Genomic DNA, 288,358 nt, shown 5'->3' with positions numbered 1-288,358 from the left:
AGAGGACCCCAGATATCAACATTTGGCCACAATTGTCTTTATAAGTTTCCATTTTTGCATTATCTTCCCACATGTTGTGTAATTTCTTAATCTTATTTTTTGTAACAACTTGTACAACTTGATCATGTAAGATAGTACAAAATTTATTATTATTCATGACATATATTTATTTATTTGATGTGTACAAGTTGAGATTTTATAAAAGCTATTGGTATAAATTAAAATCAACAAATGGTATGTAGCATTTATCCTACTGATGAACAAATTATTATTAATTATTCGTTGGAGGGAATGCAAATTCCTTTTAATTCATTGTCACAATGAAATATTTCGAATTTGATAGTTTTATTTGAAAGGCATATTGGGACCAAATTAAATTTCATAAATTGAATGAAAGCTCTTAACTTATCCCATAAATTTAAATACAATATATACAATCAATCTAAAAAGATCCATAAAATAGACCGTTTTGGGATTGTAAATCTCCTTTTTTGGATATTAAATTATGGAACGTTTTGACAAGCAACATTGGAGGGTTTTTTCAATAAGAATTACTTAAGTTAGCGCATGTTTTAAAGGAGCACTTGCCTTAGTTTTCGCTTTTGTACGTAAAAAATAAAGGCCCTGCTTTTTATCTTTATTTTTTGTCTCAACCCCGGTAAAGCCAGCCCAGAAGACTTATTCTTTTTTATGAAAATCAAAAGGAAGAAATTTTGTCAATATGAAGAATAACAAAAACCGATTTGTATAAATTACTCTTTATTTTGAAGTTTCTTTAATTCCAATAATATATATATATATATATGTTCAATTCAAATAACAATAGTTTAAAATATGATTCCTTGTTGTTGACATAGATACACATTTAGATTATTACACACATCTCTATAAACATCGTCTATTGAAAAGAAAAGTTTTTTCTGCACTCAAACAAACTCCCGGTATTTAAGTTTTGCAATTATATAATCGTTTCTTGCCCTATCGTTGTAATATTTTAATGGTGCTTTATTTTTAACTGCTCTTTTGACAGCTTGAGTGTACAATTAATATTGTCTTGAAAGACTATATTAATTTTTTATATTGTTATCAATTTACTTATCCGATAAAGATTTTGTAATGGGTTGGATGGGTGGTGGGGGAGTTCAGCCATCGATACTTTTAAAACTTTATAATATTAGGACCAAGTGAAATTTAGCCAAGGTAATCTACGGTAAGATAGGAAAGACTAGCTTGGGAAAATAGAACTATCTCCAATGCCATTTTTAGAATTTCAGATTTATTTTCACAAATAAGACTTATAAAACATTTTCAAGGCGAGAAAAATAGGCATTTTCTTGTATAACTGGTAAACCAATTTTATAGCTTAAAATATATCACTTGCCCAAATGTTTAGTTTGAATTCTTCTTCATGGTGAACCATACAGGAGTATAAATAAACATTAAAAAATTTACCAGACAAGTAATCAGAAACATACTGACATACATATAATTATATAAGTAAACCATCTTGAATAATTCATATTACCTGGATTTTTGAAATAAATATCATCTTAAACATACCCTTCCGATATAGGATGATGAAATTGATATAAATATTTTTGATTTGTACTCAATTCTTAATCATTTATTTAGTTGTACTTTTCTTTGACATATTGAATATTTTTTACACAACTTTGACTTAATTTTGCTATACTTCGATAATATATAAATAGACTACATTACTATACCAAATGTCTCTAAAAATATCATAACAAAGAATAAACAAGTTAAGTCCAAATTGTCTTATTTTCCCCTATGCCGGGTTTACACATCTTTCAGCTACATATGTAAATCAAGGCTTTTGTGAATGTGGTAAAATTGTTCCGGTCGAATACTAAAAATAAAATAAAATAAAAATCTAGATCTCCCTCAGTATCTAAGAAGCCGAGAAAATCCGATATGAACGTGACCAACGAATTTCAGTCCATGTAATTTTGGACGCTGGTAAGAAACTAAGAGAGGAAATGTTGATTGTTCATGGGTCCAAACCTACTAACTGGACATGAATGTGGTGTTCCACCAAGTTGGTGCTTCTCAGAATTTTGCTTCTAAATTTAATAATCAGTTTATTTGAAAAAAATAAATTTTAATCTCTGAAAGTTTATTTTACAGATAATATTAATTATGAAATATATACATGTTTTTAGTATTTTCAGAACCTTCAGTCTTATTAATACGATAATTTGTTTTATATTATAGTGATTTGAGCTCTTTTATGGTTCTTCAGTAATTAATTATTATCAGCAGATCTTTTTCCGAGACTGAAAATCACTATGACAATTAAAGGAGCCCTTGTACTCAATTTGACACTATGTGTTGAAATCTATTCTATTGAGGTTAGAGCTTTATGTAGGTCACATTGTTTTGTGTCAAAATAACATATTTTTTGTTATTTTGAGTTTTGTGGGTGAGAGTTGCGTCCTACTTATTAGAATAAGTTAATTTGCTCCAATTCTTGATTATGCAGAAAAATATATTGTGCCCGATTGGTTTTCATATCATTAAGTAATCTTTGAGTTCAAAAACCTCTCTCCATTTGATGAAACAGCATTCAGTATCGTGAAGAGGTATTAAAACTAAAGACTCTCAAATAGGAATTCTTTAACATATGTTGAGGTATCCGTGGATACTTTGATGTACAGCAATAATTACACTAGATAACATTGATGGAGTTATGAGGATAATCGTTTTTGTCTTATGAGTCATCCTTAACTTAAGAAGATGTAGGACCTCCTGCTCTATGTAAAATTTACTATAGTCAAGGCCTGCACCTTAAAAATTAATGTATTTTTATATCAAACTTTTTATACAACTGTACGAATAATGGCAAGCATTTCAGTTTAAAAGTATCCGCATTGAAGTTACTATCTAATTTAGCAAAATATACCCAATTCAAAGGACTCTTAAGGTACATCCAATTTTATTTTATTCACAATAACACTAATTGTGAATAATAAAATTATTAGATATTTTTAAACTTTATTTATCCATTTCAGAACTTCCTCCCATATTTTGTAAATCGAGAGTGCCGTACGCTGGGGATGTGGTACACTCACTTAATGAGTGCTAGAGTTATGGGGATGAAATAGTCATTTTAAAATATTTCGAAGGGAGGTGGAATAAAGCTACTCTTTCAGTATAAACCTTTCAGTATAAAAAGTAGTTGTTATATATTCACTCTCTATGCATACATTAAGTACCTTGAAAATTATAAAAAAATACTGAAGGTGATTAGACAAAGATACTATCAAATATCCTTAAATTCTTTAAATATCTTTAAAAAATATCCTGTAAATAATGGAGACCCCTTTCCCAAATTGTCACCTATGAAACTAAACAAGAATGAAAATTGTATTTTATGACATTATCAAATGTGCTTCCCTAGTCTCGAAATCTCAAACTTAAATTCTCCGAGCACCTTAATTAGTAACATTCCTCCGTTGAAAAGAATAAATGAAAAGTATAATATAAAAACCAAATAATTTTTCTAAAAAACGGATAGATAAAGTAATCACTACTGTGTGTGCTCACAAATTCTACAGAGTACCAATGATGATTTATTGGGGAGTTATAAGATGAGATATAGATGAAAAATTTAGAATAGAATGGTTATTCTGCTGATTGCAGCAACAATTGAAGCTGCTGGAGCAGAAATATAGGTTTTTATTCTTTGAAAGTCATCAACATCCCGAGCACGTGAGGAAACACACTCAAATATATCCAAAGAAGTGAAAGACTCTTTATAAGAAGCCACATCTAAGTATCCATGGGGAATAAAAATTCACTAGGATTCAATAATGAAATTAAATATAAAGAGATTGGCAGTAGTTGCAACTTAAGCCTCTTTCAATGAAAAAATATTGGCTGTCCCAGTAATTGAAAGAGCAACTAGCTAACTAAAGGCTAATACTGCAGGTAAAGCTATAAATGAGTGGAATATCGCTATAGGTTTTTTGATACAACAACATCGAATACTGGAGTTATAAAGGAGCATATCTTCTTATTGAAAGACCTCTATAAAAATATCTTCTTCATTTAGCCTGTAGGATTCATAATGGGTAATTAATAATTAAATCTGCATGGCAGTCTATTTTTGGTAAGTCCACAATATCCAGTGTTTGGGAACTTAAAAAAATAGGATGAAATAAATAAAGAATCTGTGAAAACTGTGGATATTGAAGAAGATTTAGTTTTGAGCATCATGAGGGATCAAGCCAAGGAGTTATATATTTTTTAACTTAATAACAAAATAATATAATTAAATATATTCACTGAAATATAAAGTTTTAATGTCCTGAAAGTATAAAATTGTAGGAATTTATCACTTCAAAATTGAGTAAATCTTTACAACTAAAGGGCTGGCTGAATTTTTAAGTTTACTATATGATTTTTGTTATGTTAGTCATAGATTGAAAAATTTCTTAACAAAATAGCATAGGTTTCATGATTCCTGTCTTGTATTCATTTTGTTCTTTTGGGTCACCTTAGTGTAGATGGTTACTCATATACAAATTTATGCATGATATTTATATGAACATACTTTAAAGGATTATATATAATATGTACGATATTCTACCAGAGTCTCCTTTAAATATATATTTGCATGTTAATTCAAAAATTAACATATTAAATAAAAAAAAATCATAGTTAAATAATTATTTAGTTTTTACATACATATTAGATCACATAAAACTTTAAACCCCTGTTTATGCATAATAATTTTTCTATAAGAGAGCTATTAATTTTATTGAAGTATGTTTATTTATATCCTTATTATTTTATTTTTGTATAAAATGAAAACCAATTTGATTTACCATTCACTAAATCAGCCAATCGTTATAATACGTTTCCTCATAAAGTGATCCAATTGTTCTTAACCCTTCACTGCATAATAGTTTTAACTGTTGTTGTTTTTTTCATTTTTGTATTGTACAAGAATATTTGTCGTGTGCTATGGCCTTATATTTAAATTTATGGGATAGTTATGATATCTTGGAATTTTATGACAAGAAATACATGTATAATTTTTTCAAACGTATTAGTCAGATAAAAGGAAATCCTAAATTTGTTTTGAAAAAATCAAAGGATTATAATTTAAAAAATGTTTTTAGAATTTTAATTTCGAATTTAACATTTATTATGTCGAATTTTGAGAAAAACCTTTTGTTTACAATTAACATATTTTCATTTTTTGACAAATTTATTAAGTGTTTGGTCTATTTTTCACTTTGAAATTTTTTTTAAATGTTTCCCAAAAATTATTTTCTTTCACAAAAAAATATTTAGAAATTTGACAATAAAGTTTTGTTACTGGACTGGTTGAGTATAAATACTTACTTTTTATTAAAATATTTTTGCCAAAAGAGCTTGTCAAAATGTGCATAGCTTACTATGTTCCCGAACAATTACAAAAACCCTATATCATCTCCTCGAAATATAAAAATTAAGGAAATACATAAGTTAACAATCTTTTTTTATCATATATCTTCTTTTTTTTTTTCAAAATATCTGGCTTATTATAAGTGCATAAAATATGACCTAGAAAGTGGGAGTATTCTCATTTTTATGTTATTTCTGGTATTCTATCTTCCCAAATGACGAGGAAAGTTGATTATCTCAAAAATATATGCAATAGTTTTTCTAAAACATTATGTAGCATATGTGTACCGCCAAATCACATGCTACACCTATGTCATATTTTAAAAGATAACTATGTGGTGTTTTCTCTTCTCCTGCACATCTTATTTTGTTTCCACAAGATAGTACCCAATTATATCATATCGAATGTCATGAAGGACTTGTTTGTTGCCTTTTGATGAAGAGGATGGTGATCTTCCAGCTCTTTTTAGTGGTGTCCTATATCTTGTAACAAATGTGAGGACAATTTCTTCTTTAAATTCAAATTGAGACAAAACTCTGCATGCCTTTCCATGTAAGAACCAAGCATTTTGGATTGATGCATCTAGCAGCCATGTGAGAATATACCAATATTACTTTTCCCTTCTAATAACAATACAAAATTTCTTGATGTTTTGATCCTGTTGTCTATGTGTTCCTCCCATATGTTGAACTACTTTTGGATATTCAACGTTAATTATATTTTTTTGTGTATTTTGAATAATTCGCCTCAAGAAATACATAGTCTTCTGGGTTTATGAATCCATTAAGGAGTCTAATAGCTATTGAATTTTTATGAAATTTACCAACGTTGTCATTGGTTCGCCTTCCATCAGAGAAAACAGATTCGGCAGTACCAGTCAGTTGCCTCACAGATAAATTCTCCTATAAATCCACTTTCATCCTTATCAGCAGGGTCTTCATAAGTTAGCAAGGTAGGATCATTAGGTGCAATAAACACTTCTGCATCACAATCTCTTTCTTCTAATATTGTTACAATGTCATTTAAGGGTCTGAATAAAAAAGATAAACTTTGATATTTTGTAAAAAATTTGACACAAAAATATGTACGTGAAATAGCCTAGCTAGCCATATATGGTACAACATATAAAAAATTGAAAAATGGATATGGAAATTGATAAAAAATAAATAAAACTGATTAATATGGCAAGTGAATCATTCAAACAATGTATGAAGTTAAAAATGAAATTATATAACATTATTAACCTATTTTAAATAAACTTACTTTAGTTTGGAAGCTACTTTTGAGCAATTAAATTAATGTGGTCTTTTCAAAGTGGCATCAAAACCAATAAGGAAACTTTAGAGGATTGTTAGTAATCTTAAATAGTTATACATGATTTGAGTACTTTCACATGTAAATAAGCTGAGAAATTTCCACACCTAACAAAGAATTTTGACCCAATATTCAAAGATGCACTAATGTACCACATATGTACCGCTAGGCTGAAATAGGTTAAGACTCTCTTCTTCTTACCTACATATAAAAAGGTGAAGAAAAAAAGAAAATGTTTTTGATTTCTCCTGCTAAAAAAAAGCAACATTCTCACATTCAATACCTATATTAATTAATTACATATTTAACCTCATAACAATTTTTAAATCTATTATAATTAATATTATGGCTTAAATTATATTTTTAGTAATGTATAATTCGATCAATTCCTTAGTTGGAATAAATTTAGATATGTGTACTTTTATTTACCTTAAGATCTACAAGTGTATATAAATCGAGCGTTCATCAGAGGAATTCGTAAGATATTACTCCTGAGAACTATTTATTTTAAAATATTATCCCTATTTTGACTGATTATGATTTTAATTTGTTTTACAACTATGTTGTCTGAATACTTAATTTTCTTATTTATGTATTTTTACAACAAAAAAACAGCAACTTTTTTATACATTGGGTATGTAAATGTAATTTATAGAACAATGTAAGAGATTTATGATTGTTTTATTGCAATTCAACTCTGTGTTACATATATATGCATTTTGCGTACAAATAAATGGACTTGTAGACATTATGTTACAACAATACTGTGTGTAGAAAAGGTAATGAAGTTTTGAATAGGTGTTTTTGATTAAATCTTAAAGTTCCTATTATTTTTGAATAGCTTAGATTCTAAGCCTTTTTTTTAGGTACTTGTTGTAAACAAAATTCTGTATATGTCGTGATGGAGGCAAGAAGAGTCATCATAGGCAATTTAATCCGCACAAGGAGGACGAGCTCGAACATCATGAAGGCCTTAAACGTCAGCAAGACCACAGTCTGTCGGATCATAATTTTTTTTGGCTGATGGGGACAACCTTAACGACAAGCCTAAGAATGGAAGACCCACCAAAGTGAAGCCTGAAGACATCATGGATGGTTTTAAGCGTAATCCAACGATGAAGATGTCAGATTACGCCAAGAAGGTCCGAAATTCTTGAGGAAGGTCGCTTGGAAGAATTGAGAGGTCACTCCTGTCCCAACGACAAAAAGAACTCAGTCTTTAGCGATATCAACAACTCTGGAATGATCTGAAGAATGAATGAAGTAGTCCAACAAGGCAACGTACGTACTTCAGAAGAAAGGAGCTCCGGCACATACTGCTAATATTTTACAAGAGTGGATGAGTAACAACATGAACTTCTGGTCCAAGAGTCTTTGGGCCCCTCAGAGCCTAGATCTGAATCCACTGGATTTTTCCATTTGTCTGTAAAATCAGAAGAAGGCCTTCAAAGTCTGCCAACCGAATTTTGATACCCTAAAGACCTCCATTAACCAGCTGTGAATGATAATGAAAAAGAACTACACAGCCAATGTGTGCAATAGGTTCCAGAGGCAGTTGGAGGCTGTCATTGAGGCTGATGGTGGCCAAATTCATAATTAATGTGCTTTGTTATATTAAAAATAATTTTTTTATGTACAACATCATTCTGATCAATTATGATTATTATAATTAGTATATAGAGGCAGGTCTCAGTACTTTTTCAGCACCTGTTATTGATTTCCTCTACATAGAAGTAGCTTATTTCTTTTGAAATAAATAATATAGTACATTAATGTTCTCCATTAAGGAGACGGGGTTATCCTATTAATAAAAACTCATTTCATCTGTGGGGAGAAAAATTTATTTTTTTATATATACCTGGTTCGGCCATTAAAATGATATTTCCCTTATTCCATTTCTTGATGGAACGAATACACATGAACTGTACCTATTTAGATACAATTATTTTGTATTCCTTCAAACATACTTTCCCATTCTTCGATGTCACATTTTAATTCATTTCAAATCCCTATGGACTTATGAACTTGCGTATTTGGATTTAAACTAAATCAGAAATACTTTTACGCATATGTTTTTACTATAAAAATATTAAATTATATCTTGTTGAAATTTTAATTGATATTTACATGTGGAGTAATATGGAATAGTTAAAAAAGTCATATAATATTTAGATTACCTAATTATTTTAATCGTTCAACTGTTAATTATGTAATTGAATACGTTTTATTTTTGGGGTTTACAAAAGCAGTAGTTTTCAAAGTCGGGGTCACAGCCACTGTGGGGATTATGGGACAATATTTTCAAAAAAGACGAATATACTTAAAATTGACATTACTTTCAATGACTTCCAAACTTAAATAATGATGAATGTACATATTATTATAAGTCTCTCCTGAATAATTTTAAAAAGATTTCCCAGAAGATAGTGCTCCAGAAATACATAACTGGACACATTCCTTCTACTGCTACAGCTAATCTTCTGTTGTCTGTTATAGAAGATACGGTTATTGAACTTTCACGTAACTCAACACTAAAAACATATTTTAATTTTAAAACACTAGATTAATTCTAGATTTATTTGATGAAAGAGTATTGAGTACCCACTCCTGGCTAAAGCAGCTTCAGATTTCCTTATACCATTTGGTTCATCTTATATATGTAAGAATATCTTTTCTGTATTAACTTATATCAAAAATAAATACAAAGTGCGGTTATACGTGGAAAATGATCTTGGAGTTGCTGTGTCCAAAATTGAACCTAGAATAAACCTGCTTTGTGCAATGCTCTGTGCCAAGATTCAACACTGTTTCCTCTTCCATTAACACTTTTTCAGCCATAGAAGGAATGGCCGTAGCCACATATAATACTTATGTAATTTATTTTGTATTATATAAATCAATTCTTTTATATAAGTTGCAGCTCCGCCATGTTTGACACCACTTTTGACACTGGGAGTTTAACTTTTGCCAATAGGAGAGGGCAGGGCCATTGCTCTCTTACTCAATTCTCAAGATATTTACTTTATTTAAGGTCTTGCATCCATTATTATATTGCGCCGATTATATATATATCACTCACGATAAATACTTTCTTAATAACAGTCCACCCGAACTCCAAAGTCAGTATTGTGGAACTATATTTCAAAATGTACTTTTATTCCAAGTGTACTTCAACATAAAATAATATTGACTTCCCACTTTGTGCGAAAGCGTGGCTTCATGTTTCTAGACATTATCATTTACCTCATGAGTCCATCTCTATTATTGTACCCGGGGACTTCAAACCATACTTCAGCCATTAGAATGATTGCCCTTTCGACGGCTTAAGTGTGATTTGATAACTTTTGTACACCCAATAGTTTCTTAATGAGTCAGTAATATAATCTGAGTATTCTGCTCCACAATGTATTCCACCTTTTTTTTTCATAGAATATGAATGCTTAATACTTATGTGAGGATATCCAGATGGTCATTTTAAATTTGATTTTGGATATATTAAGATCTGTTTCGACTTATTAATTTAGCCTATATTTTCCCCCAGTTTTTTAATCCGACGCTTAGATAATGAATTCTTCATCATAGAACTCTAGGCTTCACATCGGTAAAGAAAGTTTATTCCATTTTCTTCATCTCACTCTATCTCCTTCTCTCCATTCAACCAACATTGTTCAAACAAACTCGTTTAGAACAGCAAGAGTAAAACTTATCGTGGAATAAACATTGCTATACTGTGCTCTAGATAATAAACATTGTAATTTACTAATAAATTTTGAAGCCACTCTCTCGAGATCCCTACTTGCTCCAACACATACAAGAGTTCATGGTTCGATGACTTCCTACTCAACACACACTGACTTATTTTTTGTACTATATGCTTAGGGAGTTGCAGTGCCTGAGTTTATGTAATACTTTTTTTTATTACATTCTTTGCAGATTACCAGCTCGTCCTTGAAGAGCCCCTCTGTCAAAAATACCAAACCAGAGATACGATATTTTATGTACATCTGCTTAGGTGTGAGAATAGAATCCCAAACACGCTTGAGGGAGTCTTGTACTCTTTCTGTCCCCTCACAGCCTCCTGAAATTTGTTTGTGTGGTCTTGCCCATAGATGTTGACGCTCATGGTCGATGTGACAACTTTGATGGGGGTTCTTTTGGATTGAATACTATTGCTGGAGTTGATTCTTCAGCATCAACAATAAAGGATGAACCCATTTAGCACTTGACACATCTCCCACTGTGACTAACCACAAATTAGTTCTTTACTTTTTTAGGTAGATATATAGTGATCAACTAATTTCTTTTGATTGGGCCTTTTAAGCCTATAGTTTTAATCGGTACACTATTCATCTCTCTCATTGGCGACCATTGTAAACGATTGTGATTATTTTTACATTCAGCTACTAATATCTATATATTCCGCAGGAATTTACCCTATATTGTATTCATTTAGTTATAATTGTAATTATTATTTTTAGAATCTTCAGGTTGTGGCTAATTTCAAATTTCTTCAATCACTTTTTTGAATATTAGTGTGCTAGCCGATTAGGGATTATGTTGAGGTTATTTTTGATTTCCTCACCCTGCATACAATTTTATAATTTATCACAAAAAAAATCCCAAGCCAAAAATACAATTAATTGTTCATTGATATTCCTTAAAATCATCTACTTTCCATGTATTTATATTAAAGTCTATAGTGCACCCTGAATACGTAGATGATAAACTTATTTATTCCTTCATATTTATGTCGTTGTTATTAATTTTTGTCTGTCCGCTCTTTCCCTTGAATCCTAGCTTTAGATCAATCGAGTATTACATATACTCTAGTTTGGTTTGCACTTGCATCATGCCTCCCTCGCATAAACATGTAACATTCTTCATAGGAAGATAATTAATTAATAAAATGAATACTTGCATATCTTGTTGACATATGTGAAGCTATATATTTGTTGAACAAAAGTTTTCAAGAAGCAAATTTAATAGTTTGTGACTTTTGGTCAAGCTGAAAGATTTCTTAGCCAAAATTTGTCACAAAAAAATAATTACCAAAAATGATTCAATCGGTCTGTTCAGCACAGTGTCAGAATTTTTTGAATGGGATGAGAAATTTCTAGAGGTGGATACATTAATTGAAAATATCAACCTATATCTACACAACCTACTATATATAGTAGTATATATTTTTGACGTTGTGAACAAATATATATGCAAAATATCCTTTTTTTCTTTTGTCTACAGATACATATCAACATTGTATTAACCAAATTGGATTAAAAATGTTTTTGCTATTGGGTGTTAATGATAACATTTTTCGACATTATTTCGCCGTGTTGGGAATTGTCATAATGGGCTCTAAGAAAAAGTAAGGATAAATACTATGATTTGTTATATTTAAAAAAAATTAACTTTTAATCATGTTAATTTGATCAAAAATAGTTATCCTAGAAAATAACTCATTAATCGAAAAATTATTCTCAATTTTATAGCTAAATTATTTTTAACTACTAAATATAGTTGTTGAGGTAGAAGAAGAGTACACACCTTTTAGTGTTATTTTTATTTTTTTCCGACACTTTTGTCTAAATTAGACATCTCATTTTAAAAATATTAGCTCGTCATAAATTGAGTATTTTATACATGCTGAAGGTATTCTGGAAAATGTATTTTTTTCTTGGTTGACAGTACAAGAAATATTAGACATTCTAGAGGAAGGAACAGAAGAAGGAGATTGAATTTTTATAACTCCTTCTGATAATAATCCTGAATCGGATTGTAATTCAGAGGATGAAGATAGTGGGGATTTAACTGATAATTTAAGTCCACGTCAGCTTTAAAGTGAAGCTGAATATATATTGAAAATGATAAAGTTAGTGATAGAGGTGAATAAAATCCATAGTTAATACGAAAAAGGTTAAATCTCTCAATTATTATGGAGAAAATCATCCCAATTTCAATCAGCCGTTGTGTAAGACAAATGAAACACTGAACATCTTGAAATCAATATATCAGAACTAAGTCCTAATGAAAAATTCCATTTTTTCATGTCTTACACTAATATTAACACTATAGTCTAAGAATCTCTGAGATTTTCAAATCATAGATAGGATGGACCAAAGTAGCAATACTTATAGAATTCACATTCGATCAAAGAAGTGGTGATGGCTAATTTTTACATGGATGGTGGATGTAAGCATTCAAAATACCTAGTTACAAATCCAGGCCTTCATCAAAGTAGCGCAAATGCAATGTAATATTACATTATGCAACAAAATGAAGGTTTTGGAAAGCCTGCAGACTGAAACCCACATTTATTAATGTTATTTAAGCCATAGAACACGAATATGACCATCTAAACTTTCAATCCGTGAAGGTTTGGCCTTTAAATCATTTTTTCTAATCAAGTTTTCAGGGTATAAATAATAATATTCTGACGAAAAAATTTAACCAATATATAATTACTTTCAGTGGGTAAATACTAATCAATTAATTTGAATATTAAGACTCTATTAATTTGTTTTAATCTCCTTACATATAAATTATGTAATTAATTTTTTTGTCGGAATATTATTGAAATCTATATTCACATAACCTATCCAGCTTATCATATTTAATTTTTTTAAATAAATATTATATACTTAATTGACCATAAATCAATCAAAATCGACCTTTTTTAAAAGCATTTTTTTTTTAAATTGAAATATAAGATCAACTCAGCTATGATATAAAGCATTTGAAGAAAAGAAAAAAAAAGACATAAGTATCAAAGTAAGGTCCTTCATTTTACTCGATTTTTTGTTGGTTATATACTTTTTTTATTAAATATAATCAAGGTAATACAATCATTTTTTAAATACAGAAATGTTTTTATCAACTTTGATTCCCATATATATCGTTTTTTCATATCGAAATATGGTACTGAATCTTAGTATACTCTAAAAACTTGTTTTTTTTAGAAAAAGGCTTTAAAGGCCAACCCTTCAAGAATTAAAATTTTTAATGGTCATATTCGTGTTTTACGGCTTAAATAACAATAATAAATGTGGGTTTTAGCCTGCGGGTAAACATGCTGTTGCATTGTGTTACGTATCAATTACTTCAAAAAGTACCACACCAACAATTTATTTAATTATGTGATATGTTTACAGGATAAAAAGCTTAAGAGTTATAAAAAATCAAAAATCCAATTTTCTTTAATTATTTTTATACGTCGTATCTGCCCAACATACTTAATATAGTAGGTGCTTTATTTCTAGTATGAGCATGACCTTTACAAAAATAAAACTATTCTTGTATACTTTACATCTATATGACATAATAGAAATACAAAACTTGGTTTTGTAAAAAAAAAAAAGGGTCATTAAATGGTTAATAATTAACCATCTGAAAAATTGGAAAACGAAGTCCAAGGTTATTTATTTTCTCTAAGTAATGTCGAACTTGTATATTTCATAATTTCTTTGCATGAAATCCAAAGTTATAGCCACCTTGATTGGGTAAGCAAAAAGCTTATTCTGGAGAATAATTACATAAATTTTGGATTAAAGGTTAAAATCGTTCACTTTAATTGTGGAATCCTCCGGGCGAGTACTGCTTCTTTCTCCGTGGACTTGGACTTGTGAATCTAACTTTTCAATACTATTGGAGATTAAAAACAATCACATTCAAATCAAAACAATGGAACACGATGTTCAATAATTGTATACATACTTCTATAAGAACTGAGGATATATTGCATAAAGATTAATAATACTTGAATGAAATGTACTTAGGGGAACAAAAGGACTAACCTCCTTAATCTGCAGTGTTTCCATTGAAACTCCTTCGAAAGTTTACTCTATTTCGTCTCCTATTAATCTTTAAAACAATTATTTCATTAATTAGAGTCCTTAAGTGTGATTTATGTATATATATAAAAAAAAATCATATCTACATATAACACTGAAACTATTTATAAGGCTGAATTATAAATGCTACTCAAGAAAAAAAAAACTATACTTTGAAATTCCTTATTACATATGAGTCTCAACTGATAATGTAGTCCTGTTTTTAGATATATCTATATCAGCAAAGATGCAAAGCATATTAAACTCTCCTACCATGTAAATGAACTAATAGTTCATGTGAACTCTTACGTTATAAAGTGAAAATAAATTGTAAATCAGTTTATAACTTACGTAGGCTTATATTGGAAAATAATAATTTTTTCAAATTTATTCCAAAGTGTGTCAAGGGTGCTTTTCTGAATTACTAATCGTCATCATATTTGAATATCAATGTCGTGAGGATTTCGGAGCTTCATATCAATATTCAATAAACAAATTACACTAACACTGACAATATGACAAAGCTGTATATATAAACGATTGTTTCAGTATTCATTGACAATAAAGGATTGATTAAGTACCTTCAAAATTGTAGAGTTTATTAATATGGCATTAACACTTTACATTATTTTGTTATTTATCAATTGTAAATAATGGTGTAATGCACCTACATACTTATTTATGTGTTTAATTGATTTAAGTTTGTATTTTTATTTGATCTTAATCGTTAATCCTTATAATATATTTGATAATTGATTAATTTACTACGATGTACACTTATTACAATGATATACTTCTAAATATCTAAGTGTTGTTTTTTTTGCAAAAACGTAAGATTTTTGTTGACGACTCATAAGTGCCTTGCATTGAAATCCATCAAAATGGTGAACAATTTTTTTTGTTACAGAATGCCGTAGTAGTTACAAGGCATGGAAGTATAAACAAAATCATTGTAGTGCTTACTTTTCTTTGTGGGTATGCTTTTTTATTTAAAATTTTCAAAAAAATCGCTTTTCTAATTGTCTAGTACACTATTAGTATTAATATTGAATAAATTTATAAATTGACTATAATCTACTCCTATTTACAATAATAAACATATCAATGAAATAAAAACATATCAACACCCTAAATCGTATCTCATCTTGTACGCCTATTCTTCCTTTTAGTTTAAGTATTAATTGCCTACATATATCAAGAACATCTAAAAGGACAACAGCGTAGTTCTTCCTTTTTTCTTTTCAATTCTAGGAACTCAGAGCTAAAGTAAATTATTATATATTGCTGTTAATGTTTCATTATTTATTATTATTTTTAATAAAGGGAATTGAAAAGTACGTAATTATCATTATTTGTTGCAAAAATGGAAGCTAAACCCACTCTGGAAGATCAAGGAAAACTTTGAATCGGACTTCGGAAAAGAAGAAATTCTGGATCAGAGCAACATTTTTGCTGTAGCCAAAGAGTTGCTTTAATCTGGATTTATATATACAGGTTGATGAAACTTACCGTAAATATCAAATTTGATATATTTCTCTATTTTCATTGAAACAATTATAAAGTTACAATTTAAAGAATTCGACAACATATGCTTAACACATTTTTAACTCAATGGCATGAAACATTTCAAAGGAATAGAGATACACACCGCTCGTACACATTGGCCACATTTTGAAACCAAATCGTATGCTTTCAAGTATATGGGATCATACTTTCGTCAGATGAGACATATTTTGGTATTTTGCAAATTTCAAATGTTTGTTTTTTTAAATTTTGCAAATTTGCTCAACAGTGTTAAGCCTACCTGTTTAAAACACCATTGCAATATTTTATATACTTTTTAACATACTATTATATTTCGACGTTAAAAATTATTTTGGAAACAAATGCAAGAAAAAAAGATAAAAATATTTCATTGTAGAAACCTTAGTATCTCCTAATCTCTTATAAGTGTAAAAAAAGATATATAAATTATATTTATCTTTTTGATAGAGACTTTTTCCTTCTGGCCATAATTACAAACTGACTTAAAAACTGAAGGAATACATTAAAACAAAAGCAAAACCAGTCAATCTCTTTTGTTGAAGTATAAAGGTATAAACAAAGGAAAAAAAATTATATTTGCCGAAATTCATATTGCATCAGAAAACAATAGAAAATAGATATATCTATGCACCTTCATTAATGGATTGTCAAGTTTTTTCAGAAAACGCCTGTTCCTTTTATTCAAGCTTCGAGAACCATCGACCATTATTATATATTGATTATACCTTGCAACTTCTAATACTTTACCCGACCTATCCCATCTAAATGGCCGAGGTCCATGCTGGTTCTGGATAATCCCAAAGTCATGCATTCTCAAGGATTCACTTCTCATAGATCCAGCCACTAAGCCTACATAAGCCCTTATTGCCCTAGCTCTCATCACTTTGTCCGGGTACATAACAACGCCACGCTATACAAAGACTTACAAATAGGTTGGTAGTCCTCTATCTCCTTAGGCAGATCGTCTTACAGAACTCCATCCTCCATCATTTTCAGCAGTGTCTGAGAAACGGTGTTCTGTCTCGTTACATCGTTATTGTTCTCCAGGTGATTCTTCCCAGATCAAGTTCATACCTTATCAACGCCATCGACATCTTCTCTTCTTCATTTGCAGTCAAATCACCTATACCGGTGCAAATCCTTTTTCAGTATCATATATAAATCTCGATCCCAAAAGGGTAATCTTCCATCCATCAGGGCAACATTCTGATATTTAAAACTGACACTTACAATGTTTTGACTCAGATAGTATCCTAGTCTTCCATTAAACACGTCTGTTCTTACACATGTAGCTTTTTTTGGTCAAAATTCCGCACTCCATGTTCTATTTTCTTGATGATGAGCTCCATTGCACTAAAAAAAGCGTCATTAAGAGTATTTTAAATTAAAAAAACTCTTTTAGGACCAACTAATGGTTTAAATGGTTCCATTATAGCTTCCATGTGTCCACCTGGTTAACTAATGTGAAATATGGACGAATATCTGTAATCAACTTGAGAGTTGGGAAAGAACAAATCGATTCAATAAATTTGGGTAAGGGTTCTACTCGGTTATAAAAATTTTTTGGACTTGTTTTAAGCAAATCATTTCCCGGTGCAACTTCACAGCTTGGGATCATATCATATAAGAAACTGTGTATGTCCGCTGTATTAGTACTGTAAGTAGGCTTAAAGATCTGGGACAGTAATTTACATAGATGAAAATAATATGAAGATAATATTGGAAGAGAGCGAAGTGGCTTTTTGTAGTTACTATCTGAATAGATGTTTTACTTTCCAAAGCTGTTATTCTTGAAAAGAGTACATATAAAGTTATCATTCTTACGTGATGGAGAGATATAACACTACTTATTGCTCGCAGAGTAATAAGAGAAAGTAGAATCGAGGATCGAAATTTGATTAATTACTGCCTATAGGTCATTGTTATATACGGAGTGGGATTTGTGTTTATTTTCCTTTCTCTCATATCTAGAGTTGAGTAGTTTGTAATGTAAAACAGAACGGGTAGAGAAAGTTAGAATAACACATATGGCACAACTAAATTAAGACCCTTGTTAATATCAACTGCCTCTTAGATTTTTTTAGGGGGGGGGCAGAAAATGAATTATTTCTATAGAAAGGAGTACAGTACATTCTATATTTAAAATAGCATTAGTGTACAGGGAAAATATACTAATTGTATTTAAAACATATTTTTTTCAACTATAGTAGCTTATAATAACCCAGATTGTCATAATTGATTGCTCATAATTTAAAAAACCAGATAATTAATTTACAGTAACTAAGAGGTATAACCTTAACCTTTTAAGGAACACTGTATATTTACGATCTAAGCAACGAACTATTACAATAAATGTGTTTTTAATGTTCTTCATCCACTGGTACTGCAGTTTGAAGTTAATGAAATGATTTTATCACACATAGTATATCATATATCTAGACTATTCTATTGAATGTGAATAAGTTGAAGATAGTATTTCCTTTTCTTTTTTTTCAAACAAATAAAACTCTTCTTATTTCTCATGTATGTATACGTTATTTGAATGTTTGTTTTTCCCATATATCCGTGTATTTACATTGTGCAATATGCATCCTTGTTATCTTTTTAAGCTCGAAATATTATTAATTTAAGTAGAATAACGGGAGCGTTGACTATCATTATTATTTACGTGGCGTTTCATATCATGGGAAGTATTAAGATCTTATTCCAATATTCAGGCTTATAAGCGTTCTGTTCAATTTTATTGGGGTGACAAGCTATTTGTAAGACTGAATTATATGGTACACTCTCTTACAAAAGCTTTATGAAATAAAATTATACAGCTGACAATAAGTTTTTATTTTAGAAATAGTCATAGCTTGGAACGAATTTGGAACTATCCTAACAAATTTTATTTAAATGTAAAAAAAAGAAGTATGTATAATAGATGTTGGATTCTTGGCAACTTTTAATTTTAGAGAAAATTTCAAAAGAAGCTCTCAAGGTATCCTTGAAACACACTATTTATTTCTACTTTTGAGTAAAAAATCGGATTGTGAATTTGATTTTAATTTTAAGAGTAATTGCCACGAATATTAGTGGACTGGAACGCTGAAAAACCATTTTTAGTGTTCAACGTTCAGTGTTTAAAAAATATCATTAAGGCATAATGAGAAATCGTCACCAAATATAAGTATAAAGCTGAGGTGGGAGTCCTTATATTACAAGTCTCCAGTCTTTGCCCAAAAGTACAAGTCAGGTCTAAGTCCTTGATTATTTTATAGAAGTCCAGTTCAAGTCCTCGAGTTAAGTCCAATGAAAAAATAGAAAATTTGTGAAGAAATGTTCATGTTGGAAATATATTCTAAGTAGGTACAATTCCAATCCCTAAAGTGCTCTGAAGATTGAAGAGTACAGGGAGTAACACCGAAATCTGGAACTTCAGATTTCCGAGTTTTTCCGGCATATTTTGGGGAAATTGTGCAATTCCTTTTTTTTTTAAAGGGAAATATTCATATAAAAATTGCACTTAGTAAGCAAAACATCATCGCCATAGAGTCAACAACAGAAGATTTCAACCTTATCTAATTTTCAGAAGCATAATGCAGGTGCGCTGCTGTGACATATTGAAGCAAAAGACAGCCAGGACATTTTCCACAATGTCAATCATTCCCATGTATTGGTTAAAAATTATTGATTTGTCTATTCTTGTCTCATATTGTAGTCCTGTATAGCGAACTGACGCATTTAAAAAGCTATTGTACTAAATTGATTTTGGAACCAAACCATTTAGTGGTATTACGTCTTAACGTGCCCCCCCCACCCCTCCTTCTGACCTTGAAAATTGTCGTTTTAAAAACAAAGGAGGAATTAAAATTGTATTTTATGACGTCTTCAAAAGTCTGAGCTAAGCCCCTCCCATTATTCCAAACAAAAATCCTTTGGACACATCGCAAAAAGTATATAAAATAATTTTTGCCAAATTTCATTAAATGTTGTGTAAAAGACAATTGTTGTTGCCAAATTTGAAATCATTTTGTCAAACATTAAAATTATGTAAGGAAACGTGATTCCATTTATTTATTTTGTCAAATTTAGAAATATTTTATCGAACAAATTACCCAAAAATAAATTTCATTATTTTAAACAGTAAAAAAATTGCCTATTATTTTCAAAAAAATCACACAAAAAATACTACAAAATATCTTGTTAAAAAGACTATTTATTTTAAAAACTTCAAAACTTTTTATCAAAAGTCAAAGTACAACACTTGAAAAAAAAAAACAAAAAACAAAGCACTATAGATCCACCGCTGGATAGTAGATAGACATCTTAAAAGGTCTAGTAATTTATTAATCAAAAAAAAAATTGTGTTTACCATAGCAGACATATGATGGTTATGGTATGATGTTTTTAATTTTGACCTATCCGAACCAAACCACCTCCGGGTTATTGAAAAATAAAAAATTGCAGCTGTCCCAATTTCTCCTAATGCAGGGGCGTTGCGACAGACGAGGGGCCACCATGGAGTATCAGAGTTGGAAAAAATAGGATGACACTTTTGCATGTTTGATTATTTTCGCATTGACTTTAAAAAAATAAAAATGTAGGGTATTTCCGAAAAAAAATTTACTTTTTTCCAGAAAAAGGACATATTATTAGAAATATTTCTGAAAATAAATTACTGCTATAAAGAACTTCTACATTTAAATAGCATTAGTGCAGAGAAAATATAATTACATTTAAATTCATCCGTATTTATTTATCATACATTTTTAAATCAATTTAAACCAAAGTTAGGTGAGAATTCTTCTGTTAGAACACAATGGATTAAACAATGTACAAAAAAGAAAAAAAGAGCTTATGCATCAACCATTTTTTAAGATATGTAAGATTTTAATATTATGAAGTACGTACATGTAATTCATTTTAACAACTGTGGAGAAATAATATGACAATGATAGTCTCGGAGCACTTAAGAGATAAATAACAGTTGGTGTGAACGACTTATTTGGCTCACTACAAGATGATTTCAGGCCTTTTTCTGTTTATTTTTCACAGAGGGTTATAACTTATACCTATGTTCTGCGGGTATACTAAAAAAGAAAAGAAAATGTACGTATGAAGAATATTTGGGAGGAAAGCAGCTTCGTTGTCATGGCGAGCAGCTATAGATGAAAGAAACAAACAGAAACCCCCACTCTATAACTAGCATTGGTCTACAATTACACTTCGTGTCCAATAAAATCCTCAACAAGTCCTCAGTGTTACTCTTTGTCCTCATACACTTTGTTATCTCTTCAAGAATAATGAAAACAACATTTGAAAATATAAAAAATCCTTTCCATGTAGCAACAACACAATTTTTTTAATTTCTTGGCATCATCATGAAAATTTACTCTTTTTTTTTTTTTAACATTTGTCTACTCTTAAGCTTTAAACCAAGTAGTGAAACGAGGACCCACGTGATCTATGCCTCAAAAATGTATTGGTGCACAGAAAACTTTTTTTCTCCACTAGCGGTACGGTTTAGTTATTATTTGGAGATTTAATTAGGAGTTATTATGCTATCTAATGTATTTTACTTTTGAGAAGATGCTCATTCGGAGTCTGGAAGAAAGACTTAGCTTAACTAGAGAAGATTTTTATAATATGAAGTTTTGATAACCCAATAATTTGTTTATTCCAGCTCAAAGATTATGAGGTTTATTCTGCATTATTTTTTCATATTTAATTTATTTAAAAATATATATATTATATTCAACTATGGAGTCAAGTCAAGTCTCGAGTCCAATTTCTCACCTCTGACAATAATTGACCATTGTATCTTAAATTATACATTTATTATAATAATAACAATCTATCAATCATACATGTATAATTGAAAACACTGGCCTCTTCACTTAAATTAGAAACTCAAAAAAGGAAAAATCAAACAATAAAATAATTTCTTCTTTCCCCACAGCAATTTTAGAGTGAGGTAGACGTGCTTCATCAATCACTCTATTTCTTACATCCCAGGCTACGTCGGTAGTAAGAAAAATGACAAACTGACCTATATGAATAGCGACATCTTGATAAAAAAGTGTCTTGAGATTTTGATCTTCCTTTTAGCTATTATTTTAAGGACTTCTTTGCATCGAATACCTCAATTGTTGGGTACTACACGATACAAGAGAAAAGTGAGGTTATGTCAAAGGTCATTGTTCAACTTTAATATAAAATAAGTCGTTAATTATAGTTAAAGCTAATAGAATGAACAAAATATCAAAAAAACTGAGTATCCAACTTAACGGCTATTTGTTACATCGAAACTTGAATGATTTCTTGTCAAGAAATGAGCATAGTCCTAATATTGAGTTAAAAAAATATTAAGTTATTGGTTTCCTTTTTTTTAAATTTTTTAAAGAAAAGTTTGAGAGATGGAATGAAGATCTCTATTGCAGACAAGGAAAATTGAGAACTTCTGCAATTTAATAATATTTTATGACATTATCGTAATATTCCTACGCAACAAATATTTCTATTAGTATAATAACATTATCATATATTAGTTTTTTTTTTTTAAATATTACATTATGTTGATGAATAATTTTGCCTAAGGTACAATTTTTCTACTTCTTCCAAATGTACAACATACCTTTTCCCCTTGCAGAACATTAAAAATTAATATATGCATGTATATTAGAATAATATGTTTCAAGATATACCTATAAACAAATATATGAATAAATACTTTTCTTAGGGGAGAAAAAGGAATTTCTTTCTTTTGTTTAATTCTTAGTAAGATGATTTTATCGACAAGGAAAAGTCGATAAATTTCTTATTTTTATACTCCCTTCCCCCTCTTCAAGACATGGATTTATGGTATTTATTTAAATATAATAAAAAATAAAGCTAAGATAAAAAGTACCTTTAATTTTTTTTTATTAAGAGTGACCTATCTATTAACACAGACATCATAGGGGATATTAATTATAACCACTTTAGAATCAGTCAAGAACAATAATATGACCTTATCGTTGCTCTAATAAAGGGAACTTGTTAACCAATGCCATTATTCATATGGGCCGGAACTCTTAATATCTCAAGATTAGATATCAATGATGATCATAATTCCCATTTTCCTTTCAAATGAAAGATCAAAGATCCCTCCCTTTCTTATGATATTGGAGCTCCCTATTTAAATCATCAAACTTTTTGAGCATTTCATTTGTTATTGATGGCCTCATGCTCTCTAAAGCCTTTCTGAAATGTATCATTCCAACGTTGGTGCAATCATCAAGTCCTTCTGACGTAACTGCCTCTAAAGCTGCCTCTCTGCACAATCCTTCTAAGTCTGCACCACTTAAATGCTCCGTTTTAGAAGACAGTTCGACCAAATCCACATCTAAACAATTTCAAATATTAACAAGAGAATATGAGAGGAGGGGGGGGACTATACCCGAACTTAGGGGTATTTTAGAAGTTTTATGTCGAAGAATATCCAATCTTCCATTTAAATCTGGTAAAGGAACATAGATTGCCGCATCAAATCTACCAGGTCGAATCAAAGCCGAATCAAGAGCTTCTGGCCTATTTGTTGCTCCAATAACGATTACATCTGAGGAATCATACACTTTGTTCTTCGCTGATACATTGCACTGAACTTCTCCGTCTCCCTCTTTCAACAATTTCAAATACTCATTATAAGAGAGAGGTTGTATTAAGTTTTCTAAACCATCCATTTCATTCAACAAAGTAGATAAAATTCGTTCCTGAACATTTCCTTGGCTTTTCTGACCTCTTTTACAGACTAATGTATCTATTGAAGGATAGACATAGAAACTAAATAATGAATAAAAATATAAATGGAAGTTTTAATTACCTATTTCATCGATAAATAAAACACATGGAGCACCAAGTCGGGCTTTTCTAAAGATTTCGACGATATTCTTTTCGCTATCCCCGACGAAAGGGGAGAAAATAGATGCTCCTGATACAGAAAGAAAAGAAACATTTTTACCCCCATTATTGTCTTTAGCAAATGCACGAGCCAGTGAAGTCTTTCCACACCCAGGAGGACCGTATAGTAAAATGCCTCGTGGGCATTTGATTCCCATACGAATAAACGCTTCAGGGTGTTCAAGAGGCCATTGAATGGATCTTCTTAACTGTAGCTTAACATCTTCAAGTCCTCTGATTGAATTCAAATCAGGAGCCCCATCATCTATATTTATGGATATATGACCCAAACCACCTTTAAAACATGACGGAGTAACAAACTTCAAGGCTGTAGACAAATCTTCCTTTCCGAGGTAAGGTGCATTTCGATGTAAGGCTTCCATCTTAGCATGTGAAATCAAAAGCTCCAAATCTGCCGGTAAATATCCTAGCGTCATTTCAGATAGCCATTCTGCTTCCTTCAACGAGGGCATCAAGTAATTAATCATTTCTAATCTTTGAGAGAACTTTGGTACGCTACAATCAAATAAAACTATGACAATAAACATCATAACATATATATGTTTCATTCTTACCCAAAGTGAATTTCAGAATCCAGTCGTCCAGGTCTTCGGAGTGACTGATGAACATTAACAACGTTCTGTGTACTAGCTACAACCACTAAATTATTATTAGGATTTTTAGCCAGATCATCAAGTATGTGTGTAAATTGGAGTAAATTCCTACCCATGGAACTTTTTGGATTCTTATCTGTGGTTGTACCATTCAATAGTTCTGTAATTATAAATAATGTCCGTCAATCAAAACAGTATATACATATTATGTGAAATTTTACCAATATTCTGAATATAAATAACAGTGAGTCCTTCTGTGGCATTGAGTTTTGCTTGATCAAATATGCTACGAATAATTCCTTCACTTTCTCCTTCTCTTGATCCAAAAAATTCATTTGCACTAACATTTATTAAAAAGGCATTGGCACTACGCGAAACCTAGTAATTATATATCCAAAATAACAATTTTTCATACATATATCTGTATAATATTATTTAGCAAATCATAGTTAATTAAAAAATATAGATTTAAAGGATTTACATACATTAATATTATATGCTCAACTTATCACTATAAAATATTGAAGTCGTTGATATGATGAAAATATATAATATTAAATTATATTGAACGATTTATTCGAAACTTAATATACATAGATTATAAAAATATCTTTAGTGTTTTTTTTTTTTTAAAGTTATCAGAAAATATATTATTATTATGTGCCGCGCAAAAGTTTGCAGAAAATTATAAATTACATTAGCTTCACTCAGTGGTGTTGAATGTCTATAAATATCATATATTTTATGCAAAAGTGTAAGGATTATTCTTATCTTAAGAGTTACTTTATAAATCATGAAAAGTTATTAAAAGATTAATCAAGGGTGAAAATAGTCAAAAATGACTACACTTGCACAACTTTTTTGTTTCCCCCCCAAATTTTACAAAATTCCTCATTCTGACTAATTGGTATGATAAATAATATTGTTTTGCGTAATTTTCCAAGGAACAACGAAAAGGGTACACTATTAGTTAATATTTAAACATATGTTTACTCCCATATTTTGTTATTGATTATCAAATTATTCATGATATTTTAAATTTGACAATATTTTACGGATTCCCTTAAAGAATTTATTATAATTATTTTTATTAATATGATCAGTACATAAACCAAAGGATTCAGTCCAAAAAATAGTAACAATGGAAAAATTCATTTCAACAGTCTGAATTTCTCTGTTTTTAAGTATTAACATGAAATATTAGACTTCAAAAATGACATATACACAATAACACTAATATTTGTAATTTTTAAGATACGAAAATTTGGCTCTCAACCAACGATGTATAAATTCTCTCTTATTAAATTTTGAATAAAATAAATATGTATGAAACTCAATACGCTCCAATTTGCCCAGTAAATAAACACCGAATCTTGAAGTGTGTCATATGAAATTTTAAAATTCTTGATTTCACCTGTTTTTATAGATAAAAATATCCAAATATATTTCATCTACAAAGTTTTTTACTTTGGATTTCCATGTTTTGTAAATTTGTAAAAATGAAACAAACTGAATATGAAATTAATAAAAATCATATGGGTTCTCAAATTAGAAATTTTCATGAATTCATGTACTAAAAATTTCAGGATATGATCATATATTGGAACTTGTCTAACTGTCCTTTTGCTCCAAATTATTATATGTGTAGAAATAAGTATGAACCAATTTAACAAGAACCATAAAATTAGAAAATAATTAAAAACAAATAATCCCATATGTTTCAACCTACTTTAATAAATTCAGTAATAATATTTCATAAATAAACATAGATATGCATGTACTGTACAAAAAATAGGAATTTGATCCCTTGCCAATTTTGTAAATTTGCCACTAACAAAGAAAGGAATGGACTTCGACTTTAATGGTAGTCTTATTTTAAAAGTAAGATATCTTATATGAACAAAATAAGTATTTTGAGGAATAAAAATACTGAGTATAACCTCAAGAACACAATCCCCACCGTCAAGTATGGGGGTGGAAACATTCTGTTTTGAGGGAAAGACGACCTCACCGTAACGAAAGAAGGAAGGATGGACGTCAATCCTCCGAGACATCTTGCACGATATCCTCCTTCCCTCAGAGCACTGAAAATAAGTCTACCAGTAAGGCTATGACCAAAAACATACGACCAAATCAACAAAAGAGTTGCTCAAGAAAAAGCATATTAAGATCATGGAGTGGCCTAGCCAGTCTCCGGACCTCAATCCCATAAATAATATGTATCAGTAGGCAAATTTACAAAGGGTTCAAATAATTATCCTCCATTGTTTTTTAATGTTTCAATTATGGGCGTAAAATTGAGTTATTATTTCCATAAGGAAAGAAAACATATATTTTTTTTTCCAATAGTCAAGCATTTACTGTTCATGAAATTCTAGAAAACTATACTGTTCATAAATCTTAGCTCTATCATCGGTTATCCATACTCATAAATAAATAAACCCTTTGAATAGTTTATATTATTTAATAAATTCAAATATAATTACTACTTCTTTAAAATCCCTTGATATTATATTGTTAAATTGATAAAAATTTAATTTAATTATTATAATCCTAAAATATCAACCAATATAATAAATAACTATAACTATATATTTAAAACCATATTTTGAAGGGTCTTAAAAAATATACCGTAAATTATAAAAAAATAATTGTTTCAGTCATTTCTTAATTTAATTAAGAGCCTCATAATATATTATAAAAAAATATTAAACTAAATTTTAACTAATTACATACATCATATTTCCATTTCTTTCAATATATTGTATAATTGATTACCTGTTTTAAACATGTAGTCTTTCCGGATCCGGACGGGCCACAAAGTAATATTCCTCTCCTTCTATTAATCCCCAATGTTCCATGGAATACTCTCGATAACTCGTATATTTGAGATGTCATACCTCCGATGTTAGTAGGAAGAAGCTTTTTGGACTCTTCAATATGAACAAATCTTTCTTTAGTTATGATTGAAGATACCGTATATTTCGTAGCCCCTTTTTGACGTATTTCAAATATGCTTTTATCCGTATAGAGAAAAACATTATTTACAGACTCAACAAATATACCAGATATACCATATAATTCACCTGAAAAGGAGCAAAATTCAAATTCAATCTGGGATTAATATACATACAAAAACAAAAAAAATTATTACCAATCAAATGATGTTTCAAATTGATCAAATATCCAGGAAGAAATTTTATACCGTGAAGTATTTCATCAAGAATTTCACTCATTTTATTTTCATTCGAATCATGAGTCAACTTTGCATATGTTTTCAAATCACTACAAACCAGTTTTAGTACAATGTTTAGAGGGGATTGAGAATATTCAAGGGATTCAATCTTCAATACTGACATGCCATTTCTACAAGAAGAAGCAAAATAAATGGTTAAAAAGAAAGATTTAAAAAGACTCAAAAATCATACCCATTCTGGAATTGTTCGAAATCTATAACGTTACTCACATCCGTACCCATTTTGTAAAATCGTCTACTCTCAATTTCATCAACAAAGACTTTGCATAATAGAGTATAATTAACAGAGAGTGTTAATTTGACAGCGGAACAAAGCGGAATTTTTTCATCTTTGATTATCTTTTTGGGTAAATATATCCTTTGATAATCAGATGGTTTTCTTCCTACATCAAGAAAGACTACATTCATAACTCCTGAGAAAATGGAAATAATTGTTTAAGAATTAAAAGCGAAAAGACTAGTTTTAAAATAAGTAAGCACAATATTATTTCAATCTATGACTTCAACTTTGGAAGCAATTTAATTTTGTCTGTATGAATTTGAAATGAGGGTTTTTTATTTTTCAATTTCCAACTCGGAAATCTTGCGTAACTATATAGTCTTTCAGTCTCATCGATTCCAATTTTTTGTAGAGATGCAGATGCCATCCCAGGAACTATAGGTTGCAGAAGAATGCCAGATATTCTCAGGGATTCCATACATAAATGAATTACTTGCGAAAGCATTTGAGTGTGCTCAGCATCTTTAGCCAAGGACCATGGCCTGGCTTCGTCAATAAATGCATTAGTAGTTCTTAATATATCCATGACTCGTCTTATTCCTTTGGAAAAATGGTAATTATCAAAATCTTTAGTCACATGAGAGCCTATGTCTTCAAGGCCAGTTATCAACTCTTCAGAATTACGAATATGCTCGATTTCATCAAAGTTATCGTACATAGGAAACGTCTGCGATTTGTTTAAAGTCGGCGCAGTGACTCGACTCAATAAATTTCCCCAAACATTGCCTAACTTTACATTAGCAATTTCCAACATTTTAGAACGAGAATAGTTGCTATTATGCTCTAAAATTCCTTCATGTAATAAAGCAAATCTTAGGGCTTCTGCGAAACCATCAAAATGTTCATCAATAACTTGTGAAGGATTCAAGACATTTCCACGCGATTTAGACATTTTAAAATTATCAATAGTCCAATGTGAATGTACAACAATTTCTTTAGGAAGATCAAATCCTGCAGCCAGAAGGAAGGCTGGCCAATACACCCCATGAAATTTGATAATATCCTTTCCAACAACATGGGTTGTATTCGAGAGAATGTCCCGATTATCATTGTCAGGGAAACCTAAATAAATTATTATTGACATGTATTTAAAAGAAAAAAAGTTAATGTGTACCTAAGGCAGTCAAATAATTCGCTAGCGCATCCACCCAAACATATATGGTTTGACTAGGATCATTTGGGACAGGAATGCCCCATTGTAATCGAGAAGATGGCCGCGAAATGGAAACACGTAAATCTTCGTTGTGAAGATACTCCTCTGAAAAAGCACTAATAATAAATAAAAGAGAATGATAATTTAGTTATGAAGTAAAATCTAACTATACCTCAGAAACATTTTAGGATGCACAGAGGTTTGAAGCCATTTTCTTATTTGTGGTAAGTATGGCCCAATACGAAAAACATAATTTTCTTCCTCAACCCATTCTAAGGGATTTGAAGTCTCTTTGGCGATTTTATTATTATTGGGACCATCCTCAATTTGATAGTCTGAATAAAAAGCTTCATCTATCTCCGAGTACCAACCGGAGTAACTTTCTTTAACGGACTCATGGGATATTTTATTCCAAAACTGTTGCACGCTTTTAGTATGATTTGAGTCCGTTGTTCGAGTGAATACTCCAACGTTTGCCCCAACAACATCCCAAAGCCTAGAGAAATCTGAGCTTATTTTATCAACGTAACACTGCGGATCCAATGACCCAGAGGCTTTAAAGACCTTGGAACCATGTTCATCCGTTCCTGTAGATAAAATGGATTCTTTACCAAGGAGTCGTTCATAGCGGGAGCGTGCGTCACAAATCAGGAGACAATACAAATGTCCAAGGTGAGGACTCCCGTTGGTGTAAAATATGGGACTCGTAATTAAGCGGCGCATTATTTATTTATATTTAGTACACTAATAAGTAATAATCAATTAAAGGATTAAAATTCTACTTAAACAACACTTACCTATGAATATCCTTGACAAGGTGTGTTCTTAATGTATCAGAACATTTAATTGAAGATTAGTTCAGCTATGAATTAATAAATGTCGATGGAGACTCTTTTTTTCAAAAGTAAAATAACCCACATTTTTTTGTTTGTTTACTTTCATTACGGGACTTTTCTTCCAGCTGATCTTCCACGCAACCTCTAACAATATTCACACTCCCTATTAATGATAATTGATAACGAATTCATCTAGTATGTATGTATTTTGAAACTTTCCATTACGAATATGCTAATGATATTTCATGGGAACATTTTTGATGATTCTCTTTGACTTTTGTAATGCTGAAATAATACTTATATTAAAAATTAGAAGTAATTAACCTATTTAAATATTTATTTTTACTAATCATGATTCCATTTCACCGTATCTAAGGAATCATCCGAAAATCCCTTGTCATACATTTATTATAACATCATGTTATATTCCTTCAAAAATCGATCCCTAAATTCATCGTATCGAAGCAAACTGAAAATATATGTAGTTCCATTAATATTCATACCCGAAACAAACTCTTTAATATTTGTAAAGGTGAAATACGAATTGAGTATCTTCAGAAGCAAGACACAGGAAATCATTGGAAGGATTAAATGAACTAATAGACGCGATTTAATCATTTGATCAACCGAATAACTTGTCAGATATCCAATTAAGATTGTTTTTAGAGCAAAAACTGCCTTTTTATCCTTATCTAAATCATAAGGAGCTTCCAATTTCAATGCTTGTGTATATTGTTAGTTCAAATAAAGTTAAGATTGTTAATGCAATTCATAACGTTATAGCTTATTTGAAAGGTAGAAAGACTATTATGTGGATCCAAAAAAGATGATTACGAAAATTGAGGAATTGATTTCTTCTAATGTCTAGTATAAAAATACGTTAAAATTTTCGAATTTGTGTCTACACCATCAATAAGGGTGGAGGAAGACTAATATATACAATGGAACTTGTTTTTAAGTGCTATGTGTGTAGTTAAATTATACTATTATTTTTAAATTGATTGAATTAATAGCTTAGAAAACGTTTAATTTCATAATTAAAAAGTTCCTCTGTTAATGTGCATTTCATTCCTGTATTCAGTATGAAATATTATTTGTACAGAAAAAAAATTATTGAATTGATTATTGAAACTGATGAATTTTTCCTTAAAAAATGTAACTTAATAACTTCAGTTTGTATTTGTAGAAGATCATATGTAGTAAGTTTCATTCAAATAACTAATTAATGTGAAATATTATTCTTCGATTGATTTTTTAATACTAATGTGATTATTTCATAAAGTCAGTATATTTGTACAATTAATCAAATGGGTTACATAATTCAATTGTTTGGATTCATAGCCAAGATCACAAAATATTATTACTAGCTATAAATTAAGAATAATTGATTATTAGAAGTGCATAATTTTAATAATATTGTCTATATTGATTTATTATTTTAAGGACTGAAATTTAAATTTAATTTCTAGAGTATGATTCGAATAGTTTCTTGAGGTTGGATTTATAATATTTAGAGATGCCGGGTCTAAATCTGCAGGTATTTTAAAATTTGCGACTCCAAATCATAGATAAATATGCTTATTCTCTGTATTCTAAACCGACTTTTCGAATAAATCTTAAAAACTCCAGAGCATGGTTTGATTCATAGTTTATTTTATTAATAATTATGAATTGCCTATGGGGGTCATATGAAATTTTTGCATTCAAGACTTTGTTCAATGCAAATTTACGAACTTCTGAATCTTTATCTACCAATGATGCTAACAATATATTTTCATGATGAGCGAAGAAAGAATTTTGGGCTAACAATTTTTTGACTATAGGTGTCAGATCTTGATCAATACCTCTTGATAGTGAAATTGCAAGCTGAAAATGCTTCGAACCATCATGGCAATTCCGTTGACATTTAATTGCAAACCACATTGGAGCGTAATAGTTTAAGATCAATGCTACCAATTTTAAGAGGTTTTTCCTAGGCTTTTTATTCGATAAATAATATCGAAAAATGTGATAATCTTTGATAAGCCATCTAGCCTCGTGCAAGGTTCCTCCTGGTGATTTAAGAGTTAAGTGGGAACCAGGGAAAAAATTTCCAGGCTGAATTTCCAACACAATGTCGTAAATGTAGCTACATTCATTACTTAAATTTGCCAAAAAATCTTCCTTAATTTTTTTTTAACTTTTCCTAAAACAGGCCTGAAATTGACGACTGACGTTTTTAAGTAAATCTTCATTTATTGATTTTCCAATTGCCCCCTATAAATACTTGGTCTTTGTCTTTTTCTGTGCAAAATATATTTTTTGATAGGAAGCTGCCATTGCTTCTCTCTTGATATTCAACACTTTTAACCATTTTGGTAAGGTCGATATTGCTAGCAAAGCCAATGTATTTGATTTTCACTGATTCTTCTTTTGAAGAAAAGAAAATTACATATAGCAGCTATTGCTGTATTTGACAACCGAAATTTATCCACCATTATTGTAAGATTAGGGCATGGAAATCTGGAATAACTGGAACGCTCACTGTTATGTATTTAATATGTCCTTTCTGGTTTTTATCTTGTTATATAAGTACTGTGTTTTACGTGTTATAAATAGTATCGTCTTATGTAAATATATCAGAGTATAGTTAGAATACACATGATCTAGTGTTACATTATTCCTCCACGTGAATTCTTCTCCTCATTTCTCTCAGTCATCCTGGATCTCTCCACCTTATAAATAAGTTTGTGTCTCTCCCTCATCAAGACGCAACACTCACGCATTGAAAAAAAGAAAAGAAAATTTCCGTTATGAGGCTATTGTTTTCCCTTGTGTTTTCATACTCAACAACGTATTTAGTATTCACTCTTAATACAGCTTTGTTCATCATAATTAAAACGTACGTTGCTGACAATAGTCTAAGTTAATTAATATAATATTTGCTTATTTAAATAAAGCTAGTGAATTACTTGTGATTGTGTGCTTTTCTATCCCTTCTACGATCTACTTTTGAGCACAGTAAGAAAATATCCTGTAGCACTAATGGATATGGGATTAATAATTTATCTATATATTTCAGATCATGCCTAATAAGTCCTGTGTTTCTAAGTGATCCTCCGGATATGATGGAAAACTAGCTATAGCAAGGTTATCGCTCCATTCTTTTCCACTGGATGAATCCTCAAAAGGTACCTGGCTTAAAGCCATTCCACGGGACAGCAATGGGACTTAGGCACCTTCTAAGGATTCAAGGGTCTGTTCCCTCAATTTTCACGAGGATGACTTTGTATGTGAGAGGCAGACCACAAGAGGAAATATCGATCTTATGGAGTTGAAGATAATAAGCTCCAAAAACGTCATTTGAAACCCTCTGAAGTGCCTAGTATTTTCCCTAATCTTCCGAAATACTTATCATCCGTCAAAAGTCAACGGCCTACATCGAGAGCTACCACATCAGCCAGGATTTCTAAGGAAAATGAAGCTATCGTTGAACACCAACGATTATTATTCCTTAAAGATTTTTTTATTAACTTAAGTAATTTTTGTCTTCAAGTGTGGAGATGAAAAATTCCGGACGAATGTTCATTGGAGGAGGGCGGAGGATTCAATACAGTAATACTGTCTACCTGAACTATGTTCTGATTTTGTCGAAATCGAATTTTCAGTGATGATAAATAGTTATTTGACATTCAATTTATACCAGAAGAACGTCAACCTAGATTGGAGCTGCGTGAATCACCTCACAACGAATAGAAATATCACCTCGGTATGCCTTCTTCAGAACATCCTTGCTCACATGAAGAGTATTCCTTTTGCTCCAATGAAAGATATGATTAATCACTTAATCAATGAAGTTGAGAGTATCGTCGAAAATCTATATCCGTCGGATATAGACTCACAAACGGAAAAAGTTGATTATTTTCATAAGAGAGCAACTTGCTTTGATAAACTCTACACCGAAACAGAAGCGATACTCTTCTGTATTATTAGCTACTTCTCTGTTATGGCATAACACCAGGCCAGCTTTATATCGTCAATTATCTCAGGATGGTTTGACTCTTCCTTCCCTAAGTCACTTAAGAAAATTGTCATCTGCATTTACCATGAATGTTGGCTTTTCATCTTCGTCCGTTGACTACTTGTCCTTAAGACGCAAGTTATTGTCACCCAATCTAAAGAAAGTTATTCTAATGGTTAATGAAGTATATACAGCCCAAAGAGTGGAATATTTCGGAGGAAGGATGATTGGTCAAGAAGGAGGAAGCATAAAAAAAGACACTTTTTGTGTTCATGATCAAGCTTGTGTGCTCAAAGTATCAGGAAAGAGTTGCGATGTATCCTATTATATGCCTCAATTCGTCTGTACTGCATGATCTACTATTGCAAATTAATACTAAACTCTTTAAAATCGGATTTGACGTCGTAACTATCTCCATGGATAATGCAAGTCCTAATCGAAAATGTTTCTTGGCAATGTGTGTAGGATCCTGGAAGGCTAGTGTCCCAAATCCTGCAAGGCCAGAATAGGAACTATTCCTCCTTCTTGATAGTACACATAACTTAAAAAATATTTATAATTATTTTCAAAGAAATTTTTTTTTAATGTGCCCTAACTTTATGGATGTTCAGTTGTCAAAACCGAATTTCCAGCATCTTATTGATATTTTTGAAATGGAGAAGGGCAAGACTATTAAAATTGTTTATAAGCTCACGACAAAATCTTTGTATCCTACGTCTATTGAGTACGAACTTATTGACCAAAGGATTATCAGTTTTCAATCCATTTTTAGAAATCCTTTTAACTTTTTCGTCTACTTTTTGAATTTTACCAGCAAAAAAGTATTGTTCATTGCAGGAATGCCAAATTACTCCCATATTGACAATACTAAATCAGCAGTTGTTAAATAAGCCTCTTTTTTTTAACCATTTTTCTGGATGAATTTGATTTAAGTCTTGCTTTACAATTAAAAGGGATTTATAGACATCCTTGATAGATGGAAGAATTACTGGATTTAGATCACGGGGCTGACCAAAAAGGAAATGCAAAGTTAAACTTCTTGTAGCCATTGTTCTTTCTGCTGGATTACTACTTTGTGAAAAATCACATGCATCGCATTTATAATTAAGAACTCCTTGAAGGTTCGATTTGAAGTTGTTGTATAAAAGAAATATGTCTATTTCTCAAAATACAAAGATGTAATAATAAAGAATGTTAAATTTTGATTTTTTAGTTCAAATGTCCAAAGTAAATTTACTTTTCAAACATTTAGCATTTATGTTATCCACATTATGATATACTAACTTAAATAGAATTTAAAAAAAATAAGATATTGGCAGAATTTTCACCTTTTGATAAGTAATTTTTATCTTTTTTCGTCTAATTTCCCACTAAATCCAACGCAACGTATATCTCGCTGTAGAAGTAACTTAACTTTTAACTTTAGCAACAAATTACATATCGTGAAATATCGTTTATTTAAGCATTTTTTTCCCCTGTTATGAATGAAGTCTTTATTCGATAAAACTTTTTTTTTACTTCATACAAATTATAAGTATTACTTATTACACAATTATTGAATAATAATATCATAGATTACTAAACAATAATTAATAAAAATGTTTATAGGAGTACTATTTCAAAACTTATAACGAAATAATAAAATGTTTACAGGTTGCTACATTAAATTGCCGTCTCCGTGACCCATAGAGGATGCCGTGTGTTTATGCTCCTTAGGAAATGACAATGGAGAAAAAAAAAAAAAAAGTTTAATACATAAATTTCAATACTTTACTACTCCATTAAGGTCTTCTAAGCAGTTGCTCCCTCCTTTCATACGGCGGACACGTTGTCCTTCTAGTTCTTTAAATATGCGAAGACATCTAGAGCTACTCGAGACGTCCATGATTTATGTTAATGGCCATACATGTAAATCCTGTGTGTTTTTAAGCTGGCCCTTTAATTTGCAATTGATAGTATAAAGAACGAATTTTATTTTCCTTATCTTATCTTTCCTTAATAGATTAAATTAAATTCAAAACCTGTTTAAACGTTCGTGTGTGCTAATAAAAGACCCAGAGGATTTCTTGCAGAGATATAATTGTAAGTCCTTGTTGGACTCAAAGTAGAATTGGGGATCGACATTGGAGTAATTCTAGCAAATGTCCTTGTTTAAATCATTTTTTCCTTCCTCTCTTGTCACAGCTGATTATAGCTGATCTAATGAAACGTCATGAGTATTAGTCTTTCTCTCCTCCAAAACATTATTCAAATTGTTTGGGTCACCATGACGATCTTCGGTTTATTTTTGTATTTTGCAAAATACCCAGGCAATTTAAAAAATTTCCAATGGAGTACCTAATGTTCAGTTAAATTTCCTTTACATTGTCAGGTGAAATGTTTGTGGGTAATTTAATTATTAAACAATTAATTGCAAGAAATTTATGTTGTATTGACACAATCAAATATAGTTTTGCAAAATATACCTTGGCTAAGAGGTTGTGAAGATAGACAGCTGGTCCCTAAGTGGGTCAAAACCTATTGCCACCACGATTCTGAGTATCATGCAACCCTTCTAATATATTATATTAGACCACACCGAAGGGTTGGGCAAGTGAAACGCTTGTCCACAAGAGGGATCATAACCTATCACCTCCGCTATCCTGAGCATCAAGGACCCCTTCTAATATCCCATGATATGATTTTGCAAAAGAGCCACAGGCTCAAGAAGTGGATCATTACTCACTACCACTGCTTCCCTGAGCATCAATGACCCCCTTCAATATCCAATAGTATACCCCAGCCTATAGGTTGTACAAGTGAACCACTGGTAGAAAAGATGGTTCATTAGCCACCGCCACCGCTTCATTGAGCATAAAGAACCTTCGTTATTTACAAAACTCATGGCATTAAATTTGTTTTCCTATATACTTAGTAGGCTCTGTGAGGTATGTTTAATTTTCGTGTTGGTTTTTACAGTCATACGACTCTACTGCAACCGGAGGATACAGAGGTGTTTTTTTAATATTAAAATGTAAGCCAAAAAGGTGATCAATTTGAATGAACGTGATAAAATTAGGATATATTAGGATGAATACATCAACAAATAAAGATTTAATAAAAATTTACATTAGAATTGTTGATCCTATTTGATAATATTCGAACTAAACGGCTGTATATTTCATATAAATCTTATTAGTTTCTTCAAAATAGACATAAACAAAAAAAACTATGCAACTCTACCGTAACCCTCCATTTTATTTGTGATAAAAACTTATTTTTAATCAAGTCAACGCCCATTGCTGATGAGCGGAAAAGGATTGAGGAAGCTTCGCTGAAATCATCAATGCTACTTTTCATCAATTTTCGAGTCCAGAAGCGCCTACATTGTGGCCACGATCTGACCACAAAGCTTAAGAGCGGTACGCTAAAAAATTGTACTCAAATGGGGTCAAGTAATCTTTTCAAGCCAATCCCAGGATGCCCATATCTGACTTTGCCAATGACAATGCTGTCAGCCACTCTACAGTGTCCAGGACCATCAGGAATGAGGATGGGACCTCTCTGCATGCACGTGAGCTGCCTCTCCTCACAGAAGCCCACCTGAAAAAACATAAAAAAACACACCAACTTCATGCAATTCTAGGACAAGAGCTTTTGGCCACCACAGAGCCCAGATCTCAATCTTCTTGATTACTATATATGGCACATCGAGAGTCGGTCCTTTCAAGTACGCCATCCAAATATTGAGGACTTTCGACCAGGTCTGTATCGCAATGTACAAGAACTATCTCATCAGGATATTTCAAGGTTTCCGGGGTCGTCTGTAGAACGTATTGCAAACAGATGGCGGCCATATTCAATAATTTTATAGAAAATCAAATATTAAGTCACTTTCGTTTAAATATGAGAGAGAAAAAATGTATTTAAATGACTTATATGTTTTTATTATTTGTCCCCAAAGAGTCTTTATTCTTTTGCACGGACGGGTATAATGGAGTCTCTTGTGACAATTTCTAATCAAGCTATAGTTTGATTGTCTGAATACAATATAAATTTTAATGAAAATGTACTAAATCAGGGATGTCTAATCTTTTAATATAATAGGCTGCATTGCCACTTGAAATATTTTAATTGACCGCAGAACCTAATAAGTTAAATTTCATGAAAATGAGTATATAAAACAAAATTATTGAATACAAATTTAGATAAATTTTAGATGAAATATAAAAAAAGGCCAAATCTAATTTTTCAAGGCCAAACTGTATAAAGAGTGGAGCATTTCCGATGTATAACACGTTTTGGTTGATTTGGTATAACTAAAATTAGTTTTTAGCTCCAACCATTAGTCATAAACTAATATACAGGAGAATGCTATAAATAACCACCTTCTCTAGCTAGCTTGCATAATTTTCCAAGGTTCATATCTATCATTTATTAGTTTAAATAAATTTACATAGGCCTGCCTTATTTAGGAAGATCAAGCAGCCCAGTTATAGGCTTCACTAACTAAGAATTCTTGATTCCGGGGCATTGCATCAGAACTTGCGTACGAAATAGTCAACTGTGAATATGCACTAATGCAGGAACGTCTTCTTTTAGTTTTCTGTAGACCCCATTGTTTATTCCAACCATAACGCTCGTATTGTCAGGCCCAATGGCAACCATATTTTAAAGTCCAAAGCGTATGTATCTAAAGACATTTAGAGAACATGAACTGTACCATTTGTATCACATTCTTGTAAAGGGGCAAAGTGTAAAAATGTAGACCCTAATGTCTTTGAATTTTTACTAAATGTATGTTTGGTTAATCCTAAATACTTAACAATAGATATATCTGTTTTTTCTTCGAGCGAATACTGTACTTCCTATCAACTAGGTTTTCTCCTAGCTTAACAATAAAGTGAGGCATAAGTACATTCTTAAGGACTGCTGGCCACTTTGTCTTATGCATTGCAAAATTTAACGCATTGTATTATTAGATGAACAGATTTTAATGACATCTACCAGGTGGTCACAAGATCTGATGGCAAAATGTTTGAAAATAAATAAACGTAATTGAGCCTCTTCTCGAGCCGTACCACGAGATTTTTCAACTTTTGGTAAATTTATCTTTGATTGTCGGGAGCAAGAAAAGGTTCACTACTAAATTCGTACTTCTTACTTTTGGCATGATCCTTTATATAATAGAGCTTAGCTCTAATTGTTGTCTCTTAATATTTACAATAGGGTTATTTTTTCATCAGTAGGAATTTGTACATCCTTACTGAGCCACGCTGTTCAAAACTTTTGCTTTTATGAAGTGGTAATTTGCATCTTTATTTTTATAGAGGAACAATTTCTTGGGACTGAATATTAATGAAGAAATAAGAAAACTGAATGTAAAAATTTTTTATGTTATTTGTAAAAAAAAAAATGATGTTCCCACGCCTTGCAAAATAACAATACATATATGAAGACTTTTAAATACATTTAAATTAACAACGCGTAGGGAAGACCGGGAACAATGGCAATACTTTAGTTTTTGTTCAATTATACTGACTTCATTTGACTGATACATACATGCCAAAATTTATGGCAGATACCAAACTTTATGCTATTGTTTGAATCTATTTATATATATGTATTAATTAATTTGTAGTTTTGATACATATGAAACAACGACCTGTCAAACGTTACAACCGTCTCCGTAGCCAGGGACAAAGATTACTTCAGATGAAGCCAAAATGATGAAAAGTTACTCCTTAAAATCAGTGTTTATTCAATATTCCTAAGATAAGTGGACAAAAGTGGACATTTTTTTTCAAAATAATTTGCATTATGATATACAATTGTAAACTCATTATTGACATTGACTATTTTGATGCTGGAGAAAGAGGGTATGTTGCAATTGTCTCGGTTCCTTCTAACTACTCTTAAAATCATGTTTCCTCTTATTTTATTTTTGACCGTATATGATCGAAAAAGTAATATAAGTAATCGATGAAAATTTCGTTTTTACAGAGTAAGTGCGTAATTAATCTAGAGCTAATTTTTATAAACAAAATTAATAGATCAACCAATTTTTTTTTTAAAAGACACGATTTCATAGCACGATTGTAACTCCCTCTTTCATTCCAATCATAATTCATATTCTACTCTATAAAAATAGCCCTTAGTTTGTCAAAAAAAAGGAAGAAAAAAAAGAGTATGTGTTTTATGTATAGTTTAAAGCAGGGGTAGGCAACTTTTGAGACATGGAGTGCCAACTTCAACATTTATAATCAATGAGTGTGCCACTATCAACAATAATGTGAAAAGACTTAAACAAACTATAGGAATAAGGGTTAATTTGCGCATGCCAATGAATATGCATTTGCGTGCCACAGGTTGCCGACCCCTGGTCTAAAGGGTAATCCTTGTCCCATTCTGCAGTCCAGGATAGCCAGGGCATTAACAGATTTCGCCAGGGCTATTACATTGAAACTTTAATTGTCCATGTTATCAATTTGCACGCCCAAAATCGAGTCTAAATATATGACTAATATTAGTTTTTTTTTGTTTTCTGACACCTCTAATAATCGGTACACTATTGCCAAAATCAACTATGATTTCCAGCCATCAGTTAAATGATATTTTTCCCAGCTAGGTTAGTCAAAAATCAGCTAGATTTAGCTGTAAATGAGCTAGCCTGGTAACACTTTTAATATAAGTAGGATTATTATTTACATTAAATAAAGGAAGGTAGTTCTTCCACACAGGTAGCTTTTTCCAAGACAAATTTTCCAGGGGGAATTATCCCACGGCAAACATACACAAGGTAAGTTTTCCAAAGGCGAGCTTTCCTGACAACAGTACCTTCAAGACTATGTAATCTGCATTTTAAAGGAACTGATTATAATGCTGAAAGTTGATCAATCCCATCATAAAAGAAAATCACACCACTTAAGGTAAGCAATGCTCCACAATACTATAATATTGTTTGTGAATCTCTGAGACTGTTCTTATTTTCCTGAATAATATTATTGGAATTTTTTTTTAATGCTTATCTGGACAACAAAATTAAAGCATAGCTCCAATGCATCCCCTATAAATTCAAAATTATGCTCTTTAGTATTGCAATTTAATCCCTTGTAATTTTAGTAATCAATGTTACTTATAAATTATATAAATCCACTAGATATGTTACAAAGTCTGATAAAAAGTCATAATCTGAATTTGAAAATGGGCTCTTACGTTGAATATGGAGTGTTTCTTTCTATAAATACCTCAATTATTAAAATTCATAGGCTATTTACTGAGAAATCCAGTGATTCATGGTCGAAAATTAAATCCGTCTTCTCCTTGAATGTTGATACTAAAAACTGGTTTCTTAAGACTGACGTATTAAGTATAACACAAGGAGTTTGTTTATTGAACTCTCACTCAAATTATATATCTCTTCATTTAGGACTGTCATAGTTTCAATCACAGAACCTACACTTTCTTTGATGGGAATCGTATGAGGTTCAGTCACCGGAAAGGAATGATCATAACACAAACATAACACTCAACTAATAATTTATTAGCGTCTTCATCTCATAAAAATGGATTCTGTCCATCAACTTATATATTTTTTTCACTAATGAATAGAAAAATGTTGGTATAAAATTATTTATTCATTAGAAGGTCATTTTTGGCCCAAAACATCAAAGTTACTGTGGAGGTCATTTTAAGTTATTAAATGAAGCTGTATGTTCCGACTTTTTCTTCAATTTTTTTGCAATGCCAATATAGTTTAACCCCTATAGAAAATTATCAGGGTAATCCTCTGAACAAAGGTATAGGGAGAGTTGGTCCTATTTATTAGCAAATTATAAATTTCATTGTCATCGCCGAGACCAATCAAATTCTAACCACGTTATTTAAATTTATTTTCACCATAGTTTGAAAAAAAAAAAATATAACTGTATTTGTAAAAAGTATATCTTATGTTAATTTGATAGTTTATAATTTTTTTTAATGCATCGAAAATAAATAAATGGTTTCCATATATGCACTTATTACATATATTTCCAAACAAATTTTTGAATCGTTTTTATTCAAAGACACTTCTCTTTGTACCTACAAGTGAAATATTCTTTTTTCCATTAAAGTAAGTATAATTTGTTCAAAATAAAAGTGCATATAAAAAAAATTCATTAATATTTATATAATATATTATAAGGGGTATGTATATTGTATGTATTCTTTAATCGCTGATAATTTATATAAATATATACCTATTGAGATCAAAAGATTATTCTAGGTTTTTGACATGGCGTTTTTGTAATCATGGGATCAAAGTTTTGAATTAGTTTAAAGCAAAAAAAACATTTTAAAAACGAGAGAAAATTGGAACTGTCTAAAAGTCGCATATATAATTCCATATCTGACATTTCCAATTTTACTATATATGTAACCAAGATGCATGGTTCCTGTAATATTCCACTCAATTTCGAGAATTGTCCAAATTCTGTTAAGTTCATAGAACTTTACTCTGGAAAAGTGATTTACTCTCGCTTCTCCATTACCGAGTAAATGAAGTCTCGAAGTAAAGAAGTGTTATCCAAGATCTATTAAGCATTTGGGGATAAGAATATATTTATTGAATTAGAAGAAACAACAGACTTGACGTCAATCCATGACTGCAGTGTTGGTAATTCCTTAAAATGGTCATTTTTGTGTCTTCCGTATCTTATTAATTTGAAAGGTGTACAATGATTACATGTGTTTCTATAATAATTATAAGTAACGTTCTTGCTTCCGATTTCAGAAACAAACTATTTCTGCATTAAAGGAGATGAAAACCTTTAACAATATTTTCCAATCATCTTGTATATCAGTTGTTACGCTTATAGTCCGAACAGAATATATACGCTCTGTCCTGATTACTTCTAATATATAAACACTATCATCTTTGAAGTGAATATTTTTTTTTACATGCAATGTAAATAGAAAAATATATTTTGAAGATGATCCACTTATGTCAAAAATAAAGTTTATTCAACAAAGTTTGAATCCAATCCAGGTAACAATTAAAGCATTGAAGGAGAGATTGTCACTACTCCCAAGTGTACTTATCGTTGAAAATCTATGCCAAGATATTCATATTGAAGCTTTCAAAACTTAATGACAGGAGGGAACAGAGAAAGACAAGGGATAAATTAAATTGAGAGAAGAGTTACCTGAAACCATTAATCACAATAGGGATTCTTGTTAAAAAAAGGAAACAAAAATCAACATAGTAACCCTGGCAATTTGAGGAATGTTTTGGAGGAGATCAGCTGGGAGGAGGGCAGAAGTACATAAACAAGGACATTAGCAAGAATTAATCTGATATCGATCCCCAATTATACTCAGAGTCCGGCAAGGACTTAGAGTATAATTCTGCAACAAATCATCTGGGCTAAGGGTATTTTATGAGCACAAACGAATACTTAACCAGGATTGGAATATAATTGAATCTATTTAGGAAGGGATGCTCACTACTAATAAATTAAATAATATTGACAACTGCGAAAGGAACAGACAGATTAGATTACATTACCAATTCCAAAAAAACAAAACAAAAAAAAACAGGCCAGTTTAAAAATTCACAGTAATTTTTTTTGAATGCTGAATGCTAAAAATGAGATTTTTGCCTTCCGTTACAATAGGAAGAACAACAAAAATTCAAAAAGTCAAAGATTTTTTTTTACTCTTTAAATATGATTTAAAAGGCTTATCAAGCAAAAGGGGACGCTTGGGAGGCCTATTATGTAGCAGTGGTACAGGGGGGGCTGAGGGATCACATCTGCACGACGTAACTTGTGGACATGCCCTCCCACCTGCTGTCTCGCAGCGGAGGTCTTTAGCACGTTGATGGCGGCAAGGCCCTACATTCGACATAGACATAGATATCATAGTCAAGAGGATTCATGTTGGGTGAGGAGGGAGGCCATAAATCGTTAAAATTCTTCTGTAGCCATTGCTGTAGTTGTCCTGGCTTTGTGCCCTGGACCGAACTCCTGCTGCATCAAATATTTTCCGTCTGGGTAGTTGAACTTCACCAGGGCAAGACCACGTCTTGGAGGACTTCCTGCTACTCCTTGTTCAATATTTTTAGGCCTTTCAGGAACCAATATGGGGGGGGGTATCCTCTTTTGCCGTCTTATGACAAGATTCCTAGCATAAATTGCAGAGGCTGGGAGCTTATTTTTGTTGTCTGCGGAACCTCATCGACCGTGTAGGTGAGGTATCACTCGGTTGCTGAGTCTTTCGACGAGTCCACGTCCAGTTTTTCTTGTCTTGATACTGTGCAGTGTGCAAATCAAATCGGCTATACTTTGCTTTTTTTGTCTCCATCAATGTCCCGATTTTAGTCATTTCTTGCTCATTTGAACGCTAATATTCACCAAATTATGATTATTGACACCTAGTTCTCAAATGATGTCTCCCTGCCACTATTAAAGTGGAAGGTGCAATTGATATCTAAAATAAACACTAAACTAAAAAAAAAAAAAAAATTGAACGGAACGCCTAAATAGAACGCCTACAATCCTGAACTATTAAATAAGACTGTAACCCAATTTAAGTATCCATAATAAGAATAATTAAAATAAGTATTAAAAATCCTCTAGTTCTGTGATACAAATATTAAGATACATATAGACCTGAATAATAAATTATATTTTAAAGCATATAATTCCCTTGTTGGGACATTCCTACTCTTCTTCTTAATTCATAACCAGCTAAAGGAATCGCTATTTTCTCGGGGAGAAAAATCTTCTTGGTTTATTTGAGAATTGTTCCCATATTTGGATTTTGTGAAAGTTGTCACTCTGGTGGTACAATAATAAGCATGAAAAAAACATGATTGCAAGGTTCAATTATGATTTTACAAAAATATAGCCTACGCTGCTCTGAATGAATTTCGCTTTTTATCAGGCGTGTTATGATTGTATTTTTAGCTAGATATTTATTTACTAATTTGTCAGATGCTATTTTTTATTTTGTATTATAAATTATAGGTGAGGTTGTTGTTGTTGTTTTTTTCTCGCCTCCCTTTTTCGTTTTCTTTTTAAGATTGTTTTATTTAAAAGAAAATATATATATATTTCTATAGTTAAAAACAATATCTATCTAATTTGTTGGGGGGGGATATGCGTGTAGGTTGATAACTAGTTTATTCAAATATAAGTATTATTTTTAGATTAAAAAAAAATATATATATTGGTCCTTCACCCCTTCCCTAATGTAGTCTCCGACCTGGAGGCATATTTAAAATAAATTATTATTGAGCTAAACAATATAAAATGTGGTCACAATTCTTCAGTTTTAGTAGATTAAAGTTTAATCTATGTATCCACACTACTATTCAGTCAAATCCCCATATGAGAAATTCAGATATAATAAAAATACACTAATTGTCAAAAAAAAAAAAACTAATCTCTATCAACTTAATTTAAATTGTATTTAATGCAAGAAATTATCTCCTTTAAGCCGTAGAGTATAATAGGCAACGATTTGATTGTTTATAAACGAATGTCTTCAATAAATAAATATATCATAAAAAAAAAAAAAACTTTTTCTCTTCCTTTGTAGCTTTGAATATCATTTAATTGCTTAGTAGTGAACATACTATCATAAATAAATTCAATTATATTAAAAACCTGATTAAATATTCTTTTTTTCATGAAAGACCCTTAGCCCAGAGGATTTGTTACGGAGGTATAATTGTAAGTCCTTGTTGGACTCAAAGTATATTTGGGGATCGACAAATAAGTCTTGTCAAAAAGCTTTCTCAAATAAACGACGACGGAGGAATTTAAATGACTAGAGGCCACAGCAATACACATGTATAAGCCCGTGGGCCAGGATGTATTATAGCATTTTAGAAGGTGTCTTTGATGCTTAAAATCGTGGCAGTGGGAGAGTTTTAAACGCCTTGGGGGTTTAAATGCCATTTAACCTGTACAACTTGAATGTCTGGGTGTTTTAATGCATATTAAAAGGGGTCCTTTATCATCTGAAAAGCGGCAGGGATGCAGTTTAAACTGCCCTGAGTCCTTGTATTTTATCCGTACAATCTGAGGGCTGGGGTGTATTATAGTAAATTAGAAAGGGTCCATGATGATTAGAAAAACAGCGGTGGTCCAATTTAAACTGCCTTGGGTCCCTGTATTTTATCTGTATAACTAGAGGACTGGGGTATATTTTTGGATATTAAAAGGGGTCTATGATACTCAGGAAAACTGCTGTACCTAATTTTTTATATTATTCAATAGGTTGATAGCCTATAAATAATATTATTGTAATGAAATTGAATAAGATAACGTTGTTTGGAATAAAATTAGTAACAATCATACTGCTTAGAATGATGATATTAACCACAACAATATTGGCTATATAATGTTAATGCACACCACGGTTTTACCATGCATCAATATTACCTCAGCAATTTTGTCCACAACCTTTTTACCACAATCATTTTACTGGACACTGTATGCATCGTTACTGTTATTGTACTACACAACCTTTCCCCCAAAAAATGACAGAAAAAAACCCACGAAATCATTTGAGACATTGCCAAATAAGTCAATCATACCAACTGTTATTTATCTTTTATACCTCCAAGACCATCACAATCATATTATTTCTATACAATTTTTAAAAGGAATTATATTTCGTAATATTAAATTCATAAATAGTATTTTATTCGATACTGTAGTATAATATTGATTAGTAATATTTAATAAAAAACCATACTACAAATGTGTATTTGCCTATAATATCAGCCAAAATTTATTTTTAGAAATAATAAAATGGCCATTATATATACTATAGATACATATATACGACGACGGATCAACAAGGAATTGTATAATAACTCTCCTTTTGGAAACTAAGTATGAGTATAGAATAACTAAATATTGGTTTATTTATCGAAAAGAATAAATTATAAAATAGCCATGACGTATGAAGTGAGACGAAGGAATTGACACCTGACAACAAAACACATAGGGTATTTTGTGTTAGTGAGACAACATCGAGCGTAAAGAATTGCTATAAAATTAAAATGTTGTAGCTATTATTTTATTTAATACACACAACCTCATCAAACACTGGTGGGTAGTTATTTGATCTTCAAAATTCACATAAAATAATATATATTTCAAAGAAATTTTTATTAAAAATAATCATTTATTGCTTTTACTATAATATTACCAAGTTATGTCTTTTCATGTGCTTAACTCTTGTTTAGATTATTTTAGCAATAAGGATTTATTTTTTCTCGAATTTATATATGATATCAAGTTTTTTTTAAATTGTAATTGATATTTTGAAGTACAAAATGGATGGAATAATTAAAGAAATCGTTCAACTGTTTATCCTATAATTAAATACGTTTTATTTTTGGGGTTTCTTTTTAATTCAGCCCACTTATCATAGTAGAAAATTTATGTTCACTAACGGAGGATGAATAAAAAAACGTTATATCATAGATTTTTAGAGATAATTATATTACCAAGCTTTCACACAGCACCCTTTATTCCATATCTCAATCTTAAAAAAAAAAAAAAAAAAAAATAGACTTAGGAACAAGAGTATACAAATGAGCAGCAAAAAAATAGACATCAAAGACAACAAAGATTTAATTGCACAATACTAGTATATATCTAGTTAAAGTAGGATTAGCTTTTAAAAAGTAGTTTATTGATATTAACGAGTGTAAAACTTAAAACTATAGAGTGCAGTAATATAGCTCTTTTATAATGCGTATCCAATCAGAATCTATAAATAGTAGTGGGTTAGGCTTGGTTTTTTCTTGTGGAGAGATTCTAAACTGTTCTTTTATGTCCAGTTATTCCTTGTCACGCTGTAAATATTGGCAATTTTTTTCATTAAATTAAACTCATTGCAATTTATCACACCAGTTTTAGGTGCTATTTATGCAATTCAGTCAATTGCTTCAATTTCTAACATATAAAAAACGATTATTTCAATTCATTTTCATATTTTGAAATTTGAGTAACTTTTTAAACTCAAATAACTCCACGGACAATAAATGTTGGAGGTCTAAAATTGGTGCCATCAGAAATGGTTTCTAAATTGAGTAATTAGAATAGGAAAAGACAATAAAGGAATAACGAATAACTTAACTACTTAATCAACTTAAGTACCCTCAAACTATGAAATATTTCCAATTCCCTTTTTTTGTAAAAAAAACCCCTCTAAGACCTCTAATGAAAAGTTATTTAAAGAGAAACAAGAAAATGAAAAAAATCAACGGTATTAAATACCGAAGTTCATTTTTTTTTTTTCATTCTTACCCCTGAAGCATATGTGACGATACAGTTGCCCCAAAGTCAGGGAAATCCCAATTTAATGTTGCAACCCGTGCGTATAGCATATACTTTTGGAGTTATATTTCATATCAAAATGCCATCATCACATTGTTACAAATAAAATAAAATCCTAAAGGGAATGATTACATCATAAACTTAAAACAATCATCCCTTCTAAACCAACACATAATTAAAAATTATAAATATAAACACATAATAAGGAGAATAAGACCTTTTTTTAAAGTAATGGTAAACCCACGTAATTTCATTTAACGACAGTTCGTGAATACTCTCAAAGTTACAAATTTCTATAAAAACATCCCAAAAACGAGGAGTGGCAATAATTATATCAATAAAACATAAAACGTATATCTTATTCCGTTGCAGATATTGACTAAACCCCCATATACTTCTTCTCATGCATTGATGGGCATCATATCTCGTTATTAGATGCACAGGAGATTCTAGTTCAGCTCCACAAAACATGCATGAGGCATTCTTTACGAAGCCCATCATCCTCCTTAGATGTTTCTTCAAGAGAATATGACCAGTCATAAAACTTAAAATCTTTTTAATTGATGTTCTTCTCTTTCCATATATTTTACATATCTCACAATGACGAGGAAAAAAAAGGACTTTTTATGTCGACAACCCCGCTACTCTTTCAACATAAATAATTAATTATGTTTTTTATTTTGTTTTTACAGTGACTAATAGGACTTCCAATGTAGATTATTCAGTCATTTTACATTTCATTTTAGCAAGTGGATCCACATATTCATTACACATATTAATGTTATGACCCTTTACCTATGACATGTTTACAGAAACTTTTAATCTACCAATATAATCCAATACCATTTCTTGCTGTCTAGTAAAAGTTTCCTATTTTATTTTTGACAAAGAATCTAGACAATACTTTTCCATCCCAACAAGAGCTCGCAATGCTTGAAGAATTCCTTCCAACTCTACCTGAAACACTGAAACTTGACTTTTTCAAAGACCAAGAAAGGAATAACAAAAAACTTTATTACTTAATCACCTTAATGAAATGTTTCCAATGTCAAATTTTTGTATAACATAATTATCCCTCTACGACCTCTAACAAAAAGTTGTTTGAAGAGAAACAAGAAAATGAAAAAAATCAACGGGTATCAAAATATAAAAGTTCGGTTTATTCAGTGTAAGAATAATGGGAGGATGTGATTTAAAAAAATTATGTAGAACAAAACTATAAATGTGTATTATCATTATGAAACTAAACTCTAACACTTTTTTGATTTATAAAATTTGTGCTATATTCTTTTTTTTCGGCCAATATACATAATGCTATTGTTTGAATATTATGTACAAACTACTAACTATATTCTAAAAATGGAATAACAAACATTACTCTAATAATAGTCCACTATTGGGTAAATAATGCTAAAATATAGCTTTAAAATTTTTGTGCAAAGGAAAAAAAACAAACAAAACCAGCTCATAGTCGAGATGGCACTACTCCCTAATTGGATATATACAACAAAATATTTATTAAGTCTAATGGAGAAATGTATTATTTTGTCCATATTGTATTTTTTTTTTACATTGTTTTCTCCTTGTGATGATTCATACAGTTGATTGGTTGAACTCCAATGAGCTGTCATTAAGCTATGCATTATAATTCCTTACTATAAAAGGATAAAATAAGGACTCATTCAAGAAGAATGGCAAACTGACTACTACAAACTGATTTTGGTTGTTTTTCTTTTTCTTTTTGAAAGAAATGTCAAAAGATATTTGAAATTTTTACCCCATAGACTAGGTGATTCTATCACCTAGCTTCTATATGAATGTCTTTTACATTTATTCTCAATTAATGTCATCATATCCAATATACAGGGGTGGGGGACTCCTTCGAAAAGAGACGATGCATTTTGTACAAAAAAATTACACTAGAATAGTAAACAAATAGTATTTTCAATTTTTGGAACATTTAATTTCTTAATTAGAGCAATATTTGCAAAAATGAATCACTAATCTATGGTTATTTTTTCGACGTCATTATTCTCTATAACTTTTTTTTTACATGTACGAAAAAATCTTGGTAGGGTTATCTGTAGAATGCCAATAAATGCTATAATAACTTTTTTGTGCAAAATTAGTACAAAACTATATTTTTTGCAATTTTCTTCGCGATTTTCGATTTAGCAATTAGTCAATGTTATTTGAAGTTTATATATATTTTTTAATTCATACCAATACATTTCCTATTAATATATAATATACAGGGCTCTATTTTAATGATCACCCGGACTGAAAAGGTCAAAGCTTTAAGAAGAATTGAAATTGACTGTTGTCAATGTGATTTCCTGCTCCTTCTTTAGCCTGAGCAACGCCGGGTAATCCTTTGCTAATATTTTAATAAAATAAAATTGATTAGGTATAGTTAATAAATTATATATGATCTATTATAAGCATCTATAATTTATTACTTATAATGTATATTTCTCTATCACCAATAGATTTTCATCGAAACAGATTAGAAAAATAATAAATGAATTGAATTTTTACATGCAAAACCAGCTGATTCAATTATAGCTTGTGTTTTTTCAGTTCCAACGTCTTTTGTCTAGTCTAAGACAAGTCTTTGAATGGTTCCCAAAAATGTCAATAGATGGATTGTATTAATCAATAACATAGATATATAAAATATAATTTATGGTGTATAGAGTTATTATCAGAGATGAAAAATGCTATTATAAAAGTATAATGCAGTTGTTACCTGAATCAGAGAGAGTGCTACCTGTCTTAATATATGTTTCTATTTATCTAAGCTGTCATTATTATTTTTATAGTCTTTTTTCTTACTCTCACTACGCCATTACAAAGTTAAATGTGTTTCAAAGTAAAGTAGTCAAAGACTCTGAAAGAAATTTTGGGAAATTATATCTTGGCTTAGACGAGACTACAGGTAGATCTGGAGGTTACTTCTTTTCCTATGGACCCGTGGCATGATTAATTTTACTCAGAACCAGAATAATCTAGGGAATGAAGACCTAGACTTGACCTGATCAGTAAAAAGATGACGCAAGTTCAGCTTTGAATATTGGAACTCTTTTCTTTAAATATATTTAGTATTTACTATTCAGAATGAGTAATTATTTATGGAATATCAACAGTATCTATAACGAAGATGTAAAATAATTATTGGGAATTATGAATATAGGTATATATGAGAATAATATATCTTAATATTTTGTTTCTTATATTGATTGTACTATATAGGTTTTATTGATGATAACCTGGGCGAAAATATTTATTGGCCTCAATCGTAACTACACATTTAAGTTTTACGTACAAATTTCTCTATAAGATGGGTTTACTGAAGTCCTTATGCACAATTTAGCGCGCATATCTTCTTTCTTTTTATTAAATTTATAGTACTTTTTAATTATCAAAAGAAATTTATGAAGTGAGAAATTATGCTTGCTCAATAAGTGCGTAAGCACCTCAGTAAATACACCTTAACAAAAGGTGTTATATATCATGAATGGATAACATTATTGTTGTTGATTTATAAATTGTATTACTGTTTTAATCCATACTATTTAAGCTGAATTGAAGTGCTCAGCGTAGGAATCAATCGTTTTCGATCACCAGAATTTAGAAACAAAATTTTTACTTAAGAGGTAAGAGTGTTGGTTATTTCGAAGTAATTAGGTTAAAGCGTCCCTATTCTGGTCAGAACCCAGGTGAGACAAGTGACATGCAATATAGTTGGAAAATATTGCTTAAGGTTTTTGGCTGTTTTTATAAAATATGCTGCACCATCGATAATGAAAAACTGTAGTTTCGTTTAAGACAAGAAGATCATCATTTTCTACAAGCTCTTTCTTAATCTTTGACAAAACTACTTTACTTTGGGGTCTCTATTGACTTTGTTATGGGATAGTGAGAAGTAACAAATCTGTTAATATAAAGTTCAATTAATTTTACAAGATTAGGATGATTATCAGTATGAAGTGGGACATTGCAGGAAAAATGTATCTTGTTTATATCTGAGACAAAGTTATAAGTATGAGGACATTATTCAACCATATTCTTTGAATAAAGCTTCTAATTATTATTGTCTTTTCTAATGTCGTTGAAATTTGAATTTTCTAAAGGCTTGGATCCCAAAAGCTCAAAAGCCAACTTCCAAAAATTTGGTAGCCTGCCCATAAATCTTGACTTTATCTCCTTCATTATCGGCGAAAAATGAATTAAAATTACAAGGATATATTTAAAAATTATATAATAAAATTTAATGTTAAAAATGAAATATAATTGCTAAATTAATTTTTTCTTGTTAGATGTATAATATTTTATGTAAAACAGGTAAGAATTCTTTATAAGAAAACTAAATAAAATTGGAATTATAGGCACAATGAGTCTTACAAAAAATAGACTTCAAAAATTATACTAACTATAATATACGCATTATATGCTACACAAATGGAAATACTTTTTTAAAATTTATCTTACATTAAGGAAGATTACATGCTATAAAATTAAAATATGCTTTTATTTTTTAATTCCTCATCATTTTTATTTAATTTTGAATCAAAAATTGGTCTTATCCATCACTATTATACTTTTAATAAAATTTGGTTGTCTTTTTTTAGGTCTTGATGATGACCACGGAATTGTTCTTTGACGTCCTACATACAATTGAATCCAATTCTTGGCAATAACCATTTCGTAATTCAGAAACTAATATGATTTTAATATTTTAAGGACAAGGGAGTTTAATATTGTAATATCAAGGATCCATATCGTCAACTTTTTTTATGTCTTTATTGAGAGCATTACCATTATAGGGCACAAATGATCCAGAACTGGATTTTTTTACTCAAGGTTGAACTTATAGTAAGTCATTCAACCTTGATAAAAACGGAGCCATATAGTAATGGATTAACATAGTAACCATTATTGCGTATAAAAAATTGGTTGAGAAATGATAATTATGGTTATAATAAAAAGTTCTTGTTTTAGACGGAGTAGGATTTGTATTTACTTTCTTTCCAACTCTCTTAAGTTTGCTCACAGCTACTCTATTAAAACATTATGACAGGAAAGCTTCTCTCCTCCGAAGCATTCTTTTTTTTAAAACCAGTGGATACCATTATTTTCATCTCTGGTAATGATACTGATGAATATCGAGGATACTTTTTTGAAGCGCTTGCATCTGAAGAGACAAAAAAGTTAGAAGCCCAAAACAATATGTTCATTTATATGTATGTTGTGTAAAAGTTATATTTATAAAAGCAAATTGTACAAGTGGCAATTTCTTTGTCTTAAAATGCATATTTTAATGTAAACATTGATAATTATAGTTAGCAACTTTACATTGATACTATCATTTGATTTGAATCCATTTAGAATTGTATGTCTATGATTTATTTAAGAGTAGTATAACTTTGGCTATATGATTTTATAATGTGCCACAGAATACTTATAATTTAGTAATTACTTCAACTTACAAAGTTGAACAAAGGTTATGTTTTTTCCTATATATGTTTCTTTGTCTGTTGGCCACCCGGATTACAGGATAAGTTATGGATGGATTTTGATCTAACTTTGTGCAATGGTTATATTTGGTCACAATTAGACGACATATCATTTTAAGGAGATAAAGTCAAGTTTGCTTAAAACGTTCAAAATACATAATCATCCATAATTTTGGCAAATATTGAGGTACAGAGCTCAAATTGCTGTCCTTATATAGGTTAAATAAAGATACTTTTTATAGCAAAAAATCTAATTTATAAAAAATGATTGTATTTCTATTTTTGCACTTTACCGAGTGAACCTTCTAGTTATCCTTACTTATACTTAATTAATTGCTTTTTTTGTAGCTTGAAACACGTTTACGTACTTTAGTTGGATGTTAAGTAATGGATTAGATGTTTTGAGGGGGGTTTGATCAATTTATTTGAATTTTGAAAACGGGATACATGGAAAAGTTTATATAAATTTAATTTCTGTTTAACAAGAGCTCAAGGAAGTACGTTTCAGAGGGTTATATAAAATTTGTAAATGAATTTATATATTTTTTAATATAATAGATTTCATTTTGAGGATGATAAACCCCATTCACTCAGTCGTAAAGACAAAATTACATCACTTTTTTTTATGAAGACTAACTATTATTAAATTTGATGCTTTAATTGTAATCATTTTTAATGGTAATATTAATAGTTTTGCCCTTGATGCTTAAGTATGAAAATTACACAAATAGTTTGATGATAAATGAGACTTATATTCTTTTCAACAGGAACGAAACTTGAACCATTTGATTATTATTGATTAAAAATACCAGTCAAATTTATCAAGAAATCAAATTTCTGAACATAATTGGTAATACCTTAAAAAGTATTTATAAATTCAAATCTTTCCATTCAATGAAGCAAATAACTAGTATGTGAGAATTAAAGGGATTGTAAGAGGCTGAAGAGCCCAACGTAAAGACGAGTCTAGAAATTCTATTGCATTTGAAGATAAAATAGAAATTAACTCTCCTCATGAGGATATTAAGTCCTGTGAGATAGATGACACATATAATGATTTTGGTGTAATAGTAAAACTTACAAGAGAGACAGCTTTTTATTGATGGCAGATGAAAGGGCCTTAATATTGATTGTGGACATACAAAGTCTGATTCTTATTGGGACTGTATCAAGTGAAGACGAGTTTCAAAATCTTTCTTATTCTTAGTTTTGTGAAGATATTATTGGTTTGTCTTAGAAACTGTTTTAGCAATATGGAAGGGATATACTCGTATATTCTTAAACAAAAATTCTTATTCGAACATGTTTAATAAAAATTGGATTTTTGGATACCGTTCAAACATTCAAATATTAGCTCATAAACGTATAAATCCCAAGAAAAATAGTATATGTGGGAAAAAGTCCAATTACTGGAAGTCCAAGTAGAGTATTTGATTGTGAAATCAAGTCCAAGTAGAGTTCTAAGTATGAAGTCTTTAACTCTTGAGGATAATAAGTCAAAAAAGACCAAAAATATAGTTTATTTTCCTTTTGACATGTTCAAATTCGTATAATTATGCTTAGTACTAAGTCAGATCCATATTTTCATACACTTAAACCTTTCTATATTTCTATTGTCCATAACAATGAAAAATATTATTATATTTATTATTAGTTAATGCTACAACCATTTGAAAATTCTTTTCATTTTTTTATCTCAATGTGTATTAAGAACATTACACATATCTTGCAAAAAAATAATCCTGTTTTCATTAACAGTAAATAAGAGTAATGGAGCAATGACAGCAAATCCGTTTTTATGGATTATACATAAAACGGATACATTTTATCATTACTTAATTAAATTATTTATTCTATTTAATGTAACTGAATAACTATTAATTAAAAAAGGGGGAAAACACACTCTCAATGTTGTTACAAGAGATCAATTTCACCTTTTTAAAAATACCCATTAATTAGACTAGGCAAGATATCTGTTCAGAGTCTAAGATAATGACCGACACAACCCTTTATATGTAATCTTTTCTTCTCTCCAGTAGCCTTTGTCTGACTAAAATATAATTTACTATACAGGGTAATTTTTTAAAAAACGGCATTACAACTGGCCGCTATTTTGAGTTCCAAATATGGTGAGTGGGGTTGGTGCTTCAGTTTACATCATAACAAAAATTCGTTTTTTCAATATAAGGAAAATGTGGATTATCTTCGTTTTTCTCAAACGCATGAGAGAAGCGATATGGAAGCATAAAGAGTAAGAAATGAAGCTATGGTGCTTCTCAAACACCAAGCTCTTGAGTAGACAATGCTCAAATATTCGAGTATTAGTTTGGTGTTACTCCTTACTTAAGACTAAACATTGTATTCCTGCCCCATTTCATTCTCGGTCCAATCCAGTAAAGAACTCTATATCAGTAATACAAACTTATAAAGTTTGACCCTTGATGACTTCACTCAATTGTATTTCTTCTTTTTTTAATCCGTTCTAGTACTTACCGTCCTAAGGAGAAACGGTCTGAAGGACCAATAGTAATGGTTTTAAGACTACCAAATAACCAAATAAATATGGACCGACACAATACTCACCAGGGTGTTGTTTTGGAATTTTGGAAGACAAATGTACTGCAATGGGTTGGTAAATTTTTACCAATCTAGTAGGTTAGCTTCTGACGAATATGGCACCTACATATAAATCCTTATAGAACATAAACAGTTCGCCTTACTCCTTGCCAGAGATGAGCACCCAGGTTTTATTAGAGAAGAAGGCATATGAATTTTTCAGAACGAGCAAGGATAACCTCTTTATTTGTACAAACTATACATGGCCACTTTTTTAAACGATCCCCTATTGTTAGTTACAAATATCAATACTGGTATAAAAGTTGACTTTTTAGTTGATATCACAATAAAGATTTTTTGTTTCAATACAAATTTGTGTTATCCTCGATTTCCTCAAACGCACGTGAGAAATGATATGGGAGCTGAAAGGTTAAGAAATGAAACAATATTATATTGCTGTAGTCCCCCCCGAAGGAATTTTTGCTTTTTACTAGAAAATTTATTATAGGATTTTTTAGCTTTGAAATATTTGACCAAAAAATCTAATATCTTGTGAACAGCTTTGAATTTTGAAAAAAAAAAAATTCTAAAATATGTAATTTTAAAAATTCAATTTTTCATTTTTTTAAAATTTTTTTGAACAGATGTTAATTTCTTTATTTTTTTTTCAAAATACTTAAAATTTAAATTTTGAGCTTTCTGGTAGAAAAATTTATAAAGAAAGTTTAATTTTTGAATTTTTCTTCTAAAAAGTTTTTTTTTTGTGAGCAGCTGTAGACTTTTTAATTTTTTGTGAGCAGCTGTAAGTTCTTTTAATTTTTTGAGAATAACTATGGATTTTTGAAATATTTTTACAAAAAATTAATTTAATTAACACCGACTACGACTATGGTTGAACTTATTAACGTCATATTAAATACTTAGCTGTCTTTTATTAAGCAAAGCTTTATTAAGCTAGTTGTTTGTTTTTATGGTTTGCACAACCATTTTGTTCCTTTTTGAAATATATAATGTGAAATTATTAAATTTTCTCATAGAAAAAAATGTGAACAAGCTCATCTTAAATTAAATAATATTTAATACACATGTAAAAATGAGCATTTTTTCATTCGTTAATACTTGTAAAGCACAAAAACGCATATTTCTACAATTCATCTAAGTAGTAAGACTTCTTATGTGTGGGTCTGTTTATTGAGCATCTTAAGTAGGAACTTGAACCTTTCAAGCTTTCTTTTACAATTAATATCCTTCAGATCATGTCTAAAAGACATTTTAGACACATTAAGGCCAAGATCTTTTTCTATAATATACTTTTTCATTTGTATATTCTTATCAAACTCCCTATCTAAGCTTTTAACATTGTCTTTTATTCGTTAATTCTCCCTTTAGCTGTGGTCACTCTCACCATAACCTTAAAGGCTGTACTTCAACTTTTTTTGGGAGCTTCAGCATTGCCACAAGATTGTCCAATACATCACTAAAAACAAAACAAATCAGAGGATAATAGGTACAGTAAAAATAAATCTATTATTTTTACAATAAATGGCTTTAGTAAAATGCATCTGGCTTTGTATAAGTGCAATCAATTTACTCTAGAGGATGTTAGAAAGATAAGATTTCTTACTAAAAGAACTTATTAGATAGTTATGTGATTGTTTGAATCAGTATTTTTTGAAACCCCTACTGCACTGCAGCCTAGTGCACGCACGATTGATGGTGCAACCTGCATTTAGAGTATAAAAAAATGTTATTTTCCAGTGCAAGTGCTCTTGCTTTAGACAAATTTTGAATGTATGGAATTTCCAGGCAGATAAAAATGAGTCCAGCTTCTTTCTCATGCCTCAAAATGTACAAAGTAGACTAGACAAAATTCTTTTCATGGCTTCGATATCATTCTTATAAAACACACAATTAAGCCATTTGTCCTATTCTAAAATAGCTTTTTCAGCTAGTTGCGGACATGATGTAGTCTTATATAAAATTAAAGATATTACCGAATGGTTATAAAATTCAACTCTTTTTTGAAGGTTGAATCTTTTCCAAAGAGGAAATCTTTTGTTGACGGAGGTCCTAATTTTGTTCAGGTTATCTTCATGAATACCACAGCTATTCCATTTGATATTCAAAATTTCCACCATTCTTCTAACTTTATAAAGATCTAAATCCCATATAGGTGGTGGAGTAGCCCAACTTTTTCGTATTGTCCCGAAATCCAGTAGTAGAATGGAGAGAAAGTATAACAAACCGAAAACTGAACATATGGCTTATGATGGGGACTAATCTGACCAACAAAATTACATCTTTGATCTCTCCAGTTTGGGGCTCAGCTCAGAAAATAATTTGGATGCTCACCCCTGGATTTAGAAATGACTCAACCATTGAAATAATTCGGCAAAATATAAATAAAAAGTTATTTTTTTAAAAATTTGAAGGACCCCTCACTTTTAGAAGAACGCGCAATCACACGAGATATTTTAACTGTTCATAATTTAAATTGCTCAACGATGGTAGAATAAGATTTCCACTTGTTAATTCTTCAAAATGTTATTCAATCTTTGTAATGAACCGAGTAGGAATAGTAAAAACGATCATGGATCCATATATCCCTTTCTATATTGTACTAAAAGCTCTCGACCGAGGGGGGGGGGGAGCAGCTGATAAGAAAATAAATGGAAAAAAATCAGATTTCAGTCCTCTTAGTCTACAAACATCTGCAGAAGCTGGGTTGGCTTAACTCAGACATTGAGAAATCAGAATGGAAATTGGTCTTGAGAAACCTTTTTACAAAATCAGGGGATAAATGGGGGAGATATTGTCTTGCAACGCTTACAATTGGTAAAATATGCCTCAAACAAAAAACAGGCTCATTCATAAGAAAATAAAATTAATAATTTGAAATTTTTACAGTCGTTAAAAAAAAAAGAATTACCCATAGGCTTCGAATAAATATACTTCATCGAATGTTGTGAAGTTTTTATGAGTATAGTCTAAGTCTTTTTAAAGATGACAGCCATCCCCCTCAATATTTAATTATAAGTATTGTTTATGAACATTGATCATAATAAATTAAAAATAAACATATTTTGTTTTGTAATCTAGAATTATGTTCCAAAAAAAAGAAAAAAAAAGATACTTTAATGAAACTTCAAAAGTTCAGTTAAAAACTTTCAAAAGATGCATTTTTATTCATTATACAACATAATATCAAATCACTCTAAAAATTGAACACTCTAGTACACACTAAGGTGGACTTTATTTTTTAAATTTGAGAAATGTTGAGTTCCGAGGGTTGCAAATTTTTCCTTTTAAAGACATCGTACATAAATTTAGAACGGCTTTGAAAAATATTTAAAGTAGCTCAACGGCTCCAAAGTTTTGAAATTTTACGATTAAAAATAAATATAGTGTTTTGAAATGAATTTAGTCTAAAAACTTTCTGTTGCATCAAATTTTATAAGACGATAATTTAGCAGAATAAAATGCAATCGAATATATTTTATAGTTTTTCTACTAATGTTTCGTTCCATTTGGTCAAAAATGTGTTTTCATAGCGCGAGTGTATCTTCCAGTCTGGATGTCTGCTCCTCAAGCCTTAAGTACATCTAACTTTTACCTGGATTTAATAAAATCCCTCCTTAAATACTCCTCCATTAATTCAGACATATCGACGTCAACAATAAAAATATTATTGATGCACTTATGGTACTTGCCATTGGAACTTTTTAGATTATCTTTAATTCATAGTGCATTAAATTCAGAGTCAAAAAGACGTGTAGTAAAGGCTTAACAAAATTTGATTAATGAAACTCAAAAAAGGTCATTCTTATTTTCAATGAATTAAAATACAAAAACTTGGAATCTCGCGCTACAAAAAAATCAAAGAAACTGTTTCAAAGTAAGATACTTTAAGATACATTTTTTTAGACGGATTTGACTTATGGAGTGATGAAGATGACTAACAACAAGCTTTTGATACTGTCATTCATTTAAAAGCTGTTAATAATCTTACTGAGAGTAGAGTTGGTCTCATTAAAGACTATAGAGCTCCACTAACATCTGATGGATCGCTGCTCCAATTCCTCCTCCAAGTAGTCGAAGATCATCGAAGCTTATCTGCATTTGATTCAAGGAAAAATATTCTTTTAAAATTTGTTGTGATATTTATTATGCTTATCCCACAATAAAATTATTCTTAAATGTTTTTTCAACTATTTTTAGGTCCGATAAGTGTATTGAAAGTTTGACACTCTTTTTCTAAAAATGAAATATTGGGACATCATTTTAAATAGAAAAAAGTAGGAGGATTTGAAAGAAATTTGAGGAATTCTAAAATATTTGATAATACAATATCAGGCTTGGATATTAAGTAGAAAAGGAGATTTTCTTCTTTTTTGAACGCTTAAGCAATTGGAAGGGAAAAAATTGAACGATTAAAGGAAAAAAATGCTTTTATTGTTTCGTATGACCTTTTTTATTCCAAGGCGAAAGCTAACACCAAGTGACAAAACAACAACCACGTGATCAAGTTTTTCAAAATATTGTTTAGTAGAAAAATAATTTCGACTACTAGGGGCGCTGATGGTATCATAAGTATCTCTATAACTAACTATGTAACCTCCCAGAATTCATTCACAAAGTGAATCCGACGATGGGAAGAACAAGTTAAATTATTAAGTGAGTCATTTGTAGTCACTTAAATCTGACATATTAGAAGGAAAACATTTTTTTCGATAAATTAACGGATGATCAGATTCAAGCCGGCTTTTATTAGAAAATAAATGAAATATATACCTGATTTAAAAGGGAGAGAATTGATGGAACCCTTCGGATCTCACTCATTTGTACATACATTTAATCCTTGATATTTGTAATTTGTTCAAAAGAAGAGTTTCTCTATTTTGAGCGCTCTCTGCGTTCTTATATTCCCCCTTTCCCCCCCGTTACATAGATCTATAAAAGATCCCTGTTTCCCCTGTGTAGTAGTCTAAGTAGCATGTAGCTATATTGTATAAGGTGATAAGTTAAACTACAGGTCTCTTGACGTTTTCTCTTCTAGCCTATCATACACATTACAAATCTTCATAAATCAATTGAGTGAATCCTCTAACCCACACAAATAAAAAAAATAAGAATATCCTTTGCCATAATGAATAACTCTGTGAGCCTCGAAAGCAATAGTGAGGATGAAGATATAACTAAAATTAGCTATGGCATGTCTCCTGCTATTTTGCATTTATGGAATACTTTATTTACAACGATTTTATTTAGTTCCATTCTCGGAAATCTTATCGTATTATGGATAGTCTTAGGTAAGAGATGATGGTTTAATTGTCATTGATACATACTTCATAAAAAAAACAGAAGACTTATTAGTCAATTATTTTTGATTACATTTTTCAACTTTTTGTTCTTTCATTGTATTATATTTTTGACTAATTAATATTAATTATAGAAATGAACGAAAAATATGCATTGAATGCAATGTTTAATTCTTGTAGTACTTGACGCGTTGATCCTGAATCTGTTATTAGTTTTCTTGCATCAAATCTGGTTTTCTAGAATATTCACCTTTTATGTAGGGTTGAGCCAACTTTTGAGAATGAAAAAGAAAAAAAAAAATAGTTAAGTCTTTAAAAAATTTTAAGTTAATTTTTACGTTTCAAATGCAAACATTCAATCGGAAGAAACTTACAATTTAAAAGGTTAAGTACAAAATACTCAACAAATTTAATCAAGCAATTCTCAAAAAATCAGATTTGATATGCCAAAAAATCATTACAGATTTGCAAATAGCGCGTCAAATAATACTAGGTCTGAATATGAAATTCATTTTTTTTGCAAAGAAGTAAATTTTTGAATAATTTTTATGTATTGCTAGAGTGTAAATGTGTTTATCTTTCTCTCTGTATAAAAAATCGTTAAAGTGAGGATAGATTAGGTTTTTTTGATATTAAAAACCGTTTCTATTCCTTGCTGAAACCATAGGTGCTTGTTTGAGTGTATTTTAGAAATGTTAAGTTCTGACCCTAGTGATTAATTAGTGATTTTCATCATTTGAGGTTACTCGATAAATAGTTCCTTCTTAGTTCTTTTTCTTCTTTTTTCTTTGTTCCTCAATCTTTTTTCTTAAGTCACTCTCCTTCTACCTTAAGCATCTAGTACCTGAGCACAAGACATAAAAAGGAACTTTGAAGAGCTGCGTTTTATTTATTTTTTCTTTTATTAGATAATAATCAACAAATCTTCAAGTGGGAATAACCCCAATTTAACTATCTTTATGCTTTCAAAAAAAGATCTTACTGCTAGAGCTATAAAGATTAATTTCATAATTGATCTTATACCAATAGATAGAGATTGCTTGCCTATGCGACTTGCCTGCGATTTTTGGATTACTCAAACTTGAATATTCTATTTTTCTATGACATCTTTTTTACCCAGGCTTTCGGAATATTGTCATGATTGTACTTAATAAAAATCTTGACTTCGAAGTGGGTCTCTCTCATGTCAAAGATGAATTTATTATAAGAAAGGTGGGCGAAACTTTTAATTGCGTAAAAGGGAACTTCTAGAAATCTGAGAGCTCCAAGGAAGGATGCATCCGTGAATCCAATACTTTATGACAAAAGAATCACAATCCATTCTGAACTTGAGGATGTGAAGAAAGTTGACATTGATCTAGTTTTTGAAAAGTATGGAACTATTGTCAACCATGCTAACGCTATTAGCTTTAAGGATGGTAGACTCAAAGGTCTTATAAATGTGAACTTTCATATAAGCTTGATTCCTAAACGTGAATCGTCTGGGATTTTACCCATAAGAAGCTTCAAGATATGAATTAGTTATGTTGTTCTATATAAGCCTTGAGCCAAATCATACAGGATTGAACATTTTGCTTGTGCATCTCCAAATAATTTCTTAAGGCGGGCAAATTATAACAAAATAACTTGCTAGTTAAGATGAATTTGCAGAAAACAACGAGGAATCTATGACGCCAATAGAAAATGTAATTAAAAAAGGGTGAAATAAGGAAGATAATTCTGAACCAAAAAACCAGTACATAGGAGACATGACAAGAGATAGTTTATCTTCAAACACAAGATTTGTCACCATCGATAGGGTTTTTTTTACGAAAGCGAAAAATTAATGAAATTTCTCAAAACATAAGATCATCCCTTAATTCTGCAATTGAAAAAAATAAATTTGGAGCAATTATTGCGTTAGACTTTCATAAGACGTTTGATTCTATAGAACAAATGGGCGGTTAAAAAAAAAGATCTACAACACTTCAGTTAGAGCTTTAATTTATAATGGATCATCCACTTTTAATATCGAAGGTCACTCCAGTCAACTTCAAAAGGAGCTGTAGTCAAAGTTGCCCTGCGTCACCTTTACTTTTTTTTTTTGCGTGAATCGAAGAATTTTATGTGTACTTAAAAAGAAAATATGGAAGCTTTGGAATTTATTTCAACCCACTAACCATTTATTGGATGCATTTATTACGCTATTTGTTGAATCCAACTCAGATAGACAACCGATCAGAAAAATTGAAGTTCTTCTGAATGCGTTTGGAAAATTCTCTAACAGATTTGTCCCATCTGATTAAAATTGTAGTTTTTGGCATTGCATGGAAGAGAGTCAGTGAAACAAAAGCTAACTGGATGTCACTATCTACAAAAAATTAAGGAATGAAAAATGGAAATCATTAAATATTATTAAACTTTTGTGAAATAATTGTTTTGAATGAGACTTTTAAACTCTTGATTCGGTTTTTTGCTTTTTTTTTTATGTTTTGTTATTAATGCTAATTTTACTCGTGATATTTTATTTTTATTTTGAATTGATGATGGTTTATTTATTGCCTGATTTTTTTTTGCTGTGTTTAAGCACGTACTGAAAGGATCTTCAAGAGGGAGTCATTTTACTACAATTTTTATTTATGTTACTTATAACTAAATTTCTCAACTAAATATAATAGAAGTGGTTATGAGTCTTAATAAAAAAAAGCAAAAAAACAGAATCCTTATTAGTCAATTATTTTTGGTTCAAATTTCAAATTTTTTATTGTTTTTGATATTAATTGTACAAATGAAAAAAAAAAAAAAATCTTTCAATTCCATATTCAATTCTAGTATAACTTAACGCGTTGATCCCGAATCTGTAAGTGGTTTTCTCGTATCAAATCTAATTTTCTAAAATTTTTACTCTTTATACAGATTTCAACCAACTATTGAGAATGGAAAAAAAATAGTTCATTTCAAATATGTGGTTATACTTTATATGCAAATGATTCTTATTACCCTTTAAGTGAGCTACAAATTATAATTAAAGTATGCAAAATTGATAGGCACTATACTATAATGATCGTTGATATTTGAAAGGCATATTGGGGCTAAATTCAGTAATATAAGTCAAATGAAGGTGCTTAATTATTGCATGGACTCTCGAATATCATTACTCATCAAAATTTCTTGTATTCAAAGGATATGACACAATTTTCTCAAATATGTCTATGAAATATTAAATTGTGTGTATGCATAGATTTAAAAGAAATAAGGGGAATTTCTTTTTGATTTGAGTTCAAAGCTGTTTTTAATTTAATAATGGTAGTAAATTAGACCTCGCATTTTGGAATAATCATTCACTTCTCGTGTATAGTTCATTATTAAATTACACATATATTTTAATATAATTCAAATCAATCAATCGGAATGACAAAACATATCTTCATAAAACTAAATTGATATGAATAAAGACACAACTCCTCAGTAATACACTTAAAAAAGAAAAGACTATATAGAGATTTTTGAAATGTATCTGCATCAATCAGCAAAGATGATTTAGCTTGGAAGACATTAGTAGTTCCAGCAAGACAATGCCCCTAATCACACATCCAAAAAAGTTCAAGAATGGCTCAATAGGCATAATGTTAGGCTCATATACTAGCCATTCCTAAATTCTGACCTTAACCCTATTGAGAATCCATGAACTACATTAAAAAAAACACAGTGTGGAAAAGACATTCTACAAATCTCGAATACTTTTGGGGATTCTGTTATAAAGAGTGGGCCAAAATTGATCCGATTGTTTATTCAATTTGGCAAGGAGTTATCCCAAGCGTTTTTGAAATTTGAAAAAATCCAGAGGCTATGTCACAAAGTCATTTTGCTATTTGGGTATGAATACCTATGAAATGCTATAAATGATATTTAGTTAATTTACTCCGAAAAAAGAATAAATTATTATAATTTTTTTAGTTGATACTTGTTTTTGATTGACTAGGGATATTATAAACGAGTTTGAAGATCCAATATGAACATCTTATTATGTTTTCTTGGCATTTGGTGAGATTAAAAATAGTTATGGGCTCAACTGTATATCTCTAGAGAATCTTGTTATGAAATAAAATTATTTTGAAAGCCATTAAAAAAATATATATGTATATATATTTAAAAAATCAAGGTTTATATAATGATAAAATAATATATTATATCGACTTCATTGTTTCCTTATTTAAATAAGTATTCAATTATTGCCAAAGATATTCATACACGTACTTTTTTAGACAAGTAGATTTAAATCGTTCTTACAAGCATGTCTCAAAAAGAATATTATTATTAGATATATAAATAGAATATTCATTAAATTATTTGTTGTATAAGTATAAAATAGACTTATACAGTAATCATTCAACAATGAAGTTAAAAAATGTTGTTTGAAACAATATAATGTTCTTGAAAAACGGTAATATATATTATGATAATATTTTATAATTGTGATAATTGACGAACATATTTATATCGTATGGAAACAGTATAATATTGACACACAAATTATAATGGTTTTTTTTTTGCCATAAATCATTAAGATAGTTAAAAATAAAATACGTATTTGATACCAATGTCCCATAAAATAGAAGATATGTTTTTTTTATCAAAAAATGATCCATAGCAAGACTTAAGTTATTATTTCCTTAACAAATGGCACTTGTACTTATGACCATTATTGTATGTATATGTGGTCCGTCAACCCCAAAAAAAAACTGGAATATTTTTTCCTGAAAATTAAGGGTGTATTACGTGTGTATATTGCAACAAATTATAGTCAGTTTCGATCAAAAAACTATTCTTATCCACTCTTTGAAATGCCAAATTTAGCCAATATAAGTATATTAAGTAAAATAAAACTTCTAAAAAATAGTTAAAATTCTTGTGGGTGCCGCAAATTTGAGTACAAGCCTATAACTTTCTCAAATATGGGTATGAAAGATTGGATTCTATGTATAATTTGATTTATGATGCAAAAAAATATATTGAAATTTTCTCTTTTTTCTGATTTTTTTCCAAAATTGTTTTTATCTTAACGCACTGCATATGTTCTATACATATATATGTTTAAAAAATAAAATGTCCATAGAATTATTATTATGTCAGCACTTCATCAAGAGTAATTTTTGCTTTGAAAAAGGTAATCAAATCAATATTTTTACTGAAATCTCTTGTGGCATCTACACCTTAAAAAAAAGGTCAATTGTTCATACATCAAGTAAAATCTTTTTTTTCTTAGCAGGCCTTTATTTAAAATTGAAATATTTTTTATACATACCCATGTTGTAAAAGTAACATGATTTTCATCTTGATTAAATAAGTATAGAGTGATTATTTGAAATCACGAGCTTTTTAAACATAAATTTTTGTTAAAGTGACAACAATTTTATAAAAATACCAAAAATATGGTGTTTAAAAAATTTATATTTAAGTATTTTTTTCATAATAACTTTCTAAATTTTTTTAATCAAGATTTTTTAAGAGGTACATATCAACACTATGGTACAATCATGTGAATTAAATACCATCTCAGAAGGTATGTGATATGATAGATAAATATCAAGCGGTCCAATTTTTCCAAGAATTAACATTTAGAAATATTTGAGAATTAAAAAAAGTAATAAAGATTACAGACCAGGTTGTACTTCCCATTAGGGTGTCCCTTTAATGTATTTTTTTGACCCATGCAAACACAAGAGGTATCAAAATTTGCCTAATTTTACAAAAATTACGAAAAATAAAAAAAAAAAATTGTTCATCATTTAGAGGGCTATACCGCTCTTCAAAGTTTTGTAAAAATATATGTCTTCACAGATTGGAACAGTGTGTCTAAAATAATACAAAAATGAATTTTGAGAGTTATTTTATGATTAAAACAAGAATGGGCACTCGGTAGATAGCAAAATCTCCACTTATGGTTATTTTTTGGTGTGACATTGATCTTGGACGTTGACCTTTCAAAATATAATGGCTTATTATTGTGACCATATGTAACGTCAGAGGCAGGATGAAAATTCAATGAGAGAGGAAAAAAATTATGTTTCCCTAAAGGATTGGATTTTGTCTAGAATAATTTCCATAATGATTGAGAGGGTAGATTTTTTTTAGGAAACGTGTCCAATAACAGAGGCTTCCGCGACAGATACAGCATCGACTTCAACGGCAAAACGAAATTATTTGTGTTGCCAACATTTGCAAAGGTATGTGAAAGGTACGGTTTATCGACACGACCTGTTGCTGCTGTTGCATCTGCAGTTTTGACTGACTTTGGCTTAGTTTTTGTCGAAAATTCGACTCTGGTTATTGATAAAAACAAGATTTACAAAGCAGTAGAAGCTTCAAAAGCTTTTGAAGGAGTTGTCGTTAGATGTATTTACTTTGATAGACGAAAAGACAAAACTCTGATAAATAAGAAAATAGTGGACCGTTACCATCCCAAATAAGTTATAGAAGATCACATCTCAGTTTTATCAGTACCTGGATCATTTTATTTTGGACACATAACACCAAGTCGTGTTATAAGTAGTTCCGTTTTTACTTTATTACAAATTTATTAGAGGGACAAGGTTGGAATTGAGATGGCATAATTTCCGTTGGACGTGACGGAATTGCAACTTAATACTGGTTGGAAAAGTAATGTGATTCAATATCTAATATGACCGTTACAATGGTGCATTTTTATGTTTCATACCAATGAGTTACCTCTTCGTCATTAATTTTTGAGTTTAGATGGTGGCGCTTTGGGTCCTAAAGAATATTCCGTATCAATTGGAAAACGTTTGGTTGGCTCGGAATATGAAGCTGTCGTTCCTTTTCTGAGGTGACTGGTAATTTTCCTAACTTGCCAAATAACGTGGTAGATCAACTAAGTACAGATCAAAAATATCTGTATAAAATTTTGTCAAGCCGTTTCAACTGGTTCCTGTTCTCCTGAGCTGGCAAACTGTAAACGTGGAAAATTGGCAAACTCAAGATGACTTATTACTGGTAATCGTTTACTCAGACTTGATGCAAGTACTCATAATCCATCAAGAAACTTGCAAGTGCTTGTCAACTACGTGCTTAATGTCTACGCTCCAGTGGGGTTTCTAATAAAGCAAGAAGAGTCTTTTAAGGATGGACCTAATCATTTCTTTGAACTGATTGTTTGCTCTAGATTTTTAACAGAAAACCTTAGGTCTGTCGTGAACCCTGTTATTGAAAGAAATGGGTTTTTTTCCTCAGCCAGAAAACCTACTTGTCAGTACGTTGTTTGATTAACGGGACCACATTCGGGAGTTGGCATTGCAAAGAATAATAAAAGCTAGGGAAACTGGAATTAGTACTAAAACATAATATTTAAACCACAAAAAGTGTAATCAACGGTAGTTCTAGAGAGGTTTTTATATGAAATAAATTACAATCTCCGGCGGAAATGCAAAATTTAGGACACGAAAATAATTTTAAACTTTGATTTTTGTTGTGTATTATAATCTCTAATTTAATTATATTATTTTTCTATATTTTGCATCATTGATTTTAATGATAAAATAACTTTCAAAATAGATTAATGAAGTAATGCTTACAATTTTAGTTTGTACGCTCATCATATTAAGTCAGAGACAAAGACATGTGACGGGAATACTGTTAAGATTCATTTTTTCACCAATCCCAAAAATCCTATATCCTATGTGTTTTTTTCCAAAATATTTTTCTGAATGGTAGAACACCCCAAAAATTGGAAATTTTTGGAGATCTAATATATATTTTACTCACCCAATAGATGTAATTTTATTTTTATTTCTTTAAATAATAAAGTTTGGAAACTGGGAGTCCAATTATTGTTTTAAATGAGTCGTATTGGATTTCAGCATAAGTTATGGCCAATAAAATAATTTATATCAATAAAAATGCATTTTTCGAAAAGCGTTTCTTACGAACTGAAAGATTTTGTGATATTAAAAGACATCCAAGCGTCTATAGATTATCTGGAAACTAAAAAAACTTTATTGGTATAGTTGCTTTCTATTTTTATAATGCATTCAAAAACATTAATAGTAAACATATATTCCGTGCCGTACATTCTTTTTTCCACCGTTGCAATAAATTCACATAATACTCATAGTAGATAGTTTTTCCTTTCTAAGATAGTTTGAGAAAATTATCACGCATACAACCCAAAAAAAAAAAAAAAAGCTGTTACATAATGCCATAACATTGCATGCTGATGAAACGGTCTTTGCCTTGTCTGGAGCCGATGATCCATTTTGAGCCCCTTGTTTTGATTGTTCTTTTGTCTCAGGTCTACAGTGATGGATCAGTCTTTCATCCATTGTTAAGAAATGGCTATAAAAATCCGACTTTCTTGCTGTGAAACTTCGTTAAACACTTAATTGAAAATTCTTCAGGATACTGTTTTTACTTGAGTGTGAGCAGACGAGGCATCCATCTTGCACACAGCTTTAAATCCAAATTTATAGATAATGTGCAATGTACAACACTTTCTGAAATGCCTACAATTTCGACTAGCTTTGGCACTTTCAGTCGACGATCCACAAATACGGCTGTGTATATTTTCTTCATTATTTCTGTAAAAAAATTTATTGGTTGTGCCGAGGCCTTTCAAATAAAAGTATTGTATTGCATAACGATTACCATTTCTCTTCGTTTTCACAAATTTACTATTTAAAATTGCCAAAGAAATAGTAAACAAATTGGTGCCTTCCAACTTGAAAGAACGTTCTTTTGAAATCTGTAGAGTATCGGCCATTTTGATTAACTTCACATTACGATCACTTAAAGTTATTTTGTTTACTTTTTGGATGTTTGTGTCAGTAATTGTCTCTTTCGAACGGACACTGCGTGGATCGCCTTTGTCGCTCATATTGCCCTATTTAAATTTAATAAACTATTTTTCAAAAGTTGATTTCACTGGTTCAGTCCGAATAATGTTTATCAAGCTAAGCCTTCTCATCAACACTAATTTTTTCACCTAATAGCAATATTTATTAGCATCCCAAACTCTTTTTATCCCTTTTTTTAGCAATAAAAAAAGTTGCTTCACTTAGAATATTTATATTTCACAAACTAATCATACGAGAGCTGACAAACTTGTACATTTATCGTTTGAAGGCTAATACTAAATAAAAGTCATATGATTTTATTAGAGTGTTAATTATAGTTAATTTACATAAATGAAGATATGCACAATATAATCCAGGCTTATGTAGAACAGTCCTTAAGAGTCTTAATATCATACATATACAAATATTATAATAATGAGATTTTTAATTAAGCAACTCACAGAATGTGTAAATATTTACTCGTGCAATATAATTAGTATTAGAGATATTGCACATGGATAAATGAGAAGCTTGATATACTAATTGAAGTTTAAATGAGCTTTTTTAATTTTATATAATATTAGCTAATCATTTTGTTAGAAAAAAGAATATAAAAATGACACAACTTATGTATGTATTTAGAAAAAGTATTACTTAGACAATAAGTCTAAAAGTAAAAATTATTGTTAATTTGTATAATGAATAGATGCTATACGTTTCTTCCAAGCTTTGTAAAGATTTACACTTTCATAGATTATAAACTTATATCTAAAATAATACAAAAATAAATTTTAAAAGGTATTTTATTATTAAAATCAGTGGTACAAAACATAGAAAAATAAAATAATCAAAGTTCCGAAATTTGACATCTCTGCTCAAGATTGCAATGTGGCTTTAATAAATCTGTCTCTAGAAATAACGTTATTCTAATATTTGTGAAACATATATTACCAGTTTAAAACATCTTTCCACTTATCGTTTGTAGCATGGAAAGCCAACATTTACTATTTTCTTATATTTTGCCATGAAAGTCCTCATCAGAAATATTTTGAAGATCCGATGCTGATGTAAATTGATGTTCGTGCCAATAATCTTAGTGTAATCTCTGGCAGGAAAGTTTAATATAGGGGTTTAAATTTTCTGCTTTTTGTTCTTCTTTAAGTTCCCCTAGTTTGCAATGCCAAAACCAGTATTTAGCCCTGCTCATGAAACAACATACAGACAAGTACGTTTTGTGGCAGTACAAAAAACACATTTCCTTCGATAACAGACCTCAGAATTTCCTGTTCAAATATAATGGTATCCATAATTTCAAAAACATGTTTTCGTCCATATATAAAAAAATATTTCATGCAAGATTTAGATACAACTCCGTGAATCTTGATTTTATCAATGCCCAGAATTGAATTTTTGATAGAAACTAAGCTAATGTTAGCAAAAACTTCAGAAGCAACAGCAGCATCAGATCCTGTCTAACATAGACTTTTGCAAAGGACATTGTATTTTGATTTTCCGTCAAAGTTTTTGGTGTATCAGCCGAAGGTGTGTCCATTGGGAAAAAACACTATTCTTGGACACCCTTCCGAGAAAATTCCCCTTATAGAATCATTATGAGTATGAACATTATAGCAGTAAAAAAATTACTATTATTCTAAACTTTAAGATAAATTTGAGAAGCTCTCTTTTTATTATTTAACTCTTATATTTTTTAATCATTGACTTGTATTATCAAACCTTTCAAAATTCATTTATGTATTTTTAGACATACGATTTAAATCTATTAAAATGTAATTTTTTATAAAAGTTTGAAAAGCAGTAGAGATTCCTTTGCCTAAATGATGTGCAATTTTAGTTTTTCTAAATTTTACTATTTTACAAATTACGCAAATTTTGATATCTCTTGGAGTTGTATAGCTCAAAAACTAATTGAATGGGAGAACCTAATAGACTTTGGTTTAACTTCCTATATATTTTCTTCTATTTATTAAAAATGTACAATGATAAATTAATATTTTTATAATTTTTGATATTTTATTGAAAAAAAAATAATTAGTAACTTATTTAGTGCAGTTTTAGTTTTGAAATTTTTTGAAAATTATTAATATCAAATTAAATGATAATTGATTAAATTGACACAGTTTTTCATTGCACTATATATACTAAAATCTAAATTGGTCAAAGCATATAAAAAAAGTCAATTCTCAATTACATCAAGGAATCTTTCTTATCTGGTATGTTCGATTTACCGAAGCAATCTATAGACGAAATATGACACAATTTATGGTTCAAATGTATTGCATGCAATACATGAAGAATAGACTCATACTGTGGGGAATCCAAAGATAATACAGGCGCTGCAGCAGAATAGGATAACTGCCCTATGCGTTATATATAAGTTTACACTTAAAAGAATGCTCACAGCTCGAATTTTGATAGGAATTTTTGCAAAAGTTAGATTGTCTTAAATTCTAATCATCATTCCTTGATTTGTTTATTTCTTTCGATATAATTTTATAAATAAAAACGTTGTTGACTTTTTTTATATATAGTTATGGTTTTTTATTTCAAATTTTGGTGAAATAAATGAATATTGGCTGTATTTTCAAATACAACAAAAAATGAAAGTGAAACAAATTCTTGTTCTGGAAACGCTGGTGTGCCAGAAAGCCCAACATAAATTGCCAATAAAGTCAGAATTAGCTGGACGGCCACGTATGGTATTGAAAAGTGATTTGAAATCCAAGGAACACTTGTTAGAAAGTATGTTCAAAGTCCAAAACAAACAGTAAGAACAAAAGCCATAATTATGCTAGAAATCCACAGAGTACGATTCGTGTTAAAGCCAAGAAGATGAATGTGAGCAAGGTTTCGTTCTGTAAGGTGGTTAAAGTTGACTTGGGTGTAGAATTCCAGATAAGTAAATGCCTCTAGATCATCTACGGAGTCATCGTTCAATCTTACATAATAAAATAACTAAGTAGTTCCATAAAAAGACAGAATAAACGGCTGAAAGACCATGCAAGGAAAAGAGAGAGTTCTCATCCTCCATCCATAGTTCTTTCATTGAATTCTTGAGTCAATTCGTCTTTAAATCAACTATCCTTTGTCTCCTATTCCAAGAATACTATTTCGTTGATAAGAATGCTTCAATGTCCTCGATGTAGGTCTATAAATGACTTTTTTTGATGCAGTCATTCAAAGTTACCAGGTAACTTATAGTAATCTGCCGCATTACTAAATTTAGATATATGTTACCATTTTTTTCTTTTTAGTACCTATAAGTTGTTTAGTATGAAAATACGATGTATATCCTCCTTTTTATAGTCCCTCACTCTACGTATTGATTTATTTATGAATTTGACTATAACACCTAATAGTGCATTGGTTTATAAAAATACAAGATAATGAAATGTTATGAATGTACAAGCTATATTTTCATCATTATGAACCAGAAAATAGTTTCTTTCTGATGATTTTATTATATTAATCATAAATTAAAATAATACTATATTGGAAGATTTTTGTAGTTGCTACCTGAATATCTATGATTTATTTAAAATTTTCAATATCTGTTCTCATAATTCTTTAAATCTTGAAGAGAGTACATATTATATATATATAAACTATAAAGTATAACCAGGAATGTATTTGCTCATATATGACGGAAAAACGAACGGAGTTAACTTAACATTTTTTGAAGGAATGAACGACAGTGAGAAAAAATGAACAATGAACGGGAAAATAATATGAACACTGTTAATTTTCTTATTATTTATTAGACGTAACTTTTTGGCTATTTTTTCCAAAGATTACTACACTCTCTTTTCTTGAGTATGTGTATAATTATAATGGTTATCTTTGATGGTGGCTAAAATATAGTTTTATTTGTATATTAAAAAATTATAGATCTGATTTTTTTTGTGTACAACTTTGTGCAACCTTGTGCATTAATAGCTATCATTGAATTTTCCAACCACACAGTTTGTAGTTTATTGAACATTCATCAGAGCGGAATCATTATTATTGTCCAAGTTGGACAGAGATGCTTGGATTTGGTTGAAGAGATCATTTCAGATAGCAAAAAATGAATAACAGGATAAACAAAGTAATAAAAATTGGCTGAATTTATTAGTAGTTCAACAGGCTGAGATATTTATGAAGATTGGAAAATGCTCATGTTTATTCACTGAAAGGCCATAAAAAATGGGAAAGTAGCAGATCTCTACATATAGTACCTATATACACAAGATCATTAAGACCGAGGTATAGATTTTTCTACATGTCTATTTATACCAGTGTAGATATGTAATATCTCCATAAATATTTAATTTATTTAAATTTTTATTTTTGCTAAGGAGCCCATGATAATCGAGATAATACCGTATTTTTAATATATGAGGTTATTTAAATATTAATACATTAAGCATACATTTTTTATACTTAATAAGTAATAGTCAAAAGAAGGAGCTGTTTATATCGAAAAAAAATCGATATTTAGATGTACTATGTTTGCAATGTTCCTCTAAACTTAGTTTTATTTCAGCACATCTTGTTATTTTAACTAAGCTTCGCACCACAGTATATAGAAATGTGTTTCGGGACTAACTTTGTCGTCTCATACGGTATCCCCCCCCCCCTCCAAAAGTCTTGCATTAATGTCTCTAACAATTAAAAAAAACAAAACAGACAGAACCCACCTGTCTAGAGAGGTTGACACTGAGTATAAACGAAGACCACTGGGGTATATAGGAGATGAGCTCACAGGAGGAATTTACAGCTTTTTGAAAAAATCACCAACCGGATAAAAACCCATCAGAGGCCTCTCCAAAAAAAAAAAAAAAAAAAAAAAAAAAAAAATCAGCCTGAAAACAAAAAAATAAAACCCAATTACGCCCGACAATTTAAAATAAATTCAAACCACAAATATTAGATTGAAAATTTGAGCCCTACCCGAAAGTTTTGTTAGGCTCGATAGTAAAGTTTTTTACTTCGCACCAATTATGGCACTCCCTTAATGAACGGCACCCTTAGCATTTGCCTATATTGTCATTGCCACAAGTCGGCCTTGCTAGTAAATAGGGTTAATCTCAAAAAATATGTCTGTTCCCCTGTTTTAAAAGGAAAGAGGATGTTGAAAATAAATTGGAGGTTGTCCTGAACAAAAGTAAACACTTTTTGAGACTGCCATAACAAAACCTGGATATTATTTTGAGACTCTTTAAAAAAACAACTTAAATAAATTGGACACCATATTATAAAAATGGAAACTATCATTTTTACCAGAATATTGAAGCCCTCTACATCGGAGGACCCCTGGGAATGGTTAAGGTAAGCTACGCCCTTGAGGCTCATTTTTATGTATTGAGAAACGAAAAAGGGTTTATATATTAATAAGTATTGTGTAAGTTGGACTCTTTATCCTACCGAGTATTCAAATAATTTATGTGTGGGATGTACGCCCAGCTTAGAAAAAACAGTGATAAAAACGCTTTTTATATTTGGAAAAACGGAGACACATACAGACTTTAGACATAAAATAAAAGTTGTTCAGGCTATGTTTAATTCTGATCAGACTATATTCTTGGCTATGGAGGGTAAATTTGATTTTTAACTGATAAGTTGATTTTTTTCATTCAATATAAGATCGATTTCCCGTGTTTCAAAGGTTTTTTAATGTAAAGATTATCGATTCAAGAAGCACCAAAAAATTAAAAATCCAAAAAACGAATTTTTGTATTGACAGAAAAAAGGAAAAAGTATTTTATATACGAATTAAAAAAGGGAATTAGGAAGATGATGAGCGAGTTAATCTTAGTATGTATCTTCAATCTTCATTCTGGTTGAAGAAGGAACATGACAAGTTAGCAATGACAATGACAATAAATAAGTCACTGGGTCAAAAATTTGAAAAAATTGCTTTATATTTACCAAAATCAGTATTTTAACATGTTGAATTTTCAAAATTGTGATAAGGGAGTCCAAGTTTGATTATATTTACATCAAATGGACAGAAACAACAAAAAATGTTGTATACAAGGATCTTTTACAGTAAAAATTTACCTATTATATTATAATAGTTCATAGTAAATCGTTTTAGTTTATAATTTTAACATAAATAAGATAAACATAAAACAGTTCCTTGTAATTTTTCATTCGTTATCTTTAAGATATCGTGCTCGTGCTAGTACTAGAAAAATATTATATAAATAAATAACTCAAAATTGAACGACTGAACAGGAAATTTAAACCAAAAAATTATCAACTTGAATGGCGAACAGAAAGTTTTTACAAAAGGAACGATTGTACGGGAAAAAGGTGATAATGCCTGGTCATAAGTGTAAGTCCTTGTTGGACTCGAAGTAATTTCTGCCTATATCATTGCAAGATATGGAGTTGTGTTTTAATTTAATTCCTTAATCTCATAGCTACTTGCAGCTAATTTATTGAAACGTCATGACAGCTAAGTTATTTCCTCCAGAAAAATTCTTCAAATTGTTATTATGCCCATGTGGTGGATATTATTATTTTCATCTATGATAGTAACAACTAAAAAACAAGCATATTTAGGCCTAAAGGCAAAAAGACTGCAATTCTATTTTTTTTATAGTTTCGAGTCCCACTTAGATCTGAGTCTTTATAGTTTCGAGTACAACAGCTGTGGTTCAATGAATGAATGAGATCCTTACTAGAGTCTTATCAAAGGAAGAATATGGCAATATCTACTTACTTGTAATTGAATAAATTACTATAATTTAATATAATAATAAAATTACCAAAAAACATTCTTGATTTATTTTATATTTAATGCTTGAATATAAGATCTTCATACTATTAGATGAATTTACGAAATTAATATAATAAACGGTATTTGCATAATTATGGACAGTGATTTATACCACATGTTCACATAAAAAGAAGAAAAAACCCGAATTATAGTAGTTATTTAAGAATATATTGAATTTAAAGTCAATTCAGGATTATAAATGAATCTAACGAAACCCGACATCCTTACCCTTGGATCTTGGAGGCCAGATAGTTCTACAATAATCAAAGCTTGTAGAGTTGTACGGAAGGTGAACATCTTAGGCATCGAATGGACAACCAATGGGGTATCAAGAGGTAATTGGGTACGATTAAATATGATGGTCAACAAACAGATCCAAAAATGGCGTAATTTATTTCTACAAAAACACATTGATGTATATAACTTTAGAATTGTTCCTCTTATGTTATACAAAGATACGTCCATTCCTTCTCTAGCAAAATCTGCAATGATGCAAGAAAATGCATGGTTTAAGGGTCTCTTCCATAAAAATTATATTCCTGCTTTAAAACGACCAATGTATAAACTAGGCTGTGGGCTCTGTCTTTTATCTAGTATAATTTCAAAATGTTACTAAAAGGTTGAGGAGGAATTAAGTGTATACAAATTGAGAGACTGGAGTGTGAATTTCACGTCCTCTAAATATTATGAATGGATCCAAATGGGAACACCTTTAACTAATCGGGATTTGGAAGTTTTTTCGCCACTTCTAGCGTCTATTAAAAACATTTTATGGAAAAGAAAGGCCTACTTATCATTCAGATTCAACAATTGATATAATTCACGAAAATAGGACTAAAATGCTTTTTGTTAATAAGTTTGGGAATCTGTTTTAATTAGAGAAGACTGGTTTCCATCATACAAACTTTAAGTTATCATGACTTAAACCAGAAATCTTTCTTTTGAGGTGGGAGATTCCGTTTTCCTCTTGAGAGGTCTCTTAAATATTTTACTCCTTCAAAACTATGGTTTTTAAAAAGGAGCTTTTGCCAAAATTTATCGGTGGAAGTGAAGTCTGTGTCAAATAATTATATAGTACTACTCGAACTTCCTCCTTCGTGGGAACAAATAATTCACCGATAAATTTCTGGAAATTCACACGGGACCAAATTTGCGGCACAAATTCAAATCTACTGACCATATCAAATTTATGTTCAACTCTACCCTGCACGCTTTTGCTGATTGCCCAGTTTTGAGAGTAGTCAAATATTCTATCCAATTCAACGTTTGTATGACAGAAGATATTTCTTCTAACTTAATAAAGGCAAATATATTATTTGGAGCTTATAAGAGAAATAAAAATACTTCTCCTGTTCACAAAGCCGTGAAGTTTGCTTTATTAAATATTATATCATTCATTGCTAAAAAAATTAACTATTGACTCTCTATTACCTATGGAAGAATTAAGAGCTATAACGATAAGTGCAGCTGCTCGATATTCAGCACTTTCTATCAAAATCCCTCTGTCATCATCTTCGTCGTGGGCATGGACCGGAAATATCCTCAAATTGGTTCTTTCGAGGTCCGTGCAATATCTTAATCTCATGAAGTCAATGATAAGAAGACATCGCCGTTTTTGTTAACCTTAGCTGATGTTTAGAATTTAAAAAAAATATTATATCAGGTTATCTTACTTCAGAACATTAAATATGAATTATAGGGTTCATTTATGTTCTTTTTAAAAGTAATTGCCCGTGTCTTTTTTTTATGTGATTTACTTTTATCTCTATGTGTATTCATTATTTACACGGTTTGTATTGTAGAGTTTAAAAGTCTTCTTTAATTACTCTAAAAATCATTACTCTTTTATTTTATCTATCAAAATACATCAAAAAGGATACAAAGATGAGTTTCAAATTTGTTGTTATATATTTACAATGTAGCCATTCACCCAATATATTGAACTAAAAAAAAAGGCTTGAAATAAGTATCCAATGGTTTGCAAGCAATTATGTCATAAGAAGTTTGTAATAACGTACCATTATTCAACTAATCATCGATGGTGGATCCCTTAGTAATATCAAACACAAATTTTTATTGCCGAAATACATAAAAAAATAGACTACAAAACTACAAAAAATGTGACCAAAATTTCATGGATATAAAAAAATATTACCAAGGCTCAAAAATACTATAATTGAGGGATTGGCAATAGATATTTAAAAAAAAAGAAACTTTTTAATTTAGTTAATATGGATATAAATAAGAGAGAAAAAGATTTTCTACCGAAAAAGGTCGTCCTTTGGCGAATAAACAACCTTTGTTCATATGATCACACTGGGCAGCTCTCATAACATTTTCAATATACTTTTTATTATTATTAAATTTTCAAAATATTTTTTATTATTATTAAATTTTCAATATATTTTTTATTATTATTAAATTATCAATATATATTTTATATTTATTAAATTTTCAATATAAAATCTTCAACGATTGAAATTAAAGAGTATATTTGATTTCAGTTAATTTGGCGAAAATTTGTGATTTATTCAACTTTAAGGCTAGAGTAAGGCATCTTGTATATTTGGAAAATAAATTAAAGAATGAAAAATTGATATTAACTATGGAAGATAATAATAATGTAATCTGTTAAAATTTATCACAGAAACTCTTTGAAGAATATAAAAAATGAAAATACTTTATATTTTCAAGTTAAGAGGATTAGTTTAATCTTATTTTGATTTAAATATATATCTTATATGATTACAATGTGCATTAATGGGTCAATATCAACTCTAGATGGAGGACTCTATAAAAAGAATATTTCGAATGATTTAATTTTCATTTGTATTGTCTTCTCATGGCTTTTTAAAAATACAGTGGTCTTTACATTTCATTTAATGACATAAATTTAAAAGACATTTCTTCCCATTTCTAAAATAATTTTTTTTCTGAGAAGTTTTTGTCTCATGTTCCGTGTGGCGTCATACTGCATACAGTAACATAACTTTCATTTTTTTAATACATGGCAATCAGACTGTTAAAGTAATAAAAGAGTGGGCAATGGTTTTATTCTTGAGGTGATAGTTTTATTTTTGAAATGCAGTCAGTCACTATCATCTGATGGAGGAGTAGCCAGGAACGTGGGTTTGCCGTCAAAATTCAAAATTTTCAAAAAAAAAAAAAAAAATCCCATGATATTTTAGAAAATTAAGATTTAATTTCTGTTTTATCAATACGATTTATGAAAATTAGTTAATGGCGTCAATTTATGATGCAAAATAAGCAATTTATTCAATTCATTTGTATCATTTAAAAATGTTAATTTTTTTAACCTAAATAGCTCCACGGATAATTATGCTAAAAGGCAAAAATTAGTTCTGTCAGATTTTGTGTTATACAGAAACTTAAAATTGGTGCAGTTTCTCGAAATCAGATAATTGAAACTTGATTTATTGTAGAAAATTAACATTTTATTTCCTGTATAAAAACGCCACTGACTAATTATTTAATCAACTAATCATCCACAATTAGTAATAATTAATTAAGTTCTATTTCATTATTTAAATAGAATAATTATCCATCTAGAATCTCTTAATGCAAATTATCTAAAGATATACAAAGAAATTAAAAATCACCGGGCATTAAAATACCATGGCTTAGGATATGAGCAATGGGGTAAGTCAACTACAGGGTACGGCAGCAAAACGTGAAATAGAGAATCGGACATAGAAATACATATATAATTTTATATTTTCAATAATAGGGGGAAATAATAGTCCTAATAGAACATGTACACAAGGTTTTTGCAAAAAATTTCACTCAATATGGCCACCTTCATTATCAATCACTGTCTATACGTCGCCTAAAGGGCATGTAGGAGTTGATGACAAATTCCTCTGACAAGTTGTTCCATGCAGCCACTATGAAGTACTTCAATGAGTCCACATTTGGGTGTGAGGTTCTGTTGGTTAGCCTCTCAAAAGTGCCCATCTAGAAAAATCCAGTGGGTTCAAATTTAGTGAGAAAGGGGATATATCTTTTTGGACCAGAATCGAGCCATGTTATCTGCGCAGCACTTTAAGGACTTGGCAGATGTGTGAGAGGGGGGACCATTCTGAGTACATACGTAGTTACCCTTTAGGTAGTTGGTCTTCAGCTATGGCAAAATTGTGCACCTAAGCACCTTATAGTAGGCCTCCTGGCTGATATTTTGCCCAGCCTTGAAAAAGAATAGAGGTATCTTCTTTCCATTAGAGGTGAGAACCATTGTATTTGGTATGTTAAACCCCTTGGACATTTTCTTTTGTTTCCTCAAGCCAGCAATAGTTTCGGCATTTATGGAATTGATCAACTGTGAAAATCTGATGTCCTAGAAAACTTTCATAATTGACCCATTTGCTTTGATCCATGTGAGGATTTTCCTCACCCTTCGAGCCTCCTGGCTTTCATACCCTCTGTAAAAAGGTGAAGTGGGATCCTTGTGAAATAAAATAATCCCAAGTTGTGCTTTATAGTCCTCCTGATGGTGCTAGGACCAACAAAAAAGTATTTGGCGAGGCAATTCATCGACTTTGTAGGATCTTCCTTTATATTCTTCTTCAAAATTAACACAAACTTCATATCCTTTTTTAAATTATTCCCTCTACTTCCTGATATCCTTAAGAGGTATTCTCCATTTATTTTCATCTTGGCCAACTTAAAATCTAAGCTCCTAGAACACTTAACAATGTCTGTAATCTTCATTGCATTAACTTTTGCCTCTAAGAGATCTGAGATGCACTGTCTTTTTGCCTGTTGCTTGCTCATGACAATGAAATGACTAAATGATTAGTCTGGTTGCTTATGTAAAAAGGGAAAAAGGAAACAGAATATCAAAAAATAGTTACTAAACCTTTATTCCAGTAATGAGAAAATAAACATTAATTAACAGTCCATGTTTTGCTGCCCTACCTTTATATGATATGATTTTAAAAACTGGGTAAAATAATACTTAAAATATGTTCTATTACTAATGTATTGCCTTTAGAAAAAGGAACTTATCTTGTTTAACCCTGTATATACTATCTAGCTACGGTATTCAATTCTACTTGGTTTTAAGTTGACTCCTCTTCCTTCTGCAACGTAAATAGACGGAGATTTAGGCTAGATCCCCCCACACCCCATAAGTAACCATGTAGTTTTTGAATGCCCTCTTATTCTTTAAAAATGTTATTGCTCAATTATATACTTGATGTAAGATTTATAGCTGGAGCGATGTGTTTTTTAAGGAGATATCTTTTTGCTATGTACATACATATACATTACACATCCCTAAGCATCTATAAAAGCAATAATAGTAGTTATTTATAGTTAATCTTCCATTACAATAAATCTATTTGATAAAATATTTAATGCATTTTTATACCGATACATAGCTATTCATTTGAGGAATTTATTCTATATATGTATTTAGAATTATTAATTATTCATCGAAATCTTTTATTTTTGCCTTGTTTCTGACTCTCCAGTGCTCCAATTACATGGAAAAGCAAATGAGTAAAAACAGATTGTCTTTTTGTTCCGTTTTAGGCCTTATATATTTCTATAAGTGTTTTTGTTTGATGCCAGTTTATGTTTTCAAAAGTGGGAAGGGAACATTGATTTGCTCTTTGAACTGCTTGGTAAAAGTTTTAAGCTTCATTTGGAAAGTTTTCACTTCCTGTTACATTTCCTGAGCAAATAAAAACTTAACTTGTTGTTGTTTGTAGCTCATTCATTTATGTTTTGCAATATATCAAAAGCAAATGCAAAATCCCAATAAATATTTCCCATATGAAAAACCAAACAATTTCACGCATGGGGTGAGATGCATCAAAATTTGTCACGTCAGTTATTTATTGTACCTATGCAGAAAATATCTTTGCGCAGTGGGAAAAAAATGATAACCCGATAAAGGAACAATCTAATGCACATTCTAGATACTCGTGTATAAAATACTCTGGGAATTTGAAAAGAGTACATTGATAAATACGTATGCGCATATAATATATAGTTATATTTGTTGGGAATTCAGGAGGAATGTCATAATCTCAAGAGAAGATTTAATTACTGCAGAGCTTTTTTTGTAGATATTTACATCTGTATGTACTTATACAGACGTCTGATCAAATAATATCTACATAGATTGAATATAGGTAACTCCAACTTAAAGTTTCTATCGTGGAAGTTTCATTAATAATGCTGTGATCCTAATGTACGAGTTGATCTGAAAAGTTTCCGACCTTTCAAAGATGAAATACATTTTTTTGAATTTTATTATTTATTTTTCAACAAAGTCTCCATGTAACTCTACATACTTCTTTGGGCGAGTCTTTCTATCACCCTTCCAAATCGGCGTATTCCCTCTGCAATTTTTTTTTTATCGGAGCTCTTTATTTGACAAAAATATTTGCAGTCCATCTTCACAAAAACACTCCCACCAACTCACTCCAACGACTGTTATACAACAACTACGTATCCAATATTGATGAACTTTTGGTAAGTGAGATGGCAGATGGATATGACTAGCTTTAATTTTATGAGTACAGCCATCTTCACTTTGAGGTCAGAAACTTTTCAGACCCCCGTCGTATCTCTAGACGGAACCGAGGAAAAGGGTTGAAATTACATGGACGTTAGACAATTATGACATATTTCCGTCAATTGTCTCAAACTCTTATAATAGTAAAGTATATAAATTAATGTTTCAACTGGACTCATTTGCTAAGTCAATTTCAAATTAGAAAAAAAAACAAAAATAATTCAATTTATTTAAATCACTCAACTTCATCAAATATTTGAACTTTCCAGTAACTTTCCCTAGTGTTGTGTCGGTCTTTATTTAGGACCGAGGATTGTGGTAGAGTCCGGTCCCATCCAGTTCAGTCCAATCCGTCTTGTCAGTCCTTAAGTAAGGTAAAATCGATTCCTTGTGACGTCAATGAGGGTGTTTTTCCTCTTGTAAATTAATTCGTTATATAAATAGAATATATTATATAACCAAGTAATAATTTAATAATGTTCGTAGTATAATGAAAAAGATAGTATTTTTTACAAGATATGTGCAATAATCTTGTTGCATATATACTCATATATCTTATTTGGCTTAATAAACCATCGATATTTGTATGAAAAATTCCAAGGAACAACAATTAAGGACCGGTCCTAAGACTGGACTGGAGTGGACCAAATAAATGAGGACTAAGTGCCCCTATGTAACTTCTAATCAATTTTTAACTTTTTATCACAATTTTTTAAAATTGCTACGATGACAAACCATATATATTTTTCTAACGAATTACACGATCTCATATTAGTATGAAAATAAAATTAGGACATGAGTTGTTCGAGAGCATGTATGTATGTAAAATCTGCTAGATATACTGTCAAACCTGTATTAAGCGGTCAAACAAGGGAAACTAAAAAAATAATGACCTTAGATCTGGTTTGACACTTTGGAAGAATAAAAAAAGTTGAAAATATGGATAAAAGAATAAAATTTACACTTGGGCGGGAATGGGATTTATTCTCAGATCCAGAGTGAGGAAAATACAGAAATATTAGGAAAACATTCATTTATGTATGTGCATACCATTTTATTTATTAACTCGTCAAGAAAGGGTCTACTGTGTGTGACGTAAAATCATGTACGTTTTGATAACAAAAAATAGGGTAAACTTTTACTGGAATGAAAAGAAGTACTTTTGTTTCTTTCTTGATATATTTTTCCATTTTTCAAAATGATTTCATTAGGCTGCTACCATGGCCTCGAACTATGGCCTAAAGGCGCCGCAGCACTTTTTGATGAAGGCCTCAGACATGTTTCCTCAAAATTTCAATGCCTTACTGATAATAACCCCATACCAATATATAGTATTATCCTATAATAAAAATGCAAATTGGCCTATAAAAATATATAATCCTTTTTTATGAAGGGAAATAGCTTGGAAAATAATTTAAAATTTTCTCAATTTGTTATTTTAAATCCCAGTCTGTTTTCATATTGACACGTCACATATAAGGACTTATGCGACAAAATAAATAAATGAAATATGAAGATATCCATACAAAAAAATGACCCATATTATCGTAATTTTGACAGGCATATGAATGTATATTGTACAATATTATTTATATATGTATGAAAAAGTTATATTATTCTCTTCTTTTGTTTCAGCTCATCGACGAATGTGGTCTATCACCAACTATTTCCTTGTCAACATGAGCCTTGCCGACTTACTTATGACCGTTTTCAACACGACATTTAATTTTGTTCATATGAGAGACAAGTAAGAATTAATTTGTAATAAGTAACTTTCTTTTACATGCGTATAGTTTTTAATATATGCGGGTTTACAATGCCAATTAAGGAGAGACACTGTGTCGCAAAGTTTATGAAAGGTAACTTACAATTTACATAACTAAAGAACACAACAAAAGAGCGTCTTAAGATATTACAGTACGACGTGAAAAGAGGCGTTATATCGTTAAGCTTCATCAGGCGTCATCAAATGCATTTACTTGTGTAAAAACTATAGTTAGGTCATTTTCAACCTTGTTGAAGCTAAGTGAACGCATGAATTATTTCCTTTTCTCTTCTATATTCATAAATTTGTACAGAATATAACCTATTCTACCGATTTTGTCCGGTGGAACAGTAGAGTCGTAGTTTGCTATATATAAATGTCACAAATTGGTGTTGATTTAAAAAAAATTTAAATAAGTCATTTCGTTTATTTATATCCATTATTATCATCATATTTGAATTCAGAAGCTTCTATGCTATTACAAACTAGCTTCTAGAAGCAAAATAGGGTAAAAATGCTTCCTCTAGATTATTTTTAGACGTGGTACGGGAAGGAAAAGTTTCTTATTTCGATTCATATTCCAAAATCGTATATGTAAATAAAATACAAGTCGCGTTTTCACATTGTTTACGTATGTAAATTATAAACTTCACGATACGTATTAAGATTCATTTTGATGAAGCTTGAAGTAGGTCATAGTATATCACTTGTGAGTTTGAGTAGATTTCCTTAGGTACGTGAGAAATTTCCCTTTCCCACAATGTCGCTTTTGCAATACTAAAAATGATATTCTTATACCGTGATGTGTTTCATTTTTTCTTCCATTCAGAGAATTAACCTTTCTAATTCAATTAAAAGTGTGAATTCATTGGTTGTTCAAAAATAATCATCTTTGTACCTTTGACTCCCCTAGCGGAAAAAAGAGTATGCATTATGCCAACAATATGTCTACAAATATTAATCACGTACCCTTCGTTTTATCACTTGGTTTTTTGCACTAAAAGGACTTAAAAATAAATTTTAGTGACGTAAGTAAGTTTGATGATTACTCAGGAAACTTCCTAACCTAATATTAAAAAAAAATTACTAAAGAGGAAAATTTGAAAGTAAAAAAATGACGTAAGAAGAGGCCTTTCATTTTATTGTAAACAAACATTCAATTATTTTTTTATTTAGAATACATTTTGTAGTTTATCAGCGAAAGAAAAATAAGACCTAAAATAAATGCATTAAACAAATTACAAAAACTAAACTATACCTGATGAATAATTTATTTTTTGTTTCAAGTAATAAAATAACTCTTAATATCACTGATAATAATTCTTTAATTACTAAATAAAGTATTAAATTCATGAAATTAGTATTTAACTTAAATTGGCACTCCGTAGACTCAAACCACCGAATCAAATAATTTTTTTCTAAAAATTAACAACAAATGACAATAATTTGAGTTATGTATTTCAATTTATTTTGCATGACCTTGACTTCTCAAAATTCATTTTGAGTGAGGTATATCAATTTAATTAGATTGAGGTTTTTTACCTTTTGTTTAACTTTGACCTTGAACTCCCAAATTTTAAAGAAGTAATAGTTTTTAACGCATACAACCATCTCAAAAGTTTTACCAATATCGATCTGCAACTTTTTCAGTAACCAGATTTTTGCTACATAAAAAAACTGTGGTAAACACATAAGTTTCAACCATGTTGGTGATGGTAATGATCATTTTCAAGTTATGTGATTTATGACTATCTACAAGGGTAAATAAACCTATGTTTGTGCATTAAGATAATGATTTTTATAATCTCATACCTCTGGATCATATCGGATGAGTTGGATGTAGATTAAAAAAATTAAAACATCATTAATTGGTGCAGGTCACACTCCAACAGAAATTTCAAGGTTTATTGAATACTCCAAGAAGACTGTTTACATCATGAAAAATAAGTTGGAATTGGGAGGGAACTTTAAAAGGGAAGATGGCCCTAGTATACTTATTATTATATACGCAAATACTGGATTAAAAGAAACCCACCCAAGTCAATACAAAATCATGCTAAGGATCTATAAGTATTTCGCATTCAATTTAATAAAATAGTGCAAAACTTCATGGTAAGTAAGTCCTTTGTAATGTAAGAGAGATCTATCCTTAAGATCAGCATGAACTAAACACAGCTGGAACAAATATCATTTTTTCAGATAAAAAAACAACAGCATTTAACTTAACCCAGTTCATAACTGTCCTAATGACTGTTTTATAAATTTTGTGGAGGTAAATGATATTGAGAGGATCATCACCATCACAAAAAACCTACACCAGTTATGGTTTTGTGTTTTTGTGGAATGCAATTTTGAATAGTGACTATATTAAACGCTTTCAAGACAAATTTCTTCCTTATATGGCAAAAATCTACCGAGAGGTAGTTTAGTCTTCTAGAAGGATGGAGCTGTTCAACAGACGGACAAAATTACTCAATCATTCTCGAAAAAATTTGATTTCCTGTTAAAAGCCAAGGTATGCCTTTAAAGCCCTTCTGTAAAACCCCTTCACTATTCATTATGACTGCATGTTGAGATGAAGAAATGCTAGAAACGACATGGGAGTGCGGTGGCGATGAATATAGCTTAAAATAAGGGCTAGATAAAAATGAATCCGGATTACATACGCAAGACTTGTATCGCTTTCCAAAGGATTACTGTTATAGTCACAGCTGATGGTAACAGAATTGAATAAATATATACTAGGCATTTATTATAATAATTTGCCTATTATATGTATATATTATTTTTGTAATATGAATATAATTAGAAATAAGAAGCAAATATGTAAAATAGTCAACCAAGTATACCTTTAAAAGTACCTACATAAGTGTAGGAACTAGCATGAACGGGATTAAGACTCCCCCGATATTCGTACAAGGTAATATTCTTTTATAAACTAATCAATTTATAAGAAAATTATCTTTCTTAGGTCACCAAAAGTAAAAAAAAAAACTAAGCTCTAAAATATTATATTAAAAAATTTATATCAATTACCTTTTTAACATGAATGTGTGATTTAAAAAAAATATATATATAATGTTTGTTTGCGTCATATTTAGGTTCATAATCCTTCATTGACACTAAAGGAAATTAATGTGTAAAAAGTAATTACCCTAATGTATGTAGTGGAATTATTTTTTCCTCTAATTAATTATGATTAATTAGACACTTTCCCACACCTTCCCAAATACGTACTTTTAGTAATGAAGTTCCCATTAGGAAATTATTATTTGTTGAAGATATTTCTATAAAAATGAAGATACATGCATTGACTTTAATTACACAAGAGTTTATTGTCATCTTTTTTTTTTTTGCAAATGACACATATGAATATATCTTTATTGTAATTCAGCCTTCCTTTTGGAGTTTTAATAGATTTACGTATTATGTAAATAGAAAATCTTAATTAAAATCCGTCAAATTCAATCTAATAAATTTTTTTATACCTTCAGGTACGACTGAGAATAAAAATATTCTAATTGATTAATCTAAGTATTATCCATATGTTTGATGGAACTATTTTTCAACAAAAGGCCTTGGAAAATACAAATTTAAGGAATGATATATGTATATGTAGATAATATATACTTAAATATCTGATTTTTACTTTATTCCAGTCTTAGATATTTTATAATATATACATTTACAATTTACATAATAATGAAGGTATAAATATACGGTATCTAGCTCTTTCAATTTGACTTAAGGTATGTTATTGTTCATAGTACTATTGCAGAATGATGGATTATTTAATTAAAAATAGTCCTGAGGATAAATGAATATAATTGCTATATCTATGCAGAGTGATGAAAACCGTGTGCATTTTTGGGCATGTTAAAAAAACAAAAAAAAATCCATTCAAATAATGTCATGTAGGCAAAATACCTTCGGAATTAGCCATTAGGTGTTTGTTCCTCTAAGGGCAGCTTTGGCTAATGAGCAATTATTCAAACAGTTAATTACAGTGTGTGTTAGCAAGTTTTTGATAGTATGATTTAAATCAACTTAATTGAGATCAACATGTACATAGTGTCACGAGTATTTATTAACAATAATTACACCTCATAATATCAACCATAATATTAAAAAATGTTCTAATTCTTTTGCCACCATGAGCTCTACTTTGGGCCTGAAGGCCTTGTGCACATTGATGATGTATTCATTGGACATATAAGCCACACTACTTCTCAACAGATGCCTTGAGGGAATCAGCATTGCGTTGGGGGACATTGTATGCCTTGTTCTTCACGAAGCTTCATATTCCATATTCCAGTGGTGAGCTGTCCGGTTATGAAGGAACCACAAGTTTGTAGGCCAAAAATCGTTGAGGTTTTCGCTGGACCAAGCTTGAATCATTATGACCTTATAGCCAGGTGCTGCGTCTTATTGCCAAAAGTATTCCCTTTCCGGGTACTTGGCGTCCAACCAGGACTTCACTCCCTCTTCCATCACATACTGCTTGCGGAGGCTTCAATTTCAAAGGTCAGTCTGGTCAAAAAGTATTCAGTGAACATATCGTTGTGTTTTCCACTTCTTGTCTTCCTGGAGATACTCTTGCCGCTGTTAATGAGCCTCCTTATCTTACAAACAACCTTAAAAGAGCAATTCACAATATTTGGACCTCCTTTATATAATGATGGGTGTAGAGAAGTTATGTAATATGTTGTCGTTTTGCCTCCCTTGTCGTGGTTTGCAGACGTATTACAAAAAGCATTACAGCGTATGAAGCTGATATATTATGGAAGAATTTATTGATTTCAACGTCACATTGATTGCTAGTAATAATGCCTTTATGGTGCTTTAATTTGCACTGTACATTCAAAAATTGAGATGGTTTATATGTTTTCCCCAAGAACAGATCTCCATTGATACAGTTGATGATTTATACATATTTGAAACGCAAATAATATAATTTTGTTAATAATATGTTGAAAAAAACAATCAGAGGCACGAACCGAATCGTTGGATGATTATGAAGCTTTCTTAGCGGTTTTATAACATTGGATGAATATTTTATTTGTGTCGAAGGAAGTTTTAGCAAGTAAATTACTACATGCTAATATCATTTACAATAATTGTAGAAAAACCTAATTAATATTATTAACTTATTTTACAAATGGGATTTCTCTGTTTCCATGTTTTCTTTGTACTACTATTTTAATTTAAACGTGCGGTTATTTGAAAAAAATAGATGTAAATTTTTTTATTTTTTTTGAGAAGAGTAGCTTTACTGTCATGACGTTTCATTAAATAAGCTACCAGCAGCTTTGAAGAGGGGGATAAACGAATAAACAAGAAACTATGCAGGAATTACTCGAATGCCCCTCCTCAATTTTAATCTTAGTCCTACTAGGACAAATAATTATAAGTACAAAACATATCCTCAGGATTACGTTCCGTCTTTTAACTCAGTTTTGTACACATCAATGATATAGTTTTAGTTGTATATAACACAAAAGGAAGTAAACTACTCCTCAGGAATTGAATAACAATGATAACAGCTTAAAAAAAGCGAGAGAGATTTTTTTTTTGACCACTAGGACATTCAGTTTTGTTCAACAATTTTCGAATACAGATTAGATTAATATGATAATGTACCAATTAAAATATGTATACTACAAAAACTACACTTTCATCCTAATCAACATTGGTAACTATGTATTAAAATGCAAATTTACCTTTCAATCACCAAGATAACGTCAATAGCTGCATGCCAATAAAATGATAACTAACGAATAATCCCATTAAAAGTTTGTAAATGTAATCTTAATATAGATAAAATGCTATCAAAATATATCTTATTTTGTATTGGGCAATTTGTATATTATATACTGCACCTTTATAATTATTGCGTCGATTTATCCGTCGTTTGCTATTGATAAAAAATCATTTTTCGAATGTTGGAGGCCAAAAAACTCTTCTATGTAGATTTCTTAGAAAGAGTATTTGTAGAGTTTGTTGGGGAATCAGTTTCTGGCAACGTTGAACATTCCTGTTCAATCGAAGAAATGAGTTCAGAACTTTTATCCGGCTTATTTTTAATAATAATTCTGAGATTTTTTTTTAAAGCATGTTTGCAGTTTTTTTTTGGTGGAATTCAGCTAAGGATGTCCAAGTCTAAAACATTTTTGGCATTGTAGTATAACTCCGGGAAATTGGAGATTAACAAGACATTCATCCGCAAGCATTATTGTGGGGATATTGAAGGGATAGGTCTTCCATCTCATTTTGTAATTCTAGAACCATTCCTCCCCTTCTAAGTCTTCCGGTCTTTGTTTTAGGTGGGACCTCTTTAAAAGTCTATTGACTTTAAAAGTATTGACAACAGTAATCCTGAATTTTTTCTTCTTATTTAATTTAAAATTGTCAACATTTTTAATTTTGATATTAATGGTCACAATTTCACCCTTAGGTCAAGTAACTTCGGTATTGTGACATTTCTTTAGTCTCTCCAGCCTTGGACGAATGCCCATAGGGACCTTGGTGTAAAAGCAAAATCATCCAAAGCTATATTGGGCTTGTGCGTTATCGATTTAGTCTTCCGTGTAACCATAATTTATAGTTGACTTGTAGACGGGTAACTGCTTCATATTTACATTGTTGAAAGCACATTGGCTTTCTGACTCTGTTAAGGCTATAACAAAAGTTTTGCACAAACGTCAATTTTGTTTAGTGCTTTTTTGAAGTTTTCCTTTCTCTTAGAAGGCCTCTTTCATTAGACATAATCTTCCCTTTTTTTAGGGAAGTTATTGGGCGGACATTAGCATTTTCTTCCATTTCAAGAGATAGACTAGATATTAATATAAGTGAATAGATATAGTATACCTTCTTTGCGTACCCTACAACCAGAAATAAACACGATAATAAGTAAAATATTTTTGAAGAAGAAAGGAAGAGAAAATACAATCTTCAGTTTGCCAACTACAAAAAAAAAAAAAAAAAAGACGGGCGAGCAAATAAATGCTTACGAATATAACCACTACTTAGATTTTATATACCTATATCCCCCGTTCAAAAAAAGTAATACTAACAAATAACTTTTTTAAAGAAAAGTTTTCCCTTGGAATAAATATGTAAAACAAGTCATTTTAAGTTTTTCAAGAGACGTTATTATGTTGTTGTTATTTGCAAAACAGTTTAAAAATATATATATTTAAATATAAAATAATGTAATTTAAGATGATTCATTTAACATGACGTCAGTATACGTAAATTATCTTAAGGGTTATTGAAAAAGAACAAGACTAACAATGTTTCATTAAACTATAAAATACCAGCAAAAAATATTGATGTAATCAATCAAATGCTATCTTTCCCACTCATTCAGGCGTACTATATTTTTGTGAACATCTTTAGGGCAGGCTTATTTTCTGCAGCTTGCTTCTTTTAGGTGCAGTATCATTTTGGCGTCATTAAAATAGATTTATATCTTAATTGCTGGTAATTCCAGTTAGATCTAAATATTGTAAGTCATAATAGAACTATATTTTAGGCAGACGACTTTACCGACTTCAACTTTGTTTTTTTCTTTTGAATTTTTGAAATAATGTATTGTTGAATGGATGAAATTAAAGTTTAGGTTATCAATATTGTATTAATGTATTCAATTATCAATAGAAATCAACAGAAATTTGGATTAGGCTGAAGAAAAAAAACCACCCTATAAGACTATTTTCAAAAAAACTGCACCGAAATGACGAAATTAATTTTCTAAATATTCGTGATTCAATTTGTGATTATCAAATGATTTACTTATTGGAAATTTGATTTTCTAGTTGAAGGAGGAGGATGACTGGTGATGCATAAAAAATGTTACGCTGGTATGTAACAATATAAAATGTCATCTCCAAATTGAAGACAACGACAGCGGAAATTGGAAATCCAAATATTGCAAACATTTAATAATAATTAAAAAACTAGATAAGCCTATGACTTTGTTTCTCTGGGAGAATTTGAGAGGGAGTCGGAAAAGATCCGTGAGCTGAGGGATGATGGCAAGATACAAGACAAAGTCATAGGGACTTATATAATGAGATATGTTTTCCTCTGGCCAACCCGTCTCCGAATACTCAATAAGAGACAAACTCACAACGTCCTCTAAATAATTGGACCTTTCATCTACTTTCATGATCCTCCAAGGTTCTATTTGTCCTTATATCTCAAAAAAGTCGAGATCTTCTTCTATTACAATAATATTTACTTTTAGCAAAGTATAGCCTAATTATCAAAGGGTTGCAAGAATGGAATTTCAACTTTCCACTGTCGCCGTTTCTAATATGGAGATAGAATGAGAAAGTATGAGATTCCCGCAAACTTATACAGTGTACCCGTGATTAAAATTCAAGGGAGAAACAAGTAAAAGTAGAACATTTATTTTTAAGGTCTACCTTATTGCCCCCCTTGCCTCCCTCCCTCAGTTTCTTGTAGAATGCAGTGTTCAGCAGCTCACCCCATGGAAGGAATGAATATTTTTGCTATATGTACGTGACGATTTTTTTTGTTCACAAAAGAGAGAAACCCCAAAGCTTTATTATTGCCCAAGAAAACTCTTAAAATCTGTTTTATCTTTACAATTGTTTTTTTATCTGAATTAGAAAATATATCTGATAAAATATAAACACTATTTTGAAATTGATGTTAAAAATTATTTTATTTTCATGTGGATTTTGGACTTTTTTCCTTTCTGAAAAGATAGAGCTCAAACATAAAATAAAATAAAATATAAAATTATAATTGAAAATGCTCTAATAATAAACTTTTTTAGAAATATAATTATGTTGACTTGTGATTTAAAAGATGGTTCATTTGGAGAATTTACATACATTGTATGTGCCAGAAAGAATAGAAGATATTTAAATAGAATGCATAGCCACTATTTTTTTATTTGATCTCAGCTACACAAATAATACTTTTTCTTCTTTAGAACAAGTATAACAAGTGAAAATTTAAGCTTAAACTTTAACAATTACTTGAGTGTAAGGAGACGTTTCATATGTGCTATTTAATTAATTAGCCTTTTAGCAAGTAGAATTAAATTTCTTGAATGACTATTTAGTATGTCTAATCTGAGCAATCTCTGAGTAATTGAACAAAACGTGAACTGTTTATTACTCCTTTATAGTATTATTATAAAGAAATTATGCATAGTTTATTTTATTCATAGACGGATTTCTCTGGGAAAACGAACGTTGTTCATGAATACATGAGATAGATTCCCAAATATGAAGTCGTTTGGTAAAATAATTAATTAAATCACTACCCATGGTCATAATATGATGAAATCAAGGTGTTTTTTAGTCTCGTAGAAATACTAAAGAGGATTGTTAATGCCAGCCTATGTGTGATCTGAGAATGCGTGCACTCTCCATGTATATAGTGCTCCCTGGATAGATGTAACGAAGAACAACGAAAATATTCCTTTAATTCCTGGTAAATTTCAATCGAGTCGAGTGATAAGTAATAGTTGGGTTTCATTTCAATCTTTTATTATATGACGTAACGATGGTTAAATGTATTTAATTGCCTTATTATGATATGATTCAAACTTGTGAACTAATCACACTGATTTGATCATTAAACCAATGAAACAAATCAATTTTATCCGGCCCTTCTGTTTTTTTCTAATTTCTCGAAGAAGATGAAAATACAAGAAAATATTGAAAAAGTAGAGGTTTTGTCAAAAGTTGCTCCAAAATAGAAGGAGCTATTGTAGTAAAGATGTACTCAAGGATAATAGCAATAAAAAGGGAGAAATAATGTGTGCTACATTAGTGCGTTAGTACTTTAACGAACCCACCTAAAGATTACCTTCCAATAGTGTACAACTATTGTTTGCATGTAAAATTATCTCATTTCAAAACAGAAATTACTTGTTGTTTGTTTTCAAATAAGTAAATTTTTGTTTAATTGATTGTAACAAAATTAACAGATATTACATAAGATAATTCGTTTTCAATTCCTACCTTTTTCCCAGTGGACGGGATATCTAATCTTAAAAGGAAAAAATATTTAATAAAAAATGAACTTTACCAAGTTTAGAGTACTCGACATCATAGCCATATAGTGATCTGCATAATATTTTATTTAAAAAAAACTTTTCAAACGGAATGACCTGCATAATGGCGGCCAACAAAGCATAAACAAACTAAAAATATATATTATCGGCAAGATGGTTCGACTGTCAATAGTTTGTTGTTAAAATTCGTTATTTAAAAAAATGGGGGATACCGAGAATAATTTTCACGGCGCCATCTATGTGAGTAACTTACACTTATATTAAATATTGCATAATATTACCATTCAAGAAAACATAGCTCTATGCCACTTAGTTTACAATGGAATATAATTAAACAACGTCCATGCCCCATTTGAAACGGTGTGGCAAGAGTTTCTTGTTTGTTTTCATCGAATAAGCAAAAGTCACATGGTACAAAATTAAAGAAATACTATTAAGTAGGGTCTAATTCCATCAATTTTTTTAAAGACAATCATTAAAAAGTGTATAATTAATAGATAAATTAAATTTATTGGGAATCTAGGTTAATCTAAATATTTTACAAATATCAAGATATTTACAAAAATATATATGTGATTTCTATGCAAATGAATATGCCTCATTATATTTTAATAATGAGTTTCAAATATATAATTGGATTATTAAAGAGAAATCCATTATTTTTCCAATAGATGGCTTTAGTGATGAGTATCTTGCATTGTATAATCGTTGTCGGTTTATCATGAATGGCGTCCGAAAGATAAAATGTATTTCTTAAAAATGAAATTGACTGTTTTTGTATTGTTTGCCTTAGGTTTGTTTGAGCGTGTGTCAAATATGAACACCAGCAAAGAGAAAACACGCAAAGTTTTACAGTTTTTCTTTGATAAAGGGTAAAACGCAAACCAGGGCTCTGAAAATGTGAATACTGCTTATTGTATCAGCCACTCATGTACAATTTTGATTTTGTTGATTTTGTTTCAATAATTTGGATGTCGAAGATACAAAACCAGTTGTGGAAATTGTAGATAAAAACAAAAAAGAAACACCGGAAAATCTAGAGATCTGATAAGTAAATCAAACCATGATGGAGAGGAAGTTGAGGATTATAACTGCCTGAGAGACGTAATTGTTATGTATATACTCGTGATCCAATCCCCCCTCCCTTCCTCTTTTACTTCTTGTTATTATTTAATATGCGTGTTGTGTATATGTATTATAAAGTAATTACTTGGTATTTCTATAAATACCCTGACAAAATTGTAAATGTGAAAGTAGTGAGATATTCGTGTGTATAGTCCATAGTCTTATTTCTCCACAATCTTTCTCTTTAATTCTCTCGGCCATTCTGAATCCTCTTTGTAGAGTTTGTGTCAAGTAACCTCCTCATACACAATTTTTCTCTTTAGTATCTGCCGGGACCTGTTTGTAAAAAATACAAGACGTTCCAAACATATACCTAAAACATTCTTTTTTTGGGAAGGATAAACTTAAAAAACAGAGTTATATGCCATAAATGACATAGATAACAGAAAAAATAGGAAAACGACCGGAATTTTTTGTAAAAAAGTTGACTTTTTCTAAAAACTGGTCATTTTGAAAATAACAAATTAAAATGAAACTATATCAAAAAGGCCATTTAAAAGTCTTTTTTTTGGGGGGGGCGGGGTTGTAACAAAAAAGCAACGACAACATTTGGCTTTAAAGAGAACCCCATAAGCTTATATGGAGGAGGATAAAAAAGAACCACGAGGTGTATGAATGATTCCTTATAATACAACAATTCCACTATAAGTTTTATAGCTATAGTATTTTTTCTGCCCTAGAAAAAGAGCCAATTGCAACTGTCTCGTGTTTCAAATACCAAAATCTGCCTTATATTTTTATAATGCAAAATATACTTAACATAGCTACTCCAAGTATACTATCAAATGTACGTACGTACATGCATTTATATGCAACAATAAAATTTTTGCAGTTTTTTCAAAAAGGTAATTTCTAACTTTTTATATAATAGTTTTACTTTAAACTATATTTTATGTATTTATAGAGTAATGTTCCTCCGAAAATAAGTATCAAATATTGGGCTTTCTAATTCATGTACCTAAGCCTAATACGGTATGCATAAACTAATCAATTATTTTTGCATACTTTACTATACGAATCTACATACATTCGTAAATATACGAACCATATTTACAAAATGAATCTACATTAAATATATATGTATCATATACATACATTAAGGTACAACTTCTAGACGAGATTAACATTGCCTGGTACTGTCTATGATGGTTATATTTGTGTAAAATATGATGGAGATTGTGTGACGATAGACTTTTTATAGTTGGCAGTCTAAAAAGTGTGTTTTAATTTTGATTCTTTTTAAAGGTAAGAATTAGTAATTAAAAAAATGATATTAATATTTTTTAAACAATGCATATATATAAAAAATATATTTCGAAAAAAAAAATCTTATTTATAAGAACAAAAATCCAAAAAACCTTAAAATGTGATTGATATAGTTTTTGATTTTTTTTTCCAAAATTAATCAAATTTTTTGTGATGGTAAATATTTATTTATATATCCATGAATATGTATTTCTTCATTATTGCTATATACATAAAAAAAGGTTTAGTTTTTTTCGTCTAAATTTAAGAATTTGTTATATTTTAAGATAAACTCATATACATATTTAGATTTGGCATAACTAAATAGTTTACATATATTTTTGGGGGACATGAAAGTGATTTTTTTTAGAAAATCTATTGTTTGTTGTCTCTTGACGACATATTAAAACTCCGATCAATGCCGGATACTCATGCTAGCCATATCATATGGTGCTCAAATAATAATATTATTTCGCAGTAAAGGTGAGTGTTTGTGTAGGTGTTAAGCTTCAAATGGAAGCCTAGTCTATTCTGAAATTCTTTTATTTGGGATTTAAGTGCAACTCGACTCTGAGACGAGAATATGTATAATTGCTTTAGTAATAAATGATAAGTCCATCATTTCCTTTGTTTCTTTGTGCTGAATTTGAAAACGCAGAAATATATCGAAATTTTTTATTTATTTTTGACGTATACTCACTCAAAGTACAATTTTAATCAATCATAATATTATCCAGATATTACTTTAATTTGATTTTTCAAAACTTAAAATTGATTTATTTTTGTACTTCTCTTTTTTAGTAACTTTGTGTAGTAATATAGTAATCTATTTAATATAGTTATGAGTAAAAATATGTTCGAATAATTATATTATCAAAAAAATATATATCCTCTTTTTTTATTCTTTATCATTGTTTTGTATGTAAATAATATGACTGTAAGCTATCATATGTCAATTTTTTGAGGAAATAGTGATGACAAACCGAAAATAAAAATTGACGTCACATTTAATTGTGTATGTTTGTAGTCTTTTTTTGGTGGTTTTAACGTGTAGGTGTGGTAAAACAGTGGATTCCTATATAGCTCTTTACGGTTTAAATGAAATTGATTATTCATTTAATTATTTATATTTGATTTTTTATTATATTCCTAAATTCATCTAATTAATGTCCTAAATATTATCAAACCGAAACCCTTCAAAATCAATTCCTAGGATGACGCATGCTAGTAGTTATTCTGGCATTGCTCACATTTTTTGAACTCATTTGAGTTTATAAAGATGAGGCTCAATCTATAAATTGCTTCCTTAGAATAAGAATGTCATATTCAGACATTTTAAAATTGTTTAGTAGATGAAAAATAAAATCTTTTGCTATAATGTTGGAGTTAGTAAATAAAGAAATTGCATTGACAACTAAAATGAACATTAAATTATGTTTCTCAATTTGTTTTGTGTTACCTTGATCATTGAATTTGATCTTTTAAAATTGTATTTGAGTCATGTATCTCTATTTATTAAAATGTTATGGTCGATTTTTATCTGACTTTGACCTCTCAAAATTTATTGTTGTTGTTCTTGTTATGAACATATACATTAACCTTCTTATAAAGTTTTGCCAAAATGAATTTAAAATTTTATCAATATTCCAGCTTTAAATATAAAATAATAACGTTTTGTATGACCTTCCTACAAAGTTTCTATAAAATCGATGGATAACTTTTTCCATAATCCTGCTTATAAACAAACTGAGACAAAACATAATCTCTGTTAGAGTTCAATCCTGGGTGTCAAACCCACAATCATAAGGATAATTAAACATACAGAGTTTGGCCCTTTTTCAACATTGAAGTTTGAGCGCATATGCAGGAAGCATTGTTGTTTTCAAAGTACTTTTAATATGTGTGTCTTGGGCCTCTAAACATATACTTTATAAAAAATGTATTTAATTTTATTCACCAACATAAACAAGTAAAAGTAAATAGTATTATTTAATTGGGAATCCCTTAGGGTATTTTGAAACATTTATAAGTGTATTAAAATTCAAAACACTTAGCATACCATTGAATGAGTTACAAGTAGGGGTGGGAAGAAAAAAATAATGCAAGCAATAGGGAATGAACAAACTATTCAAACATTTATATATATTCTTAAAATGGTGCCAAGGACTTGTGTCTAGTTCTAAGCACACTATTTTTATATTGCAAACAAGATTTCAAGAATGAACTCTTTAGAAAACAACCATTACTATTAAAATTTGGTATTAAGCCCTACTCATAATATAATAATACAACGGGGAATTACTGGATTTTTTTCCTACTACCTAACCTTGTATCGTAATAGAACATAAAATAAAAAGCCAAACATTCATAGCCAAAAAGTCACAGAGTCATGGTACAGCATGTTTTATATCCTAATAGAACAAGAAAAAACTTACAAAACCTTCATACCCACAAAATAGTTAAAAAAACCTTGAGTCTTTGTAATCAAATTACGAAAAAAAACAAAATATCCCTTGTTCTAATAGAATATGAACAACTGTAACTAAACATTCCAAACTGCAAGATGGCGCAGAAAACTTGAGTCTTGGTAACCAAAAAGCTAAGTAAATGATAATCATGCCCTAATAGAACATATACAAACGAACAACACATACATAGCAGTAAAAAGTAAACAACACTAAAAGATGTTTAGCTGGGATTACATATATATCTTAATTCTTTGGATTCATATCCTACTATATACATAATTGCTCTTGTATTCTTCTTCAAAACATAATTTTTGATTGATACTTAATTAGTATCATTGTTATGTCCTACATTCATTTAGAGCTGAATGGTTCACTTGGGAATTCTATATATAAGTATGGTATTCTCTTCATCTTGGTACTTTTTCTTTCTCTGAACTCATTTGTTTCTATAGATTTTGATAATTATTTGTTATAAGGTTGAAGGAAAGCAGCATCTTGTATGTATCTACATAATTGTTTTCCATAAATGATACAACATGATTATCTTTTTGTAATAAATATTGAAATTTTTCTGTTGTTTATTATTTATATGATATATATTACCCAGGTAAACATAAGTGCAAGTTTGGATCACCATATGCTATTAATAGAATAAAAGTTGTACATATTTGTACTAACTATTATCGTATACGGTTACTTTGTTATGATATATATTGTTTATATTAAATCATTATAGATTACAGATAAAGTTAAATATAGTCAAAAGTTGGTTACAACTTTTTTTTGTTTCTATTCCTTATCATAAATAAATAACTAGGGTTCTTTGCTTTTTGATATTATATAAACCATACTGTTTGACACACAGGGAAAATTCATTAATGAACTAGGATAAACAATAGAGAAACACACTATAACACATGGTATCCAAAACGGTAGAACCGATGAGTCTGAAGTTTAGTAAGTAGACGTATAAAATAACCAACCATCTTGCTATAATATATTTTTTGTGACCTCAAAGGTCATTAAAAGAAAGGGGGAGGGGTGTTAAAATTAAACTCAATTTTACTGCTATTTTTCGGCTACATGCTTAAAAATAATAACTTTACCCTTAAAATTACTTTTTCATACATAAATGCGTAAAAGATGTATGTTCTTTGGAGATGACATAATTATGTATTTTAAATATCAAAGATGTCAACCTTGGATTGGTATTTCTTGAGTATCTATAGAAGTCAAAGTTGTCACACCAGAAAGAAAAGAAACTTAAAAATCATGGATTTTCTGTTCCATGTGCGCAAAGCACTCGAATCAAGTCTAAAAGGAGTATATGAAATTCAAAACAAAATATGCCATATTTAAAAAAAAGTATACATAGTATACCAGTAAAAATCTTAGTACAAGATACTTTCCTATACCATTTATTGATCAATTTTCTGTCATCAAATTCATAAAGAAAATTAGCTATGTGAAAAAATATAAGAAAACTGAATTGAGGTACACAATCGCCACATTGTCTTAGGAAATTTTCCATAAATAAGGATTATAATGTATTCTAAACATACTATGTCATTCAAGAGGGTTGCGTCTCTAACTTTCATTGGTACTAAATTGCTTGATGGAAAAATTGTTAAGATACTGTACTATCAATATTATTAAAATTAGGTATCTTATACTTAGTATCAATGTAGTGTATTTAATTTTTCATATTTTGGAGTATTCTGGACCAATTTTGAGTGTAAAGAGAAGTTTTGTTTATTGTTATTGCTCCAGTGCTCTTCGCATTTGTCCACAAAAATGATCGTTCAACTCTCTTGAGACTCTGGTTTACCAGTCAGATAATGAGTTTTTGGAAATTCTACTTTTCATACTTATAAGTATCGTGTACCTCTAAAGACTCCAATATAATATAAAAATACGTAAAAATTAACATCCAAGCAAAATGTTTCTAGATTTCAAAAAGAGTATTACTTTTTTTGTATCCATTCTTATTTTCCGAAAATTAATTATGAATTTGAATTAAGAACCTGTAGTTTTTTATTTGTAAAAACTAAGATGCGAGAAATTTGTTTAAATATAGAAAAAACATAAAATTTTATATTCAGGAACATAACCATATGAAAATATTTGCTGTTCTATAGTCATTGAAGATTTAGAAAGTGAAAAAATATTCAGAATTTATAAAAACGCTGAGAGACTGGATCTACTCAATAAGGAGTTCCATCGAAAAATGCACCGATTTTTATAAAACAATTTTTTCCATGATTTAGAATATTTACTTATATAAAAGTTTGAGTATAAAAAACACAATTTATTTATGATTTTATATTTGCTGTTGGCTTAATATTATTAAACTTGTTAATAACTTTAATAAATTTATTTGCATTGTTTAATGGGTCTATCCTTGTTTTGGATTTGAATGAGGGACTGGACCGACCAATTTCATCTGAACAATTTTAGGTAATAAGAAAATAATAAAAAAAATACAGCAGATTTATTAAGAAACTATCTCTATTTTTCTTCGTAGTGAAGTCATTGAGCGCATTTGTTTAGATAAATGTATTATATAAAAAGTAAAAAAAGCGGTAATTTAATTTTTTTTAAATTAATATCTTATATACTGACGCTAAATTTAGTTATTTGGATTATTTTCTGTAGTTATATTCCTATATTTGGGGGTACAAAAGACGTCATCTTTTATACATGTAAATTTTCAGTGAGTAATGAAAATCATTGCTGACGAACCTTGTTAGAATAAAATTGTGACAGACTTCCGGTAATATGACGTCACGTGCAAAGGCTCTTTAAAAATTTAATACATTATGTATGTAGGTTTATGAATACAAAATCGCCTGTTATTTGTAGAGTTCCTTCTAAAATATCGCTTCAAAATAATGGGGAGGGGGGGGACATATAAACATGAGTATACTTAAGTTAATTTCTTAACGATAAGTTTGTGAACAAACGATGAAGAATAATTTATGTACGCATACAAAGAACCAAAAATAATCAAGTACTCTAACATCGTAATACATAAAAGTTTGCATCCACTTCAAAATATCAAACTTCATACATATATATATCCCATAAATATAAAGCCTTTTTAATTGAAAAAAAAATACTATTTGGATCATTTTTTCTTTATTTTGAAATGACAAAAAGTTAAATTGGAAAAAAATATATATATATATTAGACAAGAAAAAAAAAAAAGTCGCAAACTACCTTTGTCTTTTTAAGAATTGAAAACAAAGTAAATAAGTTATTGAAATGAAGTAAATCTAATAGGACTTTCTTTTGTCACACAATCCCCTCTCGACACCCGTGCCCCATAAATTCATTATTATTTTTAAACCAAATTTTATTTCATTTTTTTTACAGTAAATAGGACGTCAAACTATATTTCATATTTTATCAAAAGTGAGTGTGGAATATCTTGTAAGCATTTAAATATCATCTTTTCTCCGCATTAACAAACAACATCTTTAAATCTGTATAACTTTTTTTAGTTTTGAAGGAAATTATTTGTTAAGGATATACATTTCTGTATAAATATTTTTTTAGTTGTATTATATACAAAAAGCAAGTGTTAATTTTTTGAATTTTTTTAGACACTGGTTTATCTTTCTACTAGGTATCGAGAGATTTTTTTTTATTAATGTTTGAACTGGTATTTTACACTTTTGTTTTGCGTAATATTGTTTGTTGTGCTGATGATTTGAAATAAATTTAATTTAATACCGATAAAAATATAGACTTAAATTCATGGGGGATCTTTTCAGTCATCAAATATGTACTTTTCTTCAAAAAGCGGAAAGTAAAATACAGAAGATGTTGATAATTTGGTAAATGAATCAGATACGTAATTTATTGATGAGGATAAGATTCCAAGATCAAAAACTACTGATTGCAATTTGGTTTTAACCTCACAGGCAAACATTCACGTTATTTTGACAAATAAAGACACACCCAATTTGAGGTGTTCTAAAACTGCTAACATTTATTTATTTATTTCGACCAACAGCGATAAACAAAGCCTATAAAGGTTGACTTATTTCATAAAATATAAAAATTATCGTTTTTAATCAAAGTGATGCATTTATAATACAAATAGTAAAATATAAAAGACAAAAACATAAAAAAAAAAAAACCACAACAGTGCAGAAGAAAAAACAAAAACAAACTAGTGTCACACAAAAATAGAATTAAATAAAAATTTCTTGAGGTCAGCCTCACTTCCCTGACGAAAGCAAAAAGGTATTTTGTTCCAGAGAATAATTGATCTGTAATATTGACTATGCTTAAAAATGTCACTCTTTAATATTGGTAGGTAGATGGTGTTTTGAGTGGAGAGTCTCATTTTGTGGAACATATAGCCTTTATTGAGTATCCAGGTTGGTATAGGTTAATCTTTTTGCTTAAAATTCGGTATAGTATAATAATATCTTTAATTGAACGTCTATGAGGCAAATTGATGAGGGCAAGTCGTTTGATTTTGCATTCGTAGTTCTCGTTATCTCCCAATGAAGGGAAAAATTATACAAACCTGGCTTATACCTTTTCTAAGGATTCAATCAAGTAGTTTTTTGAAGGATTCCAGATCTCAGATCCATACATTAAAATAGGAAGGACATAAAGTTTAAATAGTTTCACCATAAACAAAGGGGCGCGAGTTTTGAAGCTTCTTTTAATAATTCATAGGTTACGGATGGCGTTCTTTATAATGTATTGTATATGCCTCTTAAATTTCAAATCTCGAGAGATGTAGATTCCTAAGTCCAAGTAATAATCTACTGCCTTAAGACTTGGGTGGATGAACTCTTTTTTGGAGAAAGGAAGCAGGCCACATATATTAATGTTTATAAACATACTCCAAGTTACACTCCAGTTAATAAATTGGGTATAGACATTGTCGCAGAGTTTAAATCAGAACATATGATGTTTGTATCATCCGCATACAAGAATGTGTCTTCTGAAAAATTATCTACTAAGTCGTTAATGTTAATGTCAAAGAGCGTGGGTCCAAGTACACTACCTTTTTCAACCTTTTTTGATAAATAAGTAAAGAGGTTTCTAATATAGCGAGAAAGTTCAGATCTCCCTAACTGAAGAACAGCTGAGATCTTCAGAGCAAAAGACCGCCACACCACCTCATCTTTTCTTGGAACCCATTAATCGATCTGCACGGTAGATAAGGTTGTAATTAGTCTAAACAATTTCACCGTTACTATGATCATCAAGTCATGTTTCTATTATACATACAATCGTAGGCTTGAAGTCGTCAATAATACATTTTAAAAATTCTAATTTATTAAAAGTATTTCGTATGTGCATATAAATTATGATTAATTTTTTTGGGGACAATGTGGAAAATTCCTGACCGTCTCATTAATTGAAAAAGGCCAGGAGACTTTTCGCTTTTTTAAGGAAGTCTTCTTTTATGGTGTTGTTCAATTCTCTTTGAGCTTTTGTGAGGAGTGGGAAAACCGTATCTCATCCGACTTATGCTTCAACAAAATATTTTTAATACTTTCATCATAATAGGAAGTAGTAAAAACACTGGTCACTTAATACGACTATCAATGAAAAAAACAATATCTATTGAAGTCTTAGAAATAGTTACTGAAATAAATGAATTGATAAACTTACAAAACTAACATTTATGGTAAAAAATGCTGAAAGCTAAACAGTAAACCTGGACAAAATGTTCCTAAATGTTTACAAAAATATAGGAATCACATCATAAAATATCGTATGTACAATTTTTGAATAATTTGTTGAAGAAAATGCTTACATTACGGATTGCTTACATCAAATTAATACTAAAATGCGTACGACACTATCATCTAAAAATGTTTTGTCTAGTAGAATTAACAATAAAAGTACTGAAAGAGAAATATGTAAGAAAAAATTAGAAACTAAACTTCACAGTTCATACCCAAAGGAACACGAGTCTATCATTATTTTTTCGATAATAGTGATGAGCTCCAGTTTTTTTTATAAATTTAAATAATCTTGGTATGATCCTGGAAAACTAAACCAATCAACATTCAGCATCAAATAATTTTTATATCTTATAGGTTTTAATGGGTTACAAGAACAAAATATTGACATTTATAAGAGATTTAATATCTTGAAAAGCTATCAGTATGAATAAGGTTATTATTATTTAGTATAAATGAATTTTGAAACATTATTTTTCATACACCTTATTACCTAAACAAACAAATAATGTTTATATAATGTATTTAACAAAATTTTCTATGTATTTTTGACAGATTTACTCGTAGAGAGAAAGATATAAATATTCTTCGTGAATGTTATTTTGACTCAATAAGTGCATTCCATACATGTACATATTATTTAAGATGCTATAAGCTATTTCCCTGATATGAATGACTGATGAGTTTTGTTTGCTGCTTGCTATGAATGTAATATTTGAGAATTAATTCATTGCATTTGCCTAATGGTATAAAATAGTGTTTCTCAAACTGTGCGTCTTGAAGAAAAAAAAATAGCCAGTACACAACAAGTTTTTTTATCCACTCGAAATCTCGACTTTTAATAGATAACAAAATAATAGAGATTTATAATGAGAGTTATATAATATTAACCTTACAGCCTGGCATTGCCTGGAGTAATAAGGCGTCAGCTAAAAGGCAACTTTTACTCTAATGATATCGAAGAAAACTCTCCCAGAAATCGTCAGTGTTACTCCCCATTTTTCATGAACAAACTCAAATGTAGATACTCACTCAATACTTAGATGTTCTCTTCTCATAAATAAATAAATAATATTAATAGACCCTATGATTATCACATTGGACTTCGCATATTTGGATGTTTACTTCGTGAAAAAACAACAACAATAATATGATTTGATGAAGCAGGGAGTACTTCAGCTTCCTGCTAAACCAAATCAAAAGTCACCTTCAATAGTATTAAAAAGTTTGAAAAATATCTCCAATTTTCATCACTATGTATGTATATAACCTTAATATAGGACTTAAAAAGGGTTCTATTATACGCCTCATTCCGTTCAGTTTCGGTTTTTCGCCCTTAAAAAACAATCCAAATTTTAAAGCGCCCTCTACATGCCATACTTTTCACGAATGATAAATTAAAGTGTCTCAGTTTAAAATTAAATTAAATTAGTTTAATTTTACACATCTTTCATGCGTTATGATAGTTTGCGCCATTATTATTGTTCACTCGTAAAAGAGTGAGTATTTTGTAGGGTAGGGTTTATGTATCGCAGCACTAAGTTGTGATTGGAGGAACGTTAAAAGGTATTCTCTTCACTCCTTTTGCATTAGTGAGTATATTTATCAATGCGCAATTTGACGGCCGTGTGATAACAATAGAATATAATTTATCGAATGAAAATATTAAAGTCAACTTGCTATTAATTAATCAACGTTCTGCCCAAACAAGAAAGGAGAGAAGTAGAACAGTCGAAAGTACTCTAACAATTATTAATTTAGTTATACTTAAAGGAATTAATTATTTTTATTGATAGTAACGTAAGTGGCAAGTTTCTATCATAATGGACCTCACTGTAATGGTAAATATTGTTACACGGAATAGCTTTGTCGTCCTATTTCGAGACGCCATAAAGATTTAAGCGGTGGAAATTTTGAAACCGTTGCATCCATAGAAATAATTTAATGAAATCTTATAGTAACTATCTGAAGCTTTGGTATGAGTGAAAGAACTTATAACTTTTTAATAAATCATATATCCTTATGAATGTATCGTTGTAATCATTTAAAACTAGCATGACGGTGACATAGCAGCTCTTTTCGCAGACTGCTTGTATTAAAAGTGAACCTACCTGTTTTTAGCAATGCAAATTACTCAGTATATATATGTTATAAAGATTTTCGATTTATTTTTAACAAATAATAGTAAATACACACTAGAACGCTACAGTGGTATAGCAACTGACTTTTTGAACTGCAAAATGATCCCACCAAAGTTTCAAAACTATGTTTACAAACAAAATAATGATGTTTGAGACTGTTTTGACTAATATAGTAGTTACACACCAAGTCTTACCTTTCTTCTAAACATTTCCAAAAATGCATTTTGATATTTATAGGTACATTTTTGAACAAGTAAAAATCGATGGGCACAAAAAAGATTTCCCCATCTGAAGAGGAAACAGAAAAAGTCGTAGGGATCTTAAAAAGTCAATAACTCCAAAACTTCGTCTAGAAGTAGTCTTCATATCATATGTATATATATATTTATAAGTATGTTTTACGTGTTATCACACATAGAATATCTATCTCCTTTTCTTTGTTTCTCTCCTCTTCTCTTCTCCTTCTGTCTCTTTTCTTCTACCTTCATTCTTTGTTTATATGCAACTCTGCGACGTGGGCAACCTCCGCTAGTATTTAATACAGTACATTATTATTTTAGAGCGATAATGATTTCGCATAAAATAATATTTCGCAGTAAAGTAAAAATCGTATCGTAATTGACGTTCAAGTGTTAATTAATGAAAGATCGATTCAATAACTAAATATTTTTGAACTTGGTATATAAAATATTTGACGACATTTTTTAATAATATTTTAAGACAAATATGTATTAAGAATAACTTTTTGAAGTGAAAATATCTTGAAATATGTTTATAAATTATTGATGAGATGATTAATCAGAATCAGATAATTGGGTGTTTTTCAGGAATTGGGAAAATAATGTTTAATATATGATTCTGATTTTTATGTATCTTTGTTTATTAATGATATTTAATTATTTATAACTTTTCTCAGCTATGAAAAAATAATTATGAAATTTATCTGTCAAGATACAATAAACGAGCAGTGACTTTATGACTTGAGTCTTATAGTTTTATAAAATATTGTAATGAAATAATTATAATCAAAAATGCTCGAAAACTGAGAAGAAACAAATTGAACAATAACTGAACGTGAACAAATGTGCGATAAACACGTGCAATCAGTACAGAAATTGTCCTTTTAGAGGAATAAGTTTTTTAATTGTTGTTTCAATATTTGCAATGATGAAAATCCAGTGAAGAATGGTCATTTAAAAAAAACGCAAATCAACATTACAATTTGAGAAAATGTTTTGGAGGAGATAAAGAAACATTCTAATGACATTTCATTAGATCAATAAGCTTTGGCTAGACAGGAAAGAGAAAATGATATAAACAAGGAAATTTGCTAGAATTACTCCAATGCCGATCCACAATTCTACTTTTAGTTCGGGGAAAAAATTAAATCTTCAGATGATCATTTCCAAAAAAGGGGCCAGATACACCGGATTTTCATTACTGCTCATAGGATCAAGCAAAGCTCACCTTTGGAAAATTTGCATGGGGAAAGTTTGCCGTGACATTAAATGCTCAGGAAAAATTTACCTTTGACAAAAGTTCACCAAGAATTTAATTTAAATATTATTTACATTAAATAAAGGAAACAATTTATTTTATCAATTGTAAATCTTAGAAATTTACAGCAAAATTGTATTTTTTATCTATTATTTAAAATATTAAAAATCGGCATCAGCATCGGGATTTTTTTTACTAGAATCACATCGTAATCGAGATTTACACTGTAGTCCTACTATAGGTAAATAGCCAGTCTTTTTCTATGTGGCATGATACTAAATATGGAGGTGTATGTAATATCTATGCAAACAATTCTAATCTAATCAATTTCTAATCTATATAATGAAAAAAAATGAAGTTGTAAGGAGTGAAATAAATACTATTAATTCGTTTTCATTTTTTTTAGCTTTTTCTTTAAAAAAGCTTTTAATTCTATTTTTTTAAAGCAACACAAAAGATGTTTTATAAATGAGTTTATTTTTTGGAGTGTGCTTTTGACTTTATTATATACCCAGGTACAGAGTTAACTGTATTTTTCATTTCTTCAAAGGCTAATAAATTGTAGTAGAACGGTAAAAAGTCGTTAAATTTATGTACTATGCAAATGACTTTAATAGTATAGTACAAATAGTCATTTTTAGACATCTTGATTAAGAAGAAGTACTTTCTCTTATTTTTAACATTTGAGGTTTAAACTAATTTTTTTTATAGAGTCTTTTCTAATAATAAAAAACACAAGTCAACAAAATTATCGTTAAAAAAATATTTCTAGTTCCATCCCTATTAATAGTAGATTATGTATTTATAATAAGGTTTTTAGGAATGGAGTACTTTTACTTAAATAATAGGCTTAACATTTAAATTGAAAAAAGTCAGTAGTTCAAATGAAAAAAGGCATTTTCTGTCAATATGTTTATGCTAATTCTAAAAATGAGTACATACGAGGGAGATCTGAAAAGTACACGACATCACAAATATAAAATACATTTTTTCTGAATTCTTATTTTTTAACATAGTAGTCTTGTATTTCTACACACTTCTCCAAGCGAGGCTTCCATCTCTATAATCCGTCCAAGTAGTACTCTGCGTTTTTATCTGGAAAATAATTGTTCACGAGACACTTTTTTCTTTGGCTTAATTACTCCGAATTGGATTGACATAGACGTGTCAAATTTTAACACAACAAGTCTTTATATATCTGCTATTGTTTGAATCTATTTAAAGGTTACACTTAACAAAAAAAATTACTGACAGCTCGATACTTGGATTTGCCCATTTTCACAAAAATCTATTCGTCAACTCACCCAAATCAGTGTTACATAACAAATGTACGTCCAAAATGGTTGAAACTTTGGTGAGTAACCGTCAACAGATGATAGATAGATGTAACCACCTTTTATTTATGAGTACTGCCATATTCACGTTGAGGTCTAATCATTTCAGATTACACTCGTACATCCAGAAAATACAGTTGATGTGACATCAAACTCTCACATTTTTTTGGGGTTTTAATAAAATAGGACGACCACCTTTGTTTTCTTATTTCTTAATTAAAAAAATGGTTTATTTATTTATATTTTTTCCTTTCATTTTTAATACAATATGATTTGTGGTGTATACAATATGTCTCGTCGATTTGTAAAAATAAAAGAAAGAGAAAATTTACGTGGTCACTCAAACAGTTTGAAGATTGTTTAGTAGTAGAGCAGTTTAGCTGTCATGACGTTTCATTAGATCTGTTGCAAGAAGCCGTGATAGAAAGGAAATAAAAAAATATTCCACTCCGTATATGGCAATGGGATATCGGCTGGAATTACTCCGATGTCGATCCTTAATTTTACTCCAATTCTAGGAAGGACTTACACTTAACACTCCCAAGGAAACTTTTCTTCTGAATCTTCGTTTTTTATGCGTAAATTAACACCTCATGTCCCATTACATATGTTTCAAATGAACTATTTTGGCAAAAAAACAAATAAGAACAATTTAAAAATGTCTTTCTTTTTACCTTAAAATTGTATTTTCTTGGATTAAATGATTACCAATGAGCCCATATTTGAAATAGACATAACATTTTACAGAGAGTAAATAGGGAACTCTGATTTTTTCCCTATTGTTAGGATGAAGTTGCGTCAATTAGTTATCAAATAGGGGCAGTGATATCGGAGAGTGTATGGAGAGGGCGGAAGTGAGACATATGGCACTTTGGATCAATATTTTTTTTAAATCAGCTGTCTATTATGTTATAATTTTAAAGAAAAGAATATGACTTTACTAACAAAAGTGTCTACGCTCATCGCTTCATATTAAAAAATAATAGAAAAGGGGAATACATATATTTAGGCTTGTAAATTCCTAGCACTTTTAAACCAGCAAATTTTGTTGTTGTTGGTAATCTGATCATTCCGTTTTATTTTCTCAAGTTTTTATCGTAATGCTTTCATTCTCGGGACAAAAAAATCATAATTATTCGTTTGCGTGTGCTCATTACAATCGAAGATAAGTAATTTTATAGTTTTATTATCTTTTTTTATTATTTCATAACATTTACATTAAACAGATCTAATTCTAATATCTTATAGTTTTATAATAAAAAAACGAAACAATCCCCAGTTATTAATGTAAAGTCCTTAATTTTTTTTTTTTTTAAAGTAATAATGTAAGTACATACATATTTTTATTTAATATTAGTAAAAGGAAGAATACGGGAGAAAAAAAAAAAGGAGAAATAGGGGGAGGGGGAAGAAGGCGCACAAACATAAGCCTTGATACCGAATATTTTACCTATTCCTCCTCTTCTCTTCCCCACTCCCGCAGACTATTCAGAGTGCGTACTAAAGTACTCCCTGGACTATTTTGTCCTCACTCTTCATCTTACATAAAAAAGCACTGACATAGATATTATTACTGTATAATGTAAAATGACGAAAGAAGACAAAAAAAATAAATTTCTAATTATTAGTTTCAAGGTCCTGGGGCAACCTGGTTTTTTGAGGGCAACCTCGAATCCTCAAAGTTTTTTGTACGTCTTTCTGCTGGTACACGAGAGCCTCTAGGCATGATGGAATTCTTCTTTCACCAACATTCACTGAGTATATCATTCCTGGGACTTTTACAATTATAAACTCAATTTTAAAATCCTTGTTGTGTTTCAGGGATTTTGCAATAAACCAGTCAGAGGGGCTCAGAACCACATTATAAGCTCTTAGAATCATACACTCGACCATACGGATTAGGGGGAGTATTTTTGGGCAGTATAAGAGAAGATCAATTTACACAAAACTCTATAGATCTGTTAAGGGCAGATATATGTGTTATATGTCCTATATGATTAAAGCAAGATTTATCTGTTTGTAGACGCTTAATGCCAATTTTGGATACTAGCACTAGTATATGATGTAATACAGTGAGCTGAACAAAGTCTAAGTAATTATGTAAATGCTAACATTCTTTTTAAAATTCTAGTTCATTATGTTAATAAAATTGTAGGTTTAAGGTAAATTTTTTGATGTAGCTATGTGTATCCATAGATCCCCTTTTTACAAAAATAATTATGTATCATTTAAATATACAGTTTTCCTTTTAAAAAAAGTTTTGGGTACTTAATTATCATATGCGTTTCCTTCATTTAAGTAAAGAACAAAAATATTCATAAATGTACTTGGACAATGAGAGAGGGTGAAAGCTTTCTTTCATTCCTATTTGAGGTGGCAAAAGATAAGCAATCTACAAATAAAACCCGATTTTTTTTTAAACATTTATAGATATATATAAGAAATGATTAATAATACCACTGACCTAATCCCAATTTATTGATTTATGTGGCAAGAAGACCTTTGATTTCCTTTACATATATTCCATATACCGGGCGAGGACTCAAAAATTAGAAAATTTAAAAAGCCGTTTTCATTTCTACAAATTTTTATTTTGTGCCATTTTTATGGCAAACTTTTGAAGCAAAAGTTAATAATTAAACAATTTTAAATAATTTAATTACCAATTTTGGATAATTTAACAATTTTCTACACTTTTTATTCAAGTTGTACCCCTCTATTCTGAAATGATGGCTTCAATACGGGGACGTAGCCCTGATGAAGTCTGAGGACAAATTGTTACACTCCTCTATGATCACGGTCTTCAGGGAATCGATATTCGGGTGAAGACGAAGTCCAGAAGTATGGCAGCCAGAAAACAGTTATATTCTCCCTGCAGACCTTCTTTTAAGTGTTGGATAGTTGTCCTTGGGGAACGTGCTCTTCAACCATGGCAAGACATGATACCTGAACCTTGTAGTAGACATCCAAGTTGACTTTCTCGTTGGCCTTGAAGAAGTAGGAAAGCATCTTGCTACTATCGGACGCCACGACATCGAGGACAATTACCTGACCTGTATGTTTGGTCTTAAAGGTTCCCTCGACCTGAGCTCTTGATTTGCCAACAAACCATCATTTCTCATGTTCAGAACAGCGTTCATTGCAAAGATCTTCTTGACGGAGATTGACTTGTGTGTGGAGGAGATTGCACAGCCTCTGCCCTTTTGCTTTTTGCTCGGCATTTTTGATCGCACACAAACAAAAAAACTTTTTGTCAGCTCTTTCGAATGGCGCCAAGTACAAAATGGTCAGACTTTTAGAACTGAGGGTAGACCGGTCTCGAAGAGGATTCTAATTTTTGAGTCCTCGACCTGTATGGTACGTTAACATAAAAACAGTGAACAATATGTCATAGGCATATTTGAATGAATTATAGACTTTGTATTAAAATTCGTGGGATGAGTTAAGAAAATAATTTTAGTTATATTTGAGAACCTTTATTGTATGTAAGAGAATTTTATTAGTACTTATATGGCGTTTCAGAAAAATATATCAATTTATCATTCTTTAATTCTGGCAAATATAATTTTTTGCTACTTTAAGTGTAATTTGCAGGGCCTCGAAAGGCTTAATAATAAACAAAAATACAAATATAGTCAACACTCCATTTAGAGAAAAATCTTTCTAATTGGTTTTTGTGTTGACCTGTACATGTACTAATGTAAATTTATTTACTTATTCAGTCTAGATTATATGTATCCCATTTTCTAACTCTGTTTTGATAAGAAACTAGAATACTTTATTCAAAATAAAAAGCTTAGCACAGCAGTTGTACAAAAAAAATAATAAAAAATAAAGAAGTTTAATAGAGATTTTTTTGACATTTTGCATGATTTATGTTTCTGATTGTTAGAAATTATATAATGTTTTTGTTTTGATCAAAACAAAAACAAAAAATTAATGATGCAAGATGTTCAAATAAGAGAGAGAGAGATGCCAACTCCATTAATGAACAGCCATCACGTTGTTCATTAACGGAGATGATGTCTTAATTATGTAAGGAACGATTGAAAGACTAGGATGGCTAGAGCAGCCATTTTTGAAAGTTCCCTTTCCTATCTCATCCTTAATTAATCCTTATGCTCATGATGAGCGTTGCACATTCTATGCACTTACGGTATCTAAAAAATGCTTCAAAAATTAACATAGTAACCCTGATAATTTGAAGAATGTTTTGGAGAAGAGTAGCTTAGCTGTCATGACATTTTCTTAGATTAGCCACAAGTAGTTTTGCAAGGACGGAAATAATAAAAAAAGCCAGCTCTCTATCTAGCTGAGAATTACTTTGATGACGTTCCTGAATTCTAATTTGAGCCCAACATTTCAACAAGGACTTACACCTATCTATAACACATCAAAATGAATTTATTCATTGGAAAAAAATCTAAAAAACATAACAAATCTAAGAAACTGTCATACAGTTCAGTAATTATACTAGTAAGATATTGTTCCTCTGTGTTATTATTACAACATAAATTTCATAATTTAAAAATTATATGATGCCTCAAAATCTTTGTAGATAAACTATTGCTATGTTGATGAGGAAAATTATACAGGCGAGTCCTAATAAACATAATATATGTAGAAGGATTTTGAGTATGGACACATATAAATTGTATTATTATGTATGTAAAATATATAAAGAATATTTAAAGGTAGTTCAATTATTATTTTGAATTCATATTTTACCTATACATTTACTGCAGGCTTTTATCCATTTAAAATCACATTATGATACATCGTAATAACAAAATGTTCTGCCAGCAAAATATTTATATATTATATAGCGCAACCTATCTACTTATGACATAGATGACTAAAACTTAGTCTATTTTAGTTTTGAGATTCGGTCCAATAACAAATTAATTCTTCCATTCGGTCTTAAATGATTTTTTTCTAGAACGATGATAAAGACTGTGATATCAGACCCTATGTAGGAATTTAATCATTTTCAAATCGTAGACCAATTTTTTTGGTTTCAATATATATATCAATTTTTTTCTGTCTCTAAGTGCATGAAGGGGGAAGTTAAATCCAGAAAATTTAAGGATAACGTATATTAGAATTTATTTCCCAAAAGTAATTAAGCAATTAACAAATCTTCTACTATTATATGACAGGGTCTATAACTCTAACAACCACAGTCCCCATTGAACCTGGAACTGATGAGTAATTACTTGCCCACGTTGGCCACTGCCCAAGAGTGGAAGCCCACAAGGAACAAATAGTGTTATGCTAACTTTTAACAGAATCACTCTCCAAATGCCCTACACAAAGTAGTTCAAGGGGCTTAGAAAGTCTGGACCGATTTTTTATTTTTTTTGCTAAAAAATCACGATTCTTCCTTGCAGATGTTCCCGACTTATCAGACCCCTTGAAAGCCTTCAAGTAGCGTAAACAGTTGATCTAATCTCATTGGACATGCGCCTAGCACAAAGTTAAAAATAAATCCTGCACAGTGTTCGTATTTGGAGAACATCTGAAGGATTTTTTTATTATTACAGTTTTATCAAATAAAACAGATGAGTACACTTTCAGTCACATAGATTTCAATTTTACCAAGATATTGAGGTTTAAACTTGTTCTGGATTTAAATTATCATCCTGTATCTACCATTTTCTCCCCTATCCGATTTATGAGGTGTGCAAATAAGACTTATGCTACACATTTAAAATTCAAATGATGCTATTTTGCCATTGCTCACAATTTCTAAACACACAAGACGTCATGAACAATTGATTTCAAATTTCAAATGAGATCAATTTTTTGTAAGACAGATCCAGACAAATTTTTCCTTTAGGAATGAACTTTGTTTAACCCTGTATTACAAAACATCATTTTTAACACAGCTAGTGAATTGGGGTAAAAAATTATACCAAAAATATTCCATAAATTTTTGGGGTCGAAGAATATATGAAAATGTTAAGAATATTAGTATGAGAGGAAATATTGTCTAAGAAATACATATTTTGCCTAAAAAATTAATGTTAATAGTATCCCTCTTAGGTCTCAATAAGATTTAATTTGTTATTATCATAGTTAAAAAAATTAGAATTTCCTTCTGGAGACAAATGTCAACAAATTAATTATTATTTTAAAGATTTTTAAACATAAGATAAGTATTCATCAATTTTAATGAGGTTGTGTTTGATTAGTTAACTATCAAACCTTATTAAATTTCCTGTCATTCCAAATCATTATAAGAAAACTATTATCACAGCAACAAAATAATGGAATTTTTCTTGTTTCTCACATACGTTTCAGAAACATACTAATACGTGAGTTGTACGGTGATTATTTTAAAGTAATTAAGGATAGTGTTATAAAATTTGGGATATAAAAAATCCCCAGTTGACTAACAAAGGTTTAAAAAAAGTCCAGATTGCACTTTTTTTAAAGACCAAATGAGTTTGGCCCACTAAAAATCATAATAGTCTCTGACTGTTCTCAGATTTTCAGACCGAACCCCTGCTCTAATCTACATATAGACTGCAAAGCAAATTCATGGATAAACTATTACATTAGTTAATTCATAATACCCTTTGTAACATCATTGCATTACAATAATTTACCAGGTTTTAAGTATGATATTTGTACATAGAACAAAAAAAGTATTTTAAAGAAAGGTACATGGTGTTCATAAATCATCAGAAATATTTTAAGATTTACATCTTCTGTTTATTATTTTTTGTGTCATAAATAATGTTGGTAAAGTCATATACATGTTTTACTTTATAAGGTTTTGTAGCAAAAATTGATAAGGAAAAGTTGAAAAAATAATAACATGTTATAAATGAAGCATTCTAAGCGAGAAAAAAAAATATATCATACCATTTTTTAGTTAATCATTTTAACATTTATTGCACAAGAAGTTGCCCTTTTTTAAAATATACATATTATATCAAATTTTCATACATAAGTTAATCATTATTTGTGTTTTGTCGGTCATTATTTAGAACTAATGACTGCATTTCTGTCACGCTCAGTCTTGCATATCATCCCTAAAACTTATAAATTTTGGTCCTTGATGACGTCACACCTTTTTTATTTATGGATTAATTCTGAACTGGTTTAGGACTGATCCTAATGCTGGAATGGACTGGACCGAATAAATAAGGACTGACACATTCTTCATCCTTATTATTTAAAAAATGTTGAATAAGTACCTAATTCGGTAATTTATTTCCTTCTCATATCTCCTCTTACTTATTGTAAGAAATAATTAATATTTTAGAGGGCGAAAAGATTGATCCTAATTTAAATGTATTCCATATCTAATATATTTCATTAGTATATATTTGGAAGATATCAGTGGTTCGGCCTAATGATTGATAAATATTACACTTCATTGAAGCTCTTAAGAATATTGTTTATTTTAATGACGTTTTTTTAGATTATGCAACAGATGTGATTACCTATAGTAAATGGAAATATATCCCAGTGTCAAGGGTTTAAGTTACACGGATATATTGGGGTTTCCGTGTCTTTAAGGAGAGGTTGCTATCCTGTCTACGGACAATTAAGGCGTGAAATGTAAAAAAAAAATTAATTGTAATTCATGTAATCAACTTCTTAAGTTTTCATTTTTAAACATTTTAACGCAATCTGACATTGATTTTTTACTACTTATTCAATAAGAAAATTAAAAATTTAAATGAAACTGAGTGACTTTTTTTTATGGCATTTTTTTAAAGTTTCAATATAAAGTTTATTCTTTAGTTTTAGCTATATCATACAATGTAATTGGAAAAAATATGCAAGGATTATTAGCTTCCAAATATGACACTTCATTTTTTCTTGATTTTACCCATTTTGTAAGAACTGTGTTCAAGATAACTTAATAAATAATTTATTTCTGATTGCTGGAAGGTTTTTATAAAATGTTATTACCTTAGATTTTCATGTATATAGTTATATAATTTCTAAATATGCCTCCGAAGCGAAAGTATGTTCTATTAAAGTGATTTGTAAAAAAACCTATCATTGAAAATTTTAAATATACTTGTTTTGAGACTCGGTCCTCCACCGATTTTTGTTCGGGTTGGTTTGAAGTGATTTTTTAGACCGATTTTTTTGGTTTCACATTATGGATCAATTTTTTTCTGGTATCACATTGCAACAATTTTTTTTCGGTCTGACTTAATGGACTGATATTTTTTCGGTCTAGAACAAATACTGTATACATATAATATAATCAAATTTATTCATTCGATTATACAAGCAAATCAGTTGAGTAAAGCGTAATAAGTCGTATAAGTAATGAGAATCCGTTTCCTTTCACCTTAGTTTGTTTGTTCTCCATGAGGTAAGACCAAAGGAAGATAAAGGGAATCAAAGAAGGATACTTCCAAGTTGATCGTTCATCTCAAAAGATGCTCGAATTAGGAATTTCGTTTTCCATGAGAGACGTCGGAATTATACCTCATCTGAGCTATTTATGTTTAAACTTGATATTGTACTTGAAAATACAAATGATTGTCATGTTATAAACAATTTATCTATAAATCGTCTTAGACCGATTTTTTTAGACCGAACCAGACCCAATTTTTCTTTCGGACCAATCTAGACCGAATTTTTCTATGAGACGGGTCCAGACCGAGCTTTTTTATTGGAACAAATGATTTCGGTCTAATAAAAAATATAACCGTCTCAGGCAAGTATAGGATGTCCAGACCAAAACCCAAGACTAGTATATACTTCAAAAAATATTATATTATTTAATTTTCTCAATTTCATACCCAAGTTCAAATTTCTTAAATGTTACCAGAGAAGTTGCAACATTGAATGAGTTACTTTCAAATGCATTTTGTTTAAAAACTATTGACCAGTTATACCTAAAAATACACATAACATTTAACAAATCAAATTGTTGTATTAAAGTTTAATTTAGATCAAAATATTTTGGACAAAAAGAAGTAGTGTCTCCTGTGTTAACTGACATTGTTTTCTCCTAGTCTAGAGAAATACTAAAATCACGTTCGAGTCTTAATTTGCCTGAAAACCAAAAAAAAAAAAAAAACTTTCTTGAATATTATCCTTTTATTTATTGAGGAGAATATTTAAGAATGATAAGTGATTGAACAAATAAACTTAGAATATTTGTATTATTTGCTCACACGTAGAAAGTGTGTAGTATTCATAAAAATGTATACTTCGACAGAAAATCAAGTATATACATATATTTAGAGATGAAAATCTCTATTCCATAGGATTTTTTTTATTATGAAAGACATAAAGACTAGAATATGGGCCCGTGGATATATGTATATGACAAAATGGAAAATCAATATCATGTAATAATGAATGCTAAAACAATAAGGAAGAAAGGGCTGAGTTGGGTTCATAATCTAAAGGAAGAGAAAAGAATGTAAAAAAGAAGAATATGATCTGCGTGTTAACATTAGTTTCAGGGATTCTAGACCTTCTCATTTTACCTCTGAGTGAGCACCCCGTCCTGCCTTTTTACCCCCTAGAATTTCACTCCCCAATCCATCTACCTCCCACATTTTACGCTTCTATTAAAATTAATATCAACCATAAAACCAAACTTTAAATCTTTTAACAAATGTCCTTATCAACTTAATTTAGTGATGTATCGGACTCTCCTTGAAGTCATCACTTGTCAACACAATTTATTTAAACTATATTACTATATAGTCCGGGATCTAGAAAACCTCCAATCCAAATTCATGCGAAGGGATGAAGTTCAGTCTTCCTAAAAAAATTATTTTCCAATCATGGACTCTCTCAGGAAAGCATTATCGAGTACACTCCAAAGCTATATCTTCTTCGTTTTGTTCACCATGAGGAATGCGGTTAGATACTACTTTAACACTTCTATTTCTTTATATTTTTCTTAATTACATGTATTAGTTTTATTAGAATGCAGAGAAGATCCCTCCCGATATTAAGTAACGTTGTAAAATTGTAAATATTTAAAATTTGTACATGATGAGGTAATATTTTTGTATTAAAACATTCGAGACTTCTTCAACCGTTCATTAATGAAATGTAGATTGGTTGATCCGTCAAAAAGTCTTCTTTACTATCATTATTGCGTGAATATGAAAATTTCTAGAAATATGAATGCCATAAAGCAAGGTTGGATTTATTTCTTGTAAACTCTTCTTCTTCTTTATTCCTATAAATTGGAGGGTTTCAACTATTCTTTGTCTTCTTGTAATCAATAAGAGTTAAAACTGCATCGTGAGGTAATATCCATCGTCTTAAAGGTCGACCACAAAACCTATTCTCTTTAAAGTAAGCCTGAAATTACTATTTTTTTTAATCAAGTAAATATTGAATTGAACAAAAATCCATACATATTAAAGAATAGAATGATCTGTAAGAGTTTAACTAGGACGTATAGTAACAAATTAGGGGATCCACAAAACTTAGATTGAAGTTGACCACGAAATGCTTCTCAAGTTAATGTGGCGTGGACTTGGAGAGAAAAGCCCTTCGATACTTAAGTAGATTTATAATTCAGAGGGTGATTTAACCATATCATATACTGGAAGTATCCATGAAATGGACGTTATCATCCTAGCGAACTGGATCTGTTATATTCTTTTGCAAGGCGAATTTGGAAGCACGTATATAAATATAATCCTTTTTGGCTTTTATTAATATTATGGAAGGTGAGGAGGGATTTTTCTCTACCTGATTTATTTTTCTATTTTATGGATCTTGATCTTAACTCGGATAGGACTTATATAGGTAGAACTTTTTTTGTGCAATATAATTATTATTCATTTATACAATCAAAACCTGGAGAAGTGTTAGATGATGGGCTTAAGTAATTAATAATTAAAATAATTCTTATTGTTGGGGTTTAGTCTAAAAATTCTAGATTGGTCTCCAAGAAAAATTGAAAATATTCATGTTTGTAGAACTCACCAATGAGGCTTGATAGGCCTAAAGTTCAGTCTATATATTGAGATTGATAAAATTGGTCCAAGATTTGAAAATAATTAAATACAGTCTATGACCTAATATCAAGGTCTGGGCCGAAATATCCGGCTCGCTCGGTAAAAAAATCCCCACATAAGACCAATCGAAAAAAAAGATTTGATCATGGACGGAAAAACAATATTATTTAATAAACAATATTGGAGTATGTTACATGCATAGTGGGTGCTGTGAAAAAACTTACTAGCATGAGCGATTTCTATAATCAGCTAGTTTAAACAACAACCTACAGACTGTCTACACTACCTCGCAGAACACATATAATTTTAAATGCTCGCACCCTATTGAATTGGTAAAATGACGTACTTTAATATTTGTTAAAATGTTATTTTGAAGAGGGGGTTTTAAAATTTGATACTTTTTAAGGACCCATAACTAATTTTTTGTCCGAAGAAGAGGACCAATACAATCCTATAAATTTGTACAAAATGAGTGTTTAATTAATCATTTATTTGGAAATGGAAAGAAAGAGACTCGTTTCTATTATATAAGATTTTCAATTATAGTTTCCTATTGTTGACTGATTACTCAATTTATATTCCACATTGATAGCTATGTAGTATCTTTTCACAATATAAGCAGCAACAATAAAGCCTCAGGATTATTTTTTTTTGCAAGACATACATGTACTTAGGGTAATTGAAAAAGTTAAAGTGTATACATTCACATTCTCTGGTATCATCGGAAACCCCACTTTGGAAAGATGTACACCCTTTTATTCTTTCTTTGGTCTTTCTTCAATAAAAATTATCATTTAATTCTGAAAAAGCATTGTTCTGACTATTTCTTGTAGAGGTTTAAAAAAAATTGAGTTTTGAATTATTGTTGACCTTGAATAATGAAATTAATTAAAGAAAGATGAAGAAAAGTTACGGTTGACCTGAAATAGTGTAAAAATTTCTTGTAGTATTTATATAAAATTTTTATGGATATAACGATAAAACAAACAAACAAAAATAAGGTCCCTTTTTACATACTCATAAAGAAACTACAACACATCTTAAAAAATATACTACAAATTTATTTTTTATTTCACAAATTATTCAATTAATTTCGCAGATTTTTTTAAAACCAAAACTCAAGTTAATGTCTTTAGCTTAAATAACTTTGATTTATTTTATTAGAAAGAAACACCAATATTACATTCAAGGCTATTGTGAGTTTGTTTGCTATCGCAATTTGAAAAATAACCACATTCGTTACAAAGTTGAAACTGACCAATGTATTCATCGTTTGTAATGCATTGACTTATTTATTAAATTTCTTACATAAAACTGGATTTTGATGGCCCCACTTTTGGCATTTCTTTTGTCTCTTCAGCATAATTGTACCAGAAGTTAATTTTGATAATTGCAAAATATGAAAATCAATTGAAAAAATTATTTTTTGTATTTCAGAAATTGAAGTAATTAACTGATTTTCATAAATCTGACCAGTAAAAATTCAGGAGCTAGATAAGTTTAATTATATCAATCTAAATTTTTCTCACTATTCCAATCCATTATATTAACTGACAGTATTTTTACGAAAACTTTAAAATCTTGCCCTTGAATGAAGGCACCCCCATACCGCTACTACTTCTACAGCCTAATTGCAATGCATTATATAATAAGGAACTTAATTTGTACTTTGTACTCTGTACATTGAACGAGTATTATTAAATTAGTATATTATTACAGTGTTTAAGGATGTCTTTTGTTATAAGTTTATTAATTTATTATGATAACTTTTGGTTAAAATTAACTTTCATGCGAATATTTTGATAATAAAGATGACTATTTGTTTGAATAAGAGATAAAGTGTGACAATCTTTAATGAAGGCATCTATAAAAAGCTGTTATTCATAATTATATGATAAATTGTTTCAATATTTGTTGTTTCAATTTCATAATTTTTCCTTATTTCCGACCGACCACAAGTATATAATATATGTCAAAGTTAATACAATTATGTGTCAAGGAGATATATTGATATAATATTAGTTGCTTCCTTCACAAAGTAAACAAAACAGGGAGTTGGGATGGGAGCAGAGGACCATAGCAAAAAGGTATAGGAATCCAGAACTAATTAGTTCAATCAACCAAAAAAAATTTATTCAATTCTATATAATGGTACGTGTTTTATTTAAATAATAATAATTTGGTTGTAGTAGGTCTAGATCAGCTACAATATTGATTTGTTTGTTATTTCGTTGAGGAAAAATATAGATAATTGGCTGTTAAAAGAATGTATTATAACTCCAACGTTTACTTTTTTATATTTTAAATCAATTATTTCCTTTTTTAATACAATATAATTCGTTATCACGGACGTTTAAAATTTTTAGGGTATAATCTCAATAAATGTCTGATTAAAAAAGAAAATCAAATCAAATCAAATTGGCTACTAAATTAAACCTGTTAGAATCAAATACTCTTTTATAAATGAATTCATAATTAGTCATGCTTCAAAGAAATTCATTTTGAGTATAAGTATATTTCTAAATTGGGATGTTGATCCTTTTTAAACAAACCTTTTATACATTTAAATTGTACTTTTTCAAGATTGGATTATTGTATATCAAATATAGGCACTTATATAAAATCTATATTTTAAATGAAAATGTATGTGTGTGTGTTTGAGTATGCCTTTGTTTGTCCTTCAATCACAGTTAATCAATGAATGGATTTTCCTGTGTAAATTTTCATGTAGGTTTTAAGGCTCTACAATCTGTTCTGTTCACAATTTTTTGGGCCATGAGAGGCTTAAAATTGTATTTTTAAGTATTTTACCTCTACAACCTGAGGGCCGGAGGGTACTTGGGATACATATATAAGGGTTCTTTGATACTCAAGGAAGCATCGGTGATATAATTTAACCTGCTTCAGGGACCAGCAGCCCACAACCCGTGGGTAAGAGGGAGATGGTATTCTAGCATATTATTACTTGGTGCATAGTAACCTAGCGTCAGTAGAGTTTAAACTGTGTTTTGGCCCAGCACTTCATCTATACAGCATGAGAGCCAGCGTGTATTTTGGGTTATAAGGAAGATTTCTTGACGACAAGGAACTGGCGGCAGAGAAAGTGCAAATGCCTTAGGCCCAATAGCTCACCCGCTATACACGTGGCCTAGGGTGCACTATAGAATATTAGAAGGGTTCCTTGGTGCCTAGAAATACGGCAGTGGTAAAGTTTAAACTGTATATCGGCCCAATACTTCATCTGTACAACCTGAAGGCAGACTGTATTTTGGGATATTAGAGGGGTTCTTGTTATGATACTCAGGGAAGCGGCAGTGGAGAAATTTAGCTTGCCTAAGACCCAGCACTTCTTCTGCAAAACCTGTTGGCTAGAGTGTACTCTATCTTATAAGAAGGGTGTCTTAGTGCCTAGAAATACTGCAGAGGTAGAATTTAAACTATATTTTGTCATAGCATTTCACCTATTGAACCTGAGGGTGTATTATGGGATATTAAGAGGGGTTTTGATGCTCAAGGAAGCGGCAGCAGATAAATTTAACTTGCCTCGGGCAAAACAGTTCACATGCACAGCTTGTGGACTGGGATGTATTATTCCATATTATAAAGGCCTTCATGCTGAGGTACAATGCAGAGGTAGAGCTTAATTGTATTACGGTACAGTACTTCACATGTTCAACATGTGAGCAGGGGTATATTTTGGGATATTAGAAGGTGTCCTTGATGTTCTGGGAAGTGGCTATGAGACTGCCAGTTTGGTGTCTGACCCAGAATATAGCAACTATTTACAAAATGTATAGTATAGATTTCATGATATAGGAATCATTTTGAACCTAGTCCTTAGTTTTTATTTCTTAAAATTCCTAATGTATACATATATATATATATATATTTGAAACGAAAGATTAACAAATTTCAATACAATAATATTGACTATTTTAGTTCTGTTGAAATGCTTAGTGTGTATTGGTATATTGGGCATATGTAAGCTATAATTGATTGAGGATAAAACTACTATACATACTTAGTACTTGGACTTAAAATATTTTCAAAAAATATAAACTATAATCAATCAATCATGTGTAAATGGATGGTTTTTATAAAAAACAAATATTTTAAAAATAACAAAAAAATGCTAATAAATCATATTAAGTACAATGATGGGACTAATGTCTCGGTGTACTGTCTTGGATTGTAAATCCGAGAAAAGCCCGAAAAAGTGATTTTTCCAATTTTTACATTTTCATTTTATATTTAACCTACGATATTTTCTTCAGCAAATGTAAATGTAGATTACCTGGAGTTTTCAAAACCCCAACACAAAAAAACTAATTTTGATAACTTTTTAAAATGATTATTCCTTAAAAGAAATTCAATTTCAATTCCAAGAATACTCTATAAATTAAAATAGAAAATAATAAAAAAGTATTTTAAGATAAAACTGTGACATCTTTGACACTTTCAAACTAAACATACCTCAAAGGATACTTGTGGTAATAAAAATATACATGCAAAATCTACCCATCTGTTGAAGTATATTTCAATTTCGTGTACGACTGTTTCAGAGCTATATCATATAAGTGAGGAATTCTAGTGATGTTAGAAGAAGTCCTATATTTCATAATGGAGACTCCAATACAAAAGTGGGGACAGATGCCATGTTCATTGGCTTCCCCTCAAAAAATATTAGTTCCTTTACCAGGACCAGATGAGCCAATAAATTTTAACTCCTATATATGTTCGGGGATATCATATTTTAAGAACATCGTCTGAATATAATTTAACAAGACCAGATTGCTAAGACACCAAATTTCAAAATTTCATTTATCTGGAAATAATGGTTACTGTTAAATTAGTAAACCTTCACACAGTTTATGGACCACCAACTCTATTTTACCTACGTTTAGAAGCGTTAAACTCCCATTTTGTTCGTTGAACTTTGATATAGATGGGAGTATCTTTTCCAAATATTTTAGTAAAAAAAAGCTATCAAAATCTCCAGCTCAATACAACAAACACGTGATGAATAGCCCAATGTAGTTATTGGAAACTTTTTCAAAAATTTGAAGGAGAAGTGCCGAAAAGCAGGAAGAAAAACTGTATACGTTTTGTAAAAATGAGAGGTATAAATCAAGACATTTATTCCACTATTGTAATTGAAAATTTTACAACCCTACATCATTATCTAGCTTGGTCCAATCTTTGCAAAACCAACCATCAAGTATCACAGGGTAGGAGCTCTTTTATATCCATACAGATAAAAAACATATCTTCTAATATTTTTATAAGAGTAAATGGTGTTTAAAATCCCAAATTCTTTTATACAATTATAGTTAAATTGATGAATTTATTATTCAATTGACCTTGAGTTGATAATTTTGACTTATATACAACAATAACTTATTTCACAAAATCAAACAGGTGCTCTAAAATTGCTTGTAAATACTTATTATACCCACTTTCATCCATTGAAGGTAGAAAGACTATTCAGTAATGCTAGTAATGTATGTATATGGGTCAACCTGGAATAAATTGACTCATGAACGCAGAGAGGAATTAACTTTTTCAAATTTAAATTTTTAAATTATGATTAATATATTTATGTATTTTTATCAGTAGAAAGTTAACAAGTTATAAAAAGTAAAGCATTTTGTTATTTATTTATGGAATTCCTTTATACATAATAAAGAATCGGAATCGGTCTCATAATCGCCCATACAGATGGTATCGGAATCTGAATTGGCATAGGCTGGAATTTTGGGATCGGTGAATTCCTAATTTATAGTAAACTTAATTGAAACACTACTCAAACACTTGAGCTGGAATATCAAAAACCTCAGAGAGTATTGCATTCTACTAATAAATTGATTTAAGATAAGAACTTGCTAATACAATCAAATATAATAATTTTATCTCAAGGCGTCACTGTATGTATGTATTTTATATGTCCTCCATTTCTGCTTATTTTATTAAAAAAATTCTTTTGTCGTAAATCCATTCCTACGGGGTGGGGATTACAAATTTGAAACAAGTTTACGCCTGAATAATTTTGCAACCCTGATATCTATATTTATAAAAGTGTGTCCATTAGATTCAGCTGACAGAGTTTTATAAGAAAACATATAAAACTCTTGAAATGTCTTCGGAATACGAATCCCTTGCGACCATTATTCTGTGACTCCACGTGTTTCGCATACCCAATGATATTATTGAGTTTACAAAGCTTCTCGAATCAACTGTTTACTATCTTACTCAGACTTTTTATTAGTCTTATGAGTCGGGAACTCTTCAAAGAAGAGTCATGATCATTTTTGTCTAATAACTGATAATAATTTATTAAGCGAAATGCACAATTAAAATAAAAGGACAGGTGGTCTCCTAGCTACCTCTTTCGGAACCTCCTGTACCATTATATATGGGACAATTTTGTGAAGTGAGTCCAATAAACGGGTGCATATCATTTTTGACTCTTTGAAGGTTTCTATTCTCGAGGCAGTGACCAACTTGGACTATGAGTTCCTTATCAAGGCATGTGCCAGGTTCAGGGCTAGGTTAGGGGCTATGGTTGAAGCTAGAGGTGGTTGGTTTGATTGATTTTTTTTGCATAACCATAATTTAATACAAAGATTCTGAAATACTGGAAAAATGTTATAGAATGATACAATAAGTTAATAAAAACCTATAAAACACACACAAATATTGATAACAACATTCAAGACCTAAGCTTAGTTTTTATTTAAAATATCAATATGGAATCTAAAAATATTTATCACAACCCTGCTAAACTTGAAACTGGATGCTTTCAGGGCGTAGATACATAATTAAAATTTCACAATTACTGCGTGATGATACATAACACATTTGAAGCTAGTGTGAAGAAGTCCTTTCTACTTACTGAGTCTCCAAAGCGTTCCTTTGCTAGCTCTCCAACTAAGGAATAAACAGGTAAAAAAAAGAAACAGAAAGAAGGACACTCCAGTAGAAGGTGTGAAGCTGTGTCTCTTTCTCAACTACAGAAATAAGCATTAGGGTTATCTGATTAATATCCTGATACCTCCAGTGTTCCTCTCACTACTTGATACGCAAATCATTTCACAGATGGTGCATGGAAATGATTAGCGTAGCTCATACGGGTCTGAGGAGCAGATACATCAACTTCACTACGACTTAATATCGATTTTACCACATCCAATGACTACTTCACCCATAACCTTCGAATCTATTTGACACTCATGTTTTCCCCTGACTCCTGAATGGGATATCATTTAAACATGATAGTTTGAAACTGATTTTCCTCTCCAACCACATAAGCCTGTTAAAAGTGTCAATCTAGCCAGAAGATTTTGATACAATCCTTCCAAGTCTCCAAGAACTTCCAATTTCTCATTCTGTAAATTCATCAGATAGAATTGCATTTAGGCCACAAGATACTTCAAGCAAATGGAACATTTCTTTTGTACTAACAATAACTTATTCACACATATAACCAACTTTACTTAGTTTTTGCTATATCGATGTCATGCCTTGATGACAGTTCTCTTCCTTTAGGGCGTTATCTATGACTCAGTAGTTCTATAAGTCCTTTCTTTTTAAGCATTTCACCAACCAATCGGGAAACATAGTTTTCCATATGTCTCGGAAACTAATCATTCCTATACTTCCCCATCGATTCATCGAGATGTAATGTTTTGTACTGAGATCAAGGAATCCAAAAAGAATCTCGTCCACCATCTTGCACAATCTTTTATCGAATCCAGTTAGACGCATTATATGTAGGCATTTAGAGATCAAGGAGGAGTCCCATAGATCAATTCGATCCCATCTATAAAATCCAAGCTTATATATTAAACTGGTACGCTGATACATTTTGGATATGATTTCTCTCTTGATACATATCATGATGTCTTTTCCAATGTAGGTACAAAGCACCTTGATCCTGGTTTGGACTATTGGTCGATATATATTTAAAAATGTATGGATTACTTGGGATTTTGCTCGACTTATCTTCATTAATTAGTCGATCTAACGTTGTTCCCAAGGATGATAAGAATCTATTGAGTTTCAGGAGTGATGATAATATCAACACAGTGTTTCCATTGATCATCGAACAAAATTTTGAGGGGTGTCCTTCTTTTTTGGGCCTGGTGTTTTTCAACTGATGGGTCGTAAAAAGTTAATCAAGTGTAAAAATTCTTTAATTATAAATTAATAGAAAGTAGGCAGATATCTAAATGGAATGTATTGTAAATATATTTACATATTTTGAAGGCCATGTAACTATATACTGCTTTTTGTTGCAAATATGCAACATACCAAAAAACCAACTTTTTATATAATATTGCATATAAATGTGTCAAATAGTTACTTTATTTAGACCTACAATAACCCTATTGGTAAGTGTGAGTATATGTCATAATGATGTTACATAACCCATGGAATTCTATTGACTTGATTTTGTTTTTCTTTTTTCCACAACATGGATCTTTATATATATATATATATTTTATACAATTACAGTTTTTAGTGCAAAATTTGAATTAGGATACCTTTTTAGTTAGTAATTCTTAGAAAATAAACCTATATATTTATATGTTTTTTAATATTTTTGTAAAAATCATTGTTAAAGTTGAATTTGTTATTAAAAAAATGTGAGGAAGGCCAATTTTTGTTGAAATCTCTAATTGGATATTTTAAAAATGTTAACCCCAATATATTTCGGTAGTTTTTTACTCGGATATATTATTATATATAATAAAATCAAGAATGACTCATTTGGGAAAAGGAAAAATGCTGTCTTTATTACAGGTATCTAGAGTTCCATGCATTAGCAAACACTCTAAGTAGGTGATTATTAATTTTTTAAAAATCAAAAAATTATTTTTTTATCGTTATACATATTACTCGTATTTAACATTTTCACTTAAAAATGATTTTCCATCCAAAAAAACAAAACATTCAAGGTTTAAAATTGAGTATACTATAATTGTAATGGGGAAATCTATTCTATTTATTTAATAAGTATATTTTTACTAATCAAATAACCATAAATTTACGTATATCATGTCTTTTATAGTGAATAACCACTTTGATAGATTAAAATGGTTGTTGACTAATGACTAATGTGAAACAAAATTGCAAATAATAACATTCTCCTACATTTTGTATATATTTAAGACTCAATCATTATCAACTGTCATGATGTTTCTAATTTAGTGTTATTTCACTTACACAAAAATGTACACGAATTCATAATCTGATTTACATATTTCTGCTTGTTTTACACTAATCAGTGTTTTGAACATTAGTTGGTTGAACCAGAATTAGCTTATGTTAAGTTCATAACAATTCTGAACAATAATAGAATAATAATTCCATTGTCGGCAAAAATTGGTTAACTATCAACTATTGTTGAATCCGTCATAGGATTGCATCTCTAATCAATCTTTCTTCTCTGATTAAAACATTTTTTTAAACGGTCCGATCTTTTTCACCATTCAACAGTTCCAAGGACACCCGTCCTAGCTATCTTTTTTCACTCCTAGCTAGGATTGAAGTAGATTAAAATAAAGAAAATAATTTAAGATATCTAAAATGTATAATACTTGAATATTTAAAAATAATTCATATTTTTTATGATATCAACTAAGGGGTCATTTTTTTACTCACATTGGAAATTACTCCATTTTCACAACTCTATCTATTAGACTAATAGCTTTTATTACTTTTTACTATAATATTTTACTCATATACTAGGAAACATAGTATTCTATGCATAATTCATTTATTTATGTATTTGAAATGGTACACATTCAATTACTGAATGCATTTTGCATGTTACTTATATTCCATGAATACATACATATAAGGAAAAGGACCTTTTTTAAAGCTATATTTGGATGTATGAATATTATTTTTATATATAAGTTGGATGAGTAGATGATAGTATAAAATATTTATATATCTTACAGCAAAAAGGCACTAAGAATATTGATTAAAATGATGTATTTTAGTTTCTGTTTTGAAATTTTTCTCATTTGACCGTACAATAAAATGTATGTAACAGAGTCGTCAAAAAAATGTGTGTCATTGTTTAACAAATAACTCCATGCAAGGTTGGATACTCCCATTAGTATGTGTATAAGTCACGAAATATCTGCGATTGGCTTGTTGAAGGGGGAAAAAAATTGTTTTTTTAAACATCTATGCTCCCAGGGCAAATCTAATCTTAAATAAAATATATTTCTAGCTTTATAGTACGAAGTGGGGACATAAAACTTGTAGTAGCATGATGACAACATTACAAAAAACAACTCAAGTCCAATTTATAATATGTTTAAATACTATAAATACCCTTATTTTTTTATTTAATATTTACTAATTCACCTGCAATAACAAATTTGGATGGGAGATGCGGTAGACATTCTTCTGTAAGACACACAAAACTGAAAAGTCCAGTCCAGGGGGAGGGGGAGTCAGAGTTTGAGAGAGGCCAGAAGTTAGCCACATTTTTATTGCATAAATTTTGATTCTTCTTGACTGTAAAGGGTTGTAATGGACCTCATGACGTTTTAGGCAGTTCGGATGGAGATGCCAACGTTCGTTGTAGCCTTTTCGGCTGTGTAGCATCATTCACCGAATGTTGAAACCTTAAAGTCCTCCTTAGACGAGGAGTGGGCTGCTATGGACCCAAAATTCATTCGCAATACTTGCAAATCTTTTTGGAAGAAGCTTGTCGCCATCTGTGAGGTCAATGCTGGCCAAATAGAATAAATCAAATAGATTTGGCTATATTTCCGAAAAAGATTAATATATTTTTTTGTTAAATGTATAATAAATAATGACTGACTATTTTCTTTTTTCTTTCCATGTGTGTAAATTTAAGCTTACAACTGTTATTACGAAATAATCTATAATGACACCTAGTAAAAATCAAAATGCTTGACAAGAAGTTCAAATTTATGTAATAAAATATTTTTTTAACTAATTTTTCAATAATCTTTTTTACTCAATATATGAAAAAGTTCTTGATTTATTTGAAAGTTTACATATATTTTTTGTTTTGTTTCAGGGATTGGCCATTTGGATCCTTATACTGTAGTATTAACAACTTTGTATCGAATTTAACAGTAACAGCCTCTGTGATTAATCTATGTGCCATGACACTTGATAGGTGAGTACATTGTACGATTACATAATATGTCACAAAAATCATCCTTGCTTTCTAATTTAAAAAAACTAAAAATACAGAAAGTATTGAAAAGACAACCAATGATATCAATGGATAAATTATATATGTTTTTCTTTATAAAGAAAATAGATTTAAAAAACTTCGTTTTAGTCTTTTATTCTCTTCATTCTTCAAGATTGATGAGATATTAGAAAGTAATGCTTCACCCATCAACAACCTACCTATGTATAAATCCCAAACTTAAATGAAATTAATTAGTAAAAATGTATATAATCATGTCTATTTTATAAATAATTATTGTCTAATTTACAGATACAAAGCCATTGTGTATCCTCTTAAGCCCAAGAACACACGATGTTGTGTATTAACAACCATTCTGGGAATTTGGATTGGAAGTGCAGTCTTTTCTCTGCCTGCTTTACTGTTTTCTAAAACGTAAGATTCTTTCTTAATCTTAATTGCATTACTAATTAATTTCGCAATAAGCACCAAATATAGCTTTACAAGTTCTTATAAAAAATAAACTGTTGTTCTTAAAAATATGCATTTATTCATCACACTTTTTCAAATTCCCGAAGCACGTTTGATATTCACTACTTTTGTATTGTCTTCAGTTCCTTTGGCGATGATATCACTGTCATGTCAATCGTATCATAACGTTTTCCTTTCATTGGTTTTTTTAGAATAGGAAAATGTCGCATGGGGACAAATTAAGTGAGGGATGATCACGGTATGGACAAATATTCCATAATTAGCGACAAAGTATATTCCAGTGCGTTATCATGGTGCCAAATCCGTGTCTTGTTTTTCAACAATTCCGCTCAATTTCTTCATGCAAATGGCGCATAACCTCCAGGTGGTATTGTTTATTGTCTATTGACATGAACTTTTGAAGTACCACATCATTGTTATGGAAGAAAACAGTATGCAAAACTTTCCCATTTGACTGAACTTTTTTGGACCTTGGTTCTTCTTTACACTTCCATGAAGATGATTGGTATTCTTTTACGACGTCATAATTTTATACTCATGTTTCGTCACTTGTTTTGATTCTTTTAAGCAAATACAGAACGTCGTTAAAGTAATTCCATTGCTCTTGAACAATATTCATGCCATGTTATTTTTGGTCAAAATTATGCAGTTTTGGAACAAATTTTGAACCCACACGTTTCATGCCCATAACATGACTTGGCATGGAAAAAAGACATAGCAACATCCTCAGCAACTTCTTTTATAGGGATTAGACGATTTTACAATACAATTTGCTTGACTTTTTCACGTTTTTCATCGGTTGGAGATGTTCTGGAGCAACCAGAGCGAGCATCGTCATTAAAAAGTTCTTAGGCTTCTTTGAAGTGCTCATAAAGGAATTGAACTTGTAAACTACTCCTAGCATACTCGTTAAATGCTACAGTCAACATTGGGAATGCATTGGTAGACTTTAACACATTGTTTGCGCAAAATTAAAATACAGATTCTTTGATCCATTTTTTATTTTTCAATAGATCAAAAAAACTGCAGAGTACACCAAAATACGTCTAACCTTTTTGTTAGTTCAATACAAACTAACAATACAAAATGACTGACATTGTCAAATTACATGGTGTTCAATGGAGAACTGAATTGTTTATTATAAAATAATTAACAATCTCTTTATCAGATCTTATATAGAGTTGTAAAAAAAACAAAAAAAAACTGAAAATTAAAACCTTGACTATATAAAAATATTTAGGCTAAAACAGCTTAACGATCATAATATTTAATTTAATTAGCTGCGATAGGCCATTAGAAACAGGAAATATATACAAATCTCACTCCGTATCTAGTATGAATATATGTAGAACTTACAACAATGTCTATTCTCAATTCCACTTCTTAAAGTCCAACAATGACTTACAATTAAGACTCCAAAACCAATTCGGAGTATTATTATCCGGGAACTTATGTAACTTAAACTTAGATATTACCTCCTCAAGAATGAATGAATAATGGTAACAGCTTTAGTCAATAACAAAACCTGCTCAAGTTCCAACTACGAAAAGTCTTGTATTCGCTTAAAGTCATATTATATTTTTTAATGTAGCTATATTTCATAGTATATACATATATAGATTATAGGTACTAAATCAATGCATTATTATTTATTCATTCTTTGGTGCTAGGAATACGGCCACACGGGAAATGATCCCATATATTTAAATAGTACAAAAAGTTAACATGTTTGAAGTTAAAAACAACTGCTTTTGAATCTATGTACATGTATGGCTAGAGTGTTTTCCAATATTAAAATATATTTTCTGGATAAGTGTATAATTTGTACTTTATCCATACTTAGTGTATGTATTTACTATATAAGCTATCTATGAGTATATATAAGTTACTCGAGTAAATAGCTTTAGAAAATCTCATTAAATTAATGGATGACAACAAATGTAATTATGTTCTACTGAGTTTACTTCATGATCTATCTATATATGGAACTTTTATGGATCCTACACAAGTATACTGTATTTTTATAGGAGAACTTTCAATCCTTGAGTTAATACTTATTTAATTGACATATTGAAGATGCCGTGTTATATTTTTGTTTAATGTGATCAATCTGTTTTGAAAAATAATGAAGAGTTTTTTATCAAATTATAAGACATATTTAGAGATAAAATTAAATATTCAAACAGAAAATCTATTTATATCTGTATTTTGTACAAGGTTGTCACGATACAACTATTTTTGTAGTGGTTCGGATATCAAAATAAGTATAGGTAAATAGGTAATTTTTTAATGCTTTTTTTTATTTAAAAAAATAAATCAAAAATTTCACTAAGGCAATTTACATATACGTACAGAGAATATATCAGAGTTTTTCTTTGGATGGCTCAAAAGTTTGGATAGTTACGTCATCAGCTGACAATTTTTTTATCAATAACTCTTGATATCTTTTTTTTTTTCATGACCATAAGGCATGCAATTTTATTTAACATTCAACAATTCAAGAATACAATAGGTTTCAATAATAATTAAATCATTAAAATTATGAGTACAAAAAACCCTTGTAATAAAAACAAGATTATTATAAAACATTTAAAACAACAATAGTGAAGCAATGAAAATCAAGCTAATTTGATTAACACATTATAATAGAATGTTAAAAATCGACATTATCCCAACAATATTATTTTCTTTGAGAGTTCATAATGTATACATAGTATATTTATTGTACCTCAGTTATAATTGCATCAATTTTGATGTAGTTTGGAGTAAATAAAAAATCTTCTTTATGTAGTTTGCATTTAAAAATATCTTCTAAAAGTTTTCGAATTTCGTTATAATTTTATATTCAGGCAAGCTTTTACAATTCCACAGAATATGCTGGGTCCTTTCCGTTGTTGTTTTACAGAAGAAACAATTAGAAAGGCTGTCTTTAAATTGTTTGCAAGCAACTTCAAGAGTACCAGACAAAACTCCTTATTTGAACTACTTCTCGGCCGGTATCAACAATTAATTTTTAATTGCTTTAATACTATGTTTGGAAGTCCTTGCAATTTGGACACTAACTTAGATAAGAAATAAAAGGAGTAAGAGTTGCTCCATATAAATATTAAGGTAAGGTTGTATTGTCAAAAGTTGAGAATTTCGTATCTCCGGATATTTTTCATTCTTCTTTTTATTCCCCTAAAAAGAAAATGACCTTCAAACGTACAAAAAATGGTCCTCCATGGACTTGTTTTGATAAGTTATTCAAATGTCGGAAAAAAATGAAATTTTGGTGTTGTTTCTTTAAAATTATTGATGTGAACTAAGCTACATAATTTGTATTTTACTTGTATAATAGATCAAACATATATTTTGCAACAATATTTTGCAATCTTTCTCTAATTTGCCTCGTGGTATGAGTATTTTAGTTCCAAACATGCTGCCAATATATACATATTATCTTTAAGTACCGTGTATTACGCCCATGTATTTTGATATTTCTCTTTATTTTTACTACTCAAACCTCATTTTTTGATACCAAATGTTCAACATATTATTATTAAATATACTTTCTTTGTTCATTTATGCCAAATAAAACACCTATTTTACCAATTTATAATTTTGGACTACAGAAATAGTCAATTAAACTTTTAAAAATACGACAATTTATTTTTTATCCTTAATTTCTTGGGTTGATTTGTATTTATTTAAGCAAATTTTTATTTATAAATTTGATAAGTTTTATATTTTTATTCATTATGAATATTAATTTTTTTGTCGATAAAACTAATCAGTTGACTTTGAGAAAAGGCTCAGCGGCGTTGTTGAAATCCTAGATATTAATAATACAAGTATCAAATCATTGAGGTTATGTGAACAGTTTGGCCGTACACTGATATCTCCCAAATCACTTCCATATCCTTACACTCTTATTTTTGATATCCTGTTTTGCCTTTCTTCTTGCTTAGAGTTTGTTAGTAAAGATAGCAGAACAAGTTGTTGCAGATGAATAACTTTTTAAAATGAAATTGGATTGTTTCTCATTCAAAATATTTCATATCGAAAAGTTGTTTCGTAGTACTCTACATCTCAATGCATGAGTTGGCTGGAGATAATACAAAAAAATCAGGTGTTATAGTCGAGTTCATTGTGAATTTTTATTTCCATATGTTGTTCGAAATTAAAGTAGATTGAAATTTTTTAACCTGGTCCATCACATACATTATATCAAATTCAACGTATTCAGAACATAAAGAATAAAAGATGCACATTCTAAAAAAGTATCGCCTTGAAATTTGTAAAGAAAGGTGTGTGGTATGCTCACTTGCAATGCAGAATATCAATAATAAGAGACACAAGAGGTGCAAGTGATTTGGGAGATATCAGTGTACGGCCATCCTGTTCACTTAACCTCAATTGGGATGCTACTTCAATTGTTAATGTTCGGGATTGAAACAACACCACTGGACCTTTTATCACAGTAGTCATTCTTAAAAGTCCACTGATTACTTTTATCTCTTCACCGCTTCGACTTACCAAAATACTATGTCACACACAAAGTTGTGGACGTGCAGTAAAAGAAGTAACCAACGCTTCAGCTCAAATTTGTGGACAAGAGAGACTATATCATAGAAAAATTAAAATTGCGTTTCATTTTAACTATTAATGAAACAAAAAATAAATAGAAACAATTATTGTTTCATAATTTCTTTTTTGAAAGGGGTTATGAAAATAAAAGGAATTAAATATTCATAATAAATTTTATTTTATTTTATTATAACATTCGGAAATAAAAACAAATCCATTTAGAAATTAAGGAATAATAAATGAAAGGTCGCATTTTTAAAAGTTCTATTGACAGTTATTGGAGTCTAAATTTATAAATTGGTAAAATAAGGTGTCATATTTTGCACAAATGAAAACCAAAATATATTTAATAATAATAATAAATGTCATAGAATTTCAAATCAAAGCGCGTCCATAAAGGACCATATTTTGGACGTTTGATGGTTATTTTCTTGTTGAGAGTATTGCAATACAATATAAATAATATCCGGCGATACCAAACTCCCAACTTTTATCATTTCGGTACAGTCTAATAATATATTCTTAGGCTTGCAGTAGTTAAGCATGCTTATTTTAATTTTAAAAGGAAGTACTCGGCTTGGTATGGGTGAATATTTTCATAGAACGGATTCATAAAATTTAAACAAGCTACAAACTGTAACATGCAGATAATATATATTTTAAAGCTACGTCATACCCTATTTGGAACACAACATCTCAATAAAAGGGCAAAAAAAAATGTACATTTTCTGGACTATTGTAGTTAGTTATTATTTAAAAAAAATAGTATTAAGTAACTAACAATTTACAACTATTTCAATTCTAAAAATATTATATATCAATTTTACCATCAAAGCCCCAAAAGTGAATTGCAATCAAAAAATCAGTTACATGGAGTGACATTTGGTTTGTTTGAATTTTGTGCATTTTTGTCAAAACTAAAGTGTGTAAACACCAAATTTGAAAATGGAACCTGTGATCTAATCTGTATAAAACAATACTTGTGGATAGTAAAGATGTGTAAGGTTATGTAAAATTTAGTTCTTTTTTACGTTAAGATCCACTTTTTTTAGTTCTTTATATCATTCTAATATTTGTATAATATAATCATACAAAATTTAGTATATGAAGTGTTGTATTATTATTCCAATAAGTTCATCATTTAGGAAGAAAAAACATAAATACTTAAAAAATTGGATTGTATGACCGGTTGATCTTTTTAGGGTTAAAAAAATAACATTTTTAATAATAACTATATGATGAATTATTATTATGCAGGCACGTCCGCTGGAGGGGTTGCAAAACACACCCAAATTAAGGAATTTTTGTTTTTTAATAGAAAATTTAATATTAAAATCTTTTTTTTTCAATAAATTTTATATTTGAAAATTAATTTGTGAACTTTTTTCCCCAAAAACTTAATTTTTATGTAAATAGCTGTGGATTTTGATTTTTTTTCGATAAAAAATAATATTTGGAATTTAATTTTTGAAATTTAAAAAAAAAAATCAAATATCCGAAAAATTTTCCAAAAAATATAATTTTTCAAATTTAACAAAAATAAATTTAGTTTTGCAGGAAGAGTTGTTTATTTTTGAAATGCTTTTTGAAAAAATTAAATTTTTTATGAATAGGTGTTATTTGAGATATTTTAAACAAAATTTTATTTTTCAAACTTTTTTTCTAAAAATTTTTAACCAAGGCCACCTCCAAATATTATCCACCCTGTTATGTGGCCTGTGGTGTGCTTCACAGGAGTCCATTATATGAATCAAAGTGGGCACGCAGCTTTGGATTTGGAGAGGAATAATTATATTCATATGATTTTGCACGTAGAGCACCTCCTGGAACTTGAAACAATGTTTTTTATTTGAGACATTCATCATATTAAGGAGACGTGACGACCTGCCAATCAAGCTGGCTAAGTCTCACTCCGATTTGAGACCATTTAGATCCTCAAGCAGAATCTTTATTATTGGATCTTTAATCAGGTCTCGTAGAGCAATATTTTTAACAAGGATAGTTTTTTTTGTTTACTATTTTCACATCCAACATATTTAAGTGCTTTATATACGCTAGATTATTTTCAAATTCTCTTTTTATTATAATCAAAATCGGAAAGAAATTTTTAAGTAGAAGGTTTTTTTGCACATTTAATATAGTTTTTACATTATTTGCAAACTATGTACGATTATTTCCAAGTTATTTACAAGTGTCTGGAAGATTAATAAAAATATAATTTAAATGACCTCATGTCATTTTCTAATTTATATATGTGACTTATTTTTATAAAAATGAATACCAGTGAGTTTCTATTATTTAAATGTACAGTAAAATTTCAATATATGTAATTAAATATGAAGAAGCACAGATTGAGTGAGCTTAAACGACTTATAAAGTTTGAAAACTGATTAAAATATATAAACAATATACGACAAGTAATAAAAGCTATAGCCTAAGAGAAGTATTAATAACAATAATTAAACAAAAAATATATATCTATAAATGCAGGTGTAGAGTTCGAATTTTCTGAAATATATTTTTTAGAAAGTACTTCAAACATTTTCACTTCCATTATTTCGAATATGCATGGGAGACTATTCCAACATTGCATTCCTAGAGGAAAAATTGTTCCGAGTATTTATTGATTGTAAGAGGCTCTATCTTACAATTAAAATATCTTTTAGTCACGTAGGTAGAATTACCATGATTTGAGATCCAATCAGGTATGTTGACAAAAAAACTCCCCACGACATAAACGATGAAACGTTAAAATGTCCTTCGTACTTATAAGGTATAGGAACAACTTTCCTGAGATTATCTTTGTAGGAGTCCCCATTGCATTTTTGTTGTAAAAATATCTCTGAACTTTCTCAATTGCATTGATAAGGTAAGATTGCATTGGGTTCCACACTTTGGATCAATTCATCAAAGTAAGATATACGGGTCTTACAGATAAATTGGGATTGACTTTAACTTCATACATATAAAAAAAAAGAGAGAGCATGAATACATCATTTTCATGCACCATATTATTATCTTTATATTGAATCCGTTTTGAATGTGATCAGACAATAAGTAATCATTGGAGTAGCGAAGAAGTTAACAATTGTCGAACTCGCAGACGCTGGAACCAATCCTCTTTCTATAATGAAGGTGACTGGCAACCCTAAGTCTAAGTGGCTGTTCCATGAGAAGTCTCACGTCAAGACAAAGTTTCTGGCAACCATTATGCCTTTGGGCGTCCTGAGAAGCAACGGATCAGTGATGGCCCCGTTCTTCTCTGACTCGAAGGAACGGGTCGGGTCACATAGATACTGTGTGGTTTTGAAGACTATTGGTATGTCTTGGATGATCAAGGAGGACAATGGAATCTAGTTTGTGTTGCAGCAAGACTCTGCTCTACAATACACGGCCAAGAAGACTTAACAGCAATCAATTCCCTTTTTGGACCCAAAATACTGGGTTCCCAATTCCCCTGATATGAACCCCTTGGATTTCTATTTATAGAAGAAGTCAGAGAGACAGGTTTGTGCAACCAGCTACAATAGTATTAAAGCCCTGAAGGCATCTAATACCAAGCACTGGGTGACTATTGATTCTGCGGCAGTTGGTAAGGCGTGCAATGCCTTCAGGCCAAGAATTGATAGAATGGTTGCCGAAAATGGAGATCAGATTGCATAACATTATTGTCAATAAAATAAAGAATAAATTAAATAAAAAAACTTTTTTTTCTACTTTCAACCTTTATTGATTTAGAAGCAGTTATAATCAGTCCCAATTGATCTACAAGACCCTGTATATACAGTACAGCCTGGTTAAAGTATCTGAGCAGCGCAGTTTGAAATTTCTCTTGATGACTTCTTGTAATTTGTTAACTTTCTTGATGACTCTTTGTATGTGATTTGAAAATTTTAAGTCACCAGACACAACATATTCTAAGGTGTTGTTGTGATGGAAAAGGCACAGCTTTTTTTAAATAGAATTCTCCATGAAATGAATCTATCATAAACTTCTCGGTATTTATTTGTATTGGAACAGATTATCTCTTTGTCTTCAGTATAGAGATGTATGACATTTTGAAGGGTGAGAGCTAAATCGTTAATATAGATTTCAAACAGAGTATATATGTATATACATATGCATCTATCTTTAGAAATATGTATTAGTCATGAAAACTTGTCAGTCCATACATATATATTTTTATTTAATACAACCTTAACAAATATAAATATTTTCAAAATATACATACAAATATGTATATACCTGTTTTTTTCTCTTCTTTTTTTTTTGTCTTTAAATTCACGTGGCCTTTTCATAATGTATGTTTCAAAATATTATACATATTAAATAAATACACATGATTAATAGGTTTTCTTCGTGATTTTTTTATTATAATCTACATATGTATACTGCATAGGGTTGAAAATGAACTTAAAATACTTTGATACTAGTTTACAACATCTTGCAAACTTTTTTTCAGATTGGCTCATCTAAAAAAAATGGTGTACTGTTATTTTCCTTCTTTTTTTTTGCCGTGTTTCGTTCAAGAAAAAAATTGAGGACTCATAGTCCCTCTCCTTCAAGCTAAAAATGACATAAAGGAGATTGTAGCCATTATTGGGGTCTTTCTGGTCACTGTCTATGCCGTAAAAAAAAAAAGATGGATAACCCCACAGAACCTCCTGTTTCCATTATGGTCTTTGGGGTCATCTGCAGTAACAGAAAGTGGATATACCCCTTTTGTTTCAAACAAGGACAGTGTGTCGACACGAAACCATACTACAATATATTGCCTTGGTTTTGAAGGGTAATTATACCAAGGTTGACTAATTTTTGCAAAGGGGGGGGGGAGAGCTCCCTGCCATACAACGAAGAAGAACCAGGTCTTTCTCAAGTCCGCATTTGCACATTTATGGGTCCCAGAATTCAGAATTCTGGAGGAAAATTGCCCGTATTTTGTTCAAACTTCATGATGAATAATAACACATTATAAATTCGTTTATTATTATTTATGACAAATATCAAAACATATTTGTTTTTTCCATCCTCCAAAGGGAGAAACTTCAAGTGTGAGTAATATTATTCCAATATAGAAGGAGGAGGGGAGGATAAATAGCTTAGGGCCTCTTAAAATATGGTGGAACATTGGCTGATTTGGGCTTATTTTTAAGGCTCCAGGAGTATCCCCAAGTACCCGACGTACCCCAAGGGCTTGGAACTATTTTTTAGTATTATAGGGGTTCCTTAGAGGGATTGGCGGTGGGTTTTAGCAATCCCACACTACCCCCAGGCCAATCTGACCAATTTTTTAAGTGGCCCTAAGGTATTTACCACGCTACTTACTAATCCTCTCGATCCATTTAATCGAAGATTGGATTGAATTTAAAAAACTACAAGGAAATTGTATTGCAATAATATTACTCACCCTTGAAGATACTCCCTTGGGGGATGGAACAAACAAATATGGGTAGATATTTGTCATAAATAATATTAATCGAATTTATAATCTATTATTATTCATCATTAAGTTTAAACAAAATAAGGAAATTTTCCTTTTGGCAATTTTCCTCCATGGCAATTTTCTCCAGAGTAATCTTCCACGGCCAATTTTCCCCAGTGCAGTTTTCCTAGTACCATTGGCACCTTTATGTTAAATCCGTTTGTAGATACTAAATTAATTATTTCTTGCTGTTGAGGTTATATTTTATAGATAGAACAGATTATGTCGTGCTACAACAAAGTTTTTATCATAACTTTATTATATTATGGGTGTTATGGACAAAAAAGATTAACTAGAACGACCTGATTGACAATATGTAGGGAAATAAATAATAACTGAGTCAATTGATTTTCAAAAAAAGATAACCTAGCAATATTTTGAATGCATGAGATTCTTGCAAAAATATCTCATTCAACGACATTTTGATAATTTCCAGTAAATGCAATTGATCATGAAACATAAGAGGGATCTTTATAATTGGTTAATTTTCGTTGTAACCATAAATTTTGCAATTAATATTTTCTATTCTTTGAGCAGAGTAGAGTTAATTAAATATAGTACTTTTCAGTTAATTTTTGATACCTTGCTTTTAAATAATTGAATATTCCTTTCAATATCCAATGAATGCCTGTATATGTATGATAGCTGTTTAAACATGATGTAGTTGGCAGACATAAGATTTTTAAACATTCTTTATAAGGAGGAAATGAAATATCTCTTCTGGCTAGAGGATTGACTTGACACCTTTAAGTGATCTGAGGAAAAAAAAATATTCTTTCATTTGAAATTAATTGACCCTTTATATTTATTAATTTTGTGTGTTGAGCAAAAAACATAGAGTCGATTTTTTTAAGTACAGTTTTTGAATTTAATTTTTCATTGAATTTATTCTTATTTTTGTAGTAATATAGCGAACTAGCTCCATCACCAAATATTGTCTTCTTCCCTTCGTTTTTCTTTATTAATTAAACCTTTTTATTATTAAGACGGGAGGATTTTAAAGTACTGTATATATAAAAAAAAATACTATAAAAGATCGAACATGAAGATAAATAAATACCATGTCAAACTTATTACATTCTGATAAATTGGTTAATTTTACTAGTCCTCACACGTTCTACAAATTGGTGACTCCTACTACAGATATACATACAATCGATATCCAATTTTTGTTTGAGCTCTGACAAATTTGAAATGTAATCTTCTCTAAAAAACTTTTGCCCCTTGATTACTTTTAATCACTTTTCCGTTTATGCTTCACCCCTGCCAATGATACATTGTATGTGTTTGGTTTAATTGTCGCTTCTGTTTTTGATCCTAGAGATGTTACAGCATTTTTTCATGAGATACGTCTTTTTTTGGAATCCATTTGTCCATCTACTTTCTGTTCCAATATCTTTATGTTTAAAATGACGTGAGCAAATAACTTTTTTAGAGCTATCTACATAATGATGTAAGTTTTTATTTTCAGTTATAGGAATTGAAATATTGAATATTTTACTAGCAATCAATTTATATTTTCAAAATTCATTTTTTGGGAATAACTTTTAAATATTAAAGCTCTCAGTACGAAGATGTTAGTTGGAACCCGTGTCGTAATATTTTTTTATTCTTCTTTATAACTATACTAGCGGTAGTACGTGGAATTGCCCAGAAAAATTATCTTTTGGTTAAAAGACAATTTTTGCCTGAATGACGTAGAAGATAACTTCCCAACAAAGCCTCAGTGATACTCGCCGTTCTTTATAATAATATCGCACGGGACCATTACATACTTATATCAATTTATTTTACATAATCGGTCCTCAAGAATAATAATAAGATTTTGAGTCGAAAAAATTAATATGATAGGATGACTGAATAGTATTTTAATCTTTTGATTGCACACTAATCAAAACAAACAAACCAGTGTTCTTCTTATCCTAAATACGAAATGCCAACGAAAGTTAAGTCTTATCACATACCAGCGGTTACATTTTATTCAAGTCTTAATACATATATGCTGAATAAACATTAGAACTATGATATACATAAGGGAGCAATAACAAAAGCAAACAGAAACAGTACTTCATATTCGATGTTATTATATACACACCTGCAATATTTCATAAATACGACTATAATATTATTTCTTTGATCAAAATACGTGTACACTATATACACTCAGTGCACTCTGACTGTTTTTCATATATACAAAAAGACAGACAAAATTTGCAATATTAATTTAGAAGATTTATTTACTCTTCACAGCATGCATGACTGTTAACTTCGGAGAGTTCTGAAGGGATATTAAATTTCTCTCATATATAATATAAGTTTTACGACTATAGTATCTGAATACGTTATAATTAGAGTAGCAAAGGGCTGGAAAGTTTTGGGAAAGTTTTCAGAAATTTCTACCAAGGCTTTGTTTAGGGAATTTTGCAAATTTTCAAATGAGTAGGTTATGTTATTTTGAAAGGTTCAGCATACATTTTAAAGACAACCTTTTAATGGTTTACGTGCTCATTTTTTAAATATATTTCAAATATTTTTCCTCGTTCGTATTTGAAACTGACAGTAGCAGTTATAGTAACAGGTAGCCTACGATAAAATATAAAGGATTCAATAACACAGTACATTCATTCTCGGTTAAAATAACTTTCAATCAGCTAGATAATATTTACACAGACTACAACTTTTTATCGCATTTTTATATTTTGTAGATTAATTTGTTTGTTATATGAACTAACTAGCGTAATACTCGGTAAGGCCTGGAGTTTTTAGTCTTCAATTTAAAACTATTGTAATAATATATAAGACAACTCCCATTAAATTCTCAGTCTTACTCATTCTTTTTCATGAGCACACTCACACAAAGTTACCAAATATGTAGATGTTCTCTCCGAAATAATAAATGAATATAAATAACAGTTGCAGAAAAAATAAATAATGTGATGAGCCATTTAGTACTTTAGCTCATTGCTAAACTCCATCGAAAGTCACATTTATTTTTGTTATTTAAAGTACTTACCATTGACTTAAATGCATGAAAGATTTCCAACATTTTTTACATTAAACGTTCTTATACAATTCTAAGAAAATACTCTCGTTTTCTTGTGTTCTTGTTAAATCACGCAAACGTTCAATTGTATTCTTACTTCTTTAAATCAGGTATTTACAACTAAAAATGACTTACTTTTAGAATATAAACATACATACATACAGAAAAACTTTGCTTCATTATATAGAAGATATGTTAAAAAAATGTATTTTAAATATAATATTTTTGTCTCTTGCCTTTAAATGAAAATTCACAGTTAAATATGTTTTTTGTAGAAAATTCTCATTAATTCCTCAAAATTCCATGGAGTTTTCATTTTTGAAAATTCCAGTAATTTTGCAACACTAGGTATAATAAATTGAAAGGTCTAGTAATGTACTCCTAGTAATTGTATTTTATTAAATGATCTTTTAATTGGTTAGATGGTGTTTCGCTGATTAAGCATAATTAAGCATTATAGTATTACATTTAGTCCATCTAACTTAGAAATCTTATGTTAAGTCCATAGATATAAAATATATTTCTTTCTTTAGGAATGACTGGGACGCGAACCTACACACATTGAGTTCAAGAGAGTAATTTCTCCCGATCTCATTGTCCATGAGCCACGTTGATTCCATAGTACTTATTCTATTTTTCTTAGTTTCCACCTCCAACTCCATTTGGGATGAGGCAACCATCTGTATCTATAGAGAATGTAACAATATTTACTACTGCTAAACTACAGACTCATATATATTGTATCTAAATGATTTAAAAAATAGCCAACTTTTGTTGTGTTAAATTTTTTCAAGTTTCAGTTAATCAGCTCCGAAAAATTGAGCCAAAAGCAAATAGTAGTGCAACTGTCTCCAGCCTCCCTTTAGTGAAATATTAAAGTCAATAAACAAATAATTGAATTTTTACTAAGTCTTTAAATATCATGGATGCACCACTAATGTATAAAAATTGTAAATAGATGAATTAATAATATTCGAACCACTTTTTTATCATTTCATGAGATCCACTAACGAAGTTGGGAGTCGTAGTAATGAAGTAAATTTAAAAAAAAATCTTTTTTTACAGGTATCAAATGCGTGGAGGAAAAACAAGTTGTTTCATTCATTGGCCGGACGGTTATCCAGGATTTTCATACTTGGACTATGTGTAAGTGACAATTTGAATACCCAACTTATATTGAAATATTGATTTTATTTTATTTAAATTATTTAGTTACAACGTCATATTTTTTCTCATAACTTATCTGGGTCCAATATTGGTGATGGGTTTTTGTTATACACATATGGGTAACGTTTTATGGAGAAAATCTGACATTGGAGAAAGTTCGGATCAGCAAAGTCGAGTGCATGCGAGTAAACAAAAGGTAAGATATTGTTTTTAAGAAAATGTGGGTGATTTGCTTGAAGCATCGTATTAAGAACAAGGAAAGTCCATAATTAGCATGGAAAAATTATATAAAATATTACATAAGATATATAAAAGAGAAAATCCTCAATATCCTAATAATAGAATAAAATTTTCTAAGTAAAAGTTGTACAACTTTGATTATCATTATATATCCGATGTGGGATTTTCTGAAAACATACTTAGTTAAGAATATTTTTTGTGGCACATGGTTTTGCACTTCTCCATTAACAATACAATACAAAAATATTGTGGCTTGAAATCTATATTATTTATATATACTGTTATATTATAACAGTCTTAGGAAAAGTAAATTCATATGTAAATGTATATTTCTACTTATTTTCTTTGGCTTTCCTTTTCATGTTTTTTTAATTTGAACTTTAATTAATTAAATCAAACTATAAAAATAAATAATTTTTATTAGTCTTATAATTGTAAGTTTTTTTATTCAATATCTTAATGCAACAGCAGCAAATTTATGTGATTGCTATTACGATGTATGGGTAATTCTTAGAGCTGGAAATAAAAACTGTATACCGACGTGAATAAAATAATTACTAACATTATTAGTTATTAGCCTACTTATAGTTTTATTTTTCTTATAAAACGTTGATTTGGGGCCCAAAATAATCAAGTTTTATAATAATAAAAACTTTTTTTTCCTTTATATTAACAAAAATAGTGAACTTTTGGATATCAAAATGGAACAAACAAATAACTTGACTTAAACTTTACTGTATATCAAGAACCTATCTATTTATTGTCTAGTTGTACTTTATGTATAAGAAATATGTTATTGCATCAGTATACAATCTATATATTGTAAATAAAAATTATCCATTACTACGAAGAGACTCAGACATTTGTCTCCAATTATCCAACTTTTCTTGCCCCAAATTGATAATACTTTTTTTTCAAATTAAAACATTACATAAAATTTGATTCATGCATAACTCATTGATATAAAGTAATTTTCAATTTTGGTATATTGCTTTTTTTTTATATTAGTATTAAAGCCACTTGATCAAGTATCTTCAAGATTTATTGGAAATTTGTCCATTAAATTTAGTAAAAATTTCAATTTTGACCTATTAGAATTACGATTCCTCTTAGTGCAATTGATGATGTCAGTGAAACCACTATATTTGTTTTTCCTATCTTGTCCTTACTCAAGTTATAATTAATAAGAAAAAACTGTAGCTCATGGGCCACGCTCTCGGGAGAAGTTATTCTCTTGGATTCAATGTGCGTTCACGCCCAGGGGATTCCTAGAAAAAGAAAATTTACTTTATCTATATGGATTTCACCAAAAAATTCCCAGGTCAGATGTACTAAATGTAATATTGAAATGTTTACTTATACTTAATCAGTGCAACTCCATCTAAACAATTAAAGAAACATTAAAAAAATATATATTTAGAGACAAAATAGGAAGTGTTCTGGAACAAAGCCTTAAGCTTGTGAGTAGTAAAAAAATATGATTTGGGAGTGTCAATGCGCTCATATTTTGAATTGGCATTCTATAAACTGTGCTATTTACAGAAACCTCGCAAGGTGGAGAAATTTGAATTTTCCGAGAAGAAATAATCTATATAACGCACAAATAGTTCTCTTAGTTATATACAAGGCCACTTCTACGCCTCAACTTGCTCTGAGGGTGATGAAAGAGGAACAAGAGTGGCTTACAAAGCTATTTCACCAATGCTATTTGACCTCCATAAAAAGGCCTAAATAACTCATTGGAGGAAAAATAGCTCTTCTAGTGAATATAAATCCGAAAATATATATCAAGATTTTTATCGATATGTCCAGGGAACATGACGTTGAATGGAGCGAGTTCTACCATAGCTCATGATTGGTTTTGACCTCATCAACGAGAAAATTGCTGCTCACTTCCCAGAATAGGCTCATTATTTGGTTAGCTGTTCCTTTATTCAATGGGAATTCTATTCTGATAATCTGAGCCAAGGGTTTCTTTAGGAATCTTGACACTTCAAATAAATTTGAGGAAGAACCCCTTAAAAAAATTATGTAACCTTTAATGACCTAAAGTCGCAAACGTAGTTCTGCGATGGTCGTTTTGACTTCTTTAAAAAGCACAACAAAATAATTTATTATTCTTAGACCCTGGGATATTAAAATGACTCTTATTAAACTAACAGATGAAGCTCCATTTATTTGTGATTACTATTTAAATTTTTTAGGACTTTGTGAAAATTATAGAAAAATAATTCTATCTTTCATCATGTGTATTTCGGATGGTAGTAAATTTACCATAAAATTTAAAATCTCTTTCAATTGTTTCAAATTTTATAAACCATGCAAAGACTGTGGGAAATTTTTTAACAATATACTGCATGCCTTTGTGGATTGTAAGGCTGTCAAAATTCTGCAAAGATTCGTCTCCATCAGCATCAAGGGTCTGTAAAATACACCTTTCAATTTAGTTAAAGCTTCTATACACTTCGGATTATTTCAAAGGAAGAGACAGTCTCCAGAGAAGTCTAAAGATTTTAAACTATTAAACTCAAAGGCATTAATTGTTGGAAAGCTTAGATCCTATGAACCAATACACCCTTACGACATTAAGACTATTTCTATTGCATCCGCTGCCACATATACTACCCTTTCCTTGAAAATCCCCAATGCTGATGACACATCCTGGATCTGATTGACGAAAGAAGTGAAATTCTATCCATCGGTATCACTCCAACATAAGATGATACTAAATTCAATCCTCAGAAGTTTTAAAATTTTTAACCTGGACTCATGATTACTAGTCTTTATTTTGGTCTTAGTTATTTTTATATATTAATAATTATGGATGTATTGTATTATTGATGTTTTTTTTTATTCTTATTGATGTGCTTCATTTTTTTTTTAAATTTTAAATCAATGACACTTAACTTCCCTCACAAAAATACACTACTTACATGAAATATGCTATTTTGTGTTTTTACTTTTCAACTGGCCTCTTTGATATAAATTTTTGGAAGATTTTATATGAAGCAATAACTTTAAGCTGTAATGTTTATTTATGTATACTTGTTCATGTAATTGCTTTGTACATATAAAAGGAACGGTGAATAAAAAAAAATATTCCCGTTAAGTACAGCAAAAAAGATGCGAAAATCATGTCATAAACACAAATTTTATGTAAAATAGTTAAGATAATTTTTGCAACTATTTATTAATTTTCCGACAATCCTAATAATTTAAAACTTTTAATTTAAGACAGACTTGACTAAACCAAAAAAACTCTTTATTAAGAGAGTTATGTAAATTGTCAAATAAAATTTGATTATTAATTTACACGCATCACTATTAATTTATAATACCATCTATAGTCTTTGTACATGAAATTGCAAAAAGATTTTTACAAGACAATCGGATAATTTAATGAAGTTTAAGAAACATACATTTCATATCTTCTGCACCAATTGTAAAGTATCAACAAACAAAGTATTTATAATAGATGTAATGTTGTATCTTTTTAATAAGTGGAATTGATTTTTAAATTAAAATCGAAATATCTCCGAATCAAAAAAAAAATTATATTATTAAGAATTGTGGATTAATTTATAATTGTTCAGCTAAAATAATGATTTGATTGTGATTTTACTAAGCAAATGTTACTCAAAATTAACAACTGAGTTGACAATAATGCCGAAAAAATAAAAGATAAAGTACTACGGTATATATTTTTTTTATGGAATTTGATTAAATTACTCTTCTATAAACTAATCTCTTTCAAACAAAGTAAAAAATTACATCAGAAGTGTTAGGAGACGGGTCTAAGAAAACTTGACTCTCTAAAAATGATTTAGATATTTTCATAAAGGTAGAGAAACTATTTAGATATAGATTGAACAAAAGAAAACATTCAAATTTGAAGTATTAGTGTATCTAAGTATATCCAAAATAGAGGGTAAATATCTACTTAAGTATACTTTTTTTGGAATAAGTCACTGAAAAAATAATTCAAATTTTAAAATTTTACTAAGTCATTTTATATCTTCGATATACAATTTCAAATGGAGCCGCTATTTGTGTAATATATTAAGTATATTAAATAAGTACTTACAGAGATGTTTTTTTATATCGGAATAGTGCAACGGTGTATCATATTTATTGAATATGTATATTCAAAAAATATAAATTTAAATATTTATAAATTGAAGCAATGAATTTATCTTCGATGGTATCATTTTAGGAAAAATGGTTATTTCGTCTTTGGCCGAGCTCTTTGGCCTTTTAAATTATTTTTTAATGAACTTGTCCCTAAGTAAATATTAGTATGCCCCGTTTTAAGCATTATTTATTTTGCATCCATTGATTATATAGTGCGTATTGATGAGAAAATTATGTTTACAATGTTTTTCCAATGAAATGCCATTTTTCAGAACTCTCAAGTCATTTAAAGTTTGAAAAATGGTATTTTTAGGCCAAAACTGGCTGATTTAAGAGGATTTAGGTCTTGACAATGTAAGTCTCAATATTTTTTAGGTTACTTTATTAGGATCCCAGTTTTCAAGACAAAAGAAAAAATGTCGCAATCAAGCAAATGACCATTTAGGACAAATATGCCTACTTATGAGATACCAAAATATTTATATGAGGTTATTGACTTAAGTGAGAAATACGAAAATATACATTTTTCATTAGGTGGAAATATTTAGATGCAAGATACATAAATAGGCCTCGTATTTCATAAATTCAATATCTTTTCTTTACCCCTCGTATGACATAAAGTTGATGTCTGTACTTTTTCGGGAAATATTTAGCTTTAAGCTAAGTTCAAATCCTTTATATAGAATCACTGTAGCTCATAGACAACGCACTCGGGATAAGTTATTCTCCTAAATTCAAGAGCGAAGAAATCCATATTAGTCGGATATGGGATATCATCTTCCGGAAAGATGAAAAGAATAGTCGACATGATGGTTCATACTTCCAGGCTCTCGAGCATAGAGGTCAAGGATGAGGTTGAACGTCTTCTGGATGAGGAATACCCAAAAGATTTACGTGAAAGTTTGATTAAAGATGCACTAATAAGGAATGTTCGAAAGGGACAACGGAGATATTTGAGAGCACAATCAACACTTAGGACTAAGAATTTAGAAGATATGTGTACGGCTTCGATCAAAGTCGCACTGTCGCGCCTTTGATGAAGAAGAGACCTAGTTGAGTTTTTTTTTTTCAAAGTCTTCAACATCTGCAAAATTTAAAAAAGTATGTAATTATAATTCAAAAATTGGATTGAATTCAATTGTGTGCTCTATTCCTGATTGTCATTTTAATTCATTTATTCAAAAAAACTAAATTGTCCTGTGTTGCATGGAACAGAGGCATTAGATACACCTTCAAATTTCTTAAAAACGAAAGATAATATAAATTCAATTAATTATCTTGTAGATACAGGTGCACAGGAATCCGGTATATCCCCGATGAATTCTAAAGGTTTCATTCGTTTGAAAATACCACTTATCTTTGGTTATGGAGAGAATCCAGTAGAAGTTCATGGTTTTCGATGATAAAAATTCGCTGAATCTTACCCAACTCATGGAGTTGAACATCATATCGAAAATAAGGGTCCTCCCTGCTTTGCAAAATCCTGCAAGCTGGATGGTGTGAACCTCAATTTTGTTGAAAACGAAATTGATGGAATTCTAGAGAAGAGAATAATTTGTCCATCTTCTTCAAATTTTTCATCAGCGATTCGCCTAAAGCCAAAGGAGTCTGGCGAATGTGGGGTGATTATCGTCAATTAAATAACATCACGCATCTTGATCAATCCCCTCTTCCAAATTTAAGGGATTTCGTGGCCAACATAAGAGGGATGATTTTTTTTTAGTAAAATAGATTTGCACAGAGCTTACAATCAAATACCCATGAGTGAAAATTCCATCAGTAAAACAGCTATCATTACACCATTTGGGTTGTATGGGTACTTGAGAATGGCGTTTGGGCTTAAAAACCCAATCAAAGTTCAGAGCACTGATTAGGATAAAAGAAGCAGTTACATCAACAGCTGACAACGAATACTCTGGGTTTTTTTTTTGTAGCGAAGTATTGTATTCGTTGTCACACATTCCAACAACTCATCGATTCTTGTTTGAACGGAATTAAAAATATCTTAGTGTATCTTGATGGTCATTGATTCCTTCTGGGACAAGGGATCAACATTGGCAGTCCATAAACGCAGTTTTTTTTTTTTTTTTTTGCAGCTTAAAACCTCCTGCTCGGTACTTTATATTCACCCTTCCAGTTACTTAGTAGTTGCTCTGGATCTTTGGCTTCAGGCTTCTTCGATTTGTTTCATATTCCTAAGGCAGATGCCGATTGGGGCACTTCTTCGAGACGACGGAGAAGGTGGCTCACGTTCCCCCATGAGTAACTCAGAGAGAAACATTCGAGAATCGTCTGAGCAAGGCTGACTCCGTCTTTGTTAAAAATAGGTCAATCAAAGAATCTCTTTCTCCAACCTTCTTGGGTTCTTTTTTTAACTGGGAAAATGCGATCTTTATTTTAAATTGGGCTTGGGCGCCAAAGTCGACAATGTCTCCAAAGATAGACTCCGTCCTACTTTTGGAATCGCCAGGATCCTACCAGAATTTCCAACTGTGCGCTGTACAAGATTCATTTTATAGATTAATTACTGTTGTTTTATGTTTATATAATCTTTTGCTTAATTTCTTTTGTACAAGACGATAAAGAAAAATAAAGGATATTTATTTTCTCTTTCTTTCGTCTTAGAGGGGGGTTGATTTTTGATAAAGTTGACCACTTTTCCTTTTGTTAATCATTATTATGATTATAATTCTAGAATATTAATTGTAGCTATTTGAACTTTAAATACTCTACATACATATATTGTATATATACCTGCTTATATAACGGTTTTGATAGATTTTAACACTAACTCTCCCCCCCCACCCTCAGAATGATGAAAGCTAGGAACGTACCCGAATCATGAGTCTCAGGAAATAAGTAAACTAATAAGTGTTTTTTTGTTTTTTTTTGCCGAATAGACATTGTACTGTAATACAATTTGTAATATTTAAGTTAAACTGCTATTTAACATATTCATACAAAAAATTGCTTCTTTATACGACTCTACACTGTATATAGCTGTGATTCTCTCGTTTCACTTGTAATGTAAAATGATTGTGAGTAATTTGGTTACCAAATAATTCATTATAAGCAATTTGATCATTAAGGATTTGATTATGCTACAATTTCATTGCAAGCAATTTGATAATCTAGTGGAGGGATGTCCAAGTAGTGATCATGGTCAACATTGCGGCTTGTTGAATGTTTAGGTGTGGTCCGCTTCTCATTCTCACTCCAAAAAGTATTTTTAGTAACATTGTTGCAATATCATCAAAATTCGTAGAACACTCATTATATGTACAAATATTGAAAAATATTTGAAAGTATTTATTATTTTCTAAGACTCTAACAGGGTTGTCATTTAAGCTTTTTACAAAAATTTGGCCTTCTTTTATATTTGGTCTCAAATTAAAATAAATTTTATTTTATAGTTTTTTATATAGCCATTTTCAAGAAATTTAAATTAATAGGTTCTGCAGCCCATTTAAATATTTCAAGTGGCAATGCAGCCCATTATATTAAAAGGCTTGCCATCTTTGATCTTGTACATTTTTATTGAAATTTAAGTTGTATTCAGACAATTGAACTATAGTATGATAATAAATTGTCACAAAAGATTCCATTTTATTTTGCAAAGTATACCTCAATAGTATACCAACAGGTTTTGCAGGTGGATCAAAACTTATCGCCACTACAATTCTGAGTATCAATTGGCCCTTTCAATATTTTATAGTATACTCCGGCCCACGGGTTGTGCGTGTTGCTTAATAATCAAATTACCCACAATTATTTCACCTGACAATGTAAATTAAGGAAAAATGACCATTGACCACTCTATTGGAAATTTTATAGATTGCCGAGTATTTTGCACATTGCCCACTCTAACGGACATTTTGTACATTGCCAGCTCTAACGGGCATGTTGTACATTGATTTACTTATTACACTATCATTAGGTACCTTGTTTCAGTATATTTTTGGCGAAAAGGTTGAGTAATAAAATAAAAGGACCGACGTGATAGAAATATGAATGCATATTTAGGCACGGATATAATATAGAAGGATGAAACATGTAAATTGAAATAACACAACATTGTTTTTATAATTTTTTGATAAAAATGGAGATTATGTTCATAGAACAATTAAATGACTTCAATAAAACAACATCTATAATATAGAAAATAATTTATGTGCATTATATTAATCAACGAAAACCAATATACATAACTCCAGTTTAAAAAAAATGCTACTGATTTTTTAAATGCCCTCACAGAATGAATCTTAGTGTAGTAACAATAATAATGTAGTAATAATATTTCACCCTGAATGTACAATTAACATGTTTGAATTTTAACTTTTTTTTCAAACATTTTAATATATGACTTTTCCCATTTTCCATGGTCTACGAAAACTAAATATACCAGTCATTTGGATTTTGAACCACGGCTTTACCTGCCGGATGGACCTTGAAAATTTATTATAGGTGGCCCTGAAAAAAGACATTAATTGGTTATCGTATAGTATTGATACGGGTATCAAATCAAAGCCAATAAGCTTTACTTTATTTTGTATGACTATGATATTAACCTTTCATTTGTGTCCTTTGGTAAATTTCACCCCAGAATTAAAAAATGCTTGGTTTTTTGTATTTTTCCCTTCCTTTCTAGGTATTTTCTAAGTTATTAATATCCTATTGTACATGAATGCAAAAATAGAATAAAATGCAAGAAATTCCTTTTTACCTTGATCAAAGCTAATGGCTCTATACTTAAAAACAATACAATATAACATACTAGCACTACATTGGTTTTTATATATATTTATTTCTGTGCTATTCCACAATTTGGAGTAAACAGTTTCTCTGCTCTTGTTCGGTGGTAATCCTATTTGCAAAGTCACTCATAAGTTTTACGCCTCTTTTAGCAACATCATTGATCCCTTTTACTGACTCCACAGGCTGCTTTATAGTTTTCATTATTTTCCCAGATATCAGCCGGTGTAATAAGCCAGTAACTTTTAAATCCGAGAGTGTTAAACAAAAAGTAACTCAGGTCCTACCAAGTCTGTGAGAGATGTACCTTGATTAATGATCGGGAAAACTGGCTTACCTTTTCTATAACACTCCGGCTTTTGGGTTTTTGATAGCTTGATTGCCTTCTTTTGTTTTATATACGTTGTCATGCTCTCATGTGAACTTAAAACCGTGATTGTCAATAATTTCTTAGGCAGATACCAACCGTGAGTTCTCATTTTCTTCAGGGCAGAAGTTGCAAGTTCATTATCAGTATTTTGATGGTGAAGCATCTTCTTAATCAATTGCAAATCGTGGATAGTAGCATTGGTGGCAGATATTGCTGTTATCCAGTGCTTCGTATTACATAAAGCCAGGAATTAATTTATTATCTCTAGTTTAATGATAGTGTCCTTTTCGTAGTTTAGTCCATTTAAAAACATTAACAATTTAATTGCATATATATATTCTGGTCATTCCAACGGGCTTGGTGAATTGCACCAGGCTTGGTCTAATGAATACCTCGACTAGGTTTTTTACTGAGAATAATCAGACACAGCTTTGCTACTTCTCTGAAGTCTACGTTTGGAGATTTCTTCTCTAGAATATTTTTTATGGCATTAACTTATTTTTTTCTTCAATTCCTTAATTTACCAAACTTTTTTTGTCCAGACCCTGATTCTTGCTAAAAATAGCCTCCCATGCTCTTCCAATTATCACCTCAGATATATGATGTCTGCAAGCGATGTAAAAAACTTTTCACCCAGTTTTGTCTTCAATCAGTTTTGCTGTACTGTTGTTGATGTCACTATTGCTAGCTGTTGTGTCAACCCTAGATCAAAAACGTTGTTTATCAGGTTCCATATTTCCAATAGGTCTAATGTACCCTTGCATTGTTTAAGTTCATTGAAAACTGTTATGAAAGGAACACCGAGCAATTTCCATTACTCATACTGTGGAGTATCTGAGACGAGTAGACTATTAATAGGGAAATCCCTACCAAGAATGTTCCTCAAAAGATTGCCATCCCCGTGTAATGTTCAATACTTTGGCAGATTTTGCTTAAAAGTTAAATATGTTTTTTTTTGTATTTACTTTATTGTATTCTTATTTTGTATACATATACGTCAAGATAATAATAACTTAGGAAAATACCTTAATGACGGGGAAATTAAAAAAAAAAATATCATATCGGGGGTAAAATGTACGATGGACAAAAAAAGAGGGTTAGTAATATAATTATACAAATATAAGCACCGTTTATTGGCTTTGATTTGATACGCATATCAATGCTATACGATAAGCCACTGCGAAGCTATAGTCAAAAGAATAGAAACAATCACGTTATTTTTGCCTTTTTTTACAACCACCAACAATAAATTTCCAAGGCCTATGCGGCAGGTATAACCGTGGTCCAAAATCCAAATGACTGGTATATTTAGTTTTTATAGACCTTTGAGAACGGAAAAAATGCAAATTTTAAAAGGGTTGGAAAAAAGGTTAAAATATAAACAAGTCTAATGTACATTCACTTGCTACTATTATTATTTATTTATTCAGTTTAAAACGCACTTTCAGATTTTCTATTATTCCTTGTTTGAAATCACAATGTAAGCAAACTTTGATACTGGCGGCTTTTTATGATTTTGATACAGATGAAGTGGAAGCTCTTGTTCTAAAAACAACCTTCACTAGATATTTGACAAACTGATGAGTTGATTGGAGGAGTAAAAAAAAGGATATTTGTTCATTTAATAATTGGGTTATACAACGCCAAATCGATCCGAAAATGAACATTTTTTACAGCACCATCTCCGATATTTTTGAAATTTTCCAAATAACTTAATATTGAATAGAAACTCAAAAATCGAAAATTTTAGACGTGATCGGATAGATACTTACACATTTATTATTCTCTAATTATATTTTAACCAATAAAATGCTTCTTTGACCTTGAAATCACGAGATTAAATCTTTTACCTTAAAAATTTCAAACATAGTATATTTTAATTTTTATCAAATTTTCCTGAAATGGCTGTCAACATAAATTAAATAATTAAAAAAGAGTAAGATCTGCATTCAAATTTTGGTCAACGCTATAAGCAAAATACCAAGAAGGAGATGTAAAAAACTTGGTTAAAATATTAGAAAGGAAAATTAATATAGAATTGTGGCAATACAAAGTACCACTCAATTATATGTATTTTTTAGTTCCAGGTGTTATAGATTTAGTAAACTACAATGACCTTAATTGTTTGTACATATATATATATATGTTGTACTTTTTACAATCGATACATCAAAAGTAGTAAAATAATTCACCCGTAAGGAAAATTTCGACACTGAGGTATATGAGTGAATTTTTTGGTTCCCAGGTATTGTGGTTGCCTTCTCTTGCCTTTCACTTAAGAATTCAAATTCTTGATCATATTCAGTACATTTGGAATCTATAAAATTGATATTCTTAATATTTTCTTCACAAAATTTATAAAATTCCGTAGGAGGGAAAATTGGTTCTGAGTTATTTCCTTCTAAACAACGCTGTAGATTTGATTTACTCATTTACCGTTTAACTGTACCTCTTACACTATCGCATGGTCCTTTTCTGTGACTTGTTGTAAAAAACTTCCATTCTTCTGAGATTCAAAAATCTTTTTTGTCATAGCAAAGGTTTAAGAAGTTCTTACAATTGTTATATTGTCCTGCACATCTGTCCAAAAATATTTATGTGCTTAATGTATGACAAGGTTTCTTTAACAAATTGGATACATTTGTTGATATATGTATGTATAAATGGACGCTCACAATATCGTGAGTGTTACACTCATTTATCACTACAATGTTGACATGTTTTAAGTGGGTGTTTTGCTGAAAATATCCAACGAAAGGGTGAAGTATTAACATAAAATTGCTCTAAAGAAAACTTTGCACCTCGTCTTGAACAACAAAAGAAAAGTTCTCCGCAAAGTCACAAACCACTAACATTTCTTTATCTTTTAACTATTTCTTTGCTCTTTTAAAGGTGGAGGATTGTATTTTGGTTATAAAAGTATGAGGGGGATATTTTTAAAGACATTTTGTAAAATCTTCAACAAAATTTGGACAAGATTTCACGGATGTTTTTTAGTTGTGTCCTATCTGTCCATCTTCTAAAGGTTCTTTCATTAATCATATTATTTTCCAAAGTCTGAAACATTATATTTTTAATTTTGTCACCACACATTCCACATTGACGGATACAGTATTCTATAAAGTGAGTTATTAGATTTATCCTATAAATCTATGATCAGTTGATCAAAGCTCTCGATCTTATTAAACGTTTATAAGATTTCCGTTAACATTTATATCTGTAACTAAATCCATCCCTCCATAAATATTTATTAATTTGTTTTGTATGGCTATCGATGTTTTTGTTGTCTTTTTTGGACATATTTTGAAGTCATATGACTAGCCCTATTTGTAAAACTTTCTCTTAATGCAGAGAAACATTCCTTGAAGTCCAAAACTACAAGTTTGGGATTTATAGGTTCGCCCAAATCACTTTCGTTGGAAGAATCTAAGTATATTCTGTCGTTTTCAAAAATAGTATCTATCATATAATAGGTTTATCATTTTTTAGCTTCTCCTCGCATAGGTGGTAAATATTTTTAATGTTAACGACCATTTTTTGAAAAGTTCCTCAGGAACTAATCGAATGTTCTTCCTGATTCGTGTTTTATGCTTGTTAAATGGATCATTAAGAGCTTTTAATTCATTTAAATAGCTACCACACTGATGTTCCATTTTGAAAAGGATTTGCAATGTTGAAACTAAATAAGTAACAGTTCCATTGTTTACCAATACACAAATAAAGTATTCCCAATTATTCGTTGCAATAAAGTACTTGCTCGTGTTTATTTCCCTAACTCTTTCATAACAATCTAGCTAGACTCAACCCCCCACCCCCTTTAAACTCCTATAGTATATATGAATATAAAAAATATATTTTACCTATACACATATAACTATTCAAGTAATTCTCTTTTCTAATATTTGCAACACATTTGTTACATCCCGTGTTCATGGTACTTATCCTATAGCGTTGACCCAAATTTGAATGCAGACCCAAAACTTTTTTGTAATTATGTAATATATGTTGACAACCATTTCATGATAATTTGAGAAAAATTGAAGTATACCACATTTGAAATTTTCGAGATTTAAGGGGAATTTTATTGGGTAAAAATATGTTGTGTATACAACAATAAATATGCAAATATCTATCCAATCACGTTTAAAGCAGATGAAAAATACAACAAATTTTCATCACTGTTTATATATGCCCAATGTCCATATTAAAGGACATGATGTTAAATAAATAATAAAGTCATAATGTATAATATGTATAATTTTTGAAATAAATACTTTAATTAAACAAAGAAAGAATTATTTCAATGTCAAATCGGGATTTGAATTGATAAAAGTAGTATAGATAAAAAATATATTAGATTTTATATATAAAAAGAACCTAAAAAGAGATCGTAGAATTTAATATAAATATTTCTTATAGGTCACTTTTTTCTTTCATACAATATATAAGAGAAATCTTTTGCCGTCTTTTGGATTTGATTTCCTTTCAATAAGAAGATTTATTTATTTACGTGAGCAGTGAGTATATTGTTAAAAAGAATGACTTTGTGGGAATTTTAATGAAATTGTTGTTGAAGATTTGGGTTGGATCATATAAAAACACTACTACTTTATTAAATTAAGAAAAAACATTATCATACTTTGATTTTCAAAAAGAAAAAACGAAGCCCATCAGTAATTGGTTTAATTAAAATAAAAGAAATGTAACATACATTAAAGTCATTTATTATAATAAACATAAGAGGCTCTTCCTTTAATATGCTTTCTTTAATTTAGACGAAAAACATATATATGACGTCGTACACGGTTTCTGAGCTTGTCAATACATTCATAGTTATTAGAGCATTATTATTTGTTATGCAATATACTCGTACATAGATTCAGTCATATTAGGGTGGCTCTTATTTTCTACTTAAAATAATAAATATTTTTGTTTTCGTTCTTGGTTTTAATAGTATAAGCATATACGACATGGTTAAAATTTGACACCGGTTTTACTGCCAAAAGTGTAAAAAAATACTTCTAATAAAAAATATGTATTGTTTAGTAGGCCTTTTTGTGTCAAAATGTCTTAAAATGATTTTTTTTTCAAGTTTCAACCCTGTATTTTTTGTCGTTTAGCCAAGAAATTTGAATTTGTGACCAATTTTGACCAAAAATGATTATTTTTGCCTTCAAAATTTTTGAAATCTCAGCTTTGTAGACCTTTGTATAGTCTGCGACGTACATATAAAAGATTTATGTTAAAATGATAGATAGTGGGCAGGACTTTAAAAAAATTACTGTCTGTTTAGGTAGTTGTTACTTCCATAACTTTTTTGCAATGCCCATTTAAAGAAATATGTATCAAGTGACAAACAACAATAAAAAATTAACACTTTTTGATAAATGCCTGTCTATAGGTAGCCATATATACTAATAGGAAATACAGAATTAATTTACCTATCATTTTATTGCTAATTTCAAAGACTTCCAATTTATATTATTTCTAACGCAGGAATATCAAAAAAAAAAATTAAAAAAAATACCCACTACTACCGATTTTTTTGACATGTGAAAAAATACCGTTCGTCATTAAAATGGATGACACATAAAAACATTTGGAGCTATATACTTAAAAATTTAATCGTTTTTACTGGAAAGAGTATATTTGAGACTGATGTGTTTAATTTTCTCTAATATTTATTTGTGAAAAGTTAATCGATTATGCCCAGGATACTCTTCTTTTTGAAACCCAATATAAAGTAAAAGTACTTAAAATTTCTGATTTTTTTTACAAAGTAACATAAACTAGATTTTTTAAGCAAAATATCCATGTTTCGAACAATGATATTGACCAAATCAATGTCCAATTTGTCTCTGAAGAACTACAAGTTAACTTCAGATTTGAATTTTATATAAAATTTTGGTATATAAAACTGGTATTACTAATAAGAATTCGAAACTTGATATTTTCCCAATTTTAGCAGTGAAACCGGAGTCGAATCTCAAACTACATATGTCATAGTAGTGGCAAAAATTATATTTGTGGAAAATTTAAAAATGGCCTTAGACTCTTGAGCTTTTATAGTAAAAATTATAAATTTCTCAACATTTCCAGACGTTTTTATATTTAAAGAAAAGTTTTACATAGAATAAGTTAATATTTTACGACAACCGGGAAGAGAAGAAATAAATAATGTTTTTTTTAAAAATATGTACAGGATAAAGTAATATGTAATACACTAAATATAAAATAATATAATTGTAGTAAAAAAAGAATGGAAAATCGAAGCTACAAACACTAATGAAACATTGATTGTTTAGGACCCCCCTAATACATATGTAAATGAATAATTAATTTACGTATTTACTTCATTAGATATAATTTTTTGATAAAAGATTGAATGTTTGAACATCATATATATCAACATTAGAATCTAAGGTTTCTCTCTCTGAAAGTAATTCTAATAATTAATTTATTTATAGATAGTTAAAATGCTCTTTGGAGTTTTTTTGATATTCTCAATTTGCTGGCTACCTTATCAGCTGTACTTCATTTATACGTACTACAATCCAAAAATAGTGAGTCTTCCTTATATTCAGCATGTCTATCTCAGTTTCTATTGGCTGGCAATGGGCAACGCAGTTGTAAATCCAATCATATATTATTGCTTAAATGCAAGGTAATTATAGTATCTTCTTTTTTCATAATTATTATAAAAAACTAATTACATCATGTTGGAATTTGCTGAAAGGAAACCCCAGTGCTCTAAACAATGAATATTAACTCTTAATTTATATATTATAAGTATATTTCTACATACGTTGTAATTTTAGTTGACAAGTTGTTTTTCTCCCTCACTCAATAGATTTGAACATAGAGATAAATTATACAGAGTGATTATACTGAGCAATACCAAGGAATATTTTTGGACGTCCGGACAACAGACAAGAGTAAAAAGATGGTTTACCAAAACAATTGAAATCATAGTATTTTCCACTTTATACTCCCACAATTAAAAAAATTATGTCATTTTGGAAAACATGAAAGTAAGAAGATTTAAGGGACCAAAGTTTGTAGCATACTCACAAATCTTATTCACTTTCAGAATCAATAATTATTGAATTAAAGTTAAAATAATCTCCTAAATCAATCATTAATATTCTGAAAGACTAAATAAAAATATATTTAAATCTAAAAAGTGGAAAAAATATTAACAATCTTCATAAAATGATCTGTTTAAAAACACTGTATTAACATCTCTAAATTGATATAATCATAGTTATAAATTATTATATTACAATAAACATTTTAAAAAATACAAATATTTGATGCGCCCTAACACTTTGTTTTTAACATACCTAACTATTTGAATCAAATATTTTCCTCAACTATTTCGTCTTTTTGACAGCGTCAACTTTTTTTACTCAATTTATTTTGTCTCTATGTACTTAAATTATTAGCACTGCCGGTAAGTATAAAAATAAAGAAGTGAAAAACCAAAAGGTAAAGTTTGAGCTTATGACGTCATTTCACTTCCTATTCCTGTTTTACATACCGACAGTACATATTTTTTAATACTCAGGAACATAACAGCGAGTACTTTAGATCACTCCCTGCATTGTCTACAAAAATATTTTTCTTCATTTCTTATTGGTTGTAAGCTCAGTAAAAATATGAATGGAACATGGAATATGGAAAAGCAATTACAAACATTCCTTTAGAATAAAGAGACTGACAACTGATCTTAGTATTATTATACGTAATTATTTTATTTACATCTCTAAATATTACTCTCCTGAATGTGAATATGTGTATATGAGTCGATAGGACTAAGACATTGCTTCAAAAATCGGGTATTTTTAAATTTGAATTAGATTTTTTGTCAAGTTATGGTTCTACCATTCAATATGTTCAATAAAGTGATGTTATAGGTTCAGAATTTAAACTAAATGTTCGATATTCGTTTCCTGTATCCCGGTGCTTAAAAATTTACCCCGTCATGATCCGTGAGGGAAATTTCTATCTTAATTTTCTGAATTAGGAAGAGAACTCCAGTTAGGGAATACAATATGATGAAGGGAGAGTGAGGATACATGTTACAAAAAACAATTTTTTTAACTGTCATAAGTTTCAGAATTTTAAAATTAATTTAACGCCCGGGCAACATAACATAGATAAGAGAAATAATTCTAAGGTATTTTTGATGCAGTGCAATAATTAATAGCCAATTATTGGTGTTTTCAAAAACAACCAAAAGCAAGATACTTGATACACCAGGAGGAGGCATGATACAGGGTAGGAAAAGATATGTTACAACAGGAGAAAACATGTAATACCAGCCTTTCGTTATATTTAAACATTTAATTTACTTTTTATCACAGTTTGTCAGGATAAAGCCAATACTTATAATTACATATATGAGATAAACAAATAAAACATTTATAGAAATAGAGTATAGTTAATAATAAAAAAAAATCTACTATTTATAGTGATTAATAATTAAACTATAGTATGAAATTACACTATAGTTTCATAATATAGTGTAATTTCATACTATACATTAATTATTAAACTATAGTATGAAATTACACTAAAAATACCATACTTAAATACATAAAATATATACCATATATAGTATATTTAATAAAAATGGGGTGTTACAAGTCTCCACCATAGTATTGGAATCAAAGTTCATGATATGAACTGAATATTGAAACTAATAATATATTACAAACATGTTTCTTAAATGAACAGCATACTAGACTATGATATTTAATAAAATAAAGTTAAAATCATATGTTTTCTAATATCGCAACAAACACTTAAAATGTTTACTTTTTGTGTTCAAAAATTTCAATGTCAGAATTCTCAATAACTGTAAGCTTTGGGCAACCTAGGTTTTATGATGGTTTGATAAACAAAAGGATAAGGTTCAATTGTAGAAGAACAGGGTGATTTGATAACTTTACATTTTAAAGTTATGAGAGCTTAACATGTCTCCTCCGTAAGAAGTATTCTAACTCTCCCCTATGACTTGTATAGATGTAGGGATTGATTTTTCTTTAATTTCTCTGAAGAATGAGGGATTAACATTGAATTCCAATTATACGATTTGTTCCACTAGGGAACAGGGACTTCTTTGGTCTATTTCGACTTACTTTCTTAAATTATTATGAAGATGTTTTTGTCGAACGAATTGATATAAAATTTGAGCCTCGTTTAATCTGGTGACTCTATGTAACTAATCGTAATCGTGAAATTTGGAAAAAGTGTCGTCTTTTATTTTTATTCATTTCATTTGTAAAAATATGTCCGGAAATTTGAAAACGAAGATAAATTCGTTTAAACTTATAAGCACAGGGATTATTCAAACAAATATGGCGTTCCTAGCTTATAAAGTGAGTGTATAACGTCAGTAGTGCTAAAATAATGAAGGTAGAAAAATGACGTCATGATGAATGAAGTACAAAAAAAGTCAAATTTTCTAAGCAATTACTTAGTTCAATCAACTCGTTCGTTCTCAATTTCAAAAGAGCAACACCTATTGATCGAGGTCAACTTGTTAAAGCTAAAGCTTTAAAAAAAAGTAAAACAAAACGCGGGTGTTAGTTCAAGGACATAAGACGTCACTTTATCTTTTTTGTCATTACCCTCCATAGAATTTACTTAGTTAATTCAGTTAAAAGGGTGAATTGATGAAGACTGCTTAGTTAGTTATGGTGTAATATTCAAAGCTCCTAGCAAATAAAAAGGTGTTACTACGACTACTAACTTCTACAAATATTGATCACGTGGTCTTCGTTTCACCACTTGGATTATAGGCTTGATTAGAGCATGTACTGTATGGGGTTTCCTTAAAATTTAAAAATGAGGGAATATTGTACAACCAAGTGGACCAATCATTTACCACTCGAATATTTCATCATTTAACGATAATATAATATATTTTTTTTATTCTTAAATAGATTTCGTAGTTACTTTAACGACATCCTAACACTGCGTTTTATTCGGACCATGCTCACTCAAAGGTTAATGGTAAGTGGACCTATATTGAATACAACGGCGCATACAAATAGCACCAACGCCCATCAACGCTATAGCACCTATCATGTAAGGTACATACTTATATATCTATATACAAAAATAGTGATTCATTTAGAGATAAATTAGGAGAATCTCAATCCATCTTCCAGAGAAGAAATAAGTAGTGGTCGAATTAATTCGCAAAATCGACACATGGCAGGATCTGTTCATAACAATAATCATCAGAAACAACTCAGTGGGGTAAATTATCTATCCCACAACCATTATAATAGCATTGAAATGAAAGAAATGACTAATGGATAATAACGAATGTTTTGTTTATACATGTGTGTAGTGTAATGATTCCAAATCTCAATTAATCTAAAATATATATTTATGTTTTTGTTAAATGTCCTGTGATAAATTTTATTTCTAATAATAGATACGGGTCATTCTAAGCCAAAATAACATCAGAAATTAAGCATATATCTTAGAACCAACTTTTTTTTTACAAGATTAAAAATATACTTATTTAATAAAAAATTATGAAAATGTAAAGTTTCCAAGATTAAATATTTTCTTCAAACAAATGCATTGAAATTTAATATGTTCTCACTTAAAAATCAATTATTTTCTCAATTTTTATTCAATTATGATCAAAATTTGTACATAGTTTAATTTCAAAAATGTAATTATATACATATATGAATTATAGCATAGATACAAATACTTCAAAATATCTTGGAGTAATTTTTTAAACACATTTTCAAGGCCAATTGAAGGCATTTTTGTAAACTACACAAAGGTAAAAAAATCAACTTGGAATTCCAACCGGTTAGGTACTTGTACAAGCTATCATAAAATCCTTATTTTTATAACAAAAGAAATGATATTTTAATATTCTGTTAACAATAGTTTTGACACATTATTTTTATAATTAATATACATTGGATTTAAACTTTTTATAACAAGAATAAGATTTATTCAACTTTGCCTTCTTTAGACGTCCACATATCTTAATTTTATTAACTTAACAACTATTAAATCTATTTATCGTCTATATATGTACATTTAAAAACAATTATGTTTTTGATATATTTAAATAAAAGACTTGTGTCTTCCCTATATAAAAACGTGGAGTGACTATTGTAAAAAACCTTTTATTTTACTTTAAATAAGTATTGTATTGTATTTCATTTTTGCCAAAGGCACTTCTCCCTCCGTAGAAGGTTTTTGTAGAGGAACCAAGCACAAAAAAAAATATGTTGGACTTCCAAGATGAATATGAAATATATGGTTATAGTTTTCTTAAAATTAAATTTTTGGCACGTTTTGGTGTGGAATGACCCTTTATAGATTGAATATAATTATCAACTGTAAAAATCTTTGTAATAAAGTATAAATAGATTTGTGAACTTTGTTGTACAACTTTTTTCTTTGAATATTCTTACTTATATTATTGACTGATACGTTGTTGTGAACTATTTACTTCTTGATTTCTTTTGTAAAAAATAAAAAGAAATACATTATTTTCAATCATAATTAATACCTTATTATCTGTGCTGTGTATTGTAATAAACATATGTGCATTAATTTGAACATGTCAATGGAAAATAAAGTGGACTTTACTGTTTTCTTGAGATATATATCTTATAATATATTAATTAAATGTTTGAATGGTATCCAGCAAATCAAACTTTATGAAAAATGTCATATGAAGTATTTATGTTGGAAAATATCCTCACTTTATATTGAATGTCATTTACTATGTATACCGTTTCTTTACTAAACTTCAGTTCTCTGCTCATTCATATCTACTATATCTCACATATATTGATGTTTAATTCGCTTATTCATGGCATAGAGTAAAACAATAGTGTAGTAAGGCTTATAATTTTGTTACTTCTATTCTATCTCGTAATCTTTCCTCCAAAAATAAGCAGAAAAAAACCTAAAATCAGTTAATAGTAATAAGGCCGGAATGGTACGGGATGGTACCTTGGTTCGGTTTGGTAGAACCCTTAGGGTTCGATACATTTATATATATATATTCGCATATTAATCTAAATATTAAAAGTGAACGTCTCTTTATATGTGTGTATGTTCTTCAATCACGCCTGAACCAATGGATGGATTTTCCTGAAATTTTTCAAATAGGTTCTTAAGGGTCCATATACGGTTCTGGTCACATCTTTTTGGTCTTCAAAACCATGGAGGGCTTAAAATTGTATTTTTTAGCACGTTACCTTTACAATTTATGGGCCAAGGTGTATTTTGTATAGAAGAAGGTTTCTTTGATGCTCATGGAAACGAATGGTGGAAGAGTTTAACCTACCTCTGGGACCAGCCTCCAGTAACTCATGGGCGGGGATGTATTCTAGTATGGTATATTAGAAGGGGCTCTTGGTACCATAAATGGAGGGTTCTCTAAGTTCTGAAGCGGGTATGGTAACCAGTTTTGTTGGTCTCAGAGGCCATGTTCGTGTTTATATAGCATATTTTATAACTTTAGTTATCAAACCAGAGGGCAGGGTATATTTTGGATATTAAAAGTGTTTTTTGATACTCAGGGAAGCGGCTGAGGAAGAATTTAACCTGCCTGAGGTACCAGCAGCCCACAACTCGTGGACAGGGGTGTATTCTAACATATGAGAAGGGTTTTGTGGTGCTTAGTAATGCAGCTGCAGTGCTGTTTAAAATACTTTGAGCCCCATTACTTCACCTGTACTATATAAGATCCAGGCTGTATTTTGGGATACTATGAGGGTTCCTTGATGCTCAGGGAAGGGTCGACTTTGAAATTTTAATTGCCTTGAGTCCAGCAGTTCATCTACACAACCCGTGGGTTGGAGTGTATTATAGAATATTAAAAGGATTTAAACTGTATTTTGGTTCAGCCTTCACCTGTACTACCTGAGATCCTAGGTTTATTTTGGGATATAAGTAAGTTTCCTTGATGAACAGAGAAGCGACTGTAAAAATGTCAGTTTGGTATGTTATCCAGAATACAGCAACGACTTTCTCATCGTGTGAAAATAATAATGTCTATATTTTAGTTTTAGTATAAAACTATCCAAGCAAAGACCTCCCTAATTTACTTTTGCGTATTTTTAAGGAATCTATGTAGCTACGATGAAAAGCTTATTGAACTAGTATTTTTTTTTCGCCAATTACCTTCTTGGCTAACCATGGAATAGAAATTGCCTTATAACATTTTGAACAATTTGGTCATAAAAAAGGTTAATTCTTTTTTAGAGGTTATATTTCTTCTATTTGTGAATCGAAGAATTAATAAAAAAGTTTAGATGTGTCTAATTTGTATTCGATGCTCCTTCACTTTTCCTCTTCATTTCTAAAATATCGACACTTTTTTTGATAGAAGAATGAGCTATTCTAAGTTCTTCAAAGGGATCCCATTAATATTTAGAGGTAGAATAACTGTCTTTTTCTTGTTAATCTTCAAACCAGACCTTTTAGTTCATTAGAACTTCAATCCTCTTTGTTATGGATTAATGACTTTGCCTCCAATATCACAGTGATATTGGCAGCATATATCTCGATAATACATATGGGTTGACGTTCTAAAATCCACTCCAACACTCCCAAACTTCTTATTTATAGTATCACCAAGATCTTTAATCCCTGCAAGTAGCGGAGCTGAAGGACAGCCCTGGTTACCATTTTTTTTTTAAAACTATTGGATACCTTTCCATATCACCTAATGCAATAGTCGACGTACCATTGAATAGAAGAGCTCTAATTAGGTTGAAAATCGATTGATGGTATAGTTTTCCAGAAACAAAAGTTTAAAGTTCGATGATCTAATTATTTGTAGTTAAAATTCAAAACTTCTATATTTTAGGGTGTGTAATAGGTTAAATATATTTCCTCTCCATTTAGTTATAGTAGAACAAAATTCCCATGTTTGAGTTCCATAGGAGTTTTGACATTAGTGTTTTATTTATTTGCAGTATTTTTGTCAATTTATTTGCGAAATAATCACTGTCTGATAATATGAACCAAATAATTGACAAATTCATATTATGGTACAGTATTTTAAACTAAATAAAATAGTGCTATGAGGATGTCTGGGGCTATGTCGAGAGCTCACTAAATAGTCAAATAAATAGCTAGATACCGAAAAATACCCTTACAGGTATTCATACCAACATTAAACTTAACTGGATTAACAAAACTATTCCACTTGAAGCAGTGTCAATATGTATATGAATCTTGAAGGTATTTGGATGAATACCTTTTATTGAAGGAAAAATTTGAGAAGACGACAGAAGAACCTTTAGCCAAAATTATGCTCCACCATTCCCAACAGTTTATTACCCAATCAATGCGATATATTCAAACTAATTAATCAATTAAGAACTCAAATTAACTCCTTTATGAATTGTATATATTATAATATTTAATTAATTGATTAATAAAACTATAAATTAGACAATATGAAAACAATCTTTAATCATTGAATCAATGATAAACTGAATTTAGCAGTAACAGAGTGGCAAATTGTAATTTATTAGTTCCTTAATCCTGTAGGAGCTCAGCGCCGTTTTGTATTCTTAAAAACATTAAAATTATCGAGGCACGAGGTAGTCCATTTACTTCCTTGCTTATTAGTAAGTCGAATCAAATCTAACATGAATAGTTAGTGCATGACACCTTTCTCAAAAAAGAGAATAACTTGGATTTTGTAGAAGGGTAATGCAAAGATGTCTAAAGGAAATAGTGGCTTAGAAATTAATAATTAATATTGATAAATGAAACCAAAGAATGTAAAAGGCTAAAACATCAACATCATCTATCGGAATACAAAGGATAACTCTTGATTGTTAAAGTAAATAAACGATTTAGAGTTGGAGACCATTCCTCTTCCTAATAGCTCCAACATATTATCAGGGTAATATACATTTTGACACGGGAAAGTCTCAATGAAAAATAGGATCTTATTTGGAATGAGAATTTAACTTTTTAGAGTTGACGATAGGAGCAAACAAGACAAGAGAATTATAGTACATCTTTGCAAAGTTGATTACTTCCCGAGGTTCCATGAGTTGAAGTGAAGCGACTCGGACTCCGTAAGAGTTCATAGATACTTGGCTAGAGTTAGAATCCGAAAATAGATTTAACAGTGAATCGGATATTGGAAGTGACCGATTAAAAAAGGTATCATATCGTAGTACTGGATCCACTTGACTATGTTCCTTCCCGAGATATAGTTGGAAACACAGACATGATCCTTTATAACTTATATTAATTTTTAATAGGACAAAAGGAGGAGTGATGATTCTTCTTTCTCTTTTTATAATTTCTTCTTCTAATTTATGTACCGTGTGGCTGTCCCTCCCTTTATTCGTACTCATAAAATAATATGAGATCCTTCAACTTAAAAATTAACTTGCTCACCACCAGCAGTTTTTTGGAAGTGCAACTGAAAAAGATTCAATATCTCTCGAGAGTCTGTAATAATATTGCCTTCATTGATAATTTTCTTGATAATAGACGTAGAAAAATGTTTTTTAGGAATAAGGTTTTTTAATCTTTTACAGGTGAAATTTTAATTATTTATTTTTGCTTTAAATTCCAGGTCAGCAATTTTTGAGAATCAACTAAAGTTTATAATATGGGAAGTAATAGTACATACAAATAAGGAACCTTTTCGTAGCATTTCCTCAATATATTTTTGAAACGACATTTCTCTCTTTCTTGCATTCGAACAAACTCTAAGGTAGTAGATTTAACTGTATGGATCAGAAGATAAGCAAGTTTTTTGGAATTAATTGAAGGGTTAAATTGATGAATAAAACGTGTTTGAAGTTTGTTGATAAAATGTTTGTCTTCCAATACCCATATGTGGCCTGAAAGCTTTTTTAGGTCTATAAAATTGAAAAAAAAGCAACAATATTGGAATAAAATTTTATACCAATCACCAATCCTTGATAATTCTTTAACACATTTAAGTTCTTCGATTGATATTAAAATTAGAGAAAGTATCCATACTGTGAAAAAGTAATGATAATTATCAGGAATACAGATAGGGCATATTAATGAGGTATGAGCCTAAATATTTTGAAGGTATATAATTTCAGGTTTATCACGATCAAAACTTTTCATTAAGGCGTGAAAGGAAATACGGTTTCTTCCTCCCCTTGTGTTTATTGAAATAATTTTACCCATTCTCAAACTGATTTCCTGACTCCTAGAGATCGGTTGAATAAGAAAAATCTTCAATTTTGGTTTGCTTTTTATACAACATCAATATGATAAACGATTAAAATTGGTAAAATTAATTCCTCTGAATTTTAGTAGGCGCTTGATTTATTTGCAGAGATAAACCTGAACTGTGAGAAGCTCTTTTCGAGACAGACCCTGACCTGTCCGTGCTATCACTGAGGATCTATGTAGAATTTGATAAACAACAATGACAAAATACACAATCGGCCCTTGCAATTATTTAAGATCTAAGGGGAACTCGTGTACCTGTATTTATGTTTCATTGTTGTAAATCAAATTGTATGCCAATAAACATAAAGCCAACATCTGAATCACGTGAGATTATCGCTAGATCCCATGCTTCATTACAGTCTTATAAAGGATTAGATAAATCAATCTTCTAGCACAAAATTAAGTTTCTACGAGCTTCTCTGTGGAAAAAATCATCAACAAATAATAAAAAATGGTATGCAAATAACATTTGTCTTCGAAGATACCACTAATAAGCATTGAAGTTAGAGAGTCTGTTTGACGTTCCATCCATTTTTTAGCCTTCATTTAAAAAAAAACTGTCCAGTAAAATATTACATAACGCATATAAGTGTATTTCATTAAAGATTTGAAATAAACAAAAATATTATATTGTGCAATCAATAATTTCCTTTGTTATAATTATTATTTCAATAAATTACAAAATAATTGATAAAAATTAACTTTATAATACAAAAAAGGATACATCTTTTTTTTTCCTTTTTCAAAATATCCAACAAAATGATGGTATTCGTGTTAAAACTTGGATGACTTGTTTGATAGGGAGGAAATTTCTTGCGTACTTAGATCCTTTACTCCTGTATTTTTATCTTTGTCTCTTCCAGAATAGGTAGTAGATTGATCCAGCCACTAAAAAAAAATTTTATAAGATAAATATAATTCAAGAACAGTGTAAAAATGGTTATTTCTATATCTTAACAATAATGATTGTCACTAAATGAAGGCATAGGTAAAAATGCATAATGATGCACTTGCTGATGAGTAAAAAGAAGTACAAACTAATGCATTTATAAAAAAACTAATAGCAATTATGATAATAAATCATTTGACATAAAAATTATTCATTAGCAAATATATGTTTGTAAAAATATGAACATTTTTTATTTTGGCTCGGAAAAAAAAAAAGTGGACAACAATTTATACTTTGACAATAATTAATAAAAATATCCATAGAATTTGAAACTGAAATTTCGTTGAAAGTAAAGTATCAGTTCATACTGTACGATTTTTATAAAGAAAATTGTTCAAAATGGTAATGGATAATGTTTGTGTCTTCATAACTGTTCTTTAATCGTTAACTATCTTTTATATCTAATGATTGGATACTCCACAAATTATTTGAAAAGATAATTGAAAGTTACTTTTAAATACTTAATTTTAGAACTAAAACTGTTCCACCTATTTTTCGTTAAATCGAAAATTGTACTGCTATAACAAAAGGAGTCTTCAAAACAGCGCTCGGAAGATGAGGTACACACAGTTATTCTCCATTTTTGAATAGAAAGGGGCAATTTTTGTCGGATAGCATAAAAAATATTATGTTCCTAATAAACTTATTTTTTCAAAAGTCAATTTGCTTTCATTATATTCCATAAAAAAATATTTTTAACACAAGTAACTAATTTCATTTAGAAAGTAGAAACAAAGACCTTTATAAAATTTAGGCCAAAAGATATTTTTTGTTGCAATTTAAGAATAGTTATTAGTAATGCAGTACTACACTTCGAATATTAATTTTTTTTTTTTTAAGTTTTTACAAAAAAAAATCCTCTTCTTACAATTATGCAAATAATAACTCCAATCACTCCTTTCTCCCATATGAATTAATTAGAGAGGAGTATAGATGAAATTTAAAAAATGGTTGAAAATGAATTGCTGAATGTTTTTGCCAAAAAGAAGTAATTTTAATGAATGATTCAAAAAAATTAATTACATTCATTAGCAATCTCTGCCAATTAGATACAATACAATGATATAAGTTACATAATTCTTCCACAATATAGGCAAAACTGGGGACAGTTGCAACATTTTACATAATATTTCTTTGTCAGCTGTAGATTTTTCTACTTTTCCCATCCTAATTCGAATGATATCTTTATAAGCTGTGAACAATTGGTGAATAATATTTCTATAGTTGGGAATAATTGGCTAACTAACTACTGTTTTTTTAGCGAAATTTTCTGCTTTTAAAAAATTTGTAGAAAGATTGCAAATACCATAAAATTTGACACATTTTTGTTAAGTATTATATAAAAATGTGGTTTTTTTTTCTGTAAGTTGCATACGTGCAACACAATGTATTTAAGGGTTGAGAAAATAATTCCCATAATTTCATTTAATTCGTTTTTTTTTCATTTATTTTAAAAGATGTAGTCGTCTTTTTTGTATTTTATACTTTTTTCACAGAAAAGAGAAGAGGGGGGAGGTTGGAAAACTCAAAAGCAGTTGAAAATGGGCCGTGGTCTGTTTCAAAGAAACTGTTGGACTATTATTCATTCAATATCAGAAAAATATTCACAACTTCAACATTTCGGATATTATTTGTTAAAACAATCAACAATCAGAGTATCCATAGGAGAAGAGAAGTAGGAAAATCGATAGTACACAAAGAAAATACCTCTTTCATCAATCTCCTTCAAGATAGGACTTTCATTTATTGCCATTTTTTTTTGTAAGAAATTATTAATAAATACAGTACGTAAAGATTGCAACACAGGGGAGTTTTTATAATGAAATGTTTCAAATTCAAACAAGAACGTTGAAAAAAAATAACATATAATTTATATAATTAATACTTTGGAAAGACTTGTATGTTTATATAGTACACATACTTATAAATTTTATACTCTCACAAGTATAAAATGCACTCCCGGACGAGCTTAAAACACGATAAAAAGAGAAGAAATTCAACATATTTTGAATGTTTAATTTATATGATATGATCGTTGGTAGAAGTTATTGATTTCTTACAATCCCTTCAGTAAAAAATTATTTTGTTAAAACTTATAACCAAACAATCAACATTAAACTAGTTGATAATTAAGACTAGATATTTTTTTACTACGACCAAATACCTTATTGCTATTATTACTTTAGTTCAAAACATGTTAAAAATATTGTTTCAAATGCATACCCATTTTTGAATGTAATAATTTTTCTTGAAGAATCGTCGAGTGTCTTGTCTGGCTTTTTCGTTCAATAAGACGTGAAAGATGAGAATGAATACTCCCTAGGAAACATGTTATGATTCATTTAAAGAAATGATATTTGATACATAAATGGTGATGTTTAAATATTCTATGAAACTTACTTGTAGAGAATTTAAAACAACAAAAATATATGCAACCCATGCAAATCCTTCTGAAAAATATGCAAATCCAAAAATCCATGTGATTCCCAAGACACATAAAAGAGATGTAGACCCCCTGAAATAAAGCATTGTATTTCGAATCATTGATACATCCTGTCGGCGGAGAATGGATCTCCGTGCAATTCGAAGAGCCATGGTATAAAAAAATCCATTCACTAAAATAATGACTAATGCAGGGCCGTTGAATAACCAAATGGCACCATTCTTTGAATTCAACCAACAGCTATAAATTCAATATATTTTTTACAATTCAATAAAATAAGATTAAAAAAGGGCTCGTCCAATATGGATTTCTTTGTGTTTTGAGATCAACTATTGGAGAAGAATAAAATAATAACAATAATTCGTTTTTCTTTTAAAAAAACCCTTGATAAACTAGTAAAAATCTCAAGCATGGCTACTGTGTACCTACTGAGTGATCCATTAAAATATGAAAACTTTGAATTTTAAACTTCAACAAGATATAATTGATTAATTAACAATAAAAAATCAATAAAACTAATACCATAAATAGACGTCTGTCTGGGGTGTCTTAATCAATAATTTAGCCACCTTTAGCGGCAATTATGACTTCCAGGTAGTGGTGGAATACTTGACACCCGCTGCAGATCTAATGTTGTGTCATGGCGTCCAAATCCTGGCTAACAGTGACTTTGAGGGCCTTGGTGTTTCATGACGGACTTTCCATTCCTCTACATGAACACAAATGGTGTAGTTGAAAGGGTTGCCATCAGGAAGGTAGGGGCCCAAAAATGTCAAAAAAGAGTTTAAAAGAACAAGAAAGAGTCTTACAACGGACGAGATGGGATTATTTCATTGCGTGTGTCAAAGTGGCCTATTCCCCCACACAAGGTTCTTTCCACCTACTTTTCTGATAGCTCTCTGGACAGTTTTTTAAACTCTTTCAGGTTCAGTTTGTCCTGATTGAGATAACCTTACTACGGCGTAGACGGTGGTCATGAAGAGGCCCAACTGCTTGGAGTGCCCGAATGGACATTCGTCTATTACGTTCAAGTGTCATTTTCTCAACTTGTACATAAGCTAGAGAGCTCAAATTTGTTTTGTTTTATAATTAATTATTTATGCTTGAATATATCGAAATATTAATTTTTTTTTCAATCACTCAGCCTTAATTTAATATTGAAGTGTTCAGATATCAATGGACTACCCGGTATAGAATCTTTCTCATCTCAATATCAAAGCAATGCATAATACCAATATTGTGAGACATCTTACATTTTTTCTCTTCAGAATGGCTAAACTCTAGATTTATTATATTACAAAATCGTTCTATTTTATTTTTTGATTGATGGCCATGCTTGGAGATTAATGGAATTTTGTAGCTGAGTGAATAATTTCAGAAAATCATATTAGCTATATTATGTCTGGGTTCAGTAATTTCTTTTTAAATTTGACTTTTTTTAGTACGAAAAAATAAATAGTTGAATATGTTTCTTGAGTCGTACAAAATAGCTGTACTACTCAGCAAATTTTGATATATCACTGGGTATAATTATCAAACACTTTAGAAAATGTTATGGCAATTTTTTGGGGTACCATCTTGCTGCAAAATCCCATGAAAACATTCTCTAAGTTTTGAAATCCTAAGAATTTCCAGAATGTAATAGTAAATAATTAATTTAAAATATAATTTGCAAAATATAAAATATTATATATTAATTCATGTTTCCTACATTAAAAGTTGAAGTTACAAGATGATATGAGAAGAAAAAAAATATCTGTAAGTTAGTGTAATAGTTTGTAGATTGTTGTTTAAATTATTTGCTTTAAAAATGGTGTAAGCTTAGAACTTTTTTTTACAAAAAACGATTTTTTCGATTCAATCTCATAATTTAAAATTTGCAAATTATTTGAATGCGAATAACTAAATAGATAATCGTGCAAGAGAGATAAAAGTAATAATATAAGATGTAGTGCCATTCAAAATTTTTACATAGTTTTAGGTGCTTTATTGGGCATCAATTCATTTTTATACTTAAAACAATAATTATATAACGTACTAAGAATATAAAGTACAGTTTTAAGGTCATAAAAAAAATTAGAATTCTGCCAATTTTTATTTAAGCGTGTGTATGGGGGTATCCAACTTTTAAGGTGACATTTTTATTCAATCTTTTGCTGTATTTAAGTGAAAAAGTAACGTGTGTAAAGTTTCAGTCTTCAAAGGGCGTTTTCTGACCTCTATAGCCATTTGAAAATTACTTTCTAGAGTGCTTAAGAGGTGCTCTGGCATACCAGAAATTAGATTAAAATTGAATTTTATTTTAACACCCCCCTCTCCCCTTACTTTTAATCCTACTGGTAGATTTAATAATATCGGTCGAGCCCAATATGTACTTGTGCTATTAACATTTATTTGAATAACTGTAACTTACAAACTATCTGCAGTGTATCCACCTTGACTAAAATACTCAATTCCAAAAGCTGAGAGGAGAACAATGATTAATGGAAATCCATAACCAGTCATATAATAAACTGAACGCCTTGGTATTCCAGAGTCAAATACTTTTACCAACTTCAAATATATATTAATACCCTCCAGAAGCATCCAAAAAAACGATGAAAGAAAGAAAAAGTGAAGACAGGCACTAATGACGATGCATAATAACTTTTCTTCATCAGCAGAATCGATTCCTGCAAGAAGAATGATTTCACCAAAGAGAAGGGAAATGCAGAGGTTTTGATGAATGAAGACTCGCTCTCCCGTGTTTCGAAGAATGACAAAGAAGACGAACAGGCAGACAAGAAGAGATACAATGGAGAGGGAACAACCAATGAGTGTGATATACTCCAGAATATTGTTTAAATCCTCCTGTTATAGAGGGGTCAGATAAAGTTTATAAATAAATTAGTTGTTAAAAAAAGTTGTACGACTTGTTTTTCTACTTTTTTCAAATTTTAATTACGACTTGTTTTACTATGTCATCAAAGGATCACACATCTCGGTCAAAGTTTGAAAAAAGCTAACAGTATTTATTACATTAATGGTTTAATCAAATGTTTAAAGATTAAAGTTAAGAATTATTCTTTATTTTGCATAAACCCATTGAAATAGACATATTTCTTATCTTCAAAACGTATTAATAAAGTTATTGAGCAAAGTGAGAGAATGACGTAAGGAAATTTTGATGGCCCGTTTATAGCTCCTATCTTTTTTATTTTACATTTTTCAAAAGATAAATCTAAATATTTGCTCAAATTTGGATCCATAGGGGGACTTAAGAAAATAGTTTTATCTATATGTTGTATAGGTTAAAGCCATATCTATTAAAATTGATTTATGGAAGTAACGAGTAAATTGTAATCTTTACTGACAAAAGAAGTAGTAGTTTATTTTTTTACAAATTTTGTCAGAGATCGACAATCTAAAGATGACATCGTAGAACAATGTAGTTTTGAAGAAGTGATTTACTTACAACATCACTCCCTTTCCGCACTATCTCTTATCAAAATTCGAAAAAAAAAGTTGAAGGCAAATCTAATTACAATACTAGCAGGTGTTCCTGGCATTGCACAGAGTAATTAGGCAATGTCTAAAAAGCAAATGTTTCTTTAATAATATAAAAGAGAACTCACTATAAAATACTCAGTTTTACTTTTAGTTTTTCATGAATACACTCACGCTTTTCTACTCATTACTTCATGTGCATATGTGCATGACGTGTTATCTATCTTCTCAAGAAGAAGAATAAGAGTTTGAAAAAAAAAGAATATATATAGGGATGAGAGACGAGTACTTTAGTCTTAACTAAACTTTAACGTACCAGCGCTTATATTTAATTCAAATCTTAATGTACATTGGAAACGCACATTAATTATGATCATACATAATAGACTAATAACAAAAAGAAAGAGTGTTCTTTTTGTAGACTCACACCCCTGCAATATTTCATTAATACGACTACATTATTATTTTTTATATCAAAAATATTCATATGATTTGCATTTCGGAGCACTATATACAGGACATCACCCTGTATACATGTTCTATGCTATATGCGAACGTCTTCAATATGTCATTAATACAAATACATTGCTATTTCTTAGGTTGATGTCATATTAATAAAAAAAAGAACTATGTTTTGCCAATGAAAATTAATAAATAATCGTAACTTTCGATGAGGTTTAGAAACAAGCGCGTAGCTAAGCCAAATAGTCCTCTAGAGACTACTGTACTACGTGCATCATCTTATCATATAAAATATTTTTTTCTAGCTTTTGTTATTATTTTTATATCATTGAGGAAGGAATATGTAATTATTGAGTGACTACATTTGAGTGTGCTCATGAAAGACAGATGATTTCTTAGAGAGTGTTTTTCCATATCATGAAATCATAATGTGTTTGTTCGTTGACACCTAATAACTCCGGGTACTACCGCTAGATTTCAAATAAGTACATAACGTCGAGTCTGAATAAAAAAAGTTATCAGTCAAATGAAATAAAATATTGATTTTTAACAACATAGTTGCATAATTTTTCCAAAAAATTTCATATTTATGGTCTTTTTTTAATTTTGGGAAATTAAAAACAAGGCAAAGAAATTTTAGTCTGACACATATAGTTTAATTAGCTTTTTCGTATTAAATATGATTTTTTAGAATTTTGAATTTGAATTGTTTGAGTATTTTTACTCTTATTCTAAGTTGGAGCCAACTTTCGAGTATAAAAAAATGACTCATCTACCTGCATAAATAAATCAATTTTCGGCAAATTTACGCTGATTTCAAATGTGAGGTTAAATTACATGTGGGATACAAAAAAAAATTATAGAATAGAGTCATATAGATTAGTGAACAATGCCATTGTAGATTCGATTCATGGTTGCTCTTAGAGAAGAAAATATGCAGTATGTATATGGACTTGAAAACAATTCATAGGTCAATTGGAGTAATTTTAATACTATAATTTTCACTTAAACTTAGTAAGTACAGATTTATCTCAACAATGAAATGAACATTAAAAAAAAATTAAAATCTAAGATTATTGAAAACCAGATGTGATTTAAAAAAAAATTAAATATTTGTAATCTGCAGGTCAATTACTACTAGAAAGAAATATGGAACATAAAAGATCTTGACTAATTAGGTTTTTTTAAACTCTTATGATTGTCAGCTTTTCAACGCTATAGTTCAATAATGTGATGAGATTATATCGGGCTTATAAGGCTCATTTCCTTCTATAATGAGTCTCAGTTTTTGAAACTATCCATGGGACAAAGTTACTATGAACTTTGTACAATTTGATCCACAAACCGTCATTAAAAAGAAGGATAACTTTTATAAGAAAAATAATCAACAGCTTATGCAAATAGATATTTTTGAAATTTTAGCACCAAGGTACTTACGTTATCTTCAAGAATATTATTGAAATCCATCAATACAGCAAAATTTGTTAAGTGATCACATTCACACTGAGTAAACTTATCCGTGAACTTCACGAGTCTGCATCCATTTGTTTTCCATCTTAATGTTTTTTTACTCCAATATACGCATTGTGGATCTAAGTTTATATTTATAAAATAATTTCATTTTTATAATTTAGTACAAAAATGTACTTACTGAGTTTGTTTCTATTATTTCCATAAATTTCATTGTTAAACAACAGACTTACACGAACATTGGAACTGGTGTCCAGGTCATTATTTTGATTAAGTAAACTTGCTCCAATAACTGTTCCACTTAAAAGATTTTCTCCAACTGGCTCTGGGTCAACGCTAAAAATATGTACATTATTTGTCAAGATCTTTGTTGTCAATCGTGTAGATAAAATATCTATGCAATAAACATACCAATTAAATTGCTTGTTGAAAATACAATGCATATTGGGGAAAGCTTGGAAAATTACATTTAAATTAGAGGAATTAGAGGATTCGATCACAATTTGAGAGTTTCCAAAGGCTTTAAATGTGTATAAAGTTTTTTTTGTTATATTTTTCTTGATATTGAGAGCTACAATTAGAAAATGAAGGAGTAAGATTATCTCATTATGAAAGTTCTTGATTATAAAGGTAACTTACCGATGTTTTCATAGTCAAATGAGGACTCACTTGTATTGGAATACTTAAGAAATGTCTGTACAAAAGCTTCAACGTTGTTTTGCACACGATTGAGATTTATCATTGTTTTCTTTGGAGGTAGCCCGAACCAAGACTTTGACTTTTCAAGAATAGTGTCAATCAATCGAACAGATTCAACGGTATAGCGCTCGCTATAATTATACTCATCCTGAGGAACACCATTAGAGAGATGTTGCTTTTGTTTCTATAAAAAGTTGATGTAGTTAATAGTTCTGCTGATAAGTATATAAATATTATTCATTTTACCTCCATAGCTTTATCCATTACGGTTATCAAGTGTCCAATATCTCCAGTTGCAAAATTGTCTAGATGGTAAACTTGCTGATATACTTCATTTAGAATTTCAAAAGGAACAACATCGCTATCTTCTGAATCTAACGAATCCAATGCTCCATCAAAATCAATATTATAACACTCAGAGAAATCTGGATAACCTTCCCAATCTCCATTTTTTCCACATTTCCAATAAACTTTCCCATTTTGACCAACAGGACAAGCCTATTTTATAAATAAATTTTAAAATCATCAATTCTTAAAACGAACGACTTACTTGGATAACAGAATAGCCCGGATACCCTTCAATTAACCACTCATAATCAGAATAGGGCCATTCTGGGAGCATTCCTGGTTTGATGATTGGACATTTTATACTGGGTTCAGGTATAGGAGGCTTATAATTTAAGGATGTAGGGGGTAAGGCACAAAGGCCTCGTCTAATCCCAGAACATTTGCCAATTAAGAGACACCATAAATCTATTTTTATATTTGGATAGCACAAATCATTGGATAGATCATACGTTCCTTCTTGAAATAAAGGAGAGTCAAGTTGCAAAATGGGACGTACATCCATTTTAGAACTTCCAGCTATCCAGAGCTATAGTTTATTTTAGAAATGGTCATAATATTAATCATTACGTATCACAAAATATGAAATATGCATACTTCTTCTGCATCTCGAATAATAATGGGTGCACTACACTCATTTCCTTCTTTTAAAGGAAATGAAAGATCACCGCCCCATACCCAACATTGTCGTCTTGCCTGATCCCATTCCAACTTATCAGTTTTTTTATAACAAGTATTCCCTAAAATAGTCAATTCATAATGGAAATAAATAATGCCAAATCAAGCCGATTACAAACCTTACCTCTTCTATAGCTTGTGTCTGGAGGACACGAAATGTCTTTATTATTGAGATCAGGCTCCATGTGGTAACGAAACTCTACAACTTTATTACCTGTAATAGAGTTCCAACAATTGCGGTCTACATTGGCATTGAGTGGATAAAACATTCTTTCACAAACAGGCACTATATCAACTTGTGTATTATTGAAACTGACATCTTCTCTACAAGGTCTGAATTCAATTTTTACGGGTAAATCAAGAGTCAGGTCTGAGCGAACATCTATAGCAAATCTTGGATTAACCAAAACTTTACACATTGGCATTCCCTTTTCATTGGTTGGCTCTGTTACTTCTTTATTGTTCCTTTCATAATCTGATGGATATATCCAGGCACCATACAAATTTGTATTTTCCATTAAATGTGTTGCAATTTTTATAAAATCCTTCGATTTTTCTGGCTTAAATATAGATGCTCCATTGATTTTACATATCTGTAAGAGATCAAAACTTGAAAAAATCTGCAGAAAATAGAGATTGTTTGTCTTACTTTTATCGCTTCAGTATAGGATGTGGCGGTCGCTTCTGGATAGAATACGGTTCTTTTCGTTGAAGGATGTTCTAAACTTTTGCTATCAAATACGCAGGACTTCTTTCCTTGACACCAATATTTCATGAGGGAAAGTGTGTTTCCGAGGATACATACTTGGACCTTATCATCTGTATACATACTCTCCGTACAGCCAATCATTCTAATATATGTACATTGTACATATAAAGTTATAAGCTCATTTTTTCAATAATTAACTAATAGCCTTACGTATCCAAGTGGTTTTTTGATAAATAAGGTCTTCCATATACAGCATGGTCCACATAAATAATATTCTGTCCTATTTCGTCACCTAAACTAACTTGATGCTGATCAGTAACGCACATTGAAAATCCCTCTGAATAAGGTTCTAGTAAGGAACAATGACGGTAACCAAAACCATCATCACACTGGCACGAACTACTTTCTAATTTTGAAGAATCCGAGATGTAGACTCCAGGAGATGTGTTAGATCGGCATAGTGCCACAACACTCGTATCTTCAATGCAGTCAGTCCAACATTCACTCAGATCTCCTAACTGCAAAGCTAAAAAACCAAAAGAATACATTAAAATGATTAAATGAGGTATAATTTACTCAGTTACATAGATGAAAATAAGCTTATTTTTGAACATGGGAGAAAGGCTTGAGTTCCTCTCTTAAATAAAAAAAATTACATTACTATAACATTCGCCTGGTCCTTTCTGTGAGAGCCATACTCCTTTGATAGACGATTTCAAGAGTTCTTCAGGATCCAGACCTTTAAGAAAACTGATGGCTTCTTTTATACCAATTCTATCATACAGTGAGATCAAATTGGCTCCTTTACGAATACAGTAGCGATTTGCATCAATATAATTTTTTGTAGGATAGGAGAGAAAGTAAATGTCGTGATAGTTATGGTGAATGGAAGAAATAGAGGAAGATACATTATTGCAGATTCCTTTGTTGTTGCATATATGGGAAGCACATTGTTTCCATGAATAAGTTAAAGTCCCTGAAAAATAAAAAGTAACTCTATATTAATTATATCAGTAGTTTTTTTTAAGTTCCTTGATATTAATATAAATATATATATATATATATATATAACAAAAGATAATATAATTATAAAGTCCGGGCAAATTACGTATTGATACATTAAAAAATATTTTAGTTTAAACTTAGTGCCTCAGACTAAAACTATTTAATGTAAGTAGTAACGCAAAATAAATTCATTTAAATGAAATAAAAACTCTAAATTAAAAGCAACACATAAAATTGAAATGATTGAAAAAAGATACTATATCATGTTTTTTTCAAGTTCTTAATAATTCTTTTAAAAACTCTTCCCTTGTTGGAAACCATAGATGGAAGATATTTTATTTTTCGGTTACTGTGGACCATGTATCTGTTTCTATCCTTAGAATGATAAAATATAAGGCTACCTCATTGATGCAAACAAAATTAAAGCTCTCACTTCTTCCACTACAATAGGTTCCTACGACGTCAGTCTGCTCACAATAAGGTCTTATGAGTTTAACAAAGCAAAGTAAATTACTTTGGTTATTAACTTACCCCCATTTTTCCTTTGTAAAAGTCCCAATTTCACATGAAATTTTTCATTACCACCCATTAAACCTTTTACATTTAATTTTACAAATTGTTTTAGAATGGTTAGAAATGGGTAATCTACATAGGAATGGATGGTATCATTGAATATCTTATCACAGTTACTAGATGGAGAGAAAAAAGTAGAATTAGTGGAAATCTGCTATTGGGCTTGAAGTTTTTTTCTGTCATTTATTCCTTTCAACAATGACTTGATTCTGCTCTTCAAGTATTCAGACAAACTCAATCGTCTTCTATGTAGATCACATAGTATAACCTCCTAACCTCAAAACAAGGCAATGCCCTGGGCATGAAACTATTTAGAGACCTCAAGTCCTCCCAAAAGGAAACGTGAATCTCTAATATCTTGTTCTTCTATAACAGATGGGTCCTTTAATTTTAGAGAGAAATTATTTTTACTGAGACTTATCCGTATAATATCTACTGTTGCGTCGTTTTTAAAGACAGGGATTATAAGTCTAGATAAAGGTCTATTCTTTTTTGTATATTCAACCTCCTCCAGAAGTTTATTTTTTGATTTATCAGTGGCTTAATTTGGTTCCAGGAAATTACATGAGTATCATTACTATCGCATGCTATGCTTAAAGAATCAACCATTGCAGCTCCCACTTTTGGGATATCAAGGATGATTACATGACCCGATAGATAAAATAATTGTTTTATTTAAAATAAACTCCAAACCAGATCGTTTCCTAAACTTTTTAAAGAATTAAAGATAGTACTTAATGTAACTTCTTTAGTTGAGCCGCTGAATCTGCTTCTACTGTCTGAGTAACATCATCCGTAAATAAACCATTGAAATTTCCCTCAAATCAAACTCCAAAATTGTAATACTTTTTTGAAATCTCTATTATAAGCAAGTCAATTGCAACTGGTTTGTTCTCCACACAATCTTTATAATTGTTGATCTGAATAATAAAGTAGAGCCCAATTTAGATTAAAAAATCGCATTGGAAGCAAAATTCTGACAGCTCTTAGAAATTGCAGTTGAGAAATCGAATCCAAAGTTTCATTGAATTCAATAAATAAAATAAGACCAAATCTTTCTCTTTTCCATTTAGAATCAATAGAAGTCTGAATATTACGAGAAACATAAGATATTTTACTGTGTTTAAAAGAATCCTTTTCTATAACTCAAATCTTTTTATTCAAAATTGGTTTCATTTGACGAACTGATACTGATTAAAGGAAAATATATCATAAATATTTTTTTAATCTAAGATATAAAATTTTTGTCATGTTAATAAAATCTTGCAAGTGTTTACCATGTAAATAAAAAATGTGTAACAAGTTCTTAGTATTGGGTTTTCCCCTGACTTTGCTTCAGAGGGACACTAATCGCACAAACAAAGTTTTAAGCAAAATTTTACATGGATCACATTATAGTTTTGTAAAAAAACAAGATCATATATAGTATCCCTTTTATGCTACAGACTCTTGACGAGTCTAACAGTGACTTAACGGTAATGGCAGTGCATTTTGCCAAGGCCTTTAATAATTTATCTCATGAGTACATAATAAAAACGCTGTACCGAATAGCATTTGGAGATTTTATATTTTATGTATGGTTGGAGTTACCTTTGTGGGTACTCGTACAACGATATTATCTTCATTTTCTAAATTATCTGGTCTGTTGTTGAATGAAGAGAAAACTGAAATTATAAGTTTTCTTTTTTAGGAAAAAAAACTTCTTGCTTCTCTTCTTTCAATTTTAAAGTATTGGATAGGATCAGAGTATGGATATTTATATTATTTTTTAAGTAACGCACCTATTTCGCGTTATACCTTTCAACAACAGTATCGCTAGGGAAATATCATTTCTAGAAAATTCCTACTTGAAATAACAAAAAAAAAAAAACCACCAAAGAGTCCATAACCCATTTAACTTAAGGGCCTGGGTGTGATTATGATATATGATGATAATGAAATATATGGGGATATGGACTTTATATATACACTTTATTTTACACGAGGAGATCCAGGATGACTCTTATATTTATATATTATTATACGTACATATAGACGGAACATTTATATGGAGGATCACTAAACCTTTTAGGGAAGTAGATATATAACAAATCGCTCTTTGCCTCCGGACAAGGATTACAAAATAAGTTGTTTGAAATTAAATTTGCTTGTTCCCTTTTGTGGAATCCAAACGGATGAATCTTCTATTACCATGGTATTTTACTTGTCTCAATCTTCGATCCTTGATCTCATTGGTCTGAATTTTTTTACCACACACAACTCTTATTAATATTCTTCTCGCAACCTTACTCGTATGCACATTCTCCGATCGGATTCCAATATAGATTTCTTGACAAATTATCAGTTGCTAACATTTTTCTTCCTGGTTTTCGAGCAACGGTGAAGTTATAATGCATTTACGTCTTTCTTTGATTTTTAGGTGGTATTCCGATTTCTTTAAAAAAATGTTCAGCTGCAATAAATACCTCACTACCAGAGTCGAAATTGCATAACTATAAGTACATAAATATGTTCCATCTAGAGAATTAAGTCGAACTTGTATTGCAGGCGAGGGTCTAAATGTGGTCACGTTTCTTACCATGACTCTTCTGTTTCTTGCAATTCCATTTTTACAGGCCTTTGAATCTTTAAAATGACCAATTATTTTACATTTTCTAATTCCTGTTTCCAAGCAGGACATTTATTTATAACATGGTCTGTTGAGCAGAATATATAATGCATTATTTTTCTATCAGTAAGATTTTTCCTAAAACTATTTTTGTCTCAACTAAGGCTTTGATCCCTGAATTTTCCTCTAGCGATCTTGTTGACTTTTACAGAATTTAACTTTTCATCATCCCTCTTCGACATTTCCTACTCAACATCTATCAATAACTTTTTGAAGGGTACATTAAGGAATTTCGGATGTTTTTATAGTATTATCATTATACTCATAGCGTTTTAAAATATTTGTGATGGTGCTACTGAAAAGATAAAAAGTTTGGGGTATCTTTATAATGAAAGATTCCAACTAGAAGTTATATTAAAAAAAATGTTGTGTGCAACATAAACTCCAATATTGCTACGGATGTTATTTTGTCAGATTTTCTCATGAATAAAATGGCTTTTGTTTTTCATTCATCTATTTTTGGAACAAACAATTCATTAAAGCTCCCTCTTCTCCCTTTTAGACTGAAATCATGCTATACAGGTACATTCTAGATGAGAAAACGTGTGTACATACCAACCTTAACACCATTCAACGCATACCATGGAGCATAAAAAACATAGCCAATAAAGCCTTAATGCAATCACCAATAGGTTTTTTACGTCAAGCGAAAGATGGTTTAAATATAGAATACTATCCAGGACTCTCGAGGTTGCTGCCAAGTATTTTAATGACGAACAGGGAATTTGCTTCTTCTGTCAAAGTTAAAAAAACAAAACAGATCATATTTTCATGGAATGTAAATCTTTATCTAAAATTTATGGGGACGTTATTGAAAAGGTTAAAACATTATTCAATAAACAACTGGGCAAAGAAGATTTCTTCTCAACTTCAAATAATGAAAGAGTTGATGCAATTATTATTAAAATGCAATATGTAGTCTATAAATTATGGACAGTAAAAGGAAACAACCTCGATGGAATCTTACACATTACTAATCCTTATGCAAATGTTTTATTCAAGAAATATACTTTTTTTGGGTATGTAGAAACATATAGGCATGTACAGAGTAGGGAACAAGTTTAGACCTTAATACCTGGAGATATGTTTATTATTATAGTGTGCTCATCAGATTTACCTAACAAAATGTATAAGAAAAAATCTCAACTTCTTTGATATGTCTTCCCCATATAAACGCCGTGGGGCCACTATTATGTGCCCCCGTGCACATTATCGATGGATAACTCCATCAATAATGTTGCTAGATAGCTTAAGTTGATAATAACGGACACAGTGTCATACTAGGATTTTGAATTGGCACAACTATTCAAAATTGGATAGTATTTATTCCGGATAAACCAAAAAATGTAAGATATTTCTGTTTAAGGCAAAGGAAATTTGCCCTCCTAGTTACCCGGATGGTAAGCTCTTGGACTTCTATCTGTAATGTGTCATTGAGAGAGAGTCCAATAAACGTGAATATAAAACTGTTGACTCCTTGCAGGCTTCCATTCTCGAGGCAGTAGCCATCATGGACATTGAACAAGTAGTTACTAATAAAATCCTGAGCCACTTTCAGGATTAGTTGGAGGGCGTGGTTGAAGCTGGAGGTGGTTGGCTTGAGTGATTGACTTCACTATGGAGCAAAAGCAAAATATTTGTGCATTGCTGAATCAGTTTTAGGAAATTAATTACAATATATATTATATATAATCAGCAAGAATATAGTTTTTGAAGTAGTTTTTAGATATGAGCAATTATACTCATGTCTATACAATATAAATAAATGTGAATGTAGATTTGTACGCATGCTTAATTGGACAATGGAAATTACAGTAATGTCTTAGACTGCATGACCCTTGATTAGTGCCTATTCTCAATTTAAATATCGAGATATTTCTTGAATTGGTATTAAAGTTCCTTATTTATTTCTTCCTTCAAAATGAATTCACTATTTCACCTCATACTAGATACAACAAAGAATCTTTGAGCTTCTTGTAACTAGGCACGTTGTAGTCAAAATTAATATAATGTATAAACACATTGTTCAAGAAGCATGTACTTTTCTGAAACATGTGCTATATTGAGAATAAACTGTATTAGAAGAGACTAATCAGTGAAGAATCATTACATAGGTGGAAATAAAGAATAAGTTTAATATTAGGTGGTATTTTCAAAAACAAATTAATATAATTGATTCTTACTATAATAATTCTTGATAGTATAATAATATAACATATTTCTTGATTCTCTATATCAATAAAACTTAATTTGGTTCGGATGCCGAATGCATCTTAATCTGATCTCAAGCAGGTTAGCGGGTAAAATTATTACAAAATTACATAAAATTAACAATAAATCTACTTTTTTCTTTGTACATATTTGTAAAATTAAATATATCAATATATGAAATACATCATGAAAAACCGAAGAACTGAAAAAGTATTCATTTTTTGAAACACTTTTAGTCAGTCACCCATTTTTTTAAGTGCGTTATTCATGATCAATCACATTCGTAGCATCAATGCTTACCGCGCATGACCAGTGCGTCCATCTTTGTTCACCGTTCCAAAAACAGAGCGGTAAATGTCTTCAACTCCACAAATAAATATGGCCAGTTGAACGACGTCCTCAATATCACTTCTCTAATCAATTGCAACAGAAAATGCAGAAAATTATTTTACTTAGCGTTTCAGTGGATGATTCCAATCTGCCGATAGTTCCGAAATAATATCTGCCACTGAATTTCTTGTCATGCTAATGTTGCCATATATACATTGCCTCCCAGGACATACAATTTCAGCCACCGTTAATGTACTGTTAACAAATTCATCTTCACTATAATGTATTCATGCTATTTGAGTCACAATTAGGTAAGTGCCACTATCACTGGCTTCTCGACTCCAGATGAAATCAGAGTGATGCTTCCTCAGACGCATCATCATTTTATTTTCTCACTTCTTCCGGCAAGCTATTACTAAAACACTCTGTCTCTAGCAGAAAATATAGGAATCACAGGTTTTAAAGAAAATTCGAGTAAATTCATTCATTTATTTTAATAATGTAGATTTATCTCCCAGAATGAACCAAACCTCCAGGTGGCTGGATAAGTCCCTTGGGCCATATTTTTGATACCCCTGTCTGATAAATACATCATAAAATGAAGGATGAAAACTTTTAACCATGTAGCAATCGTAGCAAAAATATTCAAACTCCTTGTTAGTAATTTATAAAATGTGGACAACCAGACAGACACATTTTTCATGAATATTATATATATGTGGTATCTTTTTTCTTTTCTTTTCTAATACGACAAACTAAGCTTTAACTATACACGCTTGTTGCTACATTGTTATGTTTTAGATCCAGTTGTCACACGATATGAAGTCCTATCTTAGATACATGGTCATATTTGTGGAGTACAATATATATAGAGATAAGCCTTGTGCAAAGACAGTATACAAAAAGAAAACCCTCACCCATGTTTTTCGTGACTGAAAGTAACTACAAGTAATATGGACAATAATGAGTGAAATATCTATTTGGGTAGAGGGGTCACCCAAGAAGGAAAAAAATAGAGGTTTTAACATGAATGCAATGTCCAATTTTGAAAAAATTAAACTCAAAAAAATTTAGCCTTTACTGCTTTAGATGAATTTTGTTTTTTAATAAGCGGTTTTTGATTGCCCTTTTATTTTAATTTTTAACTGAGATAATAATTTTACATTAATTTGTCAGATCCTATTTTTAATCATTTTTTTAGGTGAGTTTTTTTTTATTTCTTTTCTCGCCTCCCTGTTTTCCTTTTTTATTTTTTTATTTATAATATGTAGTGTCAAATTTTATTTACCGTTTATAATAATATAAATTTGTAATAGTAATGAATTATTACTAATAAAAAAAAAAACTCAAAAATGTGGCATCGACATTCTGCTTTATCTTCTAGATATTTACATTGTACAGATTATATCCTTGAATAATCAGAGAAGTGATAAACAAACAATCAGTTAGTTTACTTTAACTAATATATATTTTCTCTTTTGCCGAACAAACAAATTAATCCAAAAAAAAAAACCCTCATATATTATCTATGTTAAATTGATTAAAAAGTATATCCGAAAATTTATTTTATTCTTAGTATTTATTTTTAAAACATACAAATAATTATTTGAACTCACAGAAAATTAAAGGAACAATTGCATTTTATCACTTTCCAACATCTAACAAATTCTTGACCATAAACCATTAATATGCAAATTATAAATATCTACTCAGAGCTATTATTATAATAGTTTATGTTGCCATACTTTCTTTTCAATCTCTCCAGAAACTTGATCCTAATATTTATTCATTAAAAAATACAATTAAATATTAAACTAGTTCTTGTTTTTTTTTCTTGGTCAAGAGACCAGACTTTATTCATACTTTTTTTTTTTTTTGGGGGTTCAATTATAAGCTTCCATAAAGCATAATAGTGGTGTCATAAGAGTAGATATATATATATATATAAAACAAAGGTTAGGTTAAAAAAACTTAATACGGACAACATGTGTCCATAATATAAAATATGGATTTAAATGACATCAATAAAACAAATAAAATGATAAAATTCCCTCCATTTTTTTTGCTACTTTGATGACATCTTCACGATTGGTAATACATCTTTTAGAGTGGTTTCGCGTATACGAGTTGCTGCATTTTTGTTAATATTACCTTGACTTTCACTTCTTCGTTTCCAGTGGAGTAAGCAAAGAATTCTCCTTACTAATATGTGCTCCGAAATTATTCAACAAATTATCCCCTACTTTTTGGTATATTTCTTTTAGTGTTTTGCAGCTCCAAAAATATAATCTGTTGTCTCCTTCCTGTTCGTGCAGAAAATACAAAGGCTTTTCTGGCCATCAAAGAACTTAAATCGTACTGCCAGATTAAACTAGCTCTTGTAGTCATAAGTGTCCAAGTATATATTTTATTTATAGCTCATTCCATGGTATAGTTAGTCGACAAACATTTTCTTCAGAGTATCAATTTTTTTTTTCCAAAGCACCAGGGTGTCTATAAACCCAATATTTTTGAACAAGACCTATGTTCATATTATGTTGACTACGAGTAAGGCTGGATGCACTACGCTAATTTTTGAAATGTGACCCCCAAAGAAATAGTTACTTTTCTGTCTCCAAGCTCCAGGTCGCCATTGGGACATTTTGTTACTCCATTTTTTTTTCTTCATACTACCCAACGTGAAACTAATTTTGGTATGTCTGATCTTAAAATTGTAATACCACACAGAACGGAACTAAGTTTCACACTTGCAAGATAAAGGATCCCTCTTACTATGGATATGAGACACTCAATCTTTACTGACTCTACGTATTTTGAGGATATAGTGATAACCCAATGGAAGCGAGGAAGATTTTGGTTGTGTTCTGGAGAAAATGGACTCGATTTTGATATTATTAGAAATACTTTTATTCAAGTCTGAATTGTCTTGTTAACAAATATTAATTGAAAATAAATTAATATTTCAATCATGCCAATTTATTTTCTGACTGAATCTCAGGTCTGGTCAGCATATTGAACAACAATGATATTGACAAATTTTGAGCATTTAATGCAAAGCTAAAAAAATACTATTGTTCAAAGATTTTTGAATATGTATTCAGTTAATTTCGACATAATATAAATTATTATAAAAGGCATTCGGCAGTATAGGGTCACCTCTCTCTCCTCCAATTAGTCTTTTACTGGGGGAGCTCACCTGTTGTCCTAGTATACATTATGTATTAAATGTAGATTACCCTTTTTATATAGGTAAAGTCCTTGTCTTTATTTTTCCATGTATTCCAAGCTCAAAAAATAATAAAAAAATTAATTGATTGTTAGGAAGAAAAAAAAATTAAAGAAAATTTTTTTTTAGTAACTTTTTATACAGGGTAAAACAACGAAATCCAACACTTTTGGATCTATCTACTCTAAATTAACATAAAAGTGAAATTTTTGATGTGTTCAAAAACAAAAACCGAGTAGCATATACAACCATTGATAATATATATCACTCCGCCGGTATTAAAAACGGCCTCTATTCCGGTCTTGAACCGTGCACAGGCTCTAGAAAAAAAAGGATGATCTAAATTCTTGCATTCTAAGACGATCTAGTCGATCAAGGGACTTCTTGGTGGTTTGTGAACTTTTTTTTTACGTTTGAATCGAGGTAGCACTAGATAGAATATTCTGTCAGATTCATGTGGGGAGCAAGGAAGGCAAATATACTTGGACACCCAGTCGTAACAGTGCTCCTGGAGCCAATCCTGAGTCTTGTAAGTATTCCAGGGAGCAAAGTCCTGTTTCCAGACCCATATATGGACCTTATCATATTTGTGACCTCAGCATTGATAATACCCAGATCGTTGTTCACCAAAATCATTGTTGCAGTGCACCTGTGTCCTACTCTGGAAATGTAATTGACTTGAAATTTTCTGCAGTTGTCTCCATGGCGGTGTTTTGGAAACCAAGTAAGACATGTAATTGTATATGTATTTTACCACAAAAATAGGATTTTGCACTTTGTCATCATATATGCTGTAAAAATCCTACAATAAAAAGCAATTGACTTCGCTGTTACACCTTGCAACACCTATATATGTGACCGGTCAACACAAAAGTAAGCTAGAAATTTTTTTTTTAAATGAAGTCTGGATTTTATTTGTATTCTGATGCAAAACATTGTCAGTTTCTATCAATAAATTATTTTTATAAACCCCGTGGAGGCACCGCAAATAATACTTAAAATAGACAATGTTCATTGTCACAATAAAAGAAAAAGAAATTGATATGTGGGTAAATACAGTATTAAATTAAATATAGATTCACAAATACAGCTAAAAATCTTAGATATAAAAACTCATCCCAGAAATGTGTATACAAAGCCTATAATTGACTCAAATACGTTTATGAAATATTGGGATTTATAAATATATGTATATATAAAAGAGATTTTCTCCTGATACTTAATTTTTGTAGAAGAATGATTTTATGTTGACAGACCGTATCTGTGAATGTATATAACTATAAAAGTATAAATAAACTTTAATGTTTTTATTATCCGAAGAATGACGATTTTTTTCGAAAAATAATTACTTATCTAATCTTTCCATTTGATAATAATTATAGTTTATGTTTGAAGAGCAATGGTGTAAAAAAACTTTACTTATTAAGCATTGAAGATAAACTATGTATGCATACTTATTATATGATAAAAAACGGATTCATTCATCTAAGACAAGCCCATTAAATATACTTCATACTTTTTTTTAAAAGAGGCATCTTGGCAAGTGGGTCAATTAATTTTCTTCGTTGCTAGGTAAATGTCTTTTTGAAATATTATAATATTTTTATATTTTTTCTAAATATCACTCTTATTATCTGAGTGATTAGTGTTCCAATTAACGAAATTAGTTATAGGTAGGCGTTATTAGTAAGTAATTATATACAGTCAAATCCGAATATAAGAAATTCTCTAAGATACCAATTTTTTGCCAAATAAAATTACGCATTGAAGAAACATGAAGTAAAAAATCTGTAGAAAGTCATTCCTAAGCTGACCCAAACATTTTTGTTCTGTATGTTTATTTATAAACTCATTTCAAATTACTTTTCAATCCATACAGATACATATCATGAGTGACCCCCCCAAACGAAAGTCATTTTTCCTCAAAGATAAGCTAAAAATAAATCATATCTGTCTGAAAGAGGATCTAATCAAACCCTCTTTACCTCAACATAGGGAGTTTCAAAATTACTTATTTACATAAGTATCCAAAATTGTCGTTTTTTTAATATACTTAAAATATAAGAAAAATCCGGATATTTCCAACTTTTAATCTGAAAGCTTCCTTAGTCCAGATTTGAGTGTGATTAGAAAAGTGCATTGTTGATTATTTCCTACGATTCAAATAATAATTATCAATTTTTATACCTACGTTATCAGCACACAGTCCTGACTTGTTTTTACTCCGGACAATCAACAACTGATTATATCAAAATTTGAGGTTAATGTAGTTCAGACAATTTAAATTTGTAAAAACGCTTGAATACATAGAAATAAAATATCTGTCTAAGACCTTTTTTTTCATTTTGGTCTTTTTTCTAGATCGAATATCAGTCTTGACCATGGTCTCCAACCATAGAACAAGTATAATCTTTTTTTTTTTTTGCCCTCAATACAAATATTCACTTATTTTTTTTCTACTCGTAATATATGGACCGATATTCTCCTCCATCTTGACTTAGCAATGATTTATACAATACATTCAATTTAATAAGACGATATTGTGCCTTTGTTCTCAATTTTGAAACACACATGATGTCATCAACAATAAGTAGAATCAGTCTAAACCGAATTTTTCATAAAGACCACTTTAGACAAACTTTTTAAAGAACTGAATTAGACCAATTAAATCATAATGGTCTCAGAACCGTCAAGGAAAGGTCTAATAAACATATATATATTTTTTTATTTTTTTTTCATTTTAAGACTCTAGGTATTTTTACGAATACAAAAACAAATAAATAATAATAGCAATTTAAAAAAACAAATTTTGAACAAAAAAATAAAATAACAACCGTATATTTTGGATCTTTTCATCAATAAATAAATTACTAATTACACTAAATCCTTACAATGTGACAAAACTTCCTATAAAAACGACTGTGTCAGTAGTCATTGACACTAAATGAAATATTCCTTTCCTTGACAATCGTAATATATTTTCATTTGACTAGGAATGTTTTTTTATGTTGTTTTTTTGTTATTGTACGTGGAGAAGGCAGGAGTAGACTTATAGTATTACTAAATAAAGACCTACGGTAACATCAGCTATATGTTATATGAATTTAGAGGGAGAAAGTGTACGACGGCTATAAAGAGGAGAACCTTCTACAGAGTGTCCCAACTTATCACAGTTTTGGGAACCAGAAAAATCCGCGTTAATTGAAAATCTCCGTTGTACCTGAATATTTTTAGTACTTGAAGCCCGTAAATGAAAGTAATTATTTTTCAAAGTCCACTTTTTACACTTTTCTTTAGGACAATGCAATCATTTTATTAATCATTGATTATATTAAAATAATTTATCTCAGACAAGATACTTCTAAAATTTAATCCTTACCGTTATTTTACTGTTCTTTTAATCCGGTCATTTCAATAATACAAAATTTAAATATCGGAAATTAACAAATATTTATTCAACAACCTTTTTTATTAATAATTTATTTAATAAATAAGATAACCAACAGTTCAAAGTCTAGGTATAAAATCAAATAATTACAGGACCCTCCCCTCTACCCCACTTTGTAAATTATAAACTTTTATTTTATGAACATATAGGCATACTATGAAAGAACAAATCAACGAATAAACAAATGTAAAAATTGTTATTTACCTCAATATATAGTTTTTTCTAATTTATTATCATAATAAAAAAAAGAACCGAAATAAGATAAATATGGTGCACTATACTGAGAGTCAAAATAATTCCAAAAACCTTGTTATGCGAAATCTGCAGTGTTTGAAACGGCTTTTTGTGGGCACCTCCTATACATTTAGCATATCCTTAGTGCAGTGATAATTTTATAATTATCATTTTAATGCACACACACGACTTATTAAATAATGAATAAAAAGAAGAAAGAGCACAGGCATCCGCCGTTTTTTCTTTACAATTGTTTTCATATTTATTTATTGTAAATAATGGAGTAAAGCACCATCAAATGCATTCATTTAATAAAAATTCTATTTTCATTTTGTTTAAACTCTTTAACCTTAAAATATATTTGACAGTATATTACGATTCACGCCTATTTACAATTACATAATCGAAAATATAAAGCTATGTAGTAAATACATGAGATTTATGTTGACTTGTCTCGCACACCTTCTTTTATTGATCTATTGGCTTATTCATTAGTACCTTGTATAGAAAGATTGGTTTGCTCCAAGATGTTGTAGTGGTTACAAGACATAGAAGTCTTAGAAATTAAATGTTGTGCTTGGGCCTATATTTCAAAACTAATAGCAGAAAACCTATACTTCCCGGAAAATATTGACATGAAATGCAATGAAGAGCATCGTTTTGATGGTTTTATATCATAGATAGCCAATCAAAATTTCAAAAGCATGGCATAAAGTTTAGTTTATGTAGTAAATGATCATTAGAAGAGAGTTTATATTTTTAAAGTGATCCCAATTTGAAATATTATATTCTTTACTCATTCAAAGATACTAGATACAATTGAGTCATTGTTTATCTGTTAAACAAACATGTGCAAACTTATCTATATGTATTTAAAATGTCTAGTATATCAGTATAAATAGTAGCAGATCAAAATTCCAAGTATTTATAAACATTCTATTTTTCATATTAACAAAACAAAACTTTTGTAAGGCTTGATATTGTTTTGGGCATTCATGAGACTCTCTTAGCTGAATATGTGGTGTTATAGCTGTGCGTAGTAATTGTATAGATTAATATACATTAAGATTAACCTTATTGTTTACTAAAAATCCATCTAATTATTTTCCTTCTCATTCGGTTCTAATAGTAAAAATTGGTTCCCGAACCAAAAAATGGAAAATTTGAGCGACATTCGGAGGTAGCTCTTATTAGGAGATATCCATTATTTGACTAATTGTTTCAATATTTTGTGAAACATTGTCAACATTAAATATTAATTTACGTGAAAAATAATTTGAACAGTGAAGTTGTATTATGAAGGGAGTACAGAAAAAGTTATAGATTGATAATTCAAGGCTATTGTATATAAAAAGGGTATTCTTTTAAATATTTGCAATTGTCTCTGGCCTTAGTCCAGTTATTTTACAAATACACATCCGGTACGAATGATACTCTAACACTTCAATTAGGCTTCCAAAAGACGAAATACCCCCGTTTTCTTTTAATCAAAAACACAAAAGTTGTGCATTTTTGTGTATTTTGTACAATTTAAATGGTAAAGTAGAGAATGTGTTTTTAGTTAAAGCGGCATAGTCACAGTTCGGTTTGTCCAAAAATTTAGCAAACGTGTCGAGCAAGATGGTGAAGACCCACTGAAGATGACTAAATGGAAGCATTGTGACCTGGAAGCGCCCAAAATCGTCCTGTTTTGTTGAGGTAAATGGAAAAAAAGAAAAAAAAGAAGAATCCCGGCCAAATGATGAATGCAATCCATGACAGCATCTACGTAGCGTCCTGTTCATCGTACCATCATTGAAGATATATATAGTATGTCAACAAGTCACAACGTCTAATCCCGTCAAATAGAGAGTCAAATAAAAAGTATCCCGTGAAAAATCTTGTCTGGTTCTTCTCAGATAAGAAAGGTTATGTCCAACCTAGAACCATAACTCAAGTAACAATAGATGTTTGGGGGAAATTCCTTGGATCATACCTACAGCACATTATGGTTCTTGGCGTTGTTGGGAGAGAGAATTACCTTATGCCGCTCATCAACTTCAAGCAGGTCCTCAATTTCAACCCCTATCTACAGCATCATGAGAGGCCAACCTTGCAACAGTTAGCAAGACTTGCCATTCTATCACTCCATCAAAAGAACACTAGCATTGTAGACCTTACGCAGTGGTACATTTTTGGGGACGTTATGAACGTGAGGTCCGCACTCACGATGATTTTATTGAGTGGATGTCAAATTTATGTAATAATGTTGATTTTTTGATAACTTAAATAAGACAGATTAAGAAATAAGTAACGGCAGCGTTTAACTTTTTATCTTGGCATGTGAGCATTAGGATGAATCATCCTTTATATATAAACATATTTTGTTCATCGTTTGTCCTGAAGTCTTATAAACATTGAACAGATAATACTAACAAAAATACTATAATGTTGTTACTCAAGATGCTTCATGTTTGCTTTAAAAAAAATGATAATTACCAAAGTGCAATATTGAAACGAAGATATTTATTTGATAAAATAATTTATGAATTACTAAAATAATATATTATGTCATATTATTTTATAAGTATTTATAAGTTTTAAACCTATTGAGTTTTAATTATTTCATTGACTGGTTGATCGTAGAGTAAAACAATGAAATTAAATATCTCAGGAAACTTATTGAACTTTATCTATTGTGTATAACTTATTCGAGATATATCCGTCCCGTTTATCAACTACTTCCTTTAGACGAGAATGAAAAGTCTCCCATACTGAACCCATGCTTGAAGTCACTTTAAGCATTAAATGATTGTATGTATTGGAGCTCTGTTTTGCTGAAAGCCACCTATTTCGTTTCGGATGAATTGGATTAATTTTGCCTCACACAAGAACACCGACAATATATATATTAATTGTTATTTTTTTCTTGTTCATTCTTTAGTATGTTAAATATTAGATTATTGTGGATTGTTATTAATAGGAATTTAGTAAAATAATAAACATATCAAAAAAGCACGACTTAGGTAAATCATAAAATTAAAAAAAAATGCAAGATATATATTTTTGCAATTTTATTCCTTTTTAAAGGTCATTAAAATGCTTAAAGTCGCTTTATCATGGACTGTTCTTATTTATAAATATGGCCATACAAGTAGCATCAATTTAAAATATACTTTAAAGTTAATTGCTTTAAACTAATTTCCCAGTTCAACTGTTTCTTATTAGACAATAGGTTTAAAGTCATATATGAACTTAGATATTAATTGTAGACTCCGAGATTGAAAAAAAATATTTTTTTCCTAAATCTACATTTTGAGAACATGTAATAATGTAGCTATTATTTTAAGGAATACACCCAACCTCATCAAAATAGATGTGTCCTACTTTGATTCCCAAAATTTGCATAAAGTAATGAATACTTCAAAGATAAAAATTTAATGTTATTACTATTACAAAATGAAGGGACTAGTTAAAAAAACGATACAATATTTCAAAAAAATAATTAATATAATCGTTTCATTGTGTATCAAGGAATTAAATAAGTTTTATTTTTAGGGTTTATTTTTTTATCAGTTCGTTGATGGAGGATTAAGTATATTTTTTCCATTCATAATTTCAGATACTATAAGATTTTTAGAAAGTCTAATGCAAGAAAGCTTTGGGGTGATCCTGGGTCTAAGAAAATGTTTTGTGATTAAATATATCTAGAAGTACAAAATCATTGAGAGTTTTTTTTAAATTTTATTACTAAGTTTGATAATGAAAGTAAGAATGTATTTGATTTTTTAACTATTGCAACGGGGAGACTTAAGATATGGAAACAGTGGCAACATTTGACTTTTCGCATTCAAAGACAAATTTTTAATATAACTACTGAATAGTATAAACTATAAAGTAAATTTTTCGAATGTAAACAGAATATTGAAGAATGTGTTGTAAATTTTTTGGTGTGTCTATGTAAACCAACTCTAAGTAATTAGGTTCATAGCAAAAAGTGTTAGATCTGTTGAATAATTAAATTGTAATATATATGAATTGTTGTTTTGCAGAGAACTGTCAGTTCACCATTAAATGACATCATCTTAATAAATTAATTTCCACTATGTTGGAAGTATAAACATCCAATATTTATTAAAATATCAAATACTTTTAGTTAAAAACTATGGAAACTATTTTCGTACATTGAGCCTCACTTAACAAGCGATACAATAAAATATACTTAAAGTTGTACTAAAGAAATTTAATAAATACGCTCAAGTAAAAAAATTATACTCAAAGTGAAAAGGATCGATGTTTTGAAGAATGTACTTAAAATTCGGAAATTTTTCAATAATCGATAGCAAATATGGTATGTTGGACGGGATCAATCTTCGTTCCCATATACAAGGCTAAAAGTAGCCATTTCAGGCACACTATCTTTAGTAATTCGGAATTTAGGTTTGATGTCAAACAATTCATGGCTTCTGCATCATGGTAGTGATCCGTCCACCGGTGTAATCTTGACGACTTATTTATTAATTTTTGAAAAAACAGGGGTCAAGAAATGTCTAATTTTAAAATTCAAGCAGGTAATTTAATGTGACAAATAGTATTACGGAGCTTTTTTCAGGAGAGTAGACTCACTCATTTGACGTTGAGTACGGTAATGTTGATGAACACATAAATATAACTAACAAATAAAAAACTTGACTTTTTCCCCCGCCATAAGCTCCCCCATGCATTATTTTCCAAGAAACTATTATATAATACACGCTAGCCAACAGTTAACTAAAATTTAATAACATATAAAGCTGCTAACATAGCTTATTTAAGATTGTGTTCCTTCTTTAGTTATTATTGTTTTAAGGGGAGGTAAAACTAGCGACTATTTTTAACTAATAGCTAAATAACTCTGCTATAAAGTTGCTTAGTCAAGGAAAAACAGTTGATACATGTGCTCTTCCTTCTTTATTATTCTCTATTTAATAAGCCGTGGTGTTATTAACTTCTTTCTCCGAAGTAAGCATTCTCACCTATCTTTAGTGTAAATTGTATTAAAAATACATAATTCATATATATATATTTAAATTTAAAAATAATTATAACATTTCCCCTGCACTCATGCTATTTTAAATGTACAAGGTTCTCCTCTTTATAGCCGTAATTCATTTTCTCCCTGGCAAATCAAAGAACAAGCAGCTGTGATATACAAATGGCCTTATTTAGAAATACTATAAGTCTCACTGCCACTTTCTCATCTCTCTTTTACAAAAATGGCATCCCTAGTGGCACATAGAACATGGTAGGATAGAATTGATCTCTACATATGTACGTATAGTTACACAGAGCCTTTTAAGGCTTCAAAATTTGGATATTGGATTCTGCAGGCCTGGGACTCTAGTCATCATAAAATACTGTAATCAAGGGATTCAGATCTGGTGATTGAGGAGGCTAAAAGTTCACAAAAAAAAAAATAACTGAACGAATAATTTTTTTTAACATCTCTGCTGCCGGTACTTCCCATTTCCATTTTTTTTTCTGGTTATAGATCTTCATTAGCTTCTTCCTTATTAATCAATTCTGAAATTACGTATCAAATTTTCTAGGAATGCTTTTTATTCTCTTAAATTATTTATGTACCACATGAATGAATATTAAAATGGGAGATGAAAGGGAAGTACTAGTTATTATGTATTGGGCATGTCTTGGATAAAAATAATTAATCTATTAATGTAGAAATAATCTGTCTTCTTCAGTCTACAAAATTTAATAATTTTTTCTCCCACTATTAAATTAATTGATGAATTTACAGTTATAAAATATTAATCACGTTAGGATTTGGAGGGAAGTAACATAGGGTTAAAAAGTATTTACTTCCATAAAATAAATGTCAACAATTAATTTGTGAAATAATCTATTGTATACGGTAATCTCTTTTGGAGGAACATGTTTTATATATCAATTATGATTATGATAAATATATGTATACTATAATAGCTCCAAATATTATATAAATATTTACTGACAGCTCTACCTATGTAAATACAAAAATTAAGTATTATTTGCTTCAAAAGAGTTAGGCCCATAATATAAAATAACATCCAGGTATACATAATTATTATAATTACCTGTGTATTCAAACCATTTGAAAAAATATATATAAAATAACAGGAAATATATATATTAGATATTGTCATTGAGTGAATATGACATCAATAAATGTTAGTGTTGAGAACGATTTTTTTCGATTCTGACATAAAACACATTATTTAAACCGATATGTTGGTCCAAAACCAAAATGTATATTTCTAAAATCAAAATAAAAACACTTTTTGTTTTTCACCTCATTTCTAAAAATATATTACGTAGAGCCGGATCAACCCCAATTTTTGATAAATCATATTTCACTGCGACACTGGATAACGATCTTAGACAGGGTACTATTCCCAGAAAAAAAAAACCAACACTAACAATTCTACTTTACCTCAACCTTTCCTTCGTAAAAAAAATCTGAAGTGACCAAACAACGGTTGCGAAAAAATACCAAAAGTGGAGAAAGAAAGCCTTGTTACCGCATGTTTTAATTAATTTTACAGCGAATATTTTTACAGAAACATAGAACCACCATCGCCTTTTTACATTCTATTGGCAGAAAATCAATAACAAACAAATTTGGGAGGAGTATCTCAGTAAAAAAGAAAAAAATCAACCCGTCCTATAATCCCACTTTTAAAAAATATGTTTCTTTCTTCATGACCGATGAACTTATTACAATCATACTACGAGACTTTAAATACTAAATTTGTATGTTTATATAAAGCAGATTTTAGAAGGAAATAAAGAATTTAAAAAAAAGAAGATGATGATGCTGCTATATATAAAATAATCACGTAATATTTAGAACATATATATTTTTTATCTTAGTGTTTGGTGTTTATGGCTTCTTAGCAAATCATTCAATTTATAAATAATTAGTTTTTATGATAATATCATTAAATAAATGGTTTCAGAATAATAATTTATTCATAATTATGTCAAATAAATATTCAGCATTAATGAGAGTGTTTAATTATATAGAAGAATGAGGATTAGTCATCGTGTTTTATAATTTGGTTAAGTCTAACTGTAAATAGTATACCATGGCTCATAATTAATCACTTGTATATATAATATTTTTCGGAGTCTGTATACAAATGCCGAACAAAGACAAATGATAACTACCCTATTTTCTATATTATAAGTCACACATGAGTATAGGGTGCACAAATTTATTGAATAAACATATTTAAGGAATTTTGTTGCATTGTAAAAGTTTGTTTACCCATTATACTTTCCCTGTCTATCTCGAAATTGGAGACAGTGACACCCGATAGTCGAATTTCAATTCTTACAATTTTTTAATAATAAAGCGGAATGTTGGCGAAAACATTTTAAAAATATTTTATTAGATATATTATTATTAGAGTAGGAGGGGAGAGATCTCCAATTTTGTCAAGATATTCCGACAATTATCACATTGGAGGATTATGAAAGTAAATAAAAGTTATCATTATGTAGAAAAAGTTGTGAGTTTGTCATATATGTAATATTCCGTTGAGGAGGAGTGGGGAAAGGCGGTACTCGAAGTCGATGAGATCACATTTCATTTGGCAAAATACTACGACTTTTTTTTGTATCTACCATGATCTATTTAAATCATTATTACAGGATGAAAGTAACTGGTATCAGGGAGAGGATCTTCTATCTCATCAAATTCATTAACTGACATAAATAAAAATATACAGTAAAAACTCCGATGATAATTTAATCATAAATGGAAACTTATTTGAACAATTGTGTTCGATTGAGTATGAATATGTTTTAATTTCTAAACAAATTAATAAATATATATTATATTAAATTAGATCAAATATTAAATGAGGGCATTCTTATAATAATTTTGATAATATAAATAATATACTTGTATAAATAATTTTATATCATTCAGTTCTTTCACTTGTATTAAGAGGAAGCGCTAATCAAATACAAATTTGCAGTGTTAATTATTAATATTAAAATGCAATTAATCAATTCAAAATAGTATCGGATTGTTTTTTTTTTTTGTTTTGTTTCCTTTGAATATTTGTAATAAATATATTTGCAGTAATTTTTTTAATTTCGAACAACATTTGTGTCCAAGAAATAAAGCCCGTTCAATGCCTAACTCACTTTTAACCAATTTATCATTTTATTTTTCAAGTATATTTGTATATATCATCTTAAATTACTTATTTATCTAGTATATGTACTGGAAATTGTCAGATAATACAAAAGCTCATACGAATTCAAGATCAATATATTGGGTATGAGAATTGAACAATTAGTGATTAGAAGCTAAAGGATTATAACATCATTGTTCTATACAAAGGAGGATGTGACTTTTTATCTTTTTAGCGTAACGAAGTGAATAAATTATTGAACTTTATGATGATGTCACCATTATATAAATTAATCCCTTCAATTGCAAATACATTCCACTGCCAATGCTGATAAGAGTTAAGTTTTGTTATTAACAAATGCTCCTTATCGGTATTTTGTTTACAAATTTATACAATTGATTTTTCGTAAGTAAATTGATTATTTAATTAATGATGATTCATATTTGATAATATATCTTTTCGGCATGTTATCCCTTTGAAATATACCCATTCGGCAAGACACTTTTTATACACATTGGAGTATGATCTATTTAGTGATAAAAAACGTTTGTATTTAGGGCATGTTAAAAGAAAAGAGAATATCAAATAGTAAACCAATGTTCATTACTAAGGAATTCTATAATAAATACAACTCCTAAGGAACAGAAAATTTATTCTTCAGATTACCAATTCCAAAAAATGGGCGAGCTAAAAATACATCAGATTTTCATCACCAGATTTATCAATCAAGTTTAATCAAACTTTCGAAAAAAAAAAAAAAAAAAACTAATAGCAAGGTAGCTCCACTGTACTTACCTATTGCTTATAATATACAAATAAGTAGGCAAGCAACTATTAAAGAAAAACAACATATGAAGTGACATTAATTTCAATATAGATATTATATTTTTGGCGTTGTAAACAAACTAATATTAAGTACACAGAGCTCATTTCCCATTCATGACGTCAACCAAATGAATTAAGACGGTGTATGAGTTGGACTCCAAGATATGCAAAGTTCTACATTCCCTTAGTTATGGCTACAGATGTGACAATTGTGGAAATCCTTGCAAGTGTAAATTTAGAAAAAGTATTTGTCGTTCTATTTAAATGATGACATATTTGCTTACAAAGACTACTAAATAAAGTGAATGATCCATGTTCATTAATACATTTAAATTTTAACTAATGGCTGAAAATTCATTAAAACAACACTACTATTACCAAAACCAACCTTCTTTTTTTTATATTAACACTTGCTAGCATTTTGACAATTTTCATATCCCTAGTTACATATAACCTTGATTAATCCTCATTTAAACTTGTATAATATACTTTTAAAAATATTAGTCCATAAACATTATGTGTGTTGATATGCATACATCTAGATATTAGTTACATGGGGCAGGTCTGTAAAAGTTTTATTTTCTCATGAATAGGAATACCTCATTAAATATTTATATACTTTTTATGAAACCATAAAGTTCAATAGAAAATAAACATGAATAAGGTTCTATCTGGTTGAAGAAATATAAAGCTTTATTATGCAATGTAATAAAGTTCTACAATAAATGTGTTTTTTTACTAAATTAATACTTCAACAAACTATGGTTTAATATACATATCTATTATAATAAAGCTAAGTTTATATGTTTGTTTAAATGAAAAACGTCATTTTGGATCCAAGAAATAACAAAGTAGTAATATTAATCAAATCTAGCTGGCGTTTGCCAGTAGCATTAAACGTATGTAGCTAAAGTACATCAAGATAGCGTTCTAGAGACTAAAGTACTCCCAGACTCATCACGTCGTACTATATTTTTTTCTCAAGATTTTATTATTATTTTTTAATTCTCGAGTTACTACATTTGAGTGCACTAATGAAAAAAGGTGTATAACAGTAAGGATTTTTTGGATAGTTATTTTCTATATTTTAATGCAAATTTTGTCTTTCGGCAGATTATAAGATGATATGTCTTTTCTTTTTCTCCTTTTTCTCTATCTCTTTTCTTCTGCTCTCTCTTTGTTTTTATCTCTTCTAGCAAGGGCATATGAATATTCATGGACTTTTATTATGAAATCAAATCAAAAATGAGTTCTATCGTGGCCTTATCTCAAATTGATAACTATATAGATCATTTTGGGGAGGCTCCTTTTTTTAAATTAAAGTTCATACTTCCAGCTATCCAATGAGATACTACTAAACTTTTTGACTCTATTCGTCTTGAAGCTATGAGCCTCTAAATAAAAACACATATTTTTCACTTTAATCAATGATCATTCAAGTTATATATATGATGTAGACATTTTAAAAATGTTTTTATAATTTTGTAACATTCGGCTTTAAAATATATTTACACCATTTATCACTATCTTCATCAGCTTTGAATCTTAAAAATTGCATTTATGGCATTTTTCTGCAAGCTACAAGGCTCTGAGAACAAAAAAAAAAGGTCATATTTGGAACAAGGGATCAAATTTTATTAAATTGAGCATATGTTGTTCTTATACCTTATCCTATTGTTTGATCATCATCAATGATGATTTATGACCGATTTATTGTAGTTATGAGTTTCTACTTGATAAATCAACCATATTTATGTAATAAGGTTGTTGTGCTTTTTTTTTTTGCATTAATCAAGGTATACCTGTACTAGGTATATATATATATTTTATTGACTGGTTTTCCCATTGAGCCTAATATGAAACAAATAGTAACCTTGAAATACGTTTAGTAAATAATATCTAAATATAGTTATAACCGCCAATCAAGGCAAATATTACAACTTTACCTATGCATGAAAATAATAATAAGTACAATGAAGCGAGTTGTATAGAATATGAACTTTACACGTGCAATATGTTGCTCTATTTGGTAATTTGAAAAGTATTTTTGTTTCCAAAGATGTTATCGTTATTATTTAATTCTTAAGGAAGTAATATCTAAGTATAAAGTATATGAGTTAATGACTAATGGAAAATACAATGAATACTTTTACGACAGTTATAGCAAGTGTAAGTACTCGTTGGACTAGGACTATAATTGAGCATTGATATCGAAGTAATTCATTCATATGTCCTTGCTAGATACCAAGTGGCAATTGTGTTTATTTCCTTATTCTCAAGGCCGCTTGCCACTGATAAAATAAAATGTCATGACAGCTAAGCTATTCTTATCCCAAATATTCTTCGAATTGTCAGGGTTAGCATGTGTTTTTTCGGTTTCTTTTATTTTCACATAGCGGCAGGTCATATTTTATACAACTCTGCCAATGTTTGTATTTTTGAAGTAAAGCTTATAAATAGCGATGGAGCTCATTGAACAATGCGCCTAGGATAAATTATTTTCGTAAAGTCAAAGTGCATAAGGTTAAATTTACTGTCATTTGTAGAGAAGAAAATATACATAATGTAGAATATGGATACAACATGACCTACCAGTTTTTGAAAGTAAAATCAATCTAAAATGAATGTACCAATCCTGAAAATGTTCAGAATGTTTGGGCAAAGAGCTGCTTTGGCTCTCATGAATTAATATTAAATCAGAGGTAAGCAAGCACCCATGAGAGAAGGACATAAAGACCAGTACTACTCCGTATTTATCAAGGACTTAGGAAATAATTACTCCTTAGTCCTTTCTCCAATCTACTCTGAGTCCAACGAGGACATACACTCTATAACACCCAACAAATCATTAGTATTACTTTAAATTATTCATGAGAACATGCAATAATGATTGCTTTATAATGATGTTCCTTCTTCAATGATGGAGAATTATGTTAAGAGCATTGGAACCTAGCATTGTTCAGATTGTCAAGTAGAAAAATACTTCTACTTGTTCTGGGTCCTATTTTATGCAACTCTACATGTGAAATGTAAGACAGTTTATAGGTCAGATGGAGTATTTGTAATACTATAATGTTTACATATACTTAATCAGTGAAACTCTTTCTCATCAATAAAAGGAATATTAAAGGAAGTATAGTCTACAAATTAGGAACTAATATCGTTATTTAATGAAAGATTTCTATATTGACACAATAGAAAATAAATGTCGTTCTGGAAAAGTATTGGAAAAATAAAATGTATAATAAATTATCTTGAATATAATTCCTACAAAATGTGTCAAATCATATAAAAATCAAATAAAAGGAAAGTTCATATTAAGAAACTAATAATTTTTTTCAATTACTTTATATTATATCTAAAACTTAATAATAAGCTTTGTATTAATACAAAATTCGATTTTGATTGATTTTTTTCGGCTTTATTTTTATTTTGTTATGGAGTATTTAATAACAGAGCAATTCAATAGGATGCCTGAAGAGTTCCAATATTAAATAAAAATAAGTTGATTCGATGACTAAAATCTAATGAACTACATTGAATATTAAACTTCTTTTTTTTATTTAATTTCCACAATTGTGAATTCTGCTACGGAAGAAAAAAAAATATTAGTTATCTGTAGTGCCTCAAAGTAGACATTTCTTAAGAAAAAAAAACACATTTTTTACCAATTCGGGCATGAACTATCCAATATTGTTATGTACATTTTGGTGTTTAAGAAAATAGAGGAATGAGAGCTGTAACTTTACAGAAATTAATGATACTAAGTAAAATGTGGGTTGATATATCAGATTGAAATTGGGAACTAGATATATCATTCAAAAAATCCAATATTTGCATCGTATCCATATCGCAGAAAATTCTTAGAAATTTCGATATTTGTTTCAATATAATATATCGTAAATCTAAGATAAGATTTATAAATCTCCAATGATTAAAAGGGACGGATTTGATTTGTTGATTTTTTTTTTTTTTACATTTAGGTCTGTGAAAAAATAGCTCCTATATATATATTTGAGTATTCCATCTAGTAATAACAAGGTTTAACAAAAGATCAATTCTTTTTTATATTGTACATGTTTTCGTGTTTGATTATATCTATTTCCTCAGGTGGATATAACATAGCAATGGTAAAAATCTACAAAATAAAAAATAAAACTATTTGAATACAATAACCCTACGCCTAACAATAAGTTATATAAGATCCGTTCCCATAAATGGATTATAAATTGGTTCAGTATGGCTAAACCAATTAATTAGAACCGAACTTATGATGGATTTTTTTTTAGATCATTGTAGAATCGCCGAAAATTAATTAATTTATTAGCTAATCATTCAAAAATGTTAAATAAGATATGTTTTCAATAAGATTTTGCATATTTTTGTATGTTTAAAATAATTATTCTTTGAAAACTGGTATATGAAAAGTTCTATAAAGATATAAAAAACGAAAAAATCACCAGCTAACAAAATACTAAATGTCTGTGTATCTAATATAATTTTCAAAACTGTGTAGAACAAAACTTTAAATGTGTGATTGTTTAATTTATTCAAGTTCTTTGTGAACCTTGAGGATACAGATATATATTTTTTATCTACCAATTAGTTTGCAAAGGACACTATCCAAAATACAAGAAGTGCTTATGCATGTATTTGTAAATAAATCAAATATACTTGGATGTAAGTAGCTCTACAAATTATTTTTTTCTTCATGAGGTATTACCTTGGAAAGGAATAAAGTTAATGATAGACTTACGAAAAAAACACCTAAGCATTTATATTATTTCTTACCATTACCAAATAATCACTCAAGGAAAAATATGTTAATATGTATGTATGTGTAGTGTCTATCGACGTAGAGGGTAATATGTTATCATACACGGGTATATATGTATGTAAATCATTGAAGATGACATCTTTATAGCTGCCACAAATGTGATCAAAAATAAATAATAATGTTGAAAATAACTCAAATGTTAGTTTTAGAAAGAGCAGTCAATTATTTTTATCTCGGGTTTTATAAATGCAATTAGTTTACACTTCAGTGTGCGTAATCAAAATTACATCATAACAGACGACATTAACAAAATAATCAATCAATCTTACGTGACTAATGTTTGTACCTTGAAATTTATTAACAAGTTGAAAAAAACATCAAAATGTCTATCTTTAGGCTCAATGACAGCCTCTAGAGGAGGTCGGAAGGTCTTGTACACTCTGATGACATGCTCATTAGAAATAACTTTCCACTCCCACTCAATGGAGGTATTCAGCTCAACAGTATTTATGTGGGGAGGGGAAATACAGGCATTTGTCTCAATGCCACCCCAAACCCAATGCTAAAATGGGTTCATATCTGTTGAGGAAGGAGGTCACAATGTCTACGGGCGTAATCGACTAAAATATTCTCAGGAAATGCTTGGGTTTCCTTTGGCTTGAGGCCCGGACAGAGTCTTGCTGACACACATAATTGCCCTACGGATAATTAGCATCAAACCAGACCTTCCTGATCGTCCTTTCACTATTGTTTTGTTTATTTGTGAGATTGTACATCTAGGATTGATGATTTGCCTCCTTACTGTCTCCCAAGGCACTAAAATATTTAACAGTTTTTCTTGGATTAAACAACAAGCCAGGCGGATGAATTTGTGAAAAGTATTTATGGGGCTGATACTTTAATAGTCAATCATGCGCAACATTGGATTCGTCGATTCCGTTCTGTTAATTTTGATATCAAAGATCGGAAGGCCAATTGTCAAAAATGTGGATAAAGTAAGGGAAATCGTCGAGTCCAACCATCAAGTAAGCATTCTTTTAATCCACAAAGAGATAAGGTTAAATGAAAAAAAAATCTATTAAGAATAATGGATATTGTTTATTACAACTGAGATTCGTTCATAGCCTAAAAGTGACATTTTATTTTGTCAATTGCATACTAGGTTTATATCCAAATATTTTCCTATTTGATACCATTAAAAATATATTTCTCGATTATACAGAGTACGACAAAAAATCTTTTTTTTTGAAAAGGCATTAAAGCTAGTTTTATATTTAAGAAAAGTTTAATTTTTGTCTCATAATGATAGTACACAGAATTACAGTTTTGTTTAAAAGGGTTTTAAAAATTATATCAGATAGCTAATGTCCCAATTGCCCATACACCAATCTTTGGTATTTTCATATCCTGTTATTTCTTATTTCACGCAATCAGAGTTTTAATTTCAAGTGGACGCATATATTTGCAGTTCAAAACACTTGAAATGTGGATACAGACCTCTCGTATTGCACAAAGCAATTGTGATCTTAACAATTGGAAGGTGAAAATTTAAAATTTGGACATTGATAAAGGGATTGATTTGGTCTGTGAATGCAAAATCAAAAAATGACTACAGTAATTTTCTCATACTTTTATAAGTCAGAAATACAAAGGTTTATATGCAAATATTCTTGACAGTTACAAAACCCAACAAAACTAAAAAGAGATGTAAATTTTTTGAATAGTTCTTTTTCTTAACAAAAGTACGATATTTTTTAATAATTCATATTTCTCACTACGAGTAACAAAAGATCAATACATAGATTTTAATGTAAAAGTGTATACTGATTTCAAAAATGCCATTACATTTTCTGTATTTTGTTTTGATATTTCTTTTTATGGCTGTAAAATGTGGGAAAACGACGATTTTCCTTAAATCCAAATGATTGATCTTTTGTTCCTGATTGTTTTATGGGTGATAAATTACTTCTCGGTATATTTGATCTGAATTAATATAAAAAGAAAACTGAGGTCAGTTTTTGATTCTGTGCTTAAAAATGAGTTCAATCCCTTTTCAAAATTCAAATACTAAAAATCTAGTTTCCCAGTGAAAATAGTAATGGCGTAGTCTATGACGGAAAAGTTAGATGTAAGACTAACTTTTTGAAAAATAGCTGCTATAATATTTATCTATGTAACTATTTATCTATTTACGAGACAGATGCTCAAATAACTATATACAATGTCTGTATTACGAACATCTATTATTTTTCATTATTTTTTTTTTACATTATTAAGTAATTATAGTCATTTTAACAAAGCAAAACGGAGATCATTATCATGGGATTGTTTGTTTCCTGACAAAAAGTTCTTAGCTTAAATCAAATAATTAGATAATCATCTAACATTTATTTAGACAAGGACGTCTGAAGAATTAGATATTTTTTTTGATGGGGGAAGGGTAGGCTTCGTAGTTGAAATTTTTTTTAAATATCCATTTTTATTTTTTTTTGAACAAATTTCAACAATTTTTTGTTTTTTTAAATATTTCATGAAATAAAATTTTGGAAAAAGTTTCAAAAGTCCAAAGCTTTTAACAAAGAATTTAATTTTTTTGAAAAAAAACTCGAAAAATTACAGCTGTATATATTTTTTTTTGTAACAGTCTCAAAATTTAATTTAAGAAATTTAATATTTTGGGGAAATTTTTCAAAAAATTATAAACTATACCCAAAAAGTTTAATTTTTAGAAAAAAAATTTCAAAAATTCAAAATTTTACACAAAAAGTTAATTTTTCGAAAAAAAATTCAAATATTAAAATTTTTCGAAAAAAAATTTAAATATTAAATTTTTGGGAAAAATATCAAATATTCAATTTTTGTGAAAAATTTCCAATATTCCATTTTTTTGGGGGGAAATGTTAAAAATTGAGTTTGGTGGGGAAAAAATGCGAAAAATTGTATTTTTTGCGAAACAAATTAGAAGAATTATTATTTTTTTTTTAATTTGGGGGCTACAGCTCCTCCAGCTCATCCCTTTCTGACACCCATGTAGGATCAAGGCACTACTAAGATCATCATCATACAGAACTAAGGATTGTTTTTATCATTTTAGTATAGATTGATAATATGTAGTAATACAGAATTATATTAACGCAAACAAACCCATAGAAAACATATTTTTTCCTAAATAATATTAAATAAGGACTAAACAAAATAAGGTAATGTTTAATAATGTTATGGTACTTATTTGAGGAAATGATTGAGTGGCTCTAAAAAATATTTATATACAAATGCTTAGATTTACAAAACAAAATCATTTATACGAGTACCTTCACCTACAAATAATAATGCTAGGTATTAATCTTGAACAAATGTTTAATCGATTTATTACTATCATCCTCAAAATATATCAAATATTTTATATTAAATAAATGTTTAAATCCTCATGAATTGAATCGTATAAAAATGTTTTGGTTAAAATAACAATATATAAATAATACAAGTTTGAAAGCATTAAGCGGGGTGTATTATAATTATATATTTTATTTTTTGAGTAAAATTATTTATTTTAGTCATATAAATACGAACGGTACGCAGTTCGGTTAGGTATAAAGTAAAATGTTATTTTAATATAATGAATGAAGATTTTCAAGTTGTTTTGATAATTTTTTCATTATTATTTTCTTTTCTGTACATATAAATTATTCCTATATACACTTAACTTCACTTAAAAACATAGGTTGACATAAAATATACTAGGGTTATATAATACTATCATTATAGAATTTATATACTTTTTCATAAAAATATGAGTTTGTCTACATTTTCCGTTAATAAACAAGACTGATTATTAGCAGTCACAATATCACCAGCTGTTGAATTTTTTTTTTCGTTTCATACAAATGTACCTGTAGTTAAAAGATATAGTGAAGCTGCCATAGAAACATTAAAAAATTCATTTAAAATATCCCTCCACCCAACCACTGAGTTATTGTCAACTGGGATGCATTTTATCATTTTGAAAGTCATTATCTCTTTTTCTAATTTTTTTGGATAATTTTATATTTCTTTTGACTCAGATTCGTTGGTATCATATACATATATATTTAAGGTACAATATATGTATATTTATGACGCAAAATATACGTTCGATTTTAATAATAATAAAAAAAACTCAATGGCGCCGTTTTATTTATATATGTATGATATATAAACCAAATAACTAATGATAAAATAAATATAACCAAAATTAAATAATATAAAAAAATTCAATCTGAGATCATATATATGCGTACCACGCCGAGGTAAGAACGTACCGAACCAAACTGTGGTACAACCCCGTACCGTACCAGCCCAAATACATACATATACTGAGTGGGGACCCAAACTTCTCAGTAATATGACTAAATTACGAAAATTGTGATTTTTATTGAATTGAGAAAAGACAACTCAAAACCAATTTTTGATATGTTTAAGCACTATATTAAGCTATATTTTGTATTTTGTATGTACTCTTTCTGAAGCAATAACATCCTCGAAACAACTGCGAATAGATTAGCAGCTCTTGACAATGAAGATTGTGTCTCAAGTGTACCACGTTGTCATGATGCTAGCTCGGAGCGAATTCAAATTTGGATGAGAGTTCAACCCGAACTCAATGCCAATGGGGTTGAGAGAGACATAAAGATATATCCTATAAGTCAGCCATATTATTCCTACAGAAGTTTTGGTTCTTCCAAGCTATATGGGGCTGCATTGGACTTCTTGATGTTTGTAGGCAGTCTCCATGTAGATGCCAACAGTCTCTGCAGCTTTCTCGACACTGACATCGGCAGAAAAGAGATTGTATATGCATTGCATTTTTTGATATTGCTCTGACGTTTTTAGACATTGGATAAAAACCAAACATATTGTTGTTTGGTTGCGTAATGAAACCTAGTCATTAAAAATGGAGGGAATCAAATCGTTATTGAATGTAACTACAAGTTTTGGGCAGCAATATTTATGTTATCCGTCAACACAAAATAATCGAGTCAAGTTATCATTATTATTCTTCTGCGATTAATTATTGTTGATTTATATCAACAAACTATATCCATTATTTCTTTGAGGACGTTGCTAATTATACTTTCATATTCATTGCCACAATGAAATAATTGTAAGCTGATTTATTTTATATAAAAGGTGCCATAGCGGAGACAAAATAAGTACCACTAATCAAATGAAGCTTCTAAACTGATTTCATAAATTTGAATACAACCACAATAGTTGATCAAAATGTAATGCATAGATTTGGAGCAATTGTACCTTTTGGGTTGACTGTATAATGGATAAAAAAAATAAATTGAGCATTTTTTCTTCTCTCAATTTGTCTTCATGATTGATTTGTGTTAGTAAATAGATAGAAAAAAAGACCTGAGGGAGTAATACGTTTATCATATATATATTATTCAATTTTTTTTTATAAGTATACATTTAATGTATATATATCCTCGATGTAGTCGCCATGATTGACAAATACACTTTTCTCAATCATCTCAAACAAAATGTTAACACAAATGACAAAAAGTAATACAAAGATTAGACTCTACCTGATAGCAATAGATTCAAATATATTGAGGAAAGTATGGTGTTCATAATCATATGGAATGTCATGGGTCTCAAAAAGACCTCACATGAGGAGGAGGAATTGAAGGGAATGTTTTGAACAATAATTAATTGCCACTGATAACTTATCTTTTGTTCTAGAGCACTACTTCTTCTTTACATATTATACTTTATACTAATAAATATTGACTGAAACAAATGGAAGAAATAATATACATAGACTATGCTCGCGTAAATAACGAATGACTAACTAAAATTAAACCCTCTAATCCAGGCTAATGAATGGTGTGCGTCCTGCTTTTTTAACCCAATCGCGCTCCAATGTCCCCTGCTTCTTCATAGTATGAATTATGATATGATTACAGCAGTTATCTTGAATTGCTTTGTAAAAACTCTCTGATAGAGTTTTATTATTTTTCCAAGAAAAGGTTATTATGATGTTTGTCTTTGAATTCCAATTAGTGTTGGATTAGTCTTAAAACAACTAAAAATACTGTACTCCTCTCCTAATAAAATTTACAAATCCGAGGACGGGTCCTTATCGGTATTTTATGGTAACTACAATAGCTGAAATAACCTAGTTACTACTTACGTCATTTCCACTTCACTAGTGTTGTGTCAGGCCTTATATATTCGGTACGATCCAGTCTCAGAATTACTCCTATCAGTCCTTGGGATGGGCGCATAAAATCGTAGATCCTTTGCACTGTCAGTATTGGACTGAATATAAAAAGAAGGAATGAAGTTGGTAAAAATAACAGACTGATATTGAGGGTCTGAACTGGACCAGACCGAGACTGAACTGGACGGGACAACAGTTTTCAGTACTAAATATGGACCAACACAAAACTAATCATTACTTCTTTCAAAGAGACAAGATACCTGAAGTTTTATTATTATTTTTTTTTTGTTGATTTTTTTTGAAAAATTAAATTTTTTTTTAAATGTTTCACAAATCTGAAGTTATTAACAAAAAAATTCAAAAAGCATAGCTATTCACAGAATATATAATATTTTTGTAAATTTTAAATATTATTTTTTTTGAAAAGATTTCATATTGTTAAAATTTTTGAAAAAAATTCAAATATTAAATTTTTCGGAAAAAAATAATAATTAAAATTTAAGTCAAAATTAAAAAAAATTAAATTTTCCGAAAAAAAATTGAAAAATTAAATTCCGTAGAATTTGTTTTTTTTAAGGAATAAATTTCTAGGATATTTGCCGGGAGAACTACGGACGTTGTATAAAGATAGTTTCTAGCTTTTATTCATGATTTCTTCCTTTGATATTCTTCAATCCTAGCTATGATTGAAGTAAATACTAAGATAGGTAGGATCGTAAGACTGAAGACACCTGAGTAATTGATCTTTAGGACGTTGAATGATAAAAATATCATACTGATTAGAACAGACTTAAAGGGAGGGGGGCGATCCAACACTAACTCCAATAGATTAAATGTATGTCTAAGAATAATTTGTCTTTGGATGTGATTAAATTCCCGAAATAAAAAAGAAGACGAAGAAGAAAGAGAAGAAGAGTGACTAGTCATATTATTAGGCGCTCTGATTTTTTGTTATTCAAAAATATAATTATAATGAAGTTTTGCATTGAGTTTGTGTATAAGTGAGACTCTATATATCTTGTGTATATATTTAGTGGGATACTTATGTTACAGAGGGGAATAGTTGGTTGAAATGAATGATTCTGTAATTTTCGCATATCATCAATAAATTCCTAAAATCAGGGGGTAAGAGGTTGCATATATTTGTTTATCACTTCATTTAAGAAAAAGTTCCGAGAAATTTACGTTTTAATTATGAAGGAATCATCTGGTAGACAACATAGCTATTTAAACGCATTGAAAAAAGATTTGGCTTTAAAAGCAATTAGAAGGAAGATAATTATTGATATTACAAGCATTGATGGAAGTCACATTCCTATGCGGTTAACTGTTCCAGAAGTTGAAAACTTAATTTATGGAACTTTTAAGATAGACACACTCCTTCTTCTAGGGATTCATATTTGTCATGGATCTTGCCTTATGGTGGTTATAGTACTAAAAAAAGAATTGCCCTTTGTCACGTAAATGGTACCTTTCCAATAAGGGGAGTATATAGAAGGGATGTGGAATTAAAGGATATATAAGAGGGCTTAGAGCACAACGTAAAGACGAGTGTGGAATTCCTATTGTATTTGAAAAGAAAATAACAATTCACTCTCCCCATGAGGATGTTAAGCCCCGTGAGATAGATTATGTATTTAAAGAGAAAAGAAATAATTAATATGCATTTTTTAGCAAATTTACCTTGCGCCATATTCATAAATTGTCGTTTAGTTGCTAAACTGACATTTTTATTTAATTTTTTTTGCCGTAAGGAATTCCTTTTTGTATGTAAGATTTGTTTAGAATTTTGTTCAAGTCCCATAAGAGCTGATTACTTTTTAAAGATTTTGAACTACTTGTAGGACATGGGGTTTTCAAAAGTCACTCTGCACGTCGAAGAAAAAAAATATGTTCGGCGAAATTGTAAAAGCTGCTAAAGAGACTACTTTAATTGATGGAAGATTAAAGGGCCTTAATAATGGAAATTTTGTCCTTGGATTGATACCAAAGCGTAAAATTCCAGGATTTATAGGTTTTAGAGGCTTTAAGAATCGGATTAGCTACGCAAGTCAGTCAATTACATGTGCAAAGTGTTACGAAACAATTCACTTTGCAAAAAATTGTATCAATCAGTTTTTGAAATGGGAAATCAAGAAGTTTTATCAAAAGACAATGCAAGGGATAATAATAAAACAAGTGAAAAAACTGATAATGGTTCCATCATTGTCGACAGGACCAATGATAACTCAGATAATGTGGTAGATTCAGATGGGAGGAGAAGTACAACTAATGAAGGAAACATTCCAGAAAATGTGATAGTAAACTCTTGTACTGACCATGCAGAGGTTACAATAAGCGAAAACACAACTCGGACAGAGACAAATTGTCATACAAAAATCATTGTTGTATCGAATATTTCCGAAGGAATTAGTTCAATCTATGATGATATTAGTAGCTCGAATAACCCAAATGAAAAGAAAAGGGCTAATAACCCCCCCAAAGCCTCATATTGATATTGATTAACAACAAATTTTGTCCCAGCGTTTTCGTTCAGAATCATTTGGGAAACGAAATAAGCCGGATACATCGCCATTGCCAAATAAGAGAGAGAACCTCCTTAAGCAATTGAGGAGCTCGGATTAAATGACGGGTGGTCTTTCACTGATTTTGTTTATCTTTTTTAAATTATTATCTCATGAGTAATACCAAAATGAGAGCTAAACTGCTTATCTCACGCCATGCTTTAATGAAAAGATTATTAACATGTCTTCAGGACATCAAAGCTAAAGTATCCACGTCATGTAAGGATGATTGCGGCTTCTGTCCTCCTAGACAGTTTGACTATTTTTTTACTGGCTCGGGTTTAAATAGAGGAGTTCTATCCTTGGTTTCTAAATCTCTTGGTGATCCCATATGTACCAAATCCTACTCAAGTGTGAGTGACTGGCATACAATTTTAATATCCACTTAACAGGCCAAATTTGAATTAATTTATTATTATGGTCCTAATGTAAAGAGTCAATCATTCTTCCAGGCCATTATTAACAATTGCAGAAGTAATAATTTACTAATCTTACTAGTAGGAGACGTTAACGTTGATTTACATTGTGCCAGCAACTCATATCAACATAAAAAATGTATGTAAAACTTATATGTGAATTAAATTTGATTGACTTAGCGTCCTATTTTAGCTCTAGTGATAGTGTGTCATGGAGAAAAGGCCGATCAACGTCACGAATTGATTTAGCACTTGCGTCAAAGTGCATCTATGAAAATACTAAGTATGCCCTCTGTTCTTCTGAATCATTGTCCGATCATAAGAGGATAGTGGTTAGTTTTGTACTCGAAACTTCTTCAAAGCCTGGGAACTCCCTTTGTGGTTGGTCGATGATGAAAAATGCATAAATAAAATGAAAACTAACATTGCAAATAGGTTTAATTCTTCATTTTCTGTATAAAAGCTATGTTTTTTCACTTAAACGCATAATTAATAGTACCTACTGTATTACTGAAAAGAGAAAAGTGATGGATGATTTTAACAATAATTTGGAACGTACCTTAAACATGGATGTATTTTTTCAAAGAAATATAACTTTTAAGTTTTACATTTCCTTGCGGATTGCGGAAATCGCCGAGTTAGAAGCGAGGGATAAAATAGAAAATGAAATCATCCCCTTAAAGGATTAAAAATCTTACCAACAAAAATAATTACTCAGCTTCAGTTATAAAGAGAATAGAGTATGTGAGTAAAACGCTAGAAAAGCAAGAGGACATTGCAGAGGTATTTCGAAAAACCTTCCAGAAGTTAGTTGTTGGGTTCAGGAGTAATTTCCTTAAAACGAAAAGGAAAAGAACCTCTGTATTCTCTAACGAAATATTATGAGAATACATTAGGAAAAACTTTAAAGATAATAAGGCCTCTGGTCCAGATGGAATTGAGAGAAAGATATTTACGACATGCAGAGAAGATAATGTCCCGTATTTATATAAAATGGGAAACTTTATGGAAAAGAAGGGATATCTGCCAGAAGCTATAACTAAAGATCGAATTGTTCTAATCCCCAAATAGAGAGATGGCTTAAACCTTGACAATTGTGGGCCAATCACTCTTCTAAACGAAACATACATAATACTTTCAGGAGTGATAGTAAGTCAGATTGAACCTATTTTAGATAAAAAGATAGGACCAGAGCAAAAAGGGTTTTTAAAAGGAAGAAAAATATTTGACGTTTCCTAGAATATTCAGACAGCGATTGAAGCAGTGGATACGAACAAGCTTTTTGAAGCTATTATTGCCATAGATTTTCCAAAAGCAAAAGGATTCTCTTTCTCATTCTCACATTTTGAGATCGGTGAAAAACTACTACCAACCCGTTTTTTTAACCCTGTCAGGGCATTACTAGATACGGGATCATCGACAGTAACTGTTTCAAGTCAAGAGAGCAGATAGGTTTACTTGAGTAAAAGTTATAGGTAGTGTTGTCCTTTGGCCCCCTGCTCTTTGTAGCTGAAATAGAAGAGCTACAAAAAAATATCTAGGATTTGTTGTCAGTTTTGGAAATATTAAACATCATAAAGATCCTTATACCCATGACTTGACTATGATGACAGAAGCGAACTCGGAAGCTCAAATGTAAAAAAGAATATAAATGGTATTATCCAGTATCCGGGAAATGGTTTGAAAATTTCATATTGTTCTACCAAAGAAATGATACCTGTTTTAGGCATTAAATGGGTGGGCTCTGTTCCCTCAGAATTAAATTGACTGGAACTAAAAACCAAAGTCAATAATTTTATCAAAGGCTGACGCAATTTTAATCTTCAAAAAAGAATAGACCCTTATAACACTTTTGTTATTACAAATGTTTTGTATAAGGCTATCACTTTACCAATATTGGCGGAGGATGCCATATGAGAGGAAATTTTTTGGCTGGATAATCTTTTTTATTGGAATTATATTTCAACTTTAAATAGACCAAGAAATCGGTTGGGTTGTGGGCTCAAATCTTTTGTGGACATAATCAAAAAAAATTATACGAATGTTTTGGTTGATATAACGAAGAATCCAAACATGGAGTAGAGATATGTGATAACATCAAGTCTATACTATGAATATGTTATACTTGGAACTGATCTTATAAATGGATATATCGACGACTTTTCCCCTTTGCTTGCTGCAACACAAAGGGTTCTTTGGAAAGCGACTCCCACGTACGATTGTGGAACGACCGTGGATATTATTCAAAAGAATCTTGGAAAGAAACCTTTTTTAAAGAATTTGCGTGACCTTGTATCTTTGGAATTACAAAAACTTACAAAAAATCAGCTAACAATACATGATATTGGTATTCACTCTGTTTAAAAGTATGTATAAGAATAATTAGTAACATACTATTATTAATGTGAAAAAAAAAGAATTTGTCCTTGGATGTGATTAAATGCCCGAAATAAAAAAAAGTTACTTTATTTTTCCTTCCTTCAATCTGATCCAATTACACTTGCTGTGTTACGACTCATGACGGCGTGACGAACAAATGTATAACCAATAGTATATTAAACAAATCCATATTTGTAAAATATTTTAGCAAAACTTATTTGTGGTCAGACATTTTTTTCTTCGTTTTTGGTACTTATTCCTTTCAGTCTGTCTCAGTTACCATTTAAATTTGATTGTTGTAACTTTTTTACAGAAGCAGTTATATATTATTTAATCACAGAAAGTGATCCACTCAAGAGGGATCTCTTATTGATGTGGGCAATTGTTTTTTCCTTCTTATGTACAAAACATATATTAAGGTATAATACGCCTGTAACTTAAGCAACATAAAGAGAAGAGTAAGTTTTTATATTCTAAAAGTTTTGTAGCAAGAACTTTCTTGTAAATTATAATTATCCTAAGAACATATTAAATAACCTGGACTTATCCTTGAACAAATTATTAGATTTATATGTATTACTAAGAAAAGTTTGTCTGTTTGGGAAGGACTCATTTTTGGGTGTGCGTTTTATATTGCGTAATTATTTGATCTCAGAAATAACAATGTAGCAAAGAGCATGTGTAGCTAAAGTGTGTCATACTCAAAAATGAAAAAAAAAAAACATTAGTCTGTTATACGTTGGATGCTAAAGAGTTAATAGTTATAAGGGATCATATATTTTAATGCAAAATGAAATTACAAAAAATATATTAATTAAAAATGTGCAATGTTTAATATTTTTATAGAACTTAATATAGCATATTTTTGTATTTCTTTATAATTAAATAATTTTAAAACTGAGGTATAATAACTCATAGATGTAAAAACATGATTTTGTCAAATGGACCATATAATGAATATGGCTTAAACAGGGAATGAAAAAACTTTGTGTTATAGTTAGAAGTGTATAAAATATAAACTTGAAAGCGATAGAGATAAAAACTGAAAGGTTTTTTTTTTTTTTTCAATTTTCTCAAATTTTTATCTTTATTATTTAATTATTGAGGGGAGAATATCCAAGTATAAAATATCAACTAGTGAGTTTGCTCATGGTAGAAAGAGAATAAGATTACTCAGAAATTTTATGTGCCAGTCTCTGTTAAACTCGGAGTACAATTGAGGAGACATCAGAGTAATTCCACCCAATATGTATATGAAACATTTTAAATTGTAAGGAGTACCATGTTCATTTTCGATTTATGAAATTTTAACTACTGGCTGGATATATTTTATGAATTCCTGCATATAAATAGTAGTATAACATAAAACTCTGACAATGATGTGTACTTCCACTAGCAAAATTATAAGAACACATCTTAATGAATCAATTAGATACAAGTATGCCAAAACAAATATAATATTAAAATTCTACATCTTTTTAACTCAAGTTAGATATGAAATATTAAAAAAATAAGTATTTAAACAATAAAAGTAGGTAATTATTTTATAGTATTATTGTTTCGAGTTTAACCGAGTTGTGTCATTCAGAATTGAATCAAGTCAATAGCGTAAAAAAAAAGAACAAGTCATTGCGCATGTACAATTGGAATTTCTTTTTTCTGCCAAATTGGTTTCAGCTTTCTGACCAATCACGAGCTTTGGTTTAATCTTGTAATTCGTTACAAAAGCGTGATCTATGATTTGTCTGTCCCTTTAAAGATTAAAAGAACCGCATTGAAAGTGGAAAAAAAATGTTAGATAATAAGAGTAGTATAGCATAATAAAGCTCAAAACATTTGATTAGGTTTGGTGATCAAAGTCAAGCTGACTCACCATTTGAGTTGAGCTGAAACGATTTTAATATATATTTAATGTTTATTTAATGCAAGCTCTTATTTATTTTATTCCAAGTTTGCAGATTTGAGGATATTTGTTGTACGTATCTGTAGGGATTCATACTTATCAATACTGTGTTTTGAATAATAATCAAACTGCAAATATTTTTTAACATATTATGACTTATTAAAGTTTGTATTTTTGGAAAATAAAGAACAGTTATTACTGAGAGTGTATTTATTTCAATTGATATATAATTTTAAGTTTATAGTCGTAAAGTATGGATGGAGAGGGGGAATTTCTTCCCCTCACACAATTTCCATTTTAGACAAATCAGACAATATTCTGGGAAATAATTTGCAATATTTAAGCAATCAAATTTGATAAATATTTTAAAAATCATCAAATAAAATGTATACCTTCAAAATATGTCACTCAAAGAAATGTCTTTTAATATTAAAAACGTTCTTGAATAAAACGTTTTTTTATAAAACCAAAATTAAAAGGTTTTCAATTTATAAAAATAATATATAAAGACATCCCAGTGGACAATGTCTTCGGGAGTAGTTATTCTCTTAAAATTAATGTGCATGAGCTCTAACACCAGTCGCTCTTTAGAAGTCAATGAAAGTACTTTGTCTTAGTTTTTAACCTCTCCTTTTTTTTCAATAACTAGCATTAACTTCTAGAGAAACTTAAGAAGATATTTATATACTCGAATTTCATATTATACAAACATATTTAAATATTTAAAAATGTTATCTTTTACACAATACTATATTCTATAATTTCTGAAAATGTCATTTAATTCTTGAGATGCTTAAGAAAGTTGTGTAGTTTTATTGAAATATAATATTTTATTAGATCACAAATTTTGGTGTTAGTAATAACATAATCACTACGAAAAAAGGCGTGATTTTTTTATCATAAATTGTTCATCACTTTCTTATTATTGAAGCTAGAAACAGGATTTTGGAATCAAAATGTATTTTTTACCATTATCTATAATGTTTTAAAGGAAAAAAATAGAATTGGAAAGTTTTTGTAACATACCTCAACAATGTCTACTTGTACTTAATTTTTCCAAAAAATTGATCTTTGAAGTCTGAATTAAAAAAAATCCAAACAACAAACTCCCCTCCCCCAAAAAAAAAAAATATATATATATGTAATCCCCCGCAGACGCCCTTGTTGTAGCCTGTTACATTTGTGTATTTTTGATATACACTTATGACGTAGGCTACAATAGAATGTGTACTTATATAAAATATGAATGGTAAAAACATTTATCATCATACATCCTTTATTCAAATATCACTTGTACAATGCACTTATGATAATACTAGCGGATGTACGCAGCATTGCACCCCAAGACTTAAAAAAACCTTCTTATTCATTTGAATCTATAATTTATTACCAATAAGTTTAAGTATGCCCTTTTAATATTAAATTATATTATATATAACTATTTGATTATACTTTTCTTTAATGTGAGGACTGAGGAATACAACAGTAGCTACAAAAATTTAACCTTGCAGCTATTATATTATATAAAAAACGCAACCTCTTCAAAAACTGAGGGGTAATAATTTGATTCCCAAAGATTGTACTTAGTCATTAATATTTTTTAGAAGTAAGTTTCAAAAATAACAATTTAATGTTATTACTATTAAAATAACAAATTATATAATTTTGAAAGCCCAAACTCATGTTTTTAATATTGTTTCAAAATAAGGATTTATTTTATATTTACGTGTGCAAAAGAAATGAAAATGATACAAAATTTAAATTATGTAATAATTTGAATTGTGGAGGTATTAATCAAGTAATTAAATACGTTTTATTTTTGGATTGTCTTTTTTATCCAGTTCACAAGCCACATTCTAAAACGGATGTTCATTGACAGAAGGGTAAACTTTAACAGCCTTTGGTATTTGTATTTTCAACAGCTGTACATTGTTTTTATAAAATACAATGTATAGTCAATTAGAAATTTTTTACTATTTTTATATGAATGAATCATTATACCCAAGTTTTAATTAAAATATTTAGTATAAAACCCAAATTATTTTAAAGAAAATTAAAAAGATAGTTTATATAAAATTCTACAAAAAAAGTTTTCTAAATTGCAATGACAGATACTAGAATACTTCTTTTTAAACAATATTTTTAGTACTTCCAACTTTCGTAAAGATAAATAAACCGTTTTAACTATTAACTAAGCTTCTAATGTATTTTTGACCATGATTTTTGATATCTTTAGTCATATCATGCATGTAAATATATATACAGATATTTCCAAAAATTTTAATTAATATGGTAGAAATAACTAGAAGGAATTGCGTTATACAATCATAAATAAGGATTCTCGCTTAAAATGAGACTTTTTGGCCAATACCTACAACTATAAATAAACACAGTTTGCTCTGAGCACTTTCATAACAAGCTTCAGAATTCTTAGAAGTATAATTGATTCCTTAGGTTAAAAGTAGATCGTAATAAAAGTAGTGACCCTGCATCAAATCAATTACCGTCGATGTTGAACGCTGCATATCTCACAGCTTCCACAATAAATATCACTCAAAGTTTTTACGTGGCAGTAAGGCTCTTTGTTTCAGTGACCAAAGAGTGGCTAATTTAACATCAATGCTCTGCATAGGAAAAATAAGAAATTTCACTTTTGAGAATATTTTGATTAGATCCGACATTGTGTGTCGATAGGATACCTTTTTTTAAATGCTTTTTTTTTCTAATTCACTAAGATTATCTAAATTTTCTAAAAAAAAAAAAATTCCCCCAATGATAGCAATTATTAGTCTTGAGTAATATATAGAAAAAAATTTCCACTTAGATCAAGGGGCAGTTGCTATAAACAGAGATAAATGTGAGTGAAGATAAACTACTTAAGCATGGACTGGAAGAAATGTAATCTTTTTATCCTTCACCACATTGGATATCATGTGAACTATATTTTTTTGTATTATAGCCGAAAATGTAGTCAAACCCCCCTTCAAGTTATCCTCAAAGTTATTTCAGAGCATGATATACATGGTTGGGAAGCAAAACGTGGACTGTTAATTATTTTTAATTTTCACATTAAAATAGGAAGGCTTAGTGAATATTTTTAGTATTCTTGTTCATTTATCCTTTTTGCATAAACAAACTATAATAAGTTTTTTGTCATCTTGTCATAATGAATGGGCAAATAGACAAAAGGCTGTGCGTCTCAGATCTCTTACATCCTGAAGTTGAGGTGGCGAGGATTATGGACATAGTGAAATGATCCAGGAGCCTGATTTTCTAGATGGCCAAGATTAAAGATGATGGACAAGACCTCTCCAGGAAAGCAGTAAGTAAAGGGCACAATTTAAAGATAGATCTGGAGTATTAGATCAAAGGAGACCCCACCAAATCGATGAATTACATCGTTAAAGACTTCTTTGTGGCTGTTAGGACCATCAGGAGGGCCTTGAAAGGGATTTAGGAAGTGTTCTCATACTGAAGACCCTCTGCAACTTTCTGACAGACGTTATGAAGCCCAGGCACCTCTTCAGGTCTCATTTTTCTGCCCCACCATGAATATCACATACTGAAGAGTTTTTCTATTCATTTATGTTTTCCCTTGCAGGGTAATCTCTCAAATTTTAAGTGAAAAAATATATTTATAAAAGAGTCAACGGAATAGTTATTGTATTATATACATCAAATTTTTTTAAAGCTAAACCAAAAACAACTAAAAGGACAATATTGCAGTTCTTCCTTTTTTCTTTTCAATTATACGAACTCAGGGCTAAATTATATTTTTGTCCATTGCTGTTTTTGTTTTCTTTGTATAGTATAATGTTAGATTGAGTGCGTTAAAAAGTGCGTGCTTATTATTATTAAATACGATTACAAAGTTTAGAAATACACCCATTCTGGAAGATCATTCGAATCATGCATATTTTTCTGATTTCTAAGGATCAATATCGGGATTGTACGTAAGAAGAAAAGGAAGTCTTTCTTAATGAGTCCAAATATTTCATTCTTCTACAAATGCCCGATAGGAGACTATTTCTGAGTCGTCTCTCAAATTAAAAATATTAAATTTTACTCCTTGCCTTTAAATGTGGTTGTATAAATTATTTACATACAGAGTCGGAATTATTTGTTGGCTCCATATAGTAATACCAATACTTATGGAATTGATATTTTCTATTGTTAATAGTAGATAATATCTTTCTTTAGATAGCAAATAATATGTAAGAATTATTAAAAAATTTCTGATGAAGATGCATTTTATGCAATACAATGCAAATTGTATCAAGGCATAAAAAAAAATACTTCATAACTTTTTTTTCCTAATTTGTGTTCATATTTATTTGGATCACGGTTTTTTTTATAAAACAATATTATCAACTTATTAAAATTAACCATTTTTTTGTAAATTATTTTGCTATGTCTTTTTGTTTTTTTTACAATACACAGAACCGGGTCAAGGTTCGAGAAAAGTTCCTGAGGGAAGTGCCCCATATGAAAATAATATTTTGTAATTGTTAACGGAATATATGTTTGTTTGTTTTTTAATTTTCTAGAGATGTTATAATTATTTTTTTATATTTGAGGAGATAACATAAAAATATAAAATAATCACTATTGCGTAAAATATGAAAGTAACTCTGAGGATTTGTTGTAGATTTAAAAATGTAAGTCTTTGTTGGACTCGGAGTAGAATTGAGGATTGACAATGGGATAATTCCTGCCTATTCTATTGCAAGAAACAAATTTGGGTTTTTTTTAATTTCCTTCAACTCCAAGGTGCACACAGCTAATTTAATGAAACGTCATATTATCTATGCTGTTCTACTCCTATTATTTCAATTGTCAGGATTACCCCTTTAATTTTATATAGCATCCTAAAGATCATATTATTTTCAAATATGACTATGAGTCATGACCAGCGGCGATTAGGTGACTAATGTATGTGATTTTCACCTGATGTTCAATCATATGTCCTGTAAGTTTATCACTTTATGAGTATAAGTTATTTTATTTTTATTTTTTTACATAAAAAGTATATCTTCGCCGTCAACTGACAGTGTCTAGTATTTTATAGTTATAAATGTTCATCTTAATTGTGGAACATTTTTGAGATTTTTTCTCAATCTGAATGATAAATTAGAAAATAATTAAAAAAGTTATATCAGTATCAATCACAAAGAAAAATTCGGTCTACATAGTCTACAAATTTTATATCTGTAATAGTTCACAATTTATTTGATTTTTTCTAAATTTTTTGTATTTACAAATGTATTTATATAAATCGGCTAAAATATTTTTTTTAACTTTTTTGAAGGTATGTTTTAATTTTAAGGTTTTGTACATTCAGTGATGTTTACAGACGGTCATATATATATATGGATAGAAATATATTTTTTTTCAGTTTTAAGTTACCAAACAGTAGAGCAGGGGGTTGAGGGTTTAAATAAACTTTAAAGTTACAAATAGGGTGCCATGGATCACATATGAAGTATTATGGACGTTAATGCATATGTGTATCTAGTATTTTGTAAAGTTTTTAATTAATTTGTTTATGCAAAGTACATAAATTTCAAAGCGACAAAACCCTTCAATCTGTAGTACTACCTAATATGAAAGTACTTTGTCTTAATTTTTAACCTCTATTTTTTCTTTCTCAATAATTATCATTTATTGTCTATAGAGCGTATGAACATATTCATATAATCGAATTTCATATTATACAATTCAATTGCAGGTATTTAAAAACTTGTATTTTCCACAATACTGTACTCAATTATCTTGATGTTCATATAGATGTGTTCATGGAATATCTTATTTTAGATGAAAAATCATCACATTTGATTATTTCTGATTATATTTATATTTTGAAAAGTTAATAAAGATCTAAAAAGGTGACTGTTGGAATTAATATAACAAACTTATCAAAATAAAAATATAAAAATAACAAATCCTAAACAAAATCTATTCGTGAAAAAATGCATTTAAATTTATAAGAAATTAAAATTACAAAATAATAAACTAATAAATCTACTGTATATTATATATATAATGTAAAATTATCACATTAAAAACACTATAAATTTCAGGATTTCACTCCATTTTAGGCATCAAAAAGATACTAAAAATACTCAATTATCCAACATTTTCTGGGGAAGCTTAGAGCGCCCCATATCCCACAACCATTAGAATCACTTTGCTCGCGCGAACCACCTACCTGTTTTATAGGTAATATCACTCCTATGAATGATAGTCACTAGCAGCTACTCCTAATTTACCAAAGATGCTATAATTTTTAGTCATTTTTATACTCACTATGCCATCACAAAGTCAAGGAATTCCCAAAGTAAATTAGTGTTGTTAAATATGAAGGAAGAACTTGGGGAAAATATATCTTGCCTTAAACGAGACTTCAACTAAAAACAGACATGATTTACTTTCCCATCGATCCAGAGAATGATTAATTATACTTAGAACCAGAAAAAATCTAGAGCATGAGGACTTGGGATTTACTTGAACACAGTCATGGATCGTAGCTTTGTCTAAGACAAGAATATTATCATTTTCTACAAATTATTTCTATTCTTTGACACCACTGCTTACTTTGGGACTCCATTAACTTGTGATAGCGCAGCGAGATGGAATTGATTTACCAGTATAAAGTTCCATGAATTAAACAAAATTTGGATGACTATCAATATGGAGAGGGGGGAAATGTAGGAGACATGCATCTTGTTCATGTGCGACATAAAATTAATATTTATGTATAACAATTATATGATTAAATATTATTCCTATATTCATTTGATCTTGTTACATGCATAATATTTCATTTAAAACAAATTAGAATTACTCATCAGAAAAATAATTAATTTAGAAATTGTAGGTACAATGAGTCTTGGAATAAATACACTAAAAAAATAAAACTACTTTTATTCTACTCATTTTACTCTAATTTTTGACAAAACAAATATTTTAATTTTATTTCATCTTACAGTTTACGAAAGATTACAATCAATAAAATTGATTATATTTGTATTTTTAATTTGAAATCATTTTTTTTTTTTTTTAAGGAAATCATTTTTGTTTAATTTTTAATCAAACTTCCGTCATATCCATCACAATTATATATTTCAACGATTTGGGTTCTTCTTTTTTTTTTAAAGTCTTAATGATGATAATGGAATTGTTCTTTGACGTCTTACATAATATTGAATCCGCTTTTTGGCAGTAACAATTTTGTAATTAAGAAGCTAAAATGATGTCAAAATTTATAGAACATGACAATTTAATATTGTAATTTCAAAGATTCATATCGTCAACTCTTCCCATGTTTTTATTCAGGGCATTACTCTTGCAGGGCACAAATGATCTAGGACTGGATCCTTCTTCTCAATTTTAAAATGGACAAAAATCATTCAACATTGATAAAAATTTAGTAAGATAATGGATTTATATTGTAACTATTCTTCCCTATAGAACAGTGGTTGGAAACTTATTATGGTAATAATAAAAAGTCCAAATTGGACTAAAACTAGAGTTTAGGATCGACTACAAAGTAATTCTTGCCAATGTTTTAACATATAGGTTGTAGGATTTGTGTATGCTTCCTTTTCAATCCTCTTATGGCCGCTCACAGATAATCTAATAAAACGTCATGACAGCAAAGCTGTTCTTCTCGAAAACATTCTTCAAATTGTAAGATTCAAACCATTAATTGCAGGTTTATTTTCTTCAGCATACCTCAGGATAACTCTTTCATCTTTGATCTCCACTCAATGATTTTCATATCTATGTGTTTGACCAATGCGTTTTACTAATATCTGGGTGGTCCAAGGCTCAATCTTTTAAACTCGTGTAAGTGGAAGTATTTATTTTATGGTTAAAAATAAAATGGCGTAACCTAATTGACTTTGTACAATATTGCTGCTTTTTATTTAATCAGCATCAAATAATCTTTTTTAATGTCACGTGTTACAATAAATAAATCTTCCACAAATTCCACAAATTTTGAACTAAAAAAAAAGTTTTTTATTATAAAAAACTTTTGTAGAGTAAGTGTTTCGACCTGTGATTGCTACATGTATTAGATAAAAAAAACTTCTACAATTCAAAAAATGATGTTTAGATAGATTTTACCCTGTAAAGTTAGGAATCATCTTTTGGCTAAGGATATACAATATATATACCTATATCGCAAATTATTAATATAGAATTAAGAAAGGGAGAGGATCGAAGAAATGATTGAATGATGAATAATTGATAATCAATGTTAAAATAATAACTATTATTTTTTTAATTATAAATTCTTGATAGATGTTGTCGTTGCTTTTGTTTGGGAGTTGCAAAGTAATTATTCATCAATGACTTTCATCAAAAATGATAACAGCCTTTCAAATTTTTTATGAGTAGTTCTTTGTTCCCTAAGGAAAACTATTCCAAAAGTTTAATTTATTTGACTTGTCCATCTAAGTGAAAATGAAAAGAGCCAGCTGAAACTCATCTAGGAATTATTTTCAAAGAAACAAGAAAACTGAGACAAGAAGAATAATAGAAAGATTCTTCTTGCCAAACGAACGTTTTTCATTAATTCAGAAGATATATTTCCGAATATGAAGCTTTTGGGTCGAATAATTAATTAAATCCAAACCATTACCTTAATCTGATGAGAAATAAAGCAAATAAAAGTTCTAGAAGATAATGAAACTTTAGTTAAAAACTTAAATGATGGCTCAGTTGATAAGATCCTAATCAATCAAGTTATTCAAGCCTTATATGTATATACTCTAAGAAAAAATTATTATAATAAAAGTTACCAAATCAACATATCTATTTTTTCACTAGTAGATAGAAAGAATTATACCGAATAAAAATTATTGGAGATAATGCAACGTTTGATAAAAAAACTCAAATTATGACTCAGTTAATAAGATAATGAGCAATCAAGCTATTCAAACAGTCACACCTTATGTATATACTTACATAAAAAAATATTAATTATAAAAGTTACCAAATCACCATATCCATGTTATCACTAATTAATAGATTTAACGTTTATCTTTTTGTAAACCCTCTTTAGTAACTATATTTGGAGTTACTAGGTAAGAAAGACCTGTCATATACAGGCAAGGATATCTGAAATAAACTAACAGGGACATAAAGTATATTTTAATATTTATATTATACAATATGCATCTTCCAAACTTTCAAAGTCTGGGGCATTTCCATCCTCAACTTTGCCTTGATTTCCTATAGAAAGCTCATATGTTGTTACCGGAATTTCATTACAATAAAGGATAGGTGTTATTGATGAGCACAAATTTGAATACGACTTTTTATTTTTTTTTCGTAAATCCAGATACCTTTAACAGAAATAACAATATAAGGAATTATCCTTTCGTTTTCAATCAACCATAGGCACACCAAACGGCATCTTATTCCAATTTCCCATACTATTTACTAAAAAATAGTCAACAAGAATTCCGTGCTGTGTTTATATGTTTCTTTGGCCAATGCCAAGCCGCACCCACTCAGAGAATTTATCACAAACTTCAGCTGATATATTGGAGAATACGTGCTAACGGATCTAACAGTAGAGTTCTTATGTTTGTAATGCAAAAAAGAGCGCAAACAGAAGGTAGGAACTATACCTACATATAGTATTACTGAATTAAGACCCTTGTTATTATTATTATTATTTTTTGAGGGGGGAGGTAGAAAAAGTATTACTACTATGAAGAGGAGAAAATATTACATTTTAAATAGTATTAATGCAGGGAAAATATTATAATTAAATTTAATAAGTTATCACTACAACATCTATTAATAGAGATGGGTTTTTGTAAGAATGCGAGGAAAAGGCGGGAACAATACATACAGTGTACAGGAATTAAGACCATTATTAATATCTAAGCAAGTGTGAATAGGAAGTGTAAATACGCCTGAAACTACATCATGGAGTGAAGGAGAAATAAATCAAATGATTTAATACTTTTCAATGATAATAGTTTGTGTAATAAACATCTATGATATAAATTTCAAATATATGTCATAAAAGTTATTGAAGACTGATGATTGTATCCCATTAAATAGATAAGTAAAGGCGTATTGCAACTTTCAACCTCAAACTGTGAAGATCTCCTTATCCCATTCAATCCTTAAAGCTCAATAACTCTACAGATCAACAATCATTCTCGTTTATTTACAATTTATCAATCCTTAAACAGGATTTTTTTATTAAGGAAGGGTATTGAAACTATGCTTTTCTTCAATTTGTTATAAGATTGCAAGTGACAGCCCAACACAATCCGTGATTGTGATATGATAATTAAGTATGTAGACATATCATATATTATGTCCACAAATACATGGAGACTTTCATGGACTATGTTTCCATCTTGATCTACATGTAACTCCAATACAATCCTTGATACAAGTGGAGATTTCAATATATCTTCATGTCCATGTAATGAAGAAATAAACTGTGTATGAATTTTAGTGTTCTTTTTTACAACATAAGTAGAATTCTGTGATTCCGTCCCATTCCTTGAAACTTACTTTCTAGAATTTAAAGAATTGTGATAATCTAGCTTTCTTACCTGTTTATTTATAGTGTCTCATAGCTGAAATATATATATTTCACTACTTTCAAATTTTTTACTTGGTATTTAACTAGCCTGTTATTTCTATATGGGTCAGAAGGAATTTCAAAGTACTACTAGTCCATTATGTTCAGAGGAATTTACGACTGTCACGAACACCGTATTCATGCAGCTGTTTGCACTCACATGATTACAAAAAGTATGCCTATTTTATAGCATCTCTCCCTAATAAGTATGTGACATTATTGTCCATCCTCTATGTAAAGAGGAGGGCACAACTTTAATGTGCAATCACAGCCATTCTACTTGAACATGGCTTCAAACTTAATATATGCGTTGTTCTGGGGCATTTCTTCCCTGAAATCTCACAGGACCATATTGTCAGGACCCTTAGAAGAGGTGTATATACTGTACTAAACTCAAGGACACTAAAAAAAACACCGTATGATTTCCCTGAACTAACTCTTGAACACCTTACTAGAATGTCCCATCCCTTACTAAAGTAGTCAGAGCCTGAAAAAACTAAATTCCTCAAACTGGCAGCACAAGCTGACGAGATAACGTAGACGAATATAGTAAATAGCTCAGCGGGAATGCTGAGTTAATCATCTCCTTAATTTACTCAAAAACCTTATCCAGTATTATTCTTGATTTTATAGCAAAACTACACTTTTCTAAATTGGTTATTGAAACCAAATTACAGCGGACAATAACACTGACGAAGAAGATTTTTAACCCAGCAAAGAAATAACAGACGATGGCCCTGAGACCCATGACAGCAAGGATTGCCTTTTTGAGCCAACTGCTTACACAGCAACAATTCACTTCAAGCAAGGAATGGGCCCAAAAAGAATAGAAGCCTAACGATAGTCTCTAACAACCACCTCTTTAGCTAACCTAAAAACAGCTTAATCTGATGTTTGAACTTATGTGTGGGTACTCAAGTTACAATAAGTTAATTTAATACTTTATTCACAGAAATCGAGTTAACTCTACTCCCCAGCATTAAGCCAACTAGAAATGTTGCTGTTATAACTTCGAGTAATACAACTAAATATGGAAGTGTATATGAAAGCCCCACAAATGAATGACTTACAAATCCAAGGAGACGATGACGAAATTGAACAGTTAAACGACAATAAAAAGGACATAATGAATATGCAAGTATGAATAAATCTTATAAATTACATTAGTAGTCTACATTATACAAATATTATGAATAGAGTAAACAGATATCCAACAATCTTTTTTTTTAAATTTATCGTATAATTTTTTGTCATGTATGTATATGATTTTATATTATACATAGTATTTACTAAATAATATCCAACAAATTTGATAGAAATGTAGGCATTTACATTTTTTAGATCCATATATTTCTTTTATATGACTGACATGAAAAAAATCACGATCCCTCAAAAATTGAGTATACAGTAGAAAATAAGGGAAAAGGTAATGCGATTTGAATATTCATTAAGATTTAAAAGATTTATACATAGATTATAGAATTCATGAATTTAAATATATATACATTTATGCAGAAATAATCATCTCAAATGGAGTGAAATTTATTTATCCTAATGGTCTTACTTGCTACATATTGAGGGTTATAATAAGGAAAGAAAGTAAGGTGTTATCAACAAGAAAATACACAAAATATTAAATAATGAAGTAATCCATGTACAGGGTGTGGATTTATAATAGAAAACAAGTTTATACCTCAATATATTGGCAACCCTGAAATCCATTAAAATTCTTTTATACGGTTATAATTTCTATTATTTATTAAGATAAAAGAAAAATAAATGATGACGACAGCATTTCGAATGGAGTAAGGGATAGTGACTAAATTCTCTGTTACCAATTGTAATATCATGAGACATGATGGATTATCCAAATTAGACAAGACTCATGGATTGACAAACAAGCATTGCGATAATATTAGGCAAAAGCAGTGATTTTCACTTTGTTATGATCCAGGGAGTGAGAAAAGAAGATGCAATTGGCTGTGGTGTAACAAACCACTGAGAGGATTTGTTTTTGGAGTATATTGAAACTATAGATTATTAAGAATATTAAAAAAAATTGTAAGAGGATTAGAAGGGTCATTTTTTTTTTTTTTCATATAAAAACTTTATTCGTTTAGAGAAGTTACATATATAAAAACATATATAAATAAACATTTTAGTTTATAATTAAATCCGTAAACTAAAGTCAATACAATAATTAATTAGCATGGTGAGTCAAAAGATAATTAAAATACTCTGTAGTTGTTAATCACATTTCATAAAAATCATCAATAAAATTAGTAAAATGATCTGGTAGAAAACAAATGAATAAAAATTATTAAAATCATACAACTAAAAAAACATTAGGATGGAGACAAAAAGAACAACATTTAAGCATTAGATGAACAAAACTTTTTAAACTGTCTGTGGATGCGTATTAGACGGCGAAGAAACGTCATATTGTCTTTCGAACCATTTGGGTAGTAGCGTATCAAATCCCCTGTGTACTTCCACGTTACATTAGAAGAATCCGGAATTTTAATGGCAAAGACAGAGTATCTTGCAGCAGTCAAAATAAAAATAGCTCTAAATTCTTCATTTTGGATAGGGGCGCCTTCTGTCAGCTTCTCTGCTATCCTACTTTTACAGCTCGAGAGAGCTAACTTGGTAAATGGAAGAACACACATACTTTTTTAGGAATGTCCAGTTTGAATAAGAGGCACCTTTTGAATCCCATAAAATTCCCAATATTTCCCCTGTGTCCTTAATTGAACATCCGGCAATTTGAATAGCCTTACATGGGCTCCATTTACCAATAGGAAGAACAACAGTCTTTTTATAGTTGATTTTCAAACCGGACCTCATTTCGTACTTTTTTAAGTAGTTCAAAATCACTTCAATTCGTCTAGTTAATTGAGCCTCCGACTTAGCTTCTAACAACAATGTGACATCGTCGGTATACAAATCGATTATATGTCTCGAAGTCCCAAAATCCACTCCAAACCCCTTAAATTTCTTTATAATGGAATCTCCAAGGTCTTTTAATGCAGCAACGAATAATAGGGGGGGCTGAAGGACAACCTTGACGGCAACTCTTTCTTAAGGTAATTGGGTCGCTTTCTCCCTCCCCCATCGAAATAGTTGATGTGCCATTAAATAGAAGAGCTCTAATGCGATGAAAGAATTCTTTTGGAAGAAGTCTTTTAACTGCTTTCAAAATATGACTGTGTAGGACAGAATCAAATGCTTTGCTAAAGTCCACAGCTATAATTGCATCAAAAACTCCCTTTTTACGTATAATTTCAACAGCAGACTGTACATTTCTTGAAACGTCTGAAATCTTCCTTCCCTTTAGGAAGCCTTTTTGTTCTTTCCCAAGTTTGGAGTTCAAAATGGGTTCTATTTTACTGGCAAGAACACCAGAAAGAATGCAATAGCTCTCATTGAGTATCGTGATTGGTCTCCAATTGTTGATATCGTTAGCCACCCGCCTTTTTTGGGATCCTAACTATCCGGCCTCTTGTTATTGATTTTGGAAGCTTCCCCGAATTTCCATAGACTTCCCCAGTTCAACTAAATAGGGAACAACCTCATCTACACATTGGGTGAAAATCTTCCCACCAATGCCATCTGGGCCAGAAGCTTTTCTATCCTTAAAATGCTTTGTTATGTAATTTGATATAACATTTTTTGTAAAGATTAAATGTTTTCCTAACTTAGAACGAGGAAAATTAGCTCTTTCACCCCCAACAAGCTTTTGGAAGCGCTTATGAAAGAGTTTCAAAATTTCCTGTGTGTCAGTGATAGTTTGGCCCTCGTCAATGATTTTCTTGATTAAGGTAGTTGATCGGCCTTTCGGGAACATTTTTTAAAATCTTTTAGAAGCGTTTGTTTCATAAACAATTTTTTCCTTAAACTCCATCTCAACAATCTCCGAAGTACGATATAAATTGGCAGTATCTGCTATAATTGAGCGTAAAAAGAGAGATCCGTTATTCAAAACATCTTCAAGATCCTTTTCAAATGATACTGCTCTCTTCCTTTTTCTTCTAATAAATCGTATTGTTGTGAATTTAACAGTAGAGGTAAACAAATTAGCCATTTTCATTTCATTAAAAGTAGAATTAAAACCATGAGTCAAATTTGACTTTAGTTCTTTGATAAAAAATTTATCCAACACTACCCACATAGGGGTCTTAAAACGTTTCCTTGAATGATATTGTGAATATCAATTTCAATCATTTTATGATCAGATCCAGGATGAGGGCGATAGAGTGCATTAGTTGTTTTTGACCGGATAGAAGAAGAAGCAAGAGCTAAATTGATTCGTGAGGACTTCTTCCCACTTCTCCAAGACACACTATCTTTTGGGTTAAAAAATCCAATGATATCAAATACGTCAAGTTCCATGATAAGTTTGGTCAATATTTGAAGACTAGGGTATCGAAAATTTGATTTATATAGATCTACATTAAGATCACCAATTAACAGGAGAGGATACAAGTCATTTTGGTAGACGTTAATGATTGCCTGAAAGAAGGCAAAGCATTTAATATTCGGTCCATAAGCGTTGACTAAATAGAAACCACCACTTACTGTTGAAATAAATATTTTATGCCATTCCCCCCACTAGAGAATTCATTTACGCAGATGGGATTATTGATAGTCTTTGAGACCAACGAAAGTATGCCCCGATGTGTCCCGTCTCCTGTGAAAAAGTGATGATAGTTTTTTGGAATACAAAATTGGTACTTAAGTGAGCAAGACTTGGAAGTAGGGGACTTCACATCTTGGAGGCAGATAATATCCGGTTTTCCATAGGGTAGACTTTTCATAAGAGAATGTCGATAAATTCGATCTCTTCTCCCCCTCGTATTCAGTGACAGTATTTTACCGATTCCCATATTAATATTTTGATCCCTATAAATAGTTGGCTTGAAGAAATCGTCGATTTTGGTTTGCTTCTTAAAATACATTATTATCAATATTTTTTATTTATAAAAATAAGTTAAAATTAATTTTTTAGCAGCTTATTTGGAGTCTGTTCTTTCTGTCGGGAGAGACCGGAAGTTGAAGAAGATCTTTTTGAAACCGAACCAGACCTTGTCCTAGAAAGTAAAATGAGGACAGGATTTAGTTGTGGTTTTTTTGGCTTGTATGCAATGGTTGAGGAGTTCATATATTTTTCTTTGAATTTTTTATTCTGTCTTCCTTTTGGGTCATTTTACTGTTTTTCTTTTGTTGCTGCTAGACATCACTCCGTTACCTTTTTTTCGTTGAGCATTGAGACGAATTTGATCATTTTTGATCTCACAAAATGTTTCATATTAGCACTTAAACTCAACTGACAATGACAGCGATCATATCCTGAAGTTTATGACCGGATTCATATTCATGATTGAGAATAAGATGTGCATTTTTGTCAGTCTTGATACTAAAAATTAGTTTCTGCATGGAAAATACTGACGGAAGATAAAGCACTTTAAAGTTTTGCCTCAGATCTGGGGTCTTCGTTATGCAATCTAAGATATTGTTGATAAAAGAAATTGTCATATAAGTTCAAAGGACTTATTAATCCTCTTATATTTATCACACCTATGACTTCTTTTATCTCTATGTTGGTGTTTTATGCATTGGATTTTGGTTACATTCAAAGAGTTCTCGTCTATTAACAGTTTTCGAAAACTAGGAAAAGATTTATTGAGGAACCGATTTTCAAAAAAAGCCACCGACGCAGAAAAGAACAGTATTGAGTGTCTTCATTGCCAAATTAAACTTTTGTACTGAGAGCGAATCAGAATATTTCAAATGTAGAGTCATTGTCTATTTCAAATTCCAACTCAGTAGCTTATTTCAGATAGGTAAGTGGTGTTAGTCTTACTTTAAAAAACTCCCAAAGAGTATTTTCTGTTTGGGAGAGTTGTCAATAGAAATGCAATAGCTTGCACCTACCATCATACAATATAGGCCAAATCTTCTCTCTATATTGTCCAATTAAAATTTTCTGGTCAGACAAAGGTTAAAGTACCAAGCATAGATCAAATGAACTATCAGTATCAGAATTTCTTTATGGAAAGTTATAGTACAACAATCATTTCTACATAAGTATAATTTATGTAGATTGAAGAATTTAGAAGTCTTGTAGTAGCGCTTAATTGTTTCAAATTTAAACGATTCCATTATTCTCCAATTGAGCAAACGAATTGTCCCACAAAATAAGGGGAGCCATGATTTGAATATCAATAAGGAATTATAACTTCATAAAACACACAATTAACTACTTGTAATGAAATCTTCTCTAAGGCTGTAGGTCTGATACATTTTTTCGCTAATAGGTGGACAATTTTTAATCCTTTTGTTCTTTTGATGACATAAAGATATTTTTTATAATAAAATTGTAAAAATGTCCTAACTACGGAACTGAGTGTAAATGATCATTGCCGAGAGCATCCAATTATTTTAGATAAATTTCAAGAGGTGAGTTGGGTCAAAAATCCGTATAATGCATATTGAATAAGAAAATATATATATATATGAAAGGAATTTTTTTTGTTATAATCTTGACTTGTAGCATGATGATCAGACCTGGATGCCATCACATCAAAACCAATTTCTTTGAGTTCACGAGTAAGTGTATTACTGATTCCTTTTAGTTTATTACTATTCAAATTGTGACTCTTGAATGTAGCAAATGGCATAAAAAGAACTACCAAGATAATCATTCTACTGAGAAGTCTTTGCCACGTTGTCATTTTCACTCAAACTCATGATATTTCCTCCCAAAAACTCGACTCTTTGAATCCTTCGATTTGTAAGTGAAGTCTTCCGAACGAAAATGAAGAGAACACATAACAAAATCTTTTTTTTAATCTTCTTGATAATCCTAATTTTCTTACACTTTTTTGATTGTATAAGATCTTTGCCTTCTCCTAGTCCGATCCGTCCGCAGCACATGAGCTGAAACGTGGAGTGATTTTGCTCTTCCCGATTGGGCAATAACAGAGCCAGGAGCAACACATCGGTATGGCATCATTAATTATTACAATAATGATTCACTAATGAAATAAAATCAGACTAATAATGCAGTACAGGGAAAATATTATAATTATATTTAAATTCATTTATACATATATTTTTATAATACATTTTTAAAATAATTTACACAAAAGATAGGCAAGAATATTAACTACAGAGAAATAAGTTTACATCACGAGGACTCATTAAATAATAAACAAAAAAGGAAAAAAAAACCACACAAAAACTCTTTTTTTCTTTTCTAATTGCTTGTTCAATACAAAAATGACATATTACATATAATACGAATAACGTCGCTGGGTAATTTTGCATTAAATTATTTTGCCTCAGGAGAATTTGCCTTAATAAATATTGCCTTAGGACATTTTGCATAGAGCCATTTTGTCAAAAGGATATTTTGCCTTTATTAGATTTAAACATCATTTTGCTTATCATTTATTAAAATTGATATTCCTTTGGATTTTTTTAAATCAGATATAAAATAGGTAATAAATTAATATAACAAGGAAAACAGAAGTAAATAAACACAACAACGATTCGAAACGAAGAATTACTTATCACTTATCCGTTAATTATTATCATTAAACATGATAGATTATTGATATTAAAAGAGATTTATGGATTGACGAATAAGGATAATATTAGGCAACAGGATAATTTCATAATTATTGTTATATAAAACAAACATTTAATGGATTTTACTCCAATAAATATTGCATTGTTTAATTTCAACTAAAGGTATAGTGTGTCGACATATAAACTCAATTTATTTATATATTTAAGCAAAATATCCATAAGGCAAAATAGTTTAAGATAAAATTACAGGGCACCACTATAAACTTGTAAGCGTAGACTAACCTAAGGTTAAAAAAATATATAATTTGAAGATCGCTCCCTCTATGTAATTGCCAGTATGAAAAGAATTTTTAATTTACCAAAGCTGTAATCAATTTTCATTTATTCTTAAAAAAAAATTTGAGCTTGAATGGAAGTTTGTCAAGTTTTTGAACTTATGCTTGCGTGAGATTTCCAGATCTTAGTTCAATTTACTACATATAAATATTAGAAAATAGTATTTAAATTGGGAAAATTACTTTACAAAATATTAAGATTTATTAACAAAAACAACAGAGAGCCGTGTAATACAACATGGAAAACAAGATTTTAGCTTATCTTAAGATATAACTTTAACCTTGTATTCTTGCACCCTTAAAAATCATTCTTTATCTCTCAAATGTTAATGTTATCTCATAAGAGGTAGAAAATGAAAAAGTAATGCAAATTTATATAGGTGAGTGAAATTCAAACAATTTTATCGCTCTTCAAAAATGATGAACATGCTCCTGCTCAAGAATTTTGAGCCTCACTTGAAGCTCCGCCCACTAATGCTTCTAATTGAATATATATAGTGGGTCAACAAGACAGTAAAGCTGCTCCCTTCAAAAATATTTCTCAAATTATTAGGGAGACGACATTAATTTTTTTTTTTTTTTTGTGTGTTAAAATACTGGGTTTTCATATTATTTGAAACAATTTAGTCCATATTTATATACTTACATATTCAGGATTTTTTTTTGGGGTTGAAGAAAAGGCTAGCTTAGATAGGAAAATTTTGATCATTGAGGGGTTTTTTTTTGTTTGTTTTTTTAAGCGTTGACAGTACAGGTTCTAATACTCATTTAGTGTAGCGAGATTTTAAAGACGTCTATACACTGTTACTACAATGGTATTTATATACCTGACAACACTAATATTTCGCTTATATAAAGGCATTACTTAATTTATATTATATTTTGTAGTCAGTTATTGAATTGTCTACTTATTTTGGATTGAATCCCAATTAGTTAATTTTAAGCTGTAAACAACTCCCAAAATTTAATTATTGTATAATAGTTCCAAAGTGGGATTTTGAGGCTTTTCCCCTCTGTTTTGTATGATAAAAGGCTACACCACACTCGGGAGAAATTATTTTTATTGATTATTATAAAATCTATATCTGTTTAAATTATGCCGCAGAGAGGGGTGGGGGTGAAGCATTGCGACGACAATGAAGGTACATAGAAAAAAAAACCAAAAAAACTTTTAAAACCTACTACCAGTAGTCAATAAATGTCGTGGTTGCTTGACAATTCAGCCAAAAATTCGATTGGTTACTAAAAGATAGTATCTAAATCTATGTGATTAAAATTGAAATTGAAATAAAATATAAATTATTCAGGCTTGTTAAACAATATTTGTATAGTTGATAGTATGCAACATGTTTAATCCAAATGTGCCAACACAAGATATTGTCGAATCTTTGCAAAATTTTGAGGAGTTTTTACAAATGTTCAGTCTCAAGACCAGAACAATTATACCTCGTTACTTTCCAGGAAAAATGGGGCAAAGCAATCACCCCAATCTGCCATTTGGTTTAGAACATAATTTTTTAGAATCTTATTTTATAAGGATTGTAGTTGTTTCACTCCTCTCCTTATCTACTCTCTTTTATAGACGAATCTTGTACTCTTACCTTTGTTTCAATATTATATATGAATTCTGCTTAATATTTAATTATTTTGATTTGCTTGATCCTTTGAATATTTAAATTATTCAATGATGATAGAAGGACGTTTCAAAGTTTCCAAACTTAACAAACCTTCTGATTTAGAAAAAGAAGAACAACGTAATGTGTGTTCCCTCGTTTTCTTTGCACTTTAATGCAAAGAAGCGTGTTTTTTACTTTGTTTTTATATCATGAAAATTGAAAAGGCACAATATCATTCCCCCAAAATAATTAACTTAGTTATTTTTTTATCAGTGGTCATTTTTTTCTACAACTCAATCTCCTTATTAGTATTTTTGAACGTCGTTGATTGGCATACGTTTTTAAGCTATAAACAGTTTAATACAGATTTTACACTCTTGTGAAGTTGGCTATTCAACAACTAGTACAACATGAAGAAACTAAAACAATAATAATAATCTGGAAAGTGGTGTGAGAGTCTGTAACTTGGTGATGTAATATACATTTTTACATCCCCCTTTATGTGATTGACATACCTATATTTTATATTATATAGTACTATCATTCAGGAATTGTACTATTTTGTAATAAAACGGCGACTCTTTCTGTCTCTTTTTTTGGGACCTAATAAAACTAAACAATGCTATTTTCTATTGTTTCCCCCACCCCTTTTTTCTTGATTAATGTTTACTGATATGATAACTATTTCTACATTAAAATATAAAATCTTGAACTCTTTTATTTTTTCCTAGATTTTAGTAAGGGTTAGTATCAGATTAAAGCTCCTGGTGTGAATAATACCAATATGAGTATTAATTCATTTCACCATACAGGGGCGTACAAAAGTTTTGAGACTACGATGAACGAATTAAAAATAATGCATAATTTTGTTTACATTTATTAAACCAAAACAATTTTATTAAAATAATCTATAATTGATCTATACCCTGAATTATTAAGATATAAAAATTGTCTCACTACTTTTGCACGATCCAGTATACAGCGTTGCCAAGATAAATCCGAATGTGTCTTTCCGAAATTGTAGACTAGATAGAGATGTAAACAATAAAACAACAATTATTTGTTTGGCATTTATTTATTATTTTATTCAGTGTGACTCCCCTCAGCGGCAATCACTTTCTCGATCCTGGCCCTGAAGCTCTTGCAGGTATTCTCCACATCTGCAGCCGAGATCCTCACCCACTCTTTCTTCATGGTGCCCTTCAGGCTGTCCATGCTGCTTTGGTGATTTGAGCATACCTCCCTCTCAAACTTTCCTTAGAAGAAGTAATCTAACGGATTGCAATCGGTAGAGTTGGAAGGCCAGGTCTTGGGTCCCAGAAATCGTAAAAGTTGGCACTGATGAACTCTGGGTGGATCTTGGACGTGTGGTGAATCCTGATGCAAGGCTCAGGGGCAGTTACTTTCATGCACAGAAGCACAATGGACCAACATGACCTCCTTCTGTTTCTCAGTCATTAGATGACGCACAAACAACTTGTAGGAGGTCAATACCTTTTGGATGGTACTGCGATCCACACTCTTCCTCCTGGGCAGTGTTTTCTGATTCAAGGATGGATGAGCGGTTACGGTTCTCTTCAGCCCTGCCAGAAACCCATAAGTAACTTTACGATTACTTCTGGCACTATGTGGGGATTTTCCCTCCTTTTCTTCATTTTTGAGCCTGGTGTGGATGTCTTAGACAGTGCTCCTGACGTATCCCGTGAGCTTGATGATAGCTACTGGTACATGGTCTTCACAAGTGAGTTTGATGAGAGTAAATCTTTTAATTTGTTCCATGACTCTAAGTGTTTATTTTGATACAAAATTGGAAGAATATTATACACAATATTGGAATCTCGTAATTGAGACACTCTGATGTGAACTCAGTGCAAGGATGCCAGTGTTATTATCAATTGAATTGTTCAGGGTTTACCTAGGCAATCCTGTACATAAAATGCCTCATCAAATAAAAATTTTAGATTACGTATCTAGGTAGATATTGAATAAACATAATGTAATTTTCAAAACATGCTTTAAAATATGAAACCTAGATGTTGAATAGGAATTTATCCAAATGGATAACACTGGGTTAATACAAAAAATTTTATCAATGAAATGAAGCCAAGAATTGAATTTATCGATGATTGCAGAATCAACAATGGATCTCAAATTTTATCTGGATCCATCAAGAATAAAAAAAATATGGGATTATTCTAATTCGATACTATTATTATGAGGGTCATTTTTCACCATTAAGAAAATCGCTAAATTGAACTACGATGAATAAAACTGATGTGTTTTTTATTTTGTATCTTGTTCTGAACTAGACATTATTCCATCTTTGGACTGAAAAATAATGAAAAAAAAACACTTTTACTTTTATCCTTAAAACTTATTCATTATTCATAGTGATAAAGAGTGTCGAAGCTTAAATTATAGAATAATATTCCATGTTTTATTATTAAAAAATACTTAGTAAAAAGTACTTACTAAATATGGGCATCCAAGGATTTTTATTCAATTTTGTATATTTTGAGTGATCCTTTTTTTTATTTATTGGTTTGTACTAGCAAATAAACATTCTTTAAATATATTTTACACATTCAATGTCAGGATAATGACTTCATATCCTGCATAAATAATAATAGTTGCATAATACTGCACTTTGTGGAAGTAAACTAATTACTAATTATGTTGAAAAAAATTGAATTACCCACTCATCGTGAATTCATTGTTCGATCCTGGAATCTTTTTTTGAAGAAAATAGACGACTATGCCCTTTTATGAAGCTGGGTAATTTCATCTTGGCGTCCCTCAAGGAATACGGAGTTCCAAATAAGACTAGTTGTTAGAACCTAAAAATATGTCTTGGGTTATACAAAATTAATCACATGTGCCTACTACAGATATTCGTGCTCTTGACACAACCGCCACAAAGTCATCAAAACTCAAATTTAATACAGGATCCCCAATGATTATATGTAATAATTTATGAAAAAGTCAATAATATGAACCTCCAGTGTTTAAAAATAATAATAAAGATTGACGTGGTCGTCCTTACACTTATAAGAATGTTTGAAAGGAGAGCAGTTTAGCTGTCAAAACGTTTCAGTAAATTAGCAGCCAGAAACTATGAAATGTAGGAAATAAATCTTAAACCCCACTCCGTATCTAACAATGATACTTATAGGTAGGAATTACGGCAATGTCTCATTTCTATTCTACTCTGGGGTTTCCCTTCACTACTGCTATCCTTATTGAAAAAAGTTCTCTTCTTTAGAGCAGTAATTATTTTTCTATCACCTTCTAAAAAAAATCATATAACACGCAGCTGATAGGAACAAGGATCAATACATTTCTATTTGTCTTTTTTTCTTCCTTAGGCAAAAATAGTTTGAAAACCATTATCTTAGGGGGTTTGTATTTATGAGGTTTTTTTGCACTACTATCCAGTAAAGCCTGATAATTAGCTTCAGCTTGAAGAAAGGTTATTCAAGTTTTTGAACTTATACTTGCGTGAGATTCTCAGACCATAGTTCAATCTACTACATATAAATATTAAAAAATAGTATTTAAATTGGGAAAATAAATATGTATCTTCCAACTAGTCAACCAAAAATAGCAGAAAGTTACAGATATTGCATGGAAAAAAGATTTTAGTTTATCTTAAGATATAACTTTAACCTTGTATTCTTGCACTCTTAAAAAACATTCTTTATCTCTCAAATGTTAATGTTATCTCATAAGAGGTAGAAAATGAAAAAGTAATGCAAATTTATATAGGTGAGTGAAATTCCAACAATTTTATCGCTCTTCAAAAATGATGAGCATGCTCCTGCTCAAGAATTTTGAGCCTCACTTGAAGCTCCGCTCAATAATGCTTTAAAAATTGAATATATATAGTGGATCAACAAGACAGCTAAGCTGCTCACTTCAAAAATATTTTTCAAATTGTTAGGGAGACGACGTTAATTTTCTGTTTCTTTTTTGTGTTAAAATACTCGGTTTTCGTATTATTTGAAACTCCTGTGATCTCAATCGTTTTTCAAAATTACCCATTTTTTATGACTTTATCTCATTTGGGCTTTTTATACTACCCTCAATTTAGTCTGTAGTTACATGCTTTCAAATGCAATTTTAGGATTTTTTTGTTTTGGGTTAAGAAAAAGGCTAGCTTACATAAAAAACTAAAAATATATATATTGGCTAAGGTGGTGTGACAGTCTACAGCTTGGTAACATGCATTTTTACAGCGCCCTCTATGTGATTGACATACCTAAATTTTGTATTATTATTTTGCAATAAGACGGCGACGTTTTCAAACTAATGTAGATAAGCAATGCAATGCTTAATGGGGGCTTCCCCCTTTTTTTGTTGATTAATAATTAATGATATGATAACTATTTCTACGTTCTTAAATTTAGAATAATTGAACATAATTAGATAGTCATTTAATTACCATAAATTTCTTACAAACTTTTTTATTTATTGGTTTTTCAATAAAGGTCTTAGACCATGGGTCATTAGGGTACATTAAAATATAAAAATCTTGAACTTTTTTATTTTTTCCTAGATTCTAGTAAGGGTTAGTAACAAATTAAAGCTCCTGGTGTGAATAATGCCACTATCAGCATTAATTCATTTTCACCCTCCCCTACCCTAAAAAACCATATAGCATACAGCTGATAGAAACAGGGATATTAGTTCATCAATACCATTTGCCTCCCATCTGCTTCTCATCCTCATTTTTTCCTTACAAAAATGATATCTTTGAGTTAAGTTAAGTCAAAAAAATTAAATTTTTTCGGGTATCATTTTCTTTATTTTTGTCGAAGAATGTTTTTGGGATGAATGTCTAATTAAATACACGAAGTTTGGTGTTTTTTCGGAAAATTTGGTCATTTTAAGCCATTTTTGACTTGAATTTCATGAAATGTGACAAAAAAAAATCTTGTGCTCGTTTTAAGTTATATTTTTTTACGACTATATGATCCAGTAGTCACGCAGTTCTATGATATTAAACACATTTTGTGTACACATCAATATGCTTAAAATGAGTTATTTACAGACAAACAAACTATGCTTAATTAATATAATAGAAAATATGCAATATACTAGCTAGTTCCATTTTATTATTCATAGTGCATTAAAACCAAATCTGGTGATTCAACTTTATTGGTCTTTTTATGTAGGTATAATGTAATTAATTTATATTCCTTATCAAATATATATAATGAATATTTATATGAATGTGTAGAGTCGTTAACTGAATCATATGCATTTGGAATACTAACTAAATGAAAATAAATAACATCAATATCAACTAAAGATAAAATAAATATGGTTAATAATCACGTAATAAAGCTGATTCCACATATATTCGCAGTTAGACTAAATAAATAATACATATTATTCAATATAACAAATGATTGAATTAATTCATTATCTTTCAACAATAAGAAAAACAATCTACAAAGTTGTAGGTACTTATAAATAAATTTGTACCCACTGATAAGACACTTTTAAGGAAATGGAAATAAATTTCATGGAACATTGGTCGCTTGTTTTGAAAGGAATGAGTCTGCTCACGATCAATTAAAAATGAGGAGCACTCATTCTTTCCCTCGTATATGATTATATAAATTTGAAAACTCTGTATCATAGTAATTAAACTCAATATATTGCAAATTCAAGTGTGTCGTACCATTTGTGTCAACGATACATATTTGTAATAGCTTATTCTACTCTAAATGATTGGTTTAATTAAAATCGGTGTGTGAAAATTTTTTATCTATCCTTTGGTGTGTTTTTTATAAATCACTGAGGTTTTACGAGGTTTCATGCACTACAATCCAGTGAATCTGATCATTAGGTGAAGCTTTAAACAAGGCTTTGTCAAGTTTTTGAACTTATGCTTGCGTGAGATTTTCAGATCTTAGTTCAATTTAATACTTAAAAATATAAGAAAACCGTATTTAAATTGGGAAAATTCTTTTACAAAATTTTAAAGATTTATCTTCCAACTCGTCGACCAAAAACAGCAGAGAGCCACAGTTACAGGATATAATTTTTTTTATAGATTATCTTGAGATATAAATTTAACCTTGTATTCTTGAAATCCTTAAAATTATTCTTTATCTCTAAATTTTTTTATGTTATCTCATAAAAGGGAAAGATAAAAAAAGTAATACAAATTTATATAAGGGAGTGAAAATTCAAACAATCCGCTCACTCCTGCATTGTAATTACATATACATATAGTGAAACGACAAGATAGCTAAGCCGCTCCCTTTAAAAAAAAATTTTAAATTTTTAGGGAAACAATGTTAATTTTCTTTTTCTATTTTGTTAAAATACACGGTTTTCATATTATTTGAAAATCTTGTGATCTCAATCGTCAGATTAGTTGTTTTTCAAAATACCCAATTTTTATGATATTTTCTCATCCGTGTTTTTTACAATACCCTCCATTTAGTCCATATTTACATGCTTACACATGCACTTTCAAGAATTTTTTGTTTGGGTTGAGGAAAAACCTACCTTAGATAGGAAAATTTGGATCATTGATAGGAGTTTTTTTTTTTTAAGTAGTGCCACTGAAAATACGGGTTCCAAAACTAGTTTAGTATAGGTTTTTTAAAAGTCGTCAGTACACTGGTACCACTATCTAATTTCTATACTTAACAATACTGATATATTGCTTATATCAAGGTAGTCAGCTTTTGATTTTGTCGGCTTATTTCCCCCTTAACAGTGTTTTAAAAATGGATGGATTGAATCCCAATTAGTTCATTTTAAGCTGTAAACAACTCCCAAAATTTAATTATTGTATAATAATTCCAAAGTGGGATTTGGAGGCTTTTCCCCTCTGTGTCTCTTATGATAAAAGGTTGCAAAAAATAATAAGGCTACAACACACTTGGGAGAAAGGTACGAGGATTCGATACTCGATCCCTAACAGAAAAAAAAATATTTTATGTATATAGACAGTGATACAAATTTGTAGTATTTTTGTCATGTTAAAAAAAGACCAAAATTAACATGGTAACCCAAACAATTTGTATTTTTTTGTGGTGGAGAACAGCTTGGCTGACATGACACTTCATTAGATCAACTACTAGCAGCTGTGACAAGAGGGGTGGGGAAGAAGGTAACAAACAAGGACACCGACAAGAATTATTCCATTGTGAATGGGTTCTTTGTTCTTAGAAACATGGAGGTAGAAAAGTTTAAACTGTATTTCGGTCCAGCACTTCACCTGTATAACCTGAGGGGCAAGGTGTGTTTTGGATATTAAGAGGGATTCTTGATGCTAAAGGAAGCGGCAGCGAAGAAATTTAATTTAACTCAGCCACAGTAGTTCATTTTGGCAAACCTTGGGCTGGGGTGTATTATAGCATATTAAAAGGGGTATTTGGTGCATAGAAACGACTAAAAAGTGCCTATAAACTAGTATAGTCATACTCATAAAACCAAGATAAGAATTATTCTTAAAATTTTATAGTTTCTATTTTTTGTTTTATATTAAGGAGTAGAGTTCTTTTTTTATTCTTTTATCATTATTATTACCATTATAATGACATCAACTAACATAAATACTATACATACAATTTATATTTCCTCCTTCCTCTGACGTAAGAAAAACGAAGAAGATAAAGGAAAAAAAAAAAGAAATGGAGGGAGAGCACTCATCCCTTCCTTTAAGAAAATTCTGGTTGATCGTAGATAGGTTATTTAAACATAAGAATAAAAACTATAATTTTAAAAACCCACAATAGGGCATGAGCAAACTGAAAAATTATATTCTCCATCAGGTGGTGTCAAAGTCTGTAGCTTGTTGTATTCGAAAAATGAGGTATTATGAGAAAAAATTTCAAAACGCCCTCTATATGTATATAATACACCTATATTTTATTTCAAATATTATTATCATTCTAGTAGTTGAATTATTTTGCGGCAAAACGTCACAACTCTCTGTCGCTTTGTAAGTAAATAAATTAAGTAAACAACGCTCATCCCCCATTAGTGTCAAATAGAATAACATATAAGCTGACACAAATTACTTATATTTTATATATTTTTTCCCACAGTCCATCCATCCTTTCCTTTACACATTCGTCCGTCAATTCTCCCAATCCAAGCTTATCTGTGAATTATCCGACAATACAGATCAATTGCTCCACATATTTCTCGAAACTGCCAGGGATCCCCTTCCCTCTGCACCGGATCCTTTTTTTATACGACTTTATATAATCGAATATTTGATAGTATTAAATGTCACTGTCAATCCCATTATGGATTTTAAAAGTATTTGTTCTATTTTTTTCTGAAGTTTTGGTGAGATGAAATCCCAATCTCTGACTGAGTTAGATTCCCTCCACGTTGGACAAAAGTTACATTTTAAGTTACATTGGATACATTTTTAAATGCTGGAAAAGTGATCAAGTACTATCTTTCTAACAAAACAGTTAGTGAGCCATCCTTGTCACGAAGTGGAGTCATAAGTTATGTCATGTTTGAGGTTTATTCCTTATATTTAAACGAATTTCTAGGATTTATATTTTCTTCCACAAGTTTTGACTCACATCTAACTTTCACATCAGTGTTTTCATATTCTATTATCTACTTCAATTATTCATTAATTTCAACCGACTTGGCGCCTGAATTTTGCTGAATGTCTAACTTTTCCCTCAATGGTCTTCTCTTACTTGCTTGTTCTTTCCCCAAACTTACGTAGAGAGTCTTACATTTGGCTTCGAGCTTTTCCAACGTGTAAAAGGGGGAATAAATTCCTTTCTCCATTTTATCTGAAAAGTCTTTTATTGACTGTTTTAAACTTTTTTGCAGGTTTCAACCAAATCAAAGAGAGATGTATTTAATTTATAGCGATACTTCTTGGGTATTGAGACTGCAGCGAAAGATGCATTTACGGGTGAGTGGTCTGAGATGGGGTATGGAAATGATCTGAATTCCTGTAGTGTCCCAAAGACCTTAGATGAAACGAAGATTTGGTCTAGTTTGCCAGTGATTGTGTTCTTATTCTTTGTCCCACCTGTGAATGTATGGAATGGCTGTACTGGGTTATGTCGTAAGCCGAGATCAACTAGTGAGTACTCCGTTACAATGTATTCTATCATATCTCTATTCCTCACATTTTTAAACCTCAGTATCCTTTCGTACCTCTGTGTGGATCTCTGCTTATATTGAGGTCTCCCATTATAATAATATTGAGCTGAAGAGATGAATATTTTCAGACTTCATCAGAGAAATAGTTCGAGATGTCTTTGTTTGGACCGTAGAATCACAAATTATTGACTTAAAAATTACCTAGTTCTCACTAGTTTCAGTCCTTATTATTGTTGGATTAAGATACTTTTTTACAATCAGAACAACTCCCCGCGAGGGGTAATTATTCAGCCTTGGGGTTTCTGCCATGAAAGAGATGTGTGATTTTGGAACAAAGTAGTCATATTTTTTTTCCTGCAGTCTTGTATCTACGAAAGAGGTGGCATCGGGGAATTGAAAGGATTGTAGGTACTTGAAAAGTTCCTTAGCTCCGACAGGAGTTGCAATGGAGTTCACATAAAAAGTAATGAGTGATGGTGTTTTAAAGTTAGTGTATGATTATGATTAAAAGCTAAAAACATTACTAATTTATTAACAAATCAGGTTCCCCCCTTTCATTAATCTCTCTAATAACAGTTACATCTTCAGTAGCGCTATTTTCCTTTGATCTCTTCTTTTCCGACACTTTCACAGGACTTGATGTCCTATTTGGAATCATCTTATTCTCTGATTTAGGGCATAGGAGTAGGCTTCTGGAGCTTTCCAATATGTCAATACAATTATCCAGTCATCTTGGAGGCGAATAGCGTTTGCAACCTTAGATGGGGAAATCAGTTACTTACTGTTATGTATTGCCTTTTTTATACTTTTAGATCATGACGTAGAGATTTGTTTTAAATAGATAGTAATGTACCTTTTTTTTACGAGTTGATATATTCTAATAGTTATATCTATGTACATCCTTTTAAGTGTAATCCCTTATAGAATATATGTTTTAGTGTATCATTGTACGCCCAATCCAAAGGTTTTCTTATTGGATTTTCTCCGGTCCGTTACTTCCGTCTGTTGGTGGTGTTCGTAGAGCATTACACTTACTCTTGTGGTTGTTCAATATGTTCTTCTTCATACCTACCAATTGCGTTTTTTTCAGACAGCATATCCTGTAGATCTCAATGTGTTTATGTAGCCTTATCCCCTACATTTAGACCTTCCATATTGGTTAAGATTCCCTCAACATTCTTGACCAAGCACACCTGTTCATCTTCATCAGAGACAGGGGCATACCTATCCACATTCCTTGTCATATAAATTTATATTCGTATTGGTAGTCCTAATTTTTTTCTGAACTTTTTTTCAAACTCATCGTACGAAGTTATTTTCTCCACCTTACAATTACTTTATTTATTTTCAAATCAAGACATTTAAAACATTGCAATTTGTAAACTAACTCCACCTTTTTTCCTGCAACTGTCACAAGTGCAGGAATTGGCTTGGACAATATAATTTTAAATTTCAAACGCCCTGAGCTTATCTTATTAACTTTTTCTAAAATTACTTTTTCACCCCATCTCTATGCTCAAAGGAGTGTGGTATGTTTTCTATTTTCCCATTAAGCGATACATATTTTTTATTAGTTCTTTCAATTTCACAAGATCAACCTCGGATACATTTTTAACTGTTAATTCGACGGGTTCCTGTAGCATCCTCATTCTTTTTAGTCTCCTCACACTGAATGATATTCCTTGATGAATATTCTGTAGATCTTTAAAGTGGTTAAATTTTAAGAGAACATTTATTGGGGCTTCAATAATAAGATATATTAATCCTCCTCCACTTTTACAGTCATTGATGCGGGTTATATCATCTTATTGAATCCCCAAACTATTAAATAGAGTTTCATAATGGAGAATGTCTGGGGGAAATCACTTTCGAAGAACTTTATTATCATCTTTGCATTCAATATAAATTTTACTCAAAAACGGATTATTATGATCTGTCTTTGGATTATTCTTTTTTAGAAGACTAGCTTTATAGTTAACCTGTCGTGAAACTATTTTCATTTGTGTGTTTCCTTTGTCCTTTTCTTCATTTGTACAAGTTGATGCTTTCTTCTTTCCAGTTGTATCTAACTTATCACCTTCAATATCACTCCCACAAGTCAAATTCTTCCTAATCCGCGACACCTGCTTGTCCCCAGTGGATTCCTCAGCGTCCATCCTTTGAGCAAAACTATCACTTTGCTTTCGGTGTAGTCATAAGGTCAATTAAAGATCACTAAACAACTAAGATTTATTTTAAACAAAAGAAAAAAAATGAATAGCACATACGTCTAACGTTTAACGTCACTTCTTTCCTATTCAGGAGGAGAAGAGTTCTTAATTAATTTTAATTTCATAATGCCCAGGGGAACACTGAGCAAGCCTACTCTAGGCTTTATATGCATTATATAAAGAGATATAGGATAAAACTAAATTACATTGTACCTACATCAAAGGATTAATAAAGTAAAATCATCAGAATTGGTTTTAATTCACTTGGAATTATAAAATTAAACCAGTTAATGTACATCTTCTTCTAAATTAATCATTGTAACTTTATTTGGCCAATTAAAGGAACATTTAAACAAGAAAAAATGTTGTATTTGTATATATATATAAACATATAAGTTGATGATAGGCGTTAAATAAATCCTTCACATGAGAAAATATATTTTATATTTTGCTTAAAAGATCGCTAATATTTCCTCATTGCTCAAAGTCCAGAATACTGATGAGAATTATGTTCGTGGTTTACCACATGATGAGAACATTATGTATATATATTGTTCAAAGAATATGTTATTTTGCTATTATTTTTCATTTATTATGTAATTACATATTAACACCTTCCAGGGGCGTCTGCAGGATTATATATATATATATTTTTTTTTTTAAAGTTTAAGTATTTGGTTTAACGTCTTTAACTAATTTCAAATATTAAATTTTTTGCAAAAAAATTTCAATTTTTTTTTTTTTTTAATATTTAAAAAATCCACAAAAATTCATACCCATTCTCAAAAAAAATTCAAAAATCCTCAGCTATTCACAAAAGTTAAATTTTTGTGGAGAAAGTTTTCAAAATCCATAGTTATTCACAAAAAATTAAATTTTCCAACCCCTTGCCTTCAAACAAGCATTTATAATTATACATATTATTATGTAGATAATAAGTGTTTGTATTTAAAAATTTATATTTTCCTGTCGTTTCTCTACTGTGTAACCTTCTATTTCACATTTACAATTCCAGGGTCATAATAACTTGTGTGTATTATTTGCCACCTTTTTTTGGAATCTTTTAAAGTGTAGAACCATGGGAGAAAAAGTATTTACCTCTTATGTTTTTCCCCAAAACTTAATATTTCTTTGATTGTAATATTTGAGGATTCCCAACTACTGTTTTTTTAATTCAAAATAAAGATATATAAAAAAATCATCAAGAAATTTTTCATTAAGACTATTTATTTCTAGTTAATTTGGTAATAAACACGCCGTAAACATATAACTTACTTTGAGAATGTATTGATTTTTCCATGGTGTCTGTTTTGGCAATTTAATATTTAAATTACTTTTTTAATACACTATGATTCTACTTACCGTTTCCTTTATTAAAAATATTCTTTTTTTCAATTTTGTTCAAATTAATATTAATTGTAATGAATTTGGAAGGAAACTACAACGTATTGGGTAGTATTATTTGTAACTAAATATTCATCAACTATTCTAATTAATCATTGTAGTACAAGGATAGTTTAAATTATAAAAAAACCACTCCAGATGTGAATATGAGCAATAATGCTTCATAGAAGGGGGAGTTAAAATTTAGGATATACCGATGAAGGAATGATCTTACATGTTTTAATTAGGGACCGACACAATCAAAACAATGAGTCGGTATATCCTAAATTTCAATTTCCTCTTCTATGAAGCATCATTGCTCATATGCACATGACATTACAAGCAACACGTTCTAGATGTATTAGTTTTCTCCTTTTCTACAACTTTGCCAATTTTTTCTATCAAAAGGAACGGATTTTGACCCGTTCCTTTTCAAGAAAATAAAATAAGAAACAGCTTAATGTGAATTGAGCAAATAAAGCCTATTCAATATTTAATTTTGGACGTGGCAATTGAAAGATCATTCTCCACTTTAAGCCACAATCTTTACATATTTTTGATAAAAGTTAATACTGAAAAAATATTCTAAACATAAATATGTTAAGGCAAATGGTATTAGTAAGTCTGAAGCTGTTATAGCCTGTAGTGGGTACTCATTCAACACGAAAATCCTTTTATAACAAATATCTCTTTTAATGCTTAGTAACATGAAAGTTCAATAAGAACATCTTTCACATCAGACGACAGATGATTATATGTGGCAGTAAAACTGGAGCTTCCAGTTTTGTTTTTGTGGAGCACTATCTTCTGGAAATACTTTTTAAAGTAATCCAAAAGAGACTTATAAAAAATATGTATGTTCATTTAAAATATATAGCTGTAATTTTGAATAACATCTCCCGACTCCTCCGTTATATCCTACGACCCTCAATTTGGGAACCATTGGCATAGATACTCAATACTTAGATTTTCTCTCCTCAAGAATAAAATAATATCAGATTTTGTAAATAACATGATGCGCCAGGGAGTACTTTAGTCAAGAAATTAAAGTTCTCTAAACATATCGACTTCATTTTTTCTTTTTCTTTAATGTTCATTTTTTCCTACTTTTTTTATCTCTCTCCTTCTCTCTGCCAATCCCCTCTTCTTGGCCTTTCTTATTTATCTTCTACTACCTTGATTTTTAGTTTCTATTCAGCCCCGTAATTGTGGACGGACACTCTCAGCTAGTATATAAAATATGTACAGATGAGATTTTTTAAAAGTGCAAGGAGAAAACAAGTGCAAGGCATATAGTTCTATCTTTTTTAATATCAGTTGCCTTTTCAATGATTTTTCAGGGAGATACTGAACAAAAAATAAGAAAGAGCACACCCATCAACAGTTTATCCTTTTCTATAACTAAACTTATTTTTTGTTTACACAGATTTCTTCTTTAAATATATGTTAAAAGTTGTACAATCAAGTGAACTGCTGGTATGTTAAAATGAATGAAATCTTGCAGGGGTTTAGGTATACTCATATTTTAAAATTTATATGCTCCCTCTTCGTTTTTTAAAATATAAAAGCACACTCGATGCTTTAAAAATTATTGACAGAAATTCATACATACATACGAACTTTTCTTTATTTATAGAGCAAAGTTTGTCAATTTTTGTTCAGAAGACTCATTTTTGAGTTTGCACTTAGAACTGTGTCTCTACTTTATATAGAAAAAAATGTAAGTGTGTACCAGAATCATAGTGTCTCATATTTAAAAAGAAAACAAGTTTCTACAAAAATCACAGTCATTTGTACCTTGCATGCTAAAAAATTGATAGTAAAAAGGGTATATACATATTTTAATACGAGACAAAAGTAATAAAAATATTGCTAAAAGAAATCTTTTATTATTTTTTTTTTGCAGCTTTTACAAATATTTTACAATTTTATACCAAAAAATAACAGTGTTTACATGTGTTCGATAAAGCTCAGTGTTTCATATTGAAAAATAAAATAGAAGATGAGAAAAACTCAATTTTAATCAAGCAAGTTTATCTGTCGTTTTGGAATTTGTATATGTATTAATCGAAGCTAAATAAATCCTAGCAATGCAGGCTACTCTTACTAGTTATAAAATAAAGTATAGTCGTTTCGGTGTTATCCTGCAACACATCAATTCATTTTTTGGTACTCTTTTTATAAGTATTTTATCGGCATACGATTATATATTTAAATTTCCAATAACAAAGTCTCACGTGCAAGCCCACGATCAAGAAGGGGCTTGGGATACTTTCCCCTTAAATCTTGCCCTTAGCATAGCAAGGGCTAATTCAAAATCAAGTAATAACAGTTCCAAACACTGATATGGGGAAGAAGTAAATAAAAGAAACAATATCTAACAAAATCACTGAAATTGCTTAGTAATTGTGAGGTAATGTCCTGGCATATAAAAAGTTTTTTGTTAGATGTCATTTTATGTACTACTCATGCTTCTTATGATGGTTTCTGAACATTGATTGGTTAATGTTTTTAAACAGAAAGAGTTACCTGTCATTATTAAAGAAAAGGGACATATACATTTGTTTCTTTTGTTGTAAATCATAAGTATTGTTTAGCGTGCAAGTGTTTTGGAGGATGCAACCAGAACATTCTTCTTTTTTTAAACTGTAATCACTATTTTTTCATGCTTGAGGATAAAACATCCAAGCATTGAGTAACTACGTGTAAGTGTACTCGTGAAAAACGGAGGGTAAGACTGATAATTTGTTGGGGAGTAAAATAAAATAAAGTAATTTATTTCTATATGTTCTTCGACTTTTAATAGCTTCGAGCAATGTCAAGTAATACAAATAGTATAAAAAAGCCAAACAATTGAAGGTATGTGATAATCACCTTATTTAATCAGCATAGGTGTAAAATTGTATAATTCAAAATGGTACAGGAAAATTTACAAATAATTTGAGTAAAAGTAATAACTTTAAGCATATTGATGTGTAATTTTTTCGTCCCTTGGGAGCCATTCTCCTAGCCGGAATCTCGTCCCCGAAATAGGGAAGCCAAACCCAGACGTTGAAGCATCATTATGAATCTATAAATATGGATAGAATTCCCGAAGGATACGAGAGCACCACTCTTTTGAATTTAACCCCATTATAAATTACTCAGTCTCTGGGATGACAATCTGATTGATGGCTTAGACAGAGCATGAAAGTGACTTCCTGGCCCATGGGAGGGTTAGTTCAATCTTTCCTTTATGTTTTTTTGGTTCAGTTTATTCCATAGGAAGTACTTTATGCCATAAGATGTTTCTGGCATCAAGTAACTTCCCGCTTGTATTTAAAGAATCTCTTTAGTAGTTAAGGTCGGGCTTGTAGTACTTGTTAAGTTTTTTGTCAGTTCCAGTAAAGTATACTAGCTACAATCTGATTGGTTGTTATGCTATCTGAGTTAAATCTCCCCCTTGTGATATAAAAAAAGGAACATTAAAGATATTTTTATTAGTCTAGATGCATCATCTAAGAAAAGCAGTAGAGAGTCTTCATCATGCTGGCAAATCATCATTCATCAGGTTTTGATACCTTCAATTGGCCTCAGTTCTGTTAAATATAATGTTGGAAAGATTCAAAGGACTAGAAACGTTGATGACAAGCCAAAAAGTGGACGACCAATGTCCACTCGGAGCCCCAAGAGCCTCTGGAAAGTGAAATTACATATATAAAGAATCCCCAACAGATCTGTGGCAAAAATGGCCATGGAGATCAACGTGTCAAGGACTTCGATGAATCGAATCATCCATAAGGACCTGAGAAAGGTTTCTGTGAAGTTTCGTTACGATCAGAATCTCAAGGAAGATGCACGTATGAAACAGATTCAAAGAAGTAAAACTTTATTACAACTTTGCACGTGGAGATAAAATATTGTCTTTTCGGATGAGAAGAAACGGGACTTGGATAAAAAAATTTAACTGCCAAAACGACCTTAATCTTGCCCTCATTATCAAAAGATGCATCCTGAGACCAAAGAATACTTCCCGAACGGGTTAATAGTCGATCCCTATTTGCTTGGCTAGGGATTTCAAGTAAAGGAGATAAGCTTCCTTTGGTTTTTATTCTGGAGGGTCTCTGTATGAAGACGGGTTTTCATATGTATTAGAGCTTGTGGTCCTTCTGTGGTTTAAAGTAAATTCATCAAAAACGATTAAGGTGACTTTCAGCGAGATGGAGCTCCTACACATACCAGCGTTCAATGACAAGAGTAGCTGAAAGCATACATTCCTTTTTGGGACAAATCTATGTGGCCCCCTTAGAGTCCAAATCTTAACCCCCTCGACTACTTTGTGTAGGATTATCTCGAGTTGAAGGTAAAAACTCGTCAATATTGAAATTTGGAAGATCTCCGTACCTCAATTAAGATGGAATGGGCGAAACTTCCCAAATTTATGGTGAGTACATCATGTTATGTATTTCAATCACGTCATTTTAGGCAGTTATATCGAATAACTTATAAAATGTGGAATAAAATTAAATAAATTTTCTAAAATATTTAGTTTCAGTGTTTTTCTCTACTATCAATGTATCACTCAATATATAAAATTTAAAAATGTTTACAACTTATGGTCCCTGTATGTATGTAAATGCAACTAGCAATCTGGAAAATTGGCTATTTTGTAAATTGTCCGGGTTTTATATAAAATTCCCGCTCTATAAGCAATTTGAAAAATGTGGGATGGCATAGTATGATCTGGAAACTGTTGTTAATTATATACCAATTATCCTAAATAAACATGTTGGACAGTATCAGCTGGGCATCAAAACATAATATATACATTTACTGTATGCAGAACCATTAAAAGGCCGTTCTAAAAAACGTAAATGAACAATAAGCCCACGGGGTGTAAAGGGCATCGGTGGGACAGCATATCATAATATAGGAAATTCATGGCCAATGGTAATATGTTGACGTAAAAGTGATTAAATTCTAATATAAAAACCAAGCTTGAGGTTGTAAAAGGAAACAGCAGGGTTGCAAAGTAGTACAATTGCCGCTCGTTTAGGGGTCTGTCTAAATATAATTAATTAATTGCTGTTCCGGGCTCTAAAGGGCATAAGCAGGAACCCAAAACATGATATAAATATCCACCTTGCTATATAGATCCGTGGAAGGTACATTATCAATATTCTAAATAGCATCGGCTGAACCACATAACATGATACAGATAACCGTCTCCCAATGTATACTTGCTGAGGAAACATGATAAATATTCTAAATAAAATCTCTTGGCAGGTCGAAAAAGCAATGGCAGCACCGTATGATATAATAAAGACAACTGCAGCCATATTTAAACCCGTTACAAGGCCGTGAACCCAAGGCCCAGGAATATTTCATACTTAGATTAGGGTGTTCTGAAAATTTGTAATGCGCAATACGTATTCTATTTTTTACAGTGCTTTAAAATTAAGTTTGCTGTGAATATTTATACTATGTCATAGCGCCTTGCAGTTGAATTAATGACGCCTGGATTTGCTTTATAGAATATTTTGCAAATAACCCGATAGAGCAGGAATTTACATAATGCCCGTGAGATTGACTAAATTATATCTCTCTCCGGCATTTTACATAATGCCCAGTCAATTGGTAGAATGCCTGATTTTCTTCATTGGCTGTAACATATATAGATATGTACATATTTATTACCATCATTAAATCAAGTAAATTATGCTCTACATTTTGAGATATGAATCAGATCTAAAAAGAAGAGATAATAAGTGTTAAGTACTGTTATAAATTTAAGCCATATTTTGGAAATAATTCTATGACAGATTTTCGAAAATGGTTCATTAGAAATCAACCATAAGCCTCAATTAAATTTCAACAGAGACTTGAATTGGTCCAACAAGGCTTCCTGTACCTGAACCCCTGAGACTTCTAGGCCTAAGGGAGTTGAAAAGGCACGCATGTGACATATCACATGACAGTGTTAAGTCCCGTTAGGCCACCATTAAGCATACAGCTGCAAACTACAATTCATTGAACGCACGTTTCACAGAAGGTCGTCCAATTTTCAGTTCCCTTCACAAATCTGAACAAATGTATCTTTAATGAAAATCGAAGACTTTTGAAATAGAGTACAGATAATTTACAAAACAAACATTAATCAAAATAACATAGAGGGAAGGGCTGTAAACCCTTGGCATTTTTTACTTAAAAGTGTTGCTGTTGTTGGAGTTATAAGTGTAAGTCCCTGTTGGACTTTGAGTAACACGGATGATCGAAAGTAGAGTAATTTCTTGCCTATGTCTTTGCTCGATATGGAGTGGGACATTTGTTAATTTCCTTCATCTCAGAGTTTCCTTCCTCTTCTCTTTTTACATACTGAAAATCCTTAAGATTAACAGCCCTAAACATTCACGTAGTAGACAGGAGGGAAAGGGACATTTTTTTTTAAAAATACGAAAATAAAAAAATTAGAATTTTTTTTAATCATTTAACTGAAAACCACAGTTATTCAAAAAAAAATTGAATTTTTTGAAAAATAATTGAAATATTAAATTGCACATATCTAATTTTTGAAAAATAATTCAAAAAATTAAATTTCACATATGTATTTTTGGAAAAATAATTCCAATATTAATTTTTTTGTAAAGCAAACATATAGTCAAAATAGCTGTTCACAAAAAAATGAATTTTTTGCAATAAAAAATTCATAAATTAAATTTGAAATATTAAATTTTTGGAAAAAAAAACTCAATTATTTAATTTTTTGGAATTCTTTTGTCACATAGGTATAGTCACAATGATATCAATTTGATAAATCTTAATACATGATGCTTATGTCATGACTAGATGCACAATTATAAACTACATCTCAGTTAGTCTAAAATAATAACAATATCATTTAACAGACTGCTTATTCCAGAAGAATGTTATTATTTACTTTATCTTATTCGTTTTTTCTGCTGTTTTCTAAAATTACAGCCAACAAGAAAATGAAAATATATTTATAAAGAAGCATGGAGCGCTCTAAAATAATTCTTGATAGTAATGTGTTGTTCACGAACGTAACGGCTCTATGAACAGGCTCTTTAAAGTAAACGACGGGAGCTGGCTCCCCATAAATTAAAAAAAAACCACAGCTGACCACAAAAAAATTATTTTTCAGAAAAAAAAAAAATTATAGTATTCTTTGAAGAAATACTATAAAATTTTTTATTATTCTTTGAAAAAATAATATAAAAATTTGTTTTTTATAGAATTTTTTTTTTCAAAAATATCAGTTATTCACAGAAAATTATTTTTTTTGGAAAATTTTAAAAATTTACATTTTTTGGAAATTGGGGGGAGGGGCTACAGCTACTCCAGCCCATTACCTACGAATGTCCCTGTGTGGATACCTCTGTAATTGTAATATATATACTAAATTAACAAAAAATATGAAGATTTTTTTTTGGTCAGCCGATCCCAAAGAGCTAGTTCTCTATAAAGAGCCGGAATTTCCATACTTACTCCCTTTTATATTTGGGAGTATTAAAAAATATGCCCTAAGGATATGTAAGACAAAGAAGGAAGCTAAATGACGTCATAAATTCAAATTTTATAGGAGATGGTTTTGTCTTTTTTTCAATCCTTTATTCTTATAACCTCTTAAAACTATTAACATGTAAATATTGGGGAGGAAAAGGGGTTATATAACTTTATTTTTTTGAAGTTATAGATTAACTATCCGGATTTCACAATATTACTCGGAGTTACTATGCGTCGACGACAGACTTACATCCAACCTTTGTTTTATCAATATAGATAAGCCCATGTTTTAAAGTAACAACAAGTTTAAAAATTATAGTTATTTTAAAGAAAATTCTAAAAAAATATTAAGATTTTTACACAAACTTACAAAATGACTTTTTTTAAACAAGGTAATTAGAACTTCTGTCTTGCATAAAGATATAAACATTTTAGTGAATCAACTCTTTAGCATCCAACTTATAACTGACTACAATTTTTTAAAGTTATTTTTTAATCTTTAATCAAGTAGTAACACCCAAAAATGAGGCATTGGCACGCATCCTAATAGACTTCCTTACCAGATATTATAATACAAATTCATTTATTTTTTCTCTTACGTCAAATTGAATCATGAAAACAGGAAAGAATAATTATTTACATAGATTAACTATGGTTAAAGATAAATCCGAATCAATAATTGGTGAAGACTGACAAATTTAATGGAATCGACTTAGGTAATGGACAACACATTTGGAATGATTTATTCTCTTGAGCTCAATATGAGTCGGTTTGTGGCCCGGTCATTCCTAGAAAAAGAAATATACTTTATGGACTTCAAGATTTCTACGTTTGATGGAGTGTAAGTTATTTACTATAATGTTTACTTATACTAAGCAGTGCAACTCTATCTAACCAATTAAACGAATATTAAAAAAATTAAGTGTAACATTAAATTGCTTTAAATCGGTGTTGGAAGATTAATTTAAAACTCCAACCTGTGCACAATGAATTTTATTTAAAACCAGCAGTAGTGCCCGGTATTGTCCATAGTAATTATACGCCAGCTAAAATGCATTTTTTCCTTTGATAATATAGAAGATAATTCCCCCAGAAATAATAATTGTTACTCTCTGTTTTTCACGAGCAAACTCCTGGGTAACTTTTCAATACAATAATTATTGGATCAATTCATCTGACGAGTTCCCTCCTCAACAATGAAAGAAAAGTAATAATTAGTGATGTGCCGCAAACTAAATTTTCCTGCTCAAGTATTTTCCAGTTTATAAATAAACTCTAGGAATTACTAGCTATGATCGTTACTTGCTTGAATACTCATTACTCGTTTGTAATTGAATATTCAACTTAAATGTCCTGATTTATCTAAAATGAATATTTTATTTAAACTAAATTATTTTCATTCAAATCCATTTTTGAAAAAAATATTTATGTCCGTTATGGTCAAAGTCTTCCTTAAACTTTTTTTTTCTCACGTTAGACTTTTCATACACGGAAATGGACTCATATAATTATTTTCAAAAATTCAGCATTGTAAAAAAAGATTAATTATGCTTAATTATTATTATAAAAATGGTCTTTAATTGTCTTATGGTGACGTAGTTTTATTAGTTCAACTCTTTTTACTTGGCATAATATAATATATATACTATACTGTCCAATATGTTATCCTACACATCGTATACAGGGTCGATATTGTAAATCTGGAATAAATTTAAAGCTCAATATCATGGTAACCCTGATATTTATGTTTATTAAAGTGTGCTCCTCACATTCAGCTGAGAAAACTGTATAAGAATATATACATAATTCTTAAGACAAACACCTAGTGGCCAATATTTTTTGCCTCCATACCCAAAGACGTAAAAAAAAAACTCCACAGATAATGATGCTAGAGAGCTTAAATTGATGTTCACAGGTCCAGTGTAAGACTAGAATTTTAAATTGGTGGAGTTTGTCCAAATCGTGTAATTGGAATAGATTCATTTAGGAAAAACCAATATTAAAACACGTTTATGTTTCGGGGAAGTAATTATAACATACTAAATAATTCTTAAATTTTCCGAATAAAAAAATCCCCACTTTGTATACTAACATGTATGGCAAGTCAAGACAAAAATATGCTTAAACAGAAATCATGGAAATGAACAATTCCTGATCACGTGTTATGAATTAAAAATATAAATACATTCATATTTAACTAACTTATTTTGGTCAAATATGGGCTTCATTTTCTCCTTTCTGGGGTAGATTGAGATATTTAGGAGTATTATCTAAAGTATAGAGCCTTAATTTAATGGAAGATTGTCCAGGAGGAAAATTGCCAATTAGGAAAATTTCCCGTATTTTGTTCAAACTTCATGATGAATATTAACACAATATAAATTCGTTTATTATTATTTATGACAAATATCTAAACATATATGTTTGTTCCATCCACCAAGGGAGTACCTTCAAGTGTGAGTAATATTATTGCAATATAAGAGGGGGAAGGGCGGGGGATAAATAGCTTACCGCCTATAAAAATATGGTTAAATACTCTCCACCTACGGATTGGCCAGTGTCTGAGGTGTAGTGTGGGGTTTTTAAAAACCACCACCAATAAATCCAAGGAGCCCATATAACACTACAAATTAGTTCAAAGACTTCGGGTTGGCCGAGATCCAAGGGTTAGTGTGGGATAGTTAAAAACCACCGCCAAATTATCAAATACATCTAAGAACCACTTAATATCAAAAAATAGTTCCAAGCCCTTGAGTTACGCGAGGTACTTTAAGGTAGCACTGGATCCTTACAAACCACCGCCAAATCATCACATATATCCAAGAAACCCTTCTAGCCTCACGATATAGTTTAAGCCCTCGGTTTGCAAATTAAAAAAACCGCCTTTTTTCTTTGTTTTTACGCCATTTCACTATTTTCTTATGGATACATGAAAATAAAATTATTTTTATTTCAATTTTCATGTCAGTAATTGGTCTTTCTTTAATTTTGTAACTGGCAATTTTTTTCAAGGTAATCTTCCACGGGCAATTTTCTCCGGCAGTTTTCCGTGCACGCATTTAATATATGAACCTTTATTTGTCTTTCATATGATACTTGAAACAAAACCTATTCCATTCTTGTTTTATTATTCTTCAGGGAATTCAGAGAATCTTTATAATATAGAAAGGGTTGCACTTCCAAGGAACTTCTCAAAATATTTTCCATTAGGAACTATAAGATAATTAGAAGAAAATATAAGTGTAACAAAAGTAATAAAGCTGTAAATGAACATGACTTTCTTGTTAATTTAATTTGTACCGGATTGTTTTTATATTGACATACCACATACCTATATGTATACCAGAATCCCTCATAGCTTGTTATTGTGTTCACGTTCCACAAATGCATGTGTATGTGTCGACGAATTATTTTCGATTTATGTTTTGGAGATGTCGTCAATTGTGCTCCAATTAATTCACTTAAATCAAATAAATGTTCTAAACTATATCAAAATTTGTGGATATTTTAACTCATCCCACAAATCTAAATGTAAAGCCTATCATTGTATCAAATATGTATATTAAATATTGTACTGTATGTACGTAAATAAATTTGTGTAAAGTAAAAAATAAATTAGGATTTTTTATTTTTATATGTAACGCAGAAACATTGCATTTTTTTGTATTGGAAGTCCACATGTGTACATATAGTGTTTTTTTTATAGGGGAGTTTGCAGGGGGTGAGTTGAAGCCCCCCCCCCCCCAAAAAAAAGGATCCCAAAAATTGAATTTTTCAATTTTTTGTGTATAACTATGATTTTGATTTTTTTTGTGAATAGCTGTAGATTTTTGAATTTTTTTTCGAAAAAATTTAATATATAAGATTTGTTTTTCAATAAATTTAATATTTGAAATTAGATTTTGGAAATTTTTTTCCTAAAAATTTGATATTTGTCATACAAATTTTTAACTTTTTTTCCTGAAAAATTGAATTTTTGAAATCAAATAGATTTTTTTTTAAATTTAATTTTTGGATATTTTTCAAAAGAAAACTAATTTTTCCAAAACATTACAAGCCCTCCCCCCTCCCTAATATAGTCCTGCGGGAGCCTCTGCCCCTGAACTTTTATATTTTTCTCATTTCCTAAGAATGAGGAAGAAAAAATTATATAAGGTAAGGCAATCAAGGAACGTGTTTGATTCATCAAGTAAGAAAACAATGCAATGTACTAGTGTACCACTCACATATAATATAATCAAACTCCGTACACAGATAATTAGTCTTGTTTCCTTTCTCACAATAAACAACCTATTGACATCCAAAAAACAAAATACACACAAATACTTATATAACTCTAATTTGTTATACGTATTATATTCTATAACAATGTACGCAAAAGATAATTCTCATGGAAGAGGAAGTTAAGAATTATGTTGTTAAAAATTAAATAGCTTAGATTATGCATGGTACTCAAATACTCACAATTTGTACATACATCGATTCATTTCCCAGAAGTAGCTTAAATGATTGAGAATGAGACTGATTTTGATAAACTCAAGGTCTCATTTATATATTACAATAACAATTCCTCAGGCCTCCTAATAAGACTCAGTGGAGCAAGAATGACTTTTTGGAGCATATGTGAAGGAGTTTTTTAGATTATCTACAAGGTGACTTAGCAAAAAAGTAGTGTGTACTCCATCACACATTTAATTGAGTGGTGTTAAAAGTGAAATAAATGTTTTGAAAACTCTGAAGAACAAAGTGAAAGTATGTAGGTTTAGATTAGTGTTCTCACAATATCAAAATTTGTATAGGTATTTCGATACTTATCGATACTTTTTTCACAAATAATATAAAACAAAGAAGCGTGTTATCTTTCGATTTATTAAAGCATGAAGAATAAATTACAAAAAAGAACAAACCCAAGCTTACGTACAAATCGAGAAAATGACACTTGAACGTAATCGACCAATTTCTATTCGTGCATTCCAAGCAGTTGGGCGTCTCCAGGACCAACAGTCTGAAACTTTGGAGAGGAAGAAGGGCTTTGTCAAAAACACCAAACTAGATCCGTAGGAGTCAAAGAAAACAGCCTTAAGTCCAAGAGGGCGCATACAAGAGAGGTCTGGGGTTTAACACCAGACTGTCCAGAAAGCTATCTAAAAAGGGCGGTGGAAAGAGCCTTATGAGGGTGGAGATGCCACTTTTGACACCAACAATGAAAGAAACCCATTTCCTCCGTTGCAAGACTCATTTTGATGAATGTCGAGGGGAAGGCCTGCAGTGTCCATCATCCAAACACCGAGGTCATCAAATCCACTGTCAGCCGGCACTGTCTGTGTTAAAAATTTAAACCTACTAGCGAAACGAGGACCCCAGAGATCAATAGCTGAAAGTATCTTGCTGCACAGAAACTTTTTTTCTCCGCTAGAGGCACTGTTTAGTTATTATTTGGAGAAATTATTATGAGGGGTGATTGTATCTAATATATTTTACTTTTTAGCAGTTGCTCATTCGATGTCTGGAAGACGGAAATGGATTTGTGTGCATAAGGAGAATAAACCCATTCGTTAAATTGGACCTTTGAGATGAATGATTACTCTTTACTTGATTTCTGAACAGCTCAAGTTGCTTTATGCCTAAAAATGTTTAGCGTTTTAAGCTAAAAATGAGCTGCATGTATAAAAAATAACTGACAGTTAAGTTTTTATTATATTTTCTGATTCATGAACTTTCTCATTTGTAATGTACTTATTAGTCTTATGCCTTATTGAAGACAGACTTAGAATACACATACATTATTACTGTATCAGTTCATCAGATTTATTTAAGGGAAGATACTCACATTACACATATATCGCCATCGGAAATAAACGTCTCATGTAGAACCCACAAACAATGTACAAGATGCTAAACTCATTAGTCTCCAATGATAATACATAAATAATTCAAACAATACATCAACATTTGGCTATTTTATTTTATTTCTTAAGTGGTTTACACTAATGCTGTTTTCATTAATTTTTTATTAACTTGGATATCTCGTAAATCATTATTTTGTATTAACTTTATTTATTTGAAATGTATGCATATAAAAAAATTATACTGTCAATATCACGAGCTACTGGTATAATAGCGTATTTAAGGTCAAATTTCCTTGAAAAATTCTTTATTTGTAGTCTGTAAGGGAAACTTCAAGGACACCACTAATCAAATTCCATGGGAAAATTTTGTACCGGAAACAAAGATAAAGAAGAAATATTGGCGGAGAATGGGAGTGAGTATACCACTTCAAGGAAACCTAGTTGTCATAATTCACTTATCTAAGGAGATACAAAGGAATTCGGGCATTTAATCATGTAAATGATATATTGAAGTACTCACTCTACAATAGCAATACTGAAGCAGCCTTTTTATCTTTCGTTTAAATCCTACCAAAATATGTACGTGTTTATGATTGTTCCAAATAATTCTATTAAAAATAAATTGTGTAGGCAATATCAAAATTTGGAACAAATCAACATTTTTGTGAAGGCTATATAGATATAGGAAAATACGGAAGATTATGTTATTATAAAAATATAGCATAGTTTTTTTTGTCTGTCTGTCTAAATATATGAATTTACCAAAAAGACTCACCGAGTACAATGTTAAGTAATGAAATCACTTAAGTTACGAATGTAGGCTTTATTAAACACAAAAGGACGGAAGTATAAAACACAACAATGATAATTTATTATGACAAACAGAAAAAAACTAGGGTTGTGAGTCGAATGTTAGTGATTAAACTCACAAGCCAAACACAAATTAATTACATTTCATACTTCCCTCCTCAGAAAAGTTCATACATAATCATTCAAGTATGCAGGCTTACCTCGGATGCTGGTAAATTTTCTGATTTCTGTCACCTTTGGAGAGTCTATATCCCTCATTGTTGTTTCCTTTAGTGGTTCGAGATTTTGAAAGTCAAGCTCTTTGGGGAACGGGTACTCTAAGGATACATTATATTCCCTTCCATTTGGGAACAAGACCCATGTATCTTCATAGTTTACTGACACAAGCTCAAATTCATCGACGTTTGGGTCATACTTGTTTTGTCTATCTTTTCATCAAGAATACACATTCAGGTCTCATTAAACAAAATGGAAGAGTTTGAACTTGGTTGTTTTCTGATTTAATCTGAAAATTCTCTTGTGTGGCATACAATTTGTTGAAGTACATACGTATGATCTGATAGAGTGGAAGGCGCCTTTTAGAAATTCTTCCCACTCTTGTACCCGCATGTATCTTGCCTTCAGCATTTGAGTAATTATGTGCAAAATAATTCCATTGTATCGTTGAACTTGCCCATTTCCTTATGGCCTCTACTATTAACAATTCCTTTAGAAGTGAGAAAAGTCCAGAGATCACTTGACAAAACCGACGCTCTACAGACCGTAGAGCGTAGATTGGATAAAAGATGGCAACCCAAATAGTGAAAAAAGGTCAAATAAGCAGTATAGTCCAGTAGAAGAAGTCATCTCTTGCCAGGGATAGGCGAATGGGAGTCGCAAATACTCATAAACGATAGTTAGCATGTATTTTATTTTTAGAACATAAATCTAATGGCATCTTTATGTCAATAATAAGGCGTTCAAACGGTTAAGATATTTAATGAGAAAATTTTCAGGTTGTTTAAAAATATTTTGCTTATAGCTCAAAACATACCTGTCAGTTAGGGACGATCCTTTTGATCAATTCAATTGAAAAAGGTAATTTGTGAGCCCTTAAAAAGTGAGCTAGTCTTGTTACTCTAGGATGACATAGATTCTTAAACAGCGACACTAGGTTATTTAGTTCATGGGCAGAGCATCATAATCTAGGAATTAGTTCTTGTGAAGTGTTACAGATTCGAAAAAAAGTATGGGTTCTGATATTTTTGCTCCCTGGTTGATGGATTGTTTCATATAGTCAAAACAAGCTAATTCGATCTTCCACCTCATGATTTTATGTTGTTAATTTTATCTGATTGGAGTCTATGGAATATGAAGCTAAAACTTCTTTGATTTGTAATTAGTAGGAATGAATACCCAAGGAAGAAATGTCTCCATTTTTAGAGGGATTCAACAATAGCATCATACACTTCTTTTTCAATAGCAGAATTTAGCTTTTCGGATTTTGATAGTGTTCTAAGAGAAAAATACAACAGACCTTTCACTCTGACTGATAGTGGCTTTGATGGCGTAATCAGATGTACCAGTCTCAAGAATATGGTTTTGAGAAGGGTCCACAGCTCCTATAACAGCTTTTTTATTCAAATCATTAAAAAAATTTACAACCTCATCTCCCTAGAGGAATTTATTAGAATTCAAAAGGGGGCATATTTTCTCCAAGAAGCAAGGGATCCATTTGAAATATTAAGATAGCATACTCAAAGTTCGTTTAAGTACTGATAAGAATCCAAGGATTGGCATTGTCAGCGCTCAGTATAAGGTTCAATAGTTTGATTTTCTATAGTACATCCGAGCAAGTGAATCATGTGTGAGTTTTTGTGAGTTGATATTTGTGGGAGAAAAACTTTTAAATTAAAATCATGTTCTTCCTGTGTATAACCACATATGTTTACATCATCTATGTTTTTTCAAGCTTCTCTTCAGATATGACAAGATCAATTATTCTTTAGAATACAGCAATACCGTTGGTCACCCCCAAATTGTATACGAGTGAACTGGTACAGTTTACCTTGAGCTTTAAAATCTTTGTATATTTTCACTTTTTCTTGTATAGTAACTTGGTGCATAGATTACTTAACATCTGGATAGACACAAGCCACACAACCTCGTTATTAGAACCTTTAAATTAATTCATCAGATTTTTCTTGTATTGGAGAAGAGTGTCTCTTGATGACTCTGTTTTCATCTATAGATGACTTCACATTAAACAATTCATGTCTCACCTCCTGTAAAATGGATTTCATCTCCCTTTTATAATTGATTAAAATTGTTCAAAATAGTTGATTATTTTTAAAGAATTTATTATCAGAGAAGCCTGATCCTCCCCTGTATATATATATATAGGATATCTGCTTGATTATGTACCTTTATCCTCAGGAATTTTCAACTTATATTATAGATTAAGAACCTTAGTGTGGATTATTCAACATGTTAAGCATAAATGTCTATATTTTGCCTATTTGAATGGAAAAAATCGTTATTATTGGCACTACTCAATCGGAAGACACGGCACACATTGAAGTTCGGTTGGTTTTTCTATTTTAAAATAAATTGATAATTTATTGTAAGAGCAAGTTCAACTTTTACTTCCTAATAAATATTCATTACATTATATTTATAAATGAATGTTATTAATCTTTTATTGGAATAACTCAAGATTCCATTGATAACTCGATATAGAGTTCTTCACTTACAACGTAACATGGCTGGAATAAACTTATAATTTCTTGTTTATTTTCTACATTTTTTTTAAATTTAAAAATTCTATCATGTATTACTTGCAAAGAAATGATTATTTTTTTTCATCCGAAATTAATTGAACTAGATCGAAAATTGTTGGACGGAAACTGTTTATTCATATAATTGCATCTTGTTTGATATTGTCCACAAACACACATTAGCCATTGACATTTTACTAGACCTTTGTTTAAATGTGACTTCTGTTTTTAATCTTAAAGATGGTATATCCCTTTTTCTTAAAATAAGTTTTTTCAGTTCTTCATTTTTCCATTTAGTTTCTATTTTCAATACCTTCATGTTTAAAATGAAGAGAGCAAACAACTTTTATAGAGCTATCAACGGATTTGCCATCTATCTATCTATACATATATATAGATAGATAGATGGTAAATACATATATATAATAATAATTAATTTATATTTATTGTCATATCTTTATTTCAAATATTAAATTGTATCTACAATTATATAGTTATAATTTGCCCCATCAAATAAATATTAACTATTAGCTAATGCATACATCTCATTATGTACTATTAGCTCATACTCAATTTGAGACTCTGATGGGGTTTTCCCAATAAATGCCTCAACCCCTTCTTAAGTGAAGTAAAGTGTGTTTTAATTATTTTACATTCTCCTAGAAAGAGGCTAATTGTTTTTTTATTCTTTACCCCCATAATGAACCCATGAACATATTTCCTTTCCACGTTCCTTGGTTTCCAACACAGAATGATTCTGATGCAATTGTATATCGTTTAGCATTTGGTTCGATGTTAGATCATTGTCATAGATTCCATAGCAGAAATTTATCAGCTTGCCTCTCTCAATTCCAGTCCTTTTTAAAAGGGTGCAAAAAAATGTTTCACTTCCTCTTCCCTCCAAAATTTTACCAATCATTAATTGGTTAGAATAATTTGTGGCTTTATCCCTTACTTCATTTTTATATCTTGAGTTTATTTGCAACTTAAGTAGTGCTATGGCGTGACCAGTTAAATTGTTTGGTGACATTAATTCCTGAACATTCCTTTTCTACTTAACGTTTCAATATTCATCTTACTGATAGGGGGAATTAAATTATATTTATATTCTTGAACAGAAACAGCGGCACCTGTTTATTTTTAATTATGTTCTTCATTTTTTCTGCACCAAGAGGATGGTCATGATGTTTATCGTATATTAATTCCCTCTACATGACCCATCATTTTTGGAGTTTCTTTTCTTGTCATCGAACATACCATCAATATCCAGTGAGCATATAATTTTAGTGCTCAAAGTCCACCTTTATATTTTTCCACAAATATTCTCTCGTTTTTTATGTTTTTAGGTCGCCTTATGTATTTACTTTACAAATTTTTGACTTATCGTATGGTTGTCGTTTGTTACTTTGTTCAGTGAAGAATTAATATTTGATTTAAGACTTTTATTCAGTCTATTAGGTTCAAATTGTACTTTTTGGCGGATATTATCCGTTTTTGAAGAGCATTTTTCATATTAACGGTATCCCTTTCGTATGTACTTGTGTTGTTTACTATAATTCCCATAAGATCCACCTCCTCTTTTTACTGCATTTTCAAGTTATTTAAAACTTTTTTTTCCAGCATAGTTGTCATAAATGTAGATTTTTTCCAATTTGTTTTATAAATTTCCATGTTTTATGTTGAAAATTTATGCAATGAAGTTCTTATTTTATTATCATTGAGCTATCGAACATTTGTTTTACCAGTGTGGCAACATGGCACCATGCAATTAAAAGTTATATTTCACACCAAGGAAGAATAATCACTTTCTATGTAAAATACTATTTACTTATAAATAATTGACAATAAAATAATATTTTTTTATAACGTCTTGAATCCAAAACAGTAATAGTTATAATAGTTAGATCTCGTGATTTTAAAAGTAAAAAAGCTTATCTAGATATTAAGTAATCCATGCTTGGTGGTAGGCAATTTTAGATTTGTAGTACTAAAGTATTGATTTTTAGCTACCTTTGCAATTATATCTTCGATGCGAGGAATCAAGTATCAAGTAAAGTAAATCGATTTATTGAATGTGAGGTCTTTCTTGTAGTTTTCATTAGTTGTTATTAATATTTGAGCTTTCAATGGGGATATACTAGGATCGATAATTACTTCTTCATGGAGCCTTTTACATTCATCTTTAATGTTTTTTTTTATAAGCACGGACATGTCTCTGAGATCTAAGGCCATGGGTTTAAACGAGGGTGTAATTTTGCAACAACAGAGGGTAGAGGATCTTTCATTGCAGTTAAGCTTGCAGAAATAGTTAAGGGTTTTTCTTGATCCTCCAAAGATGAAAATCACTTTGGAATGTAATTTGAAGAAATCTTGCCTGAAGATGCAGTCGCAACATAGATAATCCATAGCAAATTTTTTTGAAATTGGAGTGGTTATTATTGTTCAAACTCACTTGAATTTAGCAACTTCTAACTACTTCAGAAGATTGAGTAGTAGAGGTCATAGTGATCTGAGAATTGATAGTCTAATAGGCCAACGGTTTCTTTCACAAGGCGGGTAACAATAAAATTTTTGGTTCTTTCAGAATCCATTGATGTAGACAACTCAATTCCGTTTATTAAAAAACTTATTACTGAAGACTTCAAGGAGAGATTGCACTTTTGAATTAAATATAGTCAATATAAACAGCTTTTGTCAATCTTCTTATCTTATGTTCAGCAAATTTTTCCAGATGACATTTCTTGTAGGATATATAAAGCGATTGTGTTGGGAAAATAAACAATCTCAATAGTAATTATGTCTTTGTATCATGAAGAGTCTGACGAACAGCCATTCAAGAAATACTCGGAACAAATAGGACTAATGTATATTGGTCTCTCAACCTTTTACGATGCACATATCCATGTATATTAATAAACCAAAACTTGTTTGTATGAATGTATGAAAAATAGTCGTATATCGTGTTCTCCTATGTACAGGGTGACCCAAAAATTCAAAAATAAAATAAAATACAAATGTTTTTTAACCTTATATAACTCAAAGAGATCAGGAAATATCATGGTAAAAAATTTCGAATTCAATAAATCATTATTTTCTACAAAATTTGTTTAAAGTATTTTTTTGTGATCCTTCAGTTACGAGCATGGATAAAAAACGTAATGTGAATGTGAAACCTAACTCCATGGGGAAGAGTGCCCCAGAGATTTTGAATGTTTTAACGATGATATAAATTTCCAAAACCTTCATAAAACGAACTATTGACAGATAAAATTAGACCAATAGCGTCAAAGATCTTCCTCAAATTGGTCAACCACAAGCAGGACGGACTACGAAGAACATCAAAACTATACGAGAGAGGATCTGACAAAATACAAAGAGGAGCTTCCATTATATGGAACTAGACATTGGCCACGCAACACTCCACAAACATGAGAAATAATGCATTTCTTGTTATGTAAAGAGACGGTATTTATCATTTCGGTTAAAAGTTAGGGATGCCTCATAACATTAATTCCAGAGATGGGAAAGTTTTTTCTGTTGATGCTAAATGAAACTCTCTAAATGATCGAGTTTTGATTATAAAAGGATCTGATATGCCTTGTAGAATCTATCGGACGTCAGTCACTTGATTGTTATATTTTTGGATGAATGACGGCATTTAGTTATCTGTAACATCTGGAAGATCATTCAGGCCATTGTTTCCCTTCCATGATACAAGACTTTTTGAATTTGTGAAGCCATATAGTGATGTGTAATCTCTTCCATAAATTTCAGAAACATTAAAATCTCCCACCACTATCACTTTATATTTCCTGGGATCCGCTCCTAACTCCTTGAAATACCCCATGATCATTTTGGTGTCTCATGAAGGAATATAGATAACAATATAATATAAATTTTTCACTAAATCTACTATTTCCAATATCTTCATTTTTCCATCTTGGTATGTAAATATTCCTTTAGCGTCCAGAGTCTTTAATGGTTAAGATTGCCACTCCTCCAGCGGGGTATCCCTTGGCCTTTGTCTCCGAATCTGATTTGTATATTTGATAATTACTTGACACAAACACCAATACTCATTTTTCTTCATTCAAGAATTTAATAGACATTACAATGTTGCTCAATTTTTATTTTTTTGAAATGTCCAGGTCTCTGGGTAAAAACCCGTTCCCTTTGATAATAAAAATACAATAGGCAAATTTGGAGCAAAATTGATCAATATTTAAAGTAACTAAACGACCTCAATGTTATAAAAATCGCCAATTTAGAAAAAGAGTTGACGATACAGTTTTTATATTTTATAATTTTTCAAGTTTTTTTTTAATTCACCTCATTTTCAGGTATTACCAACCATCTAAAGTAAACTAAAATACTGTTGTTCAAGCTAAGTAATGGGTTGAAAAGTGTTAAGAGGACTTCCCTTTATAATACAAACAAATATTAGACGTTGGTTTGCTGACTTCAAAGGTGGTAGTAGAGACAACAGTGATGCAAAAATCAATGAATGTCCAAATGAGGCGGTAACAACAGAAAAATAAAAATAAAATACACAAGATCTAGTTAAATGATAGGACAATGAGGTTGCGTGAATATGTTGATATCGTAAAGATAAGAAAAAATGTGTTGCTGTTAGATTGAATGAATATTTTTCCATGAGAAAACTCTGTTCAAAGGGGGTTTCGCGTTTGCTCAATTTTTACAAAAAAAAAAAAAAAAAAAAAAAAAAAAAAAAAAAAAAAAAAACGTGCTGATGATTAAAAACAGTGTTTAAACATGTTTATACGTTATAAACCGGAAATTCTCGCATCAGCATGTAACAATAGATGAAACATGGATCAATCACTTCACTACAGAATCAAATTAATCATCATCTGATTGGACAGCCACTGGTGAACTTCGTCCTGAGCGCTGACAGCACAAAAAGCAGCTGAAAAGGTTGCTGCTTTGGTATTTTAGAATGGGTATGGCATAATATGTATAGAATACATTGAGATAGTAAATATCATCAAAAGTGAATAATATATAACGTTATTAGAGCGTTTAAAGGCCAAATCACAGAAAATGGCCCGATTGGAAGAAGAAAAAAGGGTTATTTCACTAGGATAACACTCCGCCTCAATATTAAATCAACACAATAACAAAACTACATCAATTGAACTTCGAATGGTTTGCAAATCCACCTTAATATCCAGATTTGGCTCCCAGCGAATACTGGCCGCTTGAGGGCCTAAAAAAAAGCTTACCAGTAAGACATTTAGCTCCAATTAAGAGGTTATTGCTGAAACTGAGAACTATTTTGTCCCAAATGATAAAAAGTTTTATTCAAGTGTGATTATATTTATGAATAAAGTCAATTTTGAACGAAAAGAAAACCTGTATTTTCTTTGTTAAACCAAGGACTATTCAGCCCATTTATGATATTAATACTTTGTGCCCAAATATTAATATCTATCCCTAAAAATATTAAAGTATTCTGTTATTTTCTTTATCAGATAATTGGATTTTAGAAACACTCATTTTTAACAAATGCTAATAGATATTGTTAAACATGAAATTTGGAATGAGTATTCTAAATTTTTCAAATATTGCTTCAATTTAAATATTTCTTTCTATTATTATAATTTAACTCATTTCATGTAAATAATTTATTTACGTTATTATGAGAAGGAACTAATTGTATAATCAATTTTTTTTAAATAATACTCAATCACTAGTCATGAATATGAATCATATTTTGTATGAATAGCAAAAATATTAATTTTAACTTATTGCATACAATGTAATTAGTATTTCATTTAAAAGTCCAAGATTGTTACAATTTTTAATAGAGTGAACTAATTTGGTACTCTAAAGAAGTTGGGTATAAAACGTTTTCAATTGTCCAAAAAAAAAATTAGTTCAAGGATTTTTTTTTTTTTTCATAACAAAAAATATATATATTATATAAGTTTTGTTTAGGAAACTGTTAGGTTTTTAATAATGGTTATACTTGACTATTATTACTTTGGTTGAAAAAAAAAATCAATTTATTTTTATAATTTGCAAAATTACTTAAATGCTAATAACTCCACAGATAATGATGTAGACAGCTCAAAATGATGCAATTAGATTTGGTGTCATGGAAGAACTCTAAATGAATGCAATTTGGTTATGTCAAGTAGTTAGAACTGGATTTATTTTGAAAACATTAACATTTTAAAGTCCTTCGCAGAATCTCAAATAAATGATTGTCTAATCAACTAATTATCCACAAATATTGAAAAAATATATATATATTGATTCGACTTGTCGAACGCTTTGCTGAAATCAAAGTATAAAACATATGTATCCAGTGAAGAGTCCCTAGTTCGAACAACATCACCCCAGAATGATAACAGGCTTGTAACACAAGACCTCCACTTCGGAATCCATGTTGTCTGGGAGATATCAAATTGTGTTTGTCAAAAAAAATTATCAATTCAGAATTGATTAGCTTCTCCATTAGTTGAGAGATCTAGCTTGTGATGGAAATTGATCCTTATGGCTTCCTTTTTTATGTATTTTGGATAATATTGACGGATTTCCAGTCTAACAGCACCTCTCCCTTCTGCATCGACTTGTTAAATATCATTGTAAGAGGGAAGTAAATAACATCACAAAGCTTCTTCAAGAAGAAAGCACAAATACCATCAGGACCCGACGAGAAAGAACTATTGAGGGTGGAAATGGCTTTTAGGACAACTGATTCTGCAAATATAATCTTGGATAGGCGAGGAAGGTTATTTGGGGTTGGTGGTTGATTGTATTTCATGAGTGAGTGCTTCTAATTTGTTTTTTCAGAGACTTAAACTTCTTCTCAATGGATGTTAATTTTTACATTAGGTCATCAATACTATACATAAACTGATGAGAATCAGAGGTCTCACTGTTTCTTTTTTTCTTGTCATTCATCATGAGGATAAAAAGATAATTTTATATAATTATAAGCGATATATATTAAAAAGAATATAGAAGAAAGATTTTTTGACAGTTCTTAGAGTTAGTTGCAAGTGAGATTGGAAGGATTGCACGCCCGGTGAGCGCGAGGACGAGTTTTTCCATTTGACAGGCCTTGGTTGTCCGTTGCAGGTGAATCAATGTATTACAAAATTAATTAATCAACAAGTTAGGTTAGAAGAAGGTACACGGCAAAATATAAGGAATAAAGAGGGAGAATAGTAAAAATTGATAATATTTCATATATATGAAGTAAACAACGAGATATAAAGAAGCCAAAATGGATTTGAATAGGCACTTAGCAGATGAAGAGATGAAATAACGCAAAATCCAGGGAAGATTTGCTATCCGATGTATCAAAATTAAATGCACTATCAGCTAAAAATACCACTTATATGTAATTAATATCACAGGTCCCACAACCCACGTCAACACATAGCGAGTATTTTCTCTTAAATTACTAAAGTTCGATTTATTCTGTGTATAACCAATGAGGAACTTCATCTATTTGGTGATATGTAAAATACAAACCTATTTATAATTGTACATATTCATTATTTGAATTCGTCAAACCTCGATGAATGATTGCAAACTAAGGTAACAATTACTTGAAATGTCTGGAATTGTCTTGATTCAGACTAGAAGTGCTGGTGATGCAATTTATTTTTTAATCGAATTAGAACAGTTTATAAAATTTGGTATAATTAACTAAGTGACAAAACTAAGATTTCATATTTTGTGGAAGTTACGGATGGCAAAGAATCAATTTTCGAAAATTTTACGAATCAAAAAATTTTGAGTAACATGTGTTGTGTTTTTTCGGAGGCATGACTGGGTGCAGAATCTTGCAGAAAAACATACTTTTTTCCTTGTTGTATTTTCTACGAACTAAAGTTTCATTACCGGTTCCAGGATGGTGTCTAATGTCTATGTAGGTTTGGAAATTATTTTTTACAGCTTGATTGAGAAACGATTGTGGTAATATCTACCTTTTGGATGAAATTGCTACTCAGACCATGACGGATAGAAGTTTGACACATTTAGTTATTACTTTCTTATTTTATGAAACCATAAAGATATTTTTGGATAGGCTTGTATGACCTTGATTATTTTTAAATAATTATTAAATATTTTCGTGACAAAATACAAAATGCCCACCTGAATTGACTTTTATAAGTAGGTTCAGAACTATTTCTCTTCTTTTCCTTTTGAAATTGTCAGAAAGTTTATGTCGGTGTCTGAGTCTGTAAGAATTCATCCTTGATTGTCCTTGACGTTATTGTTTCAAGACTCATTCCCATTGAATAAACCCTCCCATTCCTTTAACGAACACAGTTTCAATAGATTATCATTCTTACAGATTTAAAAACTCAGGGGTCATTGCAAAACGAATTCTCTTTTTATTAGGCTTTGGTTGAGTACTTCCAGTGTCCCGAGTTCTATGAGTTTATAAATCCCCCTTAAGCTTGTAATTCGATCTAAAGTAATTTTTTAGAAAGCTTACTTCCTTCTAAATATAAGATCATGACAGCTTACCTTTGATTTACAATGAAGATCAAAAAAGTGTTCTTTAGGTTCAAATCTTTTTATGCATTTTCAGAGGGAAAGTATTACTTGTCATCACTCATTTTTTTGGGCCAATTCAAGGATTGCCACTTATTTAGAAAAGTGTACACGCTTATAGTCCCGATTGATTTTTCTAATTTATATAACCATACACATAAGTGTTCTATAAATTATCTTTATATTAGATATCTTAGCATTTATATATGATTTCAGAATAATTTTATTTTTAATTTGCATCATCTTATGAATTACACCTTGTAGATATGTCAATGGATATATAAACATAGGTAATATAAAATTATTCAAAGGAAATATTTTAAAGATTGGATGTTAATTTTTACATCTATGTAAGTACAATCAACATATAGGAGTAGTTTGAGTCATTGGATCAATTAGGCGTTCACTAATAGACAAACTATGCTTTTAAAATTAAAGATATCTCCGCAACAAATCATAATTGTTGCTCTACTTTTTTCATAAGCACACTCACACATAGCTACTCAATACTAATATGTTATCTCTTGAATAAAATAATTTATTAAACATTATTAAAGTTGTTGATTCTTGATCATTTTAAGAGGTCCATAGTTCCTTCCTTACCGATGGTTCGAAAAATATTCATTACATCTTTCTTTAATTATTATACCGGATATCTCCTTTTATTTTGCTGTACCTTCATTTACCTTTTTTTCAAACTAATTTCCTTTTTTCGTTCTTCTTTTTCTATAAGTAAATTTGTACATTGTAAGCATTCTTACAATGCAAAAAATAAAGGATATATTAATTTACATGGTAATTCTAACAAATTGGAGAATTCTTTGGAGTAGAGCATCTTAGTTGTCATGACGTTTCATTAAACTGGCTGCAATCAGCTGTGAGAGGAAAATAATAAACGCTAGTTCAACTTAGAGTCAAACGAGGAAAAGGGCAGGAATTATTCCTTTTCAGATACTCAATTCTACTCTGAGTCCAACACTGACTTAACCTTTTAACTTCCCGACAAACCATAATTGTTACTCTCCGTCATTCAAGAGCACACACCCACTAATAATTATAATTTAAATATTGATATTCCCACTTCAAAATGGAAATATGAATAATTATAACATCTTGAGGAAAGAAAAAGCACAGAATTTACAACCCTGACCTATTCTATAAGTCACTGTTTTTAACGACGAGCGTAGGTAAACCTCTTCTTTAATTATTATTTAAAATATTTACATATATATGTAACGGGCAATGTGGAAAATAAAATTATTTCTTAATCGAATCCTTAATGATCAAAATGCATACAATGAATTGTTTAACATTCAAATTACTCACAATCATTTTACCTGACAATGTAAATGAAGTTAAAATGACGAATGACCACTCTCTTAGAAATTTTATAGATTGTCTGGGCATTTTGCACATTTCTCAACTTGGTGAACATTTTGCACATTGCCAGCTCTAACGAGCATTTTTCAAAATGACTTTGAGTTTGAAGCAGTAGTGGGGGCTAATTAGTAGAATTTTTAACTCACCCATTTTTTTTTATTTTTTTTTTGGAGTTGTGTCCCTAAAAAGTGAGTTTTCGTTTCATAAGTTATAATTATTACTATTTCATTCCTGAGGTATGAACTTCATGTCCTACTACATACAAAATACAAGGTATTATTGATGTACACGAAACAGGACTGAATAGTTGCATATGTTTATAAAAGTTTCAGTATTATTCTCGATGTAGTGTATACCTAGCTCAACATCCGGGTGAGCTGTTTCCTAACGAAAGGCACCTATTTGAAAAACTTAAAACATGCACTCTAATGCCTCGAAAAAGAAAAGAATGTGGAATCAAGCCCCTTATACAAGCTTCTTAAAGTTTTATCAAAAACAAGCATAAAAAGCTTACCCTAGGATCTACCAATCTCGATCTCTTAAAGTTTTGTCAATGTCATTTTCAAGTTGGATATGTGGCAACGCATAGACTCAATATTCAGTCAATCGTTTGTAAATAGCTTACAGAATTCAGGACATCCTACCTAACATTATAAATAGTAACTACTCATCTTTATTTTAGAATATGTATATAAATGTATAGTAATTGTATTCCCTTAGACTGGGGTGGGTGTTAATTTATGAAAATGAGCAAATTCAATTTTAGCCAACCTTTCTAATGACTTAATATTAGGGTGATGCAGTTACCCCCAAAATTAAAAATCCTTATGATAATTTTGGTATTGCAGCTAGTTTTGGTTAATGTTTACCTTTAGCACAATTGTAATTTCCAAACACGTATGATGCAAAAAAAAAAATATAAGGGATATTTTACAAGAAAGTATTTCTATGAAAAAAAAAAAGATTATGTTATTTTATAATATTTTTGTGTCACTCTAATTTCCTTGATTGTAGAAAGCAATAAATGATTGGGGTAGATCGTTTATTAAATATAATACAGATAATTAAACTTCAGTACAGAAAATAGAAACTTTTGTTCATTTTTTTTGTTATTAATTATCCTCTTAATATAATCTATATATTAAATGTGAATGTCTGTGTGTGTGTGTATGTCCTTTAATTACGCCGCCGAAATTTTCCAATAGATTTTTGGAGTTTTTGCCTTTACATAGTATTTAAATTTTCCAGGGGTGTATTTTGGATATGATGCTCAAAGAAGCGTTCGTGGGTATTTTATAGGGGGTCTTATACGTTCTGTAAAGTTTAACATTTTTGGAGGCCCGGGTTGTTTTTGGATATTAGAAGATTTCATTTATGCTCAATGAAGCGGCGGCGGAGAAATTTAACTTGACTCGACCCTATAACTTCACTTGGGCAACCAGTGGGCTGGGGTGTAGTATAGCCTGAAGAAGTCTTCCTTGGTGCCTATAAACGTGGCGGCACTAGAGTCTAAACTGTATTTACAAGTCGTATTTACTGGTGACATCTATTTTGTTGAAAATTTGCAAGCTTCTTTATAAATTTTTATAGGTAAAGGGATGAAAGTTGTTTCCCACGAAAATTGTTCGGTCAATTTTAAAAGACGTCTTTCCTTTTAGATGTAATTCGACCAGTTCCTTTCTCATTCTGATCAAAGTTCCATTATTTTCATGCTCAATAATCTTCTCTATTTCTATGATAGCCTCAGTGTTTTTGTCATCAGTTTTTTTGATTTACTTCTCAGATTTTATCTTATCTTTGGAGCTTCTTTCTTTCAAATGGGGTCATTTTCCCGTGATTTCATCTTGCGTCCAATATAATATTCACTGATGATGGTATTTCTCTGCTTAAGGTAATCTATTAGTGTTATGCCATACACATCCCAAAATACCAAGGTCATTAACTTTTTCAGTTGATTGCTGTCCTTTTGAGTACTTTGGATGATATTCAACAAGTGATGTCTACTAACATGATGATTGTTCTTATTCCAGAGTGAAGTGATTGAAGCATATTTTATACATTGTCACATACTGACGCAAAAATTCCGGTTTTTTACCTTTAAATATGGCCTACATTGGTCAAAATCATCAGCTAGCCTTTGTTTCTGGTCAGTTGTGAGCAAAGGCGGCACCCACTTTCAACAGAGGTTTCTCATGAACAAATCTTCATTCAATACAAAAAAAATCCGTTCTTTTGATATATTGTCACTATCCTATCATTTAACTCAATTTCGTGGATTTTTGTATATATATTTTCCGTGTTTACTGCTTCATTTAGACGGTCATTGCGTTCTCCACCATTGTTGGTGTCTCTAGAACTATTTTTGAAGTCATTAATCGAAGTTTAATTTTTGTTTCTGATAGAGCGGAGTCAACACTGCTCAAGAAGGTTTCTTATCTTGAACAGTATTTTTCCACAATA

At 30.1% G+C, this 288,358-nt stretch overlaps 4 protein-coding genes and 1 long non-coding RNA gene across 8 annotated transcripts; 2 read left to right on the top strand and 3 right to left on the bottom strand.

Annotated features, from left to right (window-relative positions):
• Nucleotides 1-22,993: 22,993 nt before the first annotated feature.
• Nucleotides 22,994-28,305, bottom strand: LOC121129822 (uncharacterized). Its single transcript, XM_040725542.1, has 8 exons — nt 28,070-28,305; nt 27,796-28,007; nt 27,420-27,727; nt 24,863-25,019; nt 24,603-24,801; nt 23,951-24,543; nt 23,528-23,887; nt 22,994-23,473 (listed from the first exon to the last, which is right to left on the bottom strand). The coding sequence occupies exons 1-8, from the start codon at nt 28,303-28,305 to the stop codon at nt 23,226-23,228; spliced, it is 2,313 nt and encodes a 770-aa protein (XP_040581476.1). The 3' UTR covers nt 22,994-23,225.
• Nucleotides 28,306-28,310: 5 nt separating this feature from the next.
• MetRS-m (Methionyl-tRNA synthetase, mitochondrial) lies at nt 28,311-30,293 on the bottom strand. Its single transcript, XM_040725543.2, has 4 exons — nt 30,128-30,293; nt 29,503-30,074; nt 29,292-29,446; nt 28,311-29,239 (listed from the first exon to the last, which is right to left on the bottom strand). Exons 2-4 carry the CDS (start codon nt 30,051-30,053, stop codon nt 28,392-28,394), a joined length of 1,554 nt encoding a protein of 517 aa, XP_040581477.1. The 5' UTR covers nt 30,054-30,074; nt 30,128-30,293; the 3' UTR covers nt 28,311-28,391.
• A 2,391-nt stretch (nt 30,294-32,684) lies between these two features.
• On the top strand, nt 32,685-35,508 carry LOC121129824 (uncharacterized). 2 transcript variants are annotated; one of them, XR_005868525.2, is made up of 3 exons: nt 32,685-33,047; nt 33,106-33,166; nt 33,228-35,508. It is a non-coding gene; the product is annotated as an uncharacterized lncRNA (long non-coding RNA). The 2 variants fall into 2 exon arrangements; XR_011783718.1 differs by having other exon boundaries at nt 32,787-33,047; nt 33,110-33,166; nt 33,228-35,371.
• A 26,013-nt stretch (nt 35,509-61,521) lies between these two features.
• On the top strand, nt 61,522-169,438 carry LOC121129910 (tachykinin-like peptides receptor 86C). Of its 2 annotated transcripts, XM_040725614.2 has the most exons (9): nt 61,522-61,868; nt 85,669-85,780; nt 133,419-133,520; nt 133,851-133,973; nt 148,190-148,270; nt 148,337-148,487; nt 164,252-164,448; nt 167,735-167,879; nt 167,940-169,438. In XM_040725614.2, the coding sequence occupies exons 1-9, from the start codon at nt 61,706-61,708 to the stop codon at nt 168,114-168,116; spliced, it is 1,251 nt and encodes a 416-aa protein (XP_040581548.1). In that variant the 5' UTR covers nt 61,522-61,705; the 3' UTR covers nt 168,117-169,438. The 2 variants fall into 2 exon arrangements, with proteins under 2 accessions (XP_040581548.1, XP_040581550.1); XM_040725616.2 differs by lacking the exons at nt 167,735-167,879; nt 167,940-169,438 and adding an exon at nt 164,635-164,893.
• Nucleotides 169,439-174,601: 5,163 nt separating this feature from the next.
• LOC121128976 (adhesion G protein-coupled receptor L3) lies at nt 174,602-218,567 on the bottom strand. 2 transcript variants are annotated; one of them, XM_040724603.2, is made up of 16 exons: nt 218,300-218,567; nt 185,927-186,246; nt 185,481-185,796; nt 185,211-185,412; nt 184,686-185,154; nt 184,481-184,623; nt 184,089-184,412; nt 183,785-184,036; nt 183,479-183,722; nt 183,251-183,410; nt 183,021-183,175; nt 182,807-182,961; nt 179,835-180,271; nt 177,379-177,661; nt 177,202-177,297; nt 174,602-174,917 (listed from the first exon to the last, which is right to left on the bottom strand). In XM_040724603.2, the coding sequence occupies exons 3-16, from the start codon at nt 185,594-185,596 to the stop codon at nt 174,804-174,806; spliced, it is 3,150 nt and encodes a 1,049-aa protein (XP_040580537.1). In that variant the 5' UTR covers nt 185,597-185,796; nt 185,927-186,246; nt 218,300-218,567; the 3' UTR covers nt 174,602-174,803. The 2 variants fall into 2 exon arrangements, with proteins under 2 accessions (XP_040580537.1, XP_040580536.1); XM_040724602.2 differs by having other exon boundaries at nt 185,932-186,246.
• Between the last annotated feature and the right edge of the window lie 69,791 nt (nt 218,568-288,358).

The sequence above is a fragment of the Lepeophtheirus salmonis genome, chromosome 14, assembly GCF_016086655.4.
Source record: "Lepeophtheirus salmonis chromosome 14, UVic_Lsal_1.4, whole genome shotgun sequence".
Lineage (NCBI taxonomy): Eukaryota > Metazoa > Arthropoda > Copepoda > Siphonostomatoida > Caligidae > Lepeophtheirus > Lepeophtheirus salmonis.
Note: the sequence above shows the minus strand (reverse complement) of the source record. Positions and strands in the feature narration are given on the sequence as shown.

Bases quoted from the DNA above. Each gene is read 5' to 3' on its own strand.
- MetRS-m (XM_040725543.2), bottom strand. From the start codon at position 30,053: ATGCGCCGCTTAATTACGAGTCCCATATTTTACACCAACGGGAGTCCT. The intron at 29,447-29,502 runs GTATAGTTAGAT...ATTTATTATTAG, and splicing joins CATCCTAAAATGTTTCTGAG to TGCTTTTTCAGAGGAGTATC. The intron at 29,240-29,291 runs GTACACATTAAC...TAATTTATTTAG, and splicing joins GAATTATTTGACTGCCTTAG to GTTTCCCTGACAATGATAAT.
- LOC121129822 (XM_040725542.1), bottom strand. From the start codon at position 28,305: ATGAATGTAGTCTTTCTTGATGTAGGAAGAAAACCATCTGATTATCAA. The intron at 24,802-24,862 runs GTAAAATTTCAC...TTATAATTACAG, and splicing joins TATTTATATTCAGAATATTG to AACTATTGAATGGTACAACC. The intron at 23,474-23,527 runs GTATAGTCCCCC...GAAATTGTTTAG, and splicing joins TAAAATACCCCTAAGTTCGG to ATGTGGATTTGGTCGAACTG.
- LOC121128976 (XM_040724602.2), bottom strand. From the start codon at position 218,363: ATGACATTCCATATGATTATGAACACCATACTTTCCTCAATATATTTG. The intron at 184,413-184,480 runs GTATGCATATTT...AATAAACTATAG, and splicing joins TTATTCGAGATGCAGAAGAA to CTCTGGATAGCTGGAAGTTC. The intron at 174,918-177,201 runs GTATGCATTTGA...ATTTTTTTTTAG, and splicing joins ATTATTACATTCAAAAATGG to TGGCTGGATCAATCTACTAC.
- LOC121129910 (XM_040725614.2), top strand. From the start codon at position 61,706: ATGAATAACTCTGTGAGCCTCGAAAGCAATAGTGAGGATGAAGATATA. The intron at 61,869-85,668 runs GTAAGAGATGAT...CTTTTGTTTCAG, and splicing joins CGTATTATGGATAGTCTTAG to CTCATCGACGAATGTGGTCT. The intron at 167,880-167,939 runs GTAAGGTACATA...GAGATAAATTAG, and splicing joins AACGCTATAGCACCTATCAT to GAGAATCTCAATCCATCTTC.